The following is a 238734-nucleotide window of genomic DNA, read 5'->3' on the forward strand; positions in this document are numbered from 1 at the left end:
CTATCGGAGTAGGCGGGGATTGCGGCGGTGGTAGCGTGACTAGGAGGTGGGGAAGTGTTGGCGGTGGTTGTAGGGGTCTGCTGGTGGACACGGAGAAACCTTGGGAAGTAGCTAGAGCTAGGTGAACTTCTGGAGACGGTCCGGAGATTGGGAGAAAATGTTTCCAGGCTTGATTCCCGGCCATGGTGTGTGGGGAATGCAGACTTATTTTCCTCCCTCAGAAAAAGCATTTTCATCTCACCTTTGTACGTTGGGCTAAGGGAATCAGTAAATCAAGTATTATGCTAATCAAATTTAGGTAGCACTTTAAAAATTATTTTTCAAAGTGTTATCAATCTCTTCTCTCATGTGAGTCAGATACAGAACAATGTAATCAGTCCTCATCCAAGCAAGTACCTGAACCTAAATACATTCCAACTGTCTATTCTTTGTATGTAGTCCCCTCGTTTTGCCAGCCCAGGCGACAACACCGTTGTCTCTTCCCTGAATTATTGCAACTAGTTTTACAGTTTAGCCGAGTCGCAGGCAGCTTGATCTCTGAAAATCCAGTTCTGTCGCACAAGTCCAACTCAAGCCCTAGAAGCAAACAACGACAAAAAGAAAAAGAAAAAAGAAAATAACCTTCAAGGTCTGTTGTAAATCCTTGTAGTAGATATCAGTTCTTAATGTAGTTTGTCTAGACATATAGGGACTTAAGGAACAATTGAACAAAGCTCCTATTTAGTATCAGTGCCGGCAGTGTGGAAGTGATGGATAGCAGGGTGGAGGACAAGACAGTGAAAACCTCTCCCACTCACTCGACAGTATAATCACCAAGTATCCGATCATTTAGATGGAAACTACCACTAACCCAATAAGATAATACAGAAGACAGTCCAGGGTGAAATTCAACAAGCTTTCTGTTTTTCTATGGCCTGAGAGCTAAGAATGACTCCATTTCTCTTGTGGTTTTTAAAAATACTTTTAATAATAATTTGTGTCATGTAAAAAGTATATGAAATTCACATTTCAGTGACCAAAAACTAAGTTTCATTGAATGCACCAAGTTTATTCACTTTTGAGGGGGGGACCCTAAAAAACCCCAGAATTTATTTATTAAAAATTGTGTATTAATTTTTACAAGTTTAAACTTCAGTCACCTTCAAAGTATTCTCCATTAGATGGAACACACCTATAGAGACTTTTCCCACTGCTCAGGACAATTTTTGAGCTCATCAACTCTGATGCTTTTTAGCGCTTCTGCTGTTTTTTGTTTCACCTCTTTCACATTTTGGCAATGTGGAAGAGGACTTTTGAGGACTTTTTTCATACAGGGAAACAACAAAAAAGTCCCTTGGTGGCAGATCAGGTAAGTAGAGGGTGAGGCGCAGGGGTTAGGCCCTTTTTGGTCAAAAACTGCTGAACACTCAGTGTGGTGTTGGTAAGTCACCTATCATGAAATGATAAATGTATTGAAAGAGTCTTCAAAAGAAAAAAAAATTCACCGAAGCTGAATGCACCCTCTCACAATAACACCAGCTTGTATGCTGATGCAGATGGGTGCCTATAACACTCACCTAGCAGGGGAAGTCTATACTACAAGGGCCTGACCTCTAGAAGATCATTCTGGTTTTTGAGGGTTCCTCCTCCTATGGCTGCTTTCGCTCTGTAAGGGCAGAGTTGAGAAATTAAGAGAGAGACTCTGTGGCCAACTAAACTGGGAAACATTTACTGAGACCCGTTTATAGAAAGAGCATACTGACCCCTGAGATAATGTGTGTGATATATCTAGCACAGTTCCCCTAAGTACTTTAAAATGCTAGCTTTTGCCACCTTAATACAGCTGTCATTGTGGATACTGTTAAAGCAGTTTAATCAATGAAATGTGAAGATCTAATTAACTTTATTAAATGATATATGAATCAATCTCCAAGGAGTTGTACAAAATGGAAGGATTATATACAAAGGGTGGGGCAAGGGAACTATTAACAGAAAATAAAGGGTTATTTTTTTTTAGCTGGGACATCTTTTCTTTAGGGGAAAAGAGGGGAAAGGGGTTTTGTTATGTAAAATTCCTCTTGCTATGGGGGATGGAGAGGGCCTATGTGATAGATTACTTTATAGAGCTTGACCAGAAAATTCCATACTAGGTAATAAAGATTATGTTTCTGGGAGAGGTTGAAGTTACAATTAGATCAGGTATTAAATCTAGGTTTGGTATTTTGGACTTTTAGCAGGTAAAAAAAAATAACATATTATTGTCACTTTTAAAAAAATATATTTGATTGATTATGCCATTACAATTGTTCTATTCCCCTCCTTCATTCCCCTCCACCCTGCATACCCCCTCCCCCACCATTCTCCCCCTTCAGTTTATGACCACAAGTCTCAAGATCTTTGGATTCTATATTTCCCATACTATTCTTGCCCTCCACCCTATCTATTTTCTACCTACCATCTATGCTACTTATTTTCTTCACCTTCTCCCCCCTTCTCCTCCTCCCACTCCCCTGTTGCTAACCCTCCGTGTGATCTTCATTTCTATGGTTCACTCCTGATCTAGCTGTCCTCTTAGTTTGCTTTTGTTTTAGGTGTGGTTGTTAATAACTGTGAGTTTGCTGTCCTTCCACTGTTCTTTTTTATCTTCTTTTTCTTAGGTAAGTCCCTTTAACATTTCATATAGTAAGGGCTTGGTGATGATGAACTCCTTGAATTTGAGCTTATCTGAGAAGCACTTTAACTGTCCTTCCATTCTAAAATGAAAGTTTTGCTGGATAGAGCAATCTTGGTTGTAGGTCTTTGGATTTCATGACTTGGAATACTTCTTTCCAGCCCCTTCTCGCCTGTAAGGTCTCTTTTGAGAAATCCACTGACAGTCTGATGGGAACTCCTTTGTAGGTGATTGTCCCTTATCTCTTGCTGCTTCTAGGACTCTCTCCTTCATTTTAATGTTGGCTAATATAATGATGATGTGCCTTGGTGTGTTCCTTCTTGGGTCCAACTTTTTTGGGACTCTCTGAGCTTCCTGGATTTCCTGGAAGTGTATTGCTTTTACCAGATTTGGGAAATTCTCCTTTATTAGTTGTTCAAATAAGTTTTCCACTTGTGGCTGTTCCTCTTCCCCTTCTGGTACCTCTATAATTCAGATGTTGGAATGTTTAAAGATGTCATGGAGGTTCCTAAGCCTCTCCTCATTTTTTTGAATTCTTTTTTCTTCGTATTTTTCTGTTTGGTCATTTTTTTCTTCCTTCTGGTCCACTCCCTTGATATGAGTCCCAGTTTCCTTTCCATTACTATTGGTTTCCTGTGCATTTCCCTTCATTTCAATTAGTTTAGCCTTCATATGTTCTTCTAATTTGTGACTAAAATCAACCAGTTCTGTGAGCATCCTGATCACCAGTGTTTTGAACTGTGCATTGTTTTGAGTTATTGGCTCTGGGGCTTTGAGCTGTTCTTCTTAAGCCATAATGTTTTGCTCTGTTTGCGCCTGTTAGGTATGAGGAGTGGTGCCTTAGGTGTTCACTAGGGCGGGGCCACCCAGGTCGCTGGTTTGTGGTGCTGTATGTGGGGGTGGGGTCGGAGAGGGACAATAGCGGTCCGCTCTGCTGCTTCCCGCCGCTGGGGCCTGCTCAGTTCGTCTCACCGTTGCTCCCTCGCAGGTTTATCTGCGAGCAAACGTGTGACCGAGATCAGCCTGCCGCCTTGCGCCCTCAGTGGGTTCATCTGCTGCTACTCCACACCTGGGATCCGCCCACTGCCTGAGGACCTGGGTCACGCACCTGGGTGGGTCAGATGGATCTTTCCTGCCTGACCCTGCTCTGCTGCTGGCTCTGCCCCTCTAACTGATTTGGCTGAATGGTTTATTGTTGTCAGACTTCCATATAGTTCAATTTTCTGTGGTTTGGCTGCGTTTTTGTTGCTAAAACTTTGTTGTTTCCAAACTTTGTTGTGAGAGAAGGCAGAGTGTTTCCACCTACGCCTCCATCTTGGCGGAAGTCCTATTATTGTCCCTTTTAGCTACCAGTCTGCAGCGGTATTGATCCTTGGTGAGGTGTGACATTTTTGCATAATCTTCGACATTCACAGGTCATAGTTCCAGGTTTCGTAATCCTTAAATTGGTTATTTTTGTTAATGTAAAATCATAATTCATGAATTGGTCATTCTTGTTGATATTAAGAAACACCCAAACCTGTAGAGAACTTTTATGAGACTTTATTTTAGCCAAGCTGATGACATTGCTAGGAAGCAAGATCTTAAATTCTCTGGAGAAAGAGTTTTGTGGTTTCTGTTATGCATTTGGAATAAAGGAGGAAAGGTAAGAAAGATTACTTGAACGTGAGAGAAAACAAGGCAACAATTGGATTACAGGATAGTTATGATTATATGCTCTCCTGAAGGTTGGTTACACTTCATAGGTGTCTGAAAAAGAAACACTTCAAAGGTGTATTATTAGCCTAGATGCACAGAAGCAATGCACAGGGGGTGCTTAAGGCAAAGATAAACCTTTTACAAAAGAAGTTGTATGCCAGCCCTGGCCAGGTGCTCAGTAGGATAGAGCATCATCCTGTTGTGCCAATGTTGTGGTTCAATCTCCGGTCAGGGCACATACAATAAAAAAAACCAATGGATACACGAATAACTGGAACCACAAACTCACTCTCTCTCTCTCTCTCTCTCTCTCTCTCTCTCTCTCTCTCTCTCTCATTCAATAAATAAAATAAAATAAGAACAGATGTTTTTCCTGGGGCATACTTCCAAGAATTGGGTGGCCTCTTAAACATCATAAATTGATCCATTCATCTAAATCCTGTTTTTGAAGCATTGAAAGACCAATTTAATTGCTGTCCCTTCATTCCAATTTTTTAAAAAATTTAGTTGTTGATTTTAGAGTGAAAGAAGAAGGGAGAGAGAGAAACATTGATTTTTGCTGTTCAGCTTATTTATGCATTCATCAGTAGAGTCTTGTATAGGCCCTGATGGGATCAAACCCCACAATGCTGGCATATCGAAACGATGCTCTGACCAACTCAGTTATCTGGCCAGGGCTCATTCTGCCTAATTTTATAGCTGGCTTTTTCCAACTGTGCACACAAAAATAAAAATTGTTTTGGATATTTGTGGCTATTGTGGTTCCACATAAATTTTAGGATTATTTGTCGTAGTTCTGAGAAGAATAATACTTGTATTTTGATGGGTTTATATTGAATCTATAGATTGCTTTGGCAGTATGGTCATTTTAATGATATAGTCCTTCCAAACCAAGAGTGCAATATATCCTTCCATTTATTTGTGTCCTCTTCACTTTTTTCTTCAATGTCTGACAGTGTTCAGAGTATAGATCTTTCAACTGCTTGGTTAAATTTATCCCTAGGTATTTTATTCTTTGAAAAAAAATTATTTATTTTTAGAGAGAGTAGAGAGGGAGAGAGGAAAAAAACATCAGTGTGTGAGAGAAATATTGATCAGTTCAATCTGGTTGGTTACTTCTCGCATACCCCCAACCCAGAAACTTCCCTGCAACCCAAGCATGTGCTCTGACCAGGAATCATACCAGTGACCTTTCAGTTTGCTGCACAATGCCCAACCCATTGAGCCACACCAGTCAGCGTGGTATTTTATTCTTTTTAATGCCAGCGTACATAGGATTGTTTTCTTAATTCCTCCTTCTGATTGTTCATTATTAGTGTACAGGAATGCAGTGGGTTTTTGTATATTAGTTTTGTATCCTGCTACTTTACTAAATTTTTATTAGCTCTATTAACTTTTGGTGGGTTCTTTATAGGGTTTTTCCATGGATAGTATGTCTTCTGCAAATACTGAGTTTTACTTCTTGGTTTCTCATTTGAGTACCTTTTAATCTTTTTATTGATTGCTATAGCTATGATTTCTATTACTATATTGAATAATAACAGTGAAAGTGGGCATCTTTGTCTTGTTCTTGATCTTAGAGGAAAAACTTTTAGCTTTTCACCATGGAGTATGATGTAGCTGTGGGCTTGTCATTTATAGTCTTTATCAAGCTAAGTTCTTTCTATACCCACTCCAAAAGTTTTTTACCATAAATGGATTATTGGTTTTGTCTAATGCTTTTTTTGCATCTATTCAGATAATCATATGATTTTTACCCTTGGTATTATTGATATGATGAATCATATTGTTTTGTGAATGTGGAATATGATAAATATTAATTCTTTAATGCTCACTGGAGGACATTTACTAATTCTTTGTTTATTTATTTTTAGAGAGAAATACAGATTGGTTGTTTCCCATTCACACTCTGACCAAGATCAAATTCTCAACCCAAGTATGTGCCCTGACTAGGAATCGAACCTGCAACCATTTGGTGCACAGAATGAGGTTCCAATCAACTGAGCCACATGGCTAGGGCTGAATGATAGCTTGTTGGGTGAAGTAATCTTGGCTGTAGGTCCTTGCATTTCATCACTTTGAATATTTCTTGACAATCCATTCTGGCCTGCAAAGCTTCTGTTGAGAAATCAAATGACAGTCTTATGTGAGCCCCCTCTTAGGTAACTGCTTTTCTCTTACTACTTTTAAACTTTTGCATTTTAATTATGATGTCTTGGGGTGGGCCTCTTTGGGTTCACCTTGTTTGGGACTCTTGATGCTTCCTGACTTGCATGTGTACTTCCTTCTTCAAGTTGGGGAACTTTTCTGTCATTATTTTTTTCCAAATAGGTTTTCAATTTCTTGCTCTCTCTCTTCTCCTTCCTGCACCCCTATAGTGTGAATGTTAGTACTCTTGAAGTTGTCCCAGAGACATTATGCTATCCTCATTTTTTTTAATTCCTTTTTCTCTTTGACCGTCTGATTTGGTGTTCTTTGCTTCCTAACATTCCAAATCGCTGATTTGATTTTTGGCTTCATCTACTCTACTGTTGATTTTCTGTAAATTATCCACTTCAGTTTGTATATCCTTTGTTTCTCACTGGTCCTTTTTCATGCTGTTGATGGTTTCACTAAGTGCCTTCAGCATCCTTATAGTCAGTGTTTTGAATTCTACACCTAGTAGATTGCTTATCTCCCTTTGGTTTAGTTCTTATTCTGGAGTTTTGTTCTGTTCTTTCATCTGGGATGTTTTGTCTCATTTTAGCAGCCTCCTTGTATTTCTGTGTATTAGATAGAGCTGCTACATCTCCCAGGCTTGGGCTAATAGGTATTACGTAGGGCAGTGGCACAGCCTACCCTTTCACTCAAGATGGGCCATTGAGGTGTTCCCTCTGTGTGGGTTGTGTACACCCTCCTCACGTAGTTGAGCCTTGATTGGTGTTGGCAGGACAATGGGAGTGATTTAACCAGGCCAATGGACTGCAAGGTCTGGCCATGACCACTGACCTCCGATCAGCTGTGCCAATGTCCTCCCTACAGAGTAGGACTTACTTCAGTGGGGCTTTGATGCCCAGAGTCTTCCCCTCAAGTGTGTTGCATGTGGAAGTGGTTGTGTGGGGGTGCTTCCAAGTGGTCTGAAGCTGTCCACTGGGTGTGCTGGTCCTGGGGCCTGCTGGGATGTACAGACCAAGTCAGCCACTGCCTGTGGTTTGTCCAGGGTCACCTGACATAAGCTACATAATGATATGCTGGGGTTGGAGGTGCTCAGTCCAGGCTGAACTGTGAAAAGCCAACTGCTACTAGCAGCTACTGTGGTTCCAGCTGCCAGGGCTGGAACCACATAGCAAGAGGTACAGAGCATGCCAAGGCCAGATGCTACTTGTTTGATTTTAGGAAAGTCTAAAGCATGAGCCAAGACAGGCCATTCCCATAGAAAAGCCATAGGAAACAGCCTGGGTAGTCCAGAAAGTTAGGTGGGGCAAGGCCACTGGACATACTAGGGCTATGCAAACAGTGTGAGCCAGGTTGATGGGAGTCTCAGATATGGTGACCTGCCAGCTCTGTGGTGGGAGGGGACTCATCAAAGGAACAATAGCCTCTGCAAGCACTTCTGTCTGGGACATAAAGGTAGAAAGACAGATCATTCTTTTACAGGCTCCTAAGATCTGTTCCATCTTTTCAGTCAGGGAATATGAAGAATTGGTGCACGGTGACAGATACTCTTGATTTCAGATTTATCTTTGACTTATAGGACAGTGATTATTTAAGTTTAATAATATACATGGCACACCTAATACAGAGCCTGGCATGATTGAGGCCTTTAAGTCATTGATCTCAATATATTTTGATAGTATTGCATGACAAATAGTTTTGTATACAAATTGCAGTTATGGTTTTATTTTACTAGACTAAGATGTGAGAAACATCTTATATAAGCCTATATCCAAGCTAGGGAAAAGCAAATCTTCAGAAAGTTTCCAATATTTCTGAAGCTGAGAAGTCAAGTTTAGTTTAAGATGTTAGAAGTCTTAATTTACCATTTTGCTTTTCTTAAGTAAATAGTCTGTATATGAAAGTACCTATATGGTAAGTACTTTATAAGGAAATTGTGTTTCTATTCAACTACCAACCCTTTTAAGTGTTAATATGGCATGCTGATTTTGAAGTGGTCATGCTTGTAACGAATTTTTAAGAATCAGGTATATAAAGTTCGGGTTAAATTCCCATTTTATAAATGATGACATCTGAGCAGCCTTTAACATCACTTGTATCTGAGTGCGAAAGTAATGTTAACTGCTATAGGAAAGGACACCTAGTAATATTCTTACTACTACTGATAATAGGATATGAGGTGGTGTGGATACTGCTGTTAATAAATAGCGAGTACTTTCACTAAAAATACAGATAAATATATTTAGTATTTAAAGTAGCAAGTCACAAGACAGCAACAGTCCAAAGACAAATTTCTTAATGGCTAGCAATTTTAATTTAAATTTGCAAGCCTGAGGTAAAAAGCATAGGCAATAAATTTTATTTGTTAATAAAAGGCAGTTCTACCAATCCACTGGTAATTAATATACTACGCAGAGTTGAAAAGCATTTGACTGGAAGCAAAATATTTAGAAAAAATAGACATTTATACAAAATTATAAAATGCTTGTAATAAGAGTAAGTGTATTCCAAGGAAAGCACAACTTATTTTAATTTTTAGAGCCAGTTAAAACCTTGAAAAATTTAAGTGGAAATTGAAATATGCAAAATGTATAAATATTCTACAAAAGATGGTCATTTTTTTCCTGAGTGTACTAAAGCTATGAAACGTAAGGAGACAGGAAGGTGGAGCAGTGGGAATACTTTTCAAGGGCATTTCCTTTCTACACATTGCTTCCCTCCTTCTTCATATTCTTGTTTGGAAATCCACATCTGTTGAAAGGTGCCCTATAAAATAGAAAAAAAAAATTACATATCTTTATTTTTACAATGCCTAATCTCTGAAGAACTCTTAAACATCCTCCCCACAATTAATATTCCATTACTCTCTTCTTATTTCTGCCCTCCTCCAGAACACCCACGGCACTATTGAGGGTTAGAAAGGATATTAAATCCCTCTATACCTGTTACACCATCATGAGGATAGAAAAAGGCTGTGAAAGAGAGATGGAGGGTTTAGCTATGATGGCGCTTGGTGCCAGTCTAATGCAGCAATATAAACTGTTGGAAGGCTTGAACTTAGTACAGAACTGAAAAGATGTTCTAGGACTTGATTAATATTAATATGTAGAACTGAAAAGTGCTCATCAGAACAAGAATAAAATTTTGGAAGTACATATACAATACTACACTAGCACTTTACCAAATAAACATAGAAAAGAAAGGAGGAAAGTGGCTGGAGGAGGAAGGAACCTGAACTACATTAAAATAATAAAACATGTAAGTAGGAGAAATCCATTACCTATGATTAATTCTAGTCAAGTAAATTCATACATAGTATCTTGTTTTGATCAAAAATCTGCTAAGCACTGACTCGTGTGGCTCAGCTGGTTGGGCTTCATCCCACAAAGCTAAAGATCACCACAGGGGCACATTGCCCGGATTGTGGGCCTGCTCCCTGGGTGGGGTGTGTGCCAGAGGCAATCAATTAATGTTTTTCTCCCTCCCTCATAAATAAATAACATAATATAAATAAATAAAATCTTTAAAAAAACAAAAAAGATCTGCTAAAACATTGGAAATAAAACATGAGAAATACATACACCTTCTTTTCCAAACATTTAACTGCTTAAGATGTATAGTGTAAGTACTTGGTAACATTTACTTCGGTTGCTCTGAGAAGGGAACATTCTCCAGTATGGGGTCAGAGGAGTACAAGGACTTTTTCTTCTGATTCAAGGCAGGAGCCAGTCTGAGCAACATGAAAACCTAGCACCATGACTCTACCATCTCCCCCAACAACCAGTTCCTGACTTCCTCCACCTCACCAACAGGCCAGAGAGCAACCAGAACCTGAGAAGGAATGTTTCATTTTAAATATGCTGCACCTAAGTCCTGACCAGTGCCGATGAGGGTATCATTGGAAGAAGCATGAATAAGTTAACAGATTCCCACCTGAGAGTGGAAACTTGAACTTAGGCTGACAAATACCCACTAACAAGGCAACAAAGCATTTTGTTAGATTAGAACATGTAGAACTGGTTCTATTAGGTCCTTCACTCACTGGACAGTTATAAAATGCAAAGGTACGTGGCGTACTAGCATCATTTTTAGTCTTTGTACTAAAGTTAGTATTTTCAGTGGTATATTTAGGTTAAATCATTCAGTAAGAATTGTTATTTTTCCAAGTACTTTCTCTACTCACCAGAGAAGCTAGAATGGAGCCACCAATCCATGAACTGAACCTCCGTTCCACTGTTGTATTATTTGCAATCAATTTCAACCGCATGCTCTAAAATCGAGAGGGAACAGTGAATATTGTTAGTTACAACAGATAACATTACAACAGGTAACTCACATTAGGAAATTCAGCTTGGAGAAAGAACTTCTGAATGACTGGCTGAAACACTGATTATACATGATTTTTTTTTTTTTTTGTAAAAGCTAGGCTTATATTGGCATAGATGAAAGTAATGCATAGAAAGATTTTTATAAAGTGCTTTAACTATGGCTTTTAATGTATAATATTTAATAAGAAAATAAGTTATATAAACCTTGGACAACTGCATAGTAAAGAGTATGACATTTACTTTGATATCCTATCACCAATGGCAGACATAACTAATGCTACTATAAATCAGGTGCAGTGCTAAGTGCATCACATATTACTTCATTTCTTCCAACAATTATTATCCCAACCTGCAGCCCCCTTCAGTACTCCTCCTCAATTTTCTCTCTACTGCCTTTTTAGGCTTCATGCTATCCTGTCCCTCCCTATCATAGTTTACTCCTCCACACCCCACACAGTCTACTGTCTCCCACCTAGAAAACAGTGCAGACATCAGATCTCAGGTAAGTTTTTTCTTCATACTGCTTTCCTTCCTAATTAGAATTCCTGTTTTGCAGTCACAGTCTCTTGATAATCATTGTTTTTGACCTCAGTGCTATCCCTCGTTTCTTCCCTTGCCCTAGGAAATTGCTCCTGGGGATAGTTCTCAAATTACTGATACTTTTATTATTCTAAATATGAACACATAGTGTGAGTTTTTTTTATAGTGAAATAAATGTGTGGCAGGGCGAACTATATCGTATGGTGTCAGGGTGCTGGGGACAGGAGGGATGAAGTAGTTTTTGTAGGTGGGGAATAGGTTGATACCTATTACAATGGAATTTTCCCCTTTTATTTCATTAATCTTTAATTGCCTCCTAATGAATAAGAATATTATCTAACTGGTCTTGATAGCCCATGTCTATAGTCACTATTCTGGGACTTTGTAAAAAATAATGATTATATCTATAACGAGACTATATCTCCAAGAATGGTGTAAATAGGGCTGGGAGTCAATACTGTGCCTCCATCAATTTTATTTTATTTTATTTTTTAAATTTTATTTATTTATCTTTAGAGGGGAAGGGAAGGAGAGAGGGAGAGAAATATCAATGTATGGTTGCCTCTCGTGTGTCCCCTGCTGGGAACTGGCCTGCAACCCAGGCATGTGCCCTGACTGGAAATTGAACCGCAATACTCTGGTTTGCAGGCCCATGCTCAATCCACTGAGCTACACCAGCCAGGGCTCTCCATCAATTTTAAATGACACAATTACAAAAATGTGGCATATGAAAAATACTTCTTTAGGTAAGAAACCAAATGACTATCAAATATACCAATACTGTTAGGGTCTATGCAATGCCTAATAAGTTTTTTAAAACAAAATTAGTTTAGAATAATTTATAAGAAACTATGTGATAGAAGTTCAAAAATCTAAAGGTTACACTGCTACTGTTATCAATGAACCATGTAAACTACCTTCTCCCCAAACCAGGTTCTTCTATTCTTTTAAAAGTTATCCCAGTGTGCACAATGATCAGTGAAAATATATATATATTTTTCCCCTGGCCAGCTGGCTCAGTTGGTTGGAGCATTATCCCTTTCACCAAAAAGTTGCATGTTCAATTCCTGCTTGGGCACCTACCTAGACTGAGGGTTTGATCTCCAGTCTGGGAGCATTCAGGAAACAATGTTTCTCCTTCTCTCTCCCCCTTTCTCACTCTCTAAAATCAATTACAATTTTACTACATTGGACTTCTGGTCAAGATGGCAGCATAAGTAAACCTGGCTTGCCTCCTCACACAACCACAGCAAAATTACAGCTAAACTATAGAAAAATTATCACTCAGAGCCATCAGAAATCGAGTTGAATGGAAGTTCAACAACTACCAAATTAAAGAAAGCATATCCATCCTGACTGGTAGGAGGGGGGAAGATGGGGAATGGGCTTGTACCACATCCAGGTGTGGTGGATAAAAATTCAGGAAGGATACTTGGGAGTGGGGAGTCCCAGCCCTGAACCAGGGTTCCAGTGCCAGGAAGATAAGTCCCCGTAACTTCTGGCTGCAAAAACCAGTGGGAATTGAATTGGTGGAAGAAACTGCTAGAGTCTCAAGCAGTTCCTCTTAAAGAACTCACACACAGACTTATTGAGACTCACTCCCCCTGAGCTCTACCACCAGAGTAGCAGCTTGAAAGGTATAGTATAGTACATGGGGAAGAACTGAAGCCATCAAGGCAAGAGCCAGAGAACAGCTTTCTCCCAGACGGAAAGGCAGGCAGGGACCATTGTCCCTTTTCTGTAGCTTCCTCAGAAAGCCACAGAGCCTGAAGGTGGGTACCATATCTGAGACTCCATCAACCTGGCTAACACTGTTTGCCCTGCCCTAGAGATCCCTGAGGCTCCATCCACCCAACTTGTGGGCCAACCCAAGCTGTTAATACTGGTTTTTCCATATGAATGGCTGGTCTTGGCTCATGCTTCACAATTTCCTAAATCTCAAACAAACAACAGCTGGACTCACTGAGTCCCCATACCTCTTGCTAAATGGCCCAAAGCCAGGCACTAGCAGCACGCAGCCTAGGTTCACAGCTTGGCTTCACCTGCAACTTCCAAGCCCAGCACAAGTAGCAGCCACCTGCAGATTGCTTTGTAGCTCAGGAAGGGTGGCCCTGAGCCAAACACAGGTGGGGACTGACCTTGGCCTGTACCACCTGGGAAACTCCAGAGCCTATAGACTCAGTGGACATCTATAGACCATGTTGGAGCACCACCACCCTGCCCCTGCACAGCTGATTCTCCATGGAGGGCAGAGGTTAGTGTTCTGTGGTCACAGCCAGTCCTTGAAGCTGACTGGTCTAGGTAAATCCCTCCCACTGACCTGCCAACAGCAATCAAGGTCCAACTGTAGGAGGAGGGTGTACTCAGCCCACATGAAGGGTGCACCTTGAGTACCCAGCTTGGGTGATAGGGGAGGATGTGCCAGTGGACCCCACAGTGGATAATTACTATGTCAGGCTACACTACCAAGATAGAGAGTCACAGCAGCTCTACCTAATACATAGAAACAAACATAGGAAGGCTACCAAAATGAGGAGACAAAGAAAGCTCCAGAAAAAGAACTAAACAAAATGCAGATAAGCGATGTATTAGGTGCAGAGTTCAAAACACTGGTTATACAGATGCTCGATGAACTTAGGAACTCAACAGTATAAAAAAGATATAGTTAGGAATGAAGGATACATTAATTGAAATAAAAAACAATTTATAGGAAACCAACAATGGAACTGATGAAGCCGAGAATCAAATCATCGATGTGGAACATTAGCAAGCAGAAAACAAACAATCAGAACAAGAAAAAACAATTTATAGGAAACCAACAATGGAACTGATGAAGCCGAGAATCAAATCATCGATGTGGAACATTAGCAAGCAGAAAACAAACAATCAGAACAAGAACAAGAAAAAAGAATACAAAAACATGAGGATAGTGTAAGGAGCCTCTGGGACCACTTCAAGCATTCCAACATTTGCATGATAGCAGTACAAGAAAAAGAAGAGAAAGAGCAAGAAATTAGACCTATTTGAAAAAAAATAATGAAAGAAAACTTCAAATTTGGTGAAGAAAACAGACATGCAAGTCCAGGAAGCATGGAAAATCCCAAATAAGATGGATGCAAAGAGGCCCACTCCAAGACTCATCATAATTAAAATGCCAAAGGTTAAAGATAAAGAATCTTAAAAGCAGCAAGAGAAAAGCTGTTAGTTACCTACAGGGGGAGTTCCCACAAGACTATGAGCTGATTTCTCCAAAGAAACTTTGCAGGCTAGGAGGGACTGGCAAGAAATATTCAAAGTCATGAAAAGCAGGGACCTAAAGCCAGAATTGCTCTACCCAGCAAAACTACCATTCAGATATGAAGGTCAGATACAGAGCTTCCCAGACAAGAAAAAACTAAAGGACTAACTCATATCTCCAAGCCATTATTATATGAAATGTTTAAAGGGACTTAATTTAATAAAAAAGTTGTCGGATGGGAGGGGGATATAGGAAAAGGGTGAAGAGGTGAGGGGATTAAGAAGTACAAATAAGTAGCTACACAATAACTATGGGGATGTAAAGTACAGTATGGGGAATGGAGTAGCCAAAGGACTTATACACATGACCCATGGACATGAATAAGGGGGTATGGATGGCCTGAAAGAGTTGGGAGTGCTGGGTAGAAAGGGGATGGGGGGAAATTGGGACAACCATAATAGTATAATCAATAAAATATAATTTAATAAAATAGAATCAATTAAAATAAATCCTCGGGTGACAATTTCTTTTCTTTTTTTTTTTTTTTTAACAGAAGGGAAGGGAGGGAGAAAGAGAGGGTGAGAAACATCAATGTGAGAGAAAAACTTCAATTGGTTGCCTTCTATACATGCCTGAACAGTGACCAAACCTGCAACCTAGGCATGCGCCCTACCAGGAATAGCACCGGTGACCTTTGCTTTGCTGAAACAACTGAGCCACACCGTCAGGATACACAGTAAACTTTTTAAAACAAATCTTGGAGCTCTTCAGTACTCTGCCAAACTCGATCCTCTAAGTTTGCTCTTATTAAGTGACAGGGCATGGTTACATATGTGTGAAGGGTACTGTGTCACCCAAAGGAATATATTGGAATTATAATCCTTGGTACCTGTGATCTAATTTAGAAATAGGGTCTATGCAAATGCAATTAAGAAATATTAGAGGAAGTCATACTGGAGGAGAGTGCACCTTTAATCCCATATGACTAGTGCTATTTTAAGAAAAGGACAGACCCATGAGGGGATATTCCTATATGACATCAGAGATGGAGACTGAAATGTGGCTGCCATCCAGGAAACGGTAGCAAACCCTTGATGCTGGGGAGAGGGAAGGAAGAATTTTTTTTGTAGTTTTCAGAGAAAGCGTGGCTCTGCTAATACGAAATGCCAGACTTCTAGCTTCCAGAACTGAGAGAGAATACATTACTGTTGTTTTAAGCCACCGACTCTGGTATTTCACTACAGCAGACCTAGGAACTAATATACTGTCCATCTAACGAGTCATATCACTCTCTCTGCTTCTGCACAGATGACAAGCTGACTACTTTGAGATACTGCAAAAGGTCTTCTTCCCTTCTTACTGTGCACATGGGGTTTCCCTCCACCTACAAATTCCTTCATAAATTACCAACCAATTAACTCCTATTCAAACAGCTTCTTCCCCAAGCTTTCCCCTGATACTCCCAGGCAGTTAAACACTTCCTCCTCAGTGTTGCCAAGAGCGCCTGGTTCATGACATACTGAACCACTCAGCACATTACAGCCATTATTTTTACCATGTCTAGTCATTCTTGCAGACGGAGCACTTAGTGGGCAGGGACCATGTTTAAATCTCCAGGGATTAGCAGACTATAGGTACTTAAGTATAGAATCAATGAATAAAATGAGTTTCAAATGGTAACAAGAGTAACTAATACACGCCATCTAGGAAAATTTGATTAATAATGGATGTTAACTTTATTGAAATAATACTGTTCCAGGCACACAAAATATCATCAATTTACTGAAAAACAAACCTTATCTATAAAATCACAACAATGGCAAGGATACCTGTGACTGAAGAATACCACCCCAGAACACACAAAACTTACCGGGGGTGTTTTCTGAGAGAGCTCTCTGTTCAGCCTGTCAGTGAAGCTCTGTATTAGTGTGTTGCCTCCAGCCACTATCACACTGCCATAGAGACCCTAGGATGCAAACAAAAGCAAGGCAGTTCCAAGTGTTTCTAACAGTTTTCAAACACAACTACTAGTAAGACCATGTCTGCCACTACAACATCCCTTTCTTTTTAAGTTGTTATACTTCTACACAGACCTAGTACTTAATCCAGTGGTCCCTGGTACTGGCTGCACATTCCACCCACTTAGTCAGGTTTTAAAACACCAGTGACTGGGGTAGTTCAGCAAAACCTCTGGGGACAAGGTTTTGAGTTAGTTGTCTACAACTCTCTAGGTGATAGTAATATGCATTAAGGTATAAGGACCACTGACTTAAAGCACTAATTCTAAAATCCATCATAATTTTTGGCAGATAGCTGCCAATATTTAATTGGAGATATATTTTATAATGCCTTCATCTTAAAATGCTCCTCTGGAAGTTCTGATATTTAAAATTAGACAGTATGATTCTTTAATGATTGTGATGGGCAACGCACACTCTGACAATAATCCCAGAAAATTACTGCCATTGTTCTCTTCTATGGGTGTGTGTCAGACCACATGGTGAACTTTTACAACATCCGCATGCTGAGGCCTCTCCAACAAAAATAAATTCCTACTTACAAGGTGTACATTTACCTCTAATGGGCAAGAATGTATCAGAAAGTTAAATGTCAGCCTGCTTCTTTGTGGGTAAATTCACATTACAAAAATTTATTCCAAATGCCTAAATCATCTCACTTTTGACAGAAACTGAAAGACAAAAGAGTCTCCTCTGCAATCAACATTAGTTAAAAGAAGTTTCACTAAAAAGAGAAAGCTATCACTCTCTTACAGTAAATGTACTTCACCTGCCTTTCCCTAAGTGACCTTGACTTTGCACTTTTACTCCTGTTGTCCTAGAAACAGCACATGCCTGCTAGGTGACGAGCTGAAATAAAGAACGTTTTTTTTTTACAACTCCCAAAATCTTGTTCAACAACATGGTTTCCAAATCCACCCTGGGCATTTGCTGTAAGCAACAGAATTAACTCAAAGAAAAGCGAGGCAATACATTGGGTACAAACTAAAACCAGTGTTTTAATTTGAAATAATCAATCTAATGATCATTTTGGTATTATAATATGGAGTTAGTGTTTAAAACTTGAAAAAGCAAAAAATTATCAAGTTAAGGAAATTATTTAATCTAAATTCCTTATAAAAGTGATGTAATTTAAACACCTTATTAAAAAAAATAAAAGGATAACTGTACTACAAACAAGAAAAAATAACCAATAATAGACATTTGGGGACCATTCCATGTGGCGTGGGAATGTAGCCCAGCCCACAACAGGAAAGGCCAGTGGGAGCAAGGCCTGGCACACAGGAGCCACACTCATGGATAGGTTCTCCTGTGGGGAATCAGGCCTACACTGTGCCTAGGCTGCTATGATACCTGCCTTTGCTAAAACTCCCTCATCCTGGATTGAAGCAGAAAATGTTTACTGGGTATCTCTAAAGTAACTTCCTAAGGTCTGTGTTAAACTCCCAAGTATGGAGTATAACCAGTTCAACCACTTTTCACCTTGATCTGTAACATCCTTCTCTTTGAAGTAATTAGCAACATTCTTTCCTTTGTTATCTGTGAAAGGTGATCACCTACAGTGAACCTGGGCATAGTAAATGAGGACCATTCTCAATGTAATGTGCCCAGAAAAGCAATAAAAGCCTGTCCAGGTGGAGGTTGGGGCCCTCTCTCTCTTCAGCAGTGGCCATGCCGTCCCTTTTTCTCCACAGGACTTCTGTAGTCTGTGTGAACTTGTCTCTTGTAGCCATGACACACAGATCCTGCCAGCCAGGGTCCACATCATTTTGGTTTGTCACATTTTAGGAAATCTTTAAACAGCACTGTCCAAAAGAACTACAAAATGATAGAAATGCTGTATATCTGCACTGTCCTACAGTGGCTACTAGCTACACCTATAATGTGGCTGGTACAAATACAGAACTGACCTTGAAATTTTTTTTTTTTTTTTAATTTAAATTGCCACACAGGGCTAGTAGATACCACATTGGACACCACAGCTCTACACTTTTACATTTTTTCTTCTCTAATACTTCATACTTTTCTATTTTCTGTTATAAAATGAACTTCAAAATCCATGGCCAAGACGCCAACTTAAATAATGATCTGGGGTATTTCACTGCCCTAAACTATACCTTCACACAATAAACAGGACACTGGACTTACAGGTCTGATATCAATATCGCACATTCCGACACTTGTAGTGACAACGTGACTGACTCCCAGCATTGTATTTCCTGACAATCCCTGCAACAAAGCACACTGAGTGGTGACACAGAGAACTTCAAACCATAAAGCGCATCTAAAAAATTACAGTATTATGTAGGTTTTATAAGTATACAAGATGTCTAGATATACAGGAAAAGCCAGGCTAATTATGAAATAAACTTTCATACCTTTACATTAGAAGGGTCAAACAATCCTTCTGGAATCTTTAACCGTTCTGCTCCAAAATCACAGTTGTAGCCATTGGGGAATTCATAATGAACAGTTGGCATCTGTGCAGCTACTCTGAGAACATATTAAACTTTATTAAACAAAGATAAAAACAGTCCTCTTCAAAAATTATAAACTACTAAGGAATCAATGCACATAAAAGCTGACTGAGAATAACTGTTTTCTTTGAAAATGTTATTCCATATTGCTTAATATAACTTTTTACCTTTTGACCAGTTAAGCATAGTATATGATTCTTTTTTTACCTAAATCAATTCCTTTCCTCATTTAGGAAGTATACAGTTTTCTAAAAGATTAGTAAGAAGGTTTTTATGACCTATTAAATTATATCTTGTAAACAAAATAAGAAAACATACTGTTCATCATAAGTTGAATCTGATACTTGCAGTACTGAAGCTTGAAAATCCTGGATAACACACTGTGGATAAAAACAAGAAAGTTTAAGAAATAAGGTTATTGAGATTTACCCTTGCAATCTATACCTTTGTAACATTATCTCCAAAATACTTTTCTTAAGTACTTACCCTGGGTGGGTAAGTATTTTTGAGTATATAAATCTACCCAGCAAGAACTCTTGAGTACCAAAGGAACCCAATTATATGCATCTGAATTAGAAGCTAAAATACAGAACAGTTAAATCAAAAAACCAATGAAACAGTGATGAGATAAAAACTAGGAACCCTTATACCACAGTCCTGCATAACAAAACCAGTTTCAAAACACTATTTTTACTGTAAAAATATGCTCAGACTTAGAAGCAAGATTTCATTAGCTAAATATAATTAAATAATTATATTTAGCTAAATATAGCTAAAACATAGCTAAATTATAATTTAGCTAAATAATTAAAAACATGCATATATATTGCATTTGAAATAATTTTTAATGACTGCATTAGTGTAAAACAATTTAAAAATTTGCTCTGAAATACAAATGATGTCTTGGTTTTAAAAGATATATCTTGTCTCATATCCTGGCAAGTTTACTAACCATCTTTACAAGTCTTCCTTGTACTGAACACCCACAAAAATTCTATATATTTAGGCACAAAAACATTTAGAGAGGATATATCCCTGCTTTTATATCCTTTTACTGTGAGAAATTAATGTATATCTGTGCTATGAGTATTTGTTTTACTAATATCTCCCAGTTGGTCAGTAAGTCATATATTCAGAAATGTGCCCTGGCTGGAATAACTCAGTGGACTGAGCATCTGCCTGCAAACCAAAAGGTCCTGGTTTGATTCCCAGTTAGGGCACACACCTGGGTTATGGGCCAGGTCCCCAGTTGGAGGTGTACATGAGGCAACTGATCGATGTTTCTCCCATACATCAATGTTTCTCTCCCTCTTTTTCCTTCCCTTTCCCTTGCTCTAAAAATAAATTAAAAAATAAAAAAGTGAAGTTTTACTATGAAGAATCTCTCATTGGCTCCCTGCTATCAACAATAACAATTTTTTTTCATACCTGGTTGAATATAGGAAAGTGAATATAACTGAGCCATACCAGCAGGTCACTACATATGAAAACCATTTTCTCCACCAAAAAATACCTAAAATAGCATAAAGCTCATTTCCCCCTCCTCAAACCAAAGTTCCTTCCAAGTCTCACCACAGTAATCCACATAAATATATAGTCTGTTGACATATTGAGTTAGGCAAAAAGTTGGTTCTGTTTTTCCATATGATGGCTCTAGTAGTACTTAGTTATCTTTAACTTCATTCAACACAATTTTGTTAAGTTGTATTGTGACAGCTGTCATATCAGTGTGCATTTAAAAAACTTATCAAAATTGGTAAGTTTTATCATTTTTGACGTATTATGCTTATTATTTCAAGAAAGGTAAAAATGCAATTGAAACACAAAAAGATTTGTGTAGTGTATGGAGAAGGTGCTGTGACTGATTGAACCTGTCAAAAGTGGTTTGAGAAGTTTCATGCTGGAGATTTCTCTCTGGATGATGCTTCATGGTCAGGTAGATGAGATGAAGTTGATAGCAATCCAATCGAGACATTTGATTGAGAATAATGTTATACCATGTGTGAGCTAGCCAACATACTCAAATATCCATATCAATAGTTACTGGTGAAAACAAACTTTTTGGCCAAACTAATATTTGTTTGGTAAGTATGAAATGCAACCTAACCCCCCAAAACCTATTAATTCTGTTTGTAGAATGTGATTAAAAATGTAAAGTTTGAAAATTATGCTCATATTGTATTCTAAGACTTACAGGTTGTAACTCTTTCATAAAGAGGATATTGGTTACTTACGTTACACATATAATTGTGCCAAGATCTTGTAACCAGCGGCAACTTCTCTTTTTTTTTCCAGTTTGCTGGACATCCTTCACGCACAGGTTCCTGAGTACCAAGAGCATAAGCTAGGATAACAGAGCTCACAACATGAGGTGAAGAAAATTCAGGGAAAATATAAACAATTTTTTATAGTAAAAATGTAACAGGCCTGGTTGGTGTGGCTCAGTCGATTGAGTGCCAGCCTGTGAACCAAAGGGTCACCAGTTGGATTCCCATTCAGGGCACATGCCTGGGTTGCAGGCCAGGTGCCCAGTAGGGGGTATGAGAAAGGCAACCACACATTGATTTTTCTCTCTCTCTCATTCTCCCTCTCTTCCCCTCTCTATAAATAAGTGAAAGCTTCAAATACACACACACACACACACACACACACACACACACACACACAGAGAATTCAGTAGTCATCACTTACTTTTGATGCAATCATATATGGAGGAATGAGTTCTATATTCATCTCCTGGAAGAGTTCTCTGCATTGCATAGTAATAAAGTCTCCAGCAAGGGGGGATTTCACGATACCTATGAAACAGAGTAAGTAAATAAGGCTAAGACAGCATTAGGTTCAAACTCCTTGGGACAAATGTCCTCTGTGGATTTATGTGTCAATAATTCTTTTCAAGGAGAATGAACAGAGCTATCTCTCAACGCATGCATGAAGCTAGGCATCAGTTTTAAATCCACATTATACACATTTTTAAAAATCTCTTTAAAAAAGACATTATTTGGAACTTGGTATGTTCTGACAGCCCAGTTTCACTGTCTGTGTCTTCTTGACAGCTAACATGGTCTCGGAGCCCACTGGTAAATACATGTACCTTGCTGAAGGACGTAGCCATCGTGGACTGGAATTGCAGTGGTATGAGTGGCTCCACTGTCCAAAATAAGCCCAGTAGAGCGCCCATTAGCAAATCTAGTTTAAAGCATTAAGGACAAGTAAGAATTAAGGCTCCTAAAAATAATGTTTATTATAAAGGGAAGGTTTTATTAAGGCATTTGTAAACAGAGGCTTATGGCTTGAAATGTGTGAAAGTAAATCTAGGGCTTAAAATTGCTATCAACTAATGACTCTGGACTAAAAACAAATGACAACAAGCAGGACTGACTTCCAGACCGGTGGTGTGAACAACCTGGGGAACCCTCTTTCCCACACAGTCCTGTTAACTTGGTCAAAATTAACACAACCACACACTGAGGGTCTCTGGAGATATAGCTAAGGGCTTCTAACAAATCGAGGAGCATTTACTTAACGAAATCCACAGAAACTTGGTAAGCACAGAGGGAGGCTGTGGACTTTGAGCTAGGACCTAAGGGCATGTCACAAAGAATTAAAGAAGTAGATCAGCAGCATGGCAGCTGAGTGGCAGTCCCCAGCCAGGTCAACTCAACACCATGAATATGGGCAGTTCCCACTTTGCATGGCTTTGCCTGGAACATCTTGGACCACTGTTCAGCAATGGAGCCATTTACTTGGTCATCAAATATTTACTCTGCATCTACTGTGTGCCTAGTGATGAGTCTCATGGTCAATAGAGGAGGGAAGGAAAGAGGTCAGTCTGGTACCAGCATTTCTTCAGCACAGAAGACACACAAAGGTGAACCTATTGTCTCTGCCCTGAGGTATATCCTGTTCAGTGAAGTACAGATCAGTAGGTAAAGCTGTAAAAAGAACAGCTCAGGATGATGCCCTAGGGGGTATTAAAGAAGAGACCACCTGACCAACCCCTGGGAAATCCTAGTGTAAAGTAGGGAGGGGGACATTGGGAAGAGCAGGAATGTGAGCAAAGACTGGGAGCCAAGAGGGCAGATGAGGTGAGGGAAATGTAAGTAGTTCAGCAGTATAGCCTGGAATAATAAAGGAAAGAATGAGGAAGATAATTCTAGCTTAAAGCTGACTGGCAATTAACAAAGATTATTAAGAGGAAGGGTTGCAGTAATCCCAGAAACAGCTTGTACCTAAGTACTAAGTAGTTCACAAGTAAGCCTGGAAGAATGAAGAAAAGAATGAGGAAGATGATTCTGGCTTAAATTGGTCTGGCAATTAACAAAGATTATTGGAGCTTCAGTGTGAAGAATGGGCAAGATAAGAGGAAGGGGCATGAAGGGTGGTGGGAGGCTGGTGGAGGAGGGTACAGGGGTGATAAATGGTGAAGGACAGAGACCTGACTTGAGCTGGTGAACACACAATATGGAGATGCTGTGTTGCAGCACTGTGTACCTGAAACCTACCTGTATAATTTTGTTAACTAGTGTCACCCCAACAAATTCAATAAAAAGGGGAAGAAAAATCTTAACAGAAAGGTTGCAGTAATCCTGGAAACAGTTTGCACCTAAGGCAAGGGTAGTGAATATGGAAAAATAAATGGATTTGGCAGATGTTTGGTGAAAAATACATAGGTCTTGATGACCGATACATTTGAAGGGTTAAAGAGAAAGATTTCAGGTCTGGGTAACTGCAGGAAGGAATAAATTTGAGGGGAGAGAAGATAAAGTCAGTTGTGGACAAAATGAGCTTACTGTGCTTATACAGATAACTAATAGAACATGTTCTTCTGGGCAGCTGAGCCTGGAGCTCACAAGAAAGATCTGGAATACAGATATGGAGTGGAATTTTTCACCATATAACTGGTGTCTGAAGTCAAGGAAATTTGTAAGTTAAGCCAGAAAGGGCATGTCAAGAGACACAAAGGACTACGGGCAAAACAACAACGAGGAATGGGCAGAGATGATCAGAGAAAAGGAGTCTGAGAATAAAATGGCCAGAAGGAGGGTTAGTTATTTACCTTTGTTTTTACTGGTACTCTACTGACCTCTTGCTAACTTTTTAACTAAATTCATTCTCCAACAGTATGCAGCTTGGACAGCAGAAAACTGAAGCCTTCCTTCTAGCTTAAGGTGTCAACAGGACAGAGCCTGTGGCTTAGTAGATAGGAGAACTCAGCTATCATCAATCAAACCAGATAAAACAATGCTACTGTTCTCATTAATATTTTTGTTTTAGCCCTGACCAGTGTGGATCAGTTGGCTGAGTATCATCTTGCAAATGGAAAGGTCACTGGTTCGATTTCTGGTCAGTATACAGGTTCACTCCCCAGACGGGGCACCCAAGAGGCAACTGATTAATGTTTCTCACCTCAATGTTTCTCTCCCTCTCTTTCCCCTCCCTTCCCCTCTCTCTAAATTTTCAGTAATTTTTAAAAGTGTAAAGCAGTCCTGATGCCATCATTTTGAGACATCAAAACAACTTTAGAATAACACTAAGATGTTGTCTTTTTCACTGTCATTCTCTCATGAGTATATAGGGAAGTTTTCCAGAGGGTATGTTGTGTGCGATACACAACATACTGAACGCAAAAGCATTATTTATATAAGACTTCAATTTCCACTATTAAGTCCAATAATAAAGAGATTTCAAAATATTTTAAATGATGCCACTCTTCTCATTACTTTTTTGGTTTTGGAAAATTGCAATTTTTCTTGAAAATATTTTAGGTGTATTAACATACAATAAATTTATTATTAATTAAAACAACAGTAAGCAAATATAATTTTAACTTTCTGTTTTAATTTATAATATGGTAAATACTGCCAGATGCAACCCACATAAATAAAAGCTACAGATGTACAAAGTTTGAGAACTGCTGAGCTAGAAGACAACAGCAATTTCCCTGACTGGTGTTGTTACAGTAAAACACCACCAGCCAGGGAAATCCAGAAATGTGGGAACTTCTACAGGACAATCTACTCCCTGAACAAAAAAGTGGGAGGAGGGGGAGAATCCATACATTAAAAGAGATCTAAGAGACACTGTCCAAATACAACATATGACCCTTGTTGTTTGGATCCTGATTCAAACATGCTAAACTTTTTTAAAAATAAGATCAACTGTGGTTACATCTTTTTGTTGTTGTTTTTAAAGAATATGGCAAAATCTTTTATAGATACATGCTCAAATTTGTATGGATAAAGTTAAAGTTGTCTGGGATTGCCTTCAAAATTGTGGTGGGAGTGGGAGTAGGCAAGGCTGTAACTAATGTAACTTAGCTATGAGCTGAAAATTGTTGAACTGGGGTGATGAACTTATGGAGGGTCAATGTAATAGTCTATCTTCTTTTGTGTCAGAAAATTTCTATAACAAAAGGTTAAAAAATAAAACAATGTCCAATTCTGCTTATGTACTCCCTGTAAGGAAATAGCCAAATAGACCTACATTCAAATTCAGAACTGCCATTTTCCAAATAGTGAACTTGGACTAACTTGCTTATTTTGATTCCATTTCCTGATGGGGTTAGTAAAAACATTAAATGAGAAAATGCACACAATGGGTCTCCTACCATTCTTCATCTTCAACTCAAAAACCTTCAATAATTCCCTAGAATCTAAAGTTCACATTTTTCATATCTGATAAGGCCCCTATACTCAGGCCTAAACCTCTTTTTATAACTTCTGAAGGCAAACATACATCTTCAACTATAAACTAAATCACTGTAACAAACACTTAGACTGGTTTTGCTACATCATCTCCAAGACTTACAGGGGTTAGATTAGTTACCACAGTGATCCTCAAGTTTACATAAAAATTACCTTAATATGACAGCCCTCCAGGGAAGTATACAGGATAAATGAGTTAACGTGAAGATCAGATTTTAAATACCTAATTTGAGATCACACCAATGCAAGCACTCCAACTTGAACTCTAAATATAGGGCTCTTTCTCCCATATCACACAAGTAGCTTTTTTTTTTCTTTTCAAATAAAGGTGGTCAGGCTACTATACTACTCTGCAGAATTACCATGATTACTACACAGAAATTTCAAATTAATCATGCATTTCTTTATGACTTTTGCCAATGGTCATTTTGAAGTAATGAATATTAAAAGCTATTATTTAGCTTCTAATAAGAATATTACATTACAAGTTCTTTGAGGTGAGGGCATATTTCCGTATCTGTCCCTTTATATGCTTGCAAAAACTATCTGGTGATTTAGTATTAAGGGAAGTTATAGCCAATTCTACTTTTCTATGGTATTGGAGGAGAAGGAGGAAATGGCAGTCTCTCAACTACATTTTAGCCAACTGGATACAACACTGCCTCTGATGCACATTCTCCTTCAAAAAACAAAATTCTTAATAACCCTGTTAACAAGCAGGATTTCAGTGCCTCTGTCCCCTACCCTCTCATATTTTCTGGTATATCACTTCCAATAAGAACTACTAAGAGATGGGTAGCTAACAAGCAAGACAGAAAGACCCCAAAGTTCTGAACAAGCAAGAATTAGCTCCTGTCTTCCTGCTGGGGCACCATCTTCGGGAACACCACATCTACTTTTACAGAAAAGCTAAGCGTTAGTCTTTCAAGGATACGCAGTCAAAACTGCAGTTTTGCAAAGGAAGAATGCGGGGATGTTGTAGTGCTCAAACATCAACTCTGTCAGCTTCTCTCTCTTGGCTCTAGTGTTCCACTGGATAAGAAGAAAAAAAAAAAGCAAATCATTTGTTGTTTAAAAACTAAAATGTGATTTATCTCAAGATTCATCACAGCACTATATTAACAAATATGTAAAATGTTAAAAATAGAATAAGATACCATAGCAAATGATCTTCATAACAATTTTATAAAATTTAATTCATTTCAATAGATATGAAATGAAATAAATTTAATAAATGTAAATTATAATTTGGTTATTATTTAATAAGTAAAATTATCTGCTGCAATGAATTCCAGAAATTACCAAGTTTTCAATTAAGGGAATTATGCTTGTTATAAACACAAAGTATTATTAAATCTCAAGAGTGAATCTAGTCTTAGCCAGGTAGCTCAGTTGGTTTGAGCATCATCCTGAGACACCAAGGTTGCAGGTTCAATCCCCAGTCAGGGCACATACAATAATCAAAGAATGAACGCATCAATAAGTGGAACAGCAAATCAATGTTTCTCTCTCTCAAAAATAAAGCTAAAAATATATTTTTAAAAAGAGTGAATCTAGTCATCATAATCCTAAGTATGAATTTTATACCACCTTCTCCCATTTATACCTGCTACTCATAAAAGAAACCGGAGGTTAACTATAATAACGGTAGATTGATAATTTATTATTTCACAAGAGGCTTCAGTATAGCAATTTGCAGCCCTCGTTCAACAACTCTACTGGACATCTCACCTGAGTATAAAATCAGCTATGTACTGCACTTGTGGCACAGGGACAATTCATTAACCAAAATGGGAAGCAGCCCAAAGATTCTAGTGTTAAGTAAATCCCTGGAAAAAATAGGTGAATAACCACCAAAACTCATTTGGGTGCTCTGATAAAATATTCTGTGAATATTTTATTTACTGAAATAAAAGTTATAGTATTATTTAAAAATTAATCCCCCTTCCCCTCATTTTCAAACATCAGAATATAAATTTCTAAGCTTCTTTAGAGAAAAAAACACTTTTCAAATGAATGGGTGGTGGGGGAGAGGAAACACTAGAAAGGCAAGTCTTGTCCTTACCGGTGCTTCTGACATGAGGACAGGATGCAGGCTGGGCTCGGATTTGACGTGCATCTTGTAGGTGTGATCCAAAATAGCCTGGAAACTATCCCAGTCCTCAACTAGAATATAAAATCAATACCTTGAAAACACTGCTTAGTTAGAGATCAATGCAGCATCTTTGGAGAGATTTTTTTCTGAGATTTACTATTAAATAAATACTTTAATACATAGAACCTATTTATCCTACAGATCTACTTCCTAACACAGTAGTTTAAACAGACATCATCTTTGTTTTTATGTTAGAAACTTTTTGCTTGTTGGTTGAGATACAGTGGCAAAAATATTGCTACGTGGGATATCTGAAATTTAACTGTTTATGTTTTCTTCTAAGACTTTTATGGTATCACAACTTACTTTTAGTCCTTTTCTCCATTTTGAGTTTATTCTGGTGTATGGTATACATTGGTGGTCTAGTTTCATTTTTTTGCAGGTACTAGTCTAGTTCTCCCAACACCATTTATTGAAGAGGATATTTTTACTCCATTGTATGCTTGTGCCTCATGTGTCAAATATTAATTGACCATAGAGACATGGGTTTATTTCTGGACTCTCTATTCTCCATTGATCTGTGTGTCTGTTCTTACGACAGCATCAGGCTGTTTTGATTACAGTGGCCTTGTAGTATAGTTTGATATCAGGTATTGTGATGCCTCCTAATTTGTTCTTCTTTCTAAAGATTGCTGAGACTTTGGGGTCTTTTTTGAGTCCATATAAATTTTGGAAATACTTGTTCTAGACCTGTGAAATATGCTATTGGCATTTTAATAGGGATTCTACTGAATCTACAGATTGCTTTGGGTAGTTGTAGCAATGATATTTTAATGACATTAATTCTTCCAATCCATGAACACAGTGAATGCTTCCATTTATTTATATCTTCCTTGATTTCTCTCTTCAGTGTTCTATAGCTTTCCGAGTATAGGTCTTTTACCTCCTTGGTTAAATTTATTCCTAGGTGCTTCGTTTTTCTTGTTACTATAGCAAATAGGATGGATATTTTCCGAGTTTCTCTTTCTAATAGTTCATTGTTGGTGTACAAAACTGCCTTAGATTTCTGAATGTTGACTTTATATCCCACTACTCTGCCAAATTTACTTATTAGGTCAACTGGTATTTGGTGGAGAACTACAAGGTTTTCTATGTGCACTAACACGTCTGCTGATAACAACAGTTTTACTTCCTCATTCCCAATTTGGGTGCTGTTTATTTCTTTTTCTTGTCTGATTGCTGTGGCTACAACTTCTAGTACCACACTAAATAAGAGTGGTGAAAGCAGACTCCTTTATCTTGCTCCTGATCTTAAGGGAAAAGCTTTTAGTTTTGCCCATTGAGTATGATGTTAGCAGGTTTTTTATAAATACAGAACAAGTTTTCACAAGGAACCCCATCTTCAACCCTGTTCTCCTATTTCAAACTCTTCCTGGGTAATATAATGCAGTTCTATATCTTAAGATCTTTTCATCTGCTTACAACATACATTAGCATCTTTGTTCAAACATTCTGAACTAACAAATTCATTTATTTGCTGTGCAGAAAGTGTTAACACAGCAGGCCTTTCGCTACAAGGTTGACCCTTAGGCATCTGGGGACTTGACTGGTGAACAGTTCCCTGCACTGACATAAAATGTTCCCTACATGATGAGAGTAGCTCATTGTGCCTAAATAGTTTGTACAAAGAATGTGGCTTATGATGAGCACCTTCTTTCCTTCTGGGATGCTAGAATTTTGCTGTTTGCTAGGCACAAGATACCTACATGACCATCTCCCAATAAAAACACTAGTGGACAACACACATGTGGTTACAACTCAGTACTGGAGGAATTAAGCACATCCTATATGACTGCACTGTGTGAAGACTCCTAGAAATTTATACTGCTTTCCTCTGGACTACACTCCATGTCCCCTTTCTCCCCTTACTGATTTTATTTGTATCATTTCAGTGCAATAATCTTAGACTTCAGTACAACTATACACTGAGTCCTGTAGTCCTTCCAGTCAATAACTGAATTTCAGGTATTAGCTACTCAGATACTCACAACTCATTTAGCTTTTAAGACCATAAAACTTGTTTTATGCCTTATATTCCTACCTCAATGTATGGTACTCTTAACTCAGTCACCCCAATAAAAAATCTAGAAAACTTTCCCAATCCTTGTTTTCACCAATCCAATCAATCACTTAAAAACCTATTGCTTCTGGATTATCTCTGAAAGCTACCTCAGGATCACCACCATCAGTATTACAACTTAAATACTCATTTCTCCACTGGACTCCTAACTCTTCTAACTAAACCTCTTGTCTACAGTACCTTCCTCCAGTCTAGCCTACATACTACTCTTAGAATGATTTTTTCAGCTAGCAAATATGAACATTTCACACCTCTGTTTAAATTTCTTTGGGGTTACCCTTATTACCAGCTTAATACACCCCTGGCATGGGTTATGAGTCCTTTTATGATTGTTCTTGGTCTACCTTCCTTGCATCTGGCCATAAGGCACTCAATGTTACAGCCATATGTACAATTGATGATACTTCTAAACATGTAAGTTCCTTCCACAACTCCATCTCTTCACACATGCTGGTTGCTCTGCTTTATCTGTTCTTGTCAGTCAGGCTAAATCTTATTCATTGATCAAGATTCAGAACAAAACTTACCTCCTTTGTGAAAACCATCACTGACCCCCAATGACAGAGTTAATGCCACTCCTCCCTAATCCTACTGATTATCAGACATAGCTACATTATGGCACTTATCCCACATTTCATATATATACATCTATGCCTCCTACCTATGAGTTTCTTCAGGAAAAGTAACGTGTTTTATGCATCTTTGTATTCTCAGTATCTGGTGCATCAGTTTGTAGAATGAAAAAAATTACTGGTGTTCAACTCCTAGGAAGCTGTTACTTTACATCTAACATGTGCACCCAGTACACTCTGTGTTTATAATCAATTATGTAGGAAAACAAAATCATACCCATCCCATTTTTCAGTGGTGAGATGGCCTCCATATTCTCCCTGGGGACACGCAGGGCATTAGTATCTATGTAATAGGTGGGACCGCCTTGTTTGCCTTTATCACCATCTATTTCCATCAACGTGCTTCCATCATCTCTTTCTAACACCATGCCAATAGCAGTGGGAAAATCCACCTGTAAGAGTCAAAAACATGACACACTAGTTTTACCTGATTTTATCAAGGACTCATTTTTCTCCCCAAACTAATGCCTTTTATCATATTTGAGCCAGTATTTCTGCATGAATTTAATTCTATGCGAATGGCCCTTACACAGCCAATTAACTCTAACATTACACTTACCTTGGGACAGTCCTCACCAGCATAACCAGCTCTCACAGTATAGGATCCAATGTCAAAAACAAGGGCTCCAACTTCATCTGATGAGATGAGAAAATAATTAACATTAAAAACTTACAAGTATCATATGGAAATTTTACAAGTACTTAATATGCTCAAAATCAGAATGTATATGAAAGCTCTATAAATATTAAACCAGGCATTACATTCATACTATTACTACCTTGAACCTAGCTTTATTTTAAATACACCTTCAGCTAAAGATTCAGTTAATTAAAATATAATGTCATACATGGTATATCAGTAGAAATTCAATCAGAAAAGAGATGCTAAACTAAAATTGGGTAATTTGAGGAGAGTTTATTTAAGGGACAATTTACAAAAATATAGGGCACAATACAGCATAATAAGAAAACCAGTACGGTACCCTAGGCCTTATAATATCAGAGATCTGTTGCCATCTTTAGAAATAAAGAAATGGAGAAGAAACTTATTCCAGAACCCAGAGAGTTGTGTGTTTGGAGGGCTACCTGACAGGAGCTGTGACCTTCACTTAAGGGGTGGCTGGCTCCTAGAAAAAGGAACCAGGTTAATAAACATGCCAACCTCTCTACTTCCTTTCCCCATTGGCTAGGGTGTTCTTATAAGTTCTCATCCAAACTGGGCTACTTCCGAATGTGAAAGGGTCCATATTAATAATTGTACCAGGACAAGACACACAAATCAGGAAATATGGGTACCCTACCATTAGCCATGCTGGAGGTCAAGGGAGCCCACTGATTTAATCTATATGGGTCAGTGTTCAAGGGCACAGAGAGGGTGGAAATGTGTGGTAGGTAGATCTGGAGGAGCAAAGGGAAGCTATATAGTATACTTTAGTATGATTTTTTTTTACACATTAGGGAAATAATATTCCATCCAATTAGAGAACAAACTCAGCAAAATCCCAAGTAGGACTCTGAAGAATGAGATAAAATATATTAATATAGGCCAAGGAAAAATTATTAAAATGAAGGTATCATCAAAACATACCTTCAAAACATGCAAAATATACCTTTGCATGTTTAAAAAAATTTTAGGACATAAAGTTTAATGCTAAGGGAAAAGGCTAGTAGTATTTTTTACATTCAAATTCAGAGAACAGCCTCTAATTATACTTTACAATTACTTTGGCTGAAACAGTATGCCTCCTTAAACAAAGCACTTGGTTTTCCAGGCACTGATTTTTCAAAGAAGGATTTTTTTCATTAAGAATAATAAAGAAGTACTATTTACTCCCAATAAATTGTCTAAAATTAATAACTCTGATAATACCAAGAGCAAGTGTTGTCAAAGATGTAGAGAAAGCAGATACTCTGGTCTCTCTTCAGATCATATAAATTTTTTGCCTTTTACTAAAGATGCAGAGAAAGAGGAGTTTTTATACCTCTCCTAGTATAAGCTGTAGATTGGTATGAACACTATGGGCAATTTGCTCTTAACTACTAAAGCTGAAAATATGTACTCATAGAAATTACACATACCTTCTTTAGAGAAACTCTCACATATATTGTAAAAAGACACCTACCAGAATGTTCACTACGTGTATGACCTTGGGTGCTATTCACTAACTTCTCTACTTCACTTTCCTATCTCACAGGATGGTATAATGATTAAATGTATTAAATGTTTTAATGCAAGGGTGTCAAGCTCATTTTCATTGGGGGGTCACATCAGCCTCACGGTTGCCTGCAAAGAACTGAATGTAATTTTAGGACTGTATAAATGTAACTACTCCTTAGCTAGGGTCAAAGAACTCTATATCCAGCCCTTTGAAGGCAACCATGAGGCTGATGTAGCTCCTGGTGAAAATGAGTTTCACACCCGTTTTAATATATGCAAGTACTCAGAACAGTTCCTACACATAATAAGTACTGTCAGTGGTAGCTGCTAAAATAATTAGTATTGTCACACTGCTTGCCATGGGAAAAGGTAGAAATTATCTAGTGGTCTCTCAGTATGGAAACAGATAAACTACAGTATATTTGTATATTGACATACTATATACCAGTTAAAGGAGTGATCTAGACCTACATGTGTCAACATGGATAAATCCAAAGGTATCAGCTTAAAAAGTTAGTGTATATATACACACATACACACACACAAATAAATGTACATATATGTGTATACTGTATATAGATATGTATACGGTATGTGTTTGTATACATATCTATATACATATTATTATGATACTATTTAACTCGTTATGGGTACATACATACTTATTAAAAGTATAAAATATTGGGAGAGTGTCAGCATCGGGGGGAAAAAAATGGGCCCTGGTTGGTGTAGCTCAGTGGATTGAGCGCGGGCCTGCAAACCAAAGAATTGCGGTTCAATTCCCAGTCGGAGCACATGCCTGGGTTGTAAACCAGTTCCCAGCAGGAGAAACATGAAAGGCAACCATACACTGATATTTCTCTCCCTCTCTCCTTCCCTTCCCCTCTAAGATAAACAAATAAAATTTTATTTTAAAAAAAAAGAAGTATAAAAATATGTATAGGGTCTGAGAATGTTACATAACAACTCCAGTTTAGTGTTTACCTCTAAAGAGGAAGAGAGGAGAACTCTACATCAGTAATACTTTATTTCTTAAAATATCTGAGGCAAATACAGTAAAATATTGCATCTATTAAAACTAAGGAGTCAGTACAAAAGTATCACACATAAACCTACATATAAATTTTATTTTTTAGTAAGTCTGAACTATTTTAAAAATTAAAAAAATGAAACAAAAATTAAAAGTGGTCATAGACATAGACAACAGTGTGGTGATTGTGGAGGAGAGGCGGTATAAAGGAGATAAATGGTGATGGAAAAAATACAATAAAAATAAATTTAAAAAGAAAAATCAATTATTACACTACAAATATTCACAGTTGAGAGATGACATGTTTACAGAATAATGACCTTATTTTTATTTAAATAAAATAAATATCTACCTATTTTTATTTTTAATTTGAAATTAACCATTCTCTATAAAATATTCTGATCCAAATTACTTTGTCTGAAAGTAGGGGTCCTTAAAATAGCAGAATAATGCATCTGATTTCACTATAGCATGTAAACTCAAGTACAAATCCTAAGTAAAGTTTACCAGTGAACTTAAAGTAGTAAACTTTATTACTGATTAGTCAGAATGTCAGGTAAAGAAATATTCTAACTAGCCCTGGCTGGTGTGGCTCAGCAGATTGAATGCTGGCCTGAAACAATAGGGTCACCAGTTCAATTCCCAGTCAGGGCACATTCCTGGGTTGAGGGCCAGGTCCCCAGAGTGTGAGGGGCAACCACACACTGAGGTTCCTCTTTCCCTCTTTTTCCCTTCCTTCCCTTCTCCAGGAAAAAAAAATCTGAATGATGCATTTTTCCTAAAGCTAAAGATCAGTGTTCAAACTGGTCAAAAGTTATTTTGAGAATAAGACAGCTGTACATTTAAAAATTTAAACTACAAAGATTTTTTTTTTAAATCTTCACCCAAGGACATACTTATTGATTTTACAAGAGAGGGGAAGGGAGGTAGAGAGGGAAGAAAACATCAATCAGTTGCAACCCAGGCATGTGTCCTGACTGAGAAGTGAACTCGTGAATTTTCAGTTTGCCAGATAGTGCCCAACAAACTGAGCCACATTGACCACGGCAAAAGATCTTTTTAATAAGCATGCAAGTTAAAAATACAATCTACAATTAATTACACAAAATTTAGGTGAGGGGGTTTGGTTGCTTTTCACAGTAAACCCTTTGGAAAATGTGACCCACTATAAATACCGGCCATACAGTGATAGCTCAAACACAAAATCATTTACTTACTTTCATGAATTTTAAATGCTTTTCATATGAAATAGGTTAAGACTTATTTATATAACAAGTGAAAAACATGATGATTATCCTGAATAACCAAACCATACATGAATATGCAGCTATATATTTGGCAAATGATTTAAGGAATTAATTGGTTCCTTGTACATAAATACTCCATGGGCAGCTTCTAGGTCTTTGGATCAGTGAACCTGAAGGTCAAAAGAGTCAATAGCCTCCAGATCACAAAGGCACACAGATCCAGTTTTTCCCTCAGGATCACATCTTCAGACAGGGCAGAGGTAAATCATGAAGATCCACTTGGCTTTCTCCAAAGTGAAATGCGAGCTGGTAGACTACTCACGATCACATTTGAGAGATCAAAACTGAGAACAGAATAGGGAAGGAGGTGGTGAAGGTCAGCCTATCACCTCAAAAGAGACTCAAGCTACTCTCAAAAAACTAGGAACTTTGAAAACAGCATTTTTATCCCCTGCCAATAAAATGCCGTCCTCTTCAGGGACAGCAACCTTACTAGACACAATAAAAAGAGCAACACTAGACTTCCAGCCAAGATGGAGGTGTAGGTGGAAACACTGTACCTCCTCGCACAACCAAGTTTATGAACAACAAATATTTAAAAACCAGAATGCAACCGAAACAGAGAGAAAATTAAACTGTACCGAAGTCTGACAATAATGAAATATTCATCCAGACTGGTAAGAGGGGCGGAGTCAGCAGCTGGCGTAGTGGTGTTGTGCTGGAAAAAGCAGCCTGACCAACCCAGGCGTGCAGGTGGTGGCTGGCAGATCCCAGACACAGGGTGGCAAGGGGCAGACCCAGTGAGGGCACAAGGTGGCTGGCTGACTGTGGTCACATATTCACACGCAGATAAACCAGGCAAAGGAGCGAGCAGTGAGACAGACTGCTCAGGCCAGGGCCAGCGCTGGGAATTAAAGCCTAAAAGCACCAACCGGAAAATTTTTCCGGGGGTCGAGGTGCTGGGAGAGGCTCCCAGGCTCACAGGAGAGTTCGTTGGAGAGACCCACAGGGTCCTGGAGGGTGCACAGGCCCACACACCCGGGAACCAGCACCAGAAGGGCCCAATTTGCTTGCGGGAAGCAGCAGAGGGGACTGAGGTCCCAGAGAGAGCAGAGCAAATGCCACTGCCGTTCTCTGACCCCAGCCCTACATACAGCTTCAAAACCCAGTGACCTGGGCGGCCCTGCCCTGGTGAACACCTAAGTCTGCCCCTCATATGTAAGAAGCGCAAACAGACCAACACATTATGGCTCAAGAAGAACAGCTCAAAGCCCCAGAGCCAATACTTCTAAGCAACAAAGAGACAGCCAACCCATCAGATGCACAGTTCAAAACACTGGTGATCAGGATGCTCACAGAACTGGTTGATTCTAGTCACAAATTCGATGAGCAAATGAAGGCTAAACTAAGTGAAATGAAGGGAAATGCGCAGGGAACCAACAGTGATGGGAAGGAAACTGGGACTCAAATCAAAGGAGTGGACCAGAAGGAGGAAAAAAATGACCAAACAGAAAAGAATGAAGAAACAAGAATTCAAAAAAATGAGGAGAGGCTTAGGAACCTCCAGGACATCTTTAAACGTTTCAACATCTGAATTATAGGGGTACCAGAAGGGGAAGAGGAACAGCCACGAGTGGAAACCTTATTTGAACAAATAATGAAGGAAAACTTCCCCTATGTGGAAAAGGAAACAGACTTCCAGGAAATCCAGGAAGCACAGAGTCCCAAAGAAGTTGGACTCAAGAAGGAACACACCAAGGCACATCATCATTACATTAGCCAAGATTAAAATGAAGGAGAGAATCCTAGAAGCAGCAAGAGATAAGGGACAGTCACCTACAAAGGAGTTCCCATCATACTGTCAGCAGATTTCTCAAAAGAGACCTTACACGCAAGAAGGGGCTGGAAAGAAGTATTCCAAGTCATGAAATCCAAGGACCTACAACCAAGATTGCTCAATCCAGCAAAGCTTTCATTTAGAATGGAAGGGCAGATAAAGTGCTTCTCAGATAAGGTCAAGGAGTTCATCATCACCAAGCCCTTATTATATGAGTTGTTAAAGGGACTTATCTAAGAAAAAGAAGATAAAAAAGATGAACAGTGAAAGGACAGCAAACTCAACAGTTATTAACAACCACACCTAAAACAAATGCAAACTAAGAGGACAGCTAGATCAGGAGCAGAACCATTGAAATGCAGATCACATGGAGAGTTAGCAACAGGGGAGTGGGAGGAGGATAAGTGGGGAGAAGGTACAGAGAACAAACAGCATAGACAGTAGGTAGAAAATAGACAGGGGGAGGACAATAGTATGGGAAATATAGAATCTAAAAAACTTCAGACACATGGTCATAAACTAAAGGGGGGAATGGTGGGGGAGGGGTGTGCAGAGTGGAGGGGAGGGAAGGGGGGAAATAAAACAACAGTAATGGCATAATCAATAAAATATATTTTAAAAAAAGAGCAACACTTTTTGGTGCTGGCCCCTTGTTCTCCAACTCATCAAACAGAAACACAAAACAAGAGTCATACACACCTGTGTTCCCTTTAGGTCTCTTGCAAAAAACAAAGGCTCGGACTCAGTAGATTTACAATGGGGCCTGGCAGTCTGCAATCCTAAAAAGCTGCAGGTGATGCTGAACTGCTGCTCCACCAACCACACTCTGAGAGCTGGTGCAGCATTATCTCATTTAACCACCACAACCACCCCAATGGCCAGTGTGGGGAGGGACAAACTTTCCCTCACCCTAACAGTTCTTTGGGTTGGTCTAATAATCAAGTAGACAGGACACAGATTAGCAGGAGACAATTTAATAGTTTAATACATACATATGTATGGGATCCCTGTGGACACGAGAGAATCAGAGACCCCCACATGCACTAGGGGTTCAGACACAGAAAGGTGTACCCAGGTCTGTAACACAGTCTAAGCTAGGGCTGAGATAATGCACCTTGGGGGCTTCAAAGGGTCATTGCAGGATGATAATAAGAGCCGGTGTTTAGTATGAGGGGGGAACCCTAAAAACTAGAATTTCTTCAAAATGTGTATTTATTCTTACATGTTTAAACTTCAGCCACCTCTTGAGTACCCTCCATTTGATGGAATACACTTAATGGTGACTTTTTCCCACTGCTCAAAACAATTTTGAACTCGTCGATTTTGATGCCTTTAAGTGCTTGTGCCATTTTTCATTTCACCTCTTCCACATGAGCAAAACGTTTCCCTTTGGGGACTTTTTTCATAGGGGGAAAGAAACGAAGTCTTTTGAGGCCAGATCAGGCGAATAGGGAGGGTGGGACACAGGGGTCATGCTGTTTGGACTCAAAAACTGAACACTCAGGGTGGTGTGGGCAGGTGTGCTCCCAAATCACCCATCATGAAATGGGCAAATGCAGTGAAAGTAAAAAAAAAAACTCACGGAAGCTAAATGCAGCCTCTCACAACACCACCAGCTCGTATACTGATAATGATGGAGGGGACCAACGGTACAAGGGCCCACCCTCCAGAAGATAATTCTGGGTTTCCTTTGGTAACCCCTCCTGAATAAAAGTCTGCTGTGCCAAAAAGGTGGGTCAAAAAGAGATTATTGCTCATAGTCTCGTGTTATGTATGGCCAAGGTCTCTAATTCCAGTTCTTCTGGGTAGTGAAAGGGAGGGGAAGAAGTTTCTCCTGAGCCTGAAGGTAAAACTGACATTAGCTCGAAATAAGCCGCATACTACCTAGCCACGTCTTGGGGTGTCTGCTTCTGAACCCCCACATTAGGCACTATCACCTCACAACCCGGGAGCCTGAAGTTGGTCCAAGTGAAGTCACCTGCCCAAGGCCAAAGCGCCCCGGGAACGGTGAGGCTGGTGTTACGCTCAGGTCCACCCAAGCAAAGCGTCCGTAAATTACAGGCGTTCGTTCCTAAATCAATGCCAAGCACTGCCACGCAGGAGTAACTTGCAGAATCCACGGTCAACCAACAGGCAGGAGCTGCTGAAGCGTGCGCGGCAGCGCTCGCGCTGAGCGCGGACGGGAGTGTCGGTCCTGAGTGGCCGCCACGCTGGCCATCCCACCAACCTCCCGCGCTCGCTGAGCCACTTATTGGACGGTGCGGAAACCCCGCGTCCAGGCTCGCAGACCGCAGGGAACTCCCTAAGTTTAAACTCGCGCGCCCACCCGGATCAGCCGAGGTCTGGAGACTCTGGAGAGAGGCGACCACGGGCTGGTCCTTACGGCGGGGGCTCGGCGGGCCGGCCCCTGGTTGGAGCTTCACTCCCTGCCTCGATGGACCCAGGTTCAAACCCTGCCGCCAAGCTGGCACGCATCTCCCCGGCCCTCTTCTGAGAAGACCGAGGCTGGAAGGGGCCGCGACAACGACGAGTCCGGGAGCCAGAGGCGCTGGGCGGGGATGGGGCGGGGAGTCGGGAGTCCAGACACAGGGAGACCGGAAGGGGCCGCAGCCGAGGGGAGGGGTGAGGAGGGCTGTGGCGGGGGTTGCAAAGCCCACACTGAAACGGCGCGCTCACTCACCTCCTCCGTACACGCCGCCGCTCATGGCTGCTTGTGGGCGTAATTCCGACGCTGAAGGCTACCGGGAAACGTTACGGCAACTGCAACTCCAGACCAGCGGTAGCCTCTGACCCTTTTAACTTCCACCGCCACCCCCCTCAGGCAACAAAGCGGGACCCCACACACCCGGTGCGCAGCCACACTTGCTGCCTTCTCCTTTCAGCCAATCGGGAGAGGCCCGGCTATTTTTTAGCCAATCATAACTGGGTTCTGGGGCATCCTGCTGCGGCCCTGTAATGTTAGCCAATCGAAGATAGCCATCGGGGCGGGGCGAGGGAAAAGCGACAAAATGAGGGAAGGAATTGGCCCTTGGAGCTGATGATTCAGTGGCAGTGCTAGCGGCAAGGGGAAGGGGGAAGTGCCGGGGCGGGTCCGAGAGGGTTGCTGGGTGAAGGTGGGCTCGGCCGTGGCAACCTGCTAGAGCAAAGTGAATTTCTGGAAGTTGAGAGAACGTGTCTTCAAGTGGTGATTGTCGGTTTGGGAGTGTGGTGAAGACGGATGGATGATTTTTTAAATTAAATGTATTTCAACTAACTTTTATGTTCAAGTAATGAAAATGTTGTGCTCCACTTTGGGGTAGGGGAATCAATAAATCAGAAAAACCGGTAGTAGTCTCATTTTTTAAATGATTGAAAGTAATTAAATGAAAACAGTGACAAATTTAGGTAGCACTTTCTTTATTATTATTATTTTATTGCCCTGACTAGGGAGGGAACTGGCCACCTTTTGCTTTGTAGGTGACGCCCAACCAACTGAGCCACACAGGCAGGGCTATTTATGGTTTTTTTTTTTTAATTTTTCAATTATATAAAAATTATACTTTTAAGTCGTCATCCATCTCTTTTATCCTGTGAGGCAGGTAAGAACAATGTAATCAGTCCTCATCCAAGTGAGTACCTGATCATAAATACATCTCAGATCCGTCTTAGTCCCCGGTTCTGCCAGCACAGTTGAGATCTCCATTGTCCCTTCTCTGGATACTGCGACAACTTGTTGCTTTGCTTTTCGGTGACCCTGCAGGCAGCTTGATCTTTGAAAACACCCAATTCTGTGACACCACTCCAACTCAACCTTCAAGATCAGTAGTATATCCTTGTAGTTGATAGCAGTTCTTTGGTTGGTTTGTCTGGGGCGTAGGCTTACAGGGGCTGCTCTTAACATGAAAATCAGTGAAAAAAAGCCTCCTTAGTCTCAGGGCCAGCAGTGTGACAGAAAGTGATTGATAGTAGAGTTGGGGGACAAGGCTAGTGAGTAAAGTCCCACTGCCTGACAGCATAATTACTATGTATCTGATTATTTAGGAAACCCCCAATAACCCAAAGCGATTACACAGAGCTGAGCAAACTATGGGCCACATCCAACCCGCTCTCTGTTTTTGTATTGGCTTGTTAGCCAAGAATGAGTATTTTATTTCTCAATCATTTAAAAAAATACTTTTAAGAATAATATTTTGTAATGTGAAAATTATATGAAGTTCACATTTCAGTCACCATAAACTAAATTTCATTGGAACACAGCCATGCTTATTCATTTATGGCTACCTTTTTTCTGTAAGGGCAGAGTTGAGTGGTTACAACAGAGACTGTGACCCACTAAGCTGGAGAATGTATTTACTATTAAACCCTTTTATAGAAAGAGCTTACTGACTCCTCTAAGATAATGTTTGTAACACACCTAGCTACTCTGTTAGCTAACTGTTGTTGCCTCCATGTTTAAAGCTTTCACTGTAGATGTATATATCAAATATGAAAATATTTCCATTTGCATTGTATATTTTTGACTAATAAAGCTGATGAACTATAAAATATGTGCTACTGTTGTAATTAAATATCAAAGACATTTTTAACATTTAAAAGTGTAGTATTTCTTATACAGCAAGTTAATTAGATATTTCTCGGCAATACTATCTTTAACATCTACCATGCATGTAGAAACTAGATACTGTCTGGGCTGAAAAATAGCAAAGTATTTGTTCCACTAGTTCCGGGTTCATCAGAAAATGAAACTGTTTAGGAAGGTTAATGAGGACCACACCCCTAGCCTTCAAGAAGGCTTAAGGTACTGTGATTGTCTTCTTCCACCAAGAACATGCTGGAGTGCAGAGGAATCTTCAAGCTGATAGCCCAGAGAAAACAGCTTGAAGAAATACTGGAATTTCATGCTTAGATATTTTTACTTAAAGTAACAAACAGATATTAGAAAACAGATCATTCATTTTATAAATTCAGGTCAGCTTGTTCTCTTGATATATCACTAGGCATACTGCTTTAATAAGCCATTGAAATAAGCATCAAATGAAAAGAACCTCAGTACATCTGATGTATCAGGACTAATCACATGTTAATGCAGATAAAAGTGTACACTTAAGCCCTTCATAAATTTTAATCAGCAAGAAATGTAACAGGGCACTAAGATCATTAGTCTTAAGTATTGAATTGCTGGAAGGATGGACTGTTGAGAAAGGAAAGCTATTCAGTGTCTTAAGAAAACATGTCAGAGGACTGCCCCAGCACAGTAACAAGATCGTTGTTTCCTTAGAGGCGATACTTGTACTATGGAAGTTTGTTTTCTCCCATTCTTCATAATTAGGAAAACTGGTAGAACATACATTAAAAGAAAAATACTGACCCAGCGGAAACTATGAAATACAAAATATCTGAGGGGTTTTTTTTCAGCATTAATATTTCTCCTCTGTAGCCTAACATTTTCTCTAAAGTCTTTGCTCTGTCTACATTAATGTGATTGATAGCTAGTCAGATTAAAAAACAACAAAAGCACAACAACTCAAGGTTATTGTTTGTATGTCAATTATAAAGGGCATTTGTGGGTAAAAATAATCCATGCTTGCAGTTCCTGTCCCCACCCCCAGTCAGCATATTCTGTGTCAACCTAAAAATGAAAGGTAGTGAAGTAACATGTATGTAAACTTATATAGCCCCCAGTAGATGTTCAGTGGTTGACTCTGAATCTAGATATAAAAATAAATGCCTTTTCAGAAATCGATTTGTAGTTTCCAAGCATCAAGAATTTCCTATGTAGCCAAGTGCAATACTTGGTTTTGCCTCACTGGGTCGCTGTTCTTCCATTCCTTAATGCTGTACCAGAAGTCTAGTCCCGCTGCAGCCCTACTCCTTTTTTCAACTCCATCAGGATTCAGGTTATGGAATCACACAGCAGTCATTACAAAGTGTTATTGATCTTGTCCTCTGTCCCAGGCTTTATCAAGTTCAGAGTTGAAAAAAAATTACAACTGTCATAATGCAAGCTAGGAAACATTCAGGAGATTATCATCTGTTAAGAATGATACAAAGATGTATGTATTTAGAATTATATTATTTGATGCTGCAAAACATGCCATTAGCAATTGTGAAAAGCAAATTTCAATACAAAATTTTTGGTGTGTGTGTGTATATATAAGGAGTGTTAAATACCATACTCTGCTTATCCAAGTTTCAAAAAATATAATACTCATGCAAGCACCACTGAGATAAAGGATACGTATTTGAAGTGAGGAGTTTTCTACCAATAGACATAGGAGCAGTCAGATTGACACATCTGTTTGCCATTAGAATAGTAAGAGATCTGCCAACCATTCCAAATAATACGACCTAGATAAAGAAGCAAATGAAATTATATTTTGTCATAGCTGGTGCCTTATAACATACCAATAGATTTGTAATAGATTAGTATTAACAATGTTTGGAGACAAAAAAGATGAAGTGCTAAATGTCTTGCGGATTTTACAAGTCTTTACTGTTATTCATTATCACTTTTAGAATCTCTGTTCATTTGACAAATCTCTTGTGAGAAATCACAAAACAACAACATTTAATCAGTTGGGGTTGTAAAGTGGCGCCATGCCACCTTGGGTTATTTTGGAGCAAGTCATGGGCTTCCCGCTGATCTGGGTCAGTGAGGTCAGTGCCAGGGCCATGTCACGGGGTTGTTACACAACCCAGGGAACAACACTGAACCAAGTGCAAGCTTCTTGCTCTGTAGTGCTTCCTTAGAACCCTTGAAATTGTTTTGGAACTGGAAGGATTTCCTCTGCCATATGATAATAACGACTACAAACTACTGACCTCCTAATGTGTGCTATGGAAGGAAATGTGCTTTATATCCAATATTTCCCGTGTAATCTGCACATCCCATTTGGATTTTACGGAGATTCAGCAAGTTTCCTGACATCGCACAGCTAATGGAAGAGTCTGGGTCTGAAATTCGGGCTGTCCGACCCTACCAAGCATGCAGTTCCCACTGCCTAAATTCCTTTTCCTCTCCACTTCCTCTAACTTCAAGTAAACTTTAAAAGCAATCTTAATTTTATTATGCATATTGCTATAATAAAATTATATATATTAATGCTTTTTTAAAATAAAAAAATACAAAAAACACACAGGAGTTTAGTGTCCTACTGGAGTCCCCACCACCCAGTTCTCCTCATCAGAGATGGTTCTATTCTTCTCCAAGTAATTATGTAGGCGGACATCTTTCCCCCCCATTTTTCTGATATAAAAATGGTAATTCACAGTATGCCAGTGAGTTTTAAAAAGGATTCTTCTTGGAAACTAATTTTAAGATGTTTACTTTTGACCATCTTGTTTTTTTAATATTTTATTTATTTATTTTTTGAGAGAGGGGAAGGGAAGGAGAAAGAGTGGGAGAGAAACATCAATGTGTGGTTGCCTCTCATGAGTCCCCTGCTGGGAACTGGCCTAGCAACCCAGGCATGTGCCCTGACTGGGAATCGAACCTCGATACTCTGGTTCGCAGGCCCGCACTCAATCCACTGAGCCACGCCAGCCAGGGCAGCCATCTTATTTTTTTTTAATTTAGTAGGTAGCCTGCATGTGTAGACAGAACTGAAAGAACACAAAAGAATGAAAAGCAAGTCTCCCTCCCTACAACTCTTGAAATTTCTTAGTAGCTCTTCCCCACATTGAACCACTGTTAACCATTTTCTTCTGTAACCTTCCAGAGATGGCCTTTTCAAATAAAATCATGTATTTGCATCCTTTCCCTCTGCAATTTTTAAAATTTATGTAAGACTAGCTAGCACCTGACATTTTTCTCTTACTTGTAATATCTCAGAGGTCATTCCGTATCAGTAGATATAATTCTATCTTATTCACTTTTCACATCAGCTCAAAATTTCATTATACGTATATACCATAATATATTTCACTGGTTCTCTGTACATGGACACAAGTTACTTTTGCTTTTTTGCTAGTATAAAAAATGCTACAATGACTATTTTTGTGTGTGTGCATATGTAAGAGAATTTTCATACAGGATGAATTCCTGGAAGTGGGTTACAGGGAATATGTATTTATTTTAATGGTAATTGCTAAATTGTGCAGAGATTGTGCAATTTGCATTTCTTCACTAGCATGTTTGAGAGTACACTTTTTTCTACAAACACCACCAACACAGAACTTTATCAAACTTCTGTCAAGCTGGAGTTTTTACATAAGACCTTTCATTTATTCATGAGCAGTTTAGGGAGAGGCTCTGATTTTACTGATTGTACCATTAATGGTGCAACCAAATCCAGGAATACATTTGTGGGGTTCTAGACACCTGATGGCAAAAATAAGCTGAAACTTTGATCGACTAACTCATTGGACATTTTCTCTAGGCCTGGCGTGGGGAGTACAGGAGGAAATGAGCCACAAGTTCTTGGAAATGAACTCCACCCAAGGTTTGTTGAGTTCCCAAGCTCAGAGAAAATGGCAGCTTATACATTCCAGTTGCTACTTAAAGCTTGGATCCCAAATGTTTGCTTAAGCTTAAACTTCCACCAAAGCTTGAAAAGATATGCGTCGTTCCAATTAAAGTCTTTTATCTCTACTCAAGCATGTGAATGAGATGGCTGCAAACAAAACAGAAGGTGCACGGCACACCTCATAGGTCATGTTCACATTTTCATTGCCATTTGCATTATTTCTCTAATTAGGGAACAATTATTCCTGTTTTGTTTTGTTGGCAGGTAGGGAGGAGCTGTTTCTTTAGTTTGGAGTTTTTTTGTGGGGGGAGAATATCAAAGTTCTTAAGAAAAAATGTGAGAAACAGGGTTTAATTGTTAATTACAAACCATCAGTTTTTACAAATGATTCAAATAACTGCCACCTTCCAGCTCTACCTAAACTGACTATAATAAAGGCTATATTTCAGCTAATCATTATGTTGGTTGATTTCTAATAAAAATGTCAAAAAGCATCCACAATCTGGATAGTAAACCCAATCATTGAAGAATTTGAGCATTAAACCAGGTCATAATTGGCCTCTTGTACCTAATCAATACTCCAAGGTTATGATTTTTGAGTTAATTATCTTATTCCCACCTCTCTTTACATGATATAGTTTATAGAATCACATTATGCTACTATAAAATTACTCACCTTGCTTATCTGTGGGGGCAACTTTGTCTGCAAAGTCCCCCAGTCTGCCATGGATGAAAGTGAAACTACCAAGACATGATCTGCTTGGAGAGGAGAGGTGGCTGATCCCTCAAAGGGAAGGGCCAAGAGCCCCTTCCTCAAGGGGCTTTTATTGGGTTCGTTTGTACAAGAATACGAGTAAGGCCCTGGCTGGTGTAGCTCAGTGGATTCAGCACGGGGCCTGTGAACCAAACAACTGTGGTTTGATTCCCAGTCAGGGCACATGCCTGGGTTGCAGGCCAGCTCCCAACAGGGGATGCATGAGAGGCAACCATACATTGATATTTCCCTCTCTCCTTCCCTTCCCCTCTAAAGATAAATAAATAAAATCTTAAAAAAAAAAAAAAGAATGGAGGTAAGGATCAAACAATAGATAGCATTCAAAGAACAGTGAGGGCTTATTCTCAGCCGGGGTCAGATAGCTAACAAGCCATAAAACTTTGAGGAACAAATTTCTTGCTTGGACCCTTATCGTTTAAATGAGAGCATTCTAAACAAAGCAGGTTTCACAGGATTTTACATATTTTTTCTTAGGCCTGATCACCCGGGGAACTTGCCCTTTCCAGCACAGGACTACACCACCTTCCCCATCATAGGTTTTTAGGCTTGTGGATTAGAGCCAGGAAGCACTTCTCCCAGATGGAAATGGGGAATCAGGCTATGTCACAATAGCTGGGGGTCGAGGATTCATCACTTCCTCTTTGTCGCAGTCCCCCCCAGTCCTTCCATGATGGCCTCCCAAGTGATCATCTCTGGCTTAGGTTGCTCTTCCTCTGAGGAATCTTACCTATCTCTGACTATCCGACCAAGCATTGGGGGCAGGGGACAAGCTTTGTCTCCTTAGTGGCTCAAATTCTGGAGGTCGCTCACTCAGCCTTAGCCATGGGGGGCAGTTACAACTCCTGAAACCAGGCAGAGTGGTTCCCAACACTTATCAACTGTCAGACTCTGATAAACCTACACAAGGTTAAAAAGCCTCTGATTTTACTGTTTGTGCCATCAGCAGTGCACCAGACCAGGAGAGTGTTTTGGGGACTCTAGACTCTGGATGACAAAAGCAAGTAGAATAATTTACAAGCTGAAACTTTGATCATCTCGTACTGTTCCATCAGTTGTTGGAAGCCTCAAAGTCATTCCCACTGTGCCAACTGGGCTACACTAGAAAACACCCCGAGGTGGCAATGCTCTGGGAAGCTTTTTGGTGTTGCTACTCTGGGACATGTGAACAAAGAGATTCTGAAGGATTTAACACAATATCTCTTCTGAAAGGGTCTTGAGTAACATTCGACAGTAACACTTGTGACTGCAAATGCTAGTTTCCCCCAAGAATCCTTAATTTAAAGTTACCTATAATTGCCCTACCACATCATTATCAGTATGACTGTAACCACAACTATTAACCAATGTTTGTTGAATTGCATTTAATAAAACACAAGCTGTTGACCCCGAGAACACAACAGGAAGAAGGCAAAGAAAACCAGGAAAATGTACCTACATTCACAAGCCTGTAGTTGAGGTAAGGATTGAAAGGGGACACAGAGAAATGAAAATGTCTGTACATGACTAGTAGGGTTGTGTGTACATTTTTAAGTGTTTCATTTTGTGTCATCAATTGTTTTAAACATAATTACTTTTTAAAACTTTTAGTACAAAAACACATTTCAAGTTTTATACTAGGAAAATAATTGTACAATCCTAAATTAGGGCTTTCAGTTCCAGGTTAACATTTTGGTATGTATTATTCTAGGTTTTTTCTTAGCTTGAACTATCTCTTCATCTAAGTGAAAATATAAATATAATTTCATACAATCACTGTATTGTCATATATAATAATACATAGTTACACATAATTTTATTTCATAATTTGATATATAAAATAACATACTATATAAATACAGATTCAGTTCTGAAACAGATATTGTTTCACTTAATGTAATTTTGACAGTTTTTCAGAATATCGTGTATAGATGTAAATGATTTTTAAAAAGTATTGTTCAGGACTTCCGCCAAGATGGAAGCACTGTGCCTTCTAGCACAACTAGGTTTAAAAACAACAAAATTTTAGCAACAAAAATGCAGTCAAACCATAGAAAATTGAACTACATGGAAGTCTGACAACAACGAACCCCTCAGCCAAACCAGTAAGAGAGGCAGAGCCAGCAGCAGAGTGGGGTCGGGCAGGAAAGATCCACCTGACCAACCAGGGCACGTGACCCAGGTGCTCCAGCAGCCACGGTCGGATCCCAGGTGTGGAGAAGTGGGCAGACCCACTGAGGGCGCAAGGCGGTGGACCCACTGAGGGCTGATCACGGTCACACATTAGCACACACATAAACTGGTGAAGGAGCTGAAGGAGCGAGCAGTGAGATGGATCGAGAAGGCCCCAGCGGCAGAAAGTGGCAGAGGGAACCACCATCGCTCCCTCTCTGACTCCACCCCCACATACAGCATCACAAACCAGCAACTTGGGTGGCCCCACCTTAGTGAACAACTAAGGTTCTGCTCCTCATATGTAACAGGCACGAACAGATCAAAACATGGCTCAAGAACAACTCAGAGCCCCAGAGCCAATAAATCTAAGCAATGAAGAAATAGCTAAACTTTCAGATGCACAGTTCAAAACACTGGTGATCAGGATGTTCACAGAACTAGTTGATTTTAGTCACAAATTAGAGGAACATATGAAGGCTAAACTAATTGAAATTAATGGAAATATTTGTGAGTATTTATTGAGACATAGAAGTTTTTAAAAGTCCATATTGATATTAATACATCAGTCTTTTCCTTTATGATTTCTGCTTTTCATATCACGTATAGATAGGTGAGTAGCTCACTTTTGTTAAACTATCAAGAACTGGATTTTTGTTTGCTTATTATCAGAAAATCTACCTGGCTGGTGTAGCTCAGTGTATTGAACGTGGGCCTTCGAATCAAAGGATCGCGGTTCGATTCCCAGTCAGGGCACATGCTTAGGTTGCAGGCCGGTTCCCATCAGGGGACACATGAGAGGCAACCATACATTGATGTTTCTCTCCCTCTCTCCTTCCCTTCCCCTCTAAAAATAAATAAATAAAATCTTAAAAAAAAAAGAAAAAGAAAATCTAGCCTTCTGCAGAATTTTTCAATACTTGAATGGGCCTGCTCATCCTTTTTCCATTTACATCAGGAAAACTGCTTAAAACCTAAGCAGGAAGGGGCCGGGGGCTGCCAGCACTCAGCCTCCCTGTCCTGCTTGTGCTTCGGCTGCTGGCATCTGAGTCGATCCTCCAGGCTAACTCCAAATTCTGACTGGCACACCAAAGGACACTGCCTGAGGTCCTGCCTTCCCTGGCTCTCCCCATCAGCTTCCCCATGACTCTGCCCATGCCCCTGGCTAGCCAGGCACGGCCAAAACCTCAGAGTTCCAACTGCCCCCAGCTGCTTGGACTCCACACTGGCTTATAGTCTCATACTGTTGGCTGCAACTTTTTACCTCTTGGCTTTACTCCTCTCCCTGCTTGCTGTGTGGTCATTATGCCTGAAAGGCTAAGAGAACCATTGCCAAGTAAAATTCCTCTCCAAATAGATCTCTGTGTATGGAGTTTGCATGCAAATGTAATTGTTATTAAAGAAAAAATTCATTAAGTAAGAAAAATCTGATAGCCCTCTGAAGATAATGCCTCTCACACTGTCCTCTCCTGTGCCTGAACTAGATCACAGCATAGTTCAGATGCTGTTCAGGAAGACATGATGGGGCGGGGCGGGGCGGGGCAGGGAGGCGGGAAAGACACTGTCTGTACAGAGTGAAATTAACTGTTATAATCAGCTATTTTAATGGAAATAAACTGATTCAGAAGACCTAGAGAATGTTATACAGCATAAAATTATAATTTATAGGAGAATGTGGAATTTTCATTGCACTTTAAAAATCCTCTTGAGGTTTATGGAAATTTATGCCACAGGATTTTTCTTGCTCTCTCAGGAATTAATTTTCTCATAAACTGCACAGAATAGCTTGCAAAAAGAAATACAAAGAAAAGCAATATTTTCTTTTATCTTCTCTCTCTTTCATCATTTATAACTTTCTTCCTTTGAATCTTTCCAGAAAAAATTTCCAGTTCTCTTTATAGGCTGACAAGCATAACTTCAAAATACTTTGGGACCTGTGTATAAGCACAGGCCCACTGCAATTTTTTCTGAAAGAATTTATCTATTACTTCTATTACATTTTAAAGGTGAGGAATAGCAAGTGGCAATCCCTCCTCGTTTTGCCACCTAATTCCAGCCCTCATCTTCTTGCCTTTTCCTGACGTTAGGGTCAGAGTCTGGATGCTCCTCAATCGTCTCTCTAGATCGTGTGTTAGTTTTCTCTTGCTGCTGTAACAAATATCACAAGGTTAATGGTTTAAAACAACACATTTATTAGCTTATACTCCTGAAGGTCAGAAGTCCAACATCGGGCCTCAGGGGAGACATCAGAGTGTCTGCACATCTGTGCGTCTTCTGAGGCTCAAGGAGAAAATCCTTCCCTTGCCCCTTCCAGTGTGTGAAGACTGCCTGCGGTCTGTCGTTCCTGGTCCCACGTCGCTCCAGCCTCAGCTTTCTGTCAACACATTTCCTCTGGCTCTCATCCTCTTGCCTATATTTTATAAGGACCCTTGTGATTACACTGTACGCAACTAGATAATCCAGGATAATCTCCCCAGGTCAAGGTCCTAACATTAATCACATCTGCAAAGTCCCTTTTGCCATGGAAGATAGAGTCTATTCACAGGTTACAGGGATTAGGAAATGGACATCTTTGGGGTGACTGTTATTTTGTCTACTACAGATGGAGTGCTAATCCAGCCATACACCGGATCTGCTTTATAATTTTACTTACATTAACATATATAGGAAAACACCATTAATATTTTCTGCCTTTAAAACTAACATATGAAATCAATAGCTATGTCCATGAAAAGAGGATATTAGGGCAGATATATTTCTGTAATGATGTATTCCTTTCATTTTACATCCACCTGTCCTGGGTTAGTTTTTTCTTTTCATATTTAAGCACCATCTATTCTCATATCTTCCATGCCTAACCTTTAACTAGGATCTCCTTTCAGGCATTAGGAACTCCCTGTTCCGGGGTCAACGAGCTCCCCTACATCCTTAGACACACCACCTTAAGTACGGTTCCCGCCTCACTATGGCTAAAATTTGGTTTTGCACCAATACCACTGTTACCTCCATTAAACATGACTTCCCATCTTGTTTCCACAGTGCTCACAGGGTTGGGAGGCATTGGTATCTTATATTTCATGGTTACATCACTATTTTTTCTCTACTACTCTTAATACCATAGCTGTTTTGGAAGAAAGTACAAGCCATTCACTAATGTTTCTCTTTTCCCACTTTCTTTATTATTATCTATGAAAGTTCAGGATACTCTCTGCTTTCCTTGATCATTTCAGCATCTCAGTTTTTTTCTCTATTTCATTCACTGCCATCAACCTCGACAGTCACATATAAACTTTGCAACAGTTTAACCTCACAATTCTTATTCAGTCCCTAATTCCCTAACCTTCCCATGACTCCTGTCCTTAGCAGCTGGGCCCAGTCAACCTCACTCACTGATTAGCCCCAGTCTTCCACAGTCCAAAGCCTGGGAGAAGGTCTGCAACACCATTCAGAGAGCTCAAAATCAGACAGACCTCTTGCAGCTGAACTCTAACCTTATGTTTCAGTTCCAAAGCCAGGCTTCAACTTGATATCAAGAATTGGGAGGGAGTTGGAAAGGGGAAAAGGTGAAGGGATTAAAAAGGACAAATTGGCAGTTATAAAAATAGTAATGAGGGGGTAAAGTATAGCGTAGGGAATATAGTCAATGATACTGTAGTAACTGTGTATGATGTCTGGTAGAGATTAGGTGGTCACTTTGCAAGTTGTATAAATGTCTAATCAATATGTTATACACCTGAAACTAATATGGTATTGTGTGTCATTGAAATAATTTTTTTAATTTTTAAAAATAGAAAAGGAATTTACCAAGGAGAGGGAGCGTCTTTCATTTTATTTTCCTGTGTTAAATCCCTATGACAGTGTTCTGTCCCTACAGGCCTCCATGGGTCTTGACCTCTCTCTTTCCTCCAAAACTTCATTTCAAGGCTGGGACCTTACCTATGGCAAACTTTCATGGCACCTAAAACCTGCCTCTTTGCATCATCTTAACTCTGAATATTACCCGTGTCTAGTTTCCCGCAGCCACAATCCACCCTGAGGCCGACCATCCACTTGGATCCTGAATTTTATAAATTCATGCATTTCCTGGCTACTATGTTCTGCCTGCTTGATGAGACATTCTACCAATACCAACAGAGACCCCGGCACCTACCTGCTCACCCAGGCAGACTGGTCCAGCTTCAGTTCAGTCTGCCCCATGAAGCTGCAATGAACTTCTCTGTGATCAGCTATGAAACTAAATGTGATAATACCCCTGTCCCCCTTCATCACCTCCCAGCCAGCTTTCGACTACTCTCTCACTCCAATCAAACCACATTTTCCTTCTCCCTTTGTTCTCCAGTCTCTTAATATCTACCTCACTCCACAGGCTCTCTGCTTTTCTTGCATCACTTGCTTCCCTCACATTCCTAATGGTGACTAATCCAAACATTTTCTATTCTCCTTAATTCCTTTCCCATTCTCTAGGATAAGGTAGCCTTTCACTGTTCTGAAATCAAATTCCTCTGCCTTGAGCTTCCTCTTCTTTAATCCCATTCCTCTTTATTTTCATCTAGCCATCTCTTTCCAAATTTAACCATATCGCTTGCTCTTTCTCTGGTGGCTTTTGGGTCCTGGTTTTTCTTTTATATTTCTGACGACTCCCTCCTTCTGCAGCCTAAAGCAGCTATTCACAGCCTCTTTCTTCTCTTTCCAGAGCAGATCCTGGAGTACCTCATCCATCCCTTTGGCTTTACCTGTCACCCAGAGGCAAATAGCTCTAAAATTTATAAATTCCAGTCTTCACCTGCTAGATGTTAGCATTCACATGTTCCAATTGGAAGTGTCCTTTCATCTCAAACCATCCAAAATTCATACTAGGGGTTATTCTAGGGAATCTCAGTCTCTTCAGTGCCTTCTGAGAAAATTAGTTACCATGTCCTATGGATATCATGCTGTAATGCCTCTCCAAACCATACCCTCTGTACTACGTACACAGCTACTACTTTTGGCTTTTATTACCCATTTTGTAGACTCAGGTAATGATTGCCTTAGTTTCCCTTGGATAATCAGCCTCCAGAAAAAAAAAATGAAGTGAAAAGATACAAATCGAAGTGAGCTTTGACTTGCTATATTTTGTCCAGGCACATATATCAATCAGCTCAGGACCCTCCGTTGGTTGCCTGCTAGAGATCCATTATTTACAAGTTAAGTCTCAGTATTTCGCAACCCAAATCACATCCTCAGCACACTTGGAAATAGGATGTCTTATGTTCAGTGGCCATTGTTGCAAAAATCTGTTGTAATTTTCACGGCCCCACTGAAAATTTCAAATGTGCTACTGTAGAAAGGGTTCTAGAACAAGAGCAACATCGTTGCTTTGTTAGAGAGTGTCCTCTTGGCCTTGTCCCACACACTATGGCCCTCTTGTTCCACTGATACTCTGAACAGGCTTTTGCATCAGGGCCTAACAATACCTAACACTATATAGAAGCCTTGAATATATGTGTAAGCATCAGCCCCACAAGCAGTAATGTCCCTGGCCTCCTACCTTTCTCCTTTTTAGTTCATTCTCTTCAGAAGATGGTTCCAGGTCCTTTCCTGAAGCACAGCAGAGATTACATACCTTTAAAAAAATCTGTTGCTCACACTAACCACAGACTTCAATCCAACCTCATTTGCCTTGAGTCCACTTGGGTTGCTAAGACAAAATGGTACTAACTAGGTTAAAAAAAACTGGATTGATTTCTGGAGGCTGGAAGTCCAAGATCAAGGTTGTCAGCAGGGTAGATTTCTTCCCAGGCATCTCTCCTTGGCTTGGAGATAGAGATCTTCTACTTTTATCTTCACATAGTCTTTCCTCTGTGTGAATGCACGTCCAGATTTTCTCTTTTTATACGAACATCAGTCATATTAGATTAAGGCCCACCTTAACGACCTTATTTTAACTTAATCATTTTGAAAGGTAGATTTGGTTTTGACATGCGGAGACAGAGGTGCTGTAAAGATGGAATATAATGAGCCAAGCCCAGAGGCCCATAAGGAAACCTCGGGCAATTACCAGTGACCAGAATTAGACATGGGAAGTAAAGTTGAATAGTTTGTGTCATGGTCTGAACTAGCTCTCCCAAAAATGTGTATGTTGAAGTCCCAACCTCTAGTTATCTCAGAATGCAAGTAAATTTGAAGACAAGTTCCTTAAGCGGATAATTAAGTTAAAATGAGGCCTTTGATGTGGGTCCTAATCTAAACCTGCCTTTAATAAATTCATTGCAAACACTGAAGTAGCCAGTACTGAAAGATTATTCTTAAAGGAAACACAAGATTAAGTTCCCGTGAGCCTCTGATCACAATATTTTTGTTGACCAATCAATACATAACATTCTTTTGTGTGTATTTCTATTTAAAGACACTTTATTTAACATATTGTCAATTCTAAAACATTGAACACACAGCCAACAGCACTATAACTCACTTCTTTTTGTTGGTTTGTTTTAAGTTTCTGTAAGTATTTGTATTGATTATGCTATTAATTTTCTCAAGTTTTCTCCCTTTATCCCCCCTCCACCTTGCACCCCAGGCTACCCTTATTCCCCCCCCCCCTTAGTTCATGTCCATGGGTTGTACATATAAGTTCTTTGAGTCCTCTGTTTCATTCCTGAACAAAATTTATTTAACAAGCTTTTATATCTATAAGGCACATCTCAGTCCTCTTGTGCCAAGAAGTGTCCACTGGGCAGTACTTCAGCACTACAATTGGGCTATTTTAAAGAAAAAAGCATAAAAATGCAAAAATATGGTACCAGACAGGCCATAAAAAGGTTATTTGTTTACATTATTAAATGAGATAAGAAGGCAAACATCACCTTCTTTGAATTCAGTTGGGGACATGCGTGCTGGGTGACTCATACTTTTCATTGCATGTTTATGAATGACTACAGAAATGCTGCAAGAATTGACCAACACAGAATTCATGAATAATGAGGAACAGCTGTACTATTAATCCCAATTTTATAGATAAGGAAACTAAGACTCAAAGTAGTCGAGCTCTTCCACAAAATTATAGCTTGTGAAAGTGGCGCAGCCAGGATTCAAACTCCACTTAGTGGAAGAAGCAGTGTTTTTCATCTAGGATAGGGTAAATCAGTCAGGATAGGGTAGCATGAGTTGAGGGAATTAGTCAGGCACACCGATATGGAGGCTGCAAACAGAGAAGAGTTGCTTCAAAAACTTGCTAACGATAGGAAACGTGCTTTCTGGGAATGGTACCAAAGTACTAGTAAATAGCATTTCACACTGTAAACAAAACAGATCATTGTTAGAAGTACAGTACTAATATATTTATCTGATGGCCCCAGAGCCCAAGTGACCAAAATGCACAGTCTTTGTTTCTTCAAAGTTTATGTTGTCATCTTCTCAATGCAATTTTGTTAAAAACAAACAAAGGCATTACATAGTATAGGAAAGCATAATCAGAGACATATTATAATAGGACAATTCAAAGAATTAGTTGTCAATTTCGTAAAGGAGCCTTCATGCACCAGAGGCATAGTATTATTATATTACAATAAACCATTTTTGAAAAAGAATAATATTTATCTATCAAAAAAATCTATTGAGCTACCCATGTGTACTGAATATCATGTTAGGTACCGAGCAACAGTGGTGAATATGGAGAGCTTTCTGCCTTGGCTACATTCACAGAACAATACCTGAGACAGGTGTAAAAATAATTGTGCGTGCCTGTGTGTGCATGTCCATGGGAGGTTTCTCTCTGTTTCCCCTGCCCCCAATATGCAGAGTTTCACAACTGCTGAAAGCTTCTGAGAACTCAACCCATCATCTCTCTTAGGGCTCAGATACATACAACATATCAGCTGATATGGGGATGTCAGAAGCCAAACTACAGAGGAATTTAAAGCCACTGAGAAATAACTCACCCAAGGCAAGAAGGAGTCAGGAATGATAAGCAAAGGCAACAAGAGGTTCTGGGAGTCCCAGGGATGGAGCTCTGTCTTGAGCCTATCTTCGTAGCCACCACCCAGACATCACATGTTCCTGATGTTCTTCCTGTCTCACTGAACTTTCCTTTGCAGAACTTCTTCCGACTTCTATAAATCTTCTAGGATTCAGTCCTCTAATCTCTTTCTTCTCTCTTCTCACTCCCTAAGTGATTTCAACCAATCTTGGCGTTTTAAATTGCGGCAAGGCCATAACAGAAAAGAGCATGCATGCTCAAATTAAGATAAATCAAATAGGGTTCACTAAAGGGACTACAGCAGTCCTTCCGTATCTGCAGGGCATACATTCCAAGCCCCACAGTGGATTCCTGAAACTGCAGATAGTACTAAACCCCATATATGCTGTTTTTTCTGTACTTACGTACCTTTTCACGTAAAGGAAGCACTCTACGCTTCTTTGTCATATTGGAATTGCCGGCCTCACCATTCCTGTGCTTGGGAGTATTATTAAGTAATATAAGGGTTACTTGAACACAAGCACTACCACAACATTAGATCTGATAACCCGGCCAGCAACTAAGAGACTAACAGGTGTGGTGTGTTTACAACCTGAGGATATGCTAGACAAAGGGATGATTCACGTCTGGAGTGGGATAAAGTGGGGTGCCATGAGATCTTTATCACATTACTCAGAGTGGCCTGCAATTTTAAACTTATGTATTGTTTACTTCTGGAATTTTCCATTTAATATTTGTGGACTATGGCTAACAGTAGGTAACTGAAAACAGGGAAAGTGAAACCAGGGTGGGAACTGCTGTGTTTATGAAGGTGTAAGGATGGCAGCAGTCTGAGGGTAGTGAGGGGAGGGGATGTTACCACCCGAGTACCTCATGAGGTGAAGGGAGCAAGCAGTTACTGTGTCTGGGGAGAAACAGCCATGTGGAGACCTGTCTGACTGGAACTGTGAATTCAAGACAGGACTCAGGAAACAGGGGGAACTTCCGGGAAGGGGCTAAGGGGATACGCCATCTCACTTGGATCTCCTCCCTTCTAATCAGCTGCTGAGCTGGATGATCTAACTGGGAACCAGACGGTTGGAGGTTGTTGACTTAACCCGTACAGGTTAGTCTGCATGAAGGCACAGAACAGGGTGAAGAGGCGTGGAGAGAGGATCTGGGAAGTCTACAGATATCCAGCACAGTATCACATGTTGAAGGCTCCCAACTTTTAAACCTTTCGAGTTGAATCACAATGGCTTACTGGGCATCTCTTGAATTTTCACTTGATTGTCCCTTGCCCTAGCCTGGTTCCTGTCTGTCTCTTGGTTTCCCAACTTCTCTTCCAGTTTCAGCACCATTCACTTGGTTCCTTAAGTCCAAACTCACCTTTCCTTCCTGAATCCTTTATTTCTCTAATACTCAATGTGTGAGAGAGTTATGTCAGCTTCACTTTTAACAAGTGTCCAGAATCTGGATCCATCTCACCAGCTCCTCTGCTTCCACCCTAGTCCATACCCACATCATCACTTGCTCATATGACTGAAATAGACTTCAAACAAGTCTCCCCACTTCTCTTGTTCCCACTGTGGTCTATTTTACTGTGGCCCCAATAGGTCTACACAATAGCCAGAGTGAGGTTTCTCTAGTCACTCGCTAACCCTTCACCTTGTCTAAATTTTATTCCCAGCAACTATCTCCACTTAAATGTTTATTCATTTGTTTGTTTATTGTCATTTTTCTGCATTAAAATTTAGGCTCCATGAAGGCAGGGATCTTTTTATCTGTTGAGCTGTCCTCTCAGTTGAATAGACTATTTCATTCGAGAAAAAAAAAAAATAACATCTCTACAAAAATACATTTTATTTAACATTCTGTTAAAAGAATGAGAAGACAAGCCACAGACTGGAAGAAAATATTTGTGAAAGGCATATCTAATAAAAGACTGTTATCTAAAATATACAAAGTACCTTTAAAATTCAACAATAAAAAAATAAAACTTCCGCCAAGATGGAGACGTAGGTGGAACCACCTTGCCTCTGTGCACAACCAAATCTAAGAACAACTATTTTTAACAACAATAAACACAACCAAGCCACACAGAAAATCGACAATATGGAGTCCAAAGACAACTAAATGCTCAGCTAAACCGGTAAGAGAAGCGAAACCAGCAGCGGAGCAGGTTGGCAAGAAAAAATCCCCGGGTGGTGCGCGGTGCGCAAGCAGCCGAAGGCGCTGATCGCGGGCTAGCTACGGGAGCGCACAGGGAAGAGGCGCCGCCAGCTGTCTGCGGTCGGTCGGTCGTGCATCTGGGTGCGGAGAAACCAGTGAGAAGGGAAGCCTGCTCGGGGCAGCAGGCTCACACAATTCCCATCGGATAAACAGGCCCGGGGCGAGTGGTGTGACTGGACGGACTGGGCTAGCAGAGAGGACCGCCATTGCTCCCTCTCTGACCACGCCCACACACACAGCGTCACAAACCAGCGACTTGGGTTGCCTCGTCCTTGTAGACAACTAAGGCTTCGCTCCGCTTACTTAACAGCACGAATAGACCAAAAATGGCTCTAGGACAACTCAGAGCCCCAGAACCGATAGATCTAAGCGATGAAGAAATAGCCAGTCTTTCAGATGCACAGTTCAAAACACTGGTTATCAGGATCCTTACAGAACTGGTTGATTTTAGTCACAAATTAGAGAAACATATGGAAGCTAAACTAATTGAAATGAATGGTAATACAAAGGAAACCAATAGTAAAGGAAAGGAAATTGGGACTCAAATCAAGGGAGTGGACCAGAAGGAAGAAAAAAATGATCAAACAGAAAGGAATGAAGAAATAAGAATTCAGAAAAATGAGGAGAAGCTTAGGAACCTCCAGGACATCTTTAAACGTTCCAACATCCGAATTATAGGGGTACCAGAAGGGGGAAAGGAACAGCCACCAGTGGAAAACTTATTTGAACAAATAATAAAGGAGAATTTCCCAAATCTGGCAAAAGCAATACACTTCCAGGAAATCCAGGAAGCTCAGAGAGTACCAAAGAAGTTGGACCCAAGAAGGAACACACCAAGGCACATCATAATTACATTAGCCAAGGTTAAAATGAAGGAGAGAATCCTAGAAGCAGCAAGAGCTAAGGGGACAGTCACCTACAAACGAGTTCCCATCAGACTGTCATCTGATTTCTCAAAAGAGGCCTTACAGGCAAGAAGGGGCTGGAAAGAGGTATTCCAAGTCATGAAAACCAAAGACCTACAACCAAGATTGCTCTACCCAGCAAAGTTTTCATTTAGAATGGAAGGGCAGATAAAGTGCTTCTCAGATAAGACCAAATTCAAGGAGTTCATCATCACCAAGCCCTTATTATATGAAATGTTAAAGGGACTTACCTAAGAAAAAGAAGATAAAAAAGATGAACAGTGAAAGGACAGCAAACTCACAGTTAGTAACAACCACACCTAAAACAAAAGCAAACTAAGAGGACAGCTAGATCAGGAGCAGAACCATAGAAATGAAGATCACATGGAGGGTTAGCAACAGGGGAGTGGGAGGAGGAGAAGGGGTGAGAAGGTACAGAAAATAAGTAGCATAGACAGTAGATAGAAAATAGATAGGGGGGAGGGTAAGAATAGTAGGGGAAATACAGAATCTAAAGAATTTGAGACACTTGTTCATGAACTAAAGGGGGAAATGGTGGGGGAGGGGTATGCAGGGTGGAGGGGAATGGAGGGGAGGAATAGAACAAATGTAATGGCATAATCAATAAAAAAAGTTTAAAAAAAACAATAAAAAAAATAAAGAACTTGATTTAAAAATGGGCAAAAGACCTGAACAGATGACTAACCCAAGAAGATATACAGATGACAAATAAGCATATGAAAAGATGCTTCATGTCGTCTGTCACTAGGGAAGTGCGAAATAAAACAATGAGGTGTCACTACACACCTATCTGAATGGCCCAAATCCAAACACTGGCAACAGTAAATGCTGACAGGGCATTTAACGTGGAGCAACAGAAATTCTCATTCACTGCTGCTGGGAATGCACAATGGTACAGCCACTTTGGGAGACAATACAGTGGTTTCTTACAAAACTAGACATACTCTTACTATACCACACAGCAATTGTGTTCCTTGATGTTTACCCAAATGAGTTGAAATTCATATCCACACAAAAACCTGCGCACAAATGTTTACCTCATCTTTATTCACCATTACCAAAACCTGGAAGCAACTAAGATGTCCTTCACTAGACAAACTGATAAAGTGTAATATGACCAGTTAGCAGAATATTTATTCAGTGCTTAGAAAGAAATGACCTATCAAGCTACGAAAAGATGTGGAGGAAACTTAAATGCAAATTACTAAATGAAAGAAGTCAATCTGAAAAGACAATGTACTGTATGATTCTGATATGCCAGAAAAGTCTAAATTATAGACAATGAAAGAATCAGTGTCCTGGCTGGTGTGGCTCAGTGGATTGAGCACCAGACTACTTAGCAAAGGGTCATTGGTTCGATTTCCAGTGAGGACGCATGTCTGGGTTGTGGACTAGATCCCCATTAGGGGGCAAGTGGCAGGCAACCACACACTGATGTTTTTCTCTCTCTCTTTCTCCCTCCATTCCCTTCTCTCTAAAAATAAATAAATAAAATCTTTAAAAAAAGAAAACATCAGTGGTTACCAGGGGACAGAGAAGAGGAAAAGATGAATAGGTAAAAAACAGTATTTTTATAGCAGTGAAGGTATTTTGTACTATACCATAATGATGGATATATGCAATTATACATTTGTCCACCCCCATAGAATGTAAAATAACAAGAGTGGACCACAATGTAAACTATGGGCTTCAGATGATAATGTAGGATCATTTATTGTAACACATGTACCACTCTAGTTCATGATGTCCATAGTTGCGAGGAGACTATGCATGTGTGGAGGCAGGCGGTTTATGGGAAATCTCTGTCCTTTGAAACCTAAAACTGCTCTAAAAATAAAGTTTATTTTTTTAAAGTATGTGGAAACCCTGGGGAAAAAAAGAACCATAAATCTAGAGACACTGTCCCACTACACTCTGAAAGTAATCAGAACCCTGAAAATTCCTAGTTTAATAGTCTTGGTCGTATTATGAGAATGCAATACACAGTGGCAAACATGAGGAGGAAGGTGGTAAGGTACTGCTTCTGCAGATCCACATAGAAAATTCATAGGGAAGATCTTTGATTAATGTAATTTGATTTACAAATCTATACCCTGACTTAATCAGGACAATGGGCTACTGAGAAAGGCTGAACCGGATTCAACTGGCAGGGTAATTCAGTGGACACAACAGAGACATGCCATGGCTGAAATCCTGATGCACCCACAGGTGCTGCTATATAACCACTGTTGGAATTCACCAAAGAAGTACCTCTCTGCTTCCCACTATCTTGACTTCTCACCATATCCCTGGGCCTCCCCTCAGCATCTAGTTACTAAAAGAGCACTTCCACAGCTCAGCCTGGCTGCTATGGCTGACTTACAATATCATCGACTGGGCCACAGCATAACAGTTGTTAAATATTTTGACTGGGGAGCTTTCAGGTTGAGGTATCAGAATACTTTTAAGTACCAGCATGCCAGGGCCCCAAGCTTTGAGACAATAAAATCTCTTTGTTCAAGACCCTGCCCTGTGACTCTTTTCATCTGGCTGTTGCATTGCTATTAATAAGGGGTTTCAATTATGTAAAGAAAAGAATGACTAAAAACTCCATTGGTTCACTGTTAACCAGAGAGCATTGTAGAGTCATTGGAAAGATACAGCCAACTTATAAACCCACAAAACTGGTTTTGCCTGAATTAAGAAAAATCCTGTGATTTCATCTACATGATGTCAGATTAGAATTGTTGAATAAGAAGAAAATGTGATCTTTCTGGAGGTTGGGGAAGTTGCAAAAAGCACATAAAAGAAAAATGGTCTTGTTAAGACCCAAGGTTTTGTTCCTAAGACTGTTTGATGTTGACCACAGAACCTACTTGTCCTGAGGGCTTACTGTTTAAGGGGGGTTGTGCAAGGATGGCGAGAGGTGAGTTTGGATGTTTTTACTTCTGTCAACAGCTGAATGCAGGAACAGCCAGATGGAAGAGGTGCACAGGGCGTGATACGGGGGAAGGGTGTGGCCCGTCCATGCCCTCTCCTGGTGCACCACCCTCCCAGCACCTCTGCACATTCACCTTCCCAGAAGTTCTCTGAACTGAATGAGATTTTCTATGTTAGATGTCATTTAACAGTATATCTGATGTCCATGTGGTCATCATTTAAAAATGTTCCATTGTTATTTCCAGCCAGAAAGGCATCCACTGCCTTATCACACTGCTTCAGGAGTAGAATGTTTGTGTTTTCTTCTAGATGTTTCTTAACTTTTTAAATAAAGAAAGAATTGCTTTTTAGTTTTAGTGAAACTTGTTTCCCAAGATGCTAGTGAATTAAAATGTAAATATGGTGACTTTGTATAATTACAGTCAGGGCAGAGATTACTAGTACAGAGGTGACTTGTTTCCTGATATGTAGCCCCATGAAACAGTTAACCTTTACTGACTCAACATAACTTTGTTTATAAAGATAGCATTGATTCAGCTATTAAGGAAATAAAGGGAAACTAAGAGAAAATTTTGCTACCCACTTCAGTGTGCCTTACAGCAAATGTTGAAATTGTTAGATCCTTAAAAATTTCTAGCTCTGTCATTTGCCTTTGTTACTTTTCTCTATAAATCTATACAATTACATGAATAAATATTCCATTTTCCAAAGAAAAATATTTTAACAGGGGCCAGCTACATAAGCATGCAAACTCTGCAGTGGAAAAAGCCCTGTGCTTCTACCCAAAGCAATATATAGAGTCAACCCAATTCCTATCAGAATTCTAATGATGGAACAGCAATGCAAGATGGCAGCCACTACAGGCTTCAGGGTAAAACTTCCTTGCACTTCTCAACTGTTGAAAGAATTTAAAGAAGGTCAGAAAGGAGTAGGAGATGGCACAGTTACCTGGGGTCCAGAAGATAATGAAGATGTGACATTTACCAGATTGACAGGGATGATAATTGAGCCTCTAAGAACAACTTATGAAAACCAAATATACAGCCTTAGGTCTTCTGGCCAAGATGGAGGCATAGGTAGACACACTGTGCCTCTTCACACAACCAAAAGAAGGACAACAGCAAATTAAAAAACAAAAAACACCCAGAACTTACAGAAAATCAAACTGTATGACAGTCTGACAACCAAGGAGTTAAAGAGGAAACAGTCATCCAGACCAGTGGGAGGGGTGGAGACGGACAGCTGGGCAGAGAGAACTTGAGGTGAGGCAGCAGCTTGTGGACCAGGGCGGGCAAGGCAGTGGCTGGCAAACTGGGCAGTTCCACATTTGCATGCAGAAAAATTGGGGGGAACAATTGGGGAGTGAAACAGGCCATGCAACCCAGAGTTCCAATGCTGGGAAATAAAGCCTCAAACCTCTGAAAAACCTGTGGGTTGCGGTGGCAGGATAAACTTCCAGCCTCATAGGAGAGTTGGTTGGAGAGGCCCACAGGGTCCTACAATATACACAAACACAACCACCCTGGAATCAGCACCAGAAGGGCCCAATATGCTTGTGGGTAGCAGGGGAAGTGACTAAAGACCAGCAGAGAGCAGAGCAAGAGGCATTGTTCCCTCCCGGACACCTCCTCCACAGACAGCATCACAACACAGTGACATGGGTTACCCTGCCCTGGTGAACACAAAGCTCCATCCCTTACTGTGTAATATGTATGCTGAAACAAAAAAGCATGGCCCGAATGAAAGAGCAGATCAGAGCTCCAGAAAAAACACAACTAAGTGATGAAGAGATAGCCAACTTATTAGATGCACGGTTCAGAGCACTGGTAATCAGGATGCTCACAGAATTGGTTGAATGTGGTCACAAATTAGAGGAAAAAATGAAGGCTATGCTAAGTGAAATAAAGAAAAGTGTACAGGGAATCAACAGTGACAGGAAGGAAACCAGGACTCAAATGAACAATTTAGTGCAGAAGGAAGAAATAAACAGCCAACCAGAACAGAATGAAGAAACAAAAATTCAAAAAAATGAGGAGAGGCCCTGGCTGGTGTAGCTCAGTGGACTGAGCATGGGCCTGTGAAGCAAAGGGTTGCTGGTTCGATTCCTAGTTGGGGCACATGCCTGGGTTGCAGGCCAGGTCCCCATTAGGGGACACATGAGAGGCAACCACACATTGATGTTTCTCTCCCACTCTTTCTCCTTCCCTTCCTCTCTCTCTAAAAATAAATAAATAAAAATATTTTTTAAAAATGAGAAGAAGCTTAGGAACCTCTAGGACATCTTTAAATGTTCCAACATCCGAATTATAGGGGTGCCAGGAGGACAGGAAGAGCAAGAAATTGAAAACTTATTTGAAAAATTAATGAAGGAGAACTTCCCCAATCTGGCAAAGAAAATAGACTTCAAGAAAGTCTAGGAAGCTTAGAGTCCCAGAGAACTTGGACCCAAGGATGAACATACCAAGGTACATCATAATTACATTAGCCAAGATTAAAGATAAAGAGAGAATCCTAGAAGCAGCAAGAGAAAAGGAGACAGTCACCTACAAAGGAGTTCCCATAAGACTGTCAGCTCACTTCTCAAAAGAGACCTTGCAGGCAAGAAGGGGCTGGGAAGAAGTCTTCAAAGTCATAAACAGCAAGGACCTACATCAAAGATTTACTCTGTCCAAAGCTATCATTTAGAATGGGAAGGCAGATAAAGTGCTTCCCAGATAAGGTCAAGTGAAAGGAGTTCATCATCACCAGATCCTTGTTATATGAAATGTTAAAGGGACTTATCTAAGAAAAAGAAGATCAAAAATATGAACAGTAAAATGACAACAAACTCACAATTATCAACAACTGAACCTAAACAAAAAAACAGAAACAAAAATGAACTAAGACAACTAGAACGAGAACAGAATCACAGAAATGGAGCTCACTTGGAGGGCTATCAGTGGGGGGAGGGGGAGGGGGAACGAGAGGGAAAAGGTACAAGGAATAAGAGCAATAAATGGTAGGTAGAAAATAGACAGGGGAAGGTTAAGAATAGTGTAGGAAATGTAGAAGCCAAAGAACTTATATGTTTAAGCCATGGACATGAACTAAAGGGGGGAATGTGAGTGGGAAGAGGTGTGCAGGGAGGAGGGGAATGAAGGGGGAGAAATGGGCAACTGTAATAGCATAAGCAATAAAATATATTTAAAAAACCAAATATACAGCCTTAAAATAGGATGTGCACCTAAATACCCAGAGGCACCCCCCCCTTTGTAACATTTGTAACAAAAAATTAATGTGAATGGAGCTAATAGTTCTAATGGAGTGGTGGACCCAAGAGTCATATCAGTGCTAGAAAAATGGAAGGATTCAGATAGGATCAAAGTTGTCCTGCAGGAGCTGAAGCACCTAATGGTGTCTAAAAAAAATATGAAACTCCTTCAACCACCTGAAGGACAGGGTTACAGCAATTAATCAAGAGAAAAGCCACAGGCCCGCCCCTTCCCCATTCGATGTAAACAGTCCTCACTTTCCACAGTAGTAAATTATCTAGATACATCTGGTAGACCTCAAAGTACTGGAAAGGATGCTCCCATTCAAAGGCAATTTGTCTTAAGATACTGTAAATGATACTAATTTTGTCCATTTGAAATATATGTTGTGCTATAACAAAAAACATTCTAATGATGTATTTCACAGAACTAGGACAAATATTTCAAAAATTTATATGGAACCAGGAAAGGCCCTGAATAGCAACTGCAATCCTGAGAAAGAAGAACAAAATTAGAGGAATCACACTACCTGATATCAAACTATACTGTAAGACCATAGTAATCGAAGTAGCATGGTACTGTCATAAAAACAGACACGTAGATCAATGGAACAGAACAGACAGTCCAGAAATAAACCCACACCATTACAGTCAATTAGTATTCGACAGAGGAAACAGGCACATACTATGGGCTAAAGACAGTTTATTCAGTAAATGGTGTTGGGAAAACTGGACAAATGTGTACAAAAAAATGAAACTAGACCACCTTCTTAAACCACACACAAGAATAAATTAAAACAGATCAAAGACAAGCGTTAGACCTGAAACCATAAAAACTGTCAAAGAAAAATAAGTAGCAAAATCTCAGACATTGCGTGTTGTAATATTTTATCAGATATATCTCCCCAGGTAAGGGAAACAAAAGAAAAAAATAAATAAATGGGACTAAATCAAACTAAAAATTTTTTGTACAACAAAGGAAATCATCAACAAAACAAAAAGACAACCCACAGTATAGAACATACTTGTCAATACATCTAATAAGGGGTTAATATCCAAAATGTATTAAGTACTTACAAAACTCAAAACCAAAAGAAAACCCCCCCAAACCCCAAACAACCCAATTAAAAAATGGACAAAGGACCTGAATAGACATTTCAGACATTTCCAAAGAGGCCATACAAATAGCCAATAGACATATGAAAAGATGTTTGATGTCACTAATCATCAGAGAAATGCAAATTAAAACCACAGTGAGATATCATCTCACAACTATCAGAATGGCTATCACCAATACATCAACAAATAGGTGCTGGTGAGGATGTGGACAAAGGGGAACCCTTTTGCACTCTTGGTGGGAATGCAGACTGGTGCAGCCATTGTGGAAAGCAGCATGGCAATACTGCAAAAAATTAAAAATGGATCTGTCTTTCAACCCAGCTATCCCACTTCTGGGAATATATCGAAAGGAAACAAAACATTAACTCAAAAGAATGTAAGCACCACTATGTTCGTGGCAGTGTTACTTACACTTGCCAAGATATGGAAGCAGCCCAAGTAGATGAGTGGATGAAACAACTACGGGACATTTACACGATGGAATATTACTTGGACATAAAAAAGAAGAAAATTTTACCTTTTGTGACAGTATGGGTGGACCTGGAGAACATTATACTAAGTGAAATAAGCCAGTTAGAGAAAGGTAAATACCACATGATTTCTTTCACTCATACGTGGAATCTAATGAACAAACTGAACTAACAAGGAAAATAGGGACAGACTCATAGATGGAGAGCAGGCTCACAGCTAGTGGGGAAAGACATTAGGGGGTGGAGGGATTGAGCAAAAAGGAAAAAGGACTCATGGACATGGACAACAGTGTGGTGACTGCTGAGAGGCTGTGGGGAGGGGCGTATAAAGGGACTAAATGGTAGTGGAAAAAATGCAAGAAAGATTAAATTTTTTTAAAAGGAAAAGAAAACAAAAAGCCTTATGCTTAGAAGGGTTCTGTACTTAGTTTAATGCCTGGCTGTCACCATCATTGAATTCTTAATAAATTTAAAAAAAATTATATTTTGTTTATGCTATTACAGTTGTTCCAAAGTTCCCCTTTGCCTCCTCCACACAGCCTCTCCCTCCCGCCAATGCTTAATAATACATTTTGAACAAGGGTCTTGCATCTTCACTTTTCACTGACCCTTGAAAATTATGTACCCTGTTCTAATTTTGCCTTTCATTCCTGGAGGTACTGTATTGTGTTACACGGTTGAAATTGGGGAAAAGATTCGACAGAGGAAAAGTAAATGCTGGGCACACTAATACTACAGGCACTGAACACAGGCACTTGCAGTTTGAAAGATGAACTCCTTGGGACCGTTCGAGGGAGGACGCTCTTAGAAATAATCGGCTCTGTTACAAGGATCTTAAACATACTTTCAGAAATCACCAGAGTAGTTGCCTGTGGAGGATGATGGGCTGGGGAGTAAATGGGAAGCGGCTATGGGAACCGTCTAGGGAGGCAGTAATGTTTTATATCTTGACAGGAGGTTTTATGCATTTAAAAAGCTCAGCAAATATACACTTAAAATTTGTGCATTTCATTGTTTCTAAGTGTTTTATCAAAAGAAAAACTATTGAAGTATAGTTAATGATATCATACTAAAATATTTAGGGGGGAGTATATTTATACCTGTAATTTTTATGTTTGAGTTGCATCAAAAAATTAGATAGATGAAGGTACGAATAAAGGGACAAATGGATGGATAGATAGATAGACAGATAAATATGTGATAAGGCCAGGAAAGTAAAATGCTAATGACAGACTGGAAGACTCTGGGTGATAGATATATGGGGGGGGTCATTATAAAATGCTGTCAACTTTCTATGACTAAACTTTTTTTTTTAATAATAAACTGTTGGGAAAACATACTTTCAAAAGAAAAGGGCAGTTTCCATTTGTTTATGAGATTTACTAGTGCCAACATTTTAGTAGACTTGGCAGTTACTGAGACAGAACAACTAAGCCAATAGTTGGATTGTGCTTTACTTAAATTAAAAACTCAAAGATGCTCTTTTCAGATTTGCAACTCCATAAAAAATTTATGAAGAATGCCTTTAAAGCGGAGGATTGCTTGTGCTCATCTTAAAGCCATTTAGTGCCTGCACGTGCCTACGAATTCTAAGTCCTCAGAATGATCTATAATGCATGGAGTGCATGCTCTCAGCAGTGTTTTTCCTCTTTTCTTGACGTCAGTTGGCATTTGTAAGGGTTGCCAGGGTAATAACCAGACACATCTAAAGACAAGCCCGAAAGAAAGAACTGCATACTTATTTCTTCCCCTTCAGCATCAAATACATTTAAAATTCATAACACATTCAGTTTGATGAAATTCTACTTCACAGGAAAACCAGACTTCACAGTAAAGAACTCTCCCATGAACTCCCCTCCTTTGCAGTCCTGCTTTTAATTAGTGGATTAAAAAAAACTATCGATGGGCTTTTATATATGCTGCAGTTTTTATCTGGGGGAATATTGTGAGGAGGTGCTGGTTGTATTTCATAAAATCATTCTGGTAAAATCAGTAGAAAGACCTAGTTTGCCTCACATGGAGGCATGGGACAAATTGGAATCTGTTGAAAAAGAAATATTTCATATTCCTTGGAAAGTGAGTGATTTAAAAAAATTAAGAAGTAATACTGGGGGTTATCAATCAACAGGGTTAGTTGATATGTTTCTAATATAACAGATCGCACTAATTTCAACTTTTATATCTATAAAAGTGGAAGTTTTATAACTTTCATGTTAGCAAGTATGTTTTTATTTTGTGGCAGCAATAAATTAACCATTGTGGGTTGAGAAGAAACCCCATCATAGTTAAGTTGAATTTCATTCTTTTTTGAAATAAACTCAACCTAATGTTAGAAAATTAAATGCTGCCATGCATCTCAGGTATTATATTTCTGTTTGTTATTCTTCTATTTCAAAATAAGTTTTTACTATTGTATACTCTGAAGTGTGTATATTTTGGCATTAATGAAATTCACTTATTTACTTTTCAAATAAAATTGGAAACATTCAACCAATGTTGTTTTCTAGGGAAATCCTTTGGTAGACACAGAAACCTCTTTATGTTTGAATAAACATTTGAAAGTATTTTATATGAGAAATAGGAACTTTTGTTCTTGAGCACACTTCCCTCCAGCATGCCAGCTACAGAGGGTCAGGAATGTATCTGCCTTCAAACACTTCTAAATTTCTTAAATAAGCCATTGTGGATTTTATGATTGGATATAAACCTTTTTTTTGGGGGGGGACAATTTCTATATTTGGCCTGCACCAATTTTTGGACAAAAGATTCCATAAATTTGGCACCAAGAGTGTAAGAGTGTACATAATGTTTTTGTATATATCTTGAAATTATTGGATTCTAGGTTCATATCAGGTGCACTTTGGGTGTGGATTTGATGAATTCTGTGTCCAGTCACCCAGCTCATGGGTGTTTTTTTTTCTGTCTTCTGGACATGGGATCATTCCCACTCTCCTGAGTCTTCACCACAGGCCTCGGGCTCAGAGTCCAAGTCCCTGGCGGTCATTCTCTCTCCTTTGTTTCTTCATTTGTGTCTGTTTTTGTTTTATTTTGGAATTTCTACTTAGTAACTTTCCCAGCTTCAGAATGTCTTCCTTAAAAGTAATCAGCATTTTATATGTGCAAACAGATTTTAGTTTGATCCTTAAAACAAATGAATGGATTAATACATGTTGCATGGTAACATCTCCATGGGATAGAAAAATTGCTGGCATGGGAAAAAGGGCAGGGGAGGGAAATTTTACAATTTGAAATACCCACTGGGTATTTCCCAAATACACAGTGGGTTAGCTTTCTCAAATTTCCTGAACCTCTGTTTTGCTTGAATTTTCAGGGTAAGGGGCATTTATCAATGAATACTTTATGAGGAACTTTATGATAGTGACTTAGTTGCTGAGTATTGATTGAGACCCTGCTTTGTTGCCTGGCTCCGCACTGAAATCTTTCAGTATTTGTGCCTTTCTGTGACTTTCCCAAGTATCAAGCTTCGGAGAATATGTGAAGAAAACCAGTATTGCCCTGGTTGGGTGGCTAGGTTGGTTGGAGTGTTGTCTCGTGCACCAGAAGTTTGCAGGTTCAGTTCTTGTTCAGGCGACATACGTAGATCGCAGGTTCGATCGCTGGTGGGGGCGCATACAGGGGGCAGATCCATGTTTCTTTCTCTCCTTCTCTTTTAAAAGAAAATCAATAAATGTATCTCAGGTGAGGATTTAAAGAGAGAGACAAAGGGAGAGAAAGAGTAAAACAAAGACTCTCCTCATAAAATTCTCGAGATAACAGTTATAAAACATTTAATGCAGCTTTTGGCATGCAAAAATTGCTAAATAAATGTTACGTGTTATGATTATTATTTAGGAAGGCTTTATCAAGTGTATTTCTGGATGTCAAAGGCTGTCAATTCCTACTTCTATGTCTCTCCATACATATGCTGGAAGTTCTGGGCACAGGTCCTGTATCTCCCAACCTTGGCTTCACTCTGTCTGCACTCAGCACCTTTTCATGCTTTCTGTAACAATGGGAGGGGCTCTCTGGCTAATATCTGGCTTAGATTTGTACGAGAAAGTCTTCCAGGCTGAGAACAACCCTGCCCTCCTCCCCCTCCCGCTCCCCCTCCCCCTCCACTCTTTCCGGCCAGCAGAAGTCATGGACTGCACTCTTCCTGCCTTTCACTGTAAACACTCCCTCCAGCTGCTGTCTGCATTCACTCCATGTTTAACTATTTCGTTACTAAAGACCCCTGTCCCAGAATGGTGTGCATACTTACAACATTCTTATCCTCTGAGTCAAATAATTGTTCACAGATTTTTTTCCTCCATTTCCCACAAGCCTCCTTATGTTCCTTATTTTGTGAAGTCCATTTGTACCATTCATATGTAAAGTTAATTTTTTTGATGTTGTTAATTCTGAGAACGGTGCCAAAAATATTTTCTCTACAGCTCAGAACTGTTTATTGAGAATCTTCTATGTGTGTAACACTGTAATTTATTGATAACCTAAGGAATTGCTCAACAAGGAGAAGGGAGAGGGAGAGTTTATTCTCTGGTTTTCAGAGTTCATACAACAGACTAAGAAAATTCAGTCTGGACCATAACTTGACAGGGTCTTGGCACAGAAGCATAGTCCAGGCTTTTGCAATAAAGATAATAATGACAGTGTTGAGTTTGAGAGAGAATAAAATAGAGATCAATAAACCACTCAAATAAAGCTTTACAGAGTGGCTCTCAAAGGGGCAAAGGGTATCCTTAGCTTTATGGGCCAAGAAACTCCACTTTTGGTTTAGACATTAGAATCTTGTGAGAAATATTTGGTCAGATATCTGCAAATTGAAGTGTAAAATGTTTTCTCTTCAGTGATACTGGGGTAGAGACAAGCAAAGAAAGCTTGAATTCAGTTTAAAGCCAAATACTAATATCTTGCTATTGACTTCCAACATTACATGTAGCAAGCACTTAGTTTCCTCACGGATATTATGTTCTATCTAAAGTTTGAGTTGCCTCTGAAAATAAGTAAATTGTCTTCAACACATTGCCAATGGGTAATACTTCTTATTAGGATGTTAACAATAAGGACAAATGTCTAGGTAAACTAGGCCAATTCCAGTTGTAGCAATCTCAGTTCTGAACATTCTAGCTATAAAAACCTGGGACAAGTTACTTAATTAACTTTGTGCCTGGTTCCCTCATCTGTGAAATGGGATCGTAATAGTAACTACCTGACAGGATTGCTGTGAGAATTAAATGAAGCAATACAAGAGGAGCACTTAGAATAGTGTGTTTGCTACATTGCAGGCACTTAGTGTTAACGGCTATGTGAATTTTATTGCTAGTTTTAAGCCATTTTACCTGAAATCACTCAGTGTGCTGAGAGTGGCTTTTGAGTATTCGTATAGAAGTTCGTGTACTGTAAAGGAGAAGGGGTATTTCGTACCAGGCGGTGGTGTGGTATAACAATAAAACACGCCACTGAAGCCAGTCTCTTTTTTTAATGGAGAAGCAAGGCATGAAGGCATAAGAACAGTTTCATCATTTAAAAACAGGACCATTTGAAAGTCTACTCCTTAGTAAGAATCAAGAAATGTTCTAAACCAAATGCTAAACTCTGTTAGTTTGTTTGGCCTGCCTCAATAGAACACCACGGACTATGTGTCTTAAACAACAGAAATTCCTTCTTGTTTTTCACAGTTCTGGAGGGTGGAATTCCACAATCAAGGCGCTGGCAGGGTTGATTCTGGGGTGGACAGTCTCCTTGGCTTGCAGGTGGCCACCTCCTTACTGCATTCTCACCTGGTGCACACACATTCCTTCTGGTCTGTGGTATTAAAAAATGTTTAAGTATCTGTAATGCAATCCATTTTGAACCATCATTTTTACCTCATATTGAGCCTGCAACTTATTTTTTATTCCGGCCTTTACTGCCACATGGAAAGCTATCTTAGAGTTCCAGAGAAAAAACAGAAATAGTTTTTGAAATTAAAAAACATAGAATCTCTAAGTGATAATTAAGAGAAAATAGAGTAAATGATAACATGGTTGGGAAAAAAGAAGGTAAAATCTATTTTAGAACATACCTTCAGGCTATTATGCATACCTTTAGGATTATTTATACAAAGCTGAATCACACACACATACCCCTTGTACTAAGAGAAGCTACGGATATTTATACTCACTACACTTAATAACACATATGCGTAGAGCCTGGAACTGTGGTTGGTTACTTTTACTCTGAACATAAAGTAGAAATGAGTCCAGAGAAAACACGAAGTGTGCTTTCCCAGAGTCCAGTCCTGCCATAGAACACAGTGAATGTTGTCCTCTGGGAGAGAGACAAGCCATTTAAATTCAGAGAACAGATTCTTAACACTGGCAAGATATTTTTAGCTCAAGCTGTAGCTTAATTTGGAATCCAACCAGTTGAGGTCTTGCCTTTTTCTTGGATTGATTTTTTTTTTTTTGGTGGCAGTAGATAGCTCTACATATGGAGAAAGAGTTCTCCAAAAGTAGCATTTTAAATGTTCTTGAAGAATATATATTTTAAAACAGGTTGAAAATAATGTTCGTGTTGAAGCTCTGAACATATTTTTTTAAGCCATAGACTGTTTTTAGAGTTGTGTATGGCCCTAAAAAAAAAAAAAAAAGATGCTCTTAATGGGCTTATTCAGCTACAGCTCTAACAGGGTATGCCCACCTGCACAGCTACCTGATAGAATAGCAATACTGCCTTGATGCCAGGTGCCTGGCCCGGGAGGCCTGACCCAGATAAGGATGTGGGAGTTTCTGAGCTGCTTGGAGACTGCGCTACTGACTCTCTAATGGATCCCCATGGGCTTAAGGGATAGCTGATTCTATCAGCCATGATGGCTTGCCTGCTGCAGGGATCCCTGTTCTTGACTGTCCTTCAGAGTGGTCTAAATTCACTCTAATAAAATAAAAATAATTAATTCCCCCAGTCACACTAGCCACATTTCAAATGCTCAGTAGCCACGTCTGTCCAGTTGGCTACTGTATTGGAAAGTATAGAGCCTTTCTTTCCTTCATGACAGAAAATTTCATTGGCTAGCATTAGTCTACACCAGTGACAAAATAACATTAGGCACTTTTGTGAAATGCACTAGACAGGGAGTTAACACACTCATAACATGGTTTTATCCCCCCTCTATTTGTTGCTTGACAAACACACAAATATAAGGCTTAGGCTTACTATGTACCAAGTACAGTTTTAAACACTTACAAATATCATCCCATCCTTATAATAACCTCATGGGCTGGTACAATTATCCTTATTTTCCAGATGAGGAGAACGAGGCACAGAGACATGAAGTAAGTGGTAGAACCTAGATATGAACCCAGGCACTCTGCCTTCAGAGCCTGTGGTCTGAACCACACTTAGTATTGTGTTTATGAAAATCCACGTGATTTGAGAGAATTGTTTGACCTCATTCATCAAATGAGGAAAGGTGGCTGAATGCCATCTAAGATCCTTTCCACTGACAATGGTCTAGGATTTATTCACAGTTGTCGTTGAGTGCCTACCCTTGGTGAGGGATATATTAGATGCTGCATATACATCACAAACAAAGCAGACATGGTCCTTGTCCTTGTAGAGAGAGAAGCGGATATTAATCAAACACGTAAGTAAAATACGCAGACAAGTACAACGGGAAGCAGTGTGACAAAGGATTGGTTTTCAGTACTGAGAGTGTTTAATGAGATTTGACCGTGGCAGAGATGCCAGACTGGCTCTTCTGAGCAGGCAGAACTTGCCTGAGCAGCGCAGCCAAAAGGAGGGGAGATCAGGGAGTCTCCACTGTCCTGGCTGCTTTCTGGCCATGTGGGTCAGCTGTGTCCACGTACCTGCATGGAGGTGTGCTTACCATGGGTCTCTGTGGGGAGGAACACAAGTGGGAGGGTGTGGTTGGAGATAGGGCCACCGAGAAACAAAACTTGCCCTTCCTCAGGGCACTCTTCCCCCTGGTTAGCCCAGATTCATGTCTCCTGGGCAACCAGGGCATGTGCCTACGTCAGAGTTAAAAATGGAACACAGGCTAACATCTGTAATGGGGACCAAAAATAATTTGGGTTTCAGCCTGTGCATGGCTTGCACAAAGGGGATAGTTGAGCACATGCCTATGTCAGGAATGTCAGCGTGTGACAGGAAAATGTGTGTAAAATCTCAGCCAGGGAATCGAGGCAGGAAACTTCAGGTGAGAAAATTGTTTGTATCAGGACTTTTGACTTCACTCCAGAAAGAGCACTGATTCTCAACTTTCTGGGTGGGAAACTTTGATAAAGAAAAAACAATCATAAGAAAGCGAAGAGAGATTAGGAACCCCATTCTGAAGAGGCTTCTTTTCCTCCTCTCATTCTCCTGCTGTAGGTTTTCCCCAAGGCTTCGTCTTCAGTGTCCTTCGCTTCAGCAAACTCGTTCCATTTCATGGCATTAATCAGCTCATCAGTAGACGGTGCAAATGCAGACAGAAGGCCAAAAGGGAGATAGCCTACTCTGGCTTTGAACCTGGATACTAGGAAGAAAAATGGCCTTCCTAGGGTAAACCACCAAACAAGGGCAAAGGCTCAGAAGAGTGACTGATCCTAAAGAGGTACCTTAAAATCCAGAGGGTCAAACTCAATACCTACAGTGACAGGTGGCAGGAATGCGGGACACAGGCTGGGTGGAGTTCGTGGGGAACTGAGGATCGTGCACTGCTACCATTACTCTGCTAACGGGTGCTCAATTTCCTTTTTTTTTTTTAAAAAAAAGAGAGGTCAGAAATCTGAATTTCTATGGGAGATGTGGTTATCTAATGTTACACGTTAAGTAGCACAATATGTCTGCAAGGTCCAAAGTGGTCTTTTGCTGCTAAGACTTGATAGTCTTGTTATATCTAAAGAAAGAATTTGTGAGCAGGGAAGTGGTCTGGAGAAAAGCATAATGAAGGGAAGGTGAACAAGGGACAGAGGCAATGGTGCTCTAATTCTGCAATACCAGATGAAAGGGCACACAAGAAACCACTCCACGTAGCAAGCGCATACCGAGTCTTGTGTGTGGAGACACATGCCTCCGATGATCATGGGCTGATAACATCCACTAGGACCAACCAGCTAACTCCGTCCCACTGGTTTGGTTCACAGCATGCTACTTCTGCTTGTACTTTGGTTTCCCAAGATCTGTCCACAGGTAGAGAATGCAAATATGAATATCCATTGGCAGTTTTACATCACTTTCTAAAATAATAAATGTGTATTCTAATTGTACAAGGTTCTCTCTTTTGGTTAAACCAAGCGTGTCCCCCAGGACCTCTTCATCTAAGATATGCTTGAAAATTAAATTTCTGTGTGACGATCGTGCATATAATCAGGTCCTAGATCTGGAACCACACGTCCCTCCAGGGGCCTTGGCTTCTGCAGTGAGAAATGGTATTTAAAGGCCACAGTCTGTGCTGTCATTCCATCCGGGCCTTTTCAGTGGTCAGAGCTCAGGAATACATATTTCTGGAAATTAAAAAAAAATCACAGGCTCATACTCATATTTCCAATTCAAATTTAACATTATAAGGGATACACCCACCCCCATATGTATATATCTATGGAAATGATTTCTAGTAACACAGTTATTTGCTTTATCCTGCAATATAAAAAATAGTTTCAAAATAATATATTACTGTTAACAATAAAACTATTTAATGCATGGTTTATGATTTTTTGAAGCTCTATTTGTCCTTAAAATATATTCCACTGAGAACATATAGTTAAAATACTGTCAATAACTCAAAGTAATTATTTTCTCTGTGTAATTATATCACAAGTTGATATAGAGTTAAAATGATAAGATATTTAATTCAATTTTAAAAAATATTTTAGAGATTTTTCTCTTTTTGATTTATCTGTTGGATATATAACATGTTAATATGACACCAAATCTAAAACTACATAATAAAGTACACTCTGAAAAGAATTCCTTCCACCTGCCTCTGAGTTAGTTTTGATTTATCTTCCCAGTGTTTCTTTTTTGAAAGGATAAGCAGATAGGTACTGTATTTTTTTAACCATAAGACACACCTAGGTTTTAGAGTAGGAAAAAATTTTTTGAAGCAAAAAATGTGGTAAAATATTTAATAACATAAAGAACATAATATTTCACCAATGTAAATGTAAACAGAACTCAACAGCAGCATTAACAACCATTATTCCTCCCAAATGGGGGGGGGTGTCTTATAGTCTGAAAAATACAGTATGTATTTTAACCCTGTCTCTTTTTCACACAATACTGAGAGGAGAGGTGAGGGAGGGAGCCTTACACTACCCAGGATGCTGTAGCTCCAGCGAGGAGCTGGAGCTCCTCGTGTGTCCTGTGTCTCCCATGGTGTTATGTTCGCCACAGTCTTTGTGGGTGAGAGTATTGTGGTTATATAAGAAAAGGTTCCCCTATTTATCTTTTCCCTTTGGATACTCTCAGTTCGAATTCATTACACATAAAGCCAAAGTATCATCCTTCTTCTTGAACTAACTCTGCCTCCAAACTTTCCCATATCTGTTCTCAGAGCCTCAGTTTTTGTAATGACCCAGTATCAAAACTTTGGTCAACTTGGATTCCTCCATTCTGTTTAGTCTTCATATTTTATTAATCACCAAGATATTTAACATCAATGTTTGTTGAGCATCAACTATATGCCAAGCATGGGATAAATAAGACACGATTGATAATTCCAAAAGCTTATATTGCAGTAAGAAAGACACAGAATAAATAAATGATTCCAGTATAGTATAAACTGTTGTAATCAATTCAAAGTAGGATGGAGGTGTTTGGGAAGAACAAAGGGAGTACAGAAAATTCTAACTAAGGAGGTGATGCCTGAGCTGAATTTTGGAGAAAGATGAGAGTAGAATTTAATCCGAAAGAAAAAAGGATGAAGATGGAAGAAAGAGCATTCCAGCCAGACAGCACTCAGAGGTACATGAGAGTAGGATGTGTTCCAAGAACTACAGATATTTTCAATATACTTGGCGTATGGTAGTTTTGCAGCAGAAGAAAGATAGAGACCTAATGGTGAAAAATTTGTCTACACACCATGAACAATTTTTTGTTTAACCTGAACTCTGGAAAGCCTTCTCAAGAGATTTAAAATTATGAAGTGATGTAATCAGGACTGCCTTGTAAAAAGATCACCCTGGGGGTTGGCCAGAGAATGAGAATGGAATGAAAGAGGAGAGTCTGCAGGCAAGACTCACGCAGTAATCAAGGGTGGAATGATGAGTACCTGAGCTGGGGGCTGGGCAGAAAAGATGAGGGGAAACTGACTTGAGAGACATGAAGGAGACAGAACCAATGAGACTTTGCAAGTTAATGGTGAGTCTAGGTCACTTTTAGACTTCTGGTTTGGCCAACTAGGTGAGGGGTGGCACCATTCACTTAAAATAGGAGCACAAGAGGAGAAGCAACAGGTTGGTACATGAAGAGCATTGATAAGGGTATCCCAGTGGAATAACACTGTGAAAAAACAGCCCTGGCTGGTGTAGCTCAGTGGATTGAACATGAAAAACTTACCCATTCAACAAATATCTACTGAGCATCTACTATGTGGAAGGCGTAGTGTTTTCTAAGGGTGTGCAAGAATTTATTTACAACAGAGAGATTAGAGAGGGTGATTTAGGAAAAAGATGAGAGGGAAAAGAGCACAGGGATCAGTATTAGTAGGGACAAGAGAATGGAGCTTACATTTGAGAAGCATTAGGGAAGTAACTGATCTAAATATCCAAACAGTGTGTTCACCTGAAATGACTTCAGTATGAATGAATGCTGAAGTCCCAGAGCATTTCAAAGGCCGATGAACTAAGTTCCTATCAGTTCTTATTGTATATAGCTTGTACCTTCCTTTTTTTCATTGTTATCATGAGAGCTCAGACACTATTTTCATGTTCCTTTAAATTTGTATATCTCTCCTGTGTTTGTTTTGTTTTTTTTATTTTAAAATATGCTTCCTCTTCACATCACATATGCAAAAAGAAGAAACTGTAAACGTAACACCCTCGTATTGCTCAAAGATAAATACTGTTAATATTTCAAGGTAGTTTTTCTTTTTTGCCTAGTAAAGGAGGGAAAAGAAAAACATAATTTTTAATTTACCAAAAAAGGATCACATTTTATACTTTTATTTTTAACTTGCTTATAAGACTTAAGCAGTAAGATATGAGCCGTTTTTCCTGCCCTTAAAGATCCCTCTATAACATAATTTTGAATGACCTTATAACATTATATTGTGTTTTATTGTTTCCAACTTTTTAAAAATTTGATTTTATTCATTTTAACTTTTTCCATCACCTTTTATTATCCTCTATATCCTCTTCCACCTCCACCTTCAACTTTTGTTATTAAGAGCAACTCTGACCATTTCAGCATGATGCCATCTTACCCTTCTCTAAATTTATAATATTTATTGTCAGTGTCACTTACTTTACCTCTTATACTATTTTATATATTTTTCAAACTTTTTAAAGCTTGTGTTTTGGTTTTAGCAAATACCATGTGTATCAGGTAGGTTAGGTTAGTTATGCTGCAGTAACAAACAACCCCCAAACCTTAGTGGTTACAACAACAACAGAAATATTATTCCTCATCATATTTTTTCACTTTGGCTACAGGTTAGTTGTGAATCAGTTTCACATGTTTTTCACTTTGGGATCTGGGCTGAAGGAGCAGCCTCTATCTGGAACATGCTGTCCTTGTGGTAGGGGGCAAAGAATAATGGTAGAATCATGCTACGACTCATCTCTGCTTAAAATTGTACATCACTCCCACTCATTGTTTATTGGCCAAATCAAGTAATATGGTTAAGCCTGATGTCAGTGGGTGGGCAAGTATAATCCTCTCACATGGAGAAAGAACTAATTTTCACAAGGATGGAAACAGTAATAAAATCCACCGTAGTTCTAAATTTCTATGGATACATGTATTTTGCTTGCTTTTTATGTATTATCTTTATGAAGCAAAAAATGTGGTAAAATATTTAATAACCTGTGACCCCGCTCCACCACCCACTCCCCACAGTGAGCCAGGCAGGCTACATTCGGACTGTAAGTTTTCCTCCCAAATTTTGGCAGGGGGTGGGGGGGCGGGGCGGCAGGGTGAGTCTTATAGTCTGAAAAGTACTGTAATGACTTTTTGGATATACATTGCTTAACAACACTATAATTCTCATGGTTTTTGTTTTCTTCCATGTTCCTTTCAAAATATTTATTTTTTAAGTGAACCCCCATTTTTTTATAGCTCTATCACATTTAGCATGTACTATGAATTTCACTGCATAGCCACATGTACAGAGGCAATTACCACTGCAAGGTGGTAATTTCGTTAAAGATGTAGTGTTTGCTTTCACAAGTATTTAGTGACCTAGAACATCACGGGTCCTGGCTAGTGTGGCTCAGTTGGTTGGGCGCTGCCTTACAAAGTGAAAGGTCACCAGTTCGATTCCTGGTCAGGGCACATGCCTGGGTTGCCTGTTGGGTCCCTGGTCGGGGAGCAAAGGAGAGGCAACAGATCAGTGTTTTCCTCTCACATTGATGTTTCTCTCCCTCTCCTTCTTCTTTGCCCTCTTTCTAAATTTTAAAAAGTAAAAAAAGAAAACCCATTATGGGTCATAAGATTACTGATTTACTCCATAAATCCATCATTTCATATATATTTTCATAAGATATCTAGTTATTTTTTTAAATTTTTAAAATTTAACTTATTTATCTTTAGAAGGGAGGGGAAGGAACGAGGGAGAGAAATACCAATGTATGGTTGCTTCTGGTGCATCCCCTGCTGGGAACTGGCCCCTGCAGGGAACTGGCCTGCAACCCAGGCATATGCCCTGATGGGGAATCGAACCTCGATCTTCTGGTTCACAGGCATGTGCTCAATCCACTGAGCTACACCAGCCAGGGTAGATATCTAGTTATTTTAATAAAAATTTATCTTTTTCTCATATCTAAGATGGCTGCAGAAAATAATTTTACCAGTATTTTTAAAAAGCACAGACTTGTGAAACAGTGAACAAGACTAGAAAGTTCGAATTGTGGTTAACACGAAAAGAATTTGTGATATCAAAGGAAAGCAGTTGTGAAAACTTACTCTCCCATCCACCCCTGGAGACTGTGGTCATCTGGGAAAAACCAACACTTAGAAAGATCCATTCTCCAGTTTAGGGCAACTGAACTTCGCCTATTATTAACCATGAAAGCAAAAGAAAGCAATGCAGAGACTCAGGGGTAATATTTCAAATCTTGGCAGCTAGCAAATGAAAAACAGATTGAACAAATTTGGCTCATGATTCATTCTACAATTTAGAGCCACTGTCCTTTAATTTAATCTTTGGAATAAAACTATGGTAGGTTTTCATCCTTGTAACTTAGATGATGAGCCAACCCACCCTGAAGGCTGATGGTTGTGTCTGGGGCTGTCTGTTGGCACTGGGTAACACTGGGTACTCTGACATTATGCTCCCAGCTATGTTAATTATAAGGGTTTTAGAATAGAAATATAGAACAGAAAATCAAAGAGGTTCTCAGTTCACCACTAGTAAACAAATCACAGTCCCGCATGGCAGAAGCTTTCTTTGTTGGGGGTAAAAACCACTGAAATATTGGTGAGCTATCGAAACCCAGAATACTTTGGTGGGCTATATCATTGATAATAGAATTTCCCCACTGACATTTTATCAAAGTATTCAAATACAGAACAATTTAAATAAAATTGTAGTAACATCTCCTGTATTTATCACCTACATTCTATTGTATAATTAACATTTTGCTATATTTACTTTATTACATAGACATATAAATATCTATTAATGTTTCTATCCACCAATATATTTTATTTTTTAATGCATTTCAATGTAAGTTGCAGGCATCAATACAACTTCACCTCTAAACATTTCAGCGTGCCTGTCATTAACTAAGAGTTCAATATTTACTTATGGGGTTTTTTTGGAGTGGTAAAATTATATTCAGTGAAATGCACAAATCTTAAATGTGTCATTTGATAAGTTTTAACAAATACGTTAACCTGGAACCTTGAGTTTTAATCTCCAATTAAAATGACTATTTTACTTTCAGGATTGCATGTTCCATCTCAACAGAAGAGGTTACTGAAGTTTGGTATTTTCTTATAAGCTTGAGTTTCAAAGACCACCAGACAGATAAACTATAGGCTGTCTCCATCTCCTCAACTATTCCCTCGACTCGTTTAACAAATATACCAACAATAGCAGACTGGAAAATACAATGATAAGGATAATGCTGTTCAAAAAATTTTTTAATAAAAAAAGAATGATGCTGTTCACAATGGCATCCCTCAGAATAAGTTTTCAAGAGAAATGTGCAACATAAATAACAGAAACGCTAAATCTATTAAAAGATACAGGTTTATAACAATATGAAAAAAAAGCCATACTCCTGAGTGGAGAAATTAAACATTGCAACACTGTCAGTCCTTCCCCTCCCACTTGCTTCATTTAAAGGCTGAAGAATATTGAAATTAAAGTATCAATGAGATTGTACCTCTATAATAATGAAATGATTATAAAATTTATGACAGAAAAATCTAAAGTAGAAGAATAAGAGGTAATCTAACCTATTAAATTACTGCATGTGCCATAACCCCACCAGTAAATAACTCAGGAAAAAAGCTTGGTATCATGCTTAAATTCGCTCTTTTTCTCATGCTGCACATCTGATTCAGCATCGAACACTGTGTCCTCTACCTTGAAAATGTCCCGAACTGACCACTTCCTATCACTTCCATTATGACCCTCTTGCCCGCCTCCCTTAGAGACTTAAGAACATTGAAAGTGAACTGGTGGAGCGGGAAGCTGCTCTCAGTCTGAGACCTTGATGATCTGGAAGACGATGGTAGAACCTCTGTACCCCTGCTGCAGTGCTTCTATCCAGACTTGTAAGAGTAAAAAATACTGATTTTTTGAGTCTCTGTCACTCTTAAGCCAATCTAATCCTAAATAACGTATCTACCCTGATCCTTCTCTACCCCTGCACCCCTGCCCAGGACTGACGCTCCCTCTTTCTGGCCCTGCTGCTCTTTGCCCCTGCTTCTGTCACAGCCCTTTCCACATGATGTGTCATGAGTTAGATATCATAGTAGGTGCTCTCAGTTTGTTGAAATCTGTAACTGGACTTCTTTCCTTTTTTATTTAATTTTTTTCTATTTAATTTAATTTTTTTTTTACATTAACTTTCAGTCTCCTTATATCCTGCTTCCACCAGCAATCCTCACTCTGGTGCCCATGTCCGAGAGTCCTTTTTCTTTTTCGCTCAATCCCTCCACCCACTAACCGTCACCCACCCCCAACTAGCTGTCATCTTTTCTTCAACTATGAGTCTGTTCATTTGGGTCCTTATTCTTTTGTGTTCTATTACAACTTAAATATTTCTTTTCTTTTTTCAAGTTCTATTTTTTTAATTTAATTATTGTTCAAGTACAGTTTTCTGTCTTTTACTCCCATCCCAGCCCACCCCCCCACAGTGCTCCCCACCTCCCTCTCATTTCCCCTGCCCCCACCTTAGTTTTTGTCCATGTGTCCTTTATACTTGTTCCTGTGAATCCTTCCCCTTTTCCCCTAAAATTCCCTCCCCTCTCTCCTCTGGTCCCTGTCAGCCTGTTCTGTATTTCAGTGTCTTTGGTTATATTTTGCTTGCTTGTTTGTTTTGTTGTTTAGGTTCCTGTTAATGGTGAGATCATATGGTATTTGTCTTTCACCGCCTGGCTTATTTCACTCAGCATAAGTGAAATGCTTTCCAGTTCCATCCATGCTGTTGCAAAAGGTAGTTGTTCCTTCTTTCTTTCTGCTGCATAGAATTCCATTGTGTAAATGTACCATAGTTTTTTGATCCATTCATTTACTGATGGGCACCTAGGTTGCTTCCAACTCTTGGCTATTGTAAATTGTGCTGCTATGAACATTGGTGTGCATAGGTTCTTTAAATATTTCTTTTTTTAAAGATTTTATTTATTTATCTTTAGAGGGGGAAGGAAAGAAGAGAGAGATAGAAACATCAGTGTATGGTTGCCTCTCCTGCATTCCCTGCTGGGAACTGGCCTGAAACCCAGGCATGTGCCCTGACTGGAAACAAACCATTGACCTTTCAGTTCACAGGCCAGCGCTCAATCCACTGAGTCACACCAGCCAGGACACAACTTAAATATTTCTTATCATATTCCAGCCCTGGCTGGTGTGGCTCAGTGGGTTGAGCGCTGGCCTGTGAACTGAAAGGTCAATGGTTTGTTAATTCATTTCCTGAATGAATTTTTTTAATTCCTTATCCTGGAAATTAGACTGTAAGCACTTTGAGCACAGGGACATTTTCTTATTCATCTTTGTAAAATTTACATTTGGTTCTTCTTTATTTTTTCTATTTTTTTCCATTTGTTTCAAGAGTGTTCCCCAGAAGTAAAAAGGGGGAGGGATTTGGAGGAACAAAAAGACCAAAAAGAATGAAGGGGCAAGGCTGAAAAAATAGACAAAAAACTGTACTTAAAAAATAACTAAATAAAATTTAAAAAAATAAAATTAAAAAAAAATAAATAAATATTTAAGAAGTAAAAAAAAAAAAGAGTGTTCACCCTTTATTAAACCATTTTTAAAACATCTGCTTCTAATGTATTTGTCGTTTTGGTGTTGGCATCTATTGATTATCTTTTTCCACATAAGTTGACAAAATGATCACTACAATAAGTCTAGTTGATATTTGTCACCATATATAATTACAGATTTTTTCCTTATGATAACTTTTAAGATCTATTTTATTAGCAACTTTTAAATATGCAATACAATATTAACTATAGTCACTATTCTAATATTATATCCTCATGACATTTATTACTGATTCTTTCAATGCTAACTAATTTTGGATTGTGTCCTGGACATTTAAAACAGTATAGGGCACTGGGTCTCATTAAAATTCTATGAAGAATGTTAATATTTTTATTTTAACAGGTAATCAAGCCGGTTGGGTTTAGGTTATAAATTTTGACCACATCTCTGGATTTCTGGCTACCTTCAGGTTCAGGCTAGAGGATACTGGAAGAATCAAAATTGGAAAGTCATCACCAATTCATTGATACAAGTTCTGATCTTCTTCTCCAAGCTATCTGCTACTATTTACTTTTTCAGAGTCCTAATACACATGTATCATGCATCCTGTCTGGATTTTACAGTTGCATTCAGTGGGTGAAACAGAACAAATTGTGCTTATTCTATCTCACTAAGAACAGAACCTAACTAAATCATTTTTTAAATGTTATGTCTTCAATTTCTATACAGGTTAGATAGAAGAAATGACTATACACAGAATGGTTCTAAGTTTCTAGGTGCTTATGATATGTTGAAGAAGAAGGTGGAAGAGGAGGAGGAGGAGAAGGAGAAGGAGAAGAAGAAGAAGAAAAGAAAGAATAGACAAAACAGGCTTTATAGTGAATCAGTTAATAAAGTAACCTCACGCAATGATCTGATTAGAAATTCCTGAGCAGTCACGGTGAGTGCTCACACCTCAGGCCTACAACTCCCCTAGGAAAGTGTTATCTTGCCTTAAGCAAGCCCAGTCCACTGTTTTTGTGCATCTAGTTAATGCCTTTGAAGTACTCTTTAAAAAAAATTTTTTTTTACTGATTACACTATTACAATTGTCTAATTTTTTCTCCCCTTTATTCTGTGCCTACCTGAATCCCACCGGCATTCCTCCCCCCTTAGTTCATGTCCCTGGGTCATGCATATAAGATCTTTGACTTCACCATTTTCTATACTATTCTTAACCTCCTTCCGTCTATTTTGTACCTACCATTTATGCTTCTTGTCCCCTGTAACTTTTCTCCCATTCTCCACCCCTACCCACTGATAACCCTCTATGTGATTTCCATTTCTGTGATTCTGTTCCTGTTTTAGTTACTTGCCTAGTTGGTTTTTGTTTTTGTTTTAGGTTCACTTGTTGATAGTTGTGAGTTTATTGTCATTTTACGGTTCGCATTTTACTTATTCATTTATTTATTTTTATTGTTCTTCCAGTACAGGTGTCTCCATTTACTGTTTATGTTTTCGATCACCTTCTTTTTCTTAGATAAGTTCCTTTAACATTTCATATAATAAGGGCTTGGTGATGATGAACTCTAACTTGACCTTATCTGGGAAGCACTTTATCTGCCTTTCAATTCTAAATGATAGCTTTGCTGGATAGAGTAATCTTGGATGTAGGTCCTTGCCTTTCATGACTTTTAATACTCCTTTTCAGCCCCTTATTGCCTATAAGTTTTCTTTTGAGAAATCAGCTGACAGTCTGATGGGAACTCCTTTGGAGATAACTGTCTCCTTTTCTCTTGCTGCTTTTAAGATTCTCTCCTTCTCTTTCATCTTGGGTAATGTAATTATGATATGCCTTGGTGTGTGCTTCCTTGGGTCCAACTTCTTTGGGACTCTCTGAACTTCCTGGACTTCCTGGAAGTCTATTTTCTTTGCCAGATTGGGGAAGTTCTCCTTCATTAATTTTTCAAATAAGTTTTCAATTTCTTGCTCTTCTTTTTCTCTTTCTGGCACCCTTATTTGTAACAAAATACAGCCAAGGGGGGGGACCCAAATAGGGATTTGTAATGGGGTCCAGAACTCAGGGTGTTCAGGAAATATTAGAAAAAATATATGTAGGATTTCCTCACCCCCACAAGTCTGAGCTGGGGGATGGGACACATGGAGCAGGGCCATTGAGAGCTGTTTTGCATAGCAACAGTTTTGCTGCTAACCTCTGGCATGGTCATTTACCATATCTATAACTTTTAACTGGTTTCATGGATATGTTAAATAGTTGTGGCCATGCTTTGAGCCAGGGGATGGGAGTGACTTCAACCCATGATGCAACTGGGAGGCAACTCCCCCTGGTTACAATGCTTGTGTGAGAGCTTGGAGATGATTGGCTCCATGCCATGGGGCCATACCTGTCCAGACTTACCATGGCAGCCCAGTAAAGCTGGAATATGGGAATACTGGCAGGTGTAACTGATTGTGAGAGGAATCAGAAATGATGCTGCAGAGGAAGATTGGCACTGCAATTTAAACCTAGGCATGGCAGCCATGCCGGGGCTTTTTGGTACCACGTGGCTTTGGTACCACTTGGCAAAAGTTGGGACCATGCAGCTTTAGGATACATCCTTTTTGCCACATGGCTTACAAAGGAAGAGAGACTTTGCCTGGAAGAAAAGGGGTGAAAGGATTTTTGCTGGTGGGCCATGAGAAGGTGCCACAGGTTTTTGGATTAACTGGCGATTGTGGCATTAACACAGCAGATGGTGCCAGAACCGAGGGGCTACCTTAACCATAGACTTCTACTTCTTTTCCTGAGATATGGTACCCTGGACTAGGCAAAGGGGAAAAGGAAGTGCGGTGAGTTTGTGTGCATTCTAAAGGACTTTTTAGTATTTTTAATGAAGACATTAAGTCATTACTCTAAGTCTGTATAACTTTTAAAATAAATAATCCCTTTCTATTTCACCAGTCTCTGGCACTGAGAGACATCTTTCTCTGGTGGAGGGCAAGGCAAACCTAGTACAAGGTGGGGGGGCTCCCCCAGAGCACAAGAGTGGGTCTATTTGGTAATATTATATCATTCGCCACCCCCCCATCTGTTCTGTAACATTATGATTCAAATGTTGGAAAATTTAAAGATGTCCTGGAGGTTCCTACACCTCTTCCTCCATCTTGGCTGGAAGTCTCTGAAATGCTCTTTATAAACTGTCATTCTAGAAAGGACTTTTCTCAGTCTGTTGATATCTTGCTTCTAGGCATGTCTTCTGCTTTGCTCAAATTCTAATAATCTCAAAATATTTCTACAGAGTTGGATGTTCTTATGTCAACAGTGGAGTTACTTTTGCTAAGCCACTGTTGCCAAACTAGAACTTAACTAACCTAATTGCAGTTTCAGTCTCTCCCAGGAGTAGAATTTTCAAACCAACCACTATGAAATTTCCAGATCATCACCAGTGAGATAATTTGCCTGATAAGGTCTCCTGCCTTCCCCTAAAGGAAGGTGACTTTGCCTGAAAGAATCCACTCTTTTACTTTCTTACCCCCACCTTTTTCTTTTTAAACATTTTTAATTAAAATATTCATTTTTACAGAGAGGGAAAGGGAGGGAGAAAGAGAAGAAGAGAAACATCCATTGGTTACATCTAGATGTGCCCCAACCCAGGACCAAACCTGCAACCCAGACAGGTGCCCTGATGGGTGAATTGAACCAATGACTCTTTGCTCAGAAGGATGATGCTCAGTTGAATCACACAGGCCTCGGCTCCCGCCCTCTTTCTGCCTTTAGAAACCTTCTACTTCATACTATTCATCAGAGCATCTTTCTGGTTGCTAGATAGGAGTCTGTCAGGTCCCAAATCACTTAATAAAACCAATTGGATATTTAAATTTACTCAGTTGAATTTTTTAAAATTATTGATTGATTTCAGAGAGAAAAGAAGGGGAGAAGGAGAGAGATTGATTTGTTATTCCACTTATTTGTGTATTTATTGGTCGATTCTTGTATGTGCCCTGACCAGATATCAAACCATAACCTTGGCATATGGGGATGATGCTCTAAGCAACTGAGCTGCCTAGTGAGGGCTGAATTTTGTTCTTTAACAAATGTTTCCTGGTCCATTATAGGGTTTTATATTTTTTGTACAAATCTGTTGGAAATGAGGAAAAAGCATAAATATAGGAATTAAGTTGTTCTGGATCTGAATCTATATTTCATAGAATGAAAAGTGGATTAATATAAAGCTCACTGAAAGGATTAAATTATTTCACGTATGTAAATTTCCCAGCGTACATTATAGAAGATAAACATCAATTCTACTCCTTTTTATAATTTCATTTTAGGAAAAAATTGCCATAAGAAATAGAATCTTCTTTTGGTCATATGGTAAGAATCATGTAATGTGTATATTTCTTTAAGCATTGTCTGACAGGCAGCTCAGAGCTCAGTGTGATGAGGATCAGTATATTCATTTGTGGAACTGGTATATTTGTTTCTGTAGAGTAACATGGTATTTAAAGTTCCATTTTTTATTGCAATAGCCAAATTGTATAATGTGACTTTTGTAATAAAATATTTTAACATTTTTGTATGCAGATAGGACATAGCCATAAAAAAGCTAGTGTATCCTATGCCTTTTAATTCATACAGTTTACTAAATGTTTTATGTTCCTTAATTGAAAGTTTGCAGTTATTTCCTCATAAAATAAATCATTTAGAATTAACGTAGAGATAGTTATTTCGGAGTCATGAAAATTTGGTTATAGAATAGTCACATCTTATAATACAAATTTATGTTTTACAATTAGAGCTAGTATGTTAGATCTCAAAACTGCTATTGCCCCTATGTATGACCCATTTTATTTTTCAAGGTTTATTCATTGATTTGAGAGAGAGAAAGGAAGAGAGAAAAACATCAGTTTGTTGCTTCACCCATTCATGCATTCATTGGGTGCTTCCTGTATGTGCCCTGACTGACTGGGGATCAAACCCACAACCTTGGCTTAAACCACCTGATCAGAGCTATATGATTCACTTAAAAAACATTTTATATAAGGTGCTGATAATATTACCAAACAGCAAGTAGGGTCCCACTGCCTGCCATCACCTTCTAGGCAGAATTCTGGAGGCAGATGTTTGGTAATAAAGGAGTCTTTATTCAAAAGCTACACAATTTTGGAATAACAGCTTTCCACATGCATTAGTCACTTAAGCCTATCAATTAAGGCTAAAATCTTTAACTGTTGAGTTCCCCTATCATTTCCCCTGTTAGTTTTTAATTATCTTATTTCTATAACATTTATTTACAAACTAAAACAACATAAGATACAAAAGCTACATAACTTTGGAGGAATGGCAGGCTTCTGCCTCAAAGCCCATCTCCTCTAGAGCAACAAAAGAATAACCCTGCCACATTCTGCCAGGCCACACCAGTCCTAGCCTGCACCTTGAGTTCCTTCTCTCATTTAAAATACCATCCTTTATGAAACACAGGCAGCTGCAACACAATCATCCAGGTATCCCCAAGGAAGAGAAATAGAGCAAGTCTCTGCCCTTCTGTTTAAATCTTCCAGCCCATAATTCCATATCCAGCAGAGGCATCCAGCTTCTCCGCCAATCCTGTCCTAGACTGGCAAATTTGCACCTCCCCCTACTATGCTTCTGCCCAAGAGTAGGAAGATCTGTCACATGCTCATTCACCACTACCTCCAGCAACTTCCTCCTATGGCCCTTCAGTCACTCCTTCCTAGAGATCTTATCAGATCTTTCTGTATCAATAACATGTGGAGAATATTTTTCTAACAAAATAAGACATTATTAGCATATTCATCACAGTTAAACAGTATGCCTCTCTAAAAACATTAGTCTAAAAACATTCATAGCACATGTTGAATTAAATGACTCATTTAAAATAGGTTTGGTTAGATTTTTGAAATAATGAAATGTTTCATGCTTCTGCTGAAAGCCTTCTTTTTTCACGCATACTTTCCTTAGAAGGAGCCGTTTTTAAATAGGAGTGTTTTTTTAACTACGGGCCTGATTTCTCCAGCTTGATGTATGCCAATATGCCTTTAAAACAGTTGCATGATTATGTTGTGAGGCCAGATGTTTGAACAGGTTTTGTTTTTTGTTTTTTCAATTTGCAGGTACACGCTCCTTTTCACAGGGCAACACAACTTCCTAATTATTGATTGAAAGTTGTTTTTGAAGTCTTAGATTTTTCCCTAGTAATTTCATTTATGGCAGTGCAGCCGTATCCTTATGCACCAGTTTACTGAATTTGAGGGAAAACTTTGCTTTTTAAAGTTGGTTGGGCCAGTTTTCTCCCTTCCAGGAGCACGCCTGTACCTTTCTCCTCCCCTCTCCTTTCCCCAAGGCTGTTACCTTCACCTTCTCTCTCCTGAGCTCCAAGGCCCTTCTTTGGTCTCTGTAACTCTAAATTAAGTTCCTCATATATAAATTAATTAATAAACTAATAAATAAATAAATTTATTAACTTGGGCCAGTTGGGCCAGTTTCACTCTGCTCAGATGTCATTTGGGTTCAGTGTGCTTGTACTTTGCCACACCAAGGAAGCAGGATTAAAAAATCCTGTCTTACATAACCAGAAATTCCTCTTGAAAATCCACTGGAATCCCGTGACTTATTACAGGGACTGTAAGGGATAGTCTTGTTTTATCTTTATTTTTTCCTTACTCTTGTTTAGCTGAAAGATATATGAATACTCTTCAACTTTAGGCAAATATCAATTACTGTAGCTGGAAATTGGAAAAGCTTGGTTAAGAGCTCCTCAAATTAATATCATAATTTTAAGATGGAGAGCACTTCAAATTAAGGGGGATGTTCACCTAATAAGGAATTTATGAAGTGAATCAGCACTTGATTATTTAAAATTGTTTAACAGAAGAGCCCCTTGGAGGATGTTCCCAATTACAGTAGAGGAAAGAAGGCAGTCACAGCACCGTACATCTCAGTCCAGCCTCCCCATCAGCCCCCATGGCCCTCGCGTCTCACAAATTTTGCTGTTTCCCAAGCTGACACAACGCTGTCTTCCCGATGGGCTGCCTTAGAAGCTATTCCTTCCTTCTCCTTATTTCCTTCAACTTTCAGCTTATGCATTTCTTCCTGATCCCTGGTAATAGGTTAGGCCTGGTGTGCCTCATCCTCTTCCAGCTGATCTTTAAAACAACAGTGCGAAGTAACCAAGCCAAGTGGTTGTCTACTTCATCTTAGAGATGAAAGCTAGAGATTAGGAAACTGAGGCACGGAGTTGGTTAGATGATTTACCCGAGATCATGATCGCACAACTAGTATGTGGCAGAACTCGATAAAACATCTTCTGATGCTGTTACCAGAAAGGGGACTGGGCCTGGAGCTGGTCTGCCTCAGGCCAGCTGGGAGTGTGTGGGTTTCTTGACTTCATGCGAGAAAATTTTCACAACACAAGTCCAGGTGATTTTGAGAGTATCTTTATTAACACTGGGGGCAGTGAAATGAGAAAGAGCTTAGAATATTGGAAGAACAAGAGAAAGAGCCTTTGTGGGGCTGCTTTGACTCTCTAGAAATGTTATAGGAAAGAAGTGAGCCAAGGCGGGGGTGCTGTGGCTCACTGAGAAGTCAGAGGAAAGGGGGCCTTGAAGACAGGTTCAGGGGGTCAGCCCAGGATGAGCTGCCACTTCGCATTGCTCTCCTGTTTGCAAGACTCACAGGGTCTGTTAGGATTTAGGAGATGCATACCTATGGGGGAACAAGAGAGGGAAGGAAAAGGTACAGGTGTACTTCCGGGAGGGAGCGTGCATGCTGGGCACTTTGTTTGGAGGGTTTTTGAAGGCTGGGAGTTTAAGGGAGATCTTAGGGGAAGATCTCAATAAAATATTCATCAGCTTTATGCTAATACTCCCCAAATGAGATTTATTCCCTTAGCTTCATCCATCCTTGTGTGTGGTTGGCAAATGGCACTAATTGGATTTCTGCTATCTATCTTTCTCAGTAGGATGATTTCAGCTATTTATCCTCTGGTTGGGAAGCAAATAAATCTGAGGGGATTGTAATATGGTTTAAATCACCATTTTACTTGGGTTGGAAGCAAAATATGGTATCATAACTACATTACTGAAATACAAGTTTTCCAAAGAGTAGGAATAATACAAAGAGATTTAAAAGTCAGTGAATAACAGCTTAAATATGTATTTAAAATGATTATATTCAAAGCACAAGAGACTAAGTTTTATAGGTTGGAAGACAATAAAATTCTAGAGTTAGAACTGGGAAAAATGCATTCCACTTAGCACTGGTCAGACTGTTAGCAGTAGCCCTGACTGGTGTGGCTCAGTAGGTTGCATATTTTTCCACAAAGTGAGAGGTGGATGGTTTGATTCCTGGTCAGAGCACGTGCTTGGGGTGCCTGGCTGAGGCACGTCTGAGAGGCAGTGGGTCAATGTTTCTTTCACACAGTGATGTTTCTCTCCTCTTCTTCCTCCCTTCCCCTCTCTCTAAAAAATAAATAAAATCTTTAAAAACATTAGCAGTGAAGTGTGTCCTGTTTTATGTTTCATAACTTAAGGAAAAAGCAGAGAACTTTAGTGGAGTCAAGGCATTTTACTAGGATAATTAAATATCACTAGAAATATTATCTGAAATTTAGAAATAGAAAAAAGAGTTATCAGGTGATCTTGCAGGACAGTGCTTTCTATATACAGGTTTATTTTATAACCTTGCAAGGAGAGAAATTAACTTGTAGATACAGTTAAGTCTCGTTATTCTCGGTGGTGATGTTCTATAAAGTTGCCATTAGCAAAGTACTGAATGAACAAATACTGACTATTGCTTCTATGGAAACTATAGGGTTACGGTAGTTTCCTGAGACTTTCTGGTCACAACCTTTTCATTAACTGATCAGTAAATAACTTTGTTTTTACATGTGATTCTGTTTAACAAGCCATATATATGTGTATATATATATATATACATACATATGTATATAGACATATACATACAGTTGTTTGTATGGGAAATAATACAATAATTAAAAATAATAATACAAGAATAACTGTGTTTTGTGTACTTATAGCTGTAAACATACTTTTGTCCCACCCTGTGTATATATATTTATATATCAATGAGCGGACAGGTGAACAATATGGAATCCACAAATAATGAGAATTGAATTTGTTCGTCCTACAGAGTTATAAATAATTCCTATTCTCTGTAACAGAACCCCACAGATTATGGCATGTGGCCCTGTTGGAGGTATAAAATTAACTAATTTTGTACCTCGGAGAGAAATCAATTAAATTCCTTTTATAAGCATGGTTTCTCAATTTGCTCTTTGAATCAGTTATAATATCCTACTGGTTCTCTTCCATTAATGAGTAGAATAAGTTATTATTTATCTGAGAATTATTGTTTTTTTTTACAATTTAAAACATGAACTTTATAAATTTTCAGAGACTAAGACACTGAGAAAATATACCCATGGCTAATAACCGAAGAAACCGAACTAAAAAAACTCTAACACCCTTTATTTTAAGTCTAAATTTTGCAATTTTAAGAGACTAACCAATTTGGAGAAGGAATGGGTAGAGATAACTCAAAATTACTTAAACTGTGTTAATTTGTCAGCGCAAGAAACATCCAAGCCTGTAAGAATTTTTACGAGTCTTTTTTTTACCCAAACTGACAATTGCTGGAAAGCAAAACATCAATGGATTGAGCAAATGCTCCAGAAAATGGTAGTTTTGCACTATTTTATACATTACAATAAAAAAGGAGGCATAAGGGGGTTCCATGAAATCCACTGGTGACAGATGAGGGAGGTGGGAAAAAGCAAAGCGGGGAACCCCCTGGGACTAGATAAAAAGGTAACATGATAGACACGTACTTCTTTTCCATAGGCGAGTGCAGGATAGTTCACAGTAGCGATGAGGGGATTTGTGCGTGGTTGTGTCCCAAGGGTTTGGAAAAAAGGGACGTTACCTGACATTCCAAAGCTATGTTATCACTGGTGCAAAAAGACAATAGACAGGCTCAATTAAGGCAAAGATTGACTTTTTGTCATGGAAAATTCCAGCCTATGGCAATGACTACCCACCATGACTAGCCTTCAGTTACTAAGTTTTCATTTCAGACCATCCTTTGTGGTCACTTTAGGTCTCTGAGTTCATAAGGCTGTCTGTCACACAGGCCTCTCCTGAGCTTGTCAGGTTTGGTATGTGTCCCCTTTTCATCCACATATTGTAATAAAATTTGTTAAATATTTTTACTTTAATGAGCATTTTCTAACTAATTTTACTAGGATACTATCAGAAAAGAAAAATTGTTTCTTAAAGTCAAAATGGAAATAAGCCATCTAAATCTATAGGAAGTAGCAATGGATTACTTAAACTATTATTATCTGGTAAAAGGTAACGATTTTCTCAGTCTTAATAATAGAAGTTGTATTTAGTATCATGATAAGCAATTGCCTATGTCTTACAGGGTTTCTGCCCTTTGTAATTTCAATAACTTTCTTCTTCATATAAATCTGATACAGGTAGATGGCACGGCCAGGCCCTGGAGTGAGGGAGAGGTTGCAGGAAATGCTGGAGGTGGCAGGGGTGAAGCTGAGTGTGGCACACAGTGACAGATTTTCCTACCTCGGGGGTGAGGCACGGTTGGAAGGAGGCCCAGTGCAAAGACTCCGCAAGATGGCAAGGTGATTGACAGAAGGAAAAGCTGTCCTTCTTCCTTTCAGAACATGGCAGCGGGGGGAGGTGCTGACCTGCCAGTCTAGCCTGGAAAAAAAGGACATTTTGGCTGTGGAGCTGGACCCTTCCAGAGCACATAAAATTTTGGGACAGGAGATTTGAATGGAGGGTAGGGAGAGACACATGGTGCTTCTTCTCCCCACCCACCCAGTGGGGTCTGGCTCACACCAAGGTCAAGTCCCATATACTGCGCCACACTCCAGGGACAGTCCTGGACCACACCCCTTCTCTTCCTCTGGGTCTATGCACAGATGCACATGCTGCAGTGCTTGCTGTTCCTGGGGGCTAGGGCAGCTCGGGCCCCAGGCCCCATGGATGGAGCCCCTGCATGACCAGTGGCTGGCAGCAGCCCAGGCCCCTGGTGTGGGAAGCAGTTGTGGCATGGCAATGGCAACACCGGTCCCACACGTGTGGACACCAGGGAGGAATCCTGAAGTCAGAGAGCAGTCCATTTAGCAGCCTTGTGCTCCAAAAGGACATATACCAGTAAGAATGGAGTGAAACTTCTGGACATGGTTTTAGGGCTCAGTCTTTTGGGGAACAAAAGGGTTTTTTTTCTGTGTTTTGCAGAAGAGAAGAACCTGGATCCAGGGAATTTCCTGCGCCCCCAAATTGTGCAACATTTTAATAAAGACCTTTTTACTTCCCCACCAAGCTTTGTCTTATGCTTGTGTTTAGCAGCGAGCACCCAAATCCCACTTTTGTTGAGTAAAAAATCTACTACACAGTCTCCCACTGAATTAATGGAAAAAATCTTTAGCTCAGGATGTCATATATTCCTCATTTTCCCTTTTTGCCTTTGAACTGCTCATGTATATGGGGTTTCCATGTATATGTATGTATTAAATTTGATTATTTTTCCCTCCTAATCTGTCTTGTGTCTGTTTAATTGTTAGATCAGCTGAAAGAACCTTTAGGATAGAGTTTCTTCCTTCCCCTTGCTTCAAAAAACTTTAGAATAATCCCACAATTTTTCAGAAATATAAATGATTTTCATTTTGAATTGCAAAATGAAGGATTAACTACATTGTGATGGCCAGCAGTAGAAGAGGTTTTACCCCTGAATAATGAGTATTTTAGTAAAGAGAGGAACTAGCCTCAAAGCCACAGGACCTTGGTGGGAGTTGGGGTTATGAAGAAACAGTAAAAGGAGAATTCTGGGTTTTTTTAAGGTAAATATTTCTTATTTCAAAAATAAGATGTACTAGCTCTGACTGATGTCGTTCAGTTGGTTGGGCATCATTCCACAAAGCAGAAGGTGGCTGGTTTGATTCCAGGTCAGGGCACATGCCTGGGTTGCGGGCCTAATCCCTGGTTGAGGTGTGTGTGAGAAGCAAATGGTTGGCGTTTCTCTCTCACACTCATGTTTATCTACCTCTCTTCTCCCTCCCTTTTACTCTCTTTAAAAGTAAGTCAATAAAATCACTTAAAAAAAAACAGTAGGATTTACTCATTTTTTAGAACATTTTTGAAAAAATATAGAAAAGTTCACAAAAGAAAATAATAATCACTGGCCACACTATCACATAAGACATAACTTTTTATCCTAACAGTTTACTCTATATCCTTTGTCAACATAAAAATGGACACAAACTTGTAGAGGATTTTCATTAAGGGTTTAGTTGAGCAAAAACTGACTGATGATAATTGTTGGGAACAAGATCTGGAATGCTCTGGAGAAAGACAGTTTTGCAGTTCCTTCTACACATTTGAAATTAAGGGGGAAACTGTAAGGAAGATTGCATGGAGGTGGGAGAAATCCAGGTGGGGAAATCTATATGATTAGATTATAGGATAATAAATTACCTGCTTCTGGAGAGCAGTTATCTCACAAAGATCTGAAAAAGAAGATTACTCTGGCATTTCCATGGGGTGTTACCCTATACGCACAAGAACAATGAACAGGGCTTGGTTGAGGCAAAGAAAGACCTCAAATTATAGGCCTGAGGCATGACTACCCACCCTGACCTGCCCAGTTAGGAATTTGTGACCAGATCACCCTGTGAGGTTACTTTTCATCACTGAGTTCTGTTAGATTTATTATAGAGCCCCTTTTTGTTCACAATTGTACTCACATTCTTTTCACAGAAGTTTACTATATCGAAAAGTCAGGTGGAGATGACTGAACAAGTTGTAGATGCTGTGAGGGAGGGAAGACCAGAGTTATATATTGTGGGAGTTTGAGCAATCATTTCATTAGTGAATATCTTCAAGTGTTGATGTAAGAATGTTCAAACCTGTAAGGAATTTTTTATAAAAAGTGTATTTGAGCCAAACAGAGCCTGGATGCAGAATCTCAAAGACTGAGACCAGTGTTTCTTATAGCAGCTGTTTGCAGCTTCTTTTATGCACTTGGAATTGAGGAGGGAGCCTAAGGAAGCTTACATGAAAGCAAGGAGGAGATTAAATTCCAGGACAGTCAACAAGATTATGTGCTCTCTTGAACACGGTTTTGGCTTATTTCAAAAGTTTGTTAAGCTACAATCACAGAAACAATAAACAGGGCTTGCTTTACTAAAGAAGTTATATTCCTGGGGCATGAACATGCACCATGCTAGTTCATGATCAGATCACCCTGTGAGGTTACATCCATAGAACCCCTTTTTCATCCACACATGTAATAATAAATTTTGATTTTTATGTAATACCTTATCTGTGTGAACATGGATAGTAAACACAAATCCCACCGTACTCAAGGACAGTGTAAGTAGTGAGTGGGGACATGTGTGCTGTGAGATAAGGCAGTGCAGGACAAAAATTATGATATTTCCTGGACTTCTCTTAGAGGAACTCAGGACCTTGGGAATGATGGAGGTTAGTTTATGGTGGAGAGAAGGAAAAACAAAGACATTGAAAATTAAAGAGAACATATGAAAAGGTACTCAGAGTTACGCACCTGAAAATTGTTATTGCTATTATTACAGGGAATCAGAATATCTGAGTTCAGCTACCAAATGTATCCAATGCCTTTAAGCAAGTCACTTCCACTGGGGGCGCTTGTTATTCCTTTGTAAAACGGGCTTCACTGTCTTTAGGATTTCTTATGTTTCTAAAATTATGTAGTTCTATGACATGAGAATATGCAATATTTCTAAGGGATACTGGAGCACTTAAGAGTATTTAAAACTGTAATAAACCTGATGTTTGCTATTTTAAAAGTTTGTAGCTATCTAAGTGTATTTTTCCAATATGTGCTCTTATTCATATTGCAATAACTGCTGCTGATATTTTATTTATTTTCCGTTTTTTTCTGTGTACATATTTTTGTATAAAATTTGGATCATATGCCCTGGCTGGTGTAGCTCAGTGGATTGAACACGGGCTGGGAACCCACAGCTCTGTTATATGAGACTAATACTAACTCACCCCAAAAGGACATCTTAGGTGACTAGAAAAAAAGCCTCCTGATTATAGGTTGCCATTCCTTGGCCCTAGTAGAGTAAAGGTGAAAAAGATGCGGTTACTTTCAGAACATTCTTGCAACCACTTAAACAGTATGTTTTTGCACTTTTTCAAACCCATATTAGTCCAAATAGTTATCAGACAACAAAGAATCTCAAATGACTAAGACTGAGATGAAAAGAGAGGAAAAATGATTTCCTAATGTTAAAGATCTTAGAATCCTCATGAAAAGGACTTTATTCATCTGTTTCTCAAACTCGAATGTACTTATGAATTAATTACCTTGTGGTCTTTTTATTTAATGGAAGTATAATTGACATACAACATTACATTAGTTTCAGTGCAACATACTGTTTCAATAGTTGTATATATTGCAAAACAATCACTACAATAAGTCTAGTTAATATTTGTTACCATACAAAATTACAGATTTTTTTCCTTATGATAACTTTTAAGATCTATTTTATTAGCAACTTTTAAATATGCAAGGAGTTCATCATCACCAAGCCCTTATAATACAAAATGTTAAAGGGATTTGTATAAGAAAAAGAAGATAAAAAAGATGAACAGTGAAAGGACAGCAAACTCACAGTTATCAACAACCACACCTAAAACAAAAGCAAACTAAGAGGACAGCTAGATCAGGAGCGGAAACATAGAAATGAAGATCTCATGTTAGCAACAGGGGTGTGGGAGGAGAAGGGGGGAGAAGGTACAGAAAATAAGTAGCATAGACAGTAGGTAGAAAATAGACAAGAATAGTATGGAAAATATAGAATCTAAAGAACTTGAGACACATGGTCATAAACTAAAGGGGGGGAATGGTGGGGGAGGGGGTGTGCAGGGTGGAGGGGAATGAAGGGGGGAAATGGGACAACTGTAATGGCATAATCAATAAAATATATTTAAAAATAAATATGCAATACAATATTAACTATAGCCACTATTCTGTATATTACATCTTCATGGCATTTATTTTATAACTCCGAGTTTGTACCTTTTAACTCCCTTTATCCATTTGCTCATCTCCCAACCTCACCATCCCCCCTCCCCTGCCCCCAGCAACCACTAGTTTGTTCTCTGTATCTATGAGCTGGGCTGGAGGGGTACGGGTTTTTTTTTTTTTAACAAACCACATGTAAGTGAGATCATATAGCATTTATCTTTCTCTGACTTGTTTCACTTAGCATAGCGGTCTCAATGTCCATCAGTTTGTTGCAAATGACAAGATTTCATTCTTCTTAATGGTGGAATAATACCCCATTGTTTAAGTATGCTACATTTTCTTTATCCATTCATCCATCTACGGACACTTATGTTGTTTTCATACTTGTCTGTTGTAAACAGTGCTGCAGTGAATATGGGGGTGCACATATCTTTTCAAGTTAGAGTTTTCTTTTTCTTTGACAAATGCCCAGAAGTGGAATTGCTGAATCATTTGGTAATTCTATTTTTAAGTCTTTGAGGAACTTCCATACTGTTTTTCATAGTGGCTGCACCGATTTACATTCCCACCAACAGTGCACAAAGGTTTCCTTCACTTCCTCGTCAAAACTTGTTTCTCATCTTTTTGATAATAAGCCATTCTACCAGTTGTGAGTTCACGTCTCATTGTAGTTTTAATTTGCATTTCTCTGATGATGTTTATCATTTCTTCATCTACCTGTTGGCCATCTGTAGGTCTTCTTCAGAAAAGTGTCTATTCAGATTCTCTGACCATCTTTTAAAACACCCTGTGTGGCGCTTTTTTTTTTTTTTTTTGCTATTGCGTTGTATGCACTCTTTATGTGTCTTAGATAATTAACCTGCTATCAAATATATGATTTGCAAATGTTCTCCCATTCAGTAGGTTGCCTTTTCATTTTCTTAATTTTTTTTCTTTTATTGATTCTAGAGAGAAGGAAAGGGAGTAAGAAAGAGAAGGAGAGCAACACCGATGGGAGAGAGAGACATCCATCAGTTGCCTGTAGCCCTACTGGAGACTGAACCCGAAACCCAGGCATGCGCCCTGATGGGGAATCAAACCTGCAACTTTTCAATTTGCAAGATGACTCTCAAACAACCGAGTCACACCGTCCAGAGAAGTAGGTTGCTTTGCATTTTATTGATGGTTTCCTTGGCAGGGTTTATTTAAAAAACGCAGATTGAATTCCATAGGTTGAGGGGTGGGAGCTTTAATTCTACATTTGTAACAAGCTCCATACACCACTCCTTGAGTAGGTAAGTCATTTGACTATTAAGAAAGGTAACAGTTTTGGGTACCAATTACTTAACAGGCTCATTATAAACACTTGACAAATGTCTAAAGTTGTTTTTTTCAATATTATTATGAATATGCACACCAATTCTTTTCTTCTCTTGCAGTAACAATAGCAAATTTATTTCAGGAAATTGTCCTTGAAAAATACAATAAATTTCTTCTATTTGGAAGACAGAATAGCTGTCCCAACAGCTATTCTCCCAACATATGCTGGATGACACTGTTTCTTTTCAATGTCTTATTTCTGAAATGCAGAGTAGAGGAGGGATGAATTCAGAGAGAAGTGAATTTGACATCTTTTGCTTTCCAGGGTCTTCATTGCTTTGAGTGACTACAGATATTGTTCCCTGACTCAGTGAATATATCAGACCAATGAATCTATCAGACCACTAATAAAACTGCTTCAAGAAGTTGGGGGAGAAAATATAGTTTCTGTTCTTTTTTTTCTTAGCTAAACAACTTTAACTCATTATTTTTCTTTTTAAAAAGATTTTATTTATTTTTAGAGAGAGGGGAAGCAAGGGAGAAAGAGAGGGAGAGAAACATCAATGTCTGGTTGCTGCCCACACGCCCCTTACTGTAGACCTGGCCAGCAACCCAGGCCTGCGGCCTGATTGGAAGTTGAACCAATGACCCTTTGGTTTGCAGGCTGGCACTGAATTTGCTAAGCCACACCAGCCAGGGCAAACTCATTATTTTTCTTTAAACTCTCCTAGACTTTCAGTATGAGTTTTTTGTTTCTTTTCCTTCATTGGCCTGGTTACTCTCTTTTCTTTTCTCTTTCTTTCTTCTAATTTATTTATTTATGTTTACAAATGGGATCCATTTAGGTGGAAAGAATCTGTTTAAGATCAATGATCTTGTGATATCTCAAAGCCTGTGAGAGAAGCGAAATGAATCAATGATTTTTCTATAGATGAAAAAGAAAAGCTCAGAAAGGTAGGTTATTTGTTCAAGGTCACACAGCTCACAAGTGACAGAGCCATTATATGAACTTAGATTTTTTTCAATGTCATGTTCTTTCAAGCATGCCATGCTTACTTGCAAATCTGGGAGATAAAGCAAGCACACAGATTATTATAATTTAAGCCAACGTGGGTAGTAGTGACATAAGTATACAAGTGTAGTGTAAACCACACGCTGCAAGGGTCAGAGACAAGGAGAGATGTGTTCAGTTGCAAAGATCACACATGGCTTTGAAATGAGTCTCTCCATGAGGTACTTAGTTCATGAGATAGCACTAGAAAAATTGGAAATCCTAGGACCTCTTCTCAGAAGCAGGAAGAGCCAAGTTTCAGATGAAAAAACCATAAAGATAAAATTGGAAAGGGCAGGTTAGGGCCAGATTGCAGACGTCTATGCATGCCAGGTGAGGCAGAAGCCTATTCAGTAAACAACTAGCAGCTGTTGTAGATTCTTATCAAAGATGGTACTTAAGCATAGCTGAACTTTAGGAGAATAACTTCAGTAAAAAGCAAAATTTAATAATGTCAATGATATACAAAATGCCATGGTAATTGTAGGTCAGGAAAGAAAAAGATCTGGGAAGTCTGTATGTTTTTAGTTGATCTAGGATGGATTTATTAGGCAATCATTGTCAATGCAGAGAAAAACTAGGTTTGATTTCATGGAAAAGAATGAAGTTGGAAACATTTAAACCTCTTTAAAATTTATATTTCAGCTCATATGTGGGCCCAAACAATTAGCACATCCAAGAAATCACTTCCAATACTAATACTTGAAATCATTTTTTAAAAATATATATTATTTAGGTATTCAAAAAGGCAAAGTTAAAAATTTGGTTTTTTTAATTGATTTGAGACAGAGAGAAGAAGAGAGAGAGAGATCTGTTTGTTGTTTCACATATTGATGCATTCATTGGTTGATTCTAATATGTGTCCTGACTGGGGATTGAACCCACAACCTTGGTGTGGTGTGTCGGGATGACACTCTAACTGAACTATCTGGGGCCAGGTCTAAGAGTTTGGTCTTTAAAATAAAAGAAAAAAGAACAAATCTACAGTAAGTTTTATTTTTAGAGTTGCAATTTCATCAACTAAGCTGAGACCAAACAGTAATTCATTAGATGACAAAGTTGTTTTTATTTCTCTTTAACTTTATTTCTGAGTTAATATAAATCTGACTCATTGTCACCAAAAAAGAGGAACCTTCTTGTAGAGACTTGGCAGCTGTCCTGGGTCAATCTCTACAGGCAAAACTTGTCTTTGAACAATGCTAATAATGTAAATGTTAGTTAATTGAATTCTGGGTTTGATTGTAACTAAATCAGATTTTAAAAAAATATTAATAAATTGGAGTAGAATTCTCCTTGAAAAAAATTGATTTAAAAAATGAAGCAACCTACTTGTTACTTGAGAAAATGCAAATTCCAAAACACTGATTCCAAAACACACATTCCAAAACATTTGCGATAAAAAAAATCCACAAAATTCTCAAAAAATAAGATAGAGTGGTATGAATATTTATAATGAGCAATAATACCACTTTGTAGACAAAGGAGAATTAATATCATTCTGATTCAGGTCTTTTAAGCCAAGAAATCTATCTGACAGAAGGGTAGTAGCTTCAGTTCATTTCAGTCAAATCAAAACAGAAAGAGCAGTGAGTAGTTACTCCAGATTAGATAGGGCCAAAAAGGAGCAGCAAAGAAGTTCAAGTTCCCAAACTGAGAGGGATTTGGTAAGCACTGGGGCAAGTCAGGTGATGGTGGAGTCACCTGCCTGATTTTTATTATGTGATACAACTAAAGAGATAAAAAAAACAAAAACCAAAAAACTTCTGAGGCAATTGTTAACCAGAATTTTTGCCCTGATTATTTAGAAGGAAATGCAATATTCAAAATGAAACTTAAGTGAAAGTAGTCATGTTACTGTTGGAGAGTAGCCTATATTCAGACACAGGAACACACCAAGCAACTGTTGGTCAGAAAGTTCTGGCTTCACATGTCAGCTCCACCATTTATCAGATGTTCAATTCGATATAGGAAAGTCTCAGGAGCTAGGATATTGCTTCAGGAGGGCATGTTTCAGCTATGTTTGCATAACATTTCTCTTAGGTTGTGTAGTTTCTGGGGTAGCTGTGAGGGCTGTGGGAGATGGGGGTGGGGGGTAAGAAGGGTGGGGGCCTGAACCCACCATGCCCGCCCTCTGGCCCTGCCTCAAGCCCTTGAGCAAGATTCTACTCTCTCTAAGTCTAATCTCTTCCTTTGAACCATAGGAATAAGATACACTTATAAGTCTGCTGTAGATTAAAACTGAGGCAAATAACATGAAGTACTGGCTCCTAAATATTCAATAAACATAAATAAACTGATGGAAGGGAAATATTAAATGAAGATATCTGTTCCAAAGAAGATTGTTTCTATTAGGGAAGTGGGTTTTTTTTTTTTCTTTCTTTCTATTAGGGAAAGCCTTAACTCTGCCTTGTTCCTACAGTACTTTAGGTATGTATTTTCAGATATTTAGTCCTAATTGCTGATTTTTTCTCCTTCATGTACTTTAAAGAAAAACAAAGCAATTCTTGCTTAAACCAACATTACTCATATTCTTGCTCAAATGTGAAGGGCCGGGCTTTCCCACAGAGCACTTAAAACCAGGTGATGATATCACACCCAACAGCACCCAGCACACACTATGAGAACAGAAGTTGGTTCTGCCCAGTAGTTTTCTTCTATCCTTGGTCCCTGAGGAGAATAAACTGTTCTAGAAGACCTTATTCACTGCTGTCCCATTGATGGCAAAATATTAGAGGAGTCCCCCTACCCCTCACCACCCCACATTAGGAACTAAAATGACAGTCAAAGAGCATGTAACTGTTAAGGTAGCTCAATGATCATAAGTTACCTCAGAGTAAAGGAAAAGTATAAATACTGTTCCAAGATTTTACGGGGGTGTCCAAGTTCTAGCATCTCTGGGCCACACTGAAATAAGAAGAGTTGTCTTGGGCCACACATTAAATACATTGCAACACATAATCACAAAAAATATATACCATTTTAAGTAAATTTACAGTTTTGTGACAGCTTTCCTGGGCCGCATGTGGCCCATGGGCTGCAGGCTGGACACCCCTGTACACATCACCTGTCAGAAGACTCGGTTACTAGGAACATTACTGCTGACTCAAGCATTTTGTTAGCCTGATTCTATTTATTCTAAATAACTATGTAGATATATTTCTTGCTTCTGGTCAAGATAGTGAATAGGTAAACACAGTACTTGAAACCTCCCACAACCACATCACAATCACAACTAAACTATAGGACAACCATCATTCAGAACCACCTGAAATCAAGCTGAACAGAAGTCCCATAATACCATATTGAGACTGGGAGAGGTGAGGAGACCAAAATGGTTCAAAATCAGGAGGGATATCTTAGCTGTGAAGTTCCCCGCCTGCAGAGCGAGGGGTCCCAGCCATACACCAGAACCCTCAGTCCAGGGTTCCAATGCTGGGAAGAGAAATTCCCACAACTTCTGGCTGTAAATACCAGTGGAGATTGTGGCTGAGTGAGATGTAGGGCTTCTGGGGTCCCAAGTGTTCCTTTAAAAGGACCATTCACTGACTCACTCAGATCCACTCACTCTGAGCTCCAGTGCAGGGGCAGCAGCTGGAAAGTCACCAGAGGCTTATAGGGCAAGAACTAAAGTGCCTGGCTTCAGGATAAGGGCTGGAAAGAGAGCTTTCTCCTAGACAGAGGTGCTGGCAGAGGCCATTATTCTTTTGCTGAATCCTCCCCACCAGGAACTGGCAGGCAGGCTTCATGTCTGTGTCTCCATTAACCTGACTAAAACTGTTCACCCCAACCTGGTGATTCCCTGAGACTGAACCCTACCCATATTTCATGCCCATCCAAGCATTTCCAGTGGCTTTCAGGCAAATGACCTCCCTTGGCTCATAATTCAGATTTTCCTAAAATTTCTCAAACAAGCCATATCTGGTCTCTCTGTACCCTATACCCCTTGCTAAGTGTCCCCAGGCCTGGTACAAATGATAGCCCAACTCAGTTCACAGGGTGGTCTTTTCTGGATACCTCTGAGCCCAACACAAATAGCAGCCATGTGTAAACTGCTCTGTAGTTCATATTGGGTGGTGGTCCTGGGCAGGGCACAGCCAGCAGCTGTTCTTGGCCCATACCTCCTGGGATGCCTCAGAGCCAGTGCACCTGGTAGACAGCTTTAGACCACGCCAGATTACAACTTACCACCTCCACAAGCAACATAGTCAAGGCGTGGACTTGGTAGGCACCAAAGTCCAACTGTAGTGAATCCTGCTCTGTGGGATGTGCCCTGGAATAACAGCTCCTCCTCTGTAGTCTCAACTAATCCTCAAAGCTGATCAGCCCGGGGGTCAATCTCTTCCAGTGATGTGCCAACAGCAATCAACTCTCAACTACAAGAGGACAATGCAGACAGCACATACTAGGGGTGCAACTGGAGCAACCAGCCCAGGTGACAGAAGAGACTGCCACTGGCCCATATAGGACACCTACTATATAAGACATCTCTACCAACACTGAAAAACATAGCACCTCTACCTAATGCATAGAAACAAACACAGGGAAGCAACCAAAATGAGGAGACCAAGAAACAGGTCTCAAATGAAGAAAACAAGAAAAATATCCAGAAAAAAAACTAAATGAAGTGGAGACAAGCAAACTACCAGATACAAAGTTCAACAGAATGGTTATAAGGATGCTATATATAGTGAGAAGTTCCAGGAACTTAGTGAGAATTTCAATGGCATTAAAAAAGGCATGGAAATCATAAAAAAGAAACAATCAGAATTGAAGAATACACTATTTGAAATAAATGATATATTATAGGGAATCAATAGTAGAGTAGATGAAGCAGATCAGTGATCTGGAATACAAGAAATCAGAAACTATCCAATCAAAACAGAAAAAATTAAAAAAATGAGAATAGTGTAAGAAGACTCTGGGACAACATCAAGTATACATTTGCATCATAGGTGTACCAGAAGGAGAAGAGAGAGAACAAGAAATTAAAAATCTATTTTTAAAAAATGATGGCAAACTTTCCTACCCTGCTGAAGGAAATAGACATACAAGTCCAGGAAGCACAGGGAGTCCCAAATAAGATGAACCCAACGAGGTCCACACCAAGACACCTTATAATTAAAATGCCAAAGGTTAAAGGCAAAGAGAGAATATTTCGTTAAAAAAATTATTTATTTATTTTCAGATAGAGGGGAAGGGAGGGAGAAAGAGAGGGAGAGAAACATCAGTGAGTGAGAGAAGTTGACTCTCCTACACCCCCAAATGGGGAATTGGCCTGTAATCCAAACATAAATAAAATGCCCTGACTGGCAGTTGAACCAACGACTTTTCAATTTGCAGGATGACATCCAACCTACTGAGCTATACCAGTCAGGGCAAAGAGAAAATCTTAAAAGCAGCATGAGAAAGACAGTTAGCCTTGTCTAGTATGGCTCAGTGGGTTGAGCACTGGCCTGTGAACTGAAAGCTCACCTGTTCAATTCCCAGTAAGGGCACATGCCTGGGTTGCAGGCCAGGTGACGTGGGGGGTGCACGAGGCAAGTGATAGATGCTTCTCTTACACATTGATGTTTCTCTCCCACCCTTTCTCCCTCCCTCTCTAAAAAAGAAATAAAATACTTTTTTTTTTAAAAAAAAGGAAAACACTTATTTACCTATGAGGGAGCTCCCATGAGACTGTCAGCTGATTTCTCAACAGAAACTTTGCAGGCCAGAAGGGATTGGCACAAAATATTCAAAGTGATGAAAAGCAAGGACCTACAGCCAAGATTACTCTACCCAGCAAAGCTATCATTTAGAATGGAAGGGCATGTAAAGATCTTCCTAGACACAAAAAAGCTAAAGGAGTTCATCACCACCAAACCAGTGTTACAAGAAATGATAGAGTTTCTGCCCAGATGGAGGCATAGGTGGAGATGCTGTGCTTCCTCACACAACCAAGTTTAGAGACAACTAAATAACGGCAACAGAAAAAACAGCCAGAACACAGAAAATTGAACTTTTCGGAAGTCTGATAACAACAAATTCTTCAGCCTGACCAGTAAGAGGGGCGAAACCAGCAGCTCACGGAGCAGAGTTGCACAGGAAAACTCGGTCAGAAGGACTCAGGGATCCAGGCGCAGGGTTGGACCTAGTAAGCGACACAGCGAGCGACCTCGGGGAAACAGTAAGGGAGCAGGGCTGCGGGTTGACTGTGGTCACACATTCGCGGATAGACGAGCGAGGGACTGGGCCATTAGACGGGACCCAGCAGGCCCCAGTGGCAAGCAGCAGCGGAGGGTGCCGCCATTTCCCTGCTCTGACCCCGCCTCCACATACAGTATCATAACCCAGCAACTTTGAGTGGCCCGGCCCAGGTGAACCACCTAAGGCTCTGCTCCTCATCCATATACAGCGCCACAACCCAGCGACCTGGGAGTCCAAAGTACCGTTCCTCACACTTAACAGGCGTGAACAGACCAAAAATGGCTCAAGAAGATCTCAAAGCCCCAGAGCCTATAAATCTAAGTGATGAAGAAATAGCAAAACTCTCAGATGCACAGTTTAAAACACTGGTGATCAGGATCCTCACAGAACTGGTTGATTATAGCCACAAATTAGAGAAACATATGAAGGCAAAACTAATTGAAATGAATGGAATTGCACAGGACACCAATAGCAATGAAAAGGAAACTGGGACTCAGATCAATGGAGTGGACCAGAAGAAAGCAAATAATGGCCAAACAGAAAAGAGTCAAGAAGCAAGAATTCAAAAAAATGAGGAGAGTCTTAGGAACCTCCAGGACATCTTTAAATGCTCCAACATCCAAATTATAGGGGTACCAGAAGGGGGAAAGGAACAGCCACCAGTGGAAAACTTATTTGAACAAATAATAAAGGAGAATTTCCCAAATCTGGAAAAGGAAATAGACTTCCAGGAAATCCAGGAAGCTCAGAGAATCCCAAAGAAGTTGGACCCAAGAAGGAACACACTAAGGCACATCATAATTACATTAGCCAAGATTAAAATGAAGGAGAGAATCCTAGAAGCAGCAAGAGATAAGGGGACAGTCACCTACAAAGGAGTTCCCATCAGACTGTCAGCTGATTTCTCAAAAGAGGCCTTACAGGCAAGAAGGGGCTGGAAAGAGGTATTCCAAGTCATGAAATCCAAAGACCTACAACCAAGATTGCTCTATCCAGCAAAACTTTCATTTAGAATGGAAGGACAGATAAAGTGCTTCTCAGATAAGATCAAATTCAAGGAGTTCATCATCACCAAGCCCTTATTATATGAAATGTTAAAGGGACTTGTCTAAGAAAAAGAAGTTAAAAAAACATGAAGAGTGAAAGGACAGCAAACTCACAGTTAGTAACAACCACACCTAAAACAAAAGCAAACTAAAAGGACAGCTAGATCAGGAGTGGAAACATAGAAATGAAGATCTCAAGGAGGGTTAGCAACAGGGGAGTGGGAAGAGGAGAAGGGGGGAGAAGGCACAGAAAATAAGTAGCATAGACAGTAGATAGAAAATAGACGGGGGGGCAAGAATAGTATGGGAAATATAGAATCTAAAGAACTCGAGACACATGGTCATAAACTAAAGGGGGGTAATGGTGGGGACGGGGGGTAGGGTGGAGGGGAATGAAGGGGGGAATAGGACAACTGTAATGGCATAATCAATAAAAAAATAAATAAAAAAAAGAAATGATAGAGTCCTCTTTAAAAAGAAGAAAAAAGATAAAAATATGAATAATACAATGGTAATATATACATATCTATCAATAATTGCTTTAAATGTAAATGGATTAAATGCTTCAATCAAAAGACATATGGTGACTAAATGGATAACAAAACAAGATCCTTACATATGCCGTCTACAAGAGGCTCACTTCAGATCAAAAGGCACACACAAGCTGGATGTAAAGGAGTGGAAAAAGGTATTTCTTAAAAGTGGATACAAAACTAAAGCTGGGGTAGCAATACTTATACCACACAAAATAGACTTTAAAGCTATACTAAGAGAGAATTAAGGTCCCAGAATTCTACTTCTGGGTATTTACCCAAAGAAACCCAAACCAATAAATTAAAAATATATATACATCCATATGTTTATTGCAGCATTATTTACAATGGCCAAGTTATGGAGGCAGCCTGAGTGTCCATCAATAGATGAATGGATGAAGAAGTGGTGCATTCGTACAATGGAATATGATTCAGCGATAAAAAAGAATGAAAATTTGCCATCTGCAATAGCATGGAGGGACTTAGAGGGTATTATGCTAAAAGAAATAACTCAGACAGAGAAAGACAAATGCTAGATGATTTCACTTACATGTGCAATCTAAAAAATAAAATAAGCAAGCAGAATGGGAACAGATACATAGATAGAGAGAATATTTTGACAACTGCAAGATGAAAGGGGTTTGGGAGGAAGGGGAAGAAGGTGAAGGGATTTAGAAGTACAGTTGGTAGTTACAGAGTGGTAAAGTACAGCATAGGAAATAATAGTCAATAATATTGTAATTACTATATATCGTGTCAGATGGGTAATACACTTATCAGAGTGATCACTTTGTAAGTCACATAAAAGTCTAATCACTGGGTTGTACACCTTAAATTAACATAATATTGTACTTCAGCTGTAATTTAAAAATAAAAATTTTGAACTAAGAGATCTTTTTGTCTAAAAACTCATTAAATACTTACAAATGAGTAAATAAATGAAGTTGCCAGTGATCTCTCCTGAAAGTTCTGCATTCATTCATTCATTCATAAAACAAACATGATGAATCCCTAGTATGTGCAGGTACTGTGCTAAGACTGTGTGTCCATAGCCTTTTGACTTAGTGACAAAACATGAGTCCCCCAGGAGTGAGATTTTGGTATAAAATAGTCACGCAGTGGTAAACCTCTAGATCATACAAAATAATACACTGTGTTCTGGAGACTGTAGTTATGGGCATAGTTATACAAGAAGGAAGCTATGTACAATGTAACTTGACTACACTACACACTTGACCAAAACTGAATTTGCTATTATTAACAATTTCAGTGAACTAAGGTCCCCTTTTCCCCACACCCTCTCCAACATTTGTTGTTTGTTGCTTTGTCTATTATAGCCATCCTGACTTAAAACATCAATTTCAAAGAACCTATGCACCACAATGTTCATAGCAGCACAATTTACAATAGCCAAGAGTTGGAAGCAACCTAGGTGCCCATCAGTAAATGAATGGATCAAAAAATTGTGGTACATATACACCATGGAATTCTATGCAGCAGAGAGAAAGAAGGAGCTACTACCTTTTGCAACAACATGGATGGAACTGGAAAGCATTATGCTGAGTGAAATAGGCCAGGCATTGAAGGACAAATACCATATGATCTCACCTTTGACAGGAAGCTAAAGAATAAAACAAACAAGCAAACAGAATAAAAACAAAGACGCTGAAATAGAGAACAAGTGGGCAGCGACCAGAGGGGGAGAGGGAAGGGAACTTAAGGGGAAAAAGGGGGAGGGATTTTGAGGAACAAGTATGAAAGACACAGAGATGAGGACTGGGGGGGTGGGGAATGGGAGGGAGGGGGGAGACCGGGTGGGGGGGTGGGGTGGGATGGGAGAAATAGATATAAAATTTAATATTAAAAAAACAATTTCACTTGGCTTTCTTATATGGGTTTATGTGGGCTTTTGGAAACATGATTAAAATATCCTGGTCCACTTAGAGAAGATGGCTAAGGATGTCTGAACTCAAAACTCATTTTTATTTGAATATTCTTTTGAGCAAGCACATGTGTTTAAAATCATTCTCTTAATCTTAGAGGTACTACAGAACAGGCTTATTAACGTTTGTTGTTACTGATACTAAGAATAGTGCTTCTACCACAAATAAAAATATTTAGTATAATAGTTGAACGACTTCCTTCCTTCCTTCCTTCCTTCCTTCCTTCCTTCCTTCCTTCCTTCCTTCCTTCCTTCCTTCCTTCTTTCCTTCTAAGCAGAGTTTGAAGACCAGGCTAAGTGGCTTGGTATTATACCAAAGCATTAGTTTCCATCAGGAAATTATTAATGTTATTCAATTATTCCCTCTCACCTTTTATTACTAAAGGGAAGTGACATACTGTTGACAGCTATCAGAGCTCTTCATGCTTTATTGGAAAGTCATTTGAAAAATTACCATATCATTAAAATCAAATCTCAAAAAATTTCAAAAGTCTTTCAGAGAACTTCTAAGATAGGCATGAGATAATATCATTACTATATGTTCACTCTCTGCCTTCTAGCATTCAGATACTGGTTAAAGGGGAAAGGGGCTTGAGTAAAACGCAGTGTTTCTGGGGAGAAGCTAGCCCTTTGTATTAGCTTCCTTCTCTTCTCCAAGGAAGGGCAGCCTGACGGAATCACTTGGAAGTGATTCTCCACTTTGTAAGCAAAGGAGGCTCATCTCCCAGCTGGATAGCTGCCTAGTCTTGGACTTGCTGACCTGTGGAGGAAGGTGCTTTCAGAGCCCAGGAAGAGCATCTGGAATAGAATGCATGGTCTTGCATGCAGGCATTCCAGGCACAGAAGGGCAAGGGCAGTCTCCAATGTCTTGGTTTTTGATACAAAAGGAAGGCAGAGGAGCCCATTATGAGAACAGTGCTGACACAGAAGGCAAAGAACCTACTCACAGAAAAGCAAAACAGGTGGAGTGAAAAGTACAGTAAAATAGTAAAAGATGAATATGAAAAGATAGGCTGAAAAGATAGCCAGATTATGTAAGACCTTGCGTTTCAGGGCAGGGAAGGTATACTCAATTCAATAAAAAACTGGAAACCATTGTAGTATTTTTTTAAGCCCCAAATGGATCTAAATCAGTGATCTGGGTTAGGAAAATCAATTGACAGAAATGCATGGACTGGATCAGAGCAGGGAAAGGTAAGAGGTAACAAGCATGCATGTGCGATACTAAAGAAGATTTAAAATTGAGCACCTTTATGAGATACCACTACATACCTATTTGCATGGTTAAAACTAGAAAATATGTGTATATACTGATAATACCAAGTGCTGACAAAGACTCAGAGCAACTGAAACTCCCATACACTGCTGGTAAGAATAAAAAATGGACCAACCACTCTGGTAAACGATATGACAAGTCTCATAAGGCTAAATATACATTGATCATATGACCCAAAAATTCCACTCGTCTACCCTAGAGAAAGGAAAATATATGTTAACATAAAATCCTAGACATCAGTGTTTACAGAAACTCTATCATAATTGCCCCCACATGAAAACATCCCAAAAGTCCCTGAGTGGGTGAATTGATAACAAAGTGTAGTAGGTACCTCAGGACCACAGAACACTACCAAGCAATAAGGAAGAAGGCATTATGCTGAGTGAAAGAAGCCAGTCTCAGAAGGTTCCATATGGTATGATTCTATTCACACAATATTCATAAAGGGACAAAACTATAGATATGGAGGACAGATCGGTGATTGCTAGGGGTTAGGGGAGGGATGTGAGGTAATAGCAGTAATAATAGTAGACTAGCAGGAGGATGTTTTCGAGGGGTGATGGAACCATTCTGTATTCTGATTGTACTGGCAATTATATAAACCTGTACACGTGTTTAAAATCATAGAACTGACCTTCCAGCATTGCGTCTGTAGAGCGAGTAATTAATAGTCTGCCACCTGTATAAACAGGAGGGAAAGCAAGCCTGGCAGAGGTACCCATCCCATTCACTGTGTGCTCAGTAGCTGGTAATTGGAAGACACTCTGCCACAACGTTCAAGCCCTGGCAGGAAGGCCTCTTTCCAGGACTCTGTTTCACAGTCTGTCTCTTTCTCAAAGGCATCGTGGTTGACCCCTTTTGAAGCTCAAGATAGTAAAAAAAAGAAGACCAAGAAGTTAATCAGGTACCACTCAGACCCATGCCAAAATGAAATGTAACTGGTGGAAATCCTGAGGCATTGATAGTTGGATGCAGTGGAGATTCAAGGGTCAGATCTTGAAGCCCAACACTGGTTACAGGGGCAACAAGAAAACAAAGCACATGTTGCCAAGTGGCCTTCAGAAGTTCCTGGTCCACACCGTCAAGGAGCTTGAAGTGCTGCTGATGTGCAACAAATCTCACTGTGCTGAGATTGCTCACAATGTCTCCTTGAAGAACCGCAAAGCCATCACGGGCAGAGAAGCCCAGCTGGCCATCAGAGTCACTAACCCCAATGCCAGGCTGTACAGAGAAGGAAATGAATAGACAGCTTGTGTGCATGCTGTGTTTGTGTTGATAAAATCACAAAATTCTGCCATCAAAAAATAAAAATAAATAGAATCAGAACCATACACCAAAAAAAAATGAAGTCATGTTTACAGTATGATAATTACGAATATTAAAATTCCAAAAAGAAGGCAAAGTAAAAAAAAGCCCAACAAATTAGGAAGGAAAGCAAGACATTTTCCATTGTTTGAAATATCTGACAGAGAACATCAGCAAAAAGAAACAAAGTCAATGCTAAATGGGATGAAGAAATGGAAAAACAGAATCTTAAGTTAGTATATAGATCCACTGATTAATTCAGTGAAAAATGGGTTAGTGAATATGCTTGTGGCAGATTGTACTTCCAACATGGCTGCAACAATACGCATCAGCCTTCATGCTCTCCAGGAACCCTGCTACCCCTCCATCAAGAGATTGGTGTCCCTATCTTTGAATTTGTGACTGCCAAGACCAAGAGTGTATGGTAGAAGCTATGATGTGAGCTTCCTGAGGCTAAATCATAAGAATGTAATGTACCTCCTACTTGTTCCCTTAGAACACTTGTTCTTGGAACCCAGACACTATAGTATGAGGACTTTCAAGTAACCTGTGGAAAGGTCTATGTGAAGGTTCATGGAGGTCTCTGTCCACAGCCCTGGCTGATCTCCCAACCAAAAGCCAGCCATCTGAGCAAGCCCTTTTGAAAGCTGAGTCAAACTAGCTGACATGACATTGCCTGGGGCAGAGAAGAGTGTGTCTGCCAAGCCCTGCCAAACTTGGCTGTTATGAGCAAAGGAAATGAATGCTGTTATTCTAATCTGCTATGTTTTGGGGTGGTGTGTTACACAGCAATAGATAGCTAACATAATCCATTTACTCACTTATCAACACCAAAATCAGAGTGCCTTCCTGGTTTGTTCAAAAGAATTCTTGGGACAGGATGAGTCTTAAAGGAAAAGATTATGTGATTGATTAAAGAAGTTAGACACTGGGCATAGTATTAAGTGTTGGCATTAGTGATATCTGCCAATCCTGTTAGAATCCAGAACTCTCATTTTAGATATTGAACAAGACAAAATTCAGATGGTGTGTGACCTTCCCAAGGTCAGACAGATATTTAGTACCAGAGCTAAAGATCTAAATCTGAACTTTTGATTGCAGTTTAGTATTCTTTTCACTTTGCCTGTCCCTTCCCGATAACAGATTCCAGAGACCTGAATCACAGGACCTAGAACAGCCAGTATATGCCTGGGTGTTTCTATTTCCTCCTCCCATGCCGGCGACATACATCATTAGTTAAATACAGCACTCTCCTAAGGTCACTGATGCGCACGTAGATAATTAGACCCAAATTGCAGTTAGAGACCCTGAATAGAAACATGCAAGAAAGATGCTATCACTGACTTGTTATCAGGAGTGTCAGAAGAACACAGCAAAGGTGGGCCCAAAATATAAACTATAAAATGATATAATATCAAAATGCAATGTGCACAAGCAAGAGGGAGGGCTTTAGACAGGACTGCTCAGGATAAAGTTGTCTGAAAAAAACCTCACAAATTTCTTACAGAATCTGCTTAGGAATCGCTTCTCACATCCTCGTGGAACTCTGCTCTAGATCCTATCAGACAATTTCCGTTTAGTATTTTTAAACTTATTTTGTTGTAGTTGAAAGAAAACCTTTACTTTAGTTCTAATGTTGTGTGTAAATAGTTTGGCCTCATCTTGAGTACAATAGAATTGGAACATGTACAACAGGGCAGTACGGAAAAATTGTACATTTCGGTGGTTCTATTCTTCATAATGCACTTGGCATTGTCGCAGAGCAAAGTAGGCTCAGAAAAAAAATAGACTATTTCTAGGGTATGATTTAAAAGCAGAGGTTACAAACCTGTGGCATTGTGGATTTTAGGGTAACTCACTGAGAACAGGATTCAGACTTATCTAATACAAGACCAAGAGCTGAGCTCCTGTGAACTACATCATAGGAGAGCAAAACACTGCAGTAGTAACTGCATCTGTAATGATTGTTGTCCCCTTTCTTGGATTCTGAGTAGGGCATGGATGGAGTTAGGCAATGGAGATTATTCGTGTAAGATAAATAACCAAGTGCATTCATTCGTTCATTTGTTCATTCACTAAGTAACTACTATGTCTAAGTATTCTGTTAAACAGTATGGGGAGTACAAAGATGAAACAGGCAGAGATTTTGTCTTCAAAGGAATGCTACCATCCTTTCTGAATAGAATACAATTTGAGAACATGAGTCTAGGTAATGACTCAGAAATCTAAATATTGTCCAGTGGCACCCAAACATTAGAACCTTGGGTTTAATCATTAGAAGCAGGATATGTCACTACAATCGTCTACACAAATCAGCAGTCTTCAGAAATATTAATAGCATGTCCTTCCTTCTCTCTCTCTCTCTCCTTTTTTTTCTACATTCATGACATTATCCTTTGAAAAAATTACTAATTGCTGCATCACTTAGATACATTACTGTGATGTTAGGAAATTATTCCTGGGAATGAAACTCTTTTCATCGTCTCCGCTTTCAGATTTTTTGAAACACAGGCTCATCCTTTAACAAAGTGTTCTTTTCAGAAAAATATGCAGCAGATGTGGCAAAACAGAAATGTAATAATACTCTAAGAAATGGACTAGTTTGGATAATATTTAAACTTTCCTTTTTTGTAGTTGGACTTTTTTTATCACAGAAATTTTTCTGTCCACATAAAATTTTCAAGAAGGTTAAGGTCATTGTTTTGTGTACTTTATTCTCAAATCTTCAAAGATCAGTAAACTTCTTGTTAGATCTTTTCAAGTTTTTCTGTTTAGAAGCTCTTGATTTATATTTCCCCTAATCTTCTCTAGAATAGAACATTTCAGTACTTTCCACTGGATTTTCCTAAATACCAGCAACTTAGTTTTCAGCTAATAATCTAACCTGACCACTTCTCAAAACCCTACAATATCTGTTAAGGATCAGTACCCAAGAGCAAGACAGAAAGAATCTAAAGTGAACTTTGGAGTCAATCCAGTTTGGGTCCCACATTAAGCTCTGCCACTCCCTATGCAATTTTAGATAAATCACTCAGTTTCCTTATCTGTAAGATGGGGATACAACACACATTGAAAAGTCATTATGAGAATTAAGTTAAGCTCGGTAAGAGAAAGACAGGGAACTGGTGCTTAATAGACACTCATTAAATAACAATTTCCCTTTGCTTCTTCCTAAAAATGGCAATGATAACGCTCAGGATTTAATCATTAAAACAGTTATAAATCCAAACCACTCAGATACCAATAAACTTTTCTGACACTTGATATGTAGAAGATTTGGGACTTTCCCCCCTTTCTTCTTAATGGAAAAAAAGCAGCACACCTTAGGGAAAGTGAAAATTTGTGAGAAAGCTACCTATAATTTCAACACTTTAGCCCCACGACTCTTTCCAAAACGGTCACTTTTTTTCACAGTTGCCATCAGAGTGTGTTTATCATGGCATCATCTCTTTTAAGGCGCCGAGAGATTTATTCCAGGTGATAATGGAAAACTGCTGAAGAAGGAATGGAAGGCTGCGGAGGGGTTCAAGTTCACTTACCATATCCTTCAAGTCTTTCTCCAGCACAGAAACTCCACAAAGAGCTCCTCTGCAGTTTTCCTTACCCAGGGCTATTTCTTTAAATTGTTTGACGTCAGAGAAGGAATGCTATAGCAACAGTCTGTCAAAACTGAAATTAACTCAGAAGAAAAATGGGGGTGGAGAAAGGAAAACTGCTCCCTCGGCGTGTACTGACTTCAGAGCAAGTAAATTGGGTAGATGCATTCACTTTATGACATTTTAGACATCAAATACCCAGACAAATGTGAGAAAAAGCAGGCCGGTTGAGAAGCCTAGGATGTTTAAGGCAGAGAAGAGCGACGTGACAGGGTCATCTGAAAGGCCTGCTCTCATCGGTGACAGTAGTGAGGAATAACTTCCAAGTATTCGTTTATTCAGAGGAAGGCTCTTGTGTAAATGTTATCTCATTAAATATTTTAGCACCTGTATCAGGCAGATACCATTTCCCCTATTTTTCAACCAGGAAATGGAGGTCCTGACGACAGTTCAGTCGCACAAATAGCGACGGTAGACCTGGGATTGCAATGCAATTTTGTGTAACTGTGGACTTCAGCTTACTTTCTTACATTTACAATTTCATAATGGTAAATCTAAATGAGACCTTGGGGTCTTCTAAGCCAGCCCCCTATCCTGCCCACGGGCCAACTGAGGCTCATGCGGTACCAGGAAGGAAACTGGCCACACCACTTGGGCCCTACTCAAAAGTGTGTGCCGGCGTCCAGGCGCCACGCCGACAAGAAAACGAAACTGCCCGGGAATTCATGTTTTTCTTCTTCTGGCAGGAAACGAGACAAAAAATAGGAAGCAGAAGCTGCGCTCTGCGTCCTCTCCCTTCGCCCCCCACCCAGGCCCCGCGCTCGCTCCAGGGCTTGCTCGCGCCCGCCCGCAGCGCGTTCGCGCCGGTTCCGCGCGCCTCGTGCCTCGCGCCTCGCGCTTCGAGCCACGTCCCCGCCCGGCCCCCGCGCGCGGCAGAGTTGGCAGCTGAGCAGCGCCGGCCTGGGTGTGGCCGGCGGATCTCCGCGGCACTGGTCTCAGCGGTGCTCCGCGCTCTGCACGCCAGCTCCACGCGCCTGGGGCTGCTGAGCGCCCAGCGGACTCGGGCAGCGCCAGGTCGACGGCGGCCGGAGCTCACTCCAGGTAGGCGGCGATTGAGCGGCGAGCAGCGGCGCGTCGGTGCGCCCCGCCGGGGGATCGCGGGCTTCGCTCTGGGGGCGTGAGGCGTCGCAGGGCCGCCCCGCCAGAACCTGGCCGGGCCTGGGGAGCGGCGCGGGGCCAGCTGGGCTCCTCCTGAATCAGAGACCGGAGCTCTGAGCCGTAGACCCTGCCGGGGAGGGACGGGACGGGCGCGCCCGAGTCGCGCTCTGCTCCAGCGAGGGGACGGTCCATAGCCCTAGCTTCGTGACCCCCAGGTTTCTCTCGACGCCCCGAACCCAACCTTCCTGGGGCAGAATGAGAGATCGTTCTGAAAATAGCGGTTGTCTGGGGTTGCCCAGACAGGGTTATTGGGTGGAGAGTGCTGTGAAAGCTCAGAAAAGTTCTCTGAGTACTAAAAATGAGCCCAGTGGTTTCGTGTTAAATTTATTTTGGAAACGATAAGATGCCTTCGCATTTTGGGAGTGGTTGGGTGAAATTAATGGATTTCAAACACTCGTGAATTCAGTACATAATAAAATGTTTTCCCTTAATCCTCACATTCTTTTTCTGCTGCAAAACACAGTTGATTGGCTTATATTTTGAAATTTTTGGCTATATGGTAAGGGAAGATTGACTTTCTAAGAGCTTAAAAGCAGATGTTCATTTGTTTACAGAAGCAATGCATTGTTATTTCGCATCTCTCTTCCCCTTTCTCCACTCCTTTTCTCTTTTAGTAAAGGATGTGGCTGCATCTGCCTGCCTCTCCGCCACTGGCAAAACAGGCAGCTTGTGGATTAGCACCCTACTGGGAAGTTTTCTTAAGACATTTAATTGTTGATTAGATCTGGGAGTATCAGCCCATTTTAGTGTTGTAAACTGAGATGGTGACCTTTAAGTACATCTTGTAGAATAGAGATGGAGCACACACTGCTTATTTAAGATGAAAGCGAAGTGATTTCTAGTCAGGAGGGAAACAAAGGTCTGTATACACAGGATTGCATGCCTTGAGTCTCTGCCAGGCACAGTGTAAGACTTCAGTGTGAGGCTTTGGGGTTATTACTGATGTTAGGCCCTGTCGACATAAGAATGTCCAAAGCTGTAGAGAATTATGAGTTTATTTGAGCCAAATTGACTACGTGTGGGGAAGCAAGATGTCAAATGCTTCTGGAGAATTACGTTTTTGCAGTTTCTTTTATACATTTGGAATTAAGGAGGGAACTAAGGAACCTGTGGAAGAAAGCAAGGCAGGGAAATCACTGTGACTGGATTACAACAGAGGCTTTCAGCCTTTTCCTCTCATGGCACACACAAAATAATTAAGAAAATTCTGTGGCACACCAAAAAAAAATATGTATTTGTGCTGATCTAACAAAACATAGGTATAATTTTGATTCATTCACACTGGACAGCTATTGTTATGTTGGCTGTTGTCATTTAAAAATTTGACGGTCTAAGGGGAAAGAGGTCAGTGCCCTTGATCGAATAGTCAGGTATTGTAAGTTTTTAAAAATTCTTGGGGCACACCAGTTGAAAATTGCTGGATTGCAGGATAGTTAAACAAGGTTATGTGTGCTCTTGAGGGCGTCTGAAAAAGGCATTTCAAAGGTGTGTTAACCTAGATGCACAAGAACAATGGCCAGGGCTTGCTTGAGACGGAGATGACCTTTCACTTGGGCAATCACAGCCCTGAGGTGTAACTACCTATCATGACCTGCCCAGTCAGGAATTTCTGATCAGATCATTCTGTGAGGTTATCTTCAGTTACATTTATTACAGAGCTCTTTTTTTTTTTTTGATCCACAGGTCTGAAAGTTTATTGTATATTTCAGTATTTGGTTAAAGATCATTTTAAGATTTCTTTGTTACATTTTGGTTTGTAGATGAATATGGAACTGAAATAGAAACTTTTAAAACATTTTTTTTCTGAACATGGTTAACTCTCTTGTGTGCGCACATTTGTAAAATTATAAAATTGGTTCATATGGCTGTAATATATTTAGATTTATGTCTTTGTAAGCCATAGGTATTACTTAAGAGGTTATTGGGGGGGGGAGGTTATTCTGAGTCATTTCTCTTTGTTAACCTGAAGAATTGCTTCTTTTAGTAATTTTTCAGCTTTATTGAGGTATAATTGACATATAACATTGTCTACATTTAAGATGTACAATGTGATAATTTGATACACATATATATTGCAGAATGATTACCACAATAAGGTTAACACATTCATTATCTCACCAAATTATCACATTTGGTGGGATGCTGAGGGCATTTAGAATATATTAAGATTACTCTCTTAGTAACTCTCAATCATGCAATAGAATATTGTTAACCATAGTCACCATGCTGTACCTCAGACTCCCAGAACTTATTCATCTCCTAACTGGAATTTTGTACCATTTAATTGACATCTCCCTAGAACTGTTTCTTTTAAGTCATTGGCACTTTAGTATGTCAGCACATATTTTTACACTTTATAAATAGTCTCTGGGACATTTTGAAAATTGAGAATTGCAAGTAAAAGTTAGACATTTTTCTGCCCTTACCAAATACTGCCTGGGATGGTGTGATTTCTCTGATTTCTTTCAGGCACATATTGAAGTTCACTGTGTGATTAGTTTCTTTAGCTTGCTAACTAGTTTATTCTGCATTCATTATAGGAACATCTGTCTATTGAACATCTGGGTCAGGGGCCATACTATACGTTATTCTATTTATATCTCACATTGACTTGGCAGAGGAGGCGTTACACACTTCTATAGGTAAGGAGGCCACCTCTGAGCTGTGCCGGTGGTCATGTAGTTCAGTAACTCAGTTGGGATTCAAGGCCAGACCTCTCCATCCCTGGAGTCCATGTTCTCTGTGCCACACTGACTTAGAGCCAGGGCATGAGGAATGGTCCTCAATTACTAGCATAAGTTATTAGCATATTTGTAATACAATGTCTTTTCCAAGACATGTTAGAAATGTGGGTTTGTTTTTCCAGCATGATCATTGCTATTCATCTGTGTTATTACACAGATCCTCACATCAGCCATTCTCCTCTTGTCTGTTTATTTATTCCTGGTTAAATGTCTAGCTCAGACTTCAAAACCTCCCTCTTGCTATGGCAAAATTTTTTAATGATATTAGTGGTAGGTAGTGGTAGTTCAATTACCCTTCCAAAATAATAACCCCATTTCAGTGTGGGTTCTCTAGAGCCACAGATATAACTAATTGGGACTATTACAGACAGGATGATAATCTATTTTGGAATTTTGTAACCCTTTGATATCCCTCAAATTAAACCAGAAGATATTTTGATAGCCATTCCTCCCTGTAATTCTCCCATCCCTCTTGCAGCTTCAACGTCAGTTTTTGTGGAATCATTTACATTATTATACAAATGTTCAGTTATGGCTTCCATCTATTTTTTTTAAATCCTCACCCAAGGATATTTTTAATTTGATTTTAGAGAGAGAAGAAGGGAAGGGGGAGAAACATTGATGTCAGAGAGAAACATCAATCAGTTGCCTCCTGTATATCCCTGACCAGGGATTGAACCCAAAATCTTTTGGTTAATGAGATGACGCTCCAAGCAACTGAGCCACCTGGCCAGGGCTGTCTCTCATCTTAAATAAGATTCTTTCTTGATCCTGCCCCATTTCTCTGCTCCACATGTGGAAAGCATAGTTTTTTTTTCATAGAATGAAAGTAAATATAGGACTGATTGCCAGAAACTATTGGATTGGCCAAAAGATCCATTATGTTTTTTCCATAGAATAAAAGACAAATTTTTCATTTTCACCAATAACTTTATGACTTGGATATTTTGAGTATATTGGCTGTCTTCCGCTATTGGCTTCTAATGGGTAGAGGTTAGAGGTGCTGCTAACAATCTTCCAATGCATAAAACAGTCCCACAGCAAAGAATTATTTGGCCACAATGTCAGTAGTACCAAGAAACTTCTCAAACCACTTCTGACACATTTGATCAGTCATAGCACTTTCTCCATACACTGCACAAATCTCATTTTGCATTTCAGTTGTGTTGTTACCTTTCTTAAAATAGTAAAGCATAATACACCAAAATGTTACTTATTGTCTACCATCTTCAATATTAAAATGGATGCACAAAAATCCAGTAGTTTTGATAATTTTTAAAAAAAATGTTCGCTATGACAGCTGTCACAGTGCAACCTAACAAAATTGTTTTGAATGAAGTTAAAGACAACTGAGCACTACTAGAGCCATCATACGGAAAAAACTAAATGAACTTTTTGGCCAACCCAATAGTTGGAGATGGGTAGCAACTAAAAAAAGGGAAATGGAGGGAATGGCTCTGATGAAACCTTTTTGTATAGTTTTGAGTTTTGGAAACTTCTCAGTGTTTTATATGTTCAAAAATAAAATTAACTAGGTTGGGTGGGGAAATGACCCCCTGCAAACTGAATACAAACAGCAACAAATGAACCAAATGTCTTTCAATGTATAATATTAATTCTCAGGGAAAAAAATGAGTCCAAGTTGTTTCTAACATGGGACTTTGACTATATATACACCTTTAATCTAAAGATAAAAAGGACTTTCAAAAAAATCTTGAACCCTGTATAATAATCTATTACTTATAGTAGTAAAAATGAGACATAGCAATTCTGAAACTATTTTGTCTCTATTGTAGGATTGGGCAAATGAGTAAATTTATAGATATTTGGGAATCTTGGGTTTTAACTGAGGGAGAAAGGGTATAAAAATAAGAAATGGAAGAAGGCAATGAAGAACTCCGTGGTGTTGGATTGGGATTCGATTTTTCGCTGTGAACTTGTGACTAAAATGTACACACATTCATAAATACACACACACAGACATCCTAGTTCTGTCTAATGAAAGGGACTGGAAGCAACGACATCCTACAGCATGTAGCACAACTAGTCCTCAGATCGAAATGGCTGGTTCCAGCCAGAGCTCGGGCAGGGAGAGGGTACGATGAGCCCACAACACAAAGCAGTGTTGGAAAAAATCGACAGAGGCATGTAAAAAGGACTCAGGACTAACTTGAATGGCCATACTGGGGAAATTTGAGCAACAAAATGAATTAAAGGTAATAGTTGATTATAATCCATTGAATAAGAAATCACAGCCATGATAAGTAAATAAAGTGAGGAAAGGGGGAAAGCTCAGCCAAACAGACCACCAATAAAAAAATGTGGAAGGAGCCCTGGCTGGTGTAGCTCAGTGGATTGAGCGCGGGCCTGCGAACTAAGGGATCACAGTTCGATTCCCAGTCAGGGCACATGCCTGGGTTGCAGGCCAGTTCCCAGTGGGGGACACATGAGAGGCAACCACACATTGATATTGGTATTTCTCTCCCTCTCTCCTTCTCTTCCCCTCTAAAGATAAATAAATAAAATCTTTTAAAAAAATGTGGAAGGAACAACAGAAGTCAACAGTTGGTGACTATCATGGTGAAATTAGGGAAGTGCTACTAATGGAGAAAGTTGGGTAGAGAAAATAATAGTAGTACTATTCCCAGTGATCTCTTTAGAAGTTAATGACCATAGGGAAAAAGAACTTCACAGTGGAAAAGTCTAGCAAACACCACCTCAACCAGCTGATCAAAGTAGATCAAACAACATCGCCAGTAGTGGAATAGACATACTTCTCTTGATGCGCTTGATGTAGAGACATCATTACTTTTCTGTAGTATTTCTAAAATTCATTACCAAAGTCAAGCCACAAGGAGATGATAGAGGAACCTTAATCCAGGATTATTCTACAAAGTAACTGGTTTGTACTCTTCCAATATGTTACTGTGCAGAAAGACGGAGAAAGGCAGAGGAAGTGTTCCAGATTAAAGGAAGTTTAAGAGTCCTGACCGTGAGATGCAGTGCGTAATCCTGGATTGGATCTTAGATTGGAAAGTCCAGGTTGCTCAAGAATATTATTGAGACATAAAGTCTGAATATGTACTGCATAATAAATAATGGTATTGTATCCATGTTAAGTGTCCTGAATCTGATGGTTGTGTTATGGCTATATAAGAGAATGCCCTTTTTAGAAGATATTCAGTAAATTATTTAGGAGTAGAGCATCAAAGGATCTTCAATATACTCTCAAATGGATACGTGATAATATTATGTATAGAGAGAGTGAGAAAGATAGAGCAAATGTGGCAAATGTTGACAATTTGTGATTCTAGGTGAGGGTATAAGAGTGTTCACTATACCACTAAAGTGGTATATACCGCTAAAGCACTTTAAAAGTTTAAGTTTGAAATTTTAAAAAAGTGGAAAGTTAAAAATAAACCTTTAAAGATGTCCCCCAAAAGTCTTTCAAAGGTTTCACATAGGCTGCCTCCACTCCTCCTCTCCTGTCTTCTCCTGAACGCCCCTCCACCCCATCCCCCTGCCACCCCCAGCTGGCACGGACTTTACTCTTTGTGTGGCATGAGACCATTCTGCTCAAGTCACCAGAGATGTCAGTCTTGCCAAATCAGATCTCTTGGCCACATCTGACGCGGGTGATAGATAGATAGACAGAGCTCCCTCCTCACTGAAGCATTTTCCCCCTTGGCTGCTGGGACCAGTGACTCTTGTTTTCATCCTGCCTCTCTGGCTGTGGTTTCTTACTCCTTCCATCTCAGCAAGTGGCTCCACTGCCCACCCAGTCATTCGTGCTAAAAATCCCGAATTATCCTTAATTCCCTTGTTTTACTCATCCTATATCTGCTCCTCCACTGGCAAGCATTATGGACTCTGCCTTAAAAATTATTCTAAGCCCTGGCTGGTGTAGCTCAGTGGATTGAGCTCTGGCCTGTGAACCAGACAATCGCGGTTCGATTCCCAGTCAGGGCACATACCAGGTTGCAGGCCGGTTCCCTGCAGGCCAGTTCCCAGCAGGGGACGCAACGAAGGCAACCATACATTGATGTTTTTCTCCCTCTCTCCTTCCCTTCTTCTCTACAGATAAATAAATAAAATCTTAAAAAAAAATTATTCCAAATTTGACTCTTTCTTATCACCTCCACGCCCCTCCTCTGTGTCACACCACCAGCTTTCCTGGCCTGAATTATTGCAGTAGCTAACCGATCTTTCAGCTTCCAATCTCTACCTCCCAGCAGCCAGCATGAACTTCAAAAGATGTTAGGCAAATCAGATTATATTTCTTAGTCATCTGAACCCAATACTGTTAAATAAAGTGTGAAGTTTTCGCTATGGTCAGGAGGCCTACGTGATCACATGGCTGGGTTGCCGCTCACCTCCCTAATGGTTTCTGCTTTGCTCACTTCCCTCCAGCCTCACTGTCCTGTCTGCTGTGGACTGAGCAGCACGCCAGGTTGATTTCTGCCTTGTGGCCTTTGCAGGTGCTGTTGCTTCTGCCCGGACTGCTCTTCCCACCCCGTTTACCGCATGTCTCACTCATTCATTTCATTCAGGTCTTTACTTAGGTTAAGTTATTTGAAAGCAGACTTCCTTGTCACCCTCTAATTTCTTGCAGTGTTTTTTTTTCCTGGATTGTGCTTATCTGTACTCAAAATTGTCATTTATTTATGTGCTTTGTTATCTTTCTCCTGGACAGATATAGAATAGAGCTCCATGACAACGGGAGCTTTTGTTTGTTTTGTTTGCTGCTGAGCCCCTAGAGCCTGGAATGTGCCTGACATGTGTTTGGAACTCAGCTATTTATTTATTCATTTATTTACTCTGTATTGTACTTTTTCCGATTACCATTTAGTCCTAACAGCGTGGTGATTGTGGGGGTGGCAGGAGCTCAGCTATTTAACTGAATGGATAGCTACCTGAACTGATGCTTGCCAACTCTTCCTCTGTGTTCTCTCTAACCCTATTTCAAATGAAGAGGACTGTCTCAGGGAATCTTAGCAGGTTAGTGCCATTTACAGTTTTCTGGTGCTACTGCCAAAGCTGCTCTGGAAGCCAACGAGATACCAGCGTTGTTTCCCACAGTTTCATCTTTCTTTCGTCTGCCCCCTGGTGGAGGTAATACTGACCAGCAGCAGGTCGATGGTCGGGGAGGAAGAAACAAAGATGGAAGAACCTTGGTCACAAACTGGATAATTAACTTTTAAATTACAAAGATTTAACAATTTTAATTTTAGTTTAGCCTATAGATTAATCATAATAAGATTAGAAAGAAAGAAAAGAGGCAATAGTTAGATTTGAAGAGATCTCTGACTTAGATAAAAAAATACAACTATGTAACTGCAAAATGTTTTGATTATTTCAAATAATTTCTGTTGAAAAATACTTCTTTCTAGTAATATATTTTAAAAATAAAAATCATGGTAATATTTTTTGAGACCATGTTCCAGTGGCCACTGTGATGAGCACTTCACCCCCATGCACTATCTCACTTAAACTCTCATGACAAATCAGTGAGTTAGGTAATATTCTCATCTCCGTTTGACTAAATGAAGACACTGAGCTACAGACAGAGCAGGACAGGAAGTCGACCAGTGCCACATAATAAATATCTAGAGCCAGAATCCAACATTCCATCTGTCTCGTTCCAAAACCCAGCGATACTTAGCATTTCACATTAGAATCCAACAGGTGACCCAGTATCAAGCCCTTCACCTCTCCCCAAGTCTCTTTTCCATGCTTGAACCCCTCAGAGACATCTTGCCACCCGAGCAACCTGCTTCTGTTTGCCCTGTCCTGGTGACGGGGTGCTCACTCTCTGATGAGGCAACCTGTCCAATTTCTGGACAACTCTCATGACTTGTAAAAGTCCTTCCTCCTCCAGGCAAATCCTCCTCCATGGATTGATTTAAGATTCAAAATTGGTCCTGAGTAGACTCGTTCTTGATCCTATTAAAATATTTAAAATATTTCACGTGCTTAGTTCAAAGGCATCTTTTTCTCAACTGCCATAAGAAAGTCAGTTGGCCTCTGTCGACTCTCTACATGTCAGTTAGCATACCCCTCTGGAGAGGACGCATTCAAACCCCAGCCTTTGGGCACTCGAGGCAGCACTCTGAACTATTTTGCTTCACTATGTTTTGCTTAATGTCCTATGTGTGGTACAGGCACCAAGGAGTTTCCTTTGGTGCAAGAGTTATGTAAAAACGAAGTGCTCGATAAGTTTCTCAATACCATATTCCAGCGTGCATTATGGAGAGCCCTTTCCTCTCAGATTGCTGAGAACTACATCTTATTTAATGTTTTGAAGTAGAAATCACATGATTTCAACACTCGTGTACTACTGACTTGCTAAAATAATATTAAAATTTCCCTTAAGGTCCACATTTTATATTAATGCAGTATATAGCTTTAACTCCCCTCCCCCTCCCATTTTGGTTTTAGCAGATTTGGTTCCTGTGCCCTATAGTTATTACCAAGGACACTCAGTATATACTTTGCTGGGAAAGGGCAGACTCTCACTGGATGCCTGTGTATTGCACTTACAGTTGGGACCCCCAGAGAGAACATTTGTTTGGAGGGTAGCATTAGTGTTGGCATCTTTGCAAGTACTTAGAGCTCTAACATTCTATTTTTAATGGGCATATAATATTTCAGTTTACAGATGTACCATACTGCTCTCCTGTTGATTTAGTTTTGTAATTTTGTAGTATATAAACATTTGGTGACCACTACCCTTAACTATCATTTTTACCTATTCAGAAATATCTAGTTTTTAGGAGCCTTACAGGTTTTTCTTCATCATCTAACCTGTAACAAGTCTTAACTATAGAGAATCTGTACCATAAACTGAGGACCCTACCTTGGGAGGGACAAAGATGAGAACAATGGTCCCTGTGCTCAAAGAGCTAATAATCTCCGTGCTCTTACCCAGGAATTTTGATATTTTTGTTATGGTAACATTTAGCAATGGCTTGACTATTTTTTTCCCTTCAATTTTTAAAAATATATTTATTGACCCTCTTACAGCTGTCCCAATTTTCCTCCTTGGCTGGCCTCCACCTGGTACCCCCATTCCCTCCAGAAATCCCCTCCCTTAGTTCATGTCGATGGGTCATCCATATAAATCCTTATCTATTCTGTACCTACCACTTTGTACTTCTTAATCCCTGCACCTTAGCTCTCATTCTCCTCCTTCCCCTCTCAGCTGATAGTCCTCCAAATGATCTCCATATCTATGATTCTGTTCCTGTTCTGCTTGTTTGCTTAGTTTGTTTTTTAGATTCAGTTGTTGATAGTTGTAAATTTATTGCCATTTTAATGTTCACAGGCTTGGTCTTTTTCTTACATAGTTCCCTTTAACATTTCATATAATAATGACTTGGGGATGATGAACTCCTTTAGTTTTACCTTGTCTGGGAAGTGCTTTATCTGCCCTTTGATTCTTAATGATAGCTTTGCTGGGTAGATACTTGGTTGCAGGTCCTAGCTTTTCATCACTTTTAATACTTCTTGCTAGTCCATTCTTGCCTGCAAAGTATCTTTTGAGAGATTAGCTGAGAAATTAGTTTTATGGGAACTCTTTTGTAGGTAATTCTCTGCTTTTCTCTTGCTGCTTTTAAGAATCTCTCTTTATCTTTAAACTTTGGCATTTTAATTATGATGTGTCTTAGTGTGGTCTTCTTTGGGTCCAACTTGTTTGGGACTCTGTGTGCTTCCTGGACTTGCATGTCTATTTCCTTCCCCAAATTAGGGAAGTTTTCCTTCATTATTTTTTCAATCAAGTTTTCAATTTCTTGCTCTTCCTCTTCTCCTTCTGGCACCCCTATGATTTGGATGTTGGTACATTTGGAGAAGTCCTAGAGGTTCCTTATTCTATCTTGTTGTTTTAAAATCCTTTTTTCTTCTTGCTGTTCTGATTTAATGCTTTTTTTCTTTTTTAGGTTCCAAATTGTTGATTTGATTCTTGGCTTCATATTCTCCACTGTTGGTTCCCTGTAGATTTTTCTTTATTCCACTTAATGCAAACTTCATTTCTGCCTGGGTCTTTTTTATGCTGTACTGGTACCCAGTGATTTCTTTGAGCATCCTGATAACCAGTGTTTTGAACTCTGCATCTGTTAGGTTGCTTATCTTCATTTTGCTTAGTTCTTTTCCTGGAGTTTTGTTCTGTTCTTTCACTTGGGCCATATTACTTTGCCTCCTCAATTTGGCAGCCCCCCCGTGTTACTATGTATTAGGTAGAGTTGCTTTGACTCACTGTTTTAGTAGTGTGGCCCGTTGTAGAAAAGGCACCTATAAATTGTGTGGGATGGAGCCTTAGGTCATTGCCTGGGTAGGGCAACCCATTTCACCACTTTGTGGCTCTGTGTTGGGGAGGGCTCAGAGAGGGGACAGTGCCGCTGTCTGGCCTCTGAAGATTGCCCCTGAAGAAGCTGTCTCCCCAGCATTTGCACTTCACTTTCTCCCCACATGCCACTTGTGCCCTTCCAGCTGTTGCCCTGGTGAATCCCGGAGCAGGTGGGTCTGCGTGAGTCATAAGTTCATTGGGGCCCTTTAAGAAGAACCTCTTGAGAATCCTGAAGTTTCTTCCACTACCCCAACCCCCACTGGTCTTTACAGCCAGAAGTTATGGGGGACTTATCTTCCTGGCTCTGGAACCCTGGGCTGGTTGATCCCATCTGGGGCTGGCATTGCTTGCTCCCAGGGTGTCCCTCCTGATTATTACCCACCACACGCGAATGTGGGGCTGTCCATTCCACTGCTTCTTCGTGCCACTCCACCTCTCCATGACTCTGTGTCTCTGCCCTCCTACCCACCAGGATAAATGTGGCTTCTTTAAATCCTTGGTTGTTGGACTCCCATACAGCTGGGTGTATGGGATGGCAGGAGACCTGGGTGACAGGTCTGGGTGATGCTTGTTTTGTAGTCTAGTTATAATTTTTGGTGTAGTTGTGTATGGAGGTAAAGTGGGTTTCTCTGTGCCGCCATCTTGACTGGAAGTTTCCCCTTCAATTTTTATGAGTTTCTCACTTAAACAATTTCAGAAATTGGTTCAAGTACAAAAATTGGGCTTTAACTATTTGGTAATGTAAAATTAAAACCCAGTAGTGCATCTTAAGCTGACTAAGGCTTTATTGTGTAATTAGCATATGACATAGATTATATATTGTATATAAGATAGTTAATAAGGGTTATACAGAGCAGCTTTTATAAGGAAATAATTTTATTTTTTTTTACTTTCTAGACTTCTGTAAATGGAATTATGTATTTAAATGGAAACTCATCAGCAGTGTTCTCCATTATGTCCAGTACTTATTAAATAGGCCTCTAGGGAAGCTGTTGTGGTTGTGGAGGGCGTGTTACAAACTCTTAGAAAAATGTCTCCTTGGCATATGCTGTAAAAAAGCAATAACAGTCGGTATTTAAAAAATTTTAAACTGGGATATTAGTTTTCATGGTTATAAATTAACCTTGATCAATGAAAATTTATCAGTAAGGGATTTCACTATGTTTATTAATTATTTATATGCCACTATGGAATCTTTTGGGAGAGATAAACAAATTATAAAAGACACATACAAAAACTCCTCTGTGCCTTCAGATGTAAAGAAGAGGAGAAATGTTGGTCTGTAAATTTCACCCAAGGGTATGTGCTAACTGATCTTCAGTGAGGGCACATCTTTGTGGGGTTGTCAGAGGTAATACTCAGAGTATGACGGGATAAGGAGTGGTGTGTTCCCTTAAGGCTGCTGAAGAGTGATCCTGGTATATGTGGTGCTAGCGGTGCAGGATGGGAACATCAGTAGGAAACTCAGAGCAGCAGAATAAAGCTAAATGTGAGTAAAAATGAACACACTGTTTAAGCTCTCGTTGACCGATGGACTCTGAGAACATTAGTGGTGAGAGTAAGGAATTGGGCGTGGAGTGGAATCCCAAACAGCTAACCTGGGTTATTTGGGTTATTCATTAGCTGTTGGTCTAAACTCAAGAGAGCAATTGCATGGTACTTTGGTAAATAAGTGTGATCTTGAAGTAGCATCATCTTAGAACAATATCACACACTTGCTTTTTAATTAGTAAAACTTCCACAGTTTTATCTTGTTCCTAGGTGTTATGGCTTTGTGTTGGAGAGGATGAAACTGCACTGGGAGAAAGATGCTGAGTGCTAATTATGACTTCTGTCTGGAAAAACTCAAACCATTGTTAATATAACAATAATGGTTTGTATGACATCAGCGTAACCTGGCAGCCAAGGAGAGTGGACTGGAATGCACATGTGTGAACAATGATGACTTCACTGTAGTCAGTGGGGGTGGTTGATGCCGTCGAGAGGAAGTAGAGCAATGAATTTGCATCAAACTTTGCATTAAGCTTGAACATTCCCCCACGGAAACTATTGGGATGATTCAGAAGGTTACAGCTATGGGCAACCGGTGATTGGCACCTTCATCATGACAGTGCATCTGCTCATGCATCATGTCTCGTGCATTGTTTTTTGGTGAAACATCAAATCACCCAGGTGACTCAGCCCCTCTACAGCCCAGATTTGGTTCCCTGTCACTTCTGGCTTTTCCCAAAACTAAAATCACCTTTGAAAGGGAAGAGATTTCAGGCCGACGATGACATACAGGAAAATATGATGGGGCAGATGATGGCGATTGGGAGAACTGTGTGAGTCCCAAGGTGCCTACTTTGAAGGGGACTGAGGTATCACTGTCCTATGTACAATGTTTCTTGTATCTTGTATCTTCTTCAATAAATGTCTCTATTTTTCATATTACATGGCTGGATACCTCATAAACAGAGCTGATATGATTGGTAACTTATTATTGGGAGCTTTAAATATTTTACTTCTTTTAAAGTGATGAATACGTGGAATTGCAGCTATTGTGCCATGAATACGTTAATTGCACAAGTCTCATTTGTCCAGTGAAGCCCAGTCAGCAAGTAATCTAGACCATGGTGCCTGTTAGGCACTCAGACATTTGCTAGGTGGAATTCTCATGTCCCCAGTTTTTTGTATTTTCATTCTTTAGCTGTGAAATTCATTAAATTTTTTTTTTAGATATAACTAAGAGTGATAGGTAACCAAGTCTGATAAGTTTAAGGATTTTTTTTCCTGGTTAAACAAAAACAAATTATGTGATTTTTAAAATGATACAAGACTGACCAACTAAATGTAGTTGGTCAGAGTGTCATCCTGATACTCCAAGCTTGCAGGTCTCATCCCCAGTCAGGGTACATACAAGAGTCAACCAATGAATGCAAAAATAAGTGGAACAACAACTTGATGTTTTTCTCTCTCTCTCTCTTCCTCTCTTTCTAAAATGAATAAATAAAAAATTTAAAGTGATACAAGATTATGTGGACTTAATGATATAGGATGAACCTCATATGGTCCTATCACAAAAAAGTCCAAGGGGTGATAATACTTGAGTGGAATCATATAAGAAAAGATAGGCTGATAAGGTTATGATTTGTAATTTACAAAATCATTTATTTTCCTAATATTTGGCTCACAAAGTCTTCGAAATCCTGGAACTAGAGGTGTCTCTACTTAGAGAATGTTATTTTAAGACTAAGTAAAAGCTCTGCTCTTTTACATGGCTGACAGTGAATTTATCAAACGTGGTACTTTAAGAGGTAATACAGCTAAAAATATAAGCGTACTACAATGATTTCAGCAGATACACAGAAAGTGGTTTCAAAGTGTATTTCATAACAGTAAAAGGAAATCCTTCGTATATTGTTCTCATGAAACATTTGGTTTTGGTGACATAATACTTTAAACATGTGCTCTATTGTAGCACTTACATCCTAATATAGTTGTTATTACTTATCTGCCTTTTTTAATGGAGTGGGTCCATTCCTATGCCTGTTGTGGGTAGGTGTGAAATATATGTTTATCAAGTGGGAGAATGGGTCACATGATAATTTAGACCGACAGTACATCAGGATAGTGCTCATTTCTTTATTTTATGTTTTAATTTATTATTGCTATTCTATTACAGTTGTCCCAACTCCCACCCTTTGCCCTCCTTCACCCAGCCCACCCCCATCCCCCACAGTAGGTCCCCACACTGTTGTCCACATCCATGAGTTATTCACACATGTTTTTTGACTAGTCCCTTCCTTTCTATCCATCATTATCCCCTTCCACCCTTCCCTCAGGTCTCTGTCAGTCTGTTCCATGTTTCCATCTCTCTGGTTCTGTTTCTCTCATTGGTTTATTTTATTCATTAGGTTCCTCTTATAGGTAAGATCATATGATATTTGCCTTTCACCAATTGGCTCATTTCACTTAGCATAATATTCTCCAGTTCCATCCATGCTGTTGCAAAAGGTAAGAATTCCTTCTTTCTTTCTGCTGTATAGTAGTCCATTGTGTAAATATACCACCATTTTTTGACCCACTCATTTTCTGATGGGCACTTAGCTATTGTAAAAACCACTGCTATGAACATAGGAGTACATAAGTTCTTTTGAATTGGTGATTCGGGATTTAGGGTATATTCTGAGCAGTAGAATCACTGGGTCAAAGGCAGTTTCATTTTTAGTTATTTGAGGAAATCCCATACTGTTTTCCATAGTGGCTGCACCAGTCTGCATTTGGTGTTCTAAGTTTCTCTTTATTCCACATCCTTGCCATCACTTGTTTTTTGTTTTGTTAGTGATGGCTATTCTTTTTTTTTTTTTTTAATCATGGCCATTCTGACCAGTGTGAGGTGATATCTCATTGTGGTTTTAATTTGCCTCCCTCTGATGACTAGTGATGCTGAGTATCTTTTCACACAAATGGGCCATCTGTATGTCCTCCTTGGAGAAGTGTCTACTCAGGTCCTTTGCCCATTTTTAAATTAGATTGTTTGTCTTCCTGGTGTTGAATTGGATGAATTTGTTATATATGTTACACATCAAATACTTGTCTGAAGTCACATTAGCAAATATATTCTTCCATACAGTTGGTTCCCTTTTCATTTTGATGTTTTCTTTAGTTGTGCAGAAGCTTTTGTTTGATGTAGTCCCATTTGTTTATTTTTTATTTCCCTTACCCTAGGAGATATATCAGCAAAAATATTGCTGTGTGGAATTTCTGAAATTTTACTGCCTATGTTTTCCTCTAGGACTTTTATGGTGTCATGACTTATATTTAAGTTTTTTCTCTGTCATGAGTTTATTCTAGTGTATAGTGTATGTTGGTGGTCTAGTTTCTTTTTTTTATCCAGTTCTCCTAGCACCATTTATTGAGGAGGCTATTTTTTCTATTGTATGCTCATGCCTTCTTTGTCAAGTATTAATTTACCATCGAGACATTGGTTTATATCTGAGCTCTCTGTTCCATTGGTCTATGTGTCTATTCTTATGCTAGGGGCAGGTTGTTTTGATTACAGTGGCCATGTAGTATAGTTTGATATCAGGTATTTTGTTCTACTTTATTCTTCTTTCTCAAGATTACTGCAGCCTTGGGGTATTTTTTGAGTCCATATAAAATTTTTAAATACTTGTTCTAGGCCCTGGCTTGCGTAGCTCAGTGGATTGAGCGTGGGCCTGTGAACCAGAGTATAACAGTTCGATTCCTAGTCAGGGCACATGCCTGGGTTGCAGGCCAGTTGCCAGCAGGGGACGCATGAGAGGCAATCATACATTGATGTTTCTCTCCCAGTCTTTCTCCTTCCCTTCCCCTCTCTCGAAAAATAAATAAATAAAATTAAATTTAAAAAAATACTTGTTCTAGATCTGTGAAATATGCTATTGGTATTTTAATAGGAATTGTTTTGAATCTGTAGAGTACTGTGGGTAGTGTGGACATTTTAATGATCATTCTTGCAGTCCATGAACACAGTAAATGCTTCCATTTACTTGTGTTTTTCTTAATTCTTTTCTTCAGTGTTCTATAATGTTCCTAGTACAGGTCTTTTACCACTGTACCAAATAAATTTGGTTAAATTTATTCTCAGGTACTTTGTTTTCCCTGTTGCTGTAGTTAATGGAATTTGTTTCCTAGTTTCTTTTTCTAATAGTTCATTGTTGGTGTCCAAAATACCCTAAATTTCTGTATATTGTCTTTATATCCCAGTATTTTGCCATATTCACTTATTAGGTCAAATGGTTTTTTTTTTGGAGTCTATAGGGTTTTCTATGTACACTATCATGTCATCTGTGAACAATGACAGTTTTACTTTCTTCTTTCCAATTTGGATGCCTTTTATTTCTTTTTCTTTCCTGATTGCTATGGCTAGAACTTCAAGTACTATGCTGAATAAGAGTGATGAAAGTAGGCACCCTTGTCTTGTTCCTGACCTTAAAGGGAAAGCTTTTAGTTTTTGCCCATTGAGTATGATGTTGGCTGTAGGTTTCTCATATATGGCCTTTATTATATTGAGGTATGCTCCCTCTATTCTCACTCTGCTGAGTCTTTTTATCATAAATGGGTGCTGGACTTTCTTTATCTTATGCTTTTTCAGCATCTATGCTGAAAAATAGTCATCTATATGACTATTGTTTTTCCTTTTGTTTATGTGGTATGTTGTTTATTGATTTGTAAATATTGTGCCATCTTTGTGTCCCTGGGATGAATCCTACTCGATCCTGGTGTATGATCTTTTTAATGTGTTGGCGGATCCAGATTACCAATATTTTGTTGAGGGTTTTATGTTCTATGTTCATTAGAAATACTGGCCTGTAGTTTTCTTTCTTTGTTGTATCTTTATCTGGTTTTGGAATTTCTCATTCTTTTAATGTACTTTAGGACTATAGATAAAAATAATAGGAATAGCCCTGGCTGGTGTAGCTCAATGGATTGAGCACGGGCCGTGAATCAAAAATAATAGGAATAATGTGGGAAGAAAAATCTTTTTGAAAGTTTTCCCAAAATGTTGACTAGACCTACTCATTTAAAGACCTACTAGACCTACTCATTTAAAGTTTCCAGCATATCTCTCTATATATACAGGGGTAAGCAAAAGTAGGTTTACATGATACAAATAAATAATGCAAGAATAAACTCTGTTTCACATACTCACAGCTATAAACCTGCTTTTGCCCACCCTGTATATGTAGGAGTTTTAAAAGGATTCACTGAAAGCATAGAACATATCCATTCTATATTCGAAACATGCACTCTGCATTAGATTTTCATGTAGCACCTGATATTAATGTAATTTTAGGCTTTGTTAGCTTTGCCTCAAAGACTTCTTCATCTTTTTTACCTTTTCTTGATTTAAAAGATAATTTTTAAATTTTCATTTTAAAAATTAAACTTGCAGAGGGGAGAGGGAAGGAAATTTAAGGGGAAAAATGGGGAGGGATTTGGAGGAACAAATAGGAAGGACACAGGGACAAGAACTAAGGGGGGTGGAAATGGGAGGGAGGTGGGGAGCACAGGGCCGGGGGGGCTGGGATGGGAGAAATAGACAAAAACTGTACTTGAAAAATAACTAAATAAAATTATTAAAAAAATAAAAATTAAAATAAAAATAAAAATTAAACTTGCTTAACCACTTAGCTTCCATAAATGGCAGGTAGTCTAAAGCACTGCAGATGCCACACACCTCTCATTTATAACACACACGTGTGAGTGTGTGTCAGAGTGAAACAACACAGTCCATTCGCTTTCACTTCCATGAATTCCTGTTAATTTTTTATTTTTATTCATGACATTTTATTGGATCGTGAATGTACTATCTCAGTTTAGATTTCCACAACAATTACATGTCTTGGTCAATGAGAAAACCCCTTATTAGTATCCAAACTGTTCACCCCAAATGGGTTTGTGATAAAGAACTTGTTTTCTTATTGATGGATTTGTTACTATATGTGGACTGATCATATTGTGTCTTATTAAAATATGTAAAAATGATTTTTGGCAGTTTAGAGTCCAAGTTATATTTTTAGTTAATTCCAGACATACATAAAACACTATTTTCTTAGTAGGCATTTTCTCACATTCTTTACTACTTTAACAAAGTTGAATGCATTAAAGTCTTAAAGTAAAAGAAATTATTTTTTCAAGTTATCTTTTCAAGCAGCATGGGTATATCAAGAGAGAAGATAGCTTGGTTCCTAAGCTGTCCTTTCCTGGGGTAGTAAATGTCCATACTACCCAAGAAATATGTGGACCCTAGACCTTAGAGTCCTCATGTTTCTTAAAGAGTAAAGCAGAACCAAAGACAAATAGATTATTTTAAAGGTGATAATGGCTGCCAAAAAAATAATCAAGGTTCTTCTAGATATATTATTTTCCTTGAGGAAAAGGATGATAATACCCAGAATACACAAAAGAGTTGTTTATGATTGCTCTGTAAAAACATTTTAAGCTGTGAAGCCCTGGCTGGTATAGCTCAGTGGATTGAGCATGGGCCTGTGAACCAAACAACCGCAGTTGGATTCCCAGTCAGGGCACATGCCTGGGTTGCAGGCCAGTTCCCAGCCGGGGACTCACAGGAGGCAACCGTACATTGATATTTCTCTCCCTCTCTCCTTCCCTTCTAAACATAAATAAATAAAATCTTAAAAAAAACAAAAAACATTTTAAGTTGTGAGTGTTGAGATATAGAGAATTTATATATGGGACCTTCTATGTTTTTTTCTCTGTTGCTTCTTTTTGCATGCTGAAGCCATAGTTCAGGAACATTTTTTCCCCCACACAATTCAGAAATGGGAGATAATTTAGCAAAATGTAAAACCAGTAAGTATGGGAATGATTTTTTCTATAGTTATGATTTCCATCTAATACTTTATTTTTTTAAGTACTTAGATGTTTTGTTCAACCAGGAAGATAATATAAACAGCATTTAGCATTTAAAGGAACTTTTTAATGGATGAACACATGCTTGAACTTTCCTCTAATCATATGGCTTCAGATTGTGTCCTTGTGTAAACCCCAGTTTAGACCTTCGGTTCTCGAGCTCCAAGAGGAATCAGCAGAATTACCTGGAGTGTTGGCTTTACCCAGATTGCTGGGCTCCACTCCCAGAGTTTCTTATTCTTTAGGCTTGGGAAAGGCCTAAAAGGCCTACTTTTCAGCATTTTGTCAGAAATGCTGAAAATTTGCATTTCTAACAAAAAAAGTTCCTAAGTGATGCTGATGATTCTGATGGCTACCCTCTGAGAACCACTGATTAGCTATTTGGCTACATTAGCAGTTATCATTGTTTCTTGCCTTACAGTCCCGAAGGGTATAACATTAGTAATAGTGCCTCACTGCAGACCTTGGAGTGTGAATGGCCAAAGTGCTGCTGGGGTGGGTCAGGCACCTTCAGGAGATGGGTGGAGGTTGAGGAAGCCCTTCAAAGGACTGGATGTTTTCTCCTACCCTCTCCCCACTTGGAGTCTTTCTTCCTCTCCCAGCCCCATGAGAGATGCTGGTCTATATGGAGGAGTCCATATTGGCTAGGGCTGATAGTTCATACCTCTCCCAGAAAACAGAAGAACACAGCCCGAGAGGGAGGGAGGAGGCTCCAGAGCTTCTCAAGGAATTGGGAAAAAGAAGTGTCTACATTGCAGCCTAACTGGGATGCTGAGTCTGTGAGGAGAGTTCTTTCTGGTAATAATTTATTTTCCTGGGTGGGAATTTTCTCACCTTGTCCTAAGAGGAGGAACCAGTTGTAGTATAAAAGCAGTGGGAGGGGCTCTGGTGCAACACTAAATAGGTTAGGACGATAAAGTAACTGTTTATGTATAAGCTAGTTTCTAAAGGCCAAATTCTGGTATATTCAGTCCACGTGTTTCATACACGTTTTGTAGTTAACGTCGAGTAAATTTTGTTAATGTCAAACCTAGTTTCCATTTTTACTGAAATGTGAATTCACATTTACAAATGATGAGCTAGTTTAAAGAACTTAAAACGAGGCCTAAATAGTATTGAGCACTGTCTTGTTACAGTTAATTGTATATAGATGCTAGGAAAAATAAATGATACTGGAAGTTGAAAAAAAAGTATTTTCCTTTTTTGTTTGAAGTATGATCGTATTATATTTACTGATCCATCATAGATACAGATATCAGCCTGAAGTGTGTTTATGGTTATAGCTCCTTCATAGATTGTCCATGCTGGGCCAAATGAGCTCTAATACAGTGTTCCAACGACAGTTTACAGAGTGGACCAATTGCATGGGATGGTTCTGGGTCCTTTATTTTATTTATTTTTGTAAGATTATTTATTTGAGAGAGGGGAAGAGACAGAGAAAGAGAGGGAGAGAAGCATCGACTGTCTCTCGCACACCTCCTCCCCCATCCAGAGACCTGGCCCATCCAGGCATGTGTCCTGACTGGGAATCCAACCGGCAACCTTTCAGTTTGCAGGCTGTTGCCCAGTCCACTGAGCCACACCAGCCGGGTCTCCAAGGACATTTTGTAAATGTGTATTATTTAATCCATAAAACAATCTCCTGGGGTAGATTGGTCTCTGCTGTACAGATGACAGAATCAAGACTCAAAGAGGTTGAACAGTTTCTGGGATCACACAGCGATTGTAGTCACGTTCAATCTGTTAGGGTGTGTGAACTTGGGTAAGGCCCATAACCTTCCTAACATAGTTTCCTCATCTGTAGAATGAGGAAGGTATTAGCACCTACTTTTTGAGGTTGATCTGAGATTGTTAAATGAGTTACTATGAGAAATTTTGAACCGTGCATGATACATAATAATAATAAGTGTTCAATAAATGTCATTCCTTGCTTGGCAACTGCTACTTGGTATCTTATTAGTTCTGGGTTGTTCTGCTTTTGTACCAATAATCCTCCTTTTATATATTACAGGTCAACAACCTCTTTTCTACAGTTTGGATATCCAAAATGCTTTGAAAACTGCATTTTTAAAAATAAATCATTTACTGGTAAACCCTGATGGGATTTGAACTCGTTTGGGGCCACAGCCTGTGCTGAACTAGCAGGAAACGTGCCCGTCTGTTTTTTCCCGTCTGGTTGTGAATGTGTTGACATTTCGCTGCCGTTCTCCTTCTTGATTTTGTGAGGTGCTTCCCCGGGTCCATTTGGGGTGTTATGGGATACATGGTGAACACATTTTTTTAAATCTGAACACTTTGGCCCTGCCCTGGTAGCTCAGTTGGTTAGAACATTGTCTCAACATGCCAAGGTTTGATCCCCAGTCAGGGCCCATACAAGAGTTAGCCAACGAACGCATAAATTAGTGGAACAACAGAAATCTATGTTTCTTCCTCCCCTCAAATCAATAATTGAAAACTTATTTTAAAAATAAAGTCTAAAAACTTCCAAATCCTGAAAAGCATCTGGCCCTAGGGCTTAGGGTCATGGATATGCACCTGTGTCTGTTTTTCTTCTTAGACTGCAGAGCCCTGGAGACCTGGGACTGCATCTGATTCACATGTTGCCCCGGTTCTTGGGCACATAGTAGGCATTCCACCAAGGTTTGGTGAAAGAACGAACTGCGCCAGAAAATCACAGTGAGGTGAAGGGAGACCAACCTGACACTGAGAGCAGCACCTTATTTGTTTCCTGAAACAAGACTAACAGACTGCCTTTGCTTGACGAGAGGCAGAATTGGTTTACTTTCTGAAGCCTTAAAAATGTTCAGTGTAGGCCCTGGCTGGTGTGGCTCAGTGGATTGAGTGTGAGCTGCGAACCAAAGGGTCGCCGGTTCGATTCTCAGTCAGGGCACATGCCTGGGTTGCAGGCCTCGTCCCCAGTGGGGACCATGTGACAGGCAACCACACATTGATGTTTCTCTCGCTTTCTTTCTCCCTCTGTTCCCCTCTCTCTAAAAACAAATAAAATCTTTAAAAAAAAAAAAGATGGTCAATGTAATGAGAAATTTGGTATCAAAATAAAAAACCAAAACTTAATACCTGTGTTACAGTTTCAGCATTTCTAATTTCTGTTTTTCTCTCTTATCCATTCACCCATTTGGCTCTAATTTTTTGCTGACTTCTTGAGAAAGAAAGCTACCTGGGAATATCTGCATAAGGAATACTTGGGATGGATAGGCAAGTGTGTGTTTAAATTCCTTGGAAAGAATGATCACGAGAGTTTTAAACACCTGGCCCAATTCCTTATGGGTTGAGGGTATTTTGAATTTTACAAAGCATAGGAATTATAGATCAGAATTTCAAAGAGAGAAGTAGAATATTATAGATATAGTAGCAAACTTGAAATTTACTTTTCTGATAAACAGACTTAGTAAGCAAAAGTAGTTTACGCTTAAATTTAAGTGCAATTTAAAATATTTTTTCATTTTATATGCTTTCATAATTAGAATGAAAATTGTTAGTAGCTAAGATATTTGTATTTCCTTGTCTTATATAGATTAAAATAGCTATTCACTAACACAGCAGTATAATTGTGCAGGCTACATAATGCTTCCTTTAATAAAAATTCTGTGGGTATTTGAAGAAATGGAGGAAGAAGGCAGTTTGAATTATGCAAGTGTGGGGTTTTTTTCATTTTGTTTAATAAATTGGCTGGGATACAGTGGCTCATTGGTATTTTTTGATATTTGTAACTGGTACAGCTGAACTTTTAAAAGATAACTGACATGCTGCTTTCTGCTCAACTTACAATGCTTTCACTGTGACAGTTTTCTAAAATGGGTTAAATGAATCAAATACTCTTGTTGAAAAAGAACTTAGTCAAAAAGTTACAGTAATTGAAAAAGCTTATATCAAACTGATTTCTGTTAAATCATTAGTTTAAAATTGTTTTAGTCGGCAACTTCAGTACGACTTCAGAGTTGAGGTAAATGAAGGATGGGTACCTGAAAAAATTCTGATGGGAATTTGACCACTGGGGTGGTCATTTGAGGCTCTAATCATGAGCTGAGGGGATGTAAACTGAACCTGGGGCTTAGAGAAGCCCAGAAGGGAGAAGGTTGTTCTGTAGAAAGAGGAAAAACAAAGTTAATGAAGAGAAAAACAGGGCAGTTAGAGAATACTACTAGTTTTCAGTCTCTGGTCTCTACTCATTATATTCATGCCTTTTGGTTCTGTGATTCATCCTAAATCTTTAGAACCATTTTTCCTTTATTTCTTGAGCTATTTCAAGTTAGCTTATTTGCCAGAGAATAAAGTGTCCTGGGTGCTAGGGATATAGCAAAGAATAAAGCAAAGATCCTGTATTAAGGAGCTTATATCCTACTAGGAGGAAGCAGACATCTAGATGGTGCTGAGTCCCACAGTGACCATATGGAGACAAGGAGAGGGGGTGAGGTGAGAGCGACCAGCGAAGGTCCCTCTGAGAGGGGCCATTACAGCAGAGTGAAGGGGGCAAGCAATAAAAACATTGGGGGCGGAGCTAAAAGCATTTCAGGGAAGGGAAGAGCAAGTGTAAGGACACTGATGCTGAAGCCTACTTAGTGCGTTCAGGGAAAATCAAGAAAGCTTTGGTGTAGAGGATCACAGTGAGAGAGTAGAGTGAGAGGGAGGGAGAGAAAGCGGGTAGAGGGGCAGGTCAGAGGGGTGTGTGCAGTGGTTGAGGAGGGCTCTGTGGTTCAAGATAAGGAATAAAGCTCTCCTCAGAGTGGAGTGAAAAACCACTGTGGGATTTAAGGCAGAAGAGGGACTTGTTTTTAAAAGGGTCATTAGCCCTGAGCAGCGTGGCTCAGTTGGTTGAGTGTCTTTTTGGGAAGCAAAAGGTCATGGGTTTGAATCCTGGACAGGGCATGTGCCTAGGTTGCAGGCCTGGTCCCAGGTCAAGGCGTGTGCAAGAGACAACGAGTCGATGTTTCTGTCCCTCTCTTTCTCCCTCCCTTCCTCTCTCTAAAAATAAAATATGTAAAATATTTTAAAAAAGGATCACTAGTTACTGCATTTAGAATAGACAGGAGAGTGGTCAAAAGCAATAGAAAGGAAACTAGGGGAGAGAGAATGGTGGCTTGAACCAAGGTGGTCAAAGTGGGCATAATCAGAGTTGGTCAAATCCTGGAAAGTTTTTGAAGGATGAACTGACACACTTTATAGATGGTGTACATGCAGGGTATGAAGGAAACAGAAGTTAAGCATGACTCCCAGGTCTTTGGCTCAAACAGTTGGAAGGATGGAATTACCATTTACTGAGAAAGGGAAGACTCGAGGTGGGGAGCGGTTCCGTTCTGAAGTGTTAAGATGGAAGTGCCTGTGAGACATCTAAGTGAGGGTGTCTCCTGGTGCCCTTTTGTGAAGTACTTCTCCCTGGACTCCATTCTTGTACTGATTCTCTATAATTCAGCCTTGAAAACTACAACTCAAGATTTCTCTTCCATCCTCTGATCATGTATCACCATAAAATCCTTTATAAATAATCAAGATCTGTATTTACTAAGCAATCTTCAGTTCTAGTAATAATTGACTATCTCATTGGAGTTTCCGAAGGACTGAAAAGAAGTTATATGTCATATTTTTCAAGCAAATTAATATGTCAATGGAGAACTGAATTAGTCTCTCTCTGTGTTTTTTATAGTTGCTTTGTGTTGTTAATTTTGGAGTAAACAAATTTTAAAAATGAGTGAACTGGAACAGCTGAGGCAGGAAGCCGAACAACTGCGAAATCAGATTCAGGTAAGAGCATTCTTTTTCATTTTTTTTTTAGAAAAAACTGTAACACTTTTATTTAGTACCAGGAATGAACCAAATTTGTTCACTAGGTTATCAGTCTACATATGTTAAATAGTTTATAAGATTAGAAATGGTCAACTTGTATTTATCATGCCTCTAAAGACCTCTCCAAACATCGTTCCTGAAAAACAGATGGGGAGCAATGGCCTCTGTGTCCAGAAGTTAATGTTATATGTGTAATCCCTGCTGACGGACAAACATAACTCTTCATCACAGACTTGAAATCATAGTTTGATATTTGGTGCAATAAGAGGCAGGTTACCACATTGTAATATACTACAAATTATTCATCTCTAAAACATTAGATTGCAGAAAAACATTAAAAATTGTTAGTGGCATAATAAAGACATGTCTGTCCTCTTTTACTCTTAGAAATCAACTCAAAATAGCAAAGACCATAAGAAACAAACACAAGGTCCATCTTTAACGCAATTAAAAGGCACTTAGAGCTTCATAGTAGAATGGGGAACAGTTGTCAGAAGTGCCCCAGGTTATGGGAGGGCTCCGAGAGGGGTTTCTGCATCTATAAGTCTCACACAAAGTAGGAAGTGCTCCCTCAGGGACTCCAGTAATAACGCCAATAATCCTTTCTTTGGAACAATGGAAATGGATGCTTCCCTGGACTGGGGAATATCAAGATAGGCAGAGACCCCCCCCCCCAAAAAAAAAAAGAAAGAAAGAAAGGACACAGACATTCCTCCTTTTAGGAAACCTCTTGTTGACAGAGTGTAGTAAAGAAACTAATTGTGTGCAGATTGGGGTGGCTGACTTCTTTTCACAGGGAAAAAGGGAAGGCTAAAACAATTCACAAGTATAAATGAAGAACTTTGACAAGAAGCAGGGAGAAACTCTTAATAGCTTGGAATCCTGCTGTGGCCCTCTCCAGTGTGAACATTTTGCAGTAGGTACTTCAGAAGAACTCGTCTACTTTAAAAGTGAAGAGTAAGAAAAAAGCACAGCCTCTCCACAAAGAGATTACAAGACAAGACGGGAAGGAGGAGGATAAACAAGAGATGGCAAAAAAACACGCACTGAAGAAGTGTTGATTCTAAGTGGGTTGAAATCATAATCGATCTTGTTGCCAGGAATTCAAAGAAGCTAATGAGTTAGATGTGAATAAGAACTTGGAGTTGATCAAACCTTAGGTGTCTGAACAAAGCTGACAAAACAAAGGAAGAACTAATTTTGCCTGGGATGAACAGAGAAGGGTTCATGGGCTAATCCCTGAATCAGATGTTGCTGCCACCACCAGAAAAGATTCTCCACCATCTCTAGTTTTTGTGACTTGTTCCAGATGCTGAGCAAAATCTACTGGTTGGCCAAGCACATGATCACATGATCACCTCATTGTTAGAAAATCCATTCTCTGTAGTTAAGAGCTTGATTTTTTTTCCGTTTTTTGGGTAGATTCTACAAATAAGTAAGATCATGTGGTATTTATCTTTCTCTGTCTGACTTATTTCACTTAGCACAGTGCCCTCAAAGTCGATTCATGTTGCTGCAAATGGCAAGATTTTGTTTGGTTTTATGGCAGAGTAACATTCCACTGCATATAGATACCATCTATACTTGATCTGTTCATCTGCTGATGCACATTTAGGTTGTCCCCACATTTTGGCTATTGTAAATGGCCAAATATACAAATATATAATGTGGAAATGAACATGGGATGTCTATATCTTCTCAAGGTAGTATTCTGGGGGTTTTTTTCCAAACAAATACTATTATTCAGAAGTGGAATTGCTAAATCATATGGTGGTTCTAATTCTAATTTTTTGAGGAACCTGCATACTGTTTTCCAAAGTGGCTGCATCAGTTCCATAGTACACCTCACCAGCAGGACAAAAGTTCCCTTTTCTCTACATCCTTACCAACACTTGTTATTTGTTGTCTTTTTAATAATAGTCATTCTAATGCACAAGGTGATATCTCATTGTGGTTTTAATTTGCATTATTCCGATTATTAGTGATGTTGAACATCTTTTCATGTGCCTTTCTTAAGTCTCATTTCAAAAATGTCTATTCAGATTTTTTATCCATTTTTTATCAGATTTCTTTGTTGTTAAGTTGTATTGAGTTCCTTATATGTTTTGCAAATTACCCCCCATCATGTATTTGGTTTGCAAATATTTTCTCCCATTTGGCAAGTTGCCTTTTCATTTTGTTGATGCTTTCCTTCGCTGTGCAGAACCTTTTTAGTTTGAGGTAGTCCCACTTACACAAGTCTTTAATCCATTTTGAGTTAATTTTTGTGTTGGTATAAGACAGTGATCTAGTTTTATTTTTTTGAATGTGCCTGTCTAGTTTTCCCAACATTGTTTGTTGAAGAGACTGCCCTTTCCCTGTTGTATATTTTTTTTCCTCTTTTCTTTTCTTGTGAATTAACTGATTATTATGCATGGACTTATTTCCAGGCTGTCTATTCTGTTCCATTGCTCTCTGTGTTTGTTTTTATGTCAATACCATACTCTTTTGATTACTATAGCTTTGTAATATAGTTTAACACCAGGGCTCATGATGTCTTCAGCTTGTTCTTGTTTCTCAAGATTTCTTTGGCTATTTGGAGGATCTTTTGCGGTTCCATACAAATTTTAGGATTGTTCTATTTCTGTGAAAAATGACATTGAAGTTTTGATAGTGATTGTATTGAATCTATAGATTGCTTTGGGCATAATGAACATTTTAACAATGTTAATTCTTCTAGTCCATGGGCATCGAATATCTTCTCATTTATTTACATTTTCAGTTTCTTTATCGATGTTTTATAGTTTTCAAGTGTTTTGTCTTTTACCTCCTTGGTTAAATTTATTCCTAGATATTTCAATTTTTTAAAATACTTTTGATTTTTATCGTTGTTCAAGTATAGTTTTCTGCCCCTTCCCCCAACCCCTCCCCACCACCCCAGCCTTCCTCACCTCCCTGCCCTGTTTCCACCCCCCTTGTTATTGTCCATGTGTCCTTTATAGTTGCTCCTGTAAACCCTTTACCCCCCAAAAAACTGTTAAAATTAATGAATTCAGTAAAGTTGCAGAATAGAGAAATCAGCATACAGAAATCTGTTGTGTATTTATATCCTAATAAAGAACTATCAAAGAGAGAAATTAGGAAAACAGTCCCATGGACAATTGAGTAAGAAGTTGAAGTGTCACGAGCTGAGCCAGACCGGTCAGGGCTGTCGTATCGTTGAGCTCTGAGAGGCAGGCTTTCGGGTTTGTCCACTGCTGCATCCATGGTCCCTGGAATAGTACCTGACACACTGTGTTCAATGGCTTTTTTAATTGGATGACTGAATTAGGAAGATGACCTAAATGAAATAGTTCATTTCATAAAGCTTAAAATTAGAGGACCTTTTTTTTAGAATTTAGTCTTCAAGTCTACCATTTTTGGAACACGGCTCAGGTCATCACAGTCATTTCTGGAAATTCTTTTCATTGTAGGAAAGTGGGCTAAGTCATTCCTTGCCAAATGAGGTTTCTGAACCCACAATTTGACTAAGAATGAGAGAGTCAAATCGTATGTTTGTGTAACTACTACTTATAACACCCTGCCACAGAAATATTCTAAGTGTTTATAAATAGGTTGAGAGGGCAGCTAGACACATTGTGCGTCCCATGCAGGGTCTGCTGCAAGTGGAGGCAGGTGTTTTTCCGTGGGCCGACTGGAACGCAGTGTCTGTTTGGGACAGTTATTCAACAGATAGCGTGTGCACCCTCTTTGCACAGGAACATGCGGAGCACAGTGGGGGGAAACGAAGTTAGAGAGGATACTATCCTAACCTTCAGGGGAAAATACTGTTTCAAGTCTAGAAGGAGGAATTAATAGCACTTCTGATTTTCCCATGTATACAAGTCCTCTAAATTTATTATTAACTGATAAACTTGGTTGAAAACATTTTGTTGCTTATTATATATGTTCTTTTCCTGCCTTTCCTTGTTTTGTTATATTGATTTCTGTTTCAATATCTCCCTTTTGATAATTCCCTTCAGTTTGTGTAAAAATTTAAGGTGTCTGAAAGTCTACCTTATAATGCTTAGTCATAAACACCAGTTTATATGTTATTAATTAGTGCTATTAATATGGAAATATAGATGTCACTTAGTATAACTGTGGCTATTTATATAAAAATTGTTTTTCCTGAGATGTCATGTCTTTTTCTCATATTGGATCTTAAATATTTTATTTCTAATAGCATCTGTATCCAGTGTACTTGGAAAGCATTTTCAGAGAAGTGTTATGCATTTTAAAAAATATTTCTACAATGATCTGGGTACACTATCAATATCTTTCCTATCACCTCAACTTCTAGATGCCGGAACAAACAAAAGGGAACTCAGAACTCTTGCTTTTTGCTGAAGCGTAGTAACAAATGTAACTGTGAATCCTGTGGCCTTATTAAATCAACTTTGTTTTTACTCAGGGGATACAATTGAAAAATCTTTTAACTATAAACCCAATATATGCTTGCACAATGAAATACAGTTGAGAGTCCATTAAAAATCAATTAGCCACAGACACACGGTTTCTCAACAAGGGTAACCAGACCCTTCAATAGGGAAAGAGTAATCTTTCCACACGGTGGTGCTGGGGCGACAGGGCACCCACATGCAGCAGAGTGAGTCCGGCCTCCTAAAACACACCATGCATCAACACTAACTCACAGTGGTGCCCCAATATAATGGTCAACAGGGTAAAATGCTTACAAGTCAACAGAGCTGTTCATCCTTGTGACCTTGGATTAGGTAACGGTTTAATATGACACTAAAAGCACAAGCAACAAAAGAAAAAATACATAAATTAAAAACTTGTGTGTCAGAGGACACTAAGTTGATGAAAAGACAGCCTACAGAATGGGAGAAAAGACTTGTAGATCACACATCTGACAAGGATCTAGTATTCAAAATACTAGACCTGCTACAACTCAGCCATAAACAAGTAACCTTACTGAAATATGAGCAGAGGAGCCCTGGCTGGGTGGCGTAGAGGGGCGGGGCATCGTCCTGTGCACAAAAAGGTTGCAGGTTCAATCTGTGGTTGTGGTACATATGAGAAGCAACTGACCTATGTTTCTCTCTCACAGTGATGTTTCTCTCCGCCCCCTGCCCCACCTTCCTTCTCTCTAAAATTAATGATAAAAAATATTCTTGGGGGAGGATTTAAAAAACATAGACAATGAACTTAAATAAACAGTTCTCCAAAGAAGATGTACAAATAGCTGGTAAGCACAGGTAAAGATACTCCACATGAAGAGATGCTCAATATCACTAATCATTGATAAAATGCAAATCAAAACCACCAGATACAACCTCACCTCCACTAAGATGGCTGTACTAACACTAATTTAAAAAAGAAGGAGACAGCAACAGTGTCGGTGAGGATGTGAGGAAATTCAAACCCTCATACATTCCTGTTGGGCATATAAAACTGTGTCACTACTAGAAAGAAAAATTTGTCAGTTTCTAAGTTAAACAAAGAATTACCATGGCAACCATTAGTTCTACTTCTAGGTATATACCCTGGAGAATTGAAAACGTAAGTACACGCAAAAAAATCACACATGAATGTTTGAAGCATTATTATTAATAAAAATCAAAACATGGAAACAATTTAAATGTCCATCAATTAATTAATGGATAAACACATGTGATATATGAGGGAGACCCAAAAAACAATTTATTTATAAAATTGTATATTTATTTTTACATGTTTAAACTTTAGTCAACTTCAACTACTCACCATTTGATGCAATACACCTATTGAGATGTTTTTTCCATGGCTCAAAACAGTTTTTGAACTCCTTGATTTCGATGCCTTTTAGTGCTTCTGCTGTTTTTTATTTCACCTCTTCCACATCAGCAAAATGTTTCCCTTTGAGGACTTTTTTCATCCAGGGGAGAAAATGTTGCTTGGGACCAGATCAGGTGAATGGGGAGGGTGGGCACGTGATCATGCCATCTTTGGTGCTCATATACCACCCATCATGAAATGGGCAAACACATTGAAAGGGTCTTCAGAAAAATTCACTAAAGCTGAATGCAGCCTCTCACACCACCACTAGTGGATACACTGATACAGATGGGTTATGAACTTGATTTGAAGTAAAATATCTGTTATCATAAAGAATTTGAGGACTTCTGGCCAAGATGGAGGCATAAGTAGACACACCATGCCTCCTCATACAACCAAAAGAAGGACAACAACAATTTAAAAACAAAAAACAACCAGAACTGCCAGAAAATCAAACTATATGGAAGTCCAAAAACCAAGGAATTAAAGAAGAAACATTGAAAAAAATAAATAAATAAAATAAATCAAGAAGAAACATTCATCCAGACTAGAAAGAGGGGCAGACACGAGCAGCCAGTGGGAGAGAACTCGCAGCAGGGAAGCAGCTGGCAGAGCAGGTGGTCTCACATTGGAGTGCAGATAAACTGGGAGGGACAACTGGGGAGCAAGACAGACCACACAACCCAGGGCTCCAGCGAGGGGAAGTAAAGCCTCAAACCACAGATTGAAAACACCTGTGGGGGTTGCAGCAGCAGCAGGAGAAACTCCCACCTTCTCAGGAGACTTCCTTGGAGAGAACCACAGGGTCTTAGAACAGACACAAACCCACCCACCTGGGAATCAGCACCAGAAGAGTCCAATTGTGGGTAGCAGGGGAAGTGACTGAAAACCGGCAGAGAGCGGAGCAAGCGGCATCATTCCATCTCAGACCCCTCCCCACATACAGCACGACAACGCAGAGATGTGGTTGCCCTGCCCAGGTGAACACCTAAGGCTCTGTCCCTCACTACATAACTGGCATGCTGAGAACCCCCCCCCCCAAAAATGGCCCAAATGAAAAAACAAATCAAAGCTCCAGAAAAAATACAAGGAAGCGATGAAGAGAAAGCCAGCCTATCAGATGCTAAGTTCAAAGCACCAGTGATCAGGATGCTTATAGAATTGTTTGAATATGTTCACAAATCAGATGAAAAAAAGAAGGCTATGCTAAGTGAAATAAAGGAAAATATACAGGGAACCAACAGTGACAGGAAGGAAACCAAGTCTCAGATCAACAGTGTGAACCAGAAGGAAGAGACATTCATCCAGAACAGAATTAAAAAATAAGAATTAAAAAAAATGAAGAGAGGCTTAGGAACATCCAGGACATCTTTAAATGTTCCAACATCTGACACATAGGGGTACCAGAAGGAGAAGAGGAAGAGCAAGAAATTGAAAACTTATTTGAACAAAGAAGGAGAACTTCTCCAGTCTGGCAAAGGAAATGGATTTCTAGGAAGTCCAGGAAGCTCAGAGAGTCCCAAAGAAGTTGGACCCAAGGAAGCACACACCAAGGCACATCATAATTACATTACCCAACATTAAAGATGAGAGAATCTCAAAATCAGCAAGAGAAAAGGAGACAGTTACCTACAAAGGAGTGTCCATAAGACTGTCAGCTGGTTTCTCAAAAGAAACCATGCAGGCAAGAAGGGGCTGGAAAGAAGTCTTCAAAGTCATGAATGGCAAGGACCCACATCCAAGATTGCTCTATCCAGCAAAGCTCTCATTTAGGGCAGATGGAAGGGCAGATAAAGTGCTTCTCAGATAAGGTCAAGTTCAAGGAGTTCATCATCACCAAGCCCTTATTGTTGAAATGTTAAAGGGACTTATCTCAGAAAAAGAAGGTAAAAAATATGGACAGTAAAATGACAACAAACTCACAATTATTAACAACTGAACCTAAAACAAAAACAAACTAAGCCAACAACCAGAACAGGAACAGAATCACAGAAATGGAGATCACATGGAGGGTTAGCAGTGGGGAAGTAGGAGGGGCAGAGAGGGGGAAAAGGTACAGAGAAAAAGTAGCATAAATGGCAGGTAGAAGATAGGTAGAGGTTAAGAATGGTATAGGAAAGGTAGAAGTCAAAGAACTTATAGGTACAACCCGTGGACATGAACTAAAGCGGGGGAATGTGGGTGGGAGGGGGTGTTCAGGGCAAAGGGGAATAAGGGCGGGGGAAATGGGACAACTGTAAGAGCATAATCAATAAAATATATTTTTAAAAAAACATATTCTACAGTTAGACACATTTCAGTCTCCAGTCAAGTTAGAATGTGGTTCATAAGGAAGAAGGTAAGATATATGCTAGATAGAGAACCAGAAGTCTCAGGCTCAACAATTTATCTCGATTTTGGTATAACCTCCAATTTTCAGAGATCTTTACACAGCTAAAAATGAAGCAACTGAGGGAGCAACAAGTGTTAATAGTGATAAACTTGGAAAATGTAACTGAAGTACATGTTGTACTCAGTAATGTTTTGTTTCTCCTGAAGAATGAGACCTCTAAATCTCTTTAATATTATTGCTCCAAATAAGTTGATAAAAGTGTAATTTCCCCATCTCCTCCATTATAAACCTGGTTATTTTGCTTTGAAACTCTGCCTGCTTTTTGTAAGCTAGCAGGGACTAAAAGATACAAGATTCCTTTAAGTGAAAATCTTTGGAGTTGTATTTGTAACAAAATTTAAAATATTTGAAAGTAAAAAAAATTAAATTTATCTTCCACAAATCAATGACATGGAAAAAGGAAAGGGTTTTCCTGCTTAACTGAAACTAAAAAGACACAAAAAGTAGGTTTATTTGGAAACCTTGTTTGATCTTGTTTTTGAATGAACAACTGAAAAAAAAACATGAAATTTGTGTCTGTGATGATATTAAGGAAGTTTTTGTTAGTTGTGAAAATAAAATTGTGTTCATTAAAAAGTCCATATTTTATAGAGGAATTATGTAGGAGTGAAATGACCTGGGATTTTCTTAAAATGCTTGAAAAAAAGAGCAAAAGAAGATAGGAAGGAAGAAGGGAGGGTGAGAAAACAAAAGGAAGAAAAAGAAAAAATAAAGCAAGTAAAATATGGCTTGATAATTACTGAAAATGGAGTGATAAGTGTATGAGAGTTCATTCATGATTTTGTTTATTCTTGTGTACGTTTGAAGAAGTTTATAAAAGCCATGAAAAATACCCAAAAAGCATGCAGACTAAAAAAGGGAAACAATAAATTTAGTAAGATTACTATCCAAATAACCCTTTGAATATATGAAATCTTACCGTTTCTATGAGTAAATCAATGATACGTAATCCATTTTAAAACCCTTAAATAAAGGGATTTTACATTTGTGAAGGGCAGAAAACTCAGACCTGCATTCCTTATAGTGTTCCTCCTTAAATCTTTTTTCTTTTCTTAATGGTTTCAAACTACCTGAAAATCCCATAACTTGTAAGGGTAACTAAGCTAAGCTTGCTTTGATGTTATCCTTCCTCCTTTAAGACTCCACATCAATTTTCTCATTTCGAAACAGATTTCACCGGCGCAGCAACACAACTGATTCCAGAGAAGCCCATGGGAGCCCTGGGGAGAGTTCTCTTTTCTTTGTGAAAGGCAGAGTGCCTGGGGGAAAAAAAATAGGTTCACCCAGAGAGAGGGACCTGTGCCTTTGGAAAAAACATAGATTTTACATGAAAATATTTTGGGGGGGAATTAAAAATGAGAAGGAATGACTACTAAGTAAATCTTTGCTATTAAACATTTTGAATACACAAAATGGGCTAAACATCTTATATATATTTACTACAAGTATTTACACAAATGCACAAATTCTTGAATCCTTTCCTTTTGTCCTTTTAGTCATTCGATTAATATTAGGTGATTAGGGACTCCCAGCCAAGATGGAGGCATAGGTAGACTCACTGTGCCTCCTCACACAGCCAAAAGAAGGACAACAACAAATTTAAAAACAAAAAACAACCAGAACTGACAGAAAATTGAACTGTACGAAGTCTGACAACCAAGGAGTTAAAGAAGACACACTCACCCAGACCTGTAGGAGGGTTGGAGATGGGCAGCTGGTAAGAGAGGACTCATGACAAGGCAGCAGCTGGCAGAGCAGGTGGTCTCACATTGGAGTGCAGATAAACTGGGAGGGACAACTGGGGAGCAAGACAGACCACACAACCCAGGGTTCCAGCGTGGGGAAGTAAAGCCTCAAACCACAGATTGAAAACACCTGTGGGGGTTGCAGCAGCAGGAGAAACTCCCAACTTCACAGGAGACTTCCTTGGAGAGAACCACAGGGTCTTAGAACAGACACAAACCCACCCACCTGGGAATCAGCACCAGAAGAGTCCAATTGTGGGTAGCAGGGGAAGTGACTGAAAACCGGCAGAGAGCGGAGCAAGCGGCATCGTTCCATCAGACCCCTCCCCACATACAGCACGACAACGCAGAGATGTGGTTGCCCTGCCCAGGTGAACACCTAAGGCTCTGTCCCTCACTACATAACTGGCATGCTGAGACCCCCCAAAAATGGCCCAAATAAAAAAAACAGGTCAAAGCTCCAGGAAAAATACAAGTAAGCGATGAAGAGAGAGCCAACCTATCAGATGCACAGTTCAAAGCACCAGTGATCAGGATGCTCATAGAATTGTTTGAATATGTTCACAAATCAGATGAAAAAAAGAAGGCTATGCTAAGTGAAATAAAGGAAAATATACAGGGAACCAACAGTGACAGGAAGGAAACCAAGTCTCAGATCAACAGTGTGAACCAGAAGGAAGAGACATTCAACCAGAACAGAATGAAGAACAAGAATTCAAAAAAATTAGGAGAGGCTTAAGAAACATCCAGGACATCTTTAGATGTTCCAACATCTGAATCATAGTGGTGCCAGAAGGAGAACAGGAAGAGCAACAAGTGGAAAACTTATTTGAACAAATAATAAAGAACTTCCCCAATCTGGCAAAGGAAATAGATTTCCAGGAAATCCAGGAAGCTCTGAGAGTCCCAAAGAAGTTGGACCCAAAGAGGAACATAAGGCATATCATAATAATATTAGCCAAGATTAAAGATAAGGAGAGAATCTTAAAATCAGCAAGAGAAAAGGAGACAGTTACCTACAAAGGAGTTCCCATAAGACTGTCAGCTCATTTCTCAAAAAAAACCTTACAGGCAAGAAGGGGCTGGAAAGAAGTCTTCAAGGTCATGAAAGGCAAGAACCTATATCCAAGATTGCTCTATCCAGCAATGCTATCATTTAGAATGGAAGGACAGATAATGTGCTTCTCAGATAAGGTCAAGTTCAAGGAGTTCATCATTACCAAGCCCTTATTGTTTGAAATGTTAAAGGGACTTATCTCAGAAAAAGAAGATAAAAAATATGAACAGTAAAATGACAACAAACTCACAATTATTAACAACTGCACCTAAAACAAAAACAAAGCCAACAACTAGAACAGGAAAAGAATCACAGAAATGGAGACCACATGGAGGGTTATCAGGGGGGGAGTGGGAGGAGGAGAGAGGGGGAAAATGTACAGGGAAAAAGTAGCATAAATGGTGGGTAGAAGATACTGGTGGAGGTTAAGAATAGTATAGGAAATGTAGAAGCCAAAGGACTTGTATGTTTGACCCATTGACGTGAACTAAAGGTGGGGGCAGGGAATAAGGTTGAGAGGGGGCGTGCGTGGTGGAGGGGAATAAAGGAGGGAAGATGGAACAACTGTAATAGCATAATCAATAAAATATATGTATATTTAAAAGAGGACTAAAATGGTTAATTTTATGTTATGTGAACTTTATCTCAATAAAATATGTTTGCATATTTATATTTACAATGAAAATACTGTTTTAAATTATTTCTAGTGACTTCCATGTGTAAGTGCATTATAATCTTCTTTCTTTATTTCAGGATGCTAGGAAAGCTTGTAATGATGCAATGCTTGTTCAGGTAAAGTTTTTTTTTTCCCCTCAATTTACTTTACTAATTCATAACATACAACTTCACACCAATGCAAATGACATTCAGAGTTTTTCATTAGTGTCTAATTGAAAAAGTGAGATCTCTAAAAATGCTGTGATTTGTCAGATGCTGTAAAAGTGCTTTAAAAGCATACAGACTTCTGTTATAAAAGCATATAGAATTCTGTTATAAAAGAAGTCTATGAAAAATAAATACAATGAAAATATGTGGGTTTTTATATGTTTCTTTGAAGGTAGCTTCTTGATTCTTTATGATATACTCTGAGCTTTTTTAATTACATAAGTTCTTAGGGAGTTTTTGTTAGTTTAATTAATATTAATAATTTTCATTAAGGAAATATATGCTTGACAAATATAAAACTGGCTTTCTTCTAGACAGTTAAAATGATAAATGTTTTAGATCATCTGCTGTTAGATTTTTATTTGGGCTTCTTTTACTGAAGTTGGGAGAGATGTCTGTTCTGCTTAGTTAACAGTCTACAGAAGCTATTCCTACCGGAAGGTGTGCAAGTGGTGCCATTTTAAATCAGTCATACTCTTCTCGAACTACGTACTGATCCTATAATTACCCCAGGGCAATATTTACATTAAATTACCTTTGATTGCTCTAAGTTTGTTTTATATCAAGATTTCTTGCCTATTACTATTCTTGCCTATTACTAGTTTCTACTTCATTTCCTGAGCCTCGACTAAGGAAAAGAATAACATCATTCATGTCTCATTCTAAAGATCACATCAAACATGGACACGGTGGGTCGGATACAGATGCGAACCAGACGCACACTGCGGGGGCACCTTGCCAAGATCTATGCTATGCACTGGGGATACGACTCAAGGTCTGTGCTGCCGTTTTCAAACTGTCCGCAGAATTATAGTCATTAAAATTCATCATCTGCATGTCCTTAAATAATTTTTAGTTAAAAACTGCATTTATGAAATGTTTGCAGAAAAATGCATCTAATATGAAACTTCACTTTCAGTAAAAACATTCAGTGACACTTTAAAAGTTTAGGAATATTTACTATGGAAAATAAATGTATCTCTTAAAAATATCTGTTATGTAATTATCCAGGTTAATTGTTTGGGATTTCTTTTTTTTGCAGTTGGGTATTATACTTTGCTTTTTACTATGCCAAAAGCAGTCTACTGAAATTTCAGCAAATAAGCATGTATTACTGAATATTGCTATTTACAAGTTACTGTGTATTACTCTAATTATTACCTAAATTCACAAAAAGGATTGGAGTACATATCTATCTTTAGCTCTCCAGGTTGCATTTTTCACGGTGGCAGTCTCTTTTGAGAAACTACTTGCTTAATTCAAATAGCAGTTATATTTTTCCCTTGTACTTTCTTTTGGCATTAATTTCACGCCACTCCTCTGAGTTATAAACACATGTAAATATCTTACCTACCAGATAGATGGTACAGCCTCAAAAGTAGGCTGTATTTTCTGTGTTGTACCCATAACACTACATTCACAGGCTATCAATGGATATGTTTGGTTGAGTGAAATATGGTTGTTCAGTTTCCATGTACTCTGTTGTCAATAAATTTAAATCAGTGAATACAGACCAGTCAGCCCATGCCTACCAGGATCTTGAACAAGAACCTAGACTGCTGTCACCAAAACACTGATGAATCATAACAGAGACATTGTTAGCACAGTGTCTGAATTTTGCTAAATTTTATGTTATGTTGAAAATTTTGGCATGCAGAATAAATTTCTTTTCGAGTTGGGAAGATTATTTTCTGGTATCAAGTTTTTAATTTGAAAAATTGTATGTATTTTTTGGAACTGTTCTACATTAATGCCATGTATAACTAATTCAAACTACTTTTTCCCTCTAAGTGTTGAATTATTTTTATTCATTCTTCTAGGCTACTGGTCAGTGCTTCTCAAGATGGAAAATTAATTATTTGGGATAGCTATACAACAAATAAGGTAGAATTTCTTGATCATTCTCTGAAGCAACGTATTGTTTGAAAAGGTTTTTTATCAGTTCTTTCCTTTATTCTATTATTTCCAGTTGTAATTTCCTTCTAAGATAAATGTGTTCCATTCATTTTAATCTAGATCCTTTTTGAGGCTTACTGTTGGTTTTAATATTTAGCCACTTTTTTAAATTCCCAAGAACAACTGTAGAAATAGTGTTCAATATGTTTTACTAGACTCTCACATTTTATATTTGAATATTAGAAAAGACTGTGCATCAGTGTTATATACAAATGATTTCTTAAACAAATTCCCATTTCCCAAGGTGACAGTGACCCTGAGATTTTGATTCGATCTGTGGGTAAGCCAGAATGCTAGCGGGAAGCTTTTCTTCGTCCACTCTGGGTGTTGATTTGTTTCCAGACAGCTCAAAAGAGGTGGTGAATTGGAGGCAGATTGCAACTTGCTTAGATCTCTTGCTGGTAGAAGCCAGTGGGCCACCCTAGTCTGTCCCCTGGATGGCATCCTTGGCATGTAGGTGTTGAGTGGTAGTGGAAAAACTTCAGGAAAACGTTCCCAGGTCAAATACCTTCAGATTCTGTGTACACTTATATCACCGTTTTTCATTAAAGTTTAAAAAGCATCATTTTGTGAAGTAAACAGTATCTTCAGCCTGGTAGAGAACTTAAAGGTGGCCAAGACAGATTTGCATTCTAACAGTTTTCTATATTAATTGGCATTGAGCATGTGTCTTTCAATAGTATCTTCCCACAACAACCAAATTGTGTATTAAAAATATTATTTTAGGTTAAGTGAGAGCACAGTGGTAATCACACAATGCATTGATTCTCTGTATGGACCAGTTAGCGTCGCTAGTCCCGGACACATTAAATTTTGCTGCCTGACTTGCAAATGACTGGTGTTGGGCAAGAAGGCAGCAGGCACAGACAGGTATGAGTAGATCAGTGCAAACTGTTTCCATTGTTTACATTTGAGCCCAGAGTAAGTGCCCTGTTACTAGAAGAACCATCTCTCCATGGGAGAACCATTGTAATTGACTCGGATACTTATATCACTTAATGATATGTTGGAGGAAAGCCCCTCTTTTGCACACTACTGCAAAAACAAAGAATTTTATTACATTTTTTTATCTTTAACATTTTACACTTAATATTCAAAATTGTTGTATAGCTTGGAAAATCCTTGTTCCCGTTTTCTCTCTTAAAAGAATAATTCCTGAAAAGAGCAGTTAAATTATTTATCGTGTGGTTCGCAGGCCCGTGCTCAATCCTCTGAGCTACACCAGCCAGGGTTTAAATTATTTATAATAGAGAAAAAATAATATGCATTTCAGTGTGCATTAGTATTTTATTTTTCATTGTTTCCTTTCTCAATTCATTGCATTCTCTATCTATTTTGCCTTAATTTTTGGATGTATTTAATTGTTGGTATATATTTGCCTCATTGTAAACAGGTGAGGCAGCTGAGTGCCTGTCTTACTTAGTAACAGTGTTTGTGCATCTGCTTGTCCTGCAGATGCACGCTATTCCTTTGAGGTCCTCCTGGGTGATGACCTGCGCTTACGCCCCCTCGGGTAATTTCGTGGCCTGTGGAGGCCTGGACAACATCTGCTCTATCTATAACTTAAAGACCAGGGAGGGGAATGTGCGAGTGAGCCGAGAGCTCCCCGGTCATATAGGTGAGTGCCACTGAATGTGGTGCTAGTTTTCCTGAAAAAAGTACTAGTTCTGTAAAGATGATAAATTCATTATGAAAATTCAAACGATAATGAAAAATACAAAAAGAAAGCAAATGTTTTCTGTATTCTCTGCAACCATTTAACAATTATGGGATTTTGGTATCTATACTTAAGTACATAATTGAAAGTATATATATCTTTTTGAAGGTATATATTAAGATAACACTTACGAAGTATTTTTCACTGTGAGAGCACATTGCTTTATCTGCCAGAGTGCACACCACACATAGCTCAGCGGTATAGCTTTTGGTTAGCTGTCTTAACTAGAAGTTTTTTGCCAGTCCTTGGGATTTTGCCTCTCCGAATTCTTTGCAATAATATATATTTTTAAAATTTTTTATTTATTTATCTTTAGAAGGGAAGGGAAAGAGAGAGGGAGAGAAATATCAATGTATGGTTGCCTCTCATGTGTCCCCTGCTGGGGACTGGCCCCTGCTAGGAGCTGGCCTGCAACCCAGGCGTGTGCCCTGACTAGGAATCGAACCGAGATCTTTTGGTTCACAGGCCCGCGCTCAATCCACTGAGCTATACCAGCCAGGGCTGCGATAATATTTGACCATGCTTTTTACAAAATCCCTACAATGGCATTTTCCTACCATTCCTGTATTTTGAAATACTGGTGAATTCTGAGCATCCAAATGGCACCGTTTTCATGAAGCCTTCACTGGGGTGGTTGTCCTAGTTTCTCACAATACTTCTAATCAGTCTGCAAGGTACTTAATCCCATCTACCATAGATTGTAGATATTTGAGAAGAGTATGTCTCTCTTCAGCTAACTCGCAAGCAGGAGGGACTGTGTTTTACTCAAGTTGTAACTTTCAGAGGGACCATCATAATGTCACTGTCACAGTAAATACCTACAAAGGAGTTAGTGGATAAAATTTCATTTCAGACAGCATAGAGTTGAAGTAATGAAAAGTAGGACGCTAGATTGTAGTAACAAACACTGTTGCCCAGGTATTTTTAAGAATATGCTATTTGAGTTATTTAATCAACGATAACCTAAAATGTTCCTCTCTGCTGTAGGCTACTTGTCCTGCTGCCGTTTCTTAGACGACAGCCAAATTGTTACAAGTTCAGGAGATACAAATTGGTAAGTCTATTCCAGAACACTGATTTTGGGGGTGAGGGTGGTAGAAGGAACTGATGTAAGAAGATGTGAGAGTCATGTTTATTCATTTCTAATTACAGTGCTTTGTGGGACATCGAAACTGCCCAGCAGACCACCACGTTCACTGGCCATTCTGGAGACGTGATGAGTCTCTCTCTGAGCCCTGACATGAGGACCTTTGTTTCTGGCGCGTGCGATGCCTCCTCCAAGTTATGGGATATTCGGGATGGAATGTGCAGGCAGTCTTTCTCTGGGCATGTGTCAGACATTAATGCTGTCAGTGTAAGTGCATAGCATTTCTAAGGGGAATTTATTGTGCATGTACAGTGCCGAATTCTATAGCATGATTTTCACAACAAATTGCCTGCAAGGATTCTTAAAAATAATGTTCTTACAACACTGAATTTCCAAAGAGTAAGGGTTGATTGAAAAAACAACCCAGAAAGGTTTTCTCCATAGACCAAGGTCTTTATTTGCAGATGAACAATAAGCTCTGTTTCCAGATGTGGAGGGATAGACCATCTTGAGCAAACAAGGTGGCTGTCCACAGGTGTGTTCAAGTTGTTCACAATACGCCCGTGTCATCCGCCCAATGTCTGTTCCATCCATAGGATATCTTCTTCGTAATATTGGTAATTTGCCTGAGTTTTTTCCCGGTGTTGTGAATTGAATTGTATGCCTCCAAAAATTTAGATTGCAGTCCTAACCTCTAGTACCTCAGGATGTGACATTATTTGAAAATAGGGTTGTGCCAGTATGATTAGCTGAGATGCACTGGATTAGGGGCCCTAATACAATATGACCAGTATCCTTAGGAAAAAGGGGACATTTAGAGACAGCAGGCAGAAAGGGAAAACCTTGCGAACAGACGCAGCTTGAAGACAGCTACAAGGCAAGGAGAGGCCGAACAGATCCCTCCCTTGCCACCCTCAGACCCCTGGATCTCAGACTTCCAGCCTCCAGAACTGTGAGATGACAATGAATGTTGCTACGCCGCCACCGAAATTGTGGTTCTTTATTACGGCAGCCCTAGCAGACTAACACATATGGCTAGAGGGTTATTGGTTTTATCTACTCAGAAAACCATCTTTTGTTTTCAGTGATATTCTCTATTTTGTTTTCATTGATTTTCACTCTGATCTTTATTTTTTCTTTTCTGCTGCTCCCTTGGGTCTCATTTGTTTTCCTTTTCCTAGTTTCCTCCCCCACCCCTTCATCTAGCTTCTTAAGGTAGAAGGTGACACCTTTGATTTGGAGCTTTGTTTCCTCTAAGTTCGGAACTTAAAAGTTATGGATTTCTTTCTAAGCATTGCTGTTAGCTACATCCCACAGATTTTTACGTACTGTGTTTATATGCACTTGGGAAGAATTCGAATTCCTGTTACTGGGTGGAGAGTTCCACAGACATCAGCTTGGTCAAGATGGTTGAAATTGTTATTCATGTCTTCTGTATCCTTACTGATTACTGTCTGTCTTTTCTGTCCATTATTGAAAGAGGGGTGTTGAAATCTCCAATTGTGCATTTGTCCATTTTCCTTGCAATCTACTGGCTTTTTGCTTCATGTATTTCAATCTATAAACCTTTAGAATTCTTATTAATGAATTGGTTCCTTTATAAGGAAATATCCCTCCTTATCCCTGGTAATGTTTACTCTGAAATCTTTGTTTGATATTAATACAAATACCCCCATTTTCTTTTGATTAGTGTTAGCCAGGCATATCTTTTTCCTTTCTTTTACTTCTTAAATAAAAGATTTTATTTATTTTCAGACAGAGGGGAAGGGAGGGAGAAAAAAAGGGACAGGATCATTGATGTATGAGAGAAACATCAATTGGCTGCCTCTTGCATGTCCCCAACCAAGGGACCTGACCCATAACCCAGGCATGTGCCCTGCCTGGGAATTGAACCAGGTACCCATTGCTTTGTGGGACGATGCTCAACCAACTGAGCCACACCAGTCAGGGCAGTCTTGCTTTTTCATAGTGTGATGATTTCTGCCTTTTATAGTTTAGGCCCAAAGCTGAGTTAATAAGAGTTGAATTTAGAAAGTAGAAAAAAGAATCATTATTTGCATGTGATGTGTTTAGCTATCTAGATACCCCAAAAAAGAGTTCATTGTGTTTTCTGGATTACAAAAAGTATTATAAAATCAGTAACTTTGTTATATAGTAATAGCCAGGTAGAAGAAAAAAAGGAAGAAAATCCTATTGAGAACAGCAACAAAAATTATAAAATAGACAAGGAATAAGTTTAGCAAGAACTATGCAGAATCTAAATGAAGACAATTTATAAAACTTTAATGGTAAACATTTTTTAAAAATTATGTTCCTCAATAGGAAGAGTGAATATTTCAAAAAAAAAATCATTTATCCCTCAAACTAATTTTTAGGTTTAATACAAATTTTAATCAAGACACAAGTAAATTTTTTTGAGAGGAGTCTGAGGAATATGGAGAAAAGAGACTTCTTCATCAAATATCTGAAATTCAAGCAGGAAGAAAGGAGATGACAGGTTAATTTGAAGCAGAATAAAATGTGTTGCCATGCCAGAAAATAAAATTTACTGTCAGGTTACAATGATTTTTTTAAGTGCGATACAGGTACCAAAACAGGGACAGAAAACTCAAAATTAACTGTTTGAGTATACGAGAGTTCAGAGAATTATAGATGTCGCAACAAAATGAGTAGAAAAATTATTTCACAGCTAGGACAACTGATTAAGAAAATTAAATTAGATCCTTATACTGAATGCTATATATCAAATAAATACCAGATGGGTAGAAATTAAGATGTGAAAAATGAAATTATTAAAGAGGGAACTAGAAGAAAATACAGTTGAACATCTGATGACATTCTGGGAAGGACTGACTCTGTTTATAAAAAATTAAATCTCAAAGGGAAAGGTAACCAAATTTGACTACATAAAAATTAAAAATTGCCCTGGCTGGTGTAGCTCAGTGGATTGAGCATGGGTCTACGAACCAAAAGATCGCAGTTCGATTCCCCGTCAGGGCACATGCCTGGGTTGCAGACCAGTTCCCAGCAGGGGCCAGTTCCCAGCAGGGGCCAGTTCCCAGCAGGGGACGGACGAGAAGCAACCATACATTGATACTTCTCTCCCTCTCTCCTTCCCTTCCCCTCTAAAGATAAATAAATAAAATTTTAAAAAATTAAAAATTACTTTGTTTTTAAAAAAGTAAACAATATTAGAAGGCAAATGATAAATAAAGTAATATTTAAGACAAATTTATGTTCTTTATTTCACTCCAACAAATGAAGTACTAACAACACAGTAAAAACTGAGCAAAGGATATGAACAACTATTTCACAAAAGTAATGAAGATAGCCATTAAATATACGACAAAAAGTTGTTTCCTCTTTATAAAAGGGTCAACATTGAGTAGCACCAGTATCTGTGAAAAGGGATTCATAAATAATGCAGAGTTTTGTTAACTACTAGCTTAACTTTATAACCTTGCATAGCTAGAATGATTCGTGTCCTCTTTCGTAAAATCTTCCATTTATTTCTCATAATGGGATTTTGAAACATTTAAGAGCACACATATTTACAGAATTTGAATTCCATCAATAGTAACATTTATATTTAAGTATTTCAATAAGACAGGTGGAGGAGCAGAGCCAATATTTACTAAATACTTGCTCTGTGCTAACCAACAGGCTATGTACTTACTTGGCAGTTATTTCATTCCATCCCAACCAGCACTCTAAACCTGGAACTAAGGCCCAAAGTGTCTGAGAGGCCTCAGTGCTCCACAGCATTCACTGGGTCACAGGCCAAGTTGGAATTTGGATCTGGATCTGTTTTTCCCTGGTGTACTATTACACTGTCTCATGTGATTTTCTGTACAATTCTATGGAATAAATGCTTGTTGCTTTCCTTTCTAGTTTTTTCCAAGCGGATATGCCTTTGCCACCGGCTCTGATGATGCCACTTGCCGTCTCTTCGACCTGCGTGCAGACCAGGAGCTGTTAATGTATTCTCATGACAACATCATCTGTGGGATCACCTCCGTAGCCTTCTCAAAAAGTGGGCGCCTCCTGTTAGCTGGTTACGATGACTTTAATTGTAACGTGTGGGACACACTGAAAGGAGATCGTGCAGGTTAGTTCCTAAGTCCACACTATGTGTTGGTTTTGTCTGGGAACATGAAGAGGTTCCCATCTGTTGTTTGAGGCTCCCGGGCACCCTGGGTGTGGGGAGTGGCAGCCCAGCGGTTCCTAGGCATGGCCACTGTTGCCCTTTGAGTTGAGTTACAGTCCATACACCATGGTTACATTTCTGTTTTCTGAACAGTTAACATCTAGTTCTGTCATAAACTTCTGTTTTTCCAATACAAGTGAAAGTTTATTCAAGAAGTCAGAGGTAGAAAAAGTGAGCCAGCTGGGCTTTGAGGGCGCAGGAAGTAAGTTACAGAGGCAACAGAAGGGCCTTTGGAGCTTAGGAGAAAGAGAGGAGAGGTGCACACCTGGAGGAAAGAAGAGGGATAAAGATACGTACGTGAGTGAGAGAGACAGAGAGAGCACACGCGTGTGTGCACCGTGGGGAAAGAAGGGGTCGGGGAAAGGCACTGGGGGCGGGGGGAGGGTGTGTAAGTGAGAGAGAGGGATTGTGCAAAGTGTGAACGTGCATTTTTTTTGTTTAATAAGTTTTGATATAAAAAAGAACTGAATATAACTCAGTATGCTCTTTTTTTTTTTTTTTTCAGCTTGAATGGGAGTTTTATTTAAAATTCTATATATTTCACATTTACTTTTTAAAGTAAAAGATCTTATATTTGATCAGCTTGGCTTTTATTTTTTTTATTTTTTTTTATTTTTTATTTTTTATTAATAATTTTATTTGGTTACTTTTCAAGTACATTTTTTTTTCCCTCTTCCCCCCCCCCGCCCGGTCTCCCCCCTCCCTCCCATTCCCCCCCCCCCCCAAGTCCTCATCTCTGTGTCATTCATACTTGTTCCTCAAAATCCCTCCCCCTTTTTCCCCTTAAGTTCCCTTCCCTCTCCCCTCTGGTCGCTGCCCACTTGTTCTCTATTTCAGCGTCTTTGTTTTTATTCTATTTGCTTATTTGTTTTATTCTTTAGCTTCCTGTCAAAGGTGAGATCATATGGTATTTGTCCTTCAATGCCTGGCCTATTTCACTCAGCATAATGCTTTCCAGTTCCATCCATGTTGTTGCAAAAGGTAGTAGCTCCTTCTTTCTCTCTGCTGCATAAAATTCCATGGTGTATATGTACCACAATTTTTGGATCCATTCATTTACTGATGGGCACCTAGGTTGCTTCCAACTCTTGGCTATTGTAAATTGTGCTGCTATGAACATTGTGGTGCATAGGTTCTTTGAAATTGATGTTTTAGGATTCTTGGGGTATAATCCTAGCAGTGGAATTGCTGGGTCAAAAGGCAGGTCAATTTTTATTTTTCTGAGAAAATTCCATACTGTTTTCCATAATGGTTGTACCAGTCTACAATCCCACCAACAGTGAACTAAGGTCCCCTTTTCCCCACACCCTCTCCAACATTTGTTGTTTGTTGCTTTGTCTATTATAGCCATCCTGACTGGAGTAAAGTGGTATCTCATTGTGGTTTTAATTTGCATCTCTCTGATAGCTAATGATATTGAGCATCTCTTCATGTGTCTCTGAATGTTCTGTATGTCCTCCTTGGAGAAGTGTTTGTTCAAGTCCTTTTCCCATTTTTTAATTGGGTTCGATGTCTTCCTAGAGTGGAGTCGTGTAAGTTCTTTGCAATATACAGATTCAATGCTATACCTATTAAAGTACCAATGTCGTATTTCACAGACATAGAACAAACACTTCAAAAATTTATATGGAATCATAAACGAGCCCGAATAGCAGCTGCTCTTTTGAGAAAGAAGAACAAAGTAGGAGGGATCACAATACCTGATATCAAACTGTATTACAAAGCCACTGTAATCAAAACAGCCTGGTACTGGCATAAAAACAGGCACATAGACCAATCGAACAGAACAGAGAGCCCAGAAATCAACCCAACCCTCTACAGTCAACTAATATTCGACAAAGGGGGCAGTAACATAAAATGGAGTAAAGATAGCCTCTTCAGCAAATGGTGTTGGGAGAACTGGACAGCTACGTGCAAAAAAATGAAACTTGAGCACCAACTTACACCATACACCAAAATAAATTCAAGGTGGATAAAAGACTTAAATATAAGCCATGACACCATTAAAGTCCTAGAGGAGAACATTGGCAAGAAAATCTCAGATATTCCACGCAGCAACATTTTTACAGATATGTGCCCTAGAGCAAGGAATATAAAGGAAAGAATAAACAAATGGGATCTTATCAAAATAAAAAGCTTCTGCATGGCTAAAGAAAACAGTATTAAATTAAAAAGACAACCAACTGTATGGGAAAACATATTTGCCAATGATACCTCAGACAAAGGTTTAATCTCAGTATGCTCTTTTCAAAATTAGTCTTCTTATAACCTTGACAGGAGACATTCTAAGTGCTATGGACCATCTCCCTCCTGGAACAGATCATGTCTGGGACAAAACCGCTGTCCTCCCTTCGCCCCACACTCTGAGTTTCTGTCCTGCAGCTTCCAAAGTGTTAGTATACACATCAAGTCACTGGGGACTGTCACAAGTTACATAGGGTGATTTAATTTTTTTCTTTTTTAGAATTAAAGTTAAGCCCTGGCTGGTGTAGCTCAGTGGATTGAGTGTGGGCTGTGAACCAAAGGGTCGAGGTTCAATTCCCAGTCAGGGCACATGCCTGGGTTGTGGGCCAGGTCCCCATTGGGGGCCATGTGAGAAGCAACCACACACTGATGTTTCTCTCCCTCTCTTTCTCCTTCCCTTCCCCTCTCTCTAAAAAAAAAAAGAAAAGAAAAGAGAAAAAAAGAAACAGAATTAAAGTTATATTCAAGGAATCAAAAAGTTCTACATAGCATGTTACCAAACCACAGTAGTCCTGACAGCAATTCCTGTTTTCTGCTTGCAAAAGTAGCTCAACGAACTTGACTCTTAGGCATGAACTGTTGAGGGTTTGGCCCTATCATTCCCCCTCCCTCCCCACGTTCCAGCCAGCCACATGCTTCCTGGCTTCCAGTTTTTCCCATTTTGTGAATTATGCTTAGATACCAGAGTTTACATAATTGTGACTTTTTTTACACAATACTTAGTGCTGAGCCGTGAGTTATATACTATGAGTGCTTTTGCTATGCATCTTTTTAATATTCTCTAGGCTTACATTAATTTTTTGGCTTATTCTTAGTTTCAATGTACTTCTCACCTAATCTTCAACCTTTCTGCTAGTTTTGGTGAGTCTCGGAGTGGGTCCATTTTCATCCTCTGAGCCAGGTATTCAGTGGGCCTTTTAGTCTGGCAACTGGTACCCTGTAGTACTAGGGAGGCTGGGGTGTGATTTAATTGCTGTCCTTTCTCCTCTGTTACCATAGTTTTCCATGAACAAAACTATGAATATTAAAAACCCAACAAGTTCACAACTATTAACTGAGTCTAAAAAACAAGCTAAGCAAGCAACCAGAACAGGAACAGAATTATAGATATGGAGGTCTTTTGGTGGGATATCAACGGGGAGAGGGAGGAGGAGAGAAGGGCAAAAGGTACGGGGAATAAGAAGCATAATTGGTATGTACAGAACAGACAGGGGGAGGTTAAGAACAGTATAGGAAATGGAGAAGCCAAAGAACTTACATGCCCGACCCATGGACATGAACTAAGAGGGAAGATTGCTGGAGGAAAGGGAGGTACCAGGCGGAGGGAGGTGAAGGGGGTAAACAGGGACGACTGTAACAGCATATCAATAAGATATACTTTAAAAAACAAAGGCGTCTAAAACTAGATGAGTTCAAAGGCTTCAGAAAGCTATAACCAAAACATTGTAGTGTTTGGTAGTTAACCAAATAAAGCAAATGAATGGTGTTGGTATTTCTGGAAGTGGTGATAATGAGGCAAATTCATTATGTTTTGTTGTTCTTGTGGAAAAGGGTTGTCGTCTTCATTCAAAATTTTTTGAAAATAGAGGGGTGGGCTGGGATGGGAGTAAAAGACAGAATACTGTAATTGAAAAATAATTAAATTTAAAAAAAAGAAAAAAAAATTGAAAATAGCATAGCTCAGTGGCAACATTTGGAGTACCATAAACTTAAGTACAGTGATAATGTTTATCTGTTGTCCTAGATATAAGAAAGCATAACTGAAATAATTTTTCAAAAGTGAGTAACAGGATTTGACAAACCTCAAAAATTCCTGGAGCACAAAGAATTGTATTCTACTTACGTGTCCAGCTTTCCCCTGCGCTCGGTCTCCAGACTCAGAAAAACTTGTTCACCTCGAAGCAGTAACCTCCTAGGTCTTCTCCTCAGACCTCTGTTTAATTCTACAACTTGCCATCGCTAACTCTTTCCTGAACTCTGTTTTTCAGGTGTTCTTGCTGGGCACGACAACCGTGTCAGCTGTTTGGGTGTGACTGATGATGGCATGGCTGTGGCAACAGGCTCCTGGGACAGTTTTCTTAGAATCTGGAATTAACAGTGCATACAATGTTTCCATTCCCTGAGGATACCTGGAAAAATCAGTGCTGCAGCCTAGAGCTGTGAAAAAAATTCTACCTTATATTTGCAGTCGAAGATTTTTCTATTGAGATTATATACAAAAAGCAGCTTTCAGTAAAATACAAAACAGAAAAAAACAAGGCAAAGGTGCTTGCTGAATCAAAAGGACCAGTGTATTGAGTTGAGCTAGTTTAACCGTGATCAAATTTTGCTTTTACTCAGTTTGTTTCCTTGTGTAGAACCAAGTGTATACATTATAGCAACCTATCATGTTTGTTTGCTTTTTAAGAAGTGCATTTTTAACTTTGTATACGTCAGAAATGTCACATTTTTGTTTTTTAATGGAGGAACCAGGCACAGTAATAGAGTAGTCCCTTATGTGCATGTCCTTGTATTTGAAGAAAGTCTCCTTGAATTCTGACCTCCTGGTTGCCCCAAGTTTTAAGAATTGCTGACAGGGTAGGTACCTGAGAGGATGGACTCCTCTTCAATGTCCTTCGTTTCTGGTGCATCTTTTGCCATCCTATCCATTTAAGTGAGTGCTCATTTTCAGCCCTTTGAGGGGAAGATAATCTGAAGGCTAGGGAATAGAGATTTCCCTATGAAACTTCAGACACACAAAAGAAACTTTATGAATAGGTAGAGAGCAGTAATCACATATAAGTGGTTCTTGGCATTTTAGAAAGATCATGATCAAAAGACACTTTGAGTAATCCTCCAAATACCTGGGCTTCACTATTGATTTCATATTCAAGAATTGAGTTTGTAGTCTACTCATTATTCCAGAACATCGATGAATGTCTGCACCCTCCTAGCATCTGGAGCACTTTTCCCAGTGCTCTCCATCAGTATGTGTCTAGAGCTAAGGAAACGCGAAGGATGCCTTTTTTCAAAGTGTAAAGTCTAGCCAGTCATTAGACCTGTGCATAGTTGTGACAAGGTGGCTGTATGAATTTATGTTCACCTAAAGTCTGACTTGATGTAAACTGTCTGTGCCTTCAGGTTTTAAGAAGGAAACATTTCAGCTCTGCTCTTCTGACTACTTTTCTTCCTTGAAAACAAAATAACTGGTTTCTTAGTGGTGCAACTGTGGTTCAAAGAGTGAAATCATTTTAAAGCCAAAAGAAAAAATCAAAGAGCAATTCTAAAGGAGCCAGAGGAAAATACTAAGCGATTCATTCCTCTGCTTGTCAATGGTATAATAATGTGTTGTCTATTACTAGAATGGGCCCTCCTAGATTTAAACAGATACTTTCCCCCTTTGATTTTCCTCTTACAAATAAATCTAAATGATTGACAATGGAAGACTGTTAGTCTTGCTTGACGGTGCATTGTATTTTGTTAAAGTATGTCAGTTACTGTTGAGATAGGTCACCTGTAATCCTGAATAGTTCCAAATTTTACGTGTCAGTTTTCATTATGTTGTGAATGTGCTAATAAGTATACCAACTATAATGAAGTTGGTTTTAACATTGTTGATATTAAAAAGAGAGTAAAATGAATAAAGGAAAATGACAATATGGGGCCAAAGTAACTTGTAGATGGGAGGCACGAATGTATTTATACAGATTTCTATGAACTTTATCCTATTAAGGTTTGTGGACTATTTATATTACTTTGTATAGAGCAGCTCTTTAAGATCAGGCAAAAATATTTTAAAGGAATGTACTCACTTCCAAAAGGGGGTGAGGGTCTGCCATGTAGTTCAGCAATTCATTCCTAAATCCTAATCAAGAAAGCACTTCTGCCACATGCAAAATAGAGTATTCCCCTCTACTCTGAGTTATTCTAGGAACAAAAAACTGTAGTCAGAGAGGCACCCAGACTATAATTCTATGATCTTAAACTTGCTGATAAAAATGATTTATTTTAATGTTATTAGTTTCTATGCATAGGTTAAAAGCAATTCCTGTAATTAACTATGTGTTAGGCAACTGAAACCTACCCAAGATTGTGGCTAGTTATATATATGACCAAATGTGACCTCATTACCACATTAACTTACTAGTTAAACCTTTGCTTTCTAGTAATATGAGTTTCTCTTGCTATTTTTAATTGCAGTTTGAGTTAAGCTGATTGTCTAATTCTGTTGTTCATGAGACTTCCTGAAATCAAAAAGAATAGTACATAACACATAGAAACACTGTATAGTTTGAACCTTGGTTTTAGAAGACTTAAAAAATATGGCCAAATGTAGTTTTAAGGAATTTGTATTATCAAGAATACTGCAGTTATCTGAGACCTATCAATTTTTCTTTTTACCTTGTAAGAAACAGATTTTACTTATGAACTTCGTTTTCTGAAGATCTGACAAGAATATTTTAAAGATATGTATTCTTTTCTAAAACAACTTAATAGTAAAGTGCCCTGTGGTTCACCAAGTCATCCCAAAACCTGCTCAAAAAGCACTTCTTGCTGCCATGAGCTAGGTCCCTCCCTAGCCCTTATTTCTATACCTGTGATTCCAAGGTTACACACACCACGAGTTCCATCTCCACAGAGGCAAAGATTTGGGCTTAATATTTCAACTACAAGGGATACTAGCTAGCAGTTGCTGCTTGTTTTGATTTAGATTCAGCTAAACCGATGAATAACAGTGCTTGTCTCCTAGACATGATGGATGCAGGGGCTACTGGAACAATGGGGTAAACCATTTTAATCTATTAAAAGAGAAATAGACCTTCACTTTTCCAGGTGATAAAATTTCGATTATTGTTAAAAAATACTGTGCAATATTATATAACTGACCTTTTAAACACTTAGATTTAATAATAAATTAAGATTGTCCATTTTAAAAGTGAGAACCTTCAGAGAAGTTTATACTTTGAACATTGGTGAATGTCTCACATTTAAAACTGTTTAACAAAATTGAGTAATTGTGGCTTATTTGTTGATGTATCTGAACTTATGGAAACTGACTGAACAATCTCCCCCAAAAGCCAATCATTATTTTAATAATGAAGATTTTCTTTCTAGAAATTTTAGGGTGTGAGTCAGGATTAAAGCATTTAAAAAGAAATTTAATTTCTATGTTCAGCTTCTAGTTCCCTTTTTTGCCATTGTGGAAAGCAAAATTTTAAACTTTCTCCTCTCCTGTTTGAATTTTTAAAAGACCCACAGCTGGACTATCTTTCTTGTAAGGAAGAATAGCACAATGAACAAAATTGACATTTTAAATTAAGTAATGTAAAGTACTTTTTATTTACTAGTTTTCCTCTTGTTCATTTTGAGTTGCCCTAAATTTAGTGCTGTATTTTAAAATATTGGTTACCATAGGTACTCACGAAAACGGTTTGTATTTGAATGTCTTAAGTTAGCAGTTTTAAAAAAGTAATTTATTAATCACAGATTGATGGTACACCTTGTATTTAGAAAATTTGTTTGCATGTTGATGAAATATCCTAAGTCTTTTTTCTTAAGTCCAATTACTGATCCTATAAGTTATATGAGAATGCAGCATTATGAAAAAACCAGTTGATCTAACTGGTGTTCAATGTGCCCAACAAAAACTTTACATCAGACAGTATTTACTTCTTAATTAATAGAACTTCAGATATACTTGATATTTCAAGACTTTTCTTTGTTACAGTGGTGCTCTATTCTATTGTGTTCTTTACAAAGCATCATCTAAACACTGCATTTGCATATTCTTACTCAAAGGAATCCACATCTAAGTGGGTTTTTTTAAGCTGGTTAAAATGTTTTTCTTCGCCTGCAGTGGTTCGTACACACTTGTGTCCAACTTACTGGGAACATCAGTAGTGTGATTATGGGAAAGGTGAACGTACTGGACTTCAAACCAAACATAAGATGGATTTGTCCCATGATTTAACAGTATTCTTGAATCTTCCTTGCACACTGATTGATTCATTTATTTGTATAGTAGCTCTGTGAAATAATGTTGGCTGTGAATTGATATTGTAATCAATAAAGTGCTTTAACCAGGTTTCATGTGGCATATGTAAGCCCCAGCTCTAAACTCCAAGCCCAGTATTTCATGCTCAGTCCTAATTCCTTTATCTAAACATTTGTCATGGGCTATAGAACATGGAAGGGATCAGAGTGCTCCTGACCTATCCTTTTGTACTGTTAGCTTACCTCTAGGGGACCACAGATTTTCACTAAAAAGCAGAATTAAGTCATTCTTTCTCTGGTGCTCCCTTAGGATAAACCATTCTATTGCTTATAGGATTGATTAGAAGTTTTTACTTTCATCACCCCAACCTTGGAGAAGGATGAATGAGGAAGCTTTCAATCTGTGGCCAGGCATGCTAAAAGAGTTAATCCAATCAAAAGGTGAGTCAGTCCAACCAAGATAGCTTCCAGTGTTAACTGTAAAAATCAAGAGTAAAGCTCACTAAATGCCAGTATAAATGCTACACTAATCAACTATCAGACAAACAAGTTTTATTTTCACCTTGAAGTTTGCATACTTAAAAAAATGTACTTTTGTAAAAAGTCTGAGGTTATACAAAGTTTATAAATATTCCTGCAAACACACACAGTGAACAATAACTCTGAACTACATCAACTGTAAATTACATGATTTCTGTAGGATTCACAGGCTTGGTCGTAGGTACATTTAGTTCTAGGCATAAAAATTGGGTTTCATTATTTTAGTGTTCCGTTTCCAACACACACATTTTCAAACTTGATTGGGTGGAACTGCATTCAAACTGGTGATGGAAAACTTACTACAAATGTACACACCAGAACCACAAGTCCAGGAGTTACCAAATGTCAGTGTGCCATCGGGATCACCAGGGGGCTTGTTAAAGGCAGATCACTGGTCCCCAAAGCTAATGTTTGATTCAGTGTGTCTGGGGTAGGATCCAAGAATGTGCATCTTTTACAAGTTGACAAGTATATTGTTGATCCAGGGACCAAACTCTGAGAACCACAGTAGTATACTAATGAGGTGATACCAAACCACTATGCTGTTTCAGAAATTCAAGTACTATGTATAAAGTTAAGGATTTGAACTTGTAAACTAAATTAGCAGTACCCAGTCTTAGACATCAATTTTTCATGTTGCAATTGTTACCCGATTCACACATGTTGGTGGCAGGTACCAATTTTTGGTTGTAAAGCAACAACAAAAGCTGTCAGTTGTGATTTATTTGGATTTGACACTTTATCCTAGTATCTGATTGGCATAAAAATATTTTTTGAAAGGCTTCTTACAGCCTAAATGATATTCTCCTTAAAATATCCTGAAAAATAGTTTTGCACCTGCTGTGAAAAGACAGAATGGCATCCAGGAGCCTTAAAGGCACAGAAAAGGAAATAGTGAGTCTTTAAAGAAAAGAGCCTGAAAAGATAGCCCTCCCACAGAAAAGCGTGAATATATATGTATTTGGCCAAATGCACCAAGTCCTCTGTGAATGCGTATTTCTAACAAGCATCCAGGTGATGCTGATTTGGCGGTCCTCGAGGCTACATTTTGCATAGCAAAACCCTAAAACATCATTTTTAAATGTTTCCATATCAGTTTCAGTAAGTTTTTAACACAAACACGCACAATACTTGAGTCCATAAATACTTCATTAAGCTAAAAAATACAGTATTAATTTTTAACCATGCCCTGGCAAATTCATACAATTCAATAAAAGTAAAGCCACCCTGGGGGACAATCCAGCAGCATCCTCAGCAAATACCTTCTACAGAACAGTTCATACATGACTATAACCACCCAAAATTCAGACCTCCATTTCTGGCTAGCATTTCAGACTTCGGAGCTGATCTAGAAAGCTTTCCTTGCTGCTGTGATAGCTGAAGCTGAAAATGCTCTTCAGAAACATCAGCAAGCTATTTCGACCCAGAAACTTTTAGAAGAGACTATTTAGAACAACAAACCTTTATACGCTTTACATCAGTTTTAATGGGAATATAAGTAGTAAAAAAGAGCATATTTATTAGTGTTTTGCAACCTGCCAGAATGGCCAAAATGACTGTAACTTGCAGGATAGTACACTCAAGAACATCCTACACTCCTTTTTGGTAGTTAGAGCAACACAGATACAAAACAAAAAAGTGAGTATTCCCATTTAAGTGACGTCAAAAATTAGTTTTGATAAAGAAGATGAAGGGAGCAATCTCTAACTCCTGGATGCCAGGAAGCAGAGTTTTTCAGAATCAAAAACGAAGAGAGCCCTAAGTAAGAGCAAGGCCCCACCCCTCAGGGGTCACATAATTAGTTCCGTTGCTTTTAACTACTTCGTCATTTTAACACATCGAACAATTTAGCGTGTTCCTTACCTAAAAGTGAAACTAAAGAAACGTAATAACACTCTTCAGAAATGCAAACACCCTGAGATAGATCATTACCAGAATCTACACAAGAATTTGCTATTTAGGTATAGTGGGTACAATTCATATTTAAAATAATTTCATAAAAATAACTGTCCCAAATCATCCAAGTTGCATTTTCTCTTAATGATGATCACCAAAGCGATCTCTATTGTTAAGATGCTTCTTGATTGCTTGAATGTAGAAACTGCTTCGTAAAATTCTCCAGCTCATTTTTAAGTCGAACAGCTTTATTTCTATTTTAAAAAATAAACAAAACACCAAAATAATTAATAAGGTGTGTTAAGAAAAAAAATGCATCCCAACCCATCTTAAAAAGAAAAAAGCCCCCAGCCTGCTGCTGCTGCTACATTTAGCTCAACTCAGACTAAACTATGAAAACCCTTTTTGAGCGCCATATGTGCCATTGTAGCTTTGCAGGAAACAGAGTCCAATGTTCAGGACTTCAAAGGATGGAAAGAGCAGGAAACAGCAGTCCTATCACCTTGCATGGGAGATAGAGCCTAAGTCACGTTCCATCATGACTGTCCTTGAATTTCTTTTAAGTTAAGCATAAAGTATAAAATAAGTGCTTTTATGTATGAACCATGGTATACCAAAATATTTTTTAAAAAAATACTAGAATCATACCTGATGCAGCCAAACGTCCATAAAAAGAGGAAAACAGGAACTAAAACTGACCAAAGAATACAGATTTGTGTCTCCCATTCTCATACTGTGCCGGGGCACACACACACACTTGAATGAGTACATGCTTGAGGTCATGGAAGTTACACGTACATATGAATGCCACTGCAAATTTCTTTGGACAACTGTTCTTTAAAAAAAATTATTATTTTTTTCTTAGAAGGGAAAGGGAGGAGAAAGGGAGAGAAATATCAATGTGTGGTTGGCCTCTTGTGAGCCTCCTACTGGGGACCTGGCCCACAACCCGGGCATGTGCCCTGACTGGGAGGAATTGAACCAGAGACCCTTTGGTTCGCAACCTGTACTCAATCCACTGAACTACACCAGCCAGGGCTGGACAACTCTTCTGAAGTACCAGGGCAATTAAGTTTTATCTGAATGGCTGAGCTAAATCCAGTAACAATGGATATTCCAATTATGGCATTTGTTTTTTTTAATTTCTCTTAGAAAAAAGATAAATTAGCAGATCAAAAATATTCATACTTACTCCAGTCCAGCCAAAATCAGAAAGTACCCAAGTGCCAATAATTTTTTTATTATATTATATTTTGCCATAATAAGATGAGAGACTATTTAATAACCTCCCTTGGTTAAAATAACAAATAAAAATACTTCTGCTGGATATAGTCTCACCACTTTGGGAAGCTGTAACTTAACAAGAGCAATGAAACATATGGGTGTGTTTGTGTGTGGGAAAGGAGGCCGGGGTCTAAGACACAGGCAGTCATCTTCTCCAGCAATTCTGAGACTGAGGTGCAATGAGAATGTGACTGTGGATCAGATCAAGACACCAAGGAGAGACACAACCACAAGTGGTTTAAATATGAGGTCTGTCCGGAAAAAGCCCAGCCATGTAACGGGAATGGTTTGCGTTACATCGATGTAACCTGGCAAACAAGCAGAGTGCACAGGAATGCACATGCATGAATAATGACTTCACTGTACTAGTCAGTGTGGGTGGTGGACATTGTTGTGTGAGCATGTGGACTATGTGGCCATCTCATTCAAAATGACTCAAGTGAGTAGAGAAATTAATCTGCATCCAATTTTGTGTGAAGCTTGAACATTCCTGCATGGAAACCATTCGGATGATCCAGTAGGCCACAGGTATGGGCCACCGGTGATTGGCAGCTTCATCCAGAACACCACGCCCACTCATGCATCACATCTCATGCACAGTTTTTTTGGGAAAACATCAAATCACCCACCCAGGTGACTCAGCCCCACACAGCCCAGATTTCATGCCCTGCCATTTCTGGCTTTTCCCAAAACTAAAATTACTTTGAAAGGGAAGAGATTTCAGACTGTTGATGAAATTCAAGAAAATGTGACAGGGCAGCTGATGGCAACGGGGAGAACTGTGTGAGGTCCCAAGGTGCCTACTTTGAATGGGGCCTGAGGCATCACTGTCCTATGTATAATGTTTCTTTTTTTTCTCTATGTACAATATTTCTTGTGTCTTATATCTTCTTCAATAAATGTCTCCATTTCTCATATTACATGTCTAGATACCTTCTGGACAGACCTCGTATATGTCCCAAAATTTGGCACAAGGACATCTCCAGTTTGCAAACATCGCAAACTGCTCTTATATGGACAACTGTATGTAGTATGTACCCTAGTGGACAGCCGCAGGGATTAAATGATGCTTAACGACTCCCTCAGACTCACAGGTGAACCAGCAACTGGGTAATGAAGTAGAAAGTTAAGAACTGCCAAGAAGTACAGACCACATGGCAAAACTTCTGATCTTGTTCCCTAATGCAGAATTTATTTAGACCCCAAAGAATCAGTGATAAATCACATTAAACCAGAATTCTGTATTATACTAAAATATGTTCTTTCATAGCTTCAAATGTAATAGTCCTCAGTGAAAATGGAAGCTATGGGTCTTAGATATACAGAACTGAAAGTATCGATACTTATGATTGCAGAACTTGTGCTCTCAAGGACTAATAGTACCCTGGCTGGGGAGCTCAGTTAAGTGTTGTCCTGCTATGCTAAGGCTGTGGGTCTCTGGTCAGGGCACATACAAGAATCAACCAATGAATACATAAGTAAGTGGAACAACCATCAATGTTTCTGTTTCTTTCTCTCTCTCTCTCCCCCCCTCCCTCCGTCCACTTTCCTCTGTATCTAGAATCAATTTGAAAAATGGTGGGGGTACTAATATATCTTAACAGAAAGTTCTAAGTTTTAATCTAAAAACACCCATTTAGCAGGGGTGGGTTGGGATGGGGGTAAAAGGTAGAAAACTATACTTGAACAATTAAAATAAAAAATTAAAAGAAAAAACAAAAAAAACCCATCCATTTACGTCAATTTTTTTTTCTTGTTGAAATTAGCATTCACTGAAATTTCAATACTATGGAATTAAATATGGAAAATTATAATTAAAGTCAACAGGGAGCTAAAGTTTTAATGCAAATTCACTAGTGGTTTACATAATTATATTCTGATTATGAGAACAATAAATGTTCATATTACTGAGAAAAAATGGTTCAGATACCTTAAAAGCTTTGAATTGTTTTGAATTTCCTCCAACTGCTCTATCTCTTTGGAAAATCTAGCAATTTCTTCTTCCAGATGTCTTTGTGTAATGTCAACTTGTTGACACAGGCGAGCAAAAGTGGTTGCCATTTCCCTTGAAATAAAAAACAAGTCACAAATGTCTTAAAATGCATGGGGTTTAAAAAAAAAATCATATAAAAGGAGTCACAAGTTTAAAATACACTTTAAAATGTAGGTATCAAAACACAAGATGCTAAGAATGGGATGAGGGAGGTACCACACCGGTAAGCTGAATATGACTATGGGTGTAATTTGATCTGGCCTCAAGTCCAGTGCTCAACAGACAGCATCACCTCCACTATACGGCTGTGAATATGAACAAGCTATAAAAAGGCAAAAGATGGCTGTATTTCTTCAGAAGCACAGTAAGCCTTACTCTTACCTCCTGCCATAAAAACAATTACTGTGAACAGGAAAGAAAATTTAATTAACTCCTGTGACTTAGGCAAAACTACTTTGAATCATAGCAACATTTAATCATGATTCTAGAACTGAAGGGTATTAATTTGCATTAATTTATTTTGTATGCTAGTTTATACATTAGCTTTGGCAAACAATATATTTGTATTTTGTAACCGGGAACATGACTATTACGTGTGTATCTCTGGAATGCAAGTAACTGTCTTACTTGTTTTTCTCTGCAACTAATCTCCTGCACATCTTCACCATGGCCTTTTTCCTTTCCATTCTCTCCCCATTGCAACAATTACTAATACTGAACAAATGAAGCATCTTTCATTATTTTATGTTTTATTAAATTAATATTTAGCTAATAGTTTAACTGAGTAATTAATGTTCTCTCTATTAGAGTGTGACATCCTCTAAAGAAAGAATCAAGTTATTTTAAACTATTTTTTAGACATTATTCCCATAATGTCTAGCATAGTTATTGTCACATGGCAGACAATGAATAAATGTTTGATGATCAAATGAATGGAAAGCTTCATTAACTTTGGTGTTATGTATGTGAACCTCAGCTAACTTCTACTGGAGACCCGGCTATCTTCACTAGAGGAAAGATCTTCCTTGATGTAAAATTAAACCTATTATATAAAATCTGAGCTCAGAAAATATTTGGTAAATGAATAAATGAACTAATTCAGTAGTCTCAAGTCCATTCCCTCATTTTCTCCATTCTCTACAGCTATTAGCACAGGCTTTCATCTTATGTCTGAAACAGTATCATCTCCCTGCAAATTCTTGTCTTCTTAATCTAAACCATTCTGTACACACCACACCACTGCAGAGCTATTTGTTCTACGGCTATGTATTAATGGTATCACTTCTATGTTTCCTGACTTTCCAAATCCCTATCCTATTGTTAGGTTCATACTTGAATGTACTCCCATTCCTCCATACAAACACAGCTCTCCCTAAAATTCTTTCATGTTTCTGAAAATATTGCTTTCCCCCTATCCTCTTTGCCTTTGTTTTAGGCTGTTTTCTCTGCCTTTATCTTCCTATTCTGAACATTCTACGCCTCCTCTAAAAAAATTTTACTGATCCACTAACCTTCAGATTCTAAAGCCTCTAATATTACTTATCACTTTTTACCTTTTATTATAATTGTGTACATGCCTTCTATTAATTTGCAATCATCTGGAGCTCAAGAGAACTTTTAAATTCAAATACTGTGCATACTACATCATATACTATGCAGGATATTATGCATTGATTTAACTGGAATTGTATATATTTCTACTAAATCAATGAAATTAATATTTATGATATATAAAAAGACACTCAGTGGAATCAAGCATTTATTAGACTAATAACAAATGTGGTTTTTCACACTGTGATAACTATCACTATATATATACATATATATATATACACACCCAACTACATATACTCTTACTTGTGCATTTTCCCCATTTACGTCACGCTTCAATGAAACCCTGTTTTTAAGAGCTAAAGATGAATTTTTCAACTTACTGTTGTACTTGATGGCTACAGTTTGCACTCGTGAAGCTAACAATCATCTGCAGTTTTTCAGTTGCATAGTTCACAAACTGCTGCTTAAAAGCTCTTTCCTTGGCTCGGTTGGTCCAGGTCAGCCTTTCATAAAGATACAAAGCTCCATACATACTTAATGAAACAGATATGAGTTTCCAGCCTACAGTTTTCCAAACCTGCAAGATAAATTTACAGCTCAGTTTGAGAAAGAAAAACACTTCTGGGGAGACTATACTACATACAGGTCTTTGAGTCAGATCCATTTTTAAAAAATATATATTCCTGTTTAGAGAATCTGAAGTTATCAGAAAATCAAACAAGCTGAAAAAGGAATAGAACATAAATATTAGGCAAGAAGTTTTTAACCTGCTAGACATTTGGTAAGTTGATTCAATATATCTCAAAAAAGGAGATTAAGTTCTTTTAGGTCAGAGGTTTCAAACAGCAAACTATGTAAATGTATTTTGTTAATGATATTAATTTTTTTTAACCTAAGTACTACTGAAAAGTAATCTTTAAAACTTTAAAGGCAGACCCCTTTGGTATTTGGAGAAGATTAGATAAGGAATCTGGATCATTCTGGTGGCCCCAAGCACAAATATCACTTCTTTGTGTGCAGTGATAGGAAACAGTTGGAAAGCATTATTTTAAGGAACAGCTAGTTGGTGATATTTCTTTACTAAAAATGTACTTTTAAAAATTTTATATTATGGTAATAACTTCACTATATATATCAATCATTATGCTGTATAACCTAAACTAATACAATGTTATGTATCAGTTTTTTTCAATTTAAAAATATTTTAAAAATTTTAGACAAGACTTGTAAAACTCTTCTTAATTTACTAATTCTTTTTTAAAAATTTTATTTACTGACTGATTTTAGAGAGAGAGGGAGAGAGACAGAGAGCAAGAAACATTAATTCTTATTTGTTCTACTTATTGATGCATTCATTGTTTGATTCCTGTAAATGTCCCCCCACTGGGAATCGAACCCACAACCTTGCTGTATTGAGACGATGTTCTGATCAAATGAGCCACCCAGCCAGGGCTTAATTCACTAATTTTAACCTACAACTTTTCATGACATTTTATAGACCTGGGAAACAGAAGAAAATATACATTTCTCTTTGTGATCTAGCAAATGGCTTTGAAAATCACAATCTTCACTATAATAAAAAGTCCTGTTTCTTACCACTCCTCCAACAACGATGATGCCCATCGATGTTCTGGATGTCAGAGAAGCTAACCCTGTTATTAAGGTAACCATGAATTCTTCTTGTGATGCATTATCTGGTGTTGCTGGATTATTAGGAGCAGTGGGTGTAGAAGCTAAAGATCTGGGAAGCTAATAACAAGGAAAAAAGAATGATCATAATTAACTACAGATGAAATAAAATTTATAAAACGACTGCATTTGTTTTAAAATTATAATAGTAAATTAATGACAAGAGCAATGCCAATTAATAAGTTTACCATAAACATATGAAGAAAATAAAAATGGTCTGAAACTTATTTTTTATGACCTACATATCATAAAGAATAATGAATTTTCATAATATTCAATGAGTCTACCCATAACAGTAGGCCCTCAACTCTCAAGAAAAATTAAGACTGTATTTTTAAAAATTCTCACACCAGAAATACAACCCTTTAAAAGAACTGAACTTGAACATTAAATCTTTTACACTTAAAAATTCATTATAAGACAATTAAGAAATAAGCCACAGACTAGAAGACCATATTTAGAAACCACATTATCTGATAAAGGACTTGTATCTTGAATATATAAAGAACTCCTACAAGTCAGTAAGAAGCCAAATAATCCAATTAAAAACTGGGCAAATAATTTGAACAGATATTTTATAAAGCAAAATACATGAATGGGTAAAAGCACTTGAAAAGATGTTCCAAATCATTAGTCATCAGGAAAATATAACCAAACTACAATGAGATACCACTTCACCAGCACTAGGAATAAATAAGATTGATAGTAACAAGTCTAGATAAGAATAATGAGAAACAGAAAACCTTAACAAATTGCTGGTAGGCCTGTAGAATATTGCACCCACTTTGGAAAACATCTGGCAGTTCTTCAGAAAGTTACACATGGATTTGTCTATGGTCCAGCAATTTCACTATCATGTATATACCCAAGACAAGTGAAAACAGATGTCCACATAAAAACAGAACATAAGTGTTCACAGCATCATTATTCATAATAGCCAAAAAGTATAAACAACTCAAATATCTTGACTGATATCTGCATAAATAAAATGTGTGAGGTGTATAATGGAATGGTCCTCGGCCATAAAAGGAATGAGTACTGATGTATACTACAACATCTGTGCACCACAATGATAACCCTTGAAAACATTCTGTTAAGTGAAAGAAGCCACTCATAAAAGGCAACATTTTTAAAAATTCCATTTATAGGAAACTTCTAGAAAGGGCAAAGAGATAACTACTGACTAGCAGGGCTGGAGGTGGGAATGATGACTGACAGCAAAGGGCACAAGGGTATCTTCTGGGGTGATATAAATGTTCTAAAACTGGACTGTGGTGATTCACAAATATTCTGAAAAATTATTGAACTGATAAATTCAAAAAAGTTTCTTAAACCTATATTAATTCCAGTTTATCTTAAATCTGAAAACAAAAACTTTTAAGATGACCATATAAAAAAGAGTTTCAATTATATAAGTAGAATGACCTGTAACAGCACAGAAGGAAAACTTTCGACTTGGTTTTCTGCTATGCATAGTACACCTAATTCAGAAATGGCTCCACGAGACAGACATTAGTTCACAAACATGCAAATTCCACACAGCTCACCCCAGTATAGAAAATCACAAGCAAAACACAAAAGGAGAATCTCAAGTGGTAAGAATCGAAGACACATACCTGTGTAGGAGTACAGCAATAAGCACCTGATAAAAAAAAAACTACTCCAAACAATAAAAGCAAAAGGGAAAAAAATCTGTACCTGAAAGATAGGCTCAGATAATCCTAGAAGCACCCTCTGCGCGTTTGTAGGGCCCAAGAAACGATGAACAAGGGAAGACCAGCCCAAGGAAAAACGAAATACAATATCCTCTTGAAAATCTGAACATAACTTGTGGCAATTAAGGTCATAGCTAAGATCAAATTTCTTGCAAGGAATCAGTGTATGTAGTTTATTCTGTACACCAGCTGGAAGCAATGGCTTTAAATTTTCTATAAAGAACAAAATTAGGACATTTATTTTAAAAAACAACAGTAAGTGTGGTGACTGTGGGTGGTGGGTGGTGGGGAGGATAAAGGAACTAATAGTAATGGAAAAAATATAGGAATTAAAAAAAAAAACAATAGTAAATAATGTTCTCATTTCATTTATTTTTAAAAATATTTTATTTATTCCCTGGCTGGTATGGCTCAATGGATGGAGCGCTGGCCTGCAAAACAAAGGCACAGTCAGGGCACACAGCTGGGTTGAGGGCTGGGTCCCCAGTAGGGGGCGCTTGAGAGGCAACCACACACTGATGTTTCTCTTCCTCTCTCCCTTCCTTCCCCCCCTCTCTAATGATAAATAAATACAAATTTAAAAAATTGTTTTTTATTTTTAGAGAGGAAAGGAGGAAGGAAGAGAGGAAGAGAACATCAATATTTCAAAAACAAGATTTTATTTATGCCCTTACTGGTAATTGAACTGGTGACCCTTTGGTTCGCAGGCCAAAGCTCAATCCACAGAACCATACCAGCCAGGGCTGTTTTACATTTTATTAAACATCTAAAGGAAAATACATCCTTTACCAACAAAGTAAAGAAATACTACACATGAACTTGTGGACATAACTATTACCAATAATTTCTTGTTGTGATTGAAGCATTGAAGTGTTGACTTCACTGGTGCATCGATCTGCCAAATTTCTTCCCATACCATCTTCTATATGCTTATTTAATTCCTGGTAAAAACAGTAAATGTCCACATCATTTTTTTCTCTAGAATATAAAGTTTTATAAAAACTTAAAAAATGTAGTAAGTGTTAAGATGATCTTATTCTAAGAGGGTAACTGTTTAATGTATTTTATATACAAAGTAATTTACATTTATTACAAGAGTGCACAGGAAATGGTAATAGTTCAACTGTGTACTGACTGACATAAAGACACTAAAACAGACAAGTTAACACATAATAGTATAGAATAAGGTGAGGGAACTATCTGAATAACTTTTAAGTACAATTTAACTTACATTTTTATATACTTTCAATACACTTGGAGTGGGATGGAACTCAGAACAAAATTCATCAACCAAAACAGAGAGTCGACAGATTTCATCTGTCATTGCACATGACACCTGAATATATGAAAAAAAAAACTGAGTAAACAAAATTAAACAAGTTCATCATCCACTCAAAAATTCAAATTGAAGAAAAAAAAAAGCACCGAAGTATTCTTTGTAAGTAACAGGAATAATATTTTTAGCATCATGAAAAATATTTCTTTTCCACTTTTCAACCACCGAGTTCCTGCTACCCACCTTGTTTGCCACCTCCTCTGTAACCTCCCTGATTTTCTTCTTCACATCCAGTGTTAAAAGGTTCATCTGGTTTCGGATAAAGTCCAGTCTATCAATTTGGTCTTCCCTCTCTTCCATTGAATAAACTCTATCATAGTATGAAAGTAATTAATATTCAGGGGATAGTAAAGTCTCAAAGCAATTAAGCAAAGACACTCAATTATGTACCAAACTATCTATTAACATGATAGAAGAAAAATCTTGTACTTCAACACTGAAAGGATTTAATATTTCACTTTAAAAATTTTTAGACGATTGGATTTAAACTACTTTGTTTCTCTGCCTGTGTGTCACCTGAATCCCACCAAAGGATTAATAAGAATTCTAAGCCTCCAAACACTTCATAGATATGAACAGAATTCAATACAGATTTTATTTAATAAGTAAGGGCCAGCAAATTGGCCAACTCCACAGCTACTAGTTTCTGTTAAAGTTTTCTTGGAATGTAGCTGTGCTCATTCCTGTACTTCTTGCCTACATGCCTGTTTTTGCTCTAAAATTGCAGAATTGAATAGCTGCAAAACACAGTATGGCCCACAAAGCCTAGAATATCTGGACTTCGTCGCTCCAAGGTATTATGATTACATAAACCACCCTCAAATCACATCTTTTTTGTGTCATGTTTAGTTCAATGTCCTATGTTTTTATAAATTAATAAGGTCAACCCAGCAGATCAAATACTTATTATATAGAAATAGTATACAGAGCCTGCAATCAGATTCTAGGGTATCACCCTTTTGTTATATAAGCTAGAAATTCTCTAATTTTTAAAATAATACATTCCCAGAAGTGTGTTAAAATTAGGCAGTAAACTTAGATATGAGAGGGACTGTTCCCAGCAATATCAGATACATTTAAAAATCCAGCTGTATGTCATCTTAAACTTTTATTGGCTTAAACTCACTAAAGGTTCAATTGAGGCTTAACATCATTATATTTTGTCACATTGAGTAACATCCTGATCATTTCCAGTGTATCAAAGTTGTAACAACTACACTTTTCTTTGATAGTGTTGGCATTTTCAAGCATTCATTTTCATTTTTATAAAGTAATAAATGGAATAAAATACTGCAATACAGTATGACATATGGTAATGCTTACCAAACTGACTTTCTGCCTGGCAGGTAATAGATCACCTTATTTGTCTGCCAGCTAATAAAAACCCACCACTGGCATAGAAGAGTGATTTAAAGAGATCAATGTATGAATATATGAGTGACAAGTCATGTGCTGAATGTGAAAAAGAGGGTTATCTATTTTGACTTCTAGAAATTTAGCTTGAAAAATGCCTCTTCCACTGCTGTAAGATATTTTAAAATCACTAAACATTTTAAAACCACAACTTGTACACAAGAATACTGAGATGCAGGGAATGCAAATGATGTGTACAATAAATAAATAAATAAATATTTAGTTTCAAATATTCAAAAACGTGCAAGTAGACACTAGCTAAACCCAGAAGTTTTATTTCAGTAGGAAAAGTATTCATAATTATTTAAATTTTAGCTTAAGGAATTCACAGACATAAAACTTACATTTTTATTTTGCAATAAATGCATTCATACCTTTTCTCTGCTGCTGCCACGTTTATTGAATCCATTATGTCTTGCACAGTATCTAGTATCTGTTTAGCTCTGATAGTGTGCTGTTCAAACTTTGTTTTCACTGCTGACTGCGAGATACACTCCTGCGAGGGGCCGAAGCCATGACACATTACTGTAATTCCATCCCAACATTTTAGGAATTTTAACACAAAAACTTGCTGTTTATAACTTTAACCAAAACAGAAATTAGGATACAAAATAAAGGCATGGTGAACACAACTTAAAATTACAAAGGTTAAAAAAATTACAGATTCAAAAGTAAAAAGAGCTTTCAAACAGCAAGTTCAAATCTTTGTGTAATTTTACACAGTAATGTGCGATGGTTTTTATATTTTTGAAAGTAAATAACCAAATACTATTTTCAATGTTAAAAAGGGCTTTTCTTCTAGAATTACTTATTTATTTATATTACCTTTATTCTACTCTAGTCTAAATTTTTCTCATATTTGCAATAGATAGCCTAATAAAGTTCTTGAGTTATAAACTCAAATTCCGCAATGTTAAAAAAAACTAGTTGAATGCTGGGATTCACATAAAGTCATTAAAGAGGACTTCTGCAGATTAAAACTTGAATAATTTGAAGAATACTCCAACAACCTAAGTAATACTTCAAATTGTTTACAGAAAGAGTCTACAGCTATTTCAAACACAACTTATTATCATTGGTCTACAGTATGTGCATAGAGGTCCTGATGACGCCCTACCATTAGTTTTACCTTCAAGGTCGTGCAGCTCACAACCTGTTAACAGTTGTACAAATCGGAGTTTGATGACCAGTGTTTTTTAAATAGAATATTTCAGTATCACATATGGCGGTAAATGTTTATTTTGTGAAATTTTAGTTTCAATTTTAATGTATGTGCATACTAGTTATTTAAAATATTTATGGTGATTGATCATTGAATGTTTAAAAAATCATTAAATTAAAATCACCCTTTCATGTTTACTTTACAGAAAGTCAAACTCTGTACTGACATAACACTTGCAAACAACTACAAGTATTTATAGAATAATACTATCTGATCTTTGAACAATCGAGAAATGTTCAACCAGGTCACAACATCAGTGATTATAATAGGTGCTTTGTAGGATGCCATGTTTATTTCTGTGGTGAGTTATTAAAATGAGAAATATACCCCAACTTCAGTATTTCTCTGAATTTAATGTTTTATACTAGTTATATTTCTAGTATAACTTTTTATGCTAGATATGCAAGAGTGTACGTCCCTCAAAACAGACTATATTTATAAAAAATTGTGCATTTAGTTGTACATATTTAAACTTCAGTCACCTTCCAAGTACTCTCCATTTGATGCAATACACCCATTGAAACATTTTTTCCACTGCTCAAAACAGTTTTTAACGTGTTGATTTTGATGCCTTTTAGTGCTTCTGCCATTTTTTATTTCACCTCTCCCACATCAGAAAAACGTTTCCGGGATTATTTTTTATCCAGAGAAACCAGAAGGTCACTTGGTGAGAATGGGTGAACAGGGAGGGTGGGGCATGGGGGTTATGCTGGTTTTTGGTCAAAAACTGCTGGACACTCAGCATAGTGTGGGCAGGTGCACTCATCAAGTTATACATCATGAAATAGGCAAACATACTGAGTGTTCATTAAAAAATTCACTGAAGCCAAATGCAGCCTCTCACAACGTCTTGTCAGCCAGCAGACTGATACAGGTAGGCTCCTAGAACACTCACCTAGCAGAGGAAGCCTGTACTACAAAGGACATGCCCTCCAGAAGATAGTTCAGGGCTTGGGGGGGGTCACCCCCTGTATATAACTAGGACAAAACTGTGGTCATTACTTCCTGAAGTTACTATCCTTTGTTAACATAAGTAATTTTCAAGATTTAAAGGGTATTTACTTAATACTCTATCTAGTCTTACACACAGGGTGGGGCAAAAGTAGGTTTACAGTTGTGGGTACATGAAAGAGAACTTATTCTTTTATTTGTTAATTATTGTATTATTTTCTGTATGAGTAACTGTAAACCTACTTTTGCCGCGCCCTGTATATTATCTTGAAATCAGTACGTTACATTCATTCAATGTACTATTTATAAACTAGCTTAGCTTTTGGGTCTCTGAAATGGTTATTTGTTCACTTCATGAAGACAAGACTTATTAAAATGTCTTTTGCCACTTTAGCTGCCCTCTTCAGGATTTGTTTGAGGTATAAAATACAAAGCAAAAATTCTTTCTGTAGCTGTAAGTACCTGAGGGTAATTCATTTAGTGAACAGTTTTTAAAGCTTTAACTCAGAGACCATTCCTTTCTTCCACTGCAGGGCCTCACTTCTGCTGATGGTTAAGCTCACTGATACATCATCACTCTATATCACTAATCATGAGGGTATTGGTGGTAGGAAGTCACAGTATTCCTGCTTAGTACATGCCAAAGTAAAACCACTAATGATTAGGCAATATTTAACTTTTAAAGTGTAAACTGGTTTTTATAACAAAAAACAAGTGAGGAAAACATGTTTTACTTTAAATACTGCCTCATTAATTGCCAAATTAACTTCCACAAAAACTATAAAGAAGGATTAAAATATTTTTAAAAGAAAAAAGGTTAAAAAACTTTATGTTCCTCGATGAAGCAGATCTAGGTATCAGCAATGAAGTCTTCAATTTGTAGATAACAGCACAGTATTAGAGCTAGACTAGACAGGAAAGAAAATATCTCCAAAAGTTATTAGGAATATAAAAGTTACTCCTTGATTCAAAATATACAATGAAAAAGAAGTATAAAGAAGAAAATGTTCAATCTTCTTCTAATTATAAAACCATCCCACAGTGGTGTTCCCACTAATCAGAAAAATATCAACAGTCCACCTGCAAAAGAAATACTCTGCTTTACTGAATTATTTCTCAGAACCCTTAATAGACTAATATGCTTTGGATCTCCATGGTGAATATATTTATCAGAAACTCTAATTTTCCGAGAATTTAATATATTACATCAAACCAACTTAAATTCCATCTTGTTAAAGTATCCGTTAGGCTGTTTTATAACTTATTAAAGATTCAGAATCAAAACAATAATCCTATCTCAATTAAGATAGTTTTCAGATTGTCTAATAACATTTCAAGATGGTAAGCAACTGTACATAATTATACCAATAAATATTAGTATTTATATATAATTAAAACATAAAATGAACTTGTCAAGACCTCTTGATAACAGACCCCAAACACTCAATAACATACTACTCAACACTCTCAACTTATTATTCTGAAGTACTATTTTTAAATAACAAGAAAGTAATAGAAAGAACACCAATGTAATATGTCTTTCAAATAAATATACCAAATGTTAACATTCAACCTCATTTGTTTACCTTCCTTCTCTGGCTATATCTATATAGAGAGATATTCATATATTTTTACATATATGTGTGTGTCTATATTCCTGCTGTGTGTGTATAACCATATACACACACACATATTCCTGCTGGACAATCTGATACTTCATTGCAGCCACGACACCTTACTACTAAACATACAGATTCATGAGACAATTATTGTATTTAGAGCATTTATCAGTGGGACAATACTGTTAACCTAACATAGAGTCCGTTTTCAAATTTTAGCAGTTGTCCTGGAAATTTAGTTTACAACAAATTCACTGACATTTTACAGAAGTTATTTTATATTTTTTTCATCACACAACCAAAATTATTAAAAGGGAATGGCCAAAGTACTGAACAGAGAGATTTAGATTTCTTGATGGCCTTTAGAATATATACCTGTTTAAATGCAGGTAGAAAACAGAAAGAAAATGTATTAATGGAATTAATGTTGATTTTCATTGACTTTACTTGATTTAATTTCCAAGCCTTATTTAACTTGGTACTCTGTTCACTAGTATTTAGCTCCCTTGAATCAAATGAATCTCAAACAAATCCATGGTAAAAATCAGACGGATAAAATAATGAATTTTGCAGTTTTTCTCTTCACAAAAATCATTAAAACTACAAAGAAAGAATTCTAAAAACAATGACATAATGTATATAAAGGCCATATTCTGTAATATGGCCTTTAATGCAAAGAAAACAAAAGATTAATGAATAGAAGTTGGATAAAAAGAATCAAAACATCTGAATTTTAACTCCCGTATTAAATAGGATATTCCAAAAACTAAAATTAAAAATAAGCAATGAAGCCTAAACTGAATTATGAAAGCCATGGACTATATCCAAAGCTACATTTAGAAATACATGGCCTTAAAATTTTTCCCTAAAAAACAAAAAGCAGAACACACTTTCCACAGAAGACTGCAGACTGTGTCTCTGCAGCTAGAGCTGGAACACTGAAGACGTGTCTGGGAGCAGGCCAGGGTGGACCACCGAGTAACCGCCTGGCTGAAGAGGGTCCTGGCCCCGGGGCTACCTGGCCTGGCCCTGGGCGGCCTCACCACTGTGCTGTTTTCATGGCCATGCTGTATAACCACTGAACTGTCTGCACTAAATAAAGTCTCCTTCTTCAAAAACAAAAAACTGAAAAAAGAAAAAGCAAAAAAACAATGACACTTAAAAAAATGTTTGGACACCCACAAAAAAATTTTGGCCCATCTTATTAATTCTTTAGATAAATTCAAGTAATTTCTATCTGATTCCATTTTAGATCTATAAGTTTCAATTAAATGTTTCACATTCTAAATCCTGACATTCTCCATGAGTCTATTTAAAAGCTCCTGCTCACAAGCAGTTTCTTTCCATATATAATTTTTAGATGTCCAAACATACTTTTGCAATAAAAAATAAACTGCCAATTTTCTTCTATAAACATTAAAAAGAATGGCTCCTAAGTCTGCCTGATTATTGCAATCAGTTGGAAAGCTTTGAAAATATACTGATTCCTAAGTCCATCTTAGCCCTACTGATCAGACTCTGAACATGCCAGGAATCTGCAGATCTCTAAAGCACCTCATGCAATTCAGCCAGATTTGGGAACCAGTGCTCCATAGTACATCTTCGGTTCTTCTCATCCCCACCTCTTCAAGGAGCTATTTTGGGAAAGCTAAACTATACCAAGAACCAGTATATAAGTGTATAACAGAACAGTACATGATTTGGTAGGAGAAGCCAATGACAAACAGGGACGAGATGGGAAGAAGGAAAGGAAGATCAATAAATAAGGAAAGACAAGGGAAACAGAACAGATCCTCTCCCAAATATTTTCCCCATGGATAAAATAATGGGTAAAAGTGAGGAGTGCATTAGATCTCTTGTGAAAGCAAAAGAGAAAGAAAATAAACAGACAACAATGATCTTTTGGTAACTGAGACTTCATGTATCCTGTAGTCTGAGAGCACATCTGCTGATATCCCAGGGGGTCCCCGAACAATTAGAGAGATCTTACCTTAATAGCTGGTAGTAGGTTTTCTTTTTTAAATACCTTTTCTTCATCTACCTGAATAATCTTTCTATCTCTCACCAAATTAAAGATGAGGGACGGTGAGCAAATATTTAGTTCTGCCTAGTACATTCAACATTCATGGTCTTACTATTAAGGCAGTTACTGCTTATAAGGAAGAATAATTACAGATGGAAGTTTTTTCTTGTGTTCATTCATGGGTAAGGATATGCAATCTAAGCAGAGCTAGACTAAACAGAGCTAAATAAGAGTTCAGATGTCTTTAACATCTAAACAACTTTTCAGTCAAATGAAGGATACATTTTAATATCTCTGAATAAAACATCTACACCAAGACATAAAGAAGTATCCCCCCTCCTCCATGCTGCAAACACATTAGCTATACATGTGCCTCAGTAATTCTGACCAGATTCCTGAAGTACAGGACCTGTATCTTAATTACTTTTGTATTCATTCATGTGTTTAGGACATTTGGTATAAAACATGGAAAATTAACAGGTGACAACATAGTTTAGAAATGTAATAAACTTTCATCAAACACCATCAACTACATTCTGTATCTCCCTATAAATATAGGGCACAAAGGAAAAAAAGATGATCTTCACTCTGCTCTATTACCCATTCCAACAGCAACTGCATTTTCTTAGTCTTACCCCAAATTACTCAATATGGAGAACTTCCCTCAATGCACAACACAAAGAATATTAGAAAGTAGCTTCTTGTAGGTATAAGAAAAAATAAAAAGAAATTAAAATATTTAATTCTCAATTCTTATGGATCATCCATTTTGCAGGGACTTCCATTCTTCAAACTTTCCTCATTGCGCTTGCTATATAACTTTACTAATAACAGTAAGGTTACTGACAAAGACAAATAGTGAAAATCACTCTCCATCCAATGCCAGGGTTTTATATTAACCAATACATTCACACAATTCATACCTCAAAGATTTGTTCAAAATTCTGAAATTCTTGCAATCTTGCCCGAAATCCTTCAGCAAGTGCCCCACCTGTAACAGTCAGGTGAAGATTTAAAAACCTAATCTATACAGTACGATAGGATTTCTGGCATGCCATTTTTATAATCTACACTTGTATTTCAAGAGGAACTCTATGATGAATACCTACCGCCTTCTGGCATCCCCTGTGCTTTGTGCATTCTAGCATTGAGAACCTCCTTCGCAGAAACAAAGAAAATACGATTCTGTGCTTCTAAAGGACCCACAACTTTGAGTTCCTCCACCAAAAAATGTAGGCATCTTTCTGTGTGCTGTCTGCGTACCTAGAGCAAAACAGGGTATTAAAAATTGTTAAGAATTAAACAAATATAATCACAACTGACAGCTACAGACCTAAACTCCACTTTGAGTGATATCATAGTAATAGTTCCCATGTACTTAACAAACCCTAATTATAATTTTAATAAATAAAGTTGATGCTTGCTGACAGGCTATTTCTGTTGAAGTAATGATTCTTCCTTTGAACATTTAATTTAAAGTTCTGATGGACCATCAAATATCACATAACCATTATAAGACATATTACAGACAAATATTAGCACTTCATGGCATGGGAAGATGTTCCTATTTCTGTTCTAAGGATGTGCATGATTACACTACAAGGAAATGAAAAGTGTATAGGTGTATTTATGTAACTTAATAAATAGGTGGCATGCAGGCCAACACCTACAAAAATAGGTAGCATTTTTATCCTTGTGCTTTTCATATTTTCTAAGTTTCCACAGTGAAGTTATGAACACCTTTGAAACCAGGAAATAGTGCTACAATAAATTAGCTACACTGAAGCAATTTTTATTTTGAAGTCAGGACATAAATAGTATATTTCGCTTCTTAATAATACTGGGGATTAAAGTTGGGGAGAATGCATTGGCTGGTGAAAAGAGTTACAATGTTAGGTTTAAGATTAGCACTTGGGTATTAAAATTAGGACTAAGGGTTAGGGATAGTTAGGGTTTGGTACTAGCTTTTAACTATGATAAGAAATTTCTATGTTAATACTTATTAAAATTAAGAATTTAATTAAGTATATAATATTAAGTACTTAATACTTAATAAAATTAAACTACATAAGAATGGAGAAAAAACATTTGTGGGTCTTATTTCCAAATTCTCTGATGATTAAATGAGATCCCAATTTCAAAGAATGTTATATTACAACAAGAGTTCATAATACCAGGATATAAAGCTTCATATAAAGCAAAATTATAATTCTGAATATGGGAAGAACAATAAAAGCAAACAATTGAACATGCGAACCATGATGGAATAAGGTAAATTAAATTTTTTATACATTATATATATTACAATAAACATACACTACCATCAAAATCAGAAAAAATAGTGTCAAGTAATTTAAATAAACATTATTTATAGACCAAATGTTAAGATACTCTATTCTTTTTAAGGTCTTAAAAAAAAAACCCTCACCCGAGGTTATGTTAACTAATTTTCAGAGAGGAATGGAAGGAGGGCAGAAGAGGGTGAGTGGGGTTGGGGGGAGGGGAGAAAGAGAGAGGCAGGGAGAGAAACATCACTGTGAAAGAGAAATACTGATCAGCTGCCTCCTGTATGTGCCCAATGGGGATTGAACCCACAACCTGGGTATCTGCCCTGACCGGGGATCAACTCACAACTTTTTGGTTATGGGATGGCACTCCAACCCACTGAACCACCAGGCCAGGGCCCTACTCTTTTTAAAAGTCTCTAGCTCTGACTGGTGTGGCTCAGTGGGTTGGGTGTCATCCTGCAAACCGAAAGGTCGTCTACTCGATTCCTGGTCAGGGCACATGCCTGGGTTGCAGGCCAAGCCCCTGTTTTGGGGCATGCAGGAGTCAACCAATAGATGTTTCTCTTGTACATCAATGTTCCCCCCCCAAAAAAAATAAACAAATAAGGTTTTTTTGTTGTTGCTAAAACCACCAGCATGACAAAAATACCAAGTGTTGGTGAGGATGGATATAAATCACCCGAAACTGTCAAATCAGCTGGTGGGAAGTACAGAGCAGCATAAGCACTTTAGAAAACTCGGGCTGTGTTTACTAAAATGGCATATTCTTAACCTGTAATTCAGCAAGTCTCCTCTTAGATATATACTCATAGATTACTGATCTCCGCATTACTAACATTTTGAGTCAGGTAAATCTTTTTAAGTCAGGTTGGGAATGGGTTATTCTATAATTTAGGATGTTCATCATTATCTCTAGCCTCTACCCATTAGACGCCAGCTGCACATTCACCCAGCTGTGACAACAAAAATGACTTCAGGTGTGGCCAAATATTCCAGGACATCAAAACTGCCCAATCTCTCATACTGAGTACCACTGGTATACACCCAACAGAAAATATATACCTATGTGTTTTTTTTAAAAAAAAAGACACATATAAGAATGTGCACAGCATTATTATCCGTAATAACTAAATACAAGTAATTTACCATATGCCGATCACTAGCAGAATGGATAAATCAATTGTAGTTAATCACAGGATGAAACACTATACAGCAGTGAGAATGCACTTCAACTATGCACAACAGTATGTTTGTATACCACAAACAAAGTTGAAAAAAGAAACCTGACACAGAAAAGTAGATACAATATGGTTCTATTACATAAAAAGTTAAACTGGAAAAATCAGTCCAGGGTGTTAAAAGTCCTAAGTGATTACTGTTGGGAGGAGGAATACAGGACAGAAGGGAGTTGCTCCTGGAGTGCTGGGAATGTTCTGCTTCTTGATCTGGACCCTGACAAAATTGTACTGAAGTGTAAAATTTAACGAAGCTGGACACTTATGATGTGTACACTTTTCCTACTATGTTATATGTCAATAAAAAATTAAAAGAAAAAAAAGAAAAGGGGAGTTTCAAGATCTAAAATGATTAGATGGTACTTTTATAACACAATCTTCCTTTGTCACCTAACACCTATATCAAATACTGACTCCAGATTTTCTATACTTATATGCTTCTCTCTAGAGAAAGAACAGCTGCTTATGATGTGCTATATCATAGGTATACAGTTTTTTCAGATAACAATATACACGACTATATTTCAAGTATTGAGAGGGAAAAAACTTACATCTTCCATATATTCTGGCTCTGATGCAGAGGCGTCCCAACGATTATTCAGAATGAAAATATTAGGCTTGGAAAGTCGCTCATTTACCTTGTGAAAAAACTGTTTTTCCTAGAAAACATCAAACAGCCAATATATGTTCACTTCTAAAATCTATTTTTGTATTTTTATTTATAATTGAGGTTTTCTTTTCATCTAAATTTCAGAACCATTTAGACAACAGTGATTAACACCCACTGATAAGGATCCCAAAGCACTATAAGCATTAAACTTTGCAAAGATGAGAAAATTATAACACAGAAAAAGGAAAAGTAAAGATTTTCCTGCTCCAGCCATAAGTCTTTTTCTAAATTAAATTTAACAAATATTTTATCTGGCTCTGCTCTATGCAGGACATCAAAGTTACTATTGTCATGACAGTCTGAATTTTCAAACAGCTACCTTAAATCTTTTTAAAAATTTAGATAAGTAAAATAATAATGTAAGATTAGTGTACAACACATCATAATAAGCAACAGATGAAGGTATGTGCCAAAAATATTGTAAATAAATGCTGGGACTAATCAAAGGAAGGAGACACCATCATCTAGTTGAAATTATGAGAAGCTCCATTAAGAAGAAGGTGGTGATAAAGATGGACTTTTTGAAAAAATAAAAAGTTGGAAAGGGGGAGAAATCATGGGCAAAGAACAACATAAACAAAGGCACCAAAGTTAGAATACATGTCAAAGTTTGTTTATCCAACTCCCCAATAGTAATTATTCTAACACCAATTTAAGCATTTATCTTTCTCTTATACCATCAGGTTGTAAACAACTGGCAGTGTTGTCATGGCAGCCTGGTCTCTGTGATGTAGACTGGGCCACTGGCCACACAAACACTTATCAACCCTGCGACAAAACAGAGGTCTTGCAGGTAACACGTATGGTATGTGGGGTTTGGCCATTTCTATGCTTTTGATGAATAACAATTTTTTTTTTAATTGTAGTATAGTTTCAGATATTAGATCATCTAAAAATCTGGAAATTTTTTTGGAATGAATCTGGCTCTAGAAAATTTGGGACAATCTAAGTTTGACAGTAGTTTAGAGTATACTCAAGTTAAGCTAGGGAAGAGTGAACAAAACTCAAAATAGAAAAGCTTTGCTTGCCAGATATGGGAGTGAGGTGGTGGTGGTATACTTTATACGAGAGACTTAGTATCCTAACAATTCTGGTGCCCGTGCCTCCTGAAATTGGCAAATAACCACGGCAAATGTCAACACCACACACATATCACACCCTGAACTCAAAGATTCAGCAGAAACTAGTGCCATCAAACCCTATACTGCTATTCAAACCTTGGGAACACTCAAGACCAGAATCGGCCCTTCCTGTCCCACGGAAACACAAACACCTTTGTTCACCCTTGACATGAGAAGTTCTTTCTAATCCAATATTTGGATTTCTGTGGCTTTTCAGAATTAAAACAGACATCATTTCATTTCCCATCACTCAAATATAATAATATAATCAAATCCTACCGTGTTCATTAACGTTGATTCAGAGTTGGCAACCAAAACAAAAACATCAGCATCTAAGCAAAACTTATCAATCCAGCTATCCAGCTCTGTAGTGACATCTGTGCCTGGACTAATGGGAATAAAATAAAAATTATGTAATATTTCTTTCTAAAAATTTGGATTGTAGACAGTCTTCAAAATTTTTTTAAGTAGTTTAAAGCCTAAAGGATACTTTCTACCAGTCATCTGTATGAAGTCTAGGAGATTTACATTACTTTCTCACCTATAAAAAAGCAGCTCTGTTAAGGTGATAGCCTGTGCTTTGTATAATTCTACCTTTTTACTCCACTGACAAGGAACTCCTAGAGCCTATCCAATTGACAACAGGTGGTAAAAAGTAAAAATTACCAAAGACAAATAACTTCATGGTTTTTAACAAAGCAAGTAACAAAGTTGATAGTTCAATCTCTTAAATCTTTATGCTTTAGAAGGCTAAAAAACAAACTAAGCTAATGCATAATAAAAAATGAAGGTGCTATCAGCTATGTCCAGTACATCTCAGAAAAGACTAAATGCTTATAAGCATAAGTCATGAAAAATAAAACCACCTCTGCTAGACATAAATTTAATATACAACCTATACTATAAAACTATAGTGCAGCTATCAAATTGACAGGTTGACAGTTGGTGTCATGGATACATTCTAGCTATGAAATAAAGCAAATTAGCTAATATTACTACATTTAAACCAAATACTTTTATTTCACAAGCATCTTCTCATTCATTGAACTAGTTCTGTTGATTACTTGAAACACTCTTCCAATTAAAAAGAATGCCCATTATCAAAAAAGAAATGGCTTCCACAGAACACTGAAATTTTAACTGAAGAAACCAAAACACATGAAAAATTAAAAAAATCATTAACCTTTTTTTGGTTAATGGCATTGCTTAACAGATATGCCTTAATATTTCATTAAGCACCACTTTAGTGGGATGATTTAAAGAATACACACAAATGCAGATTAGTGAGAAGAGTTGGAAAAAAAATTCCAAGAGTACTTGATTAATTCTTGAACAATAAAGAGCTATATGAACTGTCCAGCAAAGTTAATTTGGGAAACTGGGTCTCAAGAATAAATTCATTACTAGTTTTAAAAATTAACTACTTAGCATTCTCTATCTATCGGGTTGGCCAAAAAGTTCATTTGGTTTTTTTTCCATAAGATGGCTCAGGTAGCACTTAGTTGTCTTCAACTTCATTTAAAACAATTCTGTTAAGACTGTATTGTGACAGCTGTCATATCAGCATGCTCTTAAAAAAAACAACATTGAAACTGATAAATTTTGTGTAGCCATTTTAATATTAAAGAGGGAAAAATATACAACATTTTTGGCATATTATGCTTTATTATTTCAAGAAAGGTAAAAACACAACTGACATGCAAAAAAAAGATTTGTGCAGTGTGTGGAAAAGGTGCTGTGACTGATCAAACATGTCAAAAGTGCTTTGCAAAGTTTCATGCGCAATTCTTCTGAGTGATACTCCATGGTTAGGTAGAGCAGTTGAAGTTGATAGTGATCAAACTGAGACATTAATTTAGAACAATTTATATTGTTCTACTGGTGACAGATAGCCAAAATACTCAAAATAGCCAAATCAATAATAAAGTTATTGGTGAAAATGAAAAATGTGTCTTTTATTGTATGTAAAAAAACCAGAGAGGCTTTTTAGCCTACTCAACAGTTACCTAGAACTAGACAATCTCTATGGCCCAGCCACTCACACAATCTATGAAGCCAGAGTAGAGAAACAAGTAAGACAAGAATGGCCAGCCTTGAAATTTCTTATAATAGAATTACACAGATAAATTGGCACCTTTATGATATCATTAAAATACAAAAAACAACACACTATCTGTCCCTTAACAAAGCAGCAATTGAACATTTAAAATTTTTATATACTGCATACCAAAGCAAGCATTATTCTAATAAATACACCTTTACAAAAAAGAAAATGCAATTCATATGTAATTTTACCTGTCTACTAAAACCAGGTCATCTCTCAAGAGGGCACATTTTGCCTTTGGCCAAAACACATGCACAAGAGAGCCAGCTTTCAAGTCTTTGTCCATATGCAGGGCATGGGCCAACTGATTAACTGTCTAAAGTGGGAGGGAAAGAAAAAACAAAACATTTACTTACAGTAAACTGCAATAAAAATTAAAAATACCATGATCTGACACATTTATTTTTTGCAAATATGCACAAAAAGCAGAACTTTAAATAATCTGAAATAAAACCATCTGAGCAATCTTGAGAAACCTGAGTTTTAAGATTACCAAGCAGAAAAAATAAACTAGTACCCTTAAAAACAATGTACTCATACCATTCTGGAAAAATTATCAGAGCTGTAAACATTCTAAACACTCCCCAGAGTGGAACTTTGGCAATGGAATCCTATGCAATCCCTGAAATTCATATTGTATGTAGAGAAAGAAATGTATAATATATCAAGAGGAAAAAAAAAGCAACACCAGAAACAGCACATGATATAAAGCCATTCTTTAATTTAAATAAAGAGAAACATAAAGGGTTTCCACTGGTTTTGGGAAGTGTGTGCATTTTGTTTGGAGTTTTTCTTTCTGTCTGTTGTACTTTCTTACTCTTACAAAATGAATGCATACTGCTTAGTGATAACAGGGAGTAGAAGAAACATCATCCCCTTTCAGCCACAAGGCATGACCCTGTTCAGCCCAGCTCAAGATGCAGACAAACGTCAGGGCTGGTGATTGAAAGACAGAATTGTGGTGCCTGAAGAGCTTTTCAAGTAGATAAGGTGCATTTGAACATGTGATAGTTGATATATGCAAAACAGAGGTTTCTGCTCTCTTTGCCCCTTTCATGGTAAGGGCAGGAGTGAGTTCTGAGGTGCCAAATGTCTTTAAGACATATGTCTAACCCTGGCTGGTGTAGCTCAGTGGATTGAGCGTGGGCTGCGAACCAGAGTATTGTGGTTCAATTCCCAGTCAGGGCACATGCCTAGGTTGCAGGCCAGTCCCCAGCAGGAGACACACAAGAGGCAACCATTCATTGATATTTCTCTCCCTCTCTCTTTCTCTTCCCCTCTAAAGCTAAATAAATAAAATCTAAAAAAAAAAAAAAAAAAAAAAAAAGACTATGTCTACCCCACAGAGAATTCCCATAGAATTCAATTTCAAGATTTTAAGTTTTTCTACCAACCAGCCCCAGCCTGCAGTTTGACACAGTAACTAGACTAGCTATTCCACACCCATCTTAAGACAATTTAAGATGTTCAAGAAACGAGTGAGGTGTGACTATGATCAATTTGGGATGAGTTTTACTGAATGCAAATTATACTTCAATAAACATGACTCTAAAAACTTTAAAAAAAAAAGAAATATTATTAATCATGGAAGCACATCAGCGCATGTACCTTCTGGTCCACTTGTGATCTATGCCACATTTTAAAGGGAAACTTTATTTTCAAATGGATACAATAGTCCTGATCAGGGCTGAAGTGAATCTCCATCAGCACAATATTAGGTAGGGTTTTTAACTGCTTATACATTTTTTTATTATGCCATTACATTTGTTCTATTCCCCCCCCTCCATTCCCCTCCACCCTGCGCACCCCTTCCCCACCCCCCTTTAGTTCATGAACACGTGTCTCAAGTTCTTTAGATTCTATATTTCCCCTACTATTGTTACCCTCCCCCTATCTATTTTCTATCTACTGTCTATGCTACTTATTTTCTGTACCTTCTCCCCCCTTCTCCTTTTCCCACTCCCCTGTTGCTAATCCTCCACATGATCTTCATTTCTATGGTTCACTCCTGATCTAGCTGTCCTCTTAATTTGCTTTTGTTTTAGGTGTGGTTGTTGATAACTGTGAGTCTGCTGTCCTTTCACTGTTCATCTTTTTTATCTTCTTTTTCTTAGGTAAGTCCCTTTAACATTTCATATAATAAGGGCTTGGTGATGATGAACTCCTTGAATTTGATCTTATCTGAGAAGCGCTTTATCTGTCCTTCCATTCTAAATGAAAACTTTGCTGGATAGAGCAATCTTGATTGTAGGTCTTTGGATTTCATGACTTGGAATACCTCTTCTCTTTCCAGCCCCTTCTTGCCTGTAAGGTCTCTTTTGAGAAATCAGCTGACAGTCTGATGGGAACTCGTTTGTAGGTAACAGTCCCCTTATCTCTTGCTGCTAGGATTCTCTCCTTCATTTTAATCTTGGCTAATGCAATGATGATGTGCCTTGGTGTGTTCCTTCTTGGGTCCAACTTCTTTGGGACTCTCTGAGCTTTCCAGATTTCCTGGAAGTCTATTTCCTTTGCCAGAATGGGGAAGTTCTCTTTTATTATTTGTTCAAATAAGGTTTCCACTCGTGACTGTTCCTCTTCCCCTTCTGGTACCCCTATAATTCAAATGTTGGAACGTTTAAAGATGTCCTGGAGGTTCCTAAGCCTCTCCTCATTTTTTTGAATTCTTGTTTCTTCATTCTTTTCTGTTTGGTCATTTTTTCCTTCCTTCTGGTCTACTCCCTTGATTTGAGTCCCAGTCTCCTTCCCATTACTATTGGTTTCCTGTGCATCACCATTCATTTCAATTAGTTTAGCCTTCATATGTTCCTCTAATTTGTGACTAAAATCGACCAGTTCTGTGAGCATCCTGATCACCAGTGTTTTGAACTGTGCATCTGAAAGTTTGGCTATTTCTTCATCACTTAGATTTATTGGCTCTGGAGCTCTGAGCTGTTCTTGAGCCATATTTTTATCTGTTTGTGCCTGTTACATATGAGGAGCGGAGCCTTAGTTGTTTACCAGGGCAGGGCCACCCAGGTCACTGGTTTGTGACGCTGTATGTGAGGGTGGGGTCAGAGAGGGAGCAATGGCGGTCCCCTCCGCTTGCCCAGTCCGTCCCACCGCTTGCCCCCGCCTGTTTATCTGAGCAGAAATGTGCGAGCCCGCCGCTGCACCGTGTGGTCTCAGTGCTCGCCTCTTCACTGGTTTATCTGCATGCAAATGCTCCACCGACCGCAGACAGCCAGCCTCACCTCTTCCCTGTGTCCACCTGTAGCCAGCCTGCACCTGGGATCCATGCCTTCGGTTGTCTGTGCACCACCTTGGTCAGGGATCTTTTTGGCCAACCTGCTCCACTGCTGGCTTCGCCCCTCTTACCTGTTTAGCTGAGCATTTTGTTGTTTTCGGACTCTGTATTGTCGATTTTCTGTGTGGTTTGGTTACGTTTATTGTTGTTAAAACTTTGTTGTTTTTATATTTGGTTGTGCATGGACACGAGGTGTTTCCACCCACACCTCCACCTTGGCGGAAGTCTGCTTATACATTTTTAATAGAATTATATATATACACTTATACTAAATTCTTCATGCCTCACTTACAAAAATAAAATAAAAGCATCTACCTACAGAACTATGATGAAATCTGAGTTATGTACAGTTCATGGTACATAGCAAGTGCACAATAAAGTATTAGTTATTACAGTTGCATTTCTCTTACTAAGAAGTAAACTTACTTAGCATGAGGACAAGACTCAAAGTCTATTTACACCTTAAAGCAGGCTACTACTTGAGCTAAACAAATTTAAATTTTGGAGGAGAGAAGTAAAAGAACATGAAGGAAGAGGGCTGGAAGTAGACAACATACATACAGAAAAGGGAATGATGACCTTAAAATATCACAGCACACTTGACTTGAAGAGCTAAAGCCACAAGTAGTCTGAATTCTAATTGCCTAAAAATCTTGATTAGAAAATAGGTGATCCCTTCATTTGTATAGGTTAAAAGCTTAAAGATATTTGCACAAACTTCCTCTCATTCCTCTTAACCAATGTGAAGGTTCTATACAGACAAGTTACCTGACACAGATCAAACAGCAAACTCACAGAACAAGAACCAGACCCATGAATTCACCTACAATTTACCAAAAACTAAAAAGTTCAAACACTGAATTTTTGCATTTGTGGGAGAGAAGTTACGACTTAGGAGAAAGTGACCCTGGTGAGAAGCAATGCCTTTATCAACAGCTTTCATTCCAGGCAGTATCCTACATCCAATTTTCTTTCTCTCTTTTTCTTTTTTTGGCTGAAGGAAATCTAGTGGCACTGAATCCCTTAAGAAATTCATAAAAGGTAGATAATTGTCATTGGCTCTTATCTAGTAAAACTGTAACATTTATTCATGAATATCTTTACTAAATACTCCAAAGTAAAAGTTTCTAAAAGCACACATGTATCAAACAAATTCCAAGGGCCCAAAATTTTTAAAGTTTTCTTTAAAAGACAAGATCTGAGCCCTGGCTGGTGTAGCTCAGTGGATTGAGCGCAGGCCTGCGAACCAGACAATCGCGGTTCGATTCCCAGTCAGGGCACATGCCTGGGTTGCAGGCCGGTTCCCTGCAGGCCAGTTCCCAGCAGGGGACACACCAAAGGCAACCATACATTGATGTTTCTCTCCCTCCCTCCTTCCCTTCCCTTCTAAAGATAAATAAATAAAATCTTTAAAAAAAAAGACAAGATCTGAGATTAAATCATAATAACATACTTCAACTTTTTACTGGGACATTGTTTTAAAATTTAATAAGCTTCTAACTCTAATTTACTTATATTTCAACTTAAGGACAGGGTTTCTTCTCCCAACAATTTAATTCTGAAGCAAAAGAATTTTAGAGAATCTAAAATATTAGTGATGGCTTTAAAGGACACATGGACAAAACCAAGGGGGAGAGTGGAAGCAAGGGAGGAAAGTGGATTTGGAGGGGGCAGAGGGGAGGGGTGAGGAGAAAATACAGACAACTGTAACTGAACAACAATAAAATAATTTAAGTTAAAAAAATAAGCCCTGGCTGGTGTAGCTCAGTGGATTGAGCACGGGCCTGCAAACCAGACAATTGCGGTTCGATTCCCAGTCAGGGCAAATTCCTGGGTTGCAGGCCAGTTCCCTGCAGGCCAGTTCCCAGCAGGGGATGTACAAAAGGCAACCATACATTGATGTTTCTCCTCCTCTCTCCTTCCCTTCCCCTCTAGAGATAGATAGATACATACATAGGTAGATAAATAAATAAATATTAGTTATGAAAAAATAAATAAAATCTCAAAATAAATAAATAACTTAAAAAAAACAATTATGAATACAGCCTTGGCCAGGTGACTCAGCTGGTTGGAGTGTCACCCCACACAACAAAAGGTTGTGGGTTTGATGCCCCGTCAGGGAACATACCCAGGTTGCAATTTGATCCCCAGTAGGGACGCACATGGGAGGCAACTGATCAGTTTCTTTCACACATTGATGTTTCTCTCTCTTCTCTCTCGCATCAATGTTTCTCTCTTTCCATTCCTCCCTCTCTCCGCCCCCCCAAAATCAACAAACATACTTTTGGGTCAGGATTTAAAAAAAGCTATGAATAGACACATTAACGGTTCCATTAACATCTTAAGTTTTTTAAAGGGCATGTTTCAGCTACATTGCTAAGGTCAAATGTAATACCTTCACACTTTTTTTTTCGTCTGATCCTTCTGTCATAAGGTAGGCTTTGTCTCCATCAGTTCCTTCAACACTAAGTAAGCAATTGGTTGTATGGCCGATCCCACTGGGGAGGACTTTATCCCACAACATCGCATTTATAACAGAGCTCTTTCCACTGCTTGTCCTGAAGAAAGAACATACAAAACCATGAAAAACAAAAGATAACAGTAAAAATTGTGTTCTTTTATTGGGCCTAAGACTGACTTTCCTAGAATTCAAATGTTGCTAAAATTTTCTTAGATGTCATTTCTCACGAAAGAGTGGACAACTTGATTTACATGAATATTAGCAATGTACATTACAGAAAGATCAAGTAGAGGAAAACAAATGCTACCTTTCCCATAAAGCTCTCCTTGTCTTCTCTATCCTTCTGGCTTCTTGTAGCAATTTGAAATCACTGCCCACAACTCTATGATACTACCCATTATTATAAGTTGTGGTCTAATGCCCCATGTCCTTTAATTTAGACTGGATTCTTTTCACATCCATAGGTAATACATACTTCTTCTTCTCAAGTAGGGCAGCTGAGGCATCATGCTCCAGGAGGCCTTTTCCTTTCCACTCCTATTCCTCCTTAATCTGAAGTGGGGCACCTTTAACAGACCTACCTCATCCTTGACTCTTAAAAGCGCTGAGAATATGATTAAGTGGGAGAAGCAGAAAATAAAAACGTAAACAAAAACAACAGAGCCTTGTAAAACTACTTGAAGAACATAAACAAGGTGCTCTTGTAGGGAATAACTGAGGAAGGATACTTTAAATAGAGTGCTAAGGAAAGGCTTCTAAGGTAGTAACATTTAGGATGAGATCCTGAGAGAAGGAGCCAGACATACACGGAACAAGGCAAAGAGAATTCTAGGCACAGGAAATTGCAAGTGCTAAAGCCCTAAAAAGGGAAATAGTTCAAAAGGTATATGAGGATTAGTGAGTACATAAATGCCTCTATTGGTACATAACCCACGATATTTAGTAACCAACTATAAACCTAGTCATTTGTCTTTGCAACCCTGCTGCCTAAGAGTGCATGGTACATAGGTAGTTAACAAATGATCCTTAAATGAATGCAAAAGCTGTGGCAGAAATCACTCTATAACTCCAGCTGGTTACATTAAGAAATGGCACTTTTGCCCTACCTGGTATGGCTCAGTGGATTGAGTGCCATAAGAATCCTGCCAAACAGTCACTAGTTCAATTCCCATTTAGGGCATATGCCTGCAAAGGCCAGGTCCCCAGGAGGGGGCGCTTGAGAGGCAACCACACATTATGTGTCTCTCCTTCTCTATTTCCCTCCCTTCCCCTCTTTAAAAAATAAATAAAGATTAAAAAAAAAAAACATGAAGAAATGGCACTTCCTATTCTCTGGAAATCATGGGATTGAGAATCTTTCTGAGACAGACCTGATAATCAACAGAAGCTTAAAAGAATAAATGATAAATTATGGGTATTATCTGTATTTCTATTCTTATAACTGGCCAATTCTTAGAGACAGGCATCATTTAAAAATACAAAAATATTATTGACCTTCAAAAAGCTTCATTTTATGCCAGGAGCTAAAATGAACAAATTCTCTTACCTGCTAACAGCTTTAACATTTAATATAGCCAGAAACTGTTGTGGGGAGAAGGGAGAGGAATATCACTTGCCAATACATCAGAAACAAAGCTGAAGCAATGACAGAAAAAGCAGATTTCTGGCAACTACACTTGAGAAGAAACAATAAAAGATTACCTGCCAAAAAAGGCCACTTTCATGTGTCTCCGAGACAGCACTTCACCAATAACAGAAAGCTTGTTTTTATACCTCTGCATTTCTGCTAGATCATCTTCAGTGGCTACTCGATCAAGTTCTGAATTCCTGTATGTTGCTGCAAAAAATGCAATGGTATTAGAAAGCGATACAAATGAGGAAGTTAATTATACAATGAAATACCTAAGACATGCATGTATTTTGGTTCTGTTCTACATTAACATGCCATTTTAAAAGTAAAAATGCTTATATCTGGATATCTGCTAAAAGGTGAATGCCTCCTTACAATGGGTCATAAGAATCCTGCCCAGAACATAAAAATTATTAAGAATTTAAAGGGACCAGTCAAAAGGGTATATTTATTATTCATCTAGGTCTCAAAAATACAAAACCACCAACTAAGACAAAAATGTATTTCTGAACAGAGAAACTAGAATACAATATGCACCTACTGTTACCCCATCCTGACTGGATCTTCAAATCTTGAGCTGAGAAGAGGGATAGACATGCTAAGAGTGAAGTTTGAATGGGTGCACCCAGGTTCAAGGAGTTCTCCAAGCTACAGAAGACTCTGCTGCCTTATCACTTCTTATCTGCTCAGCACAAGGATGACACAAACAACTCATTCCACAGGAGGAGAACAGCAGATTGAATCCCACCCTAGCCCCAACCTCCGCTCCTCCAAGCATAAGGGTAACCTGAAAAGCTGAAAAGCTTTTCAGTTTTGTTTTTCTTATTTAGGATTATACATGCCTACAGTTATATTTTTATCATCTTATTTTGCAGGTAAATACATGAAAGATTCATTTGGTTATCTAAAAGGTCCTAATTAGAGACAATTAATGATACATTTCCAAATATTCATCTAATTCAACTTAAGCTTTACATATCTCATACTTTTCAAGTAGATTAATAAAATATGTGTCATTTGGTGAGTAAAGTTAAGACTGGCTTAAGTACAATTACATTCACCTTTGTTTTCCATTTTGTTCTTCTATGTTCTTCCTGGTGCATTTGCTTTGTTTTTGTTTTTTGGTTTTTTTTGAAACATTTTTTCTTGAGGTTCTAAAACCAGTAAAATTGAATTCAGATTTTTAAGCGGCTAGCCACTAGCTCCTAGCATGACAATCAATAACTAGTTCATTATACAGAAATTAATAAATTTAACTTCATCTCCACTTCCTATCAACTGTTTTAGAATAAAATACTATTCAAAGTCACTGTTGCAACACAAAGAGGACTCATGGACAACAGTATGGTGACTGCAGGTGAGAGGGAGGGAGGGTGGGTGGAGGTAGAAGAGGGTACAACAGAGATAAGTGGTAATGGGGAGAAAATACAACGAAAAAAATATTTTAAAAAAGTCATTGTTTCACCTCAAATTTTTCCCAAACTAAACGTAAAGATTCTATACCAGTACTTTTTCCCCTCACTCCAACAAAACTTGAATTGAGTCAGGTTTGGTAACATAGACTCGATAACAAGGTATACCTACCCTCAAGGAACTCAAAATCTGGTGGGGGGGGTGGTGAGGAGAGAAAAGGAAATCTGATTCTAACCAAACTATCAAATGTTTCCCCACGGTCACTAGAGTTTACAAAATCTCTCCCTTTTCATTGTATCCTTCAAGGTCACATAATCTTAAGAACCAGAAAAGTGTTCAATATTTATCTCTAAGCCATTCCTATCCACTTCTGTTTGAACAGCTGCACTCATTTTAGGAAAACTTTTTTGCCCTTTCCCACAGCATCCCAGCCCCATTTGAAAGGATGAAATTGGTCTGAGATATGGTCTTAACTACTGAGTAGTGGAGTTGGTAAGTGTAATGGCTAACTGTGTGCTGTCTGATTTTCAGTCTGGGCATATAGTAGCCATGTGATCTTGAGCAAGTTGCTTGACTTTTTTGTGCCTTGGTTTTCTTAATTTACAAAATGAGTATAATTAAAATTGTTCGTCAGTGTTGATATGAGGATTAAATGAACTGTTAATGTTACTGAAATGAGTTAATATTTATAATATAAATTTAACTATAATTTAACTTAAATTCATTTTGCATAAGTTATTAAGTTTTTAATGTGTTATTAATATAATAAAGTGCTCATAATAGTACATACGAGCACTTATTTCTTTGTTGTTAATATCATTTAATCTTTTCTCCTTTGGAGGACAGAAATGGGTTTTATTGTTAGGGTATTTCTTATAGTATATAGCATACCCAATATTTGTGTTCAGCAGCTAAGGTTGAAAGAATAATGCACCTTTGTATATTTTCAACAGTTATTATTTGAAAAACTTAGAGAAACTAACCTTCAATAAAATATGATCCTTCAGTAACAAAATCCAGTAACTGATCAAAAATTACGGTAATTGCCTTCTTAGCCAGCACAAAGTGCTTCAGTGGAGAAGCAGTTTCTGCCATTATGGTACTGGGGGAGAAAACAAAAAGAAATGTACAAATGAATCCTGGCAAGGTAGCTGAGTTGGTCAGAGGTCCTCGGATACACCAAGGTTGGGGGTTACATTCCCTCTGGAGGCACATACCTGGGTAATGGATTAGATCCCTGGTTGAGGTGTGTATGGGAGGCAACCAATTGATGTTTCTCTCTCACATCGATGTTTCTTTTTCTCTCTCCCTTCTTTTCTCTCTAAAATCAATAAACATATTTTTTAAATTTTAATTAAAAAAAAAAGAAATGCACAAGTTACACTGGATCACAAACACCTGAAAATTTAATGACACTTTCAGGCTACATTGATTAACAATAGAATGAAATAAATAAACCAACTGCCAATTATTTTAGATAATTGTTCTTTGGGGAGGAGGGTTTTAGTCAGACAATTAAAGATACTTTTGGGTAATATGCCACGAAAATAAGTGAACTCTATTGGCCAAAATCTTGGTTGCAATTTCCACTTTTATTTCCCTGTGGTGAAGATGAAACTGTGCCTAAATTGTGACTACACTTGACTCTTAAGTGTATCCGGAACAGGGTTAGTGAGAAGCCAAGTTCACAAATAAGTTAAGTCTTATTAGAACCTGGAGTTCTAGGTGGAGGTGGATATGCAAAGTGAATAAATAAAATCCCGAGATCATAAATCAATACTGGCGTTTAGAAAGAAGTAGTTCTCATCACAACACGGAGGTAAGGCTTCACGCAAGCAGCGACGTTTCTAGCCAAAGTACCAAGAACTTCAAGGAACAGAAGTTTAAAGAAAAAGAATTTTTTCCCTGGCAGCTTTCGTGAAAAAGACACTAAACAAAAACGGTTAAACACCAGCGTCCTGGCGTGGACGTGGGGGATGGAGCAGAGTGGGCATAAGGGAGGCTGAGTTTTCCACAGGGTCAGAATCGACCGAGGGAGGAAGCCGGTGCGTGGGAAAGGCAGGGTAAGGGAGGGTGACGGTAACGACCCGGTTCAGCCCGGTGACAACACCTACCTCCAGGAAAGGCCTTCCACTCCGAGCACACCGGCCACGGGAGCCCCGCCGGGGGAACTAAGGTCCAGACCCCACCACTGCCCAGCGAGCACCCGCTCGGACCGGGCTCCCCACTTCCCGGGCTCTGGCCTCGCGTGATCCCCGGGCCAGACCCGCCCGCCGGCCCCGCTCGCTCGCTCGCTCCGGTCCGCAGGACCGCGGCGGCGACTCGTCACAAAGCACCCGGCGCACGACTGCCTGCCCCGTCCCCGGCCGCACCAAGGTCACCCCGAGCGAAGTAAGCCGGCCGGCGGCCAAGGCAGAGGGCACTCACACGGTCCTGGCTCCGACTTGTCACCGGCAACAGCAGATCAGCCTACAGTCCCCAGACTGTCTCATGCTCTTAAGGGAGGCTGGGAAGCTGGGACGAACCCCGAGGAGTGCCAAGAGGGCGGTCACTTCCGGTCTCTTGCCCTGACTGATTTTGTTTGGCTCCTTGGCCGGAAGTGCACTACGCCAAACGCCATTTTTGTTAAAGGCAGAGGCCCAGTTTTGTTGTGGGCAAAGAATGCTACCAGAGGAATGATTTGTTGTTCACCCTCGTCCTCCCCCTACTTCTGCTTACTCTCTCTTCTCCTTTTAAAGTTTGCAAACCTCCGCCTAGACTAGTCATAGCTAACTGCCAATGGCTAGTTTAGTGAGGGAGAGCTGAAGAGAGGTCTGGCGATATAGGGTTGGGGGAAGCAGACCAGAAGCAATAAAGGAGCAATAATTGCTGGGCCAGCAGCAATAAAGGAGAAAATATTTTGACTCCTCCACCACTCTCTGTTTTGTGCACTTGGGTTTCTGGGCTTGGAGCACAGCTGTGAGTGCATGTGCGTGTGTTGAATTACTTTATGGGTGAGACGTAAGAAATTGATTTATCCTTGCCTAGTGCTTCCCAAACTCTGCGGTTAGGAATCACCTGGAGATTTTGTTAAACTGCAGAGTATGATTCATTGTGTTAGAGATGAGGTCTGAAAGTGTGCATTTTTAACATCCTTGGGGAGCTGTTGCTGCTGTGGTCCACACCCGGCTCAACAGAATTCCTGGGGATTTCTTTTGAGAGCTGGCTGGTGAAGTGCAATTTTGACTTCACCTCAGTCAGACTTCATCTGACTGAGGTACTTCATCTATAAAATTGAAATAGTACTTAGAACAGTGCTGGGGATATAGTAAGAGCTAAATAAATAAATATTTTTCTGTTTATAGATCCCTCAAAAAAAGGCGGGGGGGGGAATCTATGGAAAGAAACCTCACAGAGTTATGATCAGATCAGATCAGTTCATAAATTCCTAACTGGGCAGGTCATGGTGGGTAGTCATGCCCCAGATCGATAACTTCTTTAGTGAAAGATTTTAAGCCAGCCCTGCTCATTTTGTGCATCTCGGTTAACACACATTTCCACTGTGCTTTTGCTAATCTTTCTTACATCCCCTTAATTACAAATGCGTAAAACTTTTTCTCAGGAGCATTTAAGAACTTGCTCCCTGGTGTATGTCTTCAGTTTGGCTCAAACTCATAAAAATTCTCTACAGGTTTCAACATTTTTTGCGTCAAAATTCTGTTGGGACAGATGAATATCAAGAAGCAAATGCAATAAATTAGGTCATTTCAGATAGTGTTTACTATTCTAAAGGAGAAAAAATGGCAATGGGATAAATTATCTGAAAAAAAATAAGAAAGACTTAACCACACAAGGTGGTCCTTTCTGAGAAGGAAAAAAGCAGTATTAACTTTCTTCCTTCAGGAAACCAATCCTTGAAATAACTTGAGGAAGAGTAACCAAAACAGGGCAAAAGGAGTGATATAGTTGATGAAAAGACAGAAGGCTGGTATATCTAGGATGTAGGGAGGGAGAGGGAGAACTGGGGGAGTAGGTTTAGAGAGGTAGGCAGGTGTAGAAACACATAGGACAAGATCAAAAGTTTACATTTTATTCTAAGTGCAATACCTAGCTATTTTAAGCTTGGGGAGTAATATGATCTGATTTGTATTTTGAAAAGGTCACTTTGGTTGCTCTGTGGATATTGGACTGTACAGAGATTCCATGTAGTGTTTATTAAAGGGCCAAGTCTATTGGCTGGAATTAGAGGTATTCCCTTTTTAAAAAGTGACTTTTAATATTAGCAATAAACTAAAGGCCCACCACCTACAGGCAAAATAAGCTGGAATCATTTGACCTAAAGATATTTTATGTTTTTTCCCTGACCTATGTGGCTCAGTTGGTTGGAACATTGCTGGGTAACTGAAAGGTTGGGGTTTGAGTCCTGGTCATGACATGTACCTATGTTGCTGGTTCAGTCCATCATTGGGATATGTACAATCACTGGTCTGGGCATATTTGGGAGGCAACCAATCAATACTTCTCTCCTGTCTTGATGTTTCTCTCTCTCTCTCTCTCTAAAAAGCAATGAAAGTATGTCCTCAGGTGAGGGAAAAAAAGGATTTTTTTGTTTGTTTTTTAATACCTTAACCCCTCTCCTCACCCTCTCTTCCCACACAATATACAAAAACACACACATTGACACAGTATGCTAATTATTTCTGATAGGAATTCTTGGAATTGTAATCTATCAAAATTTGTGTACTTAGCTAAAAAAAACACAAAACTTCACATTATGATGTAAATGACCAAGGGCAATCTCACACTTTGCTGGCAGAAGTGTCGGTTGCAGTATGTATCAGTCAGGGTTTAGAAATAAATTGTTGCGGACACTGGCCCACAGTGTCTGAGGAGTTATGGATGAGATGAGATATATTCACGCAGACTACCAAGTCCTGTGGAGGAAGAGGGATGGCCCAGCTACTGTCTCAAGGGGAGAGTGCCAACCCTTGCCTTGGCAGGTTTTTATTGGGTTTCAACATGCAAGGGAATACAGGTAAAGTTCACTAATCATTCTCAGGCAGTAAGGATCAAACAATAGATACCATACAAAGAACTATGAGGGCTTATTCTGAGTCAGGGTCTGTTAGCTAAAGGGCTACAAAACTTTGAGAAACAAACTCATTTCCTGCTCTGACCCTTATCATTAAATTGAGAGTGTTCTTAGGTTCTTAGCAAAGCAGATTTCACAGGATTTTAGGTATTCCTTCTTAGTCCTAATCACCCTGGGGAACCCGCCTATTCAAGCACAGGGCCGTACCACCCTCTGTCATTGTTTCAGGCTTAAGTCAGGCAGGGGAAAAGTAAGGCAGCCAAGAGATTACGAGACGTTTTGCAGACAGAAAAAGGGCTCAGGTTATGTCAAAGCCAAGGGACAAGGGTCCATCACCCCTCTTTGCTATAGACCCCCAAGTCCTTCCCTGGGGCCTCCCTGTGATTGTGCCTGTCTTAGGTCGTTCCCCCCTTGGGGAATCTTACCCATCATTGGCTAACCAATCAAACATTGGGGGCCAGTTATGGATGAAGTAAAAGGAGTAGAAGCGGTGCTCCTGCCAGGGAGATAAGCTTTGTTTCCTTAGTGGCTTATGGTCCAAAGGTCACTCACTCAGCCTTAGCCATTGGGGGGGGGGGGGGGGGGGGGGTTACGCTTCTGAAACCAGGCAGGGCAGTTCCCAACATCTCCCCCTTTTTTGTTTTTGAAATCAATTGTAGCTGTTAAGCCTATGAAACCTACTATTTGCTGTTTTCAAATGTGATCACAAGAAAACAACTTTCATATACATCATAAAGCACAAATAAGGATTAAGACTAGGGGGAACCTGAGAGCTGCCATGACCCAAACTCCTAAATTCAGTCCATTGAAAAATGTTGCAAATGCAAGGGAACAACAAGAGTAATAGGTCTGGTTACACTTCAGTCCTTGGGAGAATTAGCACAGACTTCAGGAAGTTACTTTAAAGGTATGCAGCAAGGGCTTGCTGCCTGAACTTAGAGTCAGGGAGTTTTAGTAAAGAGCAAGTCACAAAGGAGCCTAGGTATAATGCAGGCCTAGGCTGCATTTTTTTATGGGTGTGGTCCTGTGTCCCCACTCACCCCCCCCCACTGGTTTTCCACATGGGTGCTGGGTGGGACATTTCCATGTCTCTCAAAGCGGTTCCTTACAGGAAATTTATGCAAAGAATTGGCTTATGTGATTGTGAGGGTTGGCTAGGTAAATCCACAATGTGTAGGGCAAGCCATCAATAAGGGCAGAATAGAAATTCTTGAGCAGGCAACCTTATATTGCCATGCATGGCAGCATTTGTTTTTAGGGAAACCTCAGTTCTGCTCTCAAAGCCTTTTAACTGGATTTAAGCCCACCTATGTTAGGCAATATAATCTCCTTTACATAAAGGTGAACTAATTGTTCATCACAAATGCTTTCCCAGCAACACCTAAATTAGGGTTTGGTTGAATAACTGGGTACCATAGGCTCTCCAAGTTGTCATATAAAACTGTTGTCTCATTGTTATGAGCTATTTGGCAAAATGATTCAAAATTTATAGTATGAAGGCCTTTTGACCCAGCAGTCCTAGGAAGAGTCAAACGTGTGAACAAACACTTGGCTATAAATATATAATAAAACATAATGTTATAAGATGCAAATAAATATATAATAAAAATGAAAAATTGGAAATAATCCAAGTATTCCTCTATAGGAGATGGATTAAATAAATAATACATGCACAAAATGGAATATGTTATAGTCATTAAAGTTTGTTTTTAAAAATTCTTGACATACAGAAATGTTAATATACTGTGTTGCCACAGTATACTCATATGTTTTATTAAGAATTGAAAAAATAAACTATTATATATTTTTTCATTATAGAAAAATACAGGCACAATGCAGAAAATGTGAAAATAGAGGTACAAAGAAAACAAATACATATGTCATATCAGCATCCAGAAATAAAATCTATGTGTTACATATGGTTTACAAAAACATCCAGCCATTTAATATGAAACAGACACATTTATTGGAGAAGATGAGATACAAGAAACACTGTGCATAGGACAGTGACACCGCAGTGCCCTTCAAAGTAGGCACCTTGGGACCTCGCACAGTTCTCCCAATTGCCATTAGCTGTCCCATCATATTTTCTGGAACCTCATTGATGGTCTGAAATCTTCTCCCTTTCAAAGGTGATTTTATTTTGGGGAAAAGCCAAAAGTCACAGGGCATCAAATATGGGCTGTAAGGGGTTTAAGTCACTTGGGCGATTCAATATTTCACAAAAAAACTCTGCATGAGTTGTGATGCATGAGTGGGTATGTTGTCCACAATGAAAGTGCCAATCGCCAGTTGCCCACAGCTGCAGCCTTCTGAGTCATTCAAATAGTTTCCATGCAAGAATGTTTAAGCTTAACACAAAATTTCATGCAGATTCATTGCTCTACTCATTCAGTCATTTTGAATGTGACGGCCACACAGTATAGTATCTACCACCCCCACTGACTAGTACAGTAAAATCGTCATTGTTCACACATGCACATTCCAATCCACTCTCCCTGGCTGCCTGTTTACATGTATGCCATGCAAATAGTTCTTGGTATATTAACAATGGCTAGACTTTCCAACAGATTTGTATGTGTTCAAGAAATATATATTGAAGAAGAAACATTTAATGGAGAAGCATGAACTTTAAAGCTGAAGACCTCATTTGAAATCTAGGTTATGCCACTTAATAACAGTGGTAAACCCTTAACTACTCAATTTTGAGTAGAGGAAAGATTTAACATTGTAAAGATGTCAATTCCCTCTAAAATTACCTAAAATTTTAATGTAATTGCAACAAGACTTTAGATGGCATTGGAAATATTTCTAAATTAACACGGAACAAAAATTCAATAGCTAAAATGGTTCTCAAAAGAGCAGAGAGAATAAATTCACACTACCTGATAAAGATACAATGCAAAGCCATAATAGTTAAAGCATACCATTATTGCCAAAGCATGTGATACAGTTGAGGGAGCAAACAGATAAGTGTAATGAGTACAGATACAGACCCAAATGCCATTTATGTCCATGGAAAGTTGATATATGATAAAATTGGTATCTTGAATCACTGGCAGAAGATGTATTATTTAACAAACAGTACTGGGGGAAGTGGCTCACTTGAATGAATAAAAATGAAACAAGAGAGCTTCTGGGTGGTGAATGCACCCATGTACTAGGAGGTGATGTGCCCTGAATCCATGGGAAAGAAGGTCCTGCACTTTCCAGACTTTTCCCTGTGTATCTCTTCATGTGGCTCTTCATTTGTATACTTTATAATAACTTTTATAATAAACCAGTAATAACAACAATAAAGAAACGTGAACCATACCTACACACAAAGAAAACCAGACCTAAACATGAAAGGTACAACCAGAACATCATTAGGAGAAAATGTAGAAGAGTTTTGGGACGTTGGGGTTAGAGAGGATTCTGTAAATAAGATGCAGGAAGGACAACCTATAAAGGGAAATGTGATGGATCTGTCTGCATTAAATTCAAAGATTTTTGTTCAACACAAGATGGCAGTAACAGGTGACAATCTGGGAACCTATTTTTTGCAGTGTGTATAGTCAACAAAAGACCAGTAGTTACAATTTGTAAATTATTTCTGAAAATTAACCAGAAAACCCCAAAGAAAAGTAAAAATGCATATGGAGAGGCAGTTCACAAAATAAGAAACCAAAATAATTCATAAGCAATTAAGATATTTTCAATCTTGTTAGTAATTAGATAATGCAAATTTAAACAATAATTACATACTACTTTAGCCCATCAGATTTGCAGAAAATTAAAAAGCTGTATATTAATTGTTGATAAGGATATAGCAAAATATGAGGAGCTCGCGGGAGTATAAACTTTAGGTGTTCTGGATAATATTTTGGAAGTATTTAATCACAAGTATACAAAAATATATATCCCCCTCCCATCACAGAAAAACAACCCAAAATCAAAATCACCTCTACACACACAAGAATATTTACAGGAACATTGTGCATAAAGCAAATGCTTAGAAACATAGAGGGCACTCAGTCTGACATTTAATTGAACTGAAGTTTAAAGGTGACAGAAGCTTTCTGCCTTATATGGTAAATCTCTTTGAGGACAAGAACCAGTTTACTTATCCTTGTATACCTGAGCACATGGCTTGATCGTAGACAGTCTGTAGCTGTTAAATTGAACTAGTGAAATGGAAGTTTTAGGGAGTTGCAGAGTCCATGGACTATTTAAGAAAAATGTAGTAACATCGCATATATAGTCCACGGTTACAGTCACACAATTTATAGTTAGCGAACACGTGTTAGAAATCAATAGCATGTGCTTTCATCCAATATTCTCTAATATGTCATTTTCTCTTTTTAGGTTTCTGGTATGACAGTCCATGGAAGAAATAGGGCACATTTGAACTTTTTCTAAAGGTGATTCTTTGAAAAGTGGTGGGGAGTTAAAATTTCTGTTTATCCTGGCTTTAAAAGTGTGATGTTAGGAAATTATTTTTCTAAGCTATTAACAAGTTTAAAGAGAATTTTGTATCCTCAAATTTCAGTCATTCATGTATCAGCTATCTAATTTATTCCATGTCCACATATCACTATTTTTAATTTTTCTTTCAATATATTTGCTTTTTTGTTAAAAAGTTAGTTTTGTACTTCATAAAAATATTGTGGTTAAGTTTTACAACATATACTTTACACCCATGAAAATAAAACTATGTACCATATAAAATTATTTTTATAGTTATGTACTTTATGAGTTTGTATTAGATGAACTCTGAGTTCCCTCCCAGATGTCATTCTAGGTTAGTTTCTTTCCTCCAGCACTTCAGCGGTTCACTAAAAAATGTTAAATCAGTGCCATAACAAAGTTAACTATACAATTGTAACCAAAAAAAATTATTTCATAAGATCTGTGTCATGATATTCTATTTAAATAAAAACAGACACATTAAATTCACCACAAACTGCTATTAGACAGGAATACATAAAATATTTATAGGATATTAAAAGCAAGTGATATGGTATATGGTGTGAAGAGGGTAACTTATTTTAACAGTTTGAAGAATAGGCAGAAGGAAGAATTCTTCCCATAATAGTGCTTTTTAGGCATTAACATTTCATTAAATACTAATCATGGTAGTTTGACAACTATATCAAACTAGTTGCAAAAGGTAGTAACTCTGACAAAACGAAGTTAAGGTTAATGGTAAAGTGCCAAGAATTAAGTAATTCAATTCCTTGTAAATCAGATTTAACAATTAGGAAATGTTAACCTGTTGAAAAGCTTATGTACAATAAGGTCTGTCCAGAGAAAGTTGAGCCATTGTTAATATAAGGAGAATGGTTTATGCAACATTGATGTAACCTGGCAGCCAAGGAGAGTGGACTGGAATGCAAATGTGTGAACAATGACAACTTCACTGTACTAGTCAAAGGGGGCGGTAGACACCCTGAGTAAGCATGTGTACTGTGTGGCTGCTGCCACTGAGTAGAGCAATGAATGTGCATGAAATTTTGCATTGTTTGAACATTCCTCTGCAGAAATATTTTGGATGATTCAGGGTTTTGGTGACAATGCAATGACTTAAGCACAAATAAAATTGTGGCACAAATGCTTCAAAGATAGTCAAGAATCTGTTTAAAGCAATCACGTGTTCTGGAAGGCCTGATACAAGCAGAACACCTGAGAATGTTGAACGTGTTAAGGGCTGCGATCAACAGATTGAAGCACTGTGTGAGGTCCCAAGGCTCCTACTTTGAAGGAGACGAAGGCATCATTGTTCTACATACAATGTTCCTTGTATCTTGCATCTTCTTCAGTAAAAGTCTCTATTTTTCATGTTATGTGGCTGGATACTTCCTGGACAGAAAAAAATACCACACTGCCGAGAACTTAGCACCCACCTAACAACTCACTACAGGCCCAGTGAAATTGAGGAACCGGTTAATATGCGATGACATACGTTGAGAGAAATAAAAAAAAGGTGATTCAAAATGGTAAAATGGGCAAATTTACAGAGATGCTTTTGAGTAGTGCACAATCACTTTGAAATTTTGGTGTATGGAGGTAATATTTTGGAATTTCCTACTCTTTGCAAGGTTAAGATAAAAACAGCAAGGAAAGAAAATGACCCATCGCTAATGTTCACTGCCAAGAATTCTACTGTAATACTAATAAACATCACTGTTATATTCTCGCATACCTGAATTGTGGTTCAAGTCAAGAGTACAGCGGAATTGCCTCTCTTTGAAGAAGACCTCAAAATAGAAAGATTTCCTTTAAGGTAGGTAAATTTTTCCAAAGAAGTTCCTTAAGCTAAAAATATAGACCAGTTACCTCAGTAATTTCTAGTCAGTCACAGACTTATTTGAAAGCTGAATCAAAGCCAAAACTTTTTGTAGGGACGAGCAGTTAGTGGGATGTTACTTCAAGCTGCATTCATCAAAATCATAAAATTATGTTTCTAAAACTTGAACTTTTCATTTTCATCACTCTCTTTAATTTGATTACTAATACCTACCAAATGTAAAGCAATAAAGGATAGAATTTTAAACAACCATCAAGGCATTACTTATTTAAGGTTTGTTTTCTCAAATTCCTGGCTGCACATGTATCAGAAATGTGTAAAAACAGAATTACCAAGAAGGTAGCTGAATGAATGCCTAGGTTAAGTGGTTATGAAAAATACCCCAAGGACAAAGCTTAGGTTTTTTTATGTAACAGAGTGTAATGGAACATTACTTGACTGGATGCCAAATAATTGGATTCACTCCTATCTGCTATAATGGTTTTGTGACCTTGCCTGATTAGCAACCTAACTTTCTACAAAAAACTTGGGAAACTAGAGGGTGTAGATGAGATGGTTTCTCAAGTTTCTTTCTAATTTAAACAATCATAATTTCAAGTCTTCTCAGAAACACGGGACCAGACAGCCCCAGCTGGAAAGTTAGTCAGATGTAATGGCAGGTTCTGGGAATACTGGTGAGCACACATGACAAAATAGTAAAGGTGCAAATGGTTAGTTTTGAAAGTATTTTTTTTTGCTGCCAACTTTCTCAAAATAGACTAAATTCCCATGGTTTTTGAAGTGAGAAAAATCATAGGTCTTAAATTGTTTTCTTCAACTGTATCAATACCCCTGAACAATATTGTTAGCTGCAGTTTATTAAATGTGAAGCCAGTAATAAACAAAATCCTATCTTCTTGATACTGCTTTTTAAGAAGCAGCTTTTGAATTGCGATGTTTGTGTCTCTCCCTCCTTCCTCCCAATTCATGTTGAAGTCCTTGGCCCCAGTACCTCAAAATATGACCTAATTTGGGGATATGGTCTTTACCAAGTGAAAATGATGTCCTTAGGGTAAGCCCTAATCTAAGTTGACCAATGTTCTCTTAAAAAGGAGAAATTTGGAGACAGACTTACATACAGGGGGAATACCCTCTGAACATGAAGACAGCTACCTACAAGCCAAGGAGGGAGGCTCAAAATAGATCCTTTCCTCACAGCGCTAAGAAGGAACAAACTATACCAACTTTTTGATATTGAACTTCTAGCCTCTATAACTGTGAGACAATAAATTCCTGTTGTTTAAGCCACTCAGCTTATGGTAACTTTATGTCAACCACAGGAAACTAATATAGGAGCTGCGACTATTCACCACTACCAAAAGTAATTTGTACATTATTATGCCAGCAATATCTTATCTCCTAGATCTTCCTATTCTATATTAACACTTCAGTAGGTTTTCTCAATCAATAAATAATTCTTCTTTAAGATTTTATTTATTTATTTATTTATTTATTTGAGAGAGGAGAAGGGAGGAGAAAGAGAGGAAAAAAGATTAATGTACAAGAGAAATATTAATCGGTTGCCTCTCACACACCCCCAACTGTGGACCTGGCCCACAACCCAGGCATGTGCCCCGAATGGGAATCAAACCTGCAATCTTACAGTTCACAGGCCAGTGCTCAACCCGCTAAGCCACACCAGCCAGGGATAAGTCAATAAATAATTTGACATTAGAAGTTTGGACATGCATGACTTTGCAGCTGCATAACTGAAAATGAAATGTGAACAGGTTAGGAGTTTTGAAATGTTATTTCTCCGTGTCTAATCTCTTACCGGTTCCTCTTCATGCTCACCTAAAATTATTTACCACATACACAAGGGCTAAAAATAAAAAGAATTTAAAAAAACTGCTGAGAAAACTGGATCTTTTCTTCCTACTATGACACTGGCCTTCTGGTGTTATTAAAAGAATCACTTAGATGGAGAGTCTTGGGGATAATTACTGATGGAGAATGCAAAAGGGTCTGGGTTATTAATGGGCACAGCAGTAGATTTAACTATACATTATGTTGCATTTTAGTTTTGGTACTTCAGTACTTTAATGACTTCATACATGAAAAACCAAACTTGTCTTGGGTTTTAAAAAGTTAATAGCACCTATGGTTATAGAAGGGAAACTAGTCTAGTATTTTCAGTACATTTGTTTCTTATCCATTCATGAAATCAGAACACATGCACAGAATGATAGACACCAAGAGTGGTTAAAACTATGAACTACCATGCACTTAAAGTATCATATTTTGGATACAATCATATACTGAAAAATGTAGCAATGCCAAGAAAATTGGACAATTGAAAATCTAATGTATTAAAGGCAACTCTCATACTGTGTTTAAAATCATCCATCTTAACATCTTCAAAAAAGCTGTATTTATTATTTTACATTAACACTATGGAAGTCAAAAAGAATAATCAAGTTGTCTCATGGACTGGAATGTGACTTAATAATTCCCTTTCATTTCCAAACCTCATCAAGCAGTCACTACATTTATGAGGCAAGTCAGCCGAATGCTTGAAATCTAGATGAATTTTAAGATCTTCAATTTGTCCTGTTGAATATTCACAGTATTGACATAAATAAATTCCTTCAGATAAATGTGAATTTAAATGTTTGCAATATTCTAGCATACTTGAAAAGCCTTTGCCACAGTCATCACAAACATGAGGAAAAATTTTAGTATGTTCAATAGCAACATGCCTGTTAACATTTGTATGAAGTCTACTACGAAAACCACATACTTGACAGACAAAGAAGTTTTTACATTTGTCGAAGGTAATTTTGCTCAAGAGGCTGTACTGTCCATGCTCTCCATTGTTATACTTGTCACTTAACTCTATTAATTTACATGCATGTTCATTCACCACGTGGCTATGCAAGTCTTCTGGATCATTTGTTTCATGTTCACAGAACTGACACAAGTACTGTTCGTCACAGCTGTGCTCCTGGAAATGCAGGTAGAGCTCACTGCTTGAGGAGAACTGTACGTCGCACTGCTCGCACCAATAAAGGTGATCACTAAAATGGGTGTCTGCAATGTGCTGGCTGAGGTTCTCAAAAATGACTGTCTTGTAATCACAGTATTTACAGATGTAGGGATCCTCTTCATGCAGTTTGGCATGTTCGATCAGGAGCATGTTGGTAGAGAAACTTTCCTTACATACCCGACACACATTTGAATCAGTACGCTTATGCTTCAGAATCATATGCTGCTTTAAGTCAGAAAAATATTTGCTGTTGAACTCGCACAGCTCACATTTATAGAGACCACTGCTATTGGCTCTCAGTAAAGGCCATTTCTGCTGGGCAGTCACATTCAGAGCTTGGCTCTTGTCAAGTGTTTTGCAAAGTTTAGCTGGTGGCTCTTCATCAGGTTGGTCTTGGAGACTCTCAGAGGAATTATTTTCTGTCTCAATATCATAATCTTCAGAAATTGCATGCACTTCTGCAGCAATTGGAACATCTTCAGCAGTGTGAACTTCTATAGGACTCTCCTCTTGAGTTTGTTGGTTGACTGATTCAGGTGAGTCACATTCCTCGTCACAAATTTCAACATCAGCAGATTTATCTGAAAAATAAAGCAAGCCTATTATTACTATTACTAAATAAGACCAGTTAAATAAATAACTTAGCAAAAAATACTTTATGCATTACTTCTTCATTGATCTATAAAAATATGCAAATGCTACTACTAAGTTTCCCAAACCTGTAGAGAAGGCAGTGTGGTCTAGAATTCTAAGTACGGGACTGGGAACCAGATAGTTCTGATTTCTGTTTCTGGCCTTGACTCCATCTGTAAATTTTGGCAAGTCATTTGATGTCTCTGTATCAGAATCGTCATCTATAAAGAGGAATTTAGAAAACACATTATTTATGTCAGAGCATTAAACACTAAGTATTATGACATAAAGCACCAAATATTTTAAGTATAATTCTGAGTTCCAACAGAAACTAAGGACTTAGATTTAGCCATGAGAAGATGTTACATATCTCTTGTGGCTAAATCTAAGCACACAGAAAATCTGTCTAAATAAGTGACTGTTTTTGCTTCCATGCCCCATTTGGACTAGAACACAGACTTTTTAATGTTACTTAGGAATTTTAAGTTTAAATTACTGAATTTGAATAAGCCTGTCCTGCCTCAGCCTAGCCCCAGTGTTTTAAAGCTAGCATGGCGAAACTGAATACAGGTCAGTAGAGAAAAATGGCTTCAATCTCATATTACTGTTGTTTTTAACAGACTTTATTTTCTAAAAGTTTTAAGATTTACTGAAAAAATTTTAGTATAGAGAATTCCCACATATTCTGCATGTTCTCCACTATGAACATCTTAGCTGCATGTAGTACATTTGTTACAATTAATCACCAATGCTAATAAGTTCTTATTTACTAAAGTCTGTACTTCATCCAGATTCTCTAAGTTTTTAGCTAATGTTCTTTTTCTGTTCCAGGATCCCATATGACATTTAGCTGTCAAGGCTCTCTAGGCTGTTACCTGTGGCAGTTTCTCAGACTTCCCTTGTTTCTGATGCCTCTGACAATTTTGAAGAGGACAGATCAGGTATTTTGTAAGATGTCCCACTATCAAAATTTACCTGTTGTTTTTGCATAATTCAACTGGGACTATGGGTTACTGGAACCATACCAGAGAGACAAACTGCCATTTTTATCACATTTTATCAATGGTACAAATGATTAACATGATTACTGTTGATGTTGACCTTGATCGCCTTGTTGAGGCAGTATTTGTCAGGTTTCTCCTCTGAAGGCCACTCTTTTACTTTCCATACTCTGTGCTTCGGAAGATGGTCACAGTCCACACTTTCCATACTCTGTGCTTTGGAAGATGTCCACCAAGGAGGTGGACATATATTCCACCTCCTTGAGGGAGGAGGATCTACATCAATAATCTGGAGTTCTTTTGTACAAAAGATTTGTTTCTTCTCATTTATTTATTCGATCACTTATTTATATCAGTATGGACTCATGGCTATTTATTTTATACTTTGAGTTATAACTCATTTTTTCCCCTCATATTGTTTTAGCTTTGACTACTAGAAATTTTTTTATTTATTAATTTGAAAGAGAGAGAAACATTGATTTGCCATTCCAATTATTTACACATTCAATGGTTGATGCCTGCATGTGTCCTAACCAGGAATCAAACTGGCAACCTTGACATAGTGGGACTGTTGTCCCAAACACTCTAACCAACTGAGCTACCCGGCCAGGCTACTGGGAGCTCTTTTAATTGGCTCTTAGGCTCCTTTGGCATGTAATGTGTGGGCATATGTATATGAGTTTTGAGTATTTCCTGATTTTCTAGAACCATAAGATATTTCAGGCTCATCTTGTGTATTTCCTTTCCCAGAACTAGAATCAGCCATTTCTCTGACAAGCCCTAGTTCTTTTCATTGGAGGAAGAAACCTTGGTTTCTTGGTATTAGAAACCAAGATCTAGGCACCAGACGTGCTCGCTGCTGCTGGGGTGTCACCTTTTTATGCCTTCTCAGCTAATGGAACAAAAAATGTTTGTGTACAGTGCCATATACATATAGATACATCTATAAAAATTTCTTCATGTAACATCTGTGTCTCTAATAAGCCAAACATGAATTCATACTGATATCTCTGACTCTACATGATTTTCAATAATTTATGTCTATATGTCTGTAACATGAGCTCAAGGGAACTAGAATTTTGACAGTTGCCGAGGAAGGAGAAAACAATCACAGTTGTTATCATTCACCCAATGCTCTAGAAAATAGAAGTCAACAGAATGGAGAAAGACCAAATCCTTCACCCTCTGTTCTTTCTTTCATTAGCCCTCCAGACCAAAATGTATAGCTGAGTGGAAAAACTACGTATAACACTATTTTTTACCTTTTACCATAAGTACTCTAAATTCTGGGTCACTACTGCTTTGCCATCCATTCTTAGCCAACTAAAATAGATTTAGGCAAATGTGTTTTTTATTTATATATCTCAAATAATGTTAAAAATAAAAATTCACTTATTACAAAAAAATTCTTGTTTTCTTAATTTAAACAAAATTAAATACACATTTTGAAATCATAACTCACCCTCATTTCCAAATAATCAAGAAATAATCATAAAATTTAAAGAAAAAAATTTTGGAAAATATCAGATATACCTTTGTTGTCAAAATATTTTAAGTCTGGTTGTCTCATAGAACAGACACTATAACAATGATCAGAAAAAATTCCATTGAATCCATCTGCAATTCTGCTTATTCCAGAGGAATCTGAACATAAAACAAAATTTAAAAAATTTCAGAGTAACACACATACATTTAATGATGGCCATCCTTTTATACAACATATATAAATTTTTATAATATCTGTATTAAAGTAACAGTTCTCTCAAATCTGATAGCTTTTGTACTTCAGACCTGATATTAATATTGAGCTTTATAAGAACCACAATATATGATATAAAATATACTATGAAGCACACAAAGATACATTTGTTTTACTGTCAGAATCTCACAAAATAAAAATATGCAATAAATATGTTAAGTACAAAATATACTGACTACCAAGATGTTCTGTAGTGTATAGAAAGCATGATGCATAGGAAAAATGGTCTGAGGACAAGTTAGGGAATCTGAATATAGTCATTTCAAGTCTTACTGGGGCCGGGGGCAGAAAATGTAAGCAGTAAAACAGAATTTCCTCAGATATGAAGAATGCGTAGGCTAGGTGGGCTGACAAGTATGCCTGAGACTGTCCCAAGTACATGTATGTGAAACATGTTACAGATGGCCACAAAAACCTCTTCTTAATACTGCCAAGAGAGTAGAGCTAACCTCAACCAAAGAATATAAAATTATACAATCAAAATGAAAGTTCACACTTCTGAATATATAGGATAAAGATGTTTTTCCCAATGATGCAAAATATCTTCCAACAAGTTTTGTTGTACCTTAAGCACAAGCTTGTGAAACCCATAGGCAAATCTCAGTCATGTGGTATAAGTATCCACTCTTGGATATTTAATTTTAAGTATCAATAAACCCTGAAGTTGTGAAGATTAACTAATGTCTATAAGTTCTGATCAATGCCTAGCACATGGTAGACAACGAGTTATACTCAGAAAATTTATTTAAAATTTTCTCTTACCTAAAAATTGACCCAGATATCAAACTCTTACCTGATCATTTATGAGAAAATAGACTGGAATACAACTGCATGGAAATTAATCCATGGCCCAACTTTAAAACAATTCACTGACCTGAGTAACGAGAAGGGTGTAAAGTTTTCCTTTTCCTTTTTTTAGGATATTCATTCATATCTTTTCAATCTAAAAAGAAAATGAGAAAAATTTAACAAATGTCACAAATAACTATTGTTAATATTGTTATAAAAATTCCTCTAACCAAAGAATTTATCGGCAATAAAAAATGTGTGTGCCACCTGAAAATCTACTTCATAGGAGAATGTTAAAAAATGCCTATCTATATTTTGAATTTACTTTTATAATCAAGTTTCAAGGCAGAAAACAAATTTCTGGTTTTTTTCCTTTAAAAAAAATTTAAATTATATTTTACTGATTTAACAGCATTATTACAGCTGTCCTGATTTTTCCCCCTGCATCCTCCTCCACCCAGCAACAACCACTTCCTCCGGCAATACCCTCACCATTGTTCATATCCATGGATCACACATATAAGTTCCTTGGCAACTCTATTTCCCATGATGTTCTTTACGTCCCCACGGCTATTCTGTTTAACTACCTATTTGTACTTCTTAATCCCTTCACCTCTTCACTCATTCTTTTCCTCCCCACTCCCATCTGGCAAACTTCCAGTAAGTAACTTCTTTTCTCTTGCTTTTAAGAGCCTCTCTTTATCTTTAACCTTTGGCCTTTTAATAATGATGTGTCTTGGAGTGGGCCTCTTTGCCTCCATTATAATTGGGACTCTGTGCTTCCTGGACTTACATGTCTATTTCCTCCACCAAATTAGGAAAGTTTTTTACTATTTTGTTCAGGTAGATTTCCAATTTCTTGCTTTCCCTACTCTTTCTGGCACCCCCATGAGGTAAATGTTGAACTTCTTAAAGTATCCCAGAGGCTGTCTATATGATTCTCATTTTTTGGACTCTTTTCTTCTTTTTGTTCTGCATGGTTGATTTGTGCTTATGTTCCAAATCATTGATTTGATTCTTGGCTTCATTCATTCTAACGTTTCCGTATAAATTTTTATTTCAATTAGTGTATCCTTCGTTTTTTATGCTGCTGAGGTCCTCATTAAATTCCTTGAGTATCCTTACATCCTTATAACCAGTGTTTTTAACTCTGCATCTGATAGATTACTTATCTCCATTTCATTTAGATCTTTTTCAGTTTTGATCTGTCCTTTCATTTGGGCCATGTTTCCCTGCCTCCTCATTTTGGCAGCCTCCCTGTGTTTGTTTCTATGTATTTGGCAGAGCTGCTTTGACTCTGTGTCTTGGTAGTGTGACCTAATGTAGTAGGTATCCTACAGAGTCCAGTGGCACAGCCTCCCCTATCACCCAAGCAGGGTACTCAAGGTGAGCCCTTCGTGTAGGTTGAGCACACCCTCCTCTTGTAGTTGAGCCTTGGTTGCTGTTGGCAGATCAATGGGAGAGATTTACCCAGACCAGTCTGCTGCAAGGACTGCCTGTGACTGCTGACCAGCAACCTCCACCCTCTGTGGAGGATCAGCTGTGCAGTGGCAGGGTGGTGGTGTTCCAACGTGGTCTGCAGCTGTCCACTGGGTGCACTGGCCCTGTAGTTTCCCGGGTGGTGCAGGCTAAGTTCAGCTCCCACCTGTGTTTTGCCCAGAGCACCCCCTGTCTGAGCTATAAAGCAATCTGAAATGGCTGCTACTTGCCTGGGCTTGAGATTCCCAGGTGAAGCCAAGCTGTGACTCTAATCTGGCTGCCACCAGGCCTCACTGAAGCCAGCTGTTGCCTATCTGATAGGAGTAGGATCCAAAACCAGCCATTCTTATGGAAAAGCAGCTTGGGTGGGCCCATAAGTTGGGTGGGTTAGACCCTCTGTGGATCTCCAAGGTGGGACACACAGTGTTAGCTAGGTTGATGGAATCTCAGATATGGCACCAGCCTACGAGCTCTGTGGGGGTAGGGCTCAGCAAAAGGACAATGGCTTCTGCTTGCCCTGATGCCAAATACTTCGGTATCTCTCTGTATACCACTGGTGCCTTTCAAACTGCCACGCCCATGCTGAAGCTCAGAGGGCATGAGTAGGTGAGTCTGCGTGTGGGTTCCCCAAGAGTAACTGCTTAGGGCTCCAGCAGCCTCCTCCACAGACTCAACCTTTACTGGTTTTTCACAGCCAGAAGTTGTACGGACTTATTTCATGGCACTGGAATCCTAGGCTGAGAGGCCTGGTATGTGCCTAGGACTCCTCACTCCTGAGATATCCCTCCTGAATTTTTATCCACATGGGTGTGGGGCCAGCCTGTTCTGTACCTGTGCCCCTCCTACCAGTCTGGATGGATGTGGTTTCTTCAATTCTGTAGTTGTCAGATTTCCATTCAGCTTGATATCATAGTTGTCAGACTTGCAATTCAACTCGATTTCTGATGTTCCTGAGTAATGGTTGTTGTCCATTTTAGCTGTGATTTTCATGTGGTTGTGCAAAGAGGCACGCCATGTTTGCCTACATCACCATCTTGACCAGAAGCCCGTTTTTTTTCTTATTGAGTTTGAGAACCCTTTTGCAACTATTGATATAATTGTGAAAACTGGAAAATTACAATAAACCCTATGCTTAAATTATTTTTTCATAAATAATAAACTGTCCCTATGGCACCATATCTTTTTTCTTTTTTTTAAGATTTTATTTATTTATTTTTAAAGAGGGAAAGGGAAGGAGAAAGAGAGAGCAAGAAATATCAGTGTGTGGTTGCCTCTCACAGGGCCCCCACTTGGGACCTGCCCTGCAACCTAGGCATGTGCCCTAACTGGGAATCGAACCGGCAACCCTTTGGTTTGCAGTCTACGCTCAATCCACTTACAATTGGGAAAGTTTTGATACAGTTTTTAAGCAAAAGGTAAATATACTCCCTTAGAAAATACATTTTCACAAGTCTTTATTGATTCCCCGGCTTTGAGGAAAAGTACTCATCACACACAAGTTTAAAATATAATTTCCAAGAAAAAAAATGCCGTTCTTACTTAGTGGTCACTTTCAACATTCTACTGAGAACAAAACAGGTATGGCAACAACCGCTGTACGATTAAATTCTCATGGACTGTTACAAAACGGACTCGTTCATTTTACCACATTCCACTTACTTTGTATAACTCTTAATACAGAAGTGAGGAAAAGTGAATTACAGGAAAGTTTTCACAGACGGTAAAAAAATCCCTGTAGGAAAAACATGACAGAAGTCAAATGCAGTTCATTTCTGAGACTCGAGAACTCAATGATTCCAAGATCTTTAGTCAACTGGGAAGTTATACAGAGTTAAAGTACACTGTTTTTTTTTAATATACTGTATTAAGTACTCAAAAACCATATGTGTTGATAAATATGTGAGTATACACAAATATGTCGTATTTCGTTGAATTCCTTTACCTTCTAAAGCTATATCTTAACTCCAACAGGAACATAATTCTGCATTAATTTATTTAGCCATAATGAAAGCAAAACCAAATCACAGACCTTTTACCTATTTAAGCCCTTACAGATTTACCAATAAAAGAATAATACCACCACTTACTGTAACGCCAATTGTGTACCAGACTGTGCCTTATCTTATTTAATCCTGTGATATGCAAACTCCACTCTACTCTCCTCAAAATCATTATTACTTATCCCTTGTTGTTTATGTAGCAACTGAGGCATAGTCAGTAATAAGTAGTAGGGTTGGGAGTTGAACAAAGATCTAATCATTTTTAAAGCCCAGCTTTTGGAAACAAATAGGGAGATAAAGTGATCATCCCAATTCAAGTACCATATTTTGCCATGTGTAATGCACACCCATGTTTTTGGCACAAACTTTCAGAAAAAAATCTTTCATTTTAATTTTTAAATTCAATCAATTATTTATTTATATCTAGAGACATGTTTTTTGTATTATAAAGGAATTTTAGCATTTATTTTTGAACATATTATGGTACAAAAAATTGTATGTAACATAATTACAAAACACAAGAACAGATATAAGGTATTCCGGGTACTACGCATGTATAATGTGCATCCTTATATTTCCCCTAAAAAATTTGGGCAAAAATGTGTGCCTTATACACGGCAAAATATGCTAATAGATTAGTGTCCAAATCATAATTAGCTCTTCCATTTCAGATTAGTGTTCTTTGAACTATAATAGTGGACAAGTATGGAAGGTCAGAAAAAGAGGTTTTCTCTACCAGTTTTATATGCTGCTTTTCTTACCAACAAAGTGACTGACATACATAGCAGGCATGTATGTGTGTCATCATTACATCATTACTAAGAGCACTTCATTTCTAGTGGTAAGGAACTGAGATGCACACATTATTTTTGCGGCTTCACTAAGTTCTGGGTATACTAGCACTATAGGTGATGTGAACACTTGGTAAAGACAGTGCTTTTTAGTTTACTAAGCACGATCCTAACTGTTATTTTATTTAATCTTCACAATCCTGTGAGGTACACAGAGGAGCTACTATCAAACCCACCCAATATTACTGATGAGGAAACAGACTCAGTAAAAGTCAAGTAAACTAAGTGGCAGAACCAGAGAAAAAAATGTATGTCTTCTGAGTCCTGATTTTTGAACTAACTGTGTAAATAAATTTTCACTGCTAATCTCTGCTGCCAGCAAGTTACATCTTGCTTCCAGTTCTTACTCAGCTACCATTTGGGAGGAGGGGAAGGGAATCACCCAAAGACACTGACAACCATGAGATACACAGAAATGATACCGATATATATAATGCCTCACCTAACAAAACAAAGAGCATTTCTTGAGTCTATCCCAATCGAGCGCATTTAAAAATTTTTTAAAGCTGTTTTATATCTTTGTAATAAACCAAAATTTCAAGACTTATTCCTAATACTTCTTTTGTATACTTCCAGAATTTATATAGCCAAAAGCTTTACACTTCGTGTTCTAAATGCTCTGCAGGTAACAGGGAGAATACCGAAAACTGGCAGCCTAGAATTTAAAGTAGCCTGTTTTTACTTCGTAATACTTTAAATTCTTTCTAACATGAAGAATAAGAATATAAAACCCAGCATGGCATTAACAAAAATTTTAAAAGATTTTATTTATTTATTTTTAGACAGAAGGGAAAGGAGGGAAAAAGAGAGAGAAAGAAATATCAATGTGTGGTTGCCTCTTGTATGCCCCCTACTGGGGATTTGGCAGGCAACCCAGGCATGTGCCCTGACTGGGAATCAAACCAGCGACCCTTTGGGTCACAGGCCAACACTCAATCCACTGAGCCACACCAGCCAGGGCAACTTGGCATTGAAATTAATGTTGCAACATGGTCTGGATTTAGACTGTCAGGGGAAAGAAATGCATCAGAAATACGTTTCACTTCTACTTAGGAGCTGAACAATATCCAAGCACAACCTTTCCTAACAGACGACCTTTCAGCAAGATGGTCAAACGTCCACTTAAGACTGAAGATGCTTACCATCCTTTATTTCAGCAAATGTTTTCATGTGCTTTTTGTATGCATAACTGCCCAGATGATGAAGTCTGGCTTTTACTTGGGGATGTCATACAGACATTTGCTTGCTAGTCCTCCTCAAATGTAGATTCTGAACCACATGTGACTTAATCCATGTGATTCAGAATCCCTCTTCCCCACCTAAAAGCAAACTACAGATGGAATACATGTCACTAGGGAAAAATTAGAAAAAGGGTTTATAAATCAATCAAATCACCTAGAATCTATTCATTCAGAAAAACCATTGGAGTGTACAGACTTCTAGATCTATTTTCTAAGGTACACATTTATTTACATTTTACTTTCACAAAAATGAGATCGTGCCACGACGAACATTAATTTTTAAAAAGCAACTTACAAAATACATATCAGCAGCTTTCCACCTCTTTTTTGACAATAAGTATGTATAGATACAAAACAGACTTTGCATAATAGACAGGCACCTAAATAAACCACCTTTTTTAAAGGCATTTCATGCAATGTAAATATCGTCTTCCTAATTGGTATAAAAATAAGACAAGCACTTACAATTAACAGCTACATTTTTATACTAAAGTTTTAAAACCACGTTCTTTCCCGCCTTCATTTAAAAATAAGTATATGTTTTCCAGATTTTAAAAGAATTTAAGCCCAAATACGTAGCAGGAGAGCTTGAATCAGAATCCACTTGTGTCCAACTTAGTGTCCATCTTTGCCTAAGTACAAATCTTTAGGTCTCTGCAAAGAGATAAACTGCCTCAAATTACTTGTGCCCCTCCGCTGTATGGGAAAAAACCAAAACCAAAACCAGAGTGTATAAGGGCCCTAAAGCGTGGCTCAGACTACTGGCTGGAGCCTTGAGCACCTGGACCCACGCCTGCCTGCGGCTACTGCTCGAGGTGCGAACACTGAGATACCCTGCCAAAGGGTCACTAAGCCGCCTGGCTGGGCCAGCGTGGCACAGTCGGGCATCCGGAGCCCGGACGCCGCAGGACATGCCCGTCCCCAGCCTCCTCCACCCTAGTACCACGCACAGCCGCACCTGGGCCTGACAACTAGCGGGAACTCACAAGCCCAGATACTAAAGGGCCATAAGGGAAAAAGCAGCAGGGGGCCGAGGGGAGCATGCATGGCTGCGTCTTCAAAAAGGGGTGAAAATGCCTTAGGGATGGGGGAGGGGACTGCAGCGTTTGGGTTTAAGGGACGCCATCCTGTCTTTCCTGCCCCTCTCCCCGTTGGAAGTTGCGCCCGAACCGACTCATCCCCGGCAGCAGCCCGGCGCCCCCGGCCGACCTGCCGGCCCTCACACTCACCAGTATCCCGGGCCCGCTGCACCAGCCCACGCGCAGCCTCAAGGAGGCAGGGGTGGCGGAGGCGCCCGAGTGCGGGCGGAGGGGCCGCGCGGGACCGCCCGCGGGCACTGGGAGGCTGGCGGTGGCGCTCTGGCTTTCTCCCTCCCCGCGCTCCGCTGGCCCCGGTCCCTCCGGTGCCCTGAACACCAGGCCAGCCAGGCCCCAGGCCCAGGCTCAGCGGCCGCACTCACCGCCTCGCTCCGCGCCTGCGCTGCGCACCTCGGGGGCCCGCCAGGAGAGCGGGGAGGTGACGAGGTGAGAAGGGGAGCAGGGGATCGGGTAGCTTGGCCCAGCAGCACACTGGGCCTGGGAGGGACCACCGGCCTCTAGCCCCGGGGGTGACCCGGCAGCCCGCGCCCCCTACCGGTACTTGTGCGCCACGGCAGGCCCCTCCTGCACTGGGCACTGCCCCTCCCTCGCCAAGCGGGTGATTCCACCCTAGAATGGCTCCGGGCGAGGCCGCTGAGGGAATTACCCTGTCGGTTACCCGCCTTTCCTCCTGCCGCTGAAAAAGTGGGAGAAGCGCTTCACACCAGCAGCCCCTTTCCCACCCTCCTCCTCCAGCGGACGAGCAAAATGCACGGATCAGGCCGGGCACATGGCATTTCAAACCCCTACGTGTTGTCCGCAGCCTGCCGGGACAACCAAAAGGGCAACACGCGTCACCGTTTTACTGACTTCGTCCAAGAACCACACGGGGCAGGGGTGCCGTCCACCGGGCAGGCGGGCGAAAACACTTGAAGCCCGTGAGTCCTTATAGAGCCTCAGCTGGAATCCTTGATTCCAGGAATCTTGGTGGAATTAATGAAATTATAGAGAATGGACTAGATGATGATTTGTTTTCTGACCTTAAGTTTCTATGAGCAGATATAGAGAGGATTAAATTAAACAAGCATAAACGAATTTGTGGACATGATTTCAAAAATGAGGCTATCTATCCAAAAGTGGTCATATGGGTAATCCTTTTGACAAGTTGAGGTTAGTAGTCCCAATTTACGAATTAGAAAGGTGAGTTTATGAGGGGTAGAGACTAAGTCTCACTCGTTTTCGTAGCCTCAGCACCGGGTTTAAGTGACTCTCAAGTGGTTGAATGATACCCATGTGGATTATCACATGCTCAAGGTCACTCGGATACTGGGGGCTGCAATCCATGTCCACAGGGCTATTTCTGATTGCCACATACTTACCAGCAGCTGGAAAGTAAAAATCACAGATCTTACTCAGGCGTCCCTTTAACAATCTCCCAGGAGATAAAGCCATATTTGAACTACACTAGTTTTGAGGCTCAACTTTTATGACTTCATGACTTTTATGACTATACTCCGCCTAAATAAACGAATATTTATGAATACTGGCATGGGCTGAATAAAGTGCGAAGAGATTTAATGACATTTTATCCTAGTACAGTTACTACCTGGCACAGAATAGGGAATCCAAACGTGTTTGTTGAATTTACGAAGAGCAGCATGTATTGCTTCCTCTTCTCGGCTGCTTGGGCCGTTGCCCAAAGGGACACTGCAGAAGCCACAAGGGGGTGTTATGGGACCATTGTAAGTTACTGTTTGGCTCCTTGCAGCCTTGAGCCAAACAAAACCTTCACTTTCTAGGCTAAAGCTTTATTCCAAAAAATTTCCTAGTGAGAGCAAACACCCCTTCCAATTACTTAAACAAACAAATTCACACTATTATTTGCACTTACCCAACAATGTAAGCAAGAGTATCATCCTAATGTTACAGGTCATTTAACATAATCACAAATCAGAGGCAACTTGAGGTTCTCCGATTGGTCTGGGTCCATTTTCCAGTTTCATTTTTGCATATCCCTTGTTCTCTCCTTACTCTTGAGGGTGGTGGCTGTGCGGATAAAGCCCTCCAATCTCAACAGTACCAAGTTCAAGGGGTTTGTTATATTCTATTATAATATTAAAGGGATAATGAATCATTTTTTCAACTTCTATCCACACTTTGTAGCATAGTTTAATGAAGAAAATAGAAGTATATGAAGAAAAATAAAGAGGAGGTACACAAAGAACAAAAGAAAAATGTATCAATCCCACAACCCAGAGCTAACCACTAGTAACATTTTGCTCAATATCTTTTTCTTATTTTTATAGCTATATCTGTATAGCTTTTTTTTCAAAATTAGGATATTGTTGTTTTATGTTACTTTGTAATAGCTTCCTCCCTCTCATTTCATATAGCATGAATATTCTTTATGCTCATAATGCTATTGGCATCTTAGAATTCCAGTATAAGTGACCATACAGTTAAGTACTGGACAATTAAGTTGTTTCCATCTTTTTTTTTTTTTATTGATTATGCCATTACAGATGTTCTATTCCCCCCTTCATTCCCCTCCACCCTATACCCCCCACCCCCACCATTCCCCCCCTTTAGTTTATGACCATGTGTCTCAAGTTCTTTAGATTCTATATTTCTCATACTATTCTTGCCCCCCCCCCCCGTCTATTTTCTACCTACGGTCTATGCTACTTATTTTCTGTACCTTCTCCCACATTCTCCTCCTCCCACTCCCCTGTTGCTAACCCTCCATGAGATCTTCATTTCTATGTTTCCGCTCCTGACTTATCTGTCCTTTTAGTTTGCTTGTTTTAGATGTGGTTGTTGATAACTGTGAGTTTGCTGTCCTTTCACTGTTCATCTTTTTTATCTTCTTTTCCTTAGGTAAGTCCCTTTAACATTTCATATAATAAGGGCTTGGTGAGGATGAACTCCTTGAATTTGATCTTATCTGAGAAGCACTTTATCTGTCCTTCCATTCTAAATGAAAGTTTTGCTGGATAGAGTAATCTTGGTTGTAGGTCTTTGGATTTAATGACTTGGAATACCTCTTTCCAGCCCCTTCTTGCCTGTAAGGTCTCTTTTGAGAAATCAGCTGACAGTCTGATGGGAACTGCTTTGTAGGTGACTGTCCCCTTATCTCTTGCTGCTTCTAGGATTCTCTTTCATTTTAATCTTGGCTAATATAATTATGATGTGCCTTATTGTATTTCTTCTTGGGTCCAACTTCTTTGGGACTCTCTGAGCTTCCTGGATTTCCTGGAAGTCCATTTCCTTTGACAGATTGGGGAAGTTCTCTTTTATTATTTGTTCAAATAAGTTTTCCACTGGTGGCTGTTCCTTTCCCCCTTCTGGTACCCCTATAATTCGGATGTTGGAGTGTTTAAAGATGTCTTGGAGGTTCCTAAGCCTCTCCTCATTTTTTAAAATTCTTCTTTCTTCATATTTTCCTGTTTGGCCATTATTTTCTTCCTTCTGGTTCACTCCCTTGATTTGAGTCCCAGTTTCCTTTTCATCACTATTGGTTTCCTGTGCAATTCCCTTCATTTCAATTAGTTTAGCCTTCATATGTTCCTCTAATTTGTGACTAAAATCAACCAGTTCTGTGAGCATCCTGATCACCAGTGTTTTGAACTGTGCGTCCGAAAGTTTTGCTGTTTCTTTGTTGCTTAGAGTTATGGGCTCTGGGGCTTTGAGATCTTCTTGAGCCATTTTTGATCTATTCGCGCCCGTTAAGTATGAGGAGCGGAGCCTTTGATGTTCACCAGGGCGGGGCCGCCCAGGACTCTGGGATGTAAGGCTGTATGTGGGAGTGGGGTCAGGGCGGGAAATGGCGGCCCCCTCTGCTGCCTCTCCCTGCTGCGGCCTGCTTGGTGCTGTCTTACCGCCCACTCCCTGGCTGGTCTATCTGCAGACGAATGCGCACCACAGTCAACACGCAGCCCTGCCCCCTCGCTGGATACGCCAGTCGCTCACCGGGTGGCTCACTGGGCCCGCCCATTGCAACCACATGCTGGGGATCTGTGCGCCTGAGTTTGCCTGACCAAGTTTTACTGTGCAACCCTGCTGCGCCAGCTGCTGGCTTTGGCCCTCTTACCGGTCAGGCTGAAGTATTTGTTGTTATAGACTTTCGAAAAGTTCAATTTTCTGTGTTCTGGCTGTGTTTTCTGTTGCTAATATTTAGTTGTCTCTAAACTTGGTTGTGTGAGAAAGCAAGGCATCTCCACCTATGCCTCCATCTTGGCGGAAGTCCCTGTTTCCATCTTTAAAAATACTCCGCTGATTTGGTAAATATGTACTATTCCATTTTAATTTGTATTTCTTGTTTTTCACGTGAACTTGAATATTTTCTCATGGTTTTATTGGCCATTGTATTTGTGCATATGAATTTTCAGTTTGTGTCCTTTGCCCATTTTTCTAGGGGTTGTTTATTTTTTAAAATCCTTTTAGCTTTTTACCTGAGATATATGTTGCAT

General features: G+C 38.7%; 5 protein-coding genes across 9 annotated transcripts; 2 read left to right on the forward strand and 3 right to left on the reverse strand.

The window, feature by feature from the left end:
* Nucleotides 1–8809: 8809 nt before the first annotated feature.
* Nucleotides 8810–39813, reverse strand: LOC119043032 (actin-like protein 6A). Its single transcript, XM_037136905.2, has 14 exons — nt 39630–39813; nt 31237–31313; nt 30895–31069; nt 27876–27976; nt 26745–26842; nt 22198–22292; nt 21795–21901; nt 21338–21427; nt 19422–19483; nt 19005–19119; nt 18775–18855; nt 16479–16574; nt 10686–10772; nt 8810–9268 (listed from the first exon to the last, which is right to left on the reverse strand). Exons 1-14 carry the CDS (start codon nt 39652–39654, stop codon nt 9188–9190), a joined length of 1290 nt encoding a protein of 429 aa, XP_036992800.2. The 5' UTR covers nt 39655–39813; the 3' UTR covers nt 8810–9187.
* Nucleotides 39814–63173: 23360 nt separating this feature from the next.
* Nucleotides 63174–65779, forward strand: LOC119043043 (ubiquitin-conjugating enzyme E2 variant 1-like). The gene is made up of 2 exons (XM_053658008.1): nt 63174–63343; nt 65632–65779. The coding sequence occupies exons 1-2, from the start codon at nt 63174–63176 to the stop codon at nt 65777–65779; spliced, it is 318 nt and encodes a 105-aa protein (XP_053513983.1).
* A 53063-nt stretch (nt 65780–118842) lies between these two features.
* GNB4 (G protein subunit beta 4) lies at nt 118843–173699 on the forward strand. The gene is made up of 10 exons (XM_037136832.2): nt 118843–119139; nt 144407–144504; nt 156293–156331; nt 157093–157199; nt 158245–158308; nt 159836–159998; nt 161085–161151; nt 161250–161451; nt 165076–165292; nt 169624–173699. The coding sequence occupies exons 2-10, from the start codon at nt 144448–144450 to the stop codon at nt 169728–169730; spliced, it is 1023 nt and encodes a 340-aa protein (XP_036992727.1). The 5' UTR covers nt 118843–119139; nt 144407–144447; the 3' UTR covers nt 169731–173699.
* Nucleotides 173700–174143: 444 nt separating this feature from the next.
* MFN1 (mitofusin 1) lies at nt 174144–211588 on the reverse strand. Of its 3 annotated transcripts, none has more exons than XM_037136828.2 (19): nt 211479–211588; nt 210269–210372; nt 210035–210153; nt 207710–207845; nt 205943–206105; nt 200453–200577; nt 198437–198545; nt 196918–197025; nt 193953–194106; nt 193767–193834; nt 187403–187524; nt 185799–185925; nt 185511–185615; nt 185118–185220; nt 184263–184492; nt 182472–182624; nt 181256–181452; nt 179259–179393; nt 174144–176298 (listed from the first exon to the last, which is right to left on the reverse strand). In XM_037136828.2, exons 3-19 carry the CDS (start codon nt 210144–210146, stop codon nt 176217–176219), a joined length of 2229 nt encoding a protein of 742 aa, XP_036992723.2. In that variant the 5' UTR covers nt 210147–210153; nt 210269–210372; nt 211479–211588; the 3' UTR covers nt 174144–176216. The 3 variants fall into 3 exon arrangements, with proteins under 3 accessions (XP_036992723.2, XP_036992724.2, XP_053513603.1); XM_037136829.2 differs by having other exon boundaries at nt 211166–211588; XM_053657628.1 differs by lacking the exon at nt 210035–210153 and having other exon boundaries at nt 211166–211588.
* Nucleotides 211589–221879: 10291 nt separating this feature from the next.
* ZNF639 (zinc finger protein 639) lies at nt 221880–234730 on the reverse strand. 3 transcript variants are annotated; one of them, XM_037136915.2, is made up of 6 exons: nt 234649–234730; nt 230757–230829; nt 227704–227772; nt 226604–226714; nt 224156–224290; nt 221880–224017 (listed from the first exon to the last, which is right to left on the reverse strand). In XM_037136915.2, exons 3-6 carry the CDS (start codon nt 227759–227761, stop codon nt 222864–222866), a joined length of 1458 nt encoding a protein of 485 aa, XP_036992810.1. In that variant the 5' UTR covers nt 227762–227772; nt 230757–230829; nt 234649–234730; the 3' UTR covers nt 221880–222863. The 3 variants fall into 3 exon arrangements, with proteins under 3 accessions (XP_036992810.1, XP_036992809.1, XP_053514019.1); XM_037136914.2 differs by lacking the exon at nt 234649–234730 and adding an exon at nt 234419–234489; XM_053658044.1 differs by lacking the exon at nt 234649–234730 and adding an exon at nt 233091–233278.
* Between the last annotated feature and the right edge of the window lie 4004 nt (nt 234731–238734).

Source organism: Artibeus jamaicensis, unplaced genomic scaffold (assembly GCF_021234435.1).
Source record: "Artibeus jamaicensis isolate MK-2021 breed Jamaican fruit bat unplaced genomic scaffold, CSHL_Jam_final scaffold_474, whole genome shotgun sequence".
Taxonomy (NCBI): Eukaryota; Metazoa; Chordata; class Mammalia; order Chiroptera; family Phyllostomidae; genus Artibeus; species Artibeus jamaicensis.

Bases quoted from the DNA above. Each gene is read 5' to 3' on its own strand.
- LOC119043043 (XM_053658008.1), top strand. From the start codon at position 63,174: ATGGCAGCCACTACAGGCTTCAGGGTAAAACTTCCTTGCACTTCTCAA. The intron at 63,344-65,631 runs AACAACTTATGA...TTCTAATGGAGT, and splicing joins ATGATAATTGAGCCTCTAAG to GGTGGACCCAAGAGTCATAT.
- ZNF639 (XM_037136915.2), bottom strand. From the start codon at position 227,761: ATGAATGAATATCCTAAAAAAAGGAAAAGGAAAACTTTACACCCTTCT. The intron at 224,291-226,603 runs GTATATCTGATA...TCCTCTTTATAG, and splicing joins AAAATATTTTGACAACAAAG to ATGACGATTCTGATACAGAG. The intron at 224,018-224,155 runs GTTTGGGAAACT...TTTATTTTTCAG, and splicing joins CCACACTGCCTTCTCTACAG to ATAAATCTGCTGATGTTGAA.
- MFN1 (XM_037136828.2), bottom strand. From the start codon at position 210,146: ATGGCAGAAACTGCTTCTCCACTGAAGCACTTTGTGCTGGCTAAGAAG. The intron at 207,846-210,034 runs GTTAGTTTCTCT...CATTTTTTGCAG, and splicing joins AGGATCATATTTTATTGAAG to CAACATACAGGAATTCAGAA. The intron at 176,299-179,258 runs GTATCTGAACCA...TTTTTAAAATAG, and splicing joins AACAATTCAAAGCTTTTAAG to AAATAAAGCTGTTCGACTTA.
- LOC119043032 (XM_037136905.2), bottom strand. From the start codon at position 39,654: ATGAGCGGCGGCGTGTACGGAGGAG. The intron at 31,070-31,236 runs GTAAGTGTAATG...TGACTCTTACAG, and splicing joins CTGGTGAGGACTGTCCCAAG to GTGGATTTTCCCACTGCTAT. The intron at 10,773-16,478 runs GTAAGTTTTGTG...TCTCGATTTTAG, and splicing joins TCTCTCAGAAAACACCCCCG to AGCATGCGGTTGAAATTGAT.
- GNB4 (XM_037136832.2), top strand. From the start codon at position 144,448: ATGAGTGAACTGGAACAGCTGAGGCAGGAAGCCGAACAACTGCGAAAT. The intron at 144,505-156,292 runs GTAAGAGCATTC...TCTTTATTTCAG, and splicing joins AACTGCGAAATCAGATTCAG to GATGCTAGGAAAGCTTGTAA. The intron at 161,152-161,249 runs GTAAGTCTATTC...TTCTAATTACAG, and splicing joins AGTTCAGGAGATACAAATTG to TGCTTTGTGGGACATCGAAA.